Source organism: Cetorhinus maximus, chromosome 10, assembly GCF_964194155.1.
Source record: "Cetorhinus maximus chromosome 10, sCetMax3.hap1.1, whole genome shotgun sequence".
Taxonomy (NCBI): domain Eukaryota; kingdom Metazoa; phylum Chordata; class Chondrichthyes; order Lamniformes; family Cetorhinidae; genus Cetorhinus; species Cetorhinus maximus.
In genome coordinates this window covers 27,087,803-27,376,160 of record NC_135888.1, presented here as the reverse complement: position 1 = coordinate 27,376,160, position 288,358 = coordinate 27,087,803, and the positions used below count along the sequence as shown (strand labels likewise).

The window sequence follows — 288,358 nt, the reverse complement described above, 5'->3', positions numbered from 1 at the left end:
GTTCAGCCTTTCCTCATAAGACAGCCCACCCTTTCCAGGTGCTGGTCTAATAAACCTTCTTTGAACTGCTTCCAACGCATTTACACCCCTCCTTAAATAAGGAGACCAATACCGTACCCAGTACTCCAAATGTGGTCTCACTAATGCCCTGTAAAGCTGAAACATAACCTCCCTACTTTTGTATTCAATTCCCCTCATTACTTGCTGTACCTGCATACTAACCTTTTTGTGATTCATGCACTGGGCCACCCAGATCCCTCTGAATCTCAGAGCTCTGCCATCTCTCACCATTTAGATAATATGCTTCTTTTTTGTTTTTAGAGATTGTAAAGTTAAATTATTCTCGGACGGAGATTTGCTGCCACAAAGGGTTTAAACTAGAATGGCAGGGGGTGGGAACTTGAGCTGGAGTATTGTGTCCAGCTCTGGATGCCACACTATAGGAAGGATGTGAACGCACTGGAAAGAGTGCAGGAGAGGTTTATGAGAATTGTTCCAGGGATGAGACACTTCAGTTATGAGGAAAGATTGGAGAAGTTGGGACTGTTTTCCTTGGAGAGAAGGCTGAGAGGAGACTTGATAGAAGTTTCCAAAATAATGAGGGGTCTGGACAGAGTAGATATGGAGAAACTGTTCCCACTCATAAATGGATCAAGAGCCAGAGGGCACAGTTTTAAAATGTTTTGATAAAGAAGCAAATGTGAGGTGAGAAAAAACCTTTTCACACATCGAGTAGTTAGGGTTTGGAATGCACTGCCTGGAAGTGTGGTGGAGGCAGGTTCAATTGAGGCATTCAAGAGGGCATTGGATGGTTATTTAAATAGGAACAATGTGCAGGGTTACAGGGAAAAGGCAGGAGATTGGCACTAAGCTAAAAGTTCAGAGAGCCGGTGCAGACACAATGGGCCGAATGGCCTCCTTCTGCACCATAGCAATTCTGTGGTTCTGAAAGGGAGCTGAGATTGGAGGGAAGCAAGGTAGCAGCAGGAGTGGAAAAGTAGTGAATGAAATTAGAAGGCAGAACAAAAAGAAAGCAATCATCAACTAGGATCAGAATGTAGAAGAATGCTAAAAAGACAAAGTTAAAATCACTCTATCTGAATGCATGCTGCATTCGCAGCAAGGTAGGTGATTTGAAGGTGCAAACAGAGGTAAATGGGTATGATTTAATTGCCAGTGCAAAAATGTGGTTACAGGGTGACCAGGATTGGGAACTGAATATTCAGAGATATTCGTCATTTAGGAAGAATAGGCAGAGGAGGAAAGGAGGTGGGGTAGCATTGTTAATAAGGGGTGAGATCAGTACTTTTTTTTAATCTTTCATGGGACATGGGCGTCACTGGCTAGACCAGAATTTATATTGCCCATTCCTAATTGCTTTTGACAAGGTGGTGGTGGGCGGCCTGCTTGAACCTCTGTAGTCCCTATGTGGTGTAGGTACACCCACGGTGCTGTTATGGAGGGAGTTCCAGGATATAGACCCAGCAACAGTGAAGGAACAGTAATATAATTTCAAGTCAGGATGGTGAGTGGCTTGGAGGGGAACTTCCAGGTGGTGGTGTTCACATGCATCTACTGCCCTTGTCCTTCTACATGTTAGTGTCATTGGTTTCGAAGGTGGTGTCTAAGGAGCCTTGGTGAATTCATGCAGTGCATCTTGTAGATGGTACACGCTGCTGCTACTGTGCGTCAGTGGTGGAGGGAGTGGATGATAAAGGTGGTGGATGGGGTGCCAATCAAGCAGGCTGCTTTGTCTTGGATAGTGTCAAGCTTCTTAAGTGTTGTTGAAACTCACTCATCCAAGCAAGTGGAGAATATTCCGACACGCTCCTGACTTGTGTCCTGTAGATGGTGGGCAGGCTTTGAGGAGTCAGGAGGTGAGTTACTCTGCACAGAATCCCCAGCCCCTGACCTGGTCTTGTAGCCACAGTATTTGTATGGTTATTCCAGTTCACTCTCTCGTCAATGGTAACCCCCAGCATGTTGATAGTGGGGGATTCAGTGATGGTTCTGCCATTGAATGTCAAGGGGAGATGGTTGAATCCTCCTTTTTGGAGGTGGTCATTCCCTGGCACTTGTGTGGCACAAACGTTACTTGCCACTTGTCAGCCCAAGCCTAGATATTGTCCAAGTTTTGCTGCATATGGACACAGACTGCTTCAGTATCTGAGGAGTTGCGAACGGTGTTGAACATTGTGCAATCATCAGCGAACATCCCCACTTCTGATGACAGAGGGAAGGTCATTGGTGAAGCAGCTGAAGATGGTTGGGCCTCGGATACTACCCTGAGGTACTCCTGCAGTGATGTCCTAGAGCTCAGATGATTGACTTTCAACAACCACAACCATCCTCCTTTGTGCTGGGTATTAGTCTAACCAGTGGAGAGCTTTCCCCTGATTCCAATTGACTCCAGGGCACCTTGATGCCACACTCGGTCAAATGCTACCTTGATGTCAAGCGCACACATTCTCAGCTCACCTCGGGAGTTCAACTCTTTTGTCCATGTTTGAACCAAGGCTGTAATGAGGTCAGGAGCTGAGTGGCCCAGGCGGAACCCAAACTGGGCATCAGTGAACAGGTTATTGCTAAGCAAACGCTGCTTGCTAGCACTATTGATGGCCCCTTCCATTACTTTACTGATGAAGGAGAGTAGGGTAATGGGGCAGTAATTGGCTGGGTTCAATTTGTCCTGCTTTTAGTGTACAGGACACACTTGGGCAATTTTCCACATAGCTGGGTAGATGCCAGTATTGTGGCTGTACTGGAACAGCTTGATTTGGGGCGCGGCAAGTTCTGGGGCACAAGTCTTCAGTACTATTGCTGGAATATTGTCAGGGCCCATAGCCTTTGCAGTATCCAGTGCCTCCAGCCATTTCTTGATATCACGTGACCAAGTGAATCGAATTGGCTGAAGACTGGCATCTGTGATGCTGGGGACATGGGTGGAGGCCGAGATGGATCACCCACTCGGCACTTCTGGCGGAATATTATTGCAAATGCTTCAGCCTTATCTTTTGCACTGATGTGCTGGGCTCCCCCATCATTGAGGAAGGGGATATTTGTGCAGCCTCCTCCTCCAGTGAGTTGTTTAATTGCCCACCACCATTCACAACTGGATGTGGCAGGACTGCAGAGCTTAGATCAGTTGGCTGTGGGATCTCTTAGCTCTGTCAATCACTTTCTGCTTTCACTGTTTGTCACAAGAGTAGTCTTGTTTTGTAGCTTCACCAGGTTGACACCTCATTTTTATGGATGCCTGGTGCTGCTCCTGGCATGCCCTCCTGCGCTCTTTCATTGAACCAGGGTTGATTTCCCAGTTTGATTGCAATGGTAGAATTGAGGGATATGCCGGGCCATGAGCTTACATACTGTGGTTGAGCACAATCCTGCTGCTGATGATGCAAAGCCCCAAGGATGCTTAGTTTTGAGTTGCTAGACATGATCAAAATATATCCCATTTAGCACGGTGGTAGTGCCATACAACATGATGGAGGATATCCCCAATGTGAAGACGGGACTTCGTCTGCAATGACCGTGCAGTGGTCACTCAGAACCACAGAAAGGTGAGGATGAGGTCAAGTATGTTTTTCCGTCTTGTTGGTTCCCTCACCACTTGCTGCAGACTCGGTCTAGCAGCTATGTCCTTTAGGACTTGGCCAGTGGTCAGTCACTCTTGGTAATGGACATTGAAGTCCCCCACCCAGAGTGCATTCTGCGCCCTTGCCACCGTCAGTGCTTCCTCCAGGTGGTGTTCAACATGGAGGAGCACTGAATCATCCACTAAGTAGGGGACAGGTGGTAATAAGTAGGAGGTTTCCTTGCCCATGTATGACCTGATGCCATGGGATTTCATGGGGTCCAGAGTCAATGTTGAGGACTCCCAGGGCAACTCCCACCTGACTGTGTACCACTGTGCCACCACCTCTGGTGGGTCTGTCCTGCCACTGGGACAGGACATACCCAGGGATGGTGATGGTGGAGCCTGGGACAGTATCTGTAAGGTATGATTTCGTGAGGATGACTGTTGGGCTGTTGCTTGACTAGTCTGTGAGACAGCACTCCCAATTTTGGCACTGGCCCCCAGATGTTAGTAAGGAGGACTTTGCAGGGTCGACAGGGCTGAGATTGCCGTTGTCATTTCCAGTGCCTGGGTTGATGTCGGGTGGTCTGTCCGGTTGCATTCCTATTTTGTGACTTTGTGGTGGTTTGTTACAACTGAGCTGCTTGCTCAGCCATTTCAGGCATTTAAGAGTCAACCACATTGCTGTGGGTCTGGACAGCAGATTTTCTTCCCTAAAGGGCACTAATGAACCAAATGGGTTTTTACAACAATCGCCATTACTGAGACTGGCTTTTAAGTCCTGATTTATGAACTGAATCTAAATTCCACCAGCTGCTGTGGTGGGATTCAAACCCATGTCCAGTGACATTAGCATTACACAACCTCCCCTACATTAGTGAGAGAGTATCTTAGGTTGATGGATCATGATGTAGGGTGGAATTTTCCATTTTTGAAACTGAGTGCTGTGGCGGCTGGGTCTCGCAGTGCCTTTCCCGCCAGTCAGGGTGGCAGGAAATGCACCCGATTTCGTGCTCGGAAGCTCGTTAATTATGAATTGGCAACTATTTCTCCGATTCACATGGCAGCTTGGGAACTGATTCGTCCGCGCCACACCATCACTGCATGGGGCTGAAAGTCCGGGTGCCGGATTTAAACACCACCCAAACGCACAGATTCACTTTCTCCTGCCCAGCCGTGCGGTGGGGAGACTCTCGGGTTGGCTGCACAAAAGAAGAAGGTTACACCCAGGTTTAGTAATGACTCCCTCAAGGCTCTCATCCATGGAGTCCGCCAGAACCGGGATGTCCTCTACCCCAGGGATAGCTCCAGGAAGCCCACCAGCCCCATCTCGCCAGCCTGGGAGGCGGTCGCAAGGCAAGTCAGCTCATCAGGTACCCGACCCAGAACCACCATTCAGTGCGGGAAGAGGATGAATGATCTCATCCGCTCTGCCAGGGTAAGGCAGCCTTCAGCTCACTCCAATCTCACACTCTCACAATGGCATCATGCACTCAAAGGATTACACTGCTCAGGGATCTCACACACTATTTGCGGGGGAGACATCAGCACTGACTGTCTCACCGGCACTTTAACATCAGCAGAATCTCACCTATCATGCTGCACAAACTCCATCCTCAGCCCTCACTGTGGAGGTCTCAGCACACACGGCAGGCATGCATGCCTCCCAACCTCTCCTCCATCCCTTTTTGTCACGTCCTATCAATCTGCCTTTATGCAGGCCAAGTTTGCCCACAACAAGAGGGAGGGATCCCAGATAAGAGGAGGGGCAGCCGACATAGTTGAGCTCTCCAGATTCGAGGAGGATGTAGCCGAGTTGGTGGGGAGGACAGAGATTGCTCCTGTGAGGAAGGCGAGGTCGGCCTCTCTCAGCAGCCCAGGACAGATGAGGCCTCCATGAGTTGATCATATCCTGACATTCACAGTGAGCGACATGAAATGTTGTATTCAGCCTTTTCATGAACTAAATCTATTTTCTTTCCCTTACAGACGTCAACAAGTCCAGGCAGAGGAGCAAAGCCAACATAAGCCCCAGCCCCCAACTTTCAGAGGAAGGTACTGAGGAGCCATCTGAAGAAGACCCATCGCTGCACTCGCCCGCACCCTCCACCAGCACAGAGACACACACCTCGGCGGGTCAAAGTTCTAGGCTAGGCTCGGGGTCAGATGATGAGCCTCTGCGAGCCATTCACAATGCTGGAGATGTAACAACAGGCGGCAGGACATCAGCTGGAGTTGCGAGAGGCATGAGTGTAGGATGGAGGAGACTGTCCATGTTCTGTTTGATGCCGTGGCTCTGACATGCAAGCACCTCGAAGCCTCCATGGGATTGGTGGTGACCGCCTTGGAGACCTTGGTCCAGCAGATCCCACCGGATTTGCGCTCGGACCTGCATTCCATCACTATAGACATTGGTGGGATCCATCAATGGCTAGGTGACAGTGGGGGCAGGGCCCCTCGACCTCCCTCCAGTTGTCCTTCCCCTCAAGGAGTCAGGGAGGGCCCCTCAGGCACCCACAGGGAGGATAAGTGTCAGCTGTACACCATGAGGCCTCCACACAGGACACTCTAAGGATGTTCAGTCCCTCCGAATCCCCTCATCAACTCCAGCTGGCCAGTTTGAGGGACATGCACCTGCCCTGAGTAGGTGACCCTTATCAGGTCAGGGTCCTCCAGGCCTTGGGCTTCCAGAGGGCGTCCACCAAAGTCATCTCAGACAAGGCAGCGAAGCAGTAAGCAGGCTGTCTCCACCTCTGCTGCAAATTTCGGGGCTGCACCCAGTGGTAGCGATAGGGTTGGGAAAATTAAGAAACTTTGACATCACTTCTGAGTCACGGGTATTCAATCACTGCATATATCATGCACTTTTGTAAATACATTTGCTATTCATGAGAATGGTCTCGTCATTTTAAAGTGTCATACATATGCATCTATGTGCCCTCTTACTGCGAGGGTAATCGCACTCGGGGGTCACCTCCCTTTGTGAGTCTCACATTCATATGATGTGTAGCTGACTCATGATAGTTACTCAACCCTTGTGTTATGTCAGGGAGAGGTGCCAAACTTTACTGGAAGTGTCTGCAAAGTGCATTAGCAACCGTACTCCTTACAAGACAACATGGAGTTAGGCATGCTCACTAGCCTGGAAGCTGTAATTGTCTCTCAACATGAGAAGTGCTGCCTTCATTGGCAGTGCCAAAGCACAAGTCCTGCAGCCATGATGGTCCCTCCAACCATGCGTGCACCTCAGTGCCTGCTAAAGGCTCTTTAGCGACGACTGCGTCAAGTCCTTTGACGCAGCATTTGCGCTGTTGTGCTAACTTTCACTTCCCAGAGCGCATGGACCTTTCCGCTGACCTTTCCAAAGATTAGGGCCTGGTGAATCATGAGGACTGAAAGTGCAAGTCTGAGTGCTGGACTTGCTCTCGATGTGACTGGATGTAAAGGCCTTTCAGTGCATCGACATGACACTAAGGAACAGGAGGAATGTGGCCATCTCCCGTTGCCTGCACTTTACTCCTCCTAGAAACTTGTGGCTATCAGTGTGGCATGGGCAGGTCTTCCACATCGTGCTTCTTCAGTGGCATCCTCTTTTGGAAGCTGACTCTCATCTCCCTCTTCAGTTTCTTGCCCTTCCTGCTGTTCATCGTCCAAGGAACTCTCAGCCTTCCCCGTGTCTCTCTCTGTCCCCCCTTTGAAGTGCCGGGTTGTGAAGGGTGTAACAGGCCATGATTATGCAGGACACCCTCTGTGGAGAGTACTGCAGAGCCCCACCTGAGCAGTCCAAACATCAGAAGCGCATCATCAGGATGTCAATTGGCTGCTTGATGATGGATCATGTGGAGCTATAAACTGCATTGTATCTCTCCTCCGAGGCATTCTGAGGATGGTGCATGGATGTCATGAGCCATCATTTGAGCGGTTTCATCTTATCCTCAAGCAGCCAACCCTGTAATCACTGAGGCCCTTCGCATATGTAAGGCACCTGGGTGACTCCAGATGTATGAGTCATGGCAACTCCCAGGGTACCTGGCACAAATGTGCATGATATGCTTCTGATGATCACACACCAGGTGAATGTTCAGGGAGTAGAACACTTTCCTGTTAATGAACATCAGGGGCTGCTGCCATGGAGCTCTCAAGGCCACATGTGTACAAACTATTGCATCCTGTTTTTTTTTGAAAAATATACTTTATTCATAAAATATCTGAAAGAACATTCCAAAACATTTCAAAATCACCATCACATAAGTACAATCAGATTCAACTTTTACACATGTATCACAAGGTGCATCAATACAATCAATGAATATTACAATCATTTCAATATGGTCAATGCACAAACTATTGCATCCTGTACTCTAGAAAAGCCTGAGATGGCTGTTAACCCCAGAAATCTAACAGCTTGGCTAGCTTCATTGAGTGTAAGCTTCACATCATGATGAGCCTTACTGCATCACCTCCTTGATACATTTATGTGCTGATGACTGTGAGGTGCTGCATAGGTCCCATGTGGATCCTTGGAACAATTGCAGATAAAAAAACTGAGTGCGGCAGTGACCTTAAGGAGCACTGACAGAGGATGTCCTCGCAGTCCATGGGGCGTTAGATCTCCCCACAGAATGTGGCAGATATGATCCACCAAACCCCTTGACACGCGTAGATGTGTACGGCATTCTTTCACTCATCTCCAGATAGGAAAGTCTTCTTTGGTAGGCCCGTGGTCGTGCGAGTCGCTTCCATGGGATGGGTTTAAATTTCTCATCTTCTGGTTCTTGCTAGGGCTTCCCTGGGCCATGGGCCTTAGGTGGGGCCTCCTCTCAAGGCTGCGCTAGGTGGTGCCAGGCTTTTCTTCTGCTCCTCAATCAGGTCAGTACCATCAAGAAGGTAGTATTGTGCCCAGGCCCCATCATTCAATCCTCCTTCTCCCTGTGGACTGATAGATGGAACAGATTAATGAATAGAGTAAAGCTCCCACACGCAAACGGAAAGCCACTGTCATGACCTAAAGGTGCATCTGCGCTACTGGCTTCTCACCAAGACATCCTTATAGCTGAGGCATAAACTCACAGATCTGGGTGACCAAGATGCCAACCCTGATATTTGGCATCTCGATCCCACAGATATTGGAAGCAGTTTGGACACATTCATGAAATGTGCCACCTTACCAAAGGCACTCTTGCAATCTCTGATCTCGTATGCTGATTAAGGTTAACTTGCACATGAGCTATAACTCAATGATCTTTGGCTCATTATGCATGCCAATTGGAGAAAGCACACTAGAGGCTTTCATTTATGATCTGGCAGATATGCAGCAGCTGTGCCTCCCTAACAGTTGCCTGTATTCTCCAACCTCACATTCTCTCTGTTAAAACTCAAATGGAGCAACTGCATTGTGAAGCCAATGACTCCTGCAGTCCCTCATTAAAGCACACCAAAAAGCATTGGCTCCGATGGCACCTTTTCAAAGGAAGTCTTCCTCTTTTCTCTCAGCTCTGACTCTATTTCATTGTTGTGACTCTAAGCAGCTTGAGGGCACCCCGTGAAACGGCCACTTAGCCCAACTGTGTGCTCCTCCCACGCTGCCTCAGACACCTCCCATGCAGATTCTTTTCCAGTTTCGATTTCAAATTGTGCCATTACTTCATGCTTTCAAGATGGCAGTGTTGCATTTTTATGTTGAGACCAGCTTTGACCCTCCCTCCTGTCAGTGTTCAGGTCCCTCCAATGTTCCTGGAGCCTCACAATGTGCAGGTAGAGCTCCCTCCGGTTATTCGCCAGCCTCCCGCAGTGACCCTGGATTCCATTGTCATTGTGGTGGACATTCCAGCACCATCCCGAGAAGAGCTTCAAGTACCCTCCTTTACTATGTTTTATGAACATACGTATTAGGAGCAGGAGTAGGAGTAGAATAGATGGGGTCAGAGTAAGGGAGCAAGTAATGAAATCTAAATCAGGGTTACACTGCATGTATGTTATTGGTAATAAAATTGGGGAGTTACAGGCACAGATTGCCTTGTTGGATTATGATGTTGTGGCAATAATGGACAGCTGGCTTAAGGAAGGGCAGATCTGGGTGTTAAATATTCCTGGTTACAAAGTGTTCAGAAAAGATAGGAAAGGGAAAACAGGAGGAGGGGTGGTGTTTCTGGTTAAGGAGAGTATTGCAGCACTGGAGAAAGAGGATGTGTCAGAGGATTCGAGTACAGAATCAATTTGGCTAGAGCTAAGGAATAAGAAGGGTTAGATTACATTGCTCGGTGTAATATATAGACCACCAGCTAGTGGGAAGGATATAGAGGAACAAATCTGCAAGGAAGTTACAGAGAGATGTAAGCATCACAGAGTAGTTATAATGGGGGACTTTAATTATCCGTATATAGACTGGAATAGTGGTAGTGTAAGGGGCAGTGAGGGACAAGCGTTCCTAGATTGCGTTCAGGAAAATTTCCTACAGCAGTATGTGTCCAGTCCAACAAGAAAGGAGGCACTGCTAGACCTGGTTCTTGGGAATGAGGTGGGCCAAGTAGATAAATTGACAGTGGGGGAACATTTAGGGGACAGTGATCATTGTATCTTAAGGTTTAGGATGACAGATGAAAATGACATTGGTCAATCCAGAGTAAGAATAATCAACTGGCACAGAGCGGACTTCAATGGGGCAAGAACGGAGCTGGGCCGGATAGACTGGAACCAAAGGTTGACGGGAAAAACAGCAGCTGAACAATGGGCTACCTTCAAAGAGGAGGTGGTTTGAGCATAGTCAAGGCATGATCCCTCAAAAGGCAGAGGTGGGACAAACAAATCCATAACGCCCTGAATGACAAAGGAGATGGAAATTAAGTTAAAGAAGAAAAAGTGTGTTTACCACAGGTGTCAGGTAGCAAATACAATTGAGAACCAAGCTGAATACAGAAGGTTCAGAATGAATGTGAAAAAGCAAATATGAGAAGCAAAGAGGGATTATGAAAAAAGACTGGCAGCTAATATAAAAGGACATCCTAAAGTATTCTATAAGCATATTGATAATAAAAGGGTGGTAAAAGGAGGAGTAGAGTCGATAATGGACCAAAAAGGGGATTTACACATAGAGGCAAGAGTCATGGCTGAGGTATTAAATGAAAACTTTGCACCTGTTTTTACCTATGAGGCAGATGCTGCCCAGGCCATGGTGACAGAGGAGGAAACTCACTAGAAGGGTTTAAAATTGATAAGGAGGAGGGATTGGATAAGCTGCCGGTACTTAAAGTTGATAAAGCACCAGGACAGGATAGGATGCATCCAAGAATATTGAAGGAAGTGAAAGTGGAAATTGCAGAGGCACTGGCAATAATCTTCCAATGTTCCCTGGATTCGGGGGAGGTGCCGGAGGACTGGAGAATTGTAAACATTACGCCCTTGTTCAAGAAAGGTTGTAAAGACCTGCCCTGCAATCACAGACCAGTCAGTTTAACTTCGGTGTTGGGGAAACTTCTAGAAACAATTATTTGGGATAGAATTAATTATGACATGGAAAAAATGTGGATTGATTCGGAAGAGTCAGCATGGATTTGTTAAAGGAAAATTGTGTCTAACTAACTTGCTGGAGTTTTTTGAAGAGATAACAGGTATGGCTGATGAGGGCAAGGCCATTGATATGGTGTATATGGGCTTCCAAAAGGTGTTCGATACAGTGCCTTGTACAGACTTGTGAGGAAAGTTATGGGTCATGGAATAAAAGGGACAGATGCAACATGGATACAATATTGGCTGAGGGATAGAAAACAGAGAGTAATGGTTAATGGGTATTTTTCAGGCTGGAAGAAGGTTTGTAGTGGAGTTCCCCAGGGATCGGTATTGGGACCCTTGTTTTTCTTGATATGTACAAATGGTCTAGATCTTGGTGTGCAGGGGACAATTTCAAAGTTTGCAAATTACACAAAACTTGGGAGATTTGTAAACTGTGAGGAGGACAGTGTAGAACTTCAAAAGAACATCGACACATTGGTGGAGTGGGCAGATAGGTGGCAGATGAAGTTCAATGCATAGAAGTGTGAGGTGATGCAGTTTGATACAAAGAACATGTAAAAACAATATAAAATAAATGGTACGAATCTAAAAGGTGTGCAGGAGCAGAGGGACCTGGGTGTATATGTACATAAGTCATTAAGGGTGGCATTAAAGATAGAGAGAGCAGTTTCTAAATCATACAGTATTCTAGGCTTCATTAATAGGGGCATAGAGTCCCAGAGCAGGGAGGTTATGATGAACTTTTATAAGACACTGTTTAGACCTCAGCTTGAATATTGTGTACAATCCTGGGCTACACTATAGGAAGGAGGTGATCGCATTGGAGAGAGCGTAGAAGAGGTTTACAAGGATTGTTTTAGGGATGAGACACTTCAACTTGAGGAAAGATTGGAGAAGTTGGGACTGTTTTCCTTGGAGAGGAGAAGGCTGAGAGGAGACTTGATAGAAGTTTTCAAAATAAGGAGGTGTCTGGACAGAGTAGATATGGAGAAACTGTTGCTGCTCGTAAATGGATTGAGAACCAGAGGGTACAGTTTTAAAGTATTTTGCATAAGAAACAAATGTGAGGTGAGAATAAACTTTCTCGCACAGCGAATAATTAGGGTTTGGAATGCACTGCCTGGAAGTGTGGTGAAGGCAGGTTCAATTGAGATATTCAAGAGGGAATTGGATGGTTATTTAAATAGAAACAATGTGCAGGGTTACAGGAAAAGACAGGAGATTGCACTAAGTTAAAATGCTCAGTGAGCCAGTGCAGACACGATGGGCTGAATGGCCTCCTTCTACACCGTAACAATTCTGTGATCCTATGATAGGCCACTCGGCTCCTCGAGCCTGCTCTGCCATTCAATAATATCATGGTTGATCTGATTGTAACCTCAACCCCACAGTCATACTTACCCCTGATAACCTTCCCCCCACCCCATGTTAATCAAGAATCTATCTAGCTCTGTTTTTAAAATATTTAAAGACTCCGCTTCCACCACCTTTTGAGGAAGAGAGTTCCAAAGACTCACGGCCCTTTGAGAGAAAAAAATTCTCCTTACCTCCATCTTAAATGAGTGGCCACTTATTTTTAAACAGTGACCCCTAGTTCTAGATTCTCCCACAAGAGGAAACATCCTCTCCACATCCATCCTGTCAAGATGATTCGGGATCTTAAAGGTTTAGATCAAGTCACCTCCCACTCTTCTAAACTCCAGCGGGTTCAAGTCTAAACTGTCCAGCCTTTCCTCATAAGACAACCTGCCCATTCCTGGTATTAGTCTGGTAAACCTTCTCTGAACTGCTTCTAATGCATTTACATCTTTCCTTAAATTAGGAGACCAATGTTGTACACAATACTCCAGATGTGGGTCTCACCGCATAACCTCTCTACTTTTGTATTCAGTTCCTCTTGCAATAAATGATAACATTCTATTAGCTTTCCAAATAACCTGCTGTACCTGCATACTGGCCTTTTGTGATTCATGAACTAAGACACCCAGATCCCTCTGAATCTCGGAGCTCTGCAATCTCTCACCAATTAGATAATATGCCCCTTTTCATTCTTCCTGCCAAAATGGACAATTTCACATTTTCCCACATTATACTCCATTTTCCAGATCATTGCCCACTTACTTAACCTATCTATATAACTTTGTAGCCTCCTTATGTCCTCTTCACAATTTACTTTCCTACCTATCTTCGTGTCGTCAGCAAATTTAGCTACCATTCCTTCGCTCCCTTCATCCAAGTCATTTATATAAAATGTAAAAAGTTGAGGCCCCAGCACTGATCCCTGTGGCACACCACTTATCACATCCTGCCTACCAGAAAAAGGCCCATTTATGCCAACTTTCTGTTTCCTGTTAGCTAGCCAATCTTCTATCCATGCCAATATGTTACCCCCTACACCATGAGCTTTTATTTTTCCACAATATCCTTTGATGTGGCACCTTATCAAATGCTTTCTGAAAATCTAAGCACAGTGCATTCACCAGTTCCCCTTTATCCACTGCACATGTGACTCCTTCAAAGAATTTGAATAAATTGGTTAAACATGATTTCCCTTTCACAAAGCCCTGTTGACTCTGCCTGATTGCCTTGAATTTTCCAAGTGCCCTGCTATAACGTCTTTAAAAATAGCTTCTAACATTTTCTCTATGACAGATGTTAGGCTAACTGGCCTGTAGTTTCCTGCTTTCTGTATCCTCCCTTTTTGAATAAGGCATTATATATTTGCTATTTTCCAATTGAATAGGACCTTCTCCGAATCTAGAGAGTTTTGGAAAATTAAAACCAATGCATCAACTATCCCCACTAGCCACTTCTTTCAAGACCTTAGGGTGAAGTCCATCTGGACCTGGGGATTTGTCAGCCCGCAGCTCCAATAATTTGCTCCATACTAGTTCCCTGGTGATTGTAATTTTCCCAAGTTCCTCCCTCCCTTCCACTTTCTGATTTACAGATATTTCCGGGATGTTACTTGTGTCCCCTATAGTGAAAACTGAAGCAAAATATCTGTTTAATTCATCCACCATCTCCCATACTTTCCATGATCAATTCCCCAGACGCATTCTCTAATGGACCAACACTCACTTTGCTAACTCTTTTCTTAATTAAATATCAATAGAAATTCTTTCTATCAGTCTTTATATTACTAGCTAGCTTTCGCTCATACTCTATTTTTCCCTCCTTGTTAATCTTTTTGTCATTCTTTGCTGTTCTTTATATTCTTTCCAATCTTCTGTCCTGCCACCCATCTTTGCATAATTATATGCTTTTTTTTTAACTTTGATACTGTTTTTAACTTTTTTAGTTAACCATGGATGGTGCGCCCTCCCCTTGGAATTTTTCTTTCTCATTGGAATGTATCTATTCTGTGTATTCTGAAATACCCCTTTAAATGTCTACCACTGAACTCCTATTGATTTATCCCTTAACCTCATTTGCCAATTCATTTTAGCTAGCTCTGCTTTCATGCCCTCATACCTGCCCTTATTTAAATTTAAAATAATTGTCTTGGGCGCACTCGTTTCTCCCTCAAAATGAATGTAAAATTCAATCATATCATGATCGCTGCTACCTAGGGCATGCCTTCACTATGAGGTTATCGATTAATCCTATTTCAATGTATAATACCAGAGGAGCCTGCTCTCTGGTTGGTTCCAGAACTTGCTGTTCTAAGAAACTAGTGCGAAAGCATTCTATGAACTCCTCATCTACCTTTGCCCATCTGATTTTTCCAGTCTATATGTAGATTAAAATCCCCCATGATTATTCCTGTACCTTTCTGGCAAGCTCCCACTATCTCTTCTTTTATACTCTGTCCTACCATCTAGTTAGAATTAGGGGGTCTGTACACCACTCCCACAAGTAATTTGTTGCCTTTATCATTCCTCATCTCAACCCAAACCACTTCTACATCCTGGTTTCCTGAACTTAGGTCATCCCTCTCTAATGTGCTTATACCATCAGTAATTAACAGAGCCACCCCTCCACCTTTTCCTAACTCCCTGTCCTTCCTCAATGTCACATACCCTTCAACAATCAGGCCCCAATTTATGTCATCCTGTAGCCATGTCCCTGTAATGGATATCAGATCATTCTTATTTATTTCTATTTGCACTATCAGTTAATCAATTTTGTTTCAAATGCTCCATGTGTTTAGATATGAAGCCTTTAGTTTTGTCCCTTTATTATTTTTGTAGCATCTAGCCTTATCTGCTGATTTACTCTTAGATTTGTACTCTCTGTCCCTTCCTATCACGGTCTGTTCATCATTTCCCATATTAGCACCTTTCTCTCCTGCCTTGGCTCTACTCTTTCGTTTACCACATCTTCCCAAATTTAATCCCCTGCCCCCACTATTCAGTTTAAAACCCTCTATACTTCTCTAGTTATGTGGCTCACGAGGACACCAGCCCCAGCATGGTTCAGGTATAGACCATGCCAATGGTACAGCCCCCACTTTCTCCAGCCCTGCCACCAGTGCCCACAAACCAGAACCCACTTCCCCAACACCAGTCTTTGAGACACGCATTCATCTCTCTAATCTTATTTTCCCTGTGCCAATTTGCACATGGCTCAGGTAATAATCCATAAATTTTTACCTTTGAAGTTCTGCTTCTTAATTTGGTGCCTAGCTTGTCATACTGACTATGCAGAGCCTCCTTCCTCATCCTGCCCATCATTGGTATCTACATGGACCACGACAACTGGATCCTCCCCCTACCACTGCAGGTTCCTCCCCAGCCCTGAGTAGGTGTCCCGAACCCTGGCACCGGGCAGGCAACAAAGCCGACTGGACTCTCGCTCTTTGCTGCAGAGAACTATCAATTCCCCTCACTGTACTGTCCCCTACTACCACTACATTCCTTTTTGCTCCCCCCACTTGGATGGTTTCCTGTACCATGGTGCCATGGCCAGTCAGCTCATCCCATTCAGCCCCCAACTCTCAACCAAACAAGCTGAGAGAACCTCAAACCTGTTGGACATTTGCAGAGGCTCACACTCCTGCACTCCTGCCCTCTGGGTCCCCTTACCTGCTTCACTTGCAGTCACACCCTCCTGTCCCTGACCACCCTCCAAATCAGAAGACCCTATCCTAAGTGGTGTGACTGCCTCCTGGCACAAGGCGTCCATGTAACTCTCATCCTCCTTGAAGCATCACAGAGTCTGCAGCTCAGCCTCCAGCTCAATGAATCTGAGCCAAAGTTCCTCAAGCCACAAACCCTCGTAGAGCAAGAACCAATTCCTACAGGGTGAAAAAGTTAGAAAAAGCAAAGGGGCACCTCACTCCCCTCCTCACCGAACTCTCTCAGCTCACCAACCTCTCACACTTTGTTGAGGTCAGGCTCCAGTGCTGGTCAGACTTAGAATATCTGAATTTATATTTTCTAAAAAAAAGGATCAGCTGAGCCCAGGTACAGCAAGACCAGTTCAAGCTAGCTTCCTTAACTAACTATTTCAGCTGCTGCCCTAGTGGATAGCTTCTGTCTCCCTGCTTAGCCTCCTGGATGAGACTTAGTATTTAAACAGTACTTGCAGTAAAACAGTACTTGCAATTAAATGTTAAATACAAACAACATTAGATTTGTAGAAAGATATTTAAGTTTCTCTCAGCTCACCAAACTCTCACACTTCGTTGAGGTTGCATTTACAGGCTGCAGATGCCTCCCCTAACCATGGCCATCATTTCTGCAGCTTAGTACCAAGCCAGACAAGCCCATTGTCACTGATTGTGAACACACCCAGCACTGAGCACACAGGCCTTGCCCCTCCCTGGAGTGGGAATGTGATGTGTGTGCCATGCATAGCCCTGTAACATGGCCTGCAATGTCCCAGGACTGCATTTAATCTCTCAATCTAACATGTTGGCCCCAGACCAGGGACTATGACTGTCTTTCAATGAGCACCCCCATTCCCCCATGACTGATCACAACACAGTCTCCCTTCCCCCCCACCACACCCCCTCCATGAGTCTCTGTGCAACGCATCCCTCTTATGCCACACTAACACAGTGCCCTCTGCTTCCTATTCCAGAGTCTTTATACATTCCTTCCCATTCATATATTTTGATACCCATCCATACCCTTGTGTGCCTGCATTGTAGTCTTCCAGCTTCCCCACCCTCAGCCTCCCCTCCGCCAGCATCACCCCCCCTTTCCAACCCCTCCATACCCCATCACCCCTCATGTACCCACCATCCTCCCCCCCACCCCCCTAGTCGCAATGCTGGTCTCTGTTTCAGGGTACAGCCCTGCCTGAGAGCCACTGCAGGCACTGAGTGCTGTCCTCCCAGAGTATGGAGGCACCAGCCCTGAGCAGTGAATAAAGTAAGGGTGGACCGATGCATGTCACGCACTTCCAAACGTGTTTTAGACTGGTCTAAATTCCTGCTGGCGCGATGCAAGATTGGAAGGCAGAACATGATTTCAGCAAGTAACATTTTTAATGAGCGTTCATAACATGGCAATGTAGGCAAATGGCATTCCCAACAATGATCACTGGAGAACCCAATTGGCCATGAAAGCGGCGAGGGGAAAATTCCAAACATTTTTCCCCGCTGGTGGGAATCTGATTTTTGGCCACTCTCCGAATGATAGCTGGAGCAGAAAATTCCATCCATAGAATCAGTTTGGGTGGGACTGAGAAATAGCAAAGGGCAGCAAACGTTGGTGGGAATTGTTTATAGATCACCATACTGTAATGGTAATGTTGGGCACGGTATAAATCAGGAAATTCAAGATGTGTTTAACATGGGTAATGCAGTAATAATAAGCAACATCAATTTACACACAAACTGGATTAACCAAATTAGCACAAATGCTGTGGAGGATGAATTCCTGGAGTGTGTTCGAGATGGATTTCTGGAGCAGTATGCTGAGGAGCCAAATAGGGATCAGCCCATTTTGGATTTAGTGTTGGCTAGTCCAGTTCAGCTTCTGGTCAATGGTAACCCCCAGGATGTTGATAGTGGGGGATTCAGCAATGGTAATGCCATCCAACATCAAGGGGCAATGGTTAGATTCTCTCTTGTTGGAGATGGTCATTGCCTGGCACTTATGAATTTTACTTGCCACTTGTCAGCCCAAGCCTGGATATTGTCCAGGTTTTGCTGCATTTGGACATGGACTGCTTCATTATCTGTAATGTGACGTTATTCACTTTGGTAGGAAAAACAAAAGTACAGAGGCCAGGTGGTGGAGGCAGGTTCGATTGAGGTATTCAAAAGGGAATTGCATTGCTACCTGAAAAGAGAGAATGTGCAAGGTTACAGTGATAAGGCAGGGGTGTGGGACTAGGTGGAATGCTCTTTCAGAGAGCCATTTCAGACTCAGTGGGCCGAATGGCCTCCTTCTGCACTGTAAAGATTCTGTGACTGTGATTTTCCAGCCCTGTCATGGTGGGATCCGATGCAGGAGTTTTGGCGACCCAGCCAAAGGTCCATTGACTTTCAGCGGGACCGTACAATCCCTGTGATGGGCTGGGATGGAAAACCCGCAGAGTGTTTCTTAAATGGTGAGAGCCTGGGAAATGTTGAACTTCAAAGGGGCTTGGGTGTCTTGTTCATGAATCACAGAAAGCTAACGTGCAAGCATTTCAAGCAATTAAGAAGGCAAATGGTATGTTGGCCTCTACTGGGGGAGGTGATGGCATAGCAGTATTGTCACTGGACTAATATTCCAGAGACCCAGGGTAATGCTCTGGGGACTGGGTTCAAATCCCACCATAGCATATGGTGAAATTTGAATCCAATATAAATCTGGAATTAAAAGTCTAATGATGACTGTTACTGACCCTTGTAAAAAGGGAAGAAAATCTGCTGGTCTGACCTACATGTGACTTCAGAACCATTACAATGTGGTTGACTCTTAAGGATTAGCAATAAATGTTGGCCTAGCCTAGTGGTGCCCCCATCCCATGAACAAATAAAAGAAAATTAGAGTAAAGATGTCTCAATGCAATTGTATAGAACCTTGGTGAGAATGCACCTGGAATACTGTGTACAGTTTTGGTCTCCTTACCAAAGGAAAGATGTACTTGCCATAAAGTGAGTGTAATGAAGGTTCACTAAATTAATTCCTGCGTTAGTGGGATTGTCCTATGAGAAAAGATTAAATAGGCCGGGGGCTGCTATTTTCTGGAATTTAGAAGAATGAGAGGTGATCTCATTCAAACATACAAAATTCTTACAGGGCCCGACAGGATAGATGCAGGAAGGATGTTTCCCTTGGCTGGGGGCCCAGAACCATAGTCTCAGAATAAGGGGAAGGACATTTGGAACTGAGATGAGAAGGAATTTCTTCACTCAGAGGATGGTGAATCTTTGGGATTCCCTGTCCCAGAGGCTCAGTTGCTGAGTTTGTTCAAGACTGAGATTGATAGATTTCTACATATTAAATACATCAAGGGATGTGGAGAAAGTGCAGGATAATGGCGTTGAAGTAGAAGATCTCATTGAATGGCAGAGCGGGCTCGAAGGGTTGATTGGTCTACTCCTGCTTCTATTTCTTGTATTCTTACGTGAAAATTCTATAGATTCTGGAAAGGTTCTTGCAAACTCGAAAGTAGCAAATATAACCCCACTATTTAAGAAGGGAGTAGAGAGAAAATGGAGAGCTACAGGCCTGTTAGTTTGGCGTCAGTAGTGGGGAAAATGTTAGAATCTATTTTAAGGATGTGATAACTGGGCATTTAAAAAATAATGATATGATTGGGCAGAGTTAACATGGATTTATGAAAGGGAAATTATGTTTGACAAACCTGTTGGAGTTTTTGAGGACGCTGCTTGTAGCATTGATAAAGGAGAACCAGTGGATGTGGTGTATTTGGATTTTCGGAACACTTTTGATAAGGTCCCATGCAGGAGGTTTACAAAAAGAATCACACAGCGTAGAAGAGGCCCTTCGGCCCATCGAGTCTGCACCGACACATGAGAAACACCTGACCTACCTACCTAATCCCATTTACCAACACTTGGCCCATAGCCTTGAATGTTATGATGTGCCAAGTGTTCATCCAGGTACTTTTTAAAGGATGTGAGGCAACCCGCCTCCACCACCCTCCCAGGCAGCGCATTCCAGACCGTCACCATCCTCTGGGTAAAAAGTTTTTCCTCACATCCCCCTAAACCTCCTGCCCCTCACCTTGAACTCGTGTCCCCTCATGACTGATCCTTCAACTAAGGGCAACAGCTGTTCCCTATCCATCCTGTCCATGCCCCTCATAATCTTGTACACCTCGATCAGGTCGCCTCTCAGTCTTCTCTGCTCCAACAAAAACAACCCAAGCTTATCCAACCTCTCTTCATAACTTAAATGTTTCATCCCAGGCAACATCCTGGTGAATCTCCTCTGCACCCCCTCCAGTGCAATCACATCCTTCCTATAATGTGGCGACCAGAACTTAACACAGTACTCCAGCTGTGGCCTCACCAAGGTTCTATACAACACCAATATGACCTCCCTACTTTTGTAATCTATGCCTCGATTGATAAAGGCAAGTGTCCCATATGCCTTTTTCACCACCCCACTAACATGCCCCTCTGCGTTCAGAGATCTGTGGACACACACGCCAAGGTCCCTTTGTTCCTCAGAACTTCCTAGTGTCATGCCATTCATTGAATACTTCCTTGACAAATTACTCCTTCCAAAGTGTATCACTCACACTTTTCAGGGTTAAATTCCATCTGCCACTTATCTGCCCATTTGACCATCCCGTCTATATCTTCCTCTAGCCCAAAACACTCAACCACACTGTTAACCACCCGGTCAATCTTTGTGTCATCCACAAGTTAGTAAATAAAATTAGTGCACATGGGATTGGGGTAATATACTAGCATAGATTGGGAATTGGTTAACAGACAAAAAACAGAGAGAATGAATAAATGGGTTATTCTCAGGAAGGCAGGCTGTTACTAGTGGGGTGCCGCAAGGATCAGTGCTAGGGCCACAGCTGTTCACAATCAATAGAAGTGATTTGGATGTGGGGATCAAATGTAATATTTTCAAATTTGCTCATGACACAAAACTAGGTGGGTATGAGGGTTGTGAGGAGGTTGCAAGGAGGCTTCAAGGGGACTTAAGCAGGCTAAGTGAATGGGAAAGAACATGGCAGATGGAATATAATGCGAATAAGTGTGAAGTTATTCACTTTGGTAGGAAAAAACAGAAAGGCAGAGTATTTCTTAAATGGTGAGAGGCTGGGAAGTGTTGATATCCAAAGGGACCTGGGTGTCCTTGTTCATGAGTCACTAAAAGCTAGCATGCAGGTGCAGCAAGCAATTAGGAAGGCAAAGGGTATGTTGATCTTCATTGCAAGAGGATTTGAGTACAGGAGTAAAGATGCCTTACTGCAATTGTATCGAGCCTTGGTGAGACCACACCTAGAGTATTGTGTACAGTTTGGTCTCCTTATCTAAGGAAGGATATACCTGCCATAGGGGGAGGGCATAGATGGGGGTTTACCAGACTGATCCCTGGGGCGGCAGGATTATTTTATGAGGAGAGATTGAGGTATTTCGGCCTCAAGTTTCAAAGAATGGGAGGTGATCTCACTGAAACTTTAAAAATTCTTACGAAGTGTGACAGGGTAAATGTGGATACGATGTTTCCCCTGGCTGGTGAGTCTAGAACCAGGGGACACAGTCTCAGTCTTAAATGGCCTGCCCCTTATTCTGAGCTGAGGAGGAATTTCTTCACTCAGAGGGTTGTGAATCTTTGGAATTCTCTACCTCAGAGGGCGCTGGAAGCTCAATCATTGAACATGTTCAAATAAATCAATAAATTGCTAGATACTAATGACATCAAGAGATATGGGGATAGCATCGGAAAAATGACGTAGAGGTAGATGATCAGCCATGATCCGTTTGAATGGCAGGGCAGGCTTGATGGGCTGAATGGCCTACTCCTGCTCCTATGTTCCAACGACACAAGAAACTCAACACAATCCACAACAAAGCATCCGACTTGAGTGGCACCCCATCCACCCCCTTAAACATGCAGTCCCTCCACCACCAAAGCACAGTAGCAGCAGTGTTTACCATATCAAAGATGCACTGCAGCAACTTACCAAATCTCCTTCAACAGCACCTTTCAAACCCACAACCTGTACCACCTAGAAGGACAAGGGCAGCAGATGCATGGGAACATGACCAACTACAAGTTCCCCTCCAGGCCACTCACCATCCTGACTTGGAAATGTATCACCGTTCCTTCACTGTAGCTGGGTCAAAATCCTGGAACTCCCTACCAGCACTGTGGGTGTACCTAAACCACATGGACTGCAGCGGTTCAAGAAGGCAGCTCACCACCACCTTCTCAAGCGATGGGCAATAAATGCTGGCCCAGCCAGCGACGCTTTTATCCTGGAACAAATGGATAAAACAACTTTCCGTTTAACATCGTTCTCAATTTTCAATTGCGTTAACTTAAATTCACTGACTTGCTATCATTCCTTTTACACTCTCACAATAAACCAAACTCTACCCCCACCCCCCTCAAGGGCTGAGCTGGGAGGAGACCACTGTCACTTTCGAACTATATAATGTAACTTACTTATTTGCTTTTTCATCACTAGTAAAATAAAGTTGCTTGATATTTTGAATGTGATGTGAGGTCTGAATGTAATGTTTTCAAAAGCTGGAGTGACATCTGATAAAGGATAAAATATTTTTATCAATTATTTTTTATTGTGATTGGGCCATGGAGACAGAGCGATGACACTTTTGTCGTTCTCTTCATTTTTTCCTTTCTATTTTGCATTAATATTTCACACAATGATTTTCTTTGACCATATGTTTGAAACCAAATGTAGAGGAAGTGCAGTCTATGTATAACACTGCCAGTGTTAATGAAAATTAATGATTGGAATCCTAGCCATATACATTTCACACGACGCATTACAAAGCTAAATGCACGCAGTATGCAGGAAACCTAGATATTTTTCAATAAATTTCTTTTAATTCCGTTTTATGCCTTCAGATTCTGTAAGCAGTTCGTTGCTTTCTCTCAAAAACTGAATCCATTTGACGCATTTCCTTTTCCCATTGGGAAGTTAATTGTTCTTTAAAACATGCACAATCTTCCACTTCCACTCATTTCCTGCCACACTGATGGAAAGTCTTAGAGCCTTGAATTTGTATTGAATTTGTGCTTTCAATCAATTTAGCATTTAAATAAATTGCCTTTATAATTCAAGCCTGTTCCCAATTCCAAATATCAAGATGTAACTGCCTAAAGGAGATGATAAACATAAGGATCGAAGATGGGCAATGTCTCCCTGTGCCCTTCCTTTACTGAATATAACAAAAACATATTTCAAATCTTTCCAGTTTCCACCGTCATGTGATGTCCTAATTGTTGCAAAGTCTTTTCTCTGTCATCCTGTTTCTGTTTGCTTAGCTGCAGTTCAGAGACTAGAGCCCACACCAATCATTGCTGCATCATTTACTGTAAGGAGGCATGATTTAATATGGTCATAGTGTCTCCATGTCACTTCTGGAACCTTCTGAGCTGGGAGGAGATCACCTGCGCTTCTCAACTACATGGATATGAAACCATTAAAAAATGCCCTTACCATTTTTTAGCAGCCGCTAGCAATCCCTGATTTGCTTAATTCCTGTTTCATGTAGGTATCTATTGCCCCATTCAGCTGGGGGGCCTAATGCCTATTTCAGGGAGTGTCTATTTTTTGTTTCCTTTATGAGGGCACCCACAGTGCCCACCTGTAGGGGAGATGAGGAACAGGAGATCAAAACTCAAAAACTGTCACCAGCAGGAACAATGATGATGGATCTTCCTCCACAACTCGTAATTTTTACATCCTTGAATATTTATCCAATTTGCTCACCTAATTTTCCATGCCTCCATCTCTTTGCCTCTCTAGACACCTCCACCTCACGTCTGAAGTATTTAAAGTTAGAATCCATCTTTTGGGTTTATATCCTGAAGTAACGGTAATATTGTTTTCCTTTCAAACCTTTCACCCTCATGCTTCAAAGAAATTTTGAGTTAAAGGTGTCTGTTTGGCAAAAAGTGATGAAATCCCCAATGTAGATCAGCACAATTGGAGACATTTCTGGGAATTGGTGAGATTCCAATCCACAATCTCTCGAAGGGACAATGTATGTTGAAGGGTGTTTCCTGCAGCAGCACAGACAGGATCTTGCAACTTCGAAAGTCAGGTTGAGTTGCAAGTTTATATTTGTATGTTGATCTCATCTAAAGCTGTCAACATCGTGGGATCATGGAAAGAGTTAAAATCAAGATATGCATTCCTCACTTCCCTCTAAAATTAAGCAGTTTAAAAATACTGCCAAGTACATCTGAGAACTGGAAGGGCTGATACTCAGGGGCTGGTTCTATTCTTGAATCCAGTCTTCACTCACTTCTGAAGTCTCAGTTCTTTTCTGTAAAAGCTAGCTGATGTTTTAAATGTTCACCCCAATATCTTTCTGACACTAGTGGGTTTCTTCTTCTTTATTCATTCATGGGATGTGGGCATCACTGGCTGGGCCAGCATTTATTGCCCATCCCCAGTTACCCTTGAGAAGGTGGTGGTGAGCTGCCTTCTTAAACTGCTGCATTCCATGTGGTGTAGGTACACCCACAGTGCTGTTAGGAAGGGAGTTCCAGGATTTTGACCCAATGACAGTGAAGAAATGGCGATATATTTCCAAGTCAGGATGATGAGTGGCTTGGAAGGAACTTCCAGGTGGTGGTGTTCCCACCTATCTGCTGCCCTTGTCCTTCGAGGTGGTAGTGGTCATGGGCTTGGAAAGTGTTGTTGAAGGAGCCTTGGTGAGTTCCTGCAATACATCTTGTAGTTGGTACTGTGCGTTGCTGGTGGAGGGAGTGAATGTTTGTGGTTGTGGTGCCAATCAAGTGGGCTGCTTTGGCCTGGATGGTGTCAAGCTTACTGAGTGTTGTTGGAGCTGCACTCATCCAAGCAATTGGGGAGTATTCCATCACGCTCCTGATTGTGCCTTGTAGATGGTGGACAGGCTTTGGGGAGTCAGGAGGTGAGTTACTCACTGCAGGATTCCTAGCCTGTGACCTGCTCTTGTAGCCACAGAATCTACAAGGCTAGTCCAGTTCAGTTTCTGGTCAATGGTAAACCCTAGGATGTTGATAGTGGGGGACTCAGTGATGGTAATGCCATTGAGCGTCAAGGGACGATAGTTGGATTCTTGCTTGTTGGAGATGGTCATTGCCTGACACTTGTATGGCGCGAATGTTACTTGCTCCTTGTCAGCCCAAGCCTGGATATTGTCCAGGCCTTGCTACATTTGGACATGGACTGCTTCACTATCTGAGGAGTCGCGAATGGTGCTAAACATTGTGCAATCATCAGCGAATATCCCCACTTCTGACCTTATGATGGAAGGAAGGTCATTGATGAAGTAGCTGAAGATGGTTGGGCTGAGGACACTACCCTGAGGAACTCCAGCAGTGATGTCCTGGAGCTGAGATGACTGACCTCCAACAACCACAACCATCTTCCTTTATGATCGGTATGACTCCAACTAGCGGAGACTTTTCCCCCTGATTCCCATGGACTCCTTGATGCCACACTTGGTCAAATGCTGCCTTGATGTCAAGGGTAGTCACTCTCACCTCACCTCTGGAGTTCAGCTCTTTTGTCAATGTTTGAACCAAGACTGTAACAAGGTCAGGAGCTGAGTGGCCGTGGCGGAATCCAAACTGAGCATCAGTGAGCAGGTTATTGTTAAGCAAGTGCCGCTTGATAGCTACTTGATGACCGTGTCCATTACTGATGAGTGAGAGTAGACTGATGCAGCGGTAATTGGCCGGGTTAGATTTGTCCTGCTTTTTGGGCACAGGACATACCTGGGCAATTTTCCACATAGCAGAGTAGATACCAATGTTGGAGCTGTACTGGAACAGCTTAGCTAGGGGCGCGGCAAGTTCTGGAACACAAGTCTTCAGTACTATTGCTGGAATATTGTCAGGGCCCATAGCCTTTGCAGTATCCAGTGCCTTCAGCCGTTTCTTGATATCAAGTGAAGAGGAAAGAATTGGCTGAAGACTGGCACCTGCGATGCTGAGACCTCCGGAGGAGGCCGAAATGGATCATCCACTCAATGCAGAGCTTAGATCTGATTTGCAGGCTGTGGGATCGCTTAGCTCTGTTTATCACTTGCTGCTTATGCTGTTTAGCACACAAGTAGTCCTGTTTTATAGCTTCACCAGGTTGACACCTCATTTTTAGGTATGCCTGGTGCTGCTCCTGGCATGCCCTCCGGCACTCTTCATTGAACCAGGGTTGATCCCCTGGCTTGATGGTAATGGTAGAGTGGGGGATATGCCGGGCCATGAGGTTACAGATTGTGTTTGAGTACAATTCTGCTGCTGCTGATGAATTTCATCTTTTAAAATGTTTTTGGCCAAGACATTGAATGGTGTCACACACGGTTTGTGGGTCCTAAAATGGCTGTTTAAATCACCAGTTTGATGGACAGGAAGTGCAGCACCCACCATGTAGATTAAGGCAAAACAAATGGCCTTGGGCAATCCCTGAAACATGTGCTTGCAAGTATGTCTGTTTATTTGAGATTCCTGCTGAGAACTGATTTTCCATGAATGCAGTCATCAGGAAAAACCAGGTCAAACTGACAGTTCTTAAAGTGACCTCTGCAGGCAACCATCAACAAGTAAAGTTACCAGAATGTAGAGCCAAGTGGGTCAGACGTGTGTCTTCCAACCCCACAGTAAAGTTGGGGGCACTGCCTGCCAACTCTTGCTTCCCCCTAATCACTGCCTTGTCTACCCACTACCCCTCTCAATCCCCCTTGATCACCCACCCCACATCCACCTCAATTGCTCAATTTCTCAGCTCGCTTGACACTTGCACCCTTCATCCCATTCAACACATCCCCAACACCCCCAGAGCCCCCTCTCAAATGTCCCCATTCCCTGTCTTGTTTTCTCCCATTTTCCCAGGTGCATCATCTGAATTTCAAAACCTCTTCACCAGCAACCCCAGGCTGGCCCAGCAGGTAACTGCAGGCTTGCTGCTCCCATTTGTCCAATATTGGGTGCACCTCTGCTCACCTGATCTGACAGAGGGCTCATCAAATTTCTAGGGCACTTTTTTTTAATTTTTAAATCAATGAGGAAACTAAATTTGAGACCAGGCAGCCCTAATTTCAGCCTTTGACACTGAAGCATCAAGGATACAACTCACTGTAATGCTGACTCAAGCTGATGAAATGCTCTTGTGAATTGGCACTGTGTTCTGATGCTCTGTGAACTGGCTCTGTGTAAACTCATGCTGTGTGAGCTGTCACTGTGTGAACTGGCACTCTGCAAGCAGGGACTTGGTGAGCTGGCAATGTGTCAACATAAGAACATGAGAAATGGAGTGGGCCACTTGGCCCCTTGAGCATGCTCCACCATTCAATAAAATCATGGCTGATTTGATCTTGACCTCAACTCCACTCTCCTGCCTACTCCCGATAAACCTTGAACCCCCTATAGTTTGATATGGATAGGAGGGGGCTTAATGTAACTTTCCCTTCTCACCACCCATCCATAAACACAAAGGTGTATTTGATTTTTGATTTCCCCCTTCATAAGGCATATTTTCCCCACTGCTTCAGTTTTGGAGTGATCCAGCCCTCTATTAATATCCCCAAAACAAACTCGAGATAGGGTAAAATCAAAGGGTTACTTTATTTTTACACAGACTCAAAACGCAGGGAGGGGGTGTCGCTATGTGACCTCCGGTACATTCACACAATAAAAGAGGGGTAAGGGAAAGAAAGAGATACAGGGCAAAGACCACAGACAAAAGAAGAATTATTGTTTCACATGAGTCCAGAATCAGAAAGTCCAGTGGTGTATTCCTTCAAGGAGGCTGGCTGGCTGAAAATGTTGCAGGTTGAGCCAGTAGCGCTGACTTCCACAATGGGGGAAGCACATAGAGATGAACCAGTTTTGCAGTAAGCACTGGTATAGAACCGAGATGTTCCAGTGGAAAACAGTGTGGGTGAGGGCCAGGCAACTTAGCCTTGGACAGAGCTCTGGTTCTGCTGCTGCTTTGTTGATGGAAGATGGCAGACTGCCTGGATTCAGCCCCACAAGGCAATAATACAGGTTCACGCAGCTTGAGGGTGTCATGTGACATAACTCCTACAGCTAGTCAGGCTTCAGTCACAGAATCACAGGATTACACAGGGCAGAAGAAGCCCTTCGGGCCATCAAGTCTGCACCGACACATGAGAAACACCTGACCTACCTACCTAATCCCATTTGCCAGCTCTTGGCCCATAGCCTTGAATGTTATGATGTGCCAAGTGCTCATCCAGGTACTTTTTAAAGGATGTGAGGCAACCCGCCTCCACCACCCTCCCAGGCAGTGCATTCCAGACCATCACCACTCTCTGGGTAAAAAAGTTTTTCCTCACATCCCCACTAAACCTCCTGCCCCTCATCTTGAACTTGTGTCCCTTCCTGACTGACCCTTCAACTAAGGGCAACAGCTGCTCCCTATCCACCCTGTCCATGCCCCTCATAACCTTGTACACCTCAATCAGGTCGCCCCTCAGTCTTCTCTGCTCCAATGAAAACAACCCAAGTCTATCCAACTTCTCTTCATAACTTAAATGTTTCATCACAGGCAACATCCTGGTGAATCTCCTCTGCACCCCCTCCAGTGCAATCACATCCTTCCTATAATGTGGCGACCAGAACTGCACACAGTACTCCAGCTGTGGCCTCACCAAGATTCTACACAACTCCAACATGACCTCCCTACTTTTGTAATCTATGCCTCGATTGATAAAGGCACGTGTCCCTGGTCAGTAGGCAAAGGCCTGACTCCAAGCATGTCAATGGAGCTGCAGCTAATCGGTCTCAGATGCGGAAGAATACTCACTTTGACAAGCTTTTCAAAGTGTGTGGCTGCTTCCCTCGCCCTCCCTGCCCCACCCCATCCCCCGACATGTGCTTGAGTATTTCCTTCAGTCTGTCTGTGCTGCCTTGCACCCCCCCACCCCCCACCCCCCCCCCCCCCCCCCCCCACCCCACCCCACCAACACCCATCTGGTGTGCACTGGAGCCCTTGCAGTGAAAGCCAGCAGGGTAAAAGTGATGTGCCTGTGCCCCCCGTGAATATGCAGCACTTCTTCCTTAATGTCCTATGGGTGATGCTCATAAGCACCGCACAAGTTGTACACATTCACCTCCGCGTTCCCCTGAAGTTCAGCTCGCCACGTGCACACCTTTTAAAGGCAGTTGTGAAGCTCGCCATTCTGAAGTCACGCCGACGTGGGTGGTAAATTTGACGGCGGGGCTGATTCCAATGAGCAGAGCTTATAATTAGATGCAAATATATTAAAATTATGTTCCTGATGGGCGGCGGCGGGAAATACGGCCTGCCATTGACAGGTGGAGCGGACGATCGCAAACTGGTTTCATTAAAGGGTAAAACTGATTTTTTGGCCTTCTCCCCATATTGTTCCCCTTCCCTTCCACCGCCCAACATGATGCCCGATGCCAACAGGGCCAGAATTCCAGAATGTCCAGAACAAGTAGAACTTCTCACAAAAAGCAGTTTAGAGTCTCAGAAACAATAGGTAGAAGTGCAATTACAGAATGAACGTTGGCACAGAGGAATTATACTCTGCTGAAGAAAATCTGATTAGTGTGGAGAATCAAATTTCAGAGAATTGTAGAAGTGTAGAGAATCAAATAAATACTGTGGCTACAAAAGCAGGACAGAGGCTAGGAATCCTATGGAGAGTAACTCACCTCCTAACTCCCCAAAGCCTGTCCACCATCTACAAGGCACAAGTCAGGAGTGTGATGGAATACTCTCCACTTGCCTGGATGAGTGCAGCTTCAACAACACTCCAGAAACTCGACACACTACAGGATTAAGCAGCCCACTTGATCGGCACCCCATCCACCACCATCTATTCCCTCCACCACCAATGCACGAAAGATGAGTTTGTAAAGAAAAAATGAGAACTGATGACAGCACTGGAATGTCACTCATAGGAAGCAGAACACTTGAAAGAGGACTTGAAACACTAAATAATAAACTTGTAGAAGCAAATTCAACAAAGACAAATCATCTAAAACTTGATGAACTTCAGTGATCAGAAGTCTCTATTAAATATGAAAACAGGCGAAGGGATTGCTGATGAATCAGAACTGTTGTTTGGAAGCAGAATTAACAACCAAAACTGATGAATTTCTTGACCTTCGGTCCAGTCTAAACAAGGTGAGGTTGAGATAGGCAATATGGAAGAGCAAATCCAGACTTTGAAAGCAAGTAAAAGAAATTCTACAAAACAGATTGAGGATCTAACAAGTGAATTGAAAGAGTTCAAGGAGCAGTCAGTGACCACAGAAAAAGATTTCAAACAGAACTGAAGGCCCAGGTGAAGTTTTTAAACTTGCATAAGAGTTGCACAGATGAATCTGAAAGAAAGACAACTCAACTTCCCAGAGTTGTTGCTGAGCTGAATGAAAAGATTCATTAACTCAAAAAACAACTAGAAAAGAAGAAAGTAATCAAAGATTTGGGTAAAATTGTGAAACAAATGGAAATGAAAGTGCCATTGATGAAATGTGAACTTCCATTTACATCACAACAACCCACACAACAATGGAAGAAGCAAAAGAAATGACAAGAAGTCAAGTACAATGGTCATAAACTCGCAAGAAACATGTTGGAGTAGCAACCACTGATTAGTACAACAGCCGAACCATCCAAGCGTGGTTTAATACAAAAGAATGGAAGAAAAGGATGAAAACATACCAGATGCCAGAACAACCTCCAAACCTACAGGAAGAACCAGCAGCGACAGAGCCTACCATTCTCCAACAGTAGTGCAAACGAGATATGAAAGGGTTATAAGGCCTCTGGACCGCCTAAACCTTTGAATTCAAGGAATTGAAGGAGGGAGATGGGGTAGTAAGAATAGGGGGGAAGTGTTTATGAAGATAGTTTGCAGTGAAGAAAAGAAGCCGGGGTTATTTTTGCAAGTCAGCAGTTTTAGCAGATGATAGCAGAACCTGATAATGTTTTAAGTGTCCAGTCAGATCAAGTAGTGGATGACTAAACCAGTTTTCTGCCATTTCCTTTCAAGTCTGTGTCCTTTGGACTGAAGGGAGTGGAAATAATGGCCGTAGCGAGGAAGACTGGCCTGAGTGAGAGAGGGGAATGGCTTTATTGGGGTCTATGGCATCAAAGGTGGAGGTGAGGGTGTAGTTGAGCAAATCAGTAGCTGCAGAAATGCTCTGGCGAACAAAGGACCAAAGGCTAGAGAGTTGGGAATCAGAAACCATTAGCATGCAAATGCAGCAAGTATTAGGAAGACAAATAGAACATTGACCCTTATTGTGAGGGTGATAGAGTATAAAAGTAGGGAAATCAAAGCTGACACTCCAGTACAATACTGAGGGAATCTTTTCTTCTTAAGCAGTCCTAGGGGATCGGGGGTGACTTGCTTCCACTCTGGTTCAGTGGGTTCTGAGGTGGGTAATAAGCCCAGTGCACCATCTGCAGCCTCAGCCACATGTAGGGCAGGTGGTGCAGTCAGGATGGTGAGTGATTTGGAGGGGAACTTCCAGGTGGTGGTGTTCCCATTCATCTGCTACCCTTGTCCTTCGAGGTCCTGTAGATGTTTCGCACTGCTAGCACTGTGCATTGGTGGTGGAGGGAATAGATGGTGGTGGATGGGGTGCCGATCAAGTGGGCTGCTTAATCCTGTAGTGTGTCGAGTTTCTGGAGTGTTGTTGAAGCTGCACTCATCCAGGCAAGTGGAGAGTATTCCATCACACTCCTGACTTGTGCCTTGTAGATGGTGGACAGGCTTTGGGGAGTTAGGAGGTGAGTTACTCTCCATAGGATTCCTAGCCTCTGTCCTGCTCTTGTAGCCACAGTATTTATATGGCTAGTCCAATTCAGTTTCTGGTCAATGGTAACCCCCAGGATGTTGATAGTAGGGAATGCAGCAATGATAATGCCATTGAATGTCAAGGGGCGAAGGTTAGATTCTCTCTTGTTGGAGATGGTCATTGCCTGACACTTGTGTGGTGTGAATGTTACCTGCTCCTTGTCAGCCCAAGCCTGGATATTGTCCAGGTCTTGATGCATTTGGACATGGACTGCTTCAGTATCTGAGGAGTCACGAATGGTGCTGAACATTGAGCAATAATCAGTGAACATCCCCACTTCTGACCTTATGATGGAAGGAAGGTCATTGATGAAGCAACTGAAGATGGTTGGGCCTAGGGTACTACCCTGAGGAACTCCTGCAGTCTTGCCCTGGAGGTGAGATGTTTTCCCTCCAACAACCACAACCATCCTATTTTGTGATAGGTGTTACACCTGTGTCATATGTCTGTGAACTTATGAGAAGATGGACACTTTATTTTTTTAGAAGTGTGGAATATGGAGAGTTTACCTTGACAAGATGGGATCTAGGGAGGTCTGGTCACCTTCTTTTGTATTTTCTGTACAGACAGGGACCGCTCAAGCCTGATCATGTCTCTGAGCAGTCATTAAAATGTAAATGAACTTTTGGTGACATCCATTGAAGGGAAATCAGATCTAATGGATCACTTGTGGTGTTAACCATTATTACTGTCTAAATATCCAAGAATCTCAGATACAATAGTCACCCGGACTTGGTATCTGCAAATTGAAATTCCACAAAGACGTGTGTGAAGAAAATCACTTTATCACAAGAAAGTACAAAGGACCGACATTTGTTCCCTAGTGTGTGACAATTGCTTAGCCCATCAAACCATTTGTGTGGACAATGGGAACACCTATACTGTGGTCACATGACAGAAACTAGCTAATGGTCAAGAAATACCTTAATAATTCACAAAGACAGACCAAGGCAGTCAGTCTGGGACAGAGCCCACAGAGGGAAGGCATCTCAACCAGGAAATGAAGAACTCTGCCTGGAAAATCCACCACAGACAGAGGAGCAGGGCTATTCTTTACCTGCAGATTATATCTTCACCACAGGGCCTTGACCTCAACTTTGACTGTTATTGCATGGGAGTAAACCAGTGTCAGTTCATCACCAGAAACCTCCAACCTCCATTTTTCTTTAGTGAACTAAAAGAGAATCCTCAGGCCTGCAACGTTTCCAACTACCTCCTTGAAGGAACGGAGTAATAGTGACTTTTTTGACTCTTTTAAAGATTTCAGTGCATGCTACCTCTTTTCTTTTGTAATTACCTTTTCTTGTGTGTGTTTTGTGTGAATGGGGAGTGGGTGGTGTTGCGATTACTTCACTGGGTGTTGGGAAATAAACATTTATTCTTTCTTTCAATTTAAAAACTTATGAGAAAGCCCGTCTTGTGTATATTCTTGAGAACTACAGCACCCAAGGGGTTAAAATATTTCTTCTCTAAAATACATTTTGTTGCATCAGTCGAGAGGTGGAAAAAGGGGGAAACCTATTCCACATCTCTCCCCTGTCTATGACAGATTGGGAGCTCATATCCAGGATTGACAATATTAGATAATAAGTAAATTGTAAACAGAGGTGAAATTGGTCATTGAAACTGTTAAAAAAAAATCAACAGGTTTTCTCATAGTTTTACTGTGTTAAGTATTTAAGATGGCAATGCTCCACACCAAAACCTTTGTAGACCAGGGTGAGGACAGTACTAAAAGCATGAACTATTGAGGAATTAAGAGCTGTGGTCAAGCAGGTAGAAGTAAATGTAAGATCAAAAGAAAGATGCCCGAAATCATCCAAATTTAGCTGTAGATTTGATATAGAATCAGAAACAGAGGAAACAAGCCTAGAACCAGAAGCTGACAGAGTAACATTCGTTAGAATTCAGACAGGCAGAGATAGTGTCAAACAAAAAATGGAATTAGAGCTCCAAAGAAAAAAAGGGCAGAGAGAAGAAAGAGAATGAGAAAGGAAAAGAGAAATGCAAAGGGAAAAAGAGGAGAGAGGATTGCAGAGAAAAATGGAAGAGAGAGATCAAACAGTTTGTGTTGGAAAAGGAAGAACTGAAATTGGATAATGCAGGCACCAATAGTAGCTCAGATATTGAATCAGATTCAGAGCAAAACTTTGATTTTTTGAAACACTTATGGTTAGTGCCAAAATTTAATGCAGAGTATGTCGACTCCTTCTTTATTTCATTTGAGAAAATTGCTAAGAGGTTAAAATGGCTGAAAGAGCCTTGGGCCCTCCTTTTGCAAGGTGAATTAGTTGGGGGATCTCATGAATCTTATACCCTGTTGTCAGAGGAGAGGCTCTGTGAATTATCAACAGACAGAAACTGCCATTATCAATGCATATGAGTTAGTAACTGAGGCACACCATCAGAAAATCAGAAACTTCCAGAAAAGGCCTCTCCAGACCTACATCAAATTTGAGAGAGAGAAACACATGGCTTTTGATCGCTGGATAAGATCTTTAAAGTTGGATCCCTCTTAGGAAAACTTACGGGAGAAAATTCTAGTGGAAGAATTTAAAAATAGTGTCCCAATTGAACAAAGAGTTACAAGGGTGCCAGATATAATGACGGATGAAAATGAGCTTACAAAAAATCCCTTTAATCAAAGTAAACATAAGGACACGTGAAATAGGAGCAGAAGTAGGCCATTCGGCTCCTTGAGCCTACCCCGCCATTCAATAAAATTGTAGCTGATCTGTTTCTGTTTCGAATTCCACATTCCCATCTACCCCCAATAACCTTTCAACCCCTTGTTAATCAAGAATCTATCTACCTCTGCCTTAAAATTATTCAATGACCCCGCCTCCACCACCTTCTGAGACAGAGATACATGAGGCTACGCTTGGCTTGGTGTCCGTGGTGGAGTCATCTACGCGGACGATCGCTGAAGCAATGAGCCACATGTCCGAGCGCCATGTGTCCTCCTTGGAGAGAGTGGAGACTCTCGTGGAGAGGCTCCTCCAGGAGACCAATCAGGGCTTCCTGGGGATGCGCTCAGACCAGCAAGCCCTCACATCGGCATTGACCTCAGCTGGTCAGTGCCAGTATGGGAGATGGTCTGGGCACCAAGTTTCCTAGCCCATCCATCCACAGTGAGCAGGGAGGTCCAAAGTGACCTCACGTCGGCACAGCAGCTGCCTGGCATCTCTGCGGGCACCTCTCAGGGCGCTCCGGATGAGGGCAGCAGCTCCTCTGCCCTTCTCCCAGTGACCGTTGCATCCAGTGAGGCTGTGACGACTGGGGAGGTGCCAGCTGTGGAACTGGAGCTCCCTCCCAGGTGGGGCCAGCACAGGCTCCACGGGCCAGAGGATGCCCACCAAGGTCACTGATGCCAACAGGACAGCAGAGTGAGCAGGCTGTCTCAGATGCCAGTCCCAGCAATCGGGCAGCACCAAGATGTAGCACCTGAAAACGTAAACAAAAGGCACTTTAGGCACACCAAGGATTTATCACTGGTGCTTTTGTGTTGGCTTGCAATGAGGCCTTTATGAGTTGGTGTGATTGTTTTGTTGTGATTGTTGGTGTTTTCTTAAGTTCCTTTTGTTGTAATATTAAATTCAGATATGTCACCATGTCTGAGGGTGCCTCTTTTCTTCTGCAGTTGGATGGTTACCAATAATGTTATGAGTGAGTTATGTCACATTGAGCTTTATTGAAAAGGCCCTTGGTTAATGTTCCTATCCAGGCAGATTTAGCACTCAGGTATCGAGTATGGAGCCTACAGCCCAAGTTGTCCTGGTGGTCCATCTGTGATGGGCTAGCTCAAGGTTCATTGGATTAAAGCCTCCCGGGTGTCCCTGCCTCCCTGGAGTATGCTTGGATCAGCGTCTACCCCCTCAGCATTTCCCTGTGCATGCTCATCCTCGGACTCACTGCTGGACTCATCGTGTGCATCTGGAGTGACTGCGTCCACATCATTCTCGTCCACTGCATTGTTCCTTTCCAGCGCCAGATTGTGGAGAGTGCAGTATGCAACTACTATCAGCAACACACGATCTGGGGGCTATTGGAGTGCGCCCCCTGAGCAGTCCAGGCATCGGAAGCGCATCTTGAGAAGACCAATGGCTCTCTCCACCACAGCCCTCGTGGAGGCATGGTTCCTATTGTATCGCTGCTCGGCCTCTGTTCTTGGATGGTGGAGAGACGTCATGAGCCACCTTCTGAGGGGATAGCCCTTGTCACCCAGCAGCCATCCATCAAGCCGGGCTGGAGCACTGAAGAGCCCCGGCACCTGGGAGTGTCTGAGGATGTAGGCGTCGTGGGAGCTGCCTGGGTGCCTTGCACAAACTTGTAGAATCAGCATCCTGTGATCACACACTATCTGCACGTTCATGGAATGGAAGCCTTTCCTGTTGACGAAGGCACTGGGCTCAGCTGCTGGCACCTTGATGGCCACATGTGTGCAGCCGATTGCACCCTGGACACAGGGGAAGCCAGCAATTGCTGTGAAGCCTCTGGCTCGCTCTGTCTGGCTGGCCTCGTCCCAGCAGAAGTGGATTAAAGTCAATGCACGCCTGAACAGAGCGCCTGTCCCCTGTTTGACACAAGTATGGACAGCTTCTTGGGAGACAACACAAAGATCACCCACCAAACCTTAGAAAGAGCCAGAGAAATAGAAGTTGAGGGCAGCTGTGACCTTTGGAGCCATTGGCATGGGGTGTCCACCCACAGAGTTAGTGGAGATCTCAGGCCCAATCATTTGACAGATATAGTTGACTGTCTCACTTGAGAGTCAGAGTCTCCTTCGGCACTGCACCTCAGTCATATTGAGGTAGCTGCTTCGCCGCCTGTATACCCTGGCAGCAGGATAGTGATGTCTTCTGCGGCCCCTTCCGCCTTGTGCCCTGCGCCCCTTGTGCCTGCGCCTGCCCTCCCAAAGGTGGCTCCCCTGAAGGCTGAACGTGCACTCCTGGCCTCCTGCCCCTTCTAGCCCTCCCTTCCTCCTCAGAGGAGGCACCTCCAGTGGACAGTTCAGCTCTGATTCCCAGGCTAAGGGAAGGCTTCCTGAAACCTGCAGGCCCAAAAAAGATTCCTCACTGCAGAGTGCTGACCTGAAGGTTAAGAATCCAGGCCAAGCAGCTGGTATGCGTTTTGAAATATTGTAGGTCACATAGGCAAGTATCAGTAATTTGAAACATCAATATTTGACAGAGCACACTCGCAACCCCCACTGAGCCCTCTTATCCTGCCTGTGGGTGAGGTTTATACAAATTTGTCCTAGCCGCCTGCCCATTGTGCCCGTGCGCCGACCCAAAGATTGCACGGGCACCAAAAAAATCGCCATTGATTGGCGCCTCAAGGGCATTAAGTGGCGCGTCAATTAATGGTGGGCGCGCATCGGATATCATCACGCGCCCGTCCAACGAAATATCGTAATGGCGCACGGTGTTGTCGGAACGTTCACCTGATGTTGCCACGCGTCATTTTACGCATCGGCGTGCGGGTCCCGCCCCAGCATGCCAATGGGAAAATTCTGCTCCAGATGTCCGGGAAGGACAGAAAGCGGGAGAATGATAAGAGATGGGGAAATAGCGAAAGAGCAGAAGGCAAAGGAGAAATAGGCTCAAAAGAGAAGGAGAATGGGGTGGAAAGGAGAAACTGATCTTCAACTTTAAAAAGGAAAGTCAGGAGAGGAGAAGAGAAAGGGCTCACCCAACCGGCTCCACTGCAGCAACCCTAGACATGTCAAGGCAGTCCGTTGGCATTACAAGGGTAAACCAACAGTGGGTCCTGCAGTGAAAACAATGTCCATAGCCATGAAAGTTGTAAGTTTATGTCCCAATGTAACAGGAACAGACCAGGATAGCTGGAAAGACTTTTTTGTTGAAAGGGATAATGAACCCTAGCTTTCCTAAGAGACCGAGAAAAAAGGTAAATGTTCTCAGAGATACACAGACTTTGTTTCTGACAGGAGATGGAGATTTTCCACCCGAAAGCAGAGCAGATGCAGAATGTCGGCGAAGGGACTTACTGGGGAATGTTTGGAGGTTCCCTTATTCAAGATATACCCACAGGGTAAGTTAGTTACAGGACTAGTAACAATTGGGTGATTCCAAGCTTGCCCATACAAGGTGTAAATGTATTACTGGGCAATGATCTGGCAAGATATAGGATATTATTCCCAAAGGCTCTGGAACAGTCCATAGAGACTGTGGACATTGGGAAGACTAAGCAAAATTCCGCAGAAGCTCAAAAAGTTGAGGAAACTTCTGCAAGGACCTAGCAGGTGGAGACAAAGCTACCAGAATTTATACAGGCCAAGAGAAAGCCACGAAGAGGGAAAAATGCTAAAGTAAAAACAGCCGACATTGAGAGCACTCACCAAAAGCGTGCTTAGTAGAAACCTTCTTTAAAAATGTAATCAGGGATGAGCAAAGTTCCCAAGCTATCAAGCAGAAAGTGAAGAGGATGACTCACATAGTTGAAGTGCCCCAAGTGAGTGGAGTGGAGTCTGAACAGATGCCTGGAGGAAGTAACATCCCACAGGATATGGGACAGACAGATTGGGGACAAAGCATTCCAGAAATACAAGAGAAAAGGAAGTAGCGCGCAAAGATTCAAAAGATAGCTGTGAAAACCACAGGAGGACTGAGAGTGAAGTCAGAGCAGATTTACCCGCTGAAGAGTCAAGCAACCAGGTTTTGCTGGTTCCAGATCCCAGGCCATCTGAACCTAGGAGCCTGAACTTAAAACCCTACAAGAACGTGCTGGATGAAGGAGTGAGGCCAGATTCATTGCATGTGCCAAATGACAGCTTACCACTTAAATAAGAATTACCAATTTATCTGAAACTGAAATGTTAAAGCCATGCGTTGTAAAAACACCCGTCATAGGTTAAAGTCTTTGCAGGCAAGGTTGCAAACAGCAAAGGCATCATCAGGTTGCAGTAATAAAAAATTGCATCGCGATGACACAAAGATAGGCAGGAAAGTAAATTGTGAAGGGGACATAAGGAGGCTACAAAAATATATAGATATGTTAAGTGAGTGGGCAAAGATCTGGCAAATGGAGTGTGAAAGAATGTGAAATTGTCTATGGAGGGAGGAATTAAAAAGAAACATATTATCTAAGTGGTGAGAGATTGCAGAGCTCTGAGATGCAGAAGGATTTGGGTGTCCTAGTGCATGAGTCACAAAAGGCTAGTATGCAGGTACAACTGGTAATTAGGAAAGCTAATAGAATGTTATCATTTATTGGGAGGGGAATTGAATACAAAAGTAGGGAGGTTATGCTTCAGTTGCACAGAGCACTGGTGAGACCACATCTGGAATACTGTGTACAGTATTGGTCACCTTATTTAAGGAAGGATATAACTGGGAGCAGTTCAGAGAAGGTTTACCAGAGTAATACCTAGAATAAGCGGGTTGTCTTATGTAGAAAGGTTGGACAGGTTAGGCTTGTATCTGCTGGAGTTTAGAAGAGTAAGAGGCAACTTGATTGAAACATATAAGATCCTAAAGGGCCTTGACAGGGTGGATGTGGAGAGGATGTTTCCTCTTGTGGGAGAATCTAGAACTAGGGGTCACTGTTTAAAAATAAGGGGTCACTCATTTAAAATAGAGATGAGGCAAAATTATTTCACTCAGAGGGTCGTGAGTCTTTGAAACTCTCTTCCTGAAAAGGTGGTGGAAGCAGAGTCTTTGAATATTTTTAAGGCAGAGATGGATAGATTCTTGCTAAGTAAGGGGGTGATAGGTTATCAGGGGTCAGTGGAATGCAAATTTCAGGTTCCTATCAGATCAGCCATGATCTTATTAAATGGCGGAGCAGGCTCGAGGGGCTGAATAGCCTACTGCTCCTTATTCGTATGTTCGTATAAGAGCAAGAAACAGGGACAGGTCTTTTCACAAGCTGAAAGCTATTGCACAGACCTAGATGTGTCAGGAAGTAGTAAATCAATGTCTATTTTTATGTAAAAGTGTTGGAAGGACCACCAACATATGCTAGCAAAAAAATAAAAACAACTTTTGTCAACACCTAAAGAGGTTTCAAGGTGGAAAAAGCAAGAAGATACCAAGTTTTTCAATTTAATCTAACCTTCCCAACTACAAAGCACTCCAACCAAATAGAGAAATAAATTAAGTTTTCCCCATCTTAAGCGATGATGTGTAACCCAAACTTTAAACACAGGGAAAATGCCACAAATAATCTGTGGAATGTTTAGTGCCAATGACCTCGAGGAATGCATGTGAATGGGTGTGTGTGAATGTTGCTATTGTGTTTTATCTTTTCTCCCTGTGATGTGAGCAATAAAAAAATAGATGTCAGGGAATTTCATTTTCTTCTTTTTTACAGGGAGGTGTATGCCCATGTCATATGCCTGTGAAATTATGAAGAAGATGAACATGTTACTTTTTAAAGCAGTGTGGAATATGGACAATTTAAATGGACAATATGGTCAAATCGACATTTATTCTTTCTTTTATTTTAAAAACTTACATGAAAGCTTGTCTTGCATCTGTTCTTGAGGATTACAGCATCCAAGAGGTTAAAATACTTATTTAAAATATATGTTGTTGCAGTCAATTGAAAAGTGCAGAAAAAAAGGGGAAATCATCTCACATCTCTCCCTTGTCTTTCACGTAGGTATGACTCCAACCAGTGAAGAGTTTTCTCCCGATTCCCATTGACTTCAATTTTGCTAGGGCTCCTTGATCTACATTCGGTCAAAAGTTCCCTGGATGTCAAGGGCAGTAACTCTCACCTCACCTCTTTTTTCCACGTTTGGATCAAGGCTTTAATGACATCAGGAGTTGAGTGACCCTGGCAGAACCCAAACTGAGCGTCAACGCTGCTTGACATTGCTGTCGGCAACACCTTCCATCAATTTGCTGAGTTGCCCGGGTTGGGTTTCTCCTGCTTTATGTGTACAGGACAGACCTGGGCAATTTTCCACATTGCCGGGTAGATGCCAGTGTTGTAGCTGTACTGGAACTTGGAACTTGGCTAAGGATGTGGTAAGTTGTGGAGCAAAATTCTTCTGTACTATTGCCAGGATGTTGCCAAGGCCCATAGCCTTTGCAGTTTCCACAGTCTTCAGTCATTTCTTAATATCATGAGAAGTGATTTTAATTGGCTGAAGACTGGCATCTGTGATGCTGGGGACCTCTGGAGGAGGCCGAGATGGATCAGTCACTCGGCACTTCTGGCTGAAGATGGTTGCAAATTCTTCAGCCTTGTGTTTTGCACTGATATGCTGGGCTCCCCCATCATTAAGGATGGGGATAAAAACAGAAAATGCTGGAAAAATTTAGCAGGTCTGGCAGCATCTGTGGAGAGAGAAACAGAGTTAACGTTTTGAGTCTGTATGACCCCACTTCAGAGCTGAAGAGAAGTAGATATACGATGGATTTTATACTGTTTAAGAGGAGGTGGAGCAGGTGGAACGAGATAGAAGGACAGGGATAGGTGACAGCTAAGGAGAGATCGACAAAGATGTCATGGACACAAGACAAAGGGAGTGTTAATGGTAGTGGTAAAGAATAAAGAAGGTGCTGATAGTGGTATTAAGGTAAGATAGCAGAAGATGCTAATAGCAGAACAAGGGTCAGCGCCCTGCGAAAACAAAATATAAAAACAAGTGACAGATGGCCCTGTGGGGGAGGAGGTGGTTGCTGAGTTTGTGGAAATGGCAGAAGTGGTGGAAATACGCCATTTCCAGCAAACCACAGCATGATGCCTTCACGCCCCCTTGTCAGCATTCCGTAGGGACCGTTCCCTCCGGGACACCCGGGTCCACTCCTCCATCACCCCCAACACCACATCCCCTTCCTACAGCACCTTCCCATGCAATCGCAGAAGGTGCAACATCTGCCCCTTTACCTCCTCCCTCCTCACCGTCCAAGGGCCCAAACACTCCCTTTCAGGTGAAGCAGTGCTTCACTTGCACTTCCCTCAATTTAGTCTACTGGATTCGCTGCTCCCAATGTGGTCTCCTCTACATTGGAGAGACCAAATGCAGACTGGGTGTCCGCTTTGCGGAACACCTTCAGTCTGTCCACAAGCATAACCCAAACCTTCCTGTCGCTTGTCATTTCAACACACCGACCTGCTCTCATGCCCACATGTCCGTCCTTGGCTTGCTGCATTGTTCCAGTGAAGCCCAACGCAAACTGGAGGAACAGCACCTCATCTTCTGACTAGGCACTTTACAGCCTTCCGGACTGAATATTGAGTTCAACAACTTCAGACCATGAGCTCTCTCCTCCATCCTCACCCCTTTTTAAATGCAATTTTAAAAAATGATTATTTATTTATTTACTTTAAAAAATAGACATTTTATTCTTTTATTTATTTGGTTTTTTTTATCCTCTTTCCCCAAACCTCTCTCTCCCTTCTCCCCACAGGGCCATCTGTCACTTGTTTTTATGTTTTGCTTTCACAGAGCGCTGACCCTTTGTGGAGCCTCCTCCTCCAGTGAGTTGTTTAATTGTCCACCACCATTCACGACTGGATGTGGCAGGACTGCAGAGCTTAGATCTGATCCCTTGGTTGTGGGATCGCTCAGCTCTGTCTATCACTTGCTGCTTATGCTGTTTAGCATGCAAGTAGTCCTGTGTTGTAGCTTCACCAGGTTGACACCTCATTTTAGGTATGCCTGGTGCTGCTCCTGGCATATCCTCCTGCACTCTTCATTAAACCAAGGTTGATCCCCTGGCTTGATGGTAATGGTAGAGTGGGGGATATGCTGGGCCATGAAGTTACAGATTGTGGCTGAGTACAATTCTGCTGCTGCTGATGGTCCACAGCACCTCATGGATGCCCAGCCTCGAGTTGCTAGATCTTTTCGAAATCTATCCCATTTCACACGGTGGTAGTGCCACACAGCACGATGGAGGGTATCCTCAATGTGAAGGCAGGACTTCGTCTCCACAAGAGCTGTGCAGTGGTTACTCCTGCCAATAATGTCATGGACAGATACGTCTGCAACAAGTAGATTGGTGGGGGCAAGGTCAATAAGTATTTCCCTCTTGTTGGTTCTCTCACCACTTTTCACAGACCCAGTCTGTAGGATAGGCCTTTCAGGACTCAGCCAGCTCGGTCAGTAGTGGTGCTACCGAGCCACTCTTGGTAATGCACATTGAGGTCCCCCACCCAGTGTACATTCTGTGCCCTTGCCACCCTCAGTGCTTCCTCCAAGTGATGTTCAACATGGAGGAGCACTGATTCATCAGCTGAGGGAGGGCAGTACGTGGTAATCAGCAGGAGGATTCCTTGCCCATGTTTGACTTGATGCCATGAGACTCCAGGGGGTCCGGATGTTGAGGAGTACCATGGCAACTCCCTCCCGACTGTATACCACTCTGCTGCCACCTCTGCTGGGTCTGTCCTGCCAGTGAGACAGGACATACCAAGGGATGGCGATGGTGGTGTCTGGGACATTATCTGTAAGGTATGATTCCGTGAGGATGACTATGTCCGGGTGATGCTTGACTAGCCTGTGGGGGCTGTTTAGCTCAGTTGGCTGGACATCTGGTTTGCAATACAAAAATTATGCTAACAGTGTGGGTTCAATTCCTGTACTGGCTGAGGTCATCCATGCCCTGCCTTATCAACCTTGCCCCTTGCCTGAGGTATGGTGACCTTTAGGTTAAACTTCCTACCAGTCATCTCACTGTCTAATAAGAGAGCAGCCTAAGGTCCCCTGGGACTATGGTGACTTTCACTTCAGACTCTGAGACAGCTCTGCCAATTTTGGCAAAGCCCCAGGTGTTAGTAAGGAGCAGGGTCAAGTGGGCACAATGCACTGCTGTTGTTCCTGGTGTCTAGGTCTGTGCCAGGTGGTCCATTGATACATTATAACAGTGATTACAATTCAAACATACTTCATCGCCTGTAAAGCACTTTGAGACTTCAGGTGGTCATGAAAAGCGTTAGGGAAATTCAAGTATTTCTTTCTTTTTATCTTTTTCTGATCTTGCCCCTTCAGGCATAAACCTTGCTGGTGTGGCTGATTTTCTTGCGCAGCAGCACAGCCTGGATGTTGGGCAGGACCCCACCCTGGGCTATGGTGAACCCTTCCCCCCTGCAGCTTGCTGAGCTCCCCGTCATTGCGGATGGTGAGCTGTGGGTGGGCGGGGGATGATGTGGGTGGTCTTGTTGCCCCGGGCCGTGTTGCTGGCCAGCTTGAGGATCTCGGCTGTCAGGTACTCGAGGACAGCGGCCAGGTAGCCGGGGTGGGGGGCTCCGGCCCCGGCACACTCGGCATGGTGACCCTTGTGCAGCAGCCGGTGGATACGGCCAACAGGGAACTGGAGACCAACTCTGAAGGAGTGGGTCTTGGTTTTGGCACATCCTTTGCCTCCAGTTTTACTGTGACCAGGCATCTTTCTGAGTTAGCTCTCATTGATCATTTCTTTCTTTCTAACTGTACAGGGATGTTGGTGAGATCACAGCTGGTACTGCAAACACATCTGGTCTCCTTATTTAAGGAGGGATAGACTTGCATTGTAAACATTTCAGAGAAGGTTCACTCGGCTGATTCCTGGGATGAGGGGGTTTGTCTTATGAGGAAAGGGTGAGCAGGTTGGTCCTGTACCCATTGGAGTTTAGAAGAATGAGAGGTGATTTTATTGAAACATATAAGATCCTGAGGGGACTTGACAGGGTGGATGCTGAGAGGATGTTTGCCTTCGTTGGGAGAGACCAGAACGAGGGCTGCGCAAGAAATAAAAATAAAGGGTCTCCATTCAAGATGGAGATGGGGAGAAAAATTGAGTTGTTAAATCTTTGGAATTCTCTTCTCCAGAGAGCAGTGGAGCGTGGCTCAATGAACATATTCAAGGCCGAGTTAGACAGATCTTTGATCGACAGGGAGTCAAAGTTTAGAGGGGACAGGCGGGAAAGTGGAGTTGAGACCACAGCCAGATCAACCATGATCTAATCGAAAGGGAAGCAGGCTGGAGGGGCCGAATAGCCTACTTCTGCTCCTAATTCTTGGGTATATGGGTATGTTGTGCCAGTGTGAGTGGACGGAAAGACTTCCTTCAGTGTGGTACATTCTCCATGATTTCTATGTGTGTGTGTCTTTATGTTTTTATATCATTGTGTGATAGTGAGGTGCTGCGGTATGGGTTGTGGGTGTGATTGTGTGTGTGTGAATGTGAATGTGCACATTTTTGAGAATTGAATTAAAAAGGGGTTAAGAAGTCGCCAGTAAATGGGGTAATTAAACGGTCAACTTATTGAAGAAAATTGTATGGATTGAAAATCGACCCGTGAAAAGAAATAGTTGCTGAGCGGAAAAGCTCTGCGGTGAAAGTGCTGAGTTTCGGCAGCTGAGTGTTTGCTGCGAGATACAGATTAGCAGCAGCAGGATGACTGTTTGTTACACGAACTCTTTATCAATCCCACCAGGTAACGGAATTCCGGCTCGGATTGTCGGCCAGTCCTGATTTATAAACCAATTGTCACTGGATCAAAAGCATAAAAATCAGCGGCTTGAAATAATAGTCGGAACAGAGCTGAGCAAGTCCGGAAGCAGCAGAGACTAACTCCTGTAGTAAGGAAACATTTTCAATTTTAAAAAATCTCTTTAATTTGGAACAGCTTCCATTTATTGTGAGAATTTCGACGGACTCCAACTTGTTACTTGAAGAATAGATTTCTTAAAATCGGATTCACAATGTAGAACTTGAATTTATAAACCTAGAGTAAAAATATTTCCTGTTTATTGAGTAGGAACCTGATTGAATGTTTTTTTTTGAGGGACTGTAATGTGGGGCGGCGACTCTCTTTAAAGAGCTCTGAATGTAACTCAAACTCCAATCGTCAACCTTTGCTTTTTGACAGAGTGAGGATGGGAGAAGCGAATCGAGACGCTTGGCGAGCGGAGTTTACAAGTGGACAAGGTGGACTGAGATTGAGCAGCAGGTAATCGGGGGAATTGAATGTGCAACATGAAACACGTTTGATCAGCTTGGGCTCGGGGACAGTCTGGACTTTTTAAACGAAAGTTGATGGAGTCTGAAATTTCTTTAGTTAAAGAATAGTATCGAAGCAGAGTCACTTAAAATTCACAGCAGCAAGTTCACAAATCGCGATGTCATTGCGCCGTGCTTCTCCTTCAAGTTAACAAAAGGGTATCAGACATAAAATATCCGTTTAGAAATGAACAGGCAATCTCAATGGGTAGTCTCAATGGATAGTTTCCTACATTTAGAAATGGCCAGAACTATATTTCCCATAGGACTTCACACATCAGCATTTTCTCAAGACGTTCTGAATCCGGACATTATCGGAGAATCTGAAAACAAATAAGAATTTCACAGACAGAGAGAAAGACAGACAGAGAGGCAGACAGACGGACAGAGAGGGAGACACAGAGAGAGACGCAGAAAGAGGGACACAGACAGTCAGAGACAAAGAGAGAGAAACAGAGACACAGGCAGACAGAGAAAGACAGACTGACAGACACAGACAGAGAGAGAGACACAGGCAGACACAAACAGAGAGAGACAGAGACATATACATGGACAGAGAGGAAGAGAAACAGGCAGAGACAGACAGGCAGGGACAGACAGAGAAAGACACACACATACACACACACAGATTGACAGACAGACACACACACACACACACACACACAGAGGGACACAGACACAGAGAGGCAGAGACAAACACGGACAGACAGAAAGAAATAGAGACAGGCAGGCAGAGACAGACAGACAAAGAGAGACACAGACAGACAGAGACACACAGACAGACAGAGAGACACACAGACAGGCAGACAGAGAGACACAGACAGAGAGAAAGAGAGACACAGACGGAGACAGACAGAGAGAGACACAGACAGAGAGAGGCACAGAGAGAGAGAGACACACACAGGCAGACAGAAAGAAAGAGATGGACAGAGACAGATAGATGGAGACAGAGAGAGAGAGAGCCAGAGAGAGAGAGAGACACAGACAGACACACAGACAGAAACACCCAGAGAGAGATACACAGGCAGATAGACACAGACAGAGAGACAGACAAAGACATACAGGCAGAAATGGCACCGACAGAGAGAGACACAGACAGACAGAGACACAGACAGAAAGAGACACACACACAGACAGAGAGAGAGACACGCACACACATACACACACACACAGAGACCCACATTACAAATCGAAAGCTGGAGCTGTACTATTGTCACAACAGGAAAGAGACAGAGCAACAAAATTCTACAGTTAATGGAGAGAATACGGGAGAATGAGGTTCAGACATTGACGAAATTGCACAGGACTCTTTTCCTGAATATTCCATTTGTGGGGAACGGTCACTCCCATTTTTCATCGATAGAACTATTTCTCCTATTCCAGCCGATTAGTTCTGAAAGTTTGGAGACTGTCAGATTTCAGATCTCACACGGGACATGTGAAATATTTCTTTTGATTGGGTTTTCCAAGTTAAACAAATTGGAATTGCTTCATTTAGAAACATTTTACTTAATTAATCTAACAATTGAAATAAAGCCAATGAACATTAAAAAAATCAAACAAATGATAAATGCTGCAGATTTTTTTCTCAAAATCTGAAATAAAAAAAAGCTGGAAATGCTCAGCCCATCAAGCAGTATCGGTGGGGAGAAAAAGAGTTAACAATCAATCTGAAAGTTAACTCCGTTCTTCTCTCCATCGACGTTGCCTGACCTGCTGAATATAAAAATCAATTGTAAAAGTACTTGTTGATTTTTATGAATGCTCTATCAATAACCTCCCAACTGGTGATTCAAGATAAGTTAGTTTGAAAGCAATGATGGAATAAACAAATTAAATATACTTCAGGAGCGGGGGGCGTGGGTGGAGGGCATCGATGGTTGAAAATCATGAGCAGGGAAGATAGAGGCTGATTTGCTGAGGGTTGTTTGTGAAATCATCATTTATTACCTCCATTTAAAAAAAAATCAAAACTAAATTTAACCAAGCTAAACAGCTGTTTGTTTATTCTGAAAAGTTGCAAGTATGGGAACTGACTTCTCCGATCAAGGTAATATTAGGGTAAAGCTAAACCATATAGGAATATTCCAGGTCTGATTGAAAGCTTTATACCAAGTTGTCCACATTAGGACACTGGTTGGGGACAACAATTAGCTGATGGCCGGAGAGAGAAATGCCTGGGCTCTGCTCCTTATCCCTAGCCGATAGCTTCTGCTGGAAAATATGTGCATGTGGATATTGGCTGAGGACAGGTCCTAACTCTGCTGTATCATTCTCCGATGGTAAAATAGATGCGTCACTGCTCACTGTCTGACCTGCACAAGCAAGGCCATTTGAGGAAGACCCCAGTGGAGAGTCAGGATATTCAAGGGAAGGGAATAACTGGTCATCTTCTAAAAAGGCTTTAAAAATGAACTTTACTCCAGAGTATTTTAGTGAACAAAATATGAAGCTTATTCCAAATAAATTGTCAATCCTTTTACAACAATGCAGCATCATTTTACATCATGATTGAACAAAAGCTACTCGGAAGCACCTTAGCCGCAAAGTTACCTTCATTGTCATTCACACAACTCTTCAATGTCGATAGTTAGGTTACACAGAGCTAACCCGCCAGCTCTACAATGTGTACTAATAAAAGTCACTAATGTGAAGGAATTCACATAAAAATAAGGATACAATTGCTAGTTATAAACCTCATAGATATCATCACCGTCAAATTATATTTCCACTTTGAAATCACTACCGGCATCTATAGTAATGTATTACGGTCTCTCTTTGAACAGAAATCCAGCCTCTGACATTCCCAGGTATCTATTCTGGATATAAACTACCTGGATCTTTAGATTAATTTACAGGGCCATCATTCATTATTTGAACAGCCTGTTGTAGTCATCATTCTTTAATGTTTTAAATGACTGTTGGCATTGACTTACTGGGTTTTCTATTCCAAACTTCAGATTTTGTGCAGCTAATTAGAAATATTAGTTTTCTCCTAAGGCAGTCCCCCGCGATCAAGGGTGAATTGCGTCCTTGACACAGTTTAAGAGTAAGAGGTCTCCCTTTTAAAACAGAGATGAGGAGAATATTTTTCTCTCAGCAGTTCATTAGTCTGTGGAATTCTCTTCCCCAGAGAGCAATGAAGGCTAGGTTATTGAATATATTCAAGGCTGAGTTATATAGATTTTTGATCGACAAGTCAAGGATTATGGGGGACAGACAGGAAAGTGGAGCTGAGACACAACCAGATCAGCCATGACCTTATTGAATGGTGAAGCAGGCTCAAAGGGCTGAATGGCCTAGTCCTACTCCTAAGTCCTATGTTCTATGCCCCACCCAGCGGAGCTGGTTTTGATTGGTTCATACCTTGATACTGGGCAAGTTGGCTTGAAAGAGGGCACTGCCATTGGACCACCTCCCTGGCCACTGGATTTGGAGGATTTTGCTAAGGCACGACCCCAAACCCAGTGGCTAGAGAGAATATTATTACCATGCGTGTAGAAAGCAGTAACTCAATTAAAATAATGTATGTGAAGCAGACGAGGATCTTCTGTCAGTAGGTAAGAGGAAATGTTAAATAATAAGGGACCCAGTGGAGGATAAGTTCAACAGGTGAATTCTAATGAATCAGTAAATGGCAAATGCATTTTAGCTTGCTTTGGCTCATAAATCTGTTAACATTCCCATAGATCATTAAAACATATATTGTGAAGAAATAGAATACAAATTTACTAACAGAAACTCTGGTGCAACAGAAACTTTGTTTCAGTTCATGAGAGATCTGGACAGAGAAGATAGAGAAAACTGTTCCAATTGGTAGAATGATCGAGACCAGTGGACACCGATTGAAGGTGATTGGTAAAAGAGGTCTTGGCAACATGAGGAAAAATCTTTTTCCACAGCGAGTGGTTAGGATCTGGAATTCACTGCCTGAGAGTGATTCAATGATGCCTTCAAAAGAAAATTGGATAATTATCTGGAGAGAAAAAAATTAGTAGAGCTACGGGGAGAAAGTAGGGGAGTGGAACTGGGTGAGTTGCTTTTGTAGAGAACCAGCACGAGCACAATAACCCATACAGCTTTCCTCTGTGCTGTAACCATTCCATGATTCTATTCTGCCATTCTTAAAAGTTTCAATGTGAGGTGACAGCAATTTCCAGGAAATTATTGGCTGTGATTTAGTGAGAAACTACCTCATCTTGTGGACTAGTGAAGTAATTGCATTCTGTTTACTAAGTACAGCTTTTGGAGTTAGTGAAAGACATTCCTGACTAGGGATTGTAATATCGGCTCTTCCAATTCATTTCCTTTTTTAAATGAGGTCTTTTATTACTAGTTAAGGAAGCCCTTTCAATTTTAGCCACCTGAAAGATCTCCATCCAGCACTCACATCTGGTGACATCTTCCCTTCACCCCCCCGGCAGCATTCTGTAGGGATCATTCCCTCCGGGACACCCTGGTCCACTCCTCCATCACCCCCTACTCCTCAACCCCCACCTATGGCACCTCCCCATGCCCACGCAGAAGATGCAACACCTGCCCCTTCACTTCCTCTCTCCTCACCGTCCAAGGGCCCAAACACTCCTTTCAAGTGAAGCAGCATTTCATTTGCATTTCCCCTAACTTAGTCTACTGCATTCGTTGCTCCCAATGCGGTCTCCTCTACATTGGAGAGACCAAACGCAAACTGGGCGACCGCTTTACAGAACACCTGCGGTCTGTCCGTAAGAAAGACCCAAACCTCCCTGTCGCTTGCCATTTTAACACTCCACCCTGTTCTCTTGCCCACATGTCTGTCCTTGGCTTGCTGCATTGTTCCAGTGAAGCCCAACGCAAACTGGAGGAACAGCACCTCATCTTCCGACTAGGCACTTTACAGCCTTCCAGGCTGAATATTGAATTCAACAACTTTAGATCTTAAACTCCCTCCCCCCATCCCCACCCCATTTCTTCCCTCTCCCTTTTGTTTTTTTCAATAATTTATATAGATTTTTCTTTTCCCACCTATTTCCATTATTTTTAAATCTACAACTAATACCTTGTCAATCTTTCCACCCCATCCCCACTAGAGCTGTACCTTGAGTGTCCTGCCATCCATTCTTAATTAGCACAGTCTCTTAGGTAATATCACCACCTTCAACACCTCTTTGATCCTTTTGTCTGTGACATCTTTTGATTCTCTGCTCCTATCACTGCTTGCTTGTCCCTACCACCCTCAACTTCTCTCCCCCACCCCACCCCCCACCTTAAACCAGCTTATATTTCACCCCTCTCCTAACTACACTCAGTTCTGTTGAAGGGTCATTGGACTCGAAACGTCAACTCTTTTCTTCTCCACCGATGCTGCCAGACTTGCTGAGTTTTTCCAGGTAATTCTGTTTTTGTTTTTGTTTTGGATTTCCAGCATCCGCAGTAGTTTTTTGTTTTTATGGCATAAGATATAGGACTTCCTCAAGCCTTCTTCACCATTCAAGAAGATTGTGGCTGAACTTTAACCTCATTCCTGATCTCCACCCGACTTCCATAACCTTTGACTCCTTTAGTATCAAAAAAATCTGGTAATCCCTGACCTGAATAGACTCAACAACTGAGCATCCACAGCTATCAAGGGAAGAGAATTTCAAAGGCTTACAACCTTTTGAATGAAGAAATTTTTCCTCATCTCAATCCTAAATGGGAAACACCTTATTCAGAGACTGTGATCCCTTAGCGCTAGATTCCCAGTCAGAGCAGACTTATCTCTCAGCATCTACCCTGTCAAATCCTTTAAGAATTCTATATGTTTCAATGAGAGCATCTCTCAATCACCTAACCCCTCGAAGGCAAACCATATATTTTCTTAAGAAAGAGAAAAAAATCTGTATGCAGCACCCCAAGTATGTTTGAAACAAACCCCCATATAATTTCAGTAAGTCTTTTTTAATCTTATGCTCCAACCCTCTTCTAATAAGACTAATATGCCATTTGCTTTTCTAATTGTTCGCTGTATCCACATGTTAACTTTCATGTACAAGGACAGCCAGGTCCTTCTGAATAGCAACATTTCCCAGTCTCTCACCATTTAACAAATACAGGCATTCCGTTTTTCTGTTATTCTTACTAAAGTGGAATTTTACACTTTCCCAAACTATACTCCCATCTGCCACCTTCTTGCCCACCCAACCTGTCTAAATCTTTTTGCAGCTTCTTTGCATTCTTTTCGTTATTAACTTTCTCACCTTGCCTTGCATCAATAAACTTGATATGTCCCGTCTGTCCCATCATCGAAGTCATTGATACAGGTTGTAAATAGCTGAGGCTCAAGCCCTGATCCTGCCAACATGAAAATGTCCTACTCTGTTTTCTGCCGGTGACCAAACCTCAGTCCGTGCTAATACATTACTCCAATCCCATCAGCCTAATTTTGTATAATAGCCTCTTTTGTGGAACCTTATCAAATGCTTTTTGGGAAATCAGTACATTCACTGGTTCCCCTTTTTTAATTAATTCTTTCATGGAATATGAGCATTGCTGGTAAGGCCATCATTTGTTGTCCATCCCTAACTTCCTTTGAGAAAGTGGTGCTGAACTGCCTTCTTGAACCGTTGCAGCCCATTCTTCTCCATCCTCCTAGCTGCATCCTCAACACTCTTAAACAGATTTGTCCAACACCATTTTCCTTTCCTAAATCTAAGTAGACTCTGCTCAGCAATATCATGTTTTCCTAAGTGCCTTATTATCACGCCCCTGATAATTGATTCAAGCAATTTTCCTGATGACTGTTGTCAAGCTAACTGGCCTGCAGTTTCCTGTTTTCTTTCCCCCTCCTTTCTTGAACAGCTATGTTATATTTGTTAACTTCCAATCCAAGATGACTGTTCTAGAATCTATGGAATCCCGGAAGATTAAAACCAATGCATCCAACGTCTCTGTATCAACCACTCTTATGCTCCTAGGTTATGGGTTATCAAGTCCAGGGAAATTTTTGGGTTTTTTTAAGTCCCATTATTTCTCTAGTACTGTTTCTTTACTGATACTAATAGCCTTAAATCTTTCGTTTTCATTCCACTACTTCTGGAATGTTTTTTATATCTTTCTACTGTGAAGGCAGATAGAAAGTATTTATTTAATATCTGCCATTTTTTTAATTCCCATTATAATTATATCTGTTTCTGTCATTGAGGGATCCATATTTACTCTTATAAATCTCTTCCTTTTTTTCCATATCTCATGGAATTACTGAATTGTTACAGTGCAGAAGATGGCCATTCGGCCCATTGTGTCTGCTCCACCTCTCCCCTTAACCCTGCACATTCTTCCTTTTCAGATAACAGTCTAATTCCCTTTTGAATGCCTCAATTGAACCTGCCTCCTCCACACTCTCAGACAGTGCAATCCAGACTTTAACCACTCACTGTGTGAAAAAGTCTTTCCTCATGTCACTTTTGCTTCTTTTGCCAATTACTTTAAATTCATTCTCTCATTCTCAATCCTTTCACGAACATAGGAACATGGGAACATAGGAGTAGGCCTTTCGGCCCATTGAGTCTGCTTCATCATTCAATTAGATCATTGCTGTTCTTCGACCTCAATGCCACTTTCTCCAATACCCTTGATGTTATCAGTCGCCAGAAATCTTACACACTCTGTAAGAATCTCTGTCTTGAACATGCTCAATGACTGAGCCTCCACAACCCTCTGGGAAACAGAATTCCAAACATTCACCACCCTCTGAGTGAAGAAATTCCTCCTCATCTTTGTCCTAAATGGCTTGCCCCTTATTCTGAGCCTGTGTCCCCTAGTTCTAGACTCACCAGCCAGGGGAAACACCCTATCCGCATCTACCCTGTCACATCCTGTAAGAATGTTATAAGTTTCAATGAGATCGCACCTCATTCTTTGAAACTCTAGGGAATACAGACCCAGTCCCCCCAATTTCTCTTCATAAAACAATCCTGCCAGCCCAGGGATTAGCCTGTTGCCCTCCCTCTATGGCAAGTATATCCTTCCTTAGATAAGGAGACCAAAACTGTATACCCACTACTCCAGGTGCAGCCTCACCAAGGCCCAATACAATTGCAGAAAGACATCTTTACCCCTGTACTCAAATCCTCTTGCAATGATGGCCAACATACCATTTACCTCCCTAATTGCTTGCTGCACCTGCATGTTAGCTTTTAGTGATAAGGAAACCCTGGTCCCTTTGGACATCAACTCTTCCCAACCTCTCACCATTTAAGAAATACTCTGCCTTTCTGTTTTTTTCCACCAAAGTGGATAACTTCACACTTATTGACATTATATTCACTTAGTGTATCTAAATCTCCTTGAAGCCTCCTTGCATCTCCTCACAACTTACATTCCCACCCAGTTTGGTGTCATCAGCAAATTTGGAAATATTACATTTGGTCCCCACATCCAAATCATTTATATGGATTGTGAATAGCTATGGACCCAGCACTGATCCTTGCGTTACCCCACTAGTAACAGCCTGTCATCCTGAAAATGATCCATTTATCCCTACTCTCTGTCTGTTAACCAATTCTCAATCCAAGTGAGTATATTACCCCAAATCCCATGTGTTGTTCATTAACCTCCTACATAAGACCTTATCAAAAACCTTCTGAAAATCCAAATACACCACATCCACTGGTTCTCCTTTATTGATGCTACAAGTAACATCCTCAAAAAATTTCAAACATGATTTCCCTTTCATAAATCCATGTTAACTCTGCCCAATCATATCATGATTTCCTAAGTGTCTAATTATCACATCCTTTATAATAGATTCTACCATTTTCCCTACTAATGGCGTCCAAATAACTTGTCTGTAGTTCTCCATTTTCTCTCTCCCTGCTTTCTTAAACAGTGGGGTTACATTTACTACCTTCCAATCTGCAGAAACCTTTCCAGAATCTGTAGAATTTTGAAAGATAACCACCAATGCATCTGCTATAGCTACCTCTTTCAACACTCTGGGATGTAGATCATTAGGTCCCAGGGATTTATCAACCTTCAATACAATTGATTTTTTTGAGTACTACCCACTTATTAATACTAATTTCTTTCAGTTTCTCATTTTCACAAGTCCTTTGATTCCCCAGTATTTTTGGGAGATTTTCTGTATCTTCCACCATGAAGAAACCCTATTTAGGCGCAACCCATTCAGCCTGTACAGGTCCCAGCTCCCCCAGAGCCAGTCCTAATGCCCCATAAAGATGAACTCCCCCCTCCTGCACCATCTCTACAGCCAGGCATTTCTCTGCTTTATCCTCCAATTTTTATACTCACTTGTGCGTGGTGCTGGGAGTATTCTGGAGATTCCTAATTTTGAGACCTGCTTGTTAATTTCCTACCTAGTTCCCTAAATTCTGACTGCAGAACCACATCCCTCTTTCTACCTATGTCATTCATATCAATGTGTGCTACAAGTGCTGGTTGTTCAACCTCCCCCCTCAGGGTGTTCTGCAGCAATTCAATGACGTTCTTGACCCTGGCACCAGGGAGGCAATGTCCCCGACTGGATTCACACCTGTGGCCGCAGAAACGCCTGTCTATTCCCCAAATCATCGAATCACCTATCACTATTGCTTCTCCAGTCTTCCTTGCACCTGCGTATAGCTGAGCCACCTGTAGTGCCATAGACTTGGCTCTAGCTGCACTCCCCAGATGAACCATCGCTCTCATCAGCGTTCAGAACTGAATACTGGTGGGAGAGTGGAATGCATTCAGGGGACTCCTGCACTACCTGCTTGTTTCAACTTGACTGTCTGGTGGTCACCTATTCCCCCTCTCCATGCACACTCTTAAGCTGCGGGGTTACCACATCCATAAATGTGCTATCCACAAAGCTCTCAATCTCATGGATGCACCATAGTGAGGCCAGCTGCTGCTCAAGTTCCAAAACCCAAAGCTCAAACTGCTGAAACTGATGACACTTCCTGCACAAATGGTTATCCAGGACATAGTAAGTGTCCCACACTGCACAGGATGTGCACTCCAGAGGTTGGCGCAGCCCTACTATTTTTTTTCTGTTAGTTAATAATTTTACTACCGCTAATAAACCTTGCTACTCCTAATAATCTTTTACCAATACTAATAAACTTTAATAATACTTAATATACCTTACTGGTAGGAGTAAACCTTACTTTAAAAAAAAGATAAAGCTTACCAATTAATTCCCTCGTGCAGATAAGATCAATAGGAAATCCTAACCAGCCAATCACCTACCAGATTCCCTGTGATGTCACACCTCAATTTGTCTCTCTGAACATGGGCTCTGAACCCCCGGCTGCCTCCTGGTGGTGTGGAGAGCTCCGCTCTGCTCTCGCTGTTTTTCTGCCACTCACAGAATGAAGGTTCGCTCCCTCCATGCTGTTTTAAGCTCCACTCTGCTCTCGCTGTTTCCTGCTACTCACCAGGTCTAATTTTGGAGAAAGGAAAAGCAGCAGCAACTCTCACCAGTCTGTTTCACAGTGATGTAACCCACCTCACACCCCTCCCCGTCTCTCCACAGTGATGTTGACCTGCTTCACGGTCCTCCTAGTCTGCTTCACACCCCTCCCGGTCTGTTTCACAGTGATGCTAACCTGCTTCACACCCCTCCTAGTCTCTTCATAGTGATGCTGACCTGCTTCACATCCCTTCCGGTCTCTTCACAGTGACGCTGACTTGCTTCACATTCCTCCCGGTCTGCATCACAGTGATACTGACCTGCTTCACATTGCCTCACTACCTATAAAAGCTTTTACAGAATATAGAAGCTATGTCTCCAGTTAGTTTACTCTCATTCTATGTTCTTTTTTTAATATCAGTTTCCTCGTCATCCTTCGCTGAATTTTAAAATTCTCCCAATCCTCAGGCTTGCTACTTTTTTGAAAACATTAGAAACCCTTTCCTTTAATCTAATACTATCATTACTTTCTCTTGTTAGCCAAGGTTGAATCTCTTTTCCTCTGAGGTTTCTAATTCCTTAAGAGAATGCATAATCATTGCAAATAATAAATTATTTATTTAAATGTTTGCTATTGGCTATCAATTCAATATAAATTCAATGACCCAGACCCCCTGCTTCCTGGGAAAGAGAATTCCATAGACTAATAACCCTCTGAGAGAAGAAACTCAACCTCATCTCCATCTTAAATTGGAGACACGCTAATTTTAAACTGTGCCCCAAGTTCTAGACTCCCTGACAATAGGAAACAACCTCTCGGCATCCACCCTGTTAAGTCACATCAGAATCTTATATGTTTCAATAAGATCACCTCTCATTCTTCTAAGCTCCAATAAGTATAGGCCCAACCTCAATCTTTCCCCTTCAGAAATCAGCCAAGTGATCATTGAACTGCTTCCAACGCATTTCTATTTATTCATTTACAGGACATGGGCATCACTGGCTGGGCCAGCATTTATTGCCCATCCCTAATAGTCCTTGAGAAGGTGGTGGTGAGCTGCCTTCTTGAACCGCTGCAGTCCATGTGGCATGGGTACACCCACAGTGCTGTTAGGTAGGGAGTTCCAGGATTTTGACCCAGCGATAGTAAGGAACGGCAATATATTTCCAAGTCAGGGTGGTGATTGGCTTGGAGGGGAACTTCCAGGTGGTGATGTTCCCATCTATCTGCTGCCCTTGTCCTTCTAAATGGCAGTGGTCATGGGTTTGGAAGGTGCTGTCTAAGGAGCCTTGGTGAATTCCTACAGTGTATCTTGTAGATGGCACATACTGCTGCTATTGTGCCTCAGTGGCAGAGGGAGTGAATGTTTGTGGATGCGGTGCCAATCAAGCGGGCTGCTTTGTCCTAGATGTTGTCAAGCTTCTTGAGCGTTGTGGGAGCTTCACTCATCCAGGCAAGTGGGGGGTATTCCATCACACTCCTGACTTGTGCCTTGGAGGTGGGTTGCATGCTGCTGGATTCCCACCCTCTAACCTGCCCTTGTAGCCACACTATTTATCTGGCTAGTCCAATTCAATTTCTGATCAATGGCAACCCCAGGATGTTGATAGTGCAGCATTCAGTGATGGTAATGCCGTTCACTGTCAAGGGGTAATGGTTAGATTGTCTCTTGTTGGAGATGGTCATTGCCTGGCACTTTATGGCACGAATGTTACTTGCCATTTGTAAACCCAAGCCTGGATATTGTCCAGGTCTTGCTGCCTTTGGACATGGACAGCTTCAATATCTGAGGAGTCACGAATGATGCTGAACATTGTGCAATCATCAGCGAACATCCCCACTTCTGAAGGAAGGTCATTGATGAAGCAGCTGAAGATGTTTGGGCCGAGGACACTACCCTGAGGAACTCCTGCAGTGATGTTCGGGATCTGAGATGATTGACTTCCAACAACCATAACCATCTTCCTTTGTGCTGGGTATGACTCCAACCAGCAGAGTCTGATTCCCATTGACTCCAGTTTTGCTAGGGCTCCTTGACGCCACACTCGGTCAAATGCTGTCTTGATGTCAAGGTCAGTCACTCTCACCTCACCTCAGGAGTTCAGCTCTTTTGTCCGTGTTTGAACCAAGTCTGTAATGAGGTCAGGAGCTGAGTGGCCCTGGCAGAACCCAAACTGGGCTTCAGTGAGCAGGCTTTTGCTAAGCAAGTGCCACTTGATAGCACTGCTGATGACCCCTACCATTACTTTACTCATGATGGAGAGCAGACTGATGGGGCGGTAACTGTCCAGGTTGGATTTGTCCTGCTTTTTGTGTGCAGGACATACCCGGGTAATTTTCCACATTACCAGGTAGATGCCAGTGTTGTAGCTGTATTGGAACAGCTTGGCTGGGGCGCGGCAAGTTCTGAAGCACAAGTCTTCAGTACTATTGCCGGAATATTGTCAGGGCCCGTAGCCTTGCACTATCAATGCCTTCATAGAGTCATAGAGGTCTACAGCACAGAAAAAGGCCCTTCGACCCATCGAGTCTGCACTGGTCAGACAAGTACCTAACTATTCTAATCCCATTTTCCAGCATTAGGCCCATAGCCTTGTATGCCATGGCATCGCAAGTGCACATCCAAATACTTCTTAAATGTTATAAGGGTTTCTGCCTCGACCACCCTTTCTGGCAGTGAGTTCCATCCCCCTCACATCCCCTCTAAACCTCCTGCCCCTTACCTTAAATCTATGCCCTCTGGTTATTGATCCCTCCACCAAGGGGAAAAATTCCTTCCTGTCTACCCTATCTATGCCCCTCGTAATTTTATACACCGAGCCATTCTTGGTGATGGACATTTGGAGTCCCCCATCGCCTCCATCCCAAGTACCTTCTGCGCCCTTGCTACCCTCAGTGATGTTCAACGTGGAGGAGCACTGATTCATCAGCTGAGGGAGGGCGGTACTTGGTAATCAGCAGGAGGTTTTCTTGTCCATGTTTGACCTGATGCCATGAGACTTCCTGGAGTCCGGAATTGATGTTGAGGACTCCCAGGGCAACTCCTTCCCGACTGTATACCACTGTGCCACCACCTCTGCTGGGCCTGTCCTGCCAGTGGGACAGGACATACCCAGGGATGGTGATGGTGTTGTCTGGGACATTATCTGTCAGGTATGATTCCATGAGGATGACTATGTCAGGTGTTGCTTGACTAGTCTTTGAGACAGCTCTCCCAATTTTTGCACTAGCCCCCAGATGTTAGTAAGGAGGACTTTGCAGGGTCGACAGGGCTGAGTTTGCCATAGTTATTTCTGGTGCCTCGGTCAATGCCAGGTGGTCCATTCAGTTTCATTCCTCTTTATTGACTTTGCATTGGTTTGATACAACTGGGTGGCTTGCTAAGCCATTTAAGATTCAACCACAGGATCTGCAGTCACATGTAGGCCAGACCAGGTAAGGACAGCAGATTTTTACCACAATCGGCAATGGTTTCATGGTCATCATTAGACTTTTAATTCCAGATTTTTATTGGATTCAAATTCCACCATCTGCCCTGGCAGGATTCAAACCCGGGTCTCCAGAGCATTACCCTGGGTCTCTGGATTACTAGTCTGGTAACAATACCACTACACCATCACTTCCACATTCCATAAACTAGGTCTAAAATAGTTTATTCCGTAGTTGGTTCATGACCTACTAATGTAGAATGAATGCATTCCATAAACTCATCCTTCAAACTATTACTGCAAATTTGGTTTGCCCAATCAACATGAAGATTAAAGACCCCATTGATGATTGTATTACTATTATTATGTGCAGCTCTAGTTCCCTAATTTATACTCTGCCAAGTACAACTATAAACTAGGCCCGCTATGGTTTTCAGCTCCTTGTTGCTTCTTTTCACCGTACAAACTGATTCAGCTTTTTGATTTCCTGGACTATGAACCTTTCTCTCTACTGTTTATCAGAGCAACTCTTCCTCCTTTTCCATGTTGCCTATCGCTTCCTGTCAGTCCTAGAGCCACACTTCTGCTCTCTCTCCTTCCACTTTTGTTGCCTCTCCGCAGCAGAGCTGATGCAGTCAGTTTCTGACTGTGTTGTGGCTTGCTGGATGAGGCACAGCCACATGGCACGATTAGCAGCAAGTTCCTCCCACTTACTGATGTCAGTTGATCCACTTTTTGATGAGGGCCTTTAGAATGTCCTTAAAATGTTTCTTGGTCTTCATTGAGATTGGATGTCATCCTCAAGTTGTGAAATGAGGATCTGATTCAGTAGCTGATTATTTGGCAGTTGGAGGCAGTGTCCAGACCAGCGGAGCTGATTTCCCCTGATCATAGCTAGAGGAATTGGCTTCGGTGAGGCTGCTGAAGTTTATTTGTCAGGCTTCTCACTTGACTTTGATCAGTTCTGTTAGTAGCTGTGAATGACACCTGTTTTTCTATCCTTACGTTGTGCCACAATAGCATTTCAGCAGCCAGTTTTCCCAGTAAATGCCTCTTTGTATTACCACAAACTGCTTTATGCTAGTGCGTATTCCACCAAGTAACAACAGATCATGCGATGTCAGGCTCCATGTCCTTAATTAATAAATCTAGCCTCAGTAACCGTGACCATGACTGTGGGATTGCCGTTAAGACCCGTCTAGTTCACTAATGTCCTTTGGGGAAGGAAATCTGCTGTCCTTACCCTGCCTGGCCTACATGTGACTCCTGACATAGAGCAATATGATTGTTTCTTAACTGCCCCCTAAAATGGCCTAGCAAGCCATTCAGTTAGACCAAACTTCTACAGAGAAGTCAAAAAGGAATAAAACTGGACGGCCCACCCAGCACGACCTAGACACCGTAAATGTCAAAGACACATCCTTCCCATTTAATCATGCAAAGTCCTCCTTACAACATTTGGGGGCTTGTGCCAAAATTGGGAGAGCCGTCCCACAGACTGTGTTACAATCCCCATAGACACCAATAACTTTTAAAAAAGAAATATTTCCAAGAAACTGATGGAAATAATCAAAGGACAAAATTTCACATTTTAAGACTTTTACTGAAACAAGCAAACTAAAGACAACATAAATCAACCGTTGCTTGACAAGCAACTAATACATCAAATTAAAGAAAAGACCCTTACGCATTAAGTAACTAATGAGATATGTCTTACAACTCTTTTCACTAGTCACCATACTTCTGGCAGATATGTAGCATTGCAGGAACAGTCTCAAAGTATCTCCCAGCTCTCTGACAGGCTCACTTCTCCCTGCCACATCAGGTTAAAACTTCCAGTGTCTTTCAAAAATCTTTCCACCCAACCCAATTTTTCCAGATTCAATTCCCACCAGAAAGGCCCACCTCCCTGTTCCTTAACTCTCCAAGAGCCCCATCTGTTGTGTTCCCATCCTTTCAAAAAAAGGATAGAAAATGAGATAAAAAAGGGGATAAAACCACAGATAAATGAATAAAATTAAAATAAATGGATAAAAAATAAAAACGAATGTAGAAAAGGGGGATTAAAAAGAGGGATGGGGGTAGAGGAAAGGGTTCAAGGTCTGAAGTTGTTGAACTCAATGTTAAGCCTGGAAGGTTGTCAAGTGCTGTACCTCCAGATTGCGTTGAGCTTCACTGGAACACTGCAGCAGGCCGAGGACAGATGTGTGGGCATGAGAGCAGGGTGGGGTGTTGAAATGGCAAGCGACAGGAAGGCCTGGGTCATGCTTGCGGACAGACCGAAGGTGTTCCACAAAACACCCAGTCTGCATTTGGTCTCTCCGATGTAGAGGAGACCACATTGGGAGCAGCAGATGCGGTAGACCAAATCGCGGGAAGTGCAAGTGAAGCGCTGCTTCACCTGAAAGGAATGTTTGGGCCCGTGGACGGTGCGGAGGGAGGAGATTAAGAGACAGATGTTGCACCTTCTATGATTGCATGGGAAGGTGCCGTGGGAAGGGGATGAGGTGTTGGGGGCGATGGAGGAGTGGACCAGGGTGTCCTGTAGGAAATGGTCCCTATGGAATTCTGACGGGGTGGTGTGGGGAAGATGTGTTTGGTGATGGCATCATGCTGGAGTTGACGGAAATGACGGAGGATGATCCTTTGAATGCAGAGGCTGGTGGGGTGAAAAGTGAGGACAAGGGGTTCTGGGAGGGAGTGGAAGGTGTGAGGGCAGAGGCGTCGGAGATGGGTCAGACATGGCTGAGGTCAACCACCGTGGGTGGGAAACCTCGGTTAGGAAAGATGGAAGACAGCAAACAAACCTATGGTTGGAGTCTGGAATGAACTTCCTGAGAGTATGGTGGAGGCAGGTTCGATCGAGGTATCAAAATGGGAATTGGATTGCTATCCGAAAAGAAAGAATGTGCAAAGTTATAGGGATAAGGCAGGGGAGTGGGACTACGTAGAATGCTCTTTCAGACAGCCAGTGCAGACTTGATGGGCCAAATGGCCTCCTTCTGCACTATAAAGATTCCATGATTCTGTGTCCTAGGCCCAACCATCTTCGGCTGCTTCATCAATGACCTTCCTTCCATCATAAGGTCAGAAGTGGGGATGTTCACTGATGATTGTACGATGTTCAGCACCATTCGTGGCTCCTCAGAAGCTGAAGCAGTCCATGTCTTGGGTTGATAAATTGCAAGTAACATTTTCAGCATGCCAGTGCCAAGCAAGGACCATCTCCAATAAGAGAGAATCAAACCATCTCCCCTTGACTTTCATTGGCATTATCATCACTGAATCTTCCACCATCAGAATCTTGAGGGTTACTATTGGCCAGGAACTTAACTGAAGCAGCCATATAAATATAGAGCAGGTCAGAGGCTGGGAATTCTGCAGTGAGTAACTCACCTCCTGACCCCCCCAAAGCATATCCACCATTTACAAAGCACAAGACACAAGTCAGAGCTGGAATACTCTCCACTTGCTTAAATGAATGTGTCTCCAACAACATTGCCCTGGATGGTGTTGAGTTTCTTCAAAGCAACCCACATGATGAGCACTCCATCCACCACCTCAAACACTCACTACCTCCACCATCAATGCATAGCCGCAGCAGTATGTACCATCTACAAGATGCACTGCAGGAACTCACCAAGCCTCCTGAGACAGCACCTTCCAAACTCACGACCACTACCACCTAGAAGGACAAGGGCAGCAGGTAGATGGGAATACCACCACCTGGAAGCTCCCCTCCAAGTCACTCACCATCCTGACTTGGAAATATTTCGCCATTCCTTCACTGTCACTGAGTCAAAATCCTGGAACTCCCTCCCTAACAGCACTCTGGGTGTACCTACACCACATGGACTGCAGCGGTTCAAGAAGGCAGCTCACCACCACCTTCTCAAGGGCAATTAGGGATGGGCAATAAATGCTGGCCTAGCCAGTGACACACATATCCCACGAATGAATAAAAACATTTGGTAACTTAGCTCATTTTCAGCAGAATGAAGTTTTGCAGTACATTTTCTGAAAAGGATTGAAGCACAAAATGCATAAGATTTCATCACAATCAACAATTAGAAACAGTTTTGATCCCAGAGGTTATTCAAATACCTTCCCAGAACAGTGAATTGGTGGAGCTTTGGGTGATACTTGTAAAAATTGGATGGGTGGGGCCTGATGATTAAAGCAATGTCCCCTAAGGTAGATTTACAAATGGGGGGTGGTGGGTGCATGAGGTGTCAATGATGAACTAATCAGACACGGGATCCAAATGGAAAAGGATTGATGGGCTGAATAGATTTTCTCATGTTCAAAATTGTTCACAGGATACAATTATTTCTCAGAATGGAGGATCTCACAAAACTGCTGGATAGAAGAATAATGGAAATGACACATTCAGAAGAGTCCAGCTTCTACAGTAGAAACTGATGCTGATTTTAGATGTTCAACGTGACAGGCCATGTTTATCATCAGAATTTACTGATACGATGTCACATTTGTTACTGAATTGGGTAAACCTTTTATCTTCTTACTTCTATTCTTGATTTTTGCCTCATTGAACTACAATTATCCAAGTCCAGAAAACAATTCCATTAATTATCTTTTTGCAGCAATAATTACACCTAGTTACTGCCTAACCATTACAATTCTAATTGCTTCTTTTTGCACTGTTTAGCAAAACTTTTTGAGCAACTGTCAATGGAGCTTAAATACAATTTGTTACAAAAGAAGAGGTGGATAACTTACAGAAAGACTGAAGTTTGATCAAAAACAATTCTAGGAAAAGGTTCAGGCCTATTTCTGGGCAAATAACCAGTGACTCACAAACAGAATCCAAGGAGGAGGCTTGAGAACAGCCCTAAAGAGGCACTGGGCCTTAGCAATGTTAATTGTCTCACTGGTAATGATCGCAAAGAAGTGGTCAAGATTCTGTGCCACAGAGTGCTTTTAATAACTTACCTTATTTATCTTCTGATGGCAAATAGCTGTTCCCAACCTGTGCAGGGCAGAGTGACTCTCGCAATTAACCATGTGTTAGCACCTTGTTTACATGCATAAGAGCCCTGATGTCTGTTTTAGATACCTGCAAGGAATGGCTGAAAAATGGCCTGACTCTACAATGGGTTGGATGGCTTTCAGGTGTCCTTTTGGGCATGAGATGTTGGTCTCAAGATCTATCCTCTTTGCACTCGCTTACAGGCATAAAACAGACAATGAGATCCAATTTCCAGGTCATAGGGAACATAAGGTAATTAGATCATAAGAAATAGGAACAGGGTTAGCCATTCATTGTCCCCACCCCCCACACCGAGCCAGCAGCCATTAAATAAAATGACGGTCTCAGCTCCACTTTCCTGTCTGCCCCTCATAACCCTCAACTCCCTTGTTGATTCAAAATCTAACTCAGCCTTGAATATATTCAATGACCCAGCATTCACTGCTCTCTGGGGAAGGGAATGCCAAAGTCTAATGATCCTCAGAGAGAAAAAATTCCTCCTCATTGCCATCTTAAATACAAGGCCCCTTATTTTTAAACTGTGCCTCCTAGTTCCAAAGTCATCCCCACCCACTTCATCCTCCCAGCATCCATCCTGTCAAGTCCCCTCAGAATCTTATGTGTTTGAATAAGATCATCTCTCATTCTCTAAACTTTAATGGGTATAGGCCCAACCTTTCCTCATAAGACAAACTCCTCAACCCAGGAATCAGCCTAGTGAACCTTCTCTGAACTGCTTCCAATGCAAGTGTATCCCACCCTAAGTAAGGAGACCTAAACTGTACACAGTACTCCGGATGGGAACTCACCAACGCCCTGTACAGCTGTAGCAACATTTCCCTACTTTAATATTCCATTCCCCTTGCAATAAATGCCAACATTCCATTTGTCTTCATAATCACTTGCTGTATCTATTTGCTAGATTTTTCTGATTCATGCACCAGGCCACCCAGATCCCTCTGTGCCATAGATTTTTACAGCCTCTCCATTTAAATAATATTCTGTTTTGCTATTCTTCTTGCCAAAGTGGATAACCTCATATTTTCCCACATTATACGCCATCTGCCAAATTTTTGCCCACTCACTTAAACCATTTATATCTCTTTGCAGATTCTTGTGCCTTCTTTACAACTTGCTTTCCTACATATCTTTGCATCACCAGCAAATTTAGCTATCATACACTCCCCTTCATCCAAGTCATTGATATAGATTGTGAGTAGTTAAGGCCTCAGCACTGATCCCTATGGCACTCCATTCATTACAGTTTGCCAACCTGAAAATGACTCATTTATTCCAACTCTGTTTCCTGTTAGTTAACCAATCCTCTATAATATATCACGCCCAACACCATGAGCTGTTATCCTGTGTAATAATCTTTTATGTGGCACCTTATTGAATGCCTTTTGGAAATCCAAGTACATCACATCCACAGGGTCCCCCTTATCCATATTGCTTGTTACTTGCTCAAAGAACTCTAATAAATTAGTCAAATATGATTTCCCTTTCACAAAACCACGTTGACTCTCCCTGATTGTATTATGATTTTCTAAATGCCCTTTCTTAATAATGGATTCAAGCATTTTCCCAATGACAGATGTTAGGCCAACTGGCCTACAGTTTCCTGCTTTCTATCTCCCTCCTTTCTTGAATAATGGTGTTACATATGCGGTTCTCCAATATTCTGCGAAATTACCAGGATCCAGAGGATTTTGGAAGATTACAACCAATGCATCTACTATCTCTGCAGCCACTTCTTTTAAGACCTTAGGATGAAAACCATCAGGTCCAAGGAACCTGTCAACCTTTAGTCCCATTGGTTTTCCCAGTACCTTTCTCTAGTATTTGTGATTGTTTTAAGTTCCTTCTTCCCTTTTATCTTTTGATTTTTAAGTACTCTTGGGATGTTTTTGTGCCTTCTACAGTGAAGACAGACGCAACATATCTGTTCAATACTTCCACCATTTCCTATTATTAATTCCCCAGTTTCACCCTCTAAGGGACCAATACTCACTTTAGATATTCTTTTCCTATCTGTATAGTTGTTAAACCCTTACTGCCTGTTTTTATATTTCTAGCTAGCTTTCTCTCTTACTCTAATTCCTTCATCCTTATTTTTAGTCATTCTTTGCTGGTTCCTTAAATTTGCTTATGCTTCTGATCTACAACTAAATTTTGCAGCATTGCACCCATTTTCTTTCCAATTGATGCTAGCCTTAACTTTCTTAGTTAGCCCTGGATGTTGCATCTTTCTCATAGATACTTTCTTGTTCAATTGAATATATCTTTGAGAGATATGAAATATCCCCTTAAATGCCTGCCAATGCTTCTCCAGCATCCTACCTTTCAACCCATTCTCCTAGTCCATTTTAACCAACTCTGCCTTCCTACCTTGTAATTGCCTTTATTTAAGCTTAATACACTAGTCTTAAACCCACATTTCTCACCTCAAACTGAATGTGAAATTCTATCATGTTATGATCACTGTTGCCCAGATGCTCCTTTATTATAAGATCTTGAACTAGCCCTGTCTCATTATACAATACCAAGTCTAAAACAGCCTGCTCCCTGGTTGGCTCCAGAATGTATTGATCTAAGAAATTGTCCCAAATGCACTCTATGAACTCATCTTCCAGGTTACCTTTGCCAATTTGATTCATCCAATCTATATGTAAAGTTGCTTACGTTTAGTGCAGTACCTTTCTTACAAGCCCCCATTATTTCTTCATGTATACTCTGTCCTACAGTGTAGCTACTGTTAGGCAGCCTATAAATTACTCCCACAAGTGACTTTCTTATCTCCACCTAAACTGATTATATCTTGTTCTTCTGAACCAAGGTTGTCTCTCATTACTGTATTAATCTCACCTGTTAATGAACAAAACTACTCCACCACCTTTTCCTTTCTGCCTACCCTTCCAAAATGTCAAATTCCCTTGAATATTCAGGTCCCAGCCTTAATCACCCTGCAACTATTCTCTGTAATGACCATCAGAACCTACTTATTTCTATTTGTGCTATCAATTCGTCAGCTTTGTTACAAATGCTGCATGCATTCAGATACAGAGCCTTTAATTCTGTCTTTTTACACACTTCTTTCATACTTTGACCTTATCTGATGGTGCTCTCTTTTAAGTTTGTGTATGCTGTCCCTCCCTGTCACACTCTGGTTGGCATCACTACCCTATTTATTGCTTTATCCTTTCTCTTTAACTTCTCTCAAGTGATTAACGTCCTCAAGAAGCAGGCAAGAGTAGTTTTGAAAACCAAATCAGATTTGTCCATGTTGAACTGTACAAAATAGCGACTCACCCATCCCTTGATGTTAGACAGGGAGTCAGACAGTATTGGAGGCATGATGGCAGCAGTAGACAGGTAGATTTAGATGTTAGTATTTTATGTGTGTAAGATGCCCCCCATCTACAGATGATATCTATGAGAATTAACACATAGATCATGAATATATGGTAAGCAGAGCTGGAACCCTAGGAACAACAGAGATAACAAAAAGGGCATGGAAGCAGCAACTTTCTGAGATGAGCTGGCTATGCTGAGTCAAGTCGGCATAAGACAGAAGTTCCATGCAGGTTGCTGTAGGGAAGATACAGAAGAGAATGTGAAGGCAGCAGAAAAGTCAAGTGCAAAGAGGAAGGACAATAAAATATAACCCCACTTACAGGGGCTATCATTGATCCATCAAAATGCTGATCAATTGTGGGCAAAAATATTGGCAAGGAGAAGATTGGATTCAACTCTCAAGATATGCCTCCCATTCTTAGGCCCCATGGTACTAGAATAGAAAATGAGGGGAATAACCATGGGAGATGCTGATAACTATGGGCGGAATCATCCCAGATTTGCACTCATCATTTTACCAGCCAGCTGCAATGGCAGCTTTTCACTCTGTATCACCCCAAACTCACCACATTAATTATTCATTCCCGGGAACCATGCCGTTTCCATGGCAGCACCATTTGCCGACCATGCCATCACACCTCGTCGCTTCACCACGCCGGACGCCATATTTAAAGTCCAGCTGCGCATACACATCCCAGTGCTGCAGCCCAGGATTACTGCAGGGAAGATGTCCACGAAAGGCAAAATGACTGCAGACCCTAGGTTTAATGATACGTCACTGGAACGCCTTTTTCGGTGCCGTGGAGGCCCACGACAATGTCATCTTCCCCCACTCTGGCCACAGGATGGGCAGCTGTGTGACCAACCAGGCTTGAGAGGCAGTGGCAGCGGCGGTCAGTGCCAATGTCCTTCAAAAAAGGACAGCTACCGCAAGAGGATGAATGATCTCCTCCGTTCCGCCAGGGTAAACCACTCTTCTCATCACTCTCAACTTACCCACCCACAAACCCATCACACATCCACAGGGCCCTCACTCACTGCCAGTTCAAGGGACATCATCATTCACTCTCTCACACACAACCTTCATTGTCCTCATCCTGTCCATGGCACCACTCACCTCCCACACAGGCCAGGCATACTTATCATCTGGCCTGGCAGGCATCCTGCTTACACTCTCTCCATCTCTATTCTTGCAGGACAATATGGCACAGAACAAGAAAGAGATGTCACAGACTAGTGGAGGAATGCCTGAAATCAAGGTCCTCACATAATTTGAAAACAGAGCCATCCAGCTAGCCGGCGAGGATCTGGACCAATCCTGTGCTGATGGCGAGGTTGGTGATGCTCTACCAAGTGAGGATCCAGCAGCGCAACATCCATCAGACAACCATGTTGTGAGTGATGTGTCCTGTTTCACAGGCCACTGCCATTCAATAATTATCTCCCCTTGCTTTCACAGGCACATCTGGGAAACAGCCGACAGAGTCCATGACCCAGGGCCTCCAATCAAGCCCCAAAGAAACCTCTGAAGAGGAATCTGAAGGCACCCTCCTTGAAGTCCCATCACAGCGCTCACCCACACCCTCCACCAGCGCGGAGACACACACCTCGGTGGGACCTAGCTTTAGAGTAGCCTCGGGATCACAATCTGGTGAGAACATCGCGCTGTCTGATCCACAGCAGGCGGAGGCAGGGACTTCCCAGGTCCCTGTCACTCCGAGGACTGCTGGAGGCCAGAACATTGCTGAGTTCGAGTCAGATGACGAGCCACTGGACTCGGTCATGTCACAGTTGCTGGAGCAGCAATGGCAAGCTCGGGAACATCAGGAAGGCGGACAGACTCCTCCATCGTGCCTTGCAATCTGAGGAGTGCAGCTGCACTCCTCAGATTGCAAGGCACGATGGAGGAGTCTGTCCGCCTTCAGGCTGAGGTGATAGTGCCAGCATGCCAAAACACCGAAATCAACACTGGTAGGATGGCAGCCGCCATGGAGACCTTGGTTCAGGACATCGCTCCTGGACTGCTGTGCGGGCTCAACTCCATCGCTGACACCATAGTTGGCCTCCAACAGTACGTATGCATGAGGGGTGCGGGGCAGCTCGATCTCACTCCAGCTCCCCCAGCAACACCTACAGCGTGAGAGGAGGAAGCAGATAAAACAGCTGGTGGTCCCCCAGAGCGGGACCAGGAGGCGGTGCGAGACGAGTGGCAGCCGTGGTAAGATTTAAAAGGAGCGGGAGCTGAGAGTTAGAGCAGAGATTTAAAAAGAGCAGGAGCTGAACTCGGGGTTGAAAGCAGCGCGATGACAGAGCTAGAGTTTCAGGGAGGCTCAGGGCTAAAAATGGCTCGAGGACAGAGCGAGAGTTCCGGGGAGACTCGGGACTGAGAGCAGAGCGAGGACATCACAATTCAAAAAGTGACGGGACGCAGGGGAGGCAGCTGATTGGTAAGTAGGGTCAGGTGAGCACTTCCACTTCTACTTTATCTACTAATTAAACTGCTGCAGTCCATTAGCTTAAACAAAATAAGGTGAGGACTTTGGACTGTAGTGGGAGTGTTTGGAGCGGAATAAAGCCACTAGCGTAGTTAGTATTCTTTAAAGGGAGTAACTAATGATCTTAATACAAAGGGAAATCATGGCCGCAGAGCTCATACCTATGATATGCTCCTCCTGCACTATGAGGGAAGTCATGGACACTTCCAGTGTCCTTGGTGACCATGTGTGCAGGAAGTGTGTCCAGCTGTAGCTACTGAGTCACCGCATTTCAGAGCTGGAGCTGCGGGTAGATTCACGGTGGAACATCCACGATGTTGAGATCATCATGAACAGCACGTTCAGTGAGGTGGCCACACTGCAGGTAAAGACTAAACAGGCAGAAAGGGAATGGGCGACCACCAGGCAGAGTAGAGGAAGGCAGGTAGTACAGGAGTCCCCTGTGGCCATTCCCGCTCTAACAGATATACCATTTTGGATATTGTTGGAGGAGATGGTTTCTCAGGGGAAAGCGGCCGGAGCCAAGTCCATGACACCATGGGTGGCTGTGCTGCACAAGAGGGGAGGAAGAAGGGTGGCAGGACTATAGTGATCGGGGATTCAATAGTAAGGGGAACAGAAAGGCATTTCTGCGGCCGCAAAAGAGATTCCAGGATACCATGTTGCCTCCTTGGTCAAAGATGGCATCCGTGACCTCATGGATGCATTTGTGTGTGGAGGCTTGTGATATCCCACAGAGGTCACTGTGGAGCCCTGAAAGGAGCCACTGGTGTAGAAATTGAGCACCGCGGTCACTTTCAACTCCACTGGAGTGGTTACCCTCCATGTCCCTGTGGCACCAAATCCCGCAGTAGGTGGTAGATGTGACCGACCAGTTCCTTAGACATGTGCAGCCTTTGGCGATGCTGGTTCTCATCTGCAGGAATGAAAGGCGGTGTTTATAGACCTTGGGCCTAGCTAGACGCTGACCAGTGACGGCTCGCTGTGGCTCTACAGCAGCGTGTGCAGGAGCCCCAGCCACCCCCTCTTCCTGAGGGTGCTGCTCCTCCCTCTGCGCAGCCAGGCACCTCAGTCACTCTCTTCTCTGTCATCTCCGCTCTCTGTCAGCCACGAGGCTCACAGCGAGCTCACCAGGCTCCAAGCTCCTGGTGTACTCCTCCTGCAGGATGAAACAGAGGGACACGTGGCTTAGCTTGTGTCTACTAAGAAAATGCCTTGGTTAAGTCTGAAGGCCCCTTAACGCATCCTGGAGAGAGCTGGCCACCAGTTGGATGGCCAGAGTTTAATGCGCTGCAATGATGCCTGAACCCCCACCTTCCTCCGCCCCACTCCACCCAACCGATTGGCAGCAGCTTTGCCCATTGGACCTCATGCTGTGTTCTCAGCTCAGGCACAGACATTCTCCTAACCTGCGCTGCAAGGCTGCGCAGTTAGTTTGAACCATGGGAGAGACAGGTCCAAACCGGGATGATGACATTGCAAGGGGCTGTGAGCACCTCCACCAGTGACTGCTCCATGGCCAGTTTTAGCAAGGAGGTTGTACAACATTGCTTCAACTGCTGGGCAGCCCTTGTACCCCCCGCCCCCCAACACATCTCAACCTTGAAGTCCTACAGGCGACCCAGGCGAGCGCTGTGCAACATTACTGTGTACTAATCTCCGGTTTCCCCTCAAAGTGCTGCCCGCCAAGTGCACGTCTTTTATAAAAACAAAAAACTACTGCGGATGCTGGAAATCCAAAACAAAAACAGAATTACCTGGAAAAACTCAGCAGGTCTGGCAGCATCAGCGGAGAAGAAAAGAGTTGACGTTTCGAGTCCTCATGACCCTTCAGCAGAACCTTCTGCTGAAGGGTCATGAGGACTCAAAACGTCAACTCTTTTCTTCTCCGCCGATGCTGCCAGACCTGCTGGGTTTTTCCAGGTAATTCTGTTTTTGTTTTGCACGTCTTTTATATACTGTTGTGAAACACGTTGGTGTGCAATCAGGCAGGCGTGGGCAGACGATCCAGTGGGGGTGCAGGGGGGCGAATCTGCAGGGCTGGCCTTACAATGATATGCTGATCGGCGGGCGGAGCGGATGATTGCAAACTTTTTTCACAATGTCGTGAGACCGATTTCTGGCCTTCCCACCACACTGTCCGCTCACGCCACCGAACACACTCGACGCCAGGGGGCACGGAAATTCCAGTCTATGATTCAGGTAAAGATGGTGATCCTGGGAAGTTATTTAACATTGAGCGCTGCATTCTGATAACATAACACAATGTCTGACCGCTCCTTATTTTTGTTACATAGAATTTTCAGTACAGAAACAGGTAATTTGGCCCAACCAGTCTAAGCTGGCATTTATGTTCCATCTATTTTCTCCCTCATGTGTTTATCTAGTTTGCCCTTAAATGCACCTGTGCTTTTTACCTCAATTACGCCTTGTAGTCATGAACTCCATTTTCTGAATAAAGAAGTTTCTCCCAAATTCCCTCGTGGATCGATTAGTGACTATCTTATACTTCCGGTGCTAGTTTTGAATTCTCGAACAAGTGGAAACATCTTCTCAATGTCTGCCCTTTCGAGCACCTATTGACTAATGGAAAGTGCCCCAGCCTGATCAACCTTACCTGATTGCTGTACCCTTTCAGTTCTGGTATCATCCTTGCAAATCTTTTTGACACCCCCTCCAATGATTCTAAATCCTTTTTATAATACAGAGACCAGAATTGTGCATAGTACTCTAAGGGCAGAATATTGTGCTCGTCAGGCAGGCATGCGGCCCACCCAAACGAGCATAAAATGACGTGCACTGGCACTATATTTCAGTCAGCAGGCATGCATGGGAGTCGGCAGCACGCCCGCCGACAATTAAGCAGCCTATTAAGTCTCTTAATTACATAATTGATTCAAATTTTTCACTGCCCATCCAACCGTTCGGTTGGTAGGCGGGCGAAAAGGCCAAGTGGCCTTTGCATTTCTGGTAAAACCTCATCCACAGGCAAGATGAGGTTTCGACCAATGAGTTAAAAAAAAACCTTTTTGCACTCATCTCTAACATGTCCCTGCTCATGTGACAGAGTCGCATGAGGGGACATGTTTTTTAGTATCTTTATTTTTTATTTAGAAAATCTTCAGCTCCCTGAGGCAGCTCCGTGCCTCAGGGAGCTTTTACTGTGTGCATGTGCTCGCACTCCTCCCGCCCCCACCCCGGCAGTGCTGAGCGCTGCAGCACGTGTTTCAAGCTGGCTGGCCATTAATTGGCCAGTCAGCGTGAAATCGCGGTCGAGGTCCGATCGCGGGCGCGGTCAGCTTCCTGACTGCTCCCAGGCCCACCCAAACGATCACCGGTAAATCCTGGCCACAGTGTGCTCTGGCCAAGGTCCTTTAACATAACTGTTTCAATAAAGATTCCACTGGCTTTAAGTTAATTGATCTATAGCTTCTTCTACTCATTCCATCTCCCTTTTTAAATATAGGAATTATATTAATTGTCCACCAGATTGCTGGCACAATTCCCTTTTCTAATGAGTTGCTACATAAATGTAATGATATCTGCTACCTCCTCCTTAAATTCTTTTAATATCTGAAGATGCAATCAGGGCCAGGCTTTATGGAGCATCTTAAAGGAAGAAAGAGAGGTAGAGAGGTTTAGGGGGTGAATTCCAGAGCTTAGGGCCTTGGCAACAGAATGCATGGTTATCAATGGTGAAATGATTAAAATTGAGATTGCTCCAGAGGCCCAAATTGGAGGAGTGCAGAGATCCTGGAGGGTATGGGGCTAGAGAAGGTTACAGAGGTAGCGAGGTATGAGGCTATGGAGGGATTTGAAAACAAGAATGAAAGTTTTAAAATTGACACATTGCTTAACTAGGAACCAGTGTAGGTCAGTGAGCATGGGAATGATGATCAATAGGACTTGATACAACTTAGGATGTGACCAGCAGGAATTTCCAGTCCCTGGCAGGCAAGACCAGAAAATCACACTCAAGATGCCTACTGTTGGGCAGCACTTGCTGAACAATCCTGAGTGTGCTAATAGCTACATTAACCACTAATTTAAGATAATCAGCCAAGCTCGTAACATGGCTCATTTACACTTGCTAGAAGTGACAGATATTCATACACAGGCACCCATTCACTGCAAACAAAAGGAATGTGCACAAGCCTTGCACCTTTTTTGAATTAACAGAAAGCTTGGGGAGCCTATCATTTTCCATTGCTTTCTCCATGGCATCTCCTTGTCCAATCAGAGTCACCTTGCCAACTAATCACCAGCCATTTTCTCCTGTAGTATATATTGTTGTGATCGTTTGAAATTTGGCATTCTTATGTTTGTCCTGATGAGTGCAAGACAAAAAAGTTCGGCAACATGTCTCTCTTTACAACAATACCCAAGTTCTGTACTACCAAGTGACTTTCATAAAATTATGAAGAGATATTGATAGATTAAGTGAATGAACAAAACTGTAACAAATGGATTTCGGTGTAGGTAAATGTGAAGTCATCCACATTGGACATAACATTCGAGAACAGAGTACTCTCTAAATGGTGAAAGTGAAGGGTCAAAGAGACTTGGGAGTCCATGTATATAAATCATTAAATTGTCATCGACGTAGGCAGAAAAAAGGGTAATGGAATCATAGAATAGTTACAGCACAGATCATTGTCTCCATGCTAGCTCTCTGTAAGAGCTAGAATACAAGGGTGTAGAAGTTATGCAACAGCTATACAAAGCCCTATAGACCACATCTGAAGTACAGTGAGCAGTTCTGGGCTCCATGCCTTAGGAAGGATATATTTGTCTTGGAGGGAGTGCAGTATAGATTTACCAGAATGATACCTGGACTCCAAAGGTTACGCTACGGGGAGTTAAACAAACAAGTGTTGTATTCCCTGGTATTTACAAAGTTAATGGATGATTTGACCAAAAATACTGAGGGAAACTGATAGGGTAGATAAAGAGAAACTATATCTACTGTTGGAAAGCCTGGGACCAGGGGATGTAGTCTTAAAAAAAAGAGCCAGGTCTTTCAGGAGTGAAGTTAGGAGACACTTCTACACATAAAGGACGGTAGAAATGTATTTTTTATTAGCTCTTGGGATGTGGGCATCACTGGTAAGGTCAGCATTTATTGCTCTTGAGCAGGGAGTGGTGAATTGCTAGACCATTTCAGAGGGCAGTTAAAGAGTCAGCCTCATGGATATGGGTCTGGAGTCACATTTAGACCAGACTAGATAAAGATGGAAGATTTCATCCCCTCAAGAACATTAGTGAACCAGAAAGGTTTTTATGACAATCTGGTATTTTCATGATCACTAGCTTTTGATTCCAGATATATTAATAATTTGAATTTAAACTCTCTCAGCTGCTGTAGGATTTGAATTTATGTCGCTGGAGCATTGGTCTAGGCCTCTGGATTACTTGTCCTGTAATATAACCACTTTGTACCATCCCATGAATTGTAACTCACTTCTGCAAATGGCAATTAATGTAAGATCAATGTTAAATTCAAATCTGAGATTGATAGATTTGTTAACCAAAGGCAATAATGGATATGGGCATAGGAAGGTTAGTGGAATTGGATCACAGTTCAGCCATAGTCTCATGGATCTCGTGAATGGTGGAGCAGGCCAGAGGGGCAAATTGACCTACTCCTTTTCCTATGTTCCACACCACAGATTATTGCCACCAATTCCCTGTTTGTTTTGGATGCTGTGCACATTGCTCTACAAGTAATTTAATTTATTATTTATTTTTTCTCTGATATTGATGTTCTAATATTTTACCTGTTTCGTGATCTTATTTCTTACCTTTGTCTGACCTTTACACCCATACCCTAAATCTTTTAGCTTCTGATGCTGTTACTTGTACTAGAGGCTCCCCTCCCTGTCTTACTCATTTTAAGGTCCTATCAACAGCCCCATTTATCCTTTCCATTCGGACATTGGTCCCAATTTAGTTCAGAAAGAGCCCAAATTCTAATATTGATCTGTTCCATAACTGGTGCACTATCAACTACCTACAGGCTGCATTGCAGCAATGCACAAAACTGCACCTCCCATCCTTACAACCTCTACCACTGAGCAGGGCAAGAGCAACAAGGCTGTGGGAACATCATCACCTGGAAGTTCCCATCCAAGTCACACACCATCCTGACTTGGAAATATATCACTATCCCTTCATTATCATGAGGTCAAAATCCTGAATCCCCTAATAAACACCATCATAGGAACAGCATCACCACAAGGGCCACAGTGGTTCATGGAGAAGACCCAGCAAACAACTGGGATGCACAATAAATTCAGCCTTAGCCACATCTCAAAAGCAAGGACCTTTTAAAGTGCTGACCCCCTCGATTGCTGGCTTTAGAATGCCAGCCTTTGATTCTGATCTGGGTAGGTGGGCCTGGCAAAGGCTGGTCTTGGGGGACTGGCATATGCCAAGTCCAGAAATGTTCACAAATATCTGCAAATGAGCAAGTATTATCCTGATTTGCACAGTTATAATGAAATGGTAATAATGTGCAATGGGAGATAAATGAGAAGCTAATGCCCTTTCTCAAGGCATATGTGCAGCATCTGTTTAAAAGTCTTTCTGTCAGCGGATTTACCTTTACTTGGGTTGCATTTCTGATGAGGTTTGGTAGTACAGAATTCAGGAACAGTGCTCGAAGAGACCAAAGCAAATGTTCTCCTGCGCGTGTTTGAAAATCTTTGGCCATTTCATTATTTAAGGTCAAAACCTGTCACACCTGAGAAAGGATAAAGAAATGTATGTTGGTGACAGTCCATTATTACTTTTGGTACGCGCTGTGACACTTCAAACTCGTACCGTGAGTAATAATGCACAGTGGCCGACACTTTCACCGCAGATTCTTCATCTCTGTGCAAAACTAAACAGAGGATTGTGGCTGTGACTGAATAGGGGTCATGTTGTGGATTTTACCTTTTCAGCAACCATGAGCTTTTTGTTACTTTTAGGAAACAACCCTGAAATTACACAAGGAAAGAGAAAGATTTCTTTATGATTCTTACTCATTGGAGAAAGATTCTTCACTAAATAAATGACACTGTGACAAAAATGGAGAATCTTATCAATTTATTTTTTCCTCGTTTTGAGTCTTAGTTTGTAATTGGTTCAATTGCAAAAATAAAATATGCAGATTTATTGTAAAGGTCAACAACTTGAGTTTATATAACATCTTTCACAAGATCAAACATTCCAAGGCATTTCACAGGAGCATTATTAAACAAAATCTGGCACTGATCCACTGGTGGGGATGTTATGCTAGGTTAATAAAGGCTTGGTCAAAGAGGTAGGTTTTAGAGAGCACCTTAAAGGAAGAGAGAGAAGCGAAAGTTTTAGGGAGGGAATTCCAGAGCTAAGGGCCTTGGCAGCTGAAAGAACAAAGACAATGTTAGAGCACTAGAAATTGGAGATGCTCAAGAGGCCTGTGTTGGAGGAGCGAATAGATCTCAAAGGATTGTAGGACTGGCGGAGATTACAGAGAGGGGCAAGGCCAATGCCGGATTTGAAAACAAGGATGTGGATTTGAAAATTGAGGCATTGCTTAACAAATAGACAATGTAGGTCAGTGAGCACAGGGTTGATGGATAAACGGTGCTTTGTGAGAGTTAGGGCAGACATCAGATTTCTGCACGATCCCAAGTTTATAGAGGGTAGAATGTGAGACAGCAGCCAGAAGTGAGTTGGAATAGTCAAATCTAGAGGTAACGAAGGCATGGATGAGGGTTTCAGGGGCAGATGAATTGAGACAGCAGCAAAGTTGGGTGATTTTACAGAGATGAAAATAGGCAGTCTTAGTGATGGTGTGAATATAAGGTTGGAAGTTCATCTCTGGATCAGATGTGACACTATGTTTGTGAACAGAGTGGCTTAATCTTAGTCTGTTGTTGGGAGAGGGATAGAGTCAGTAGCTCGGGAACAGACTTCAGAGCAGAGACCAAAAGAAGACAGAGGTCATCTTTGCATTTGAAGATAATCCTGGAAGGGTGAGCAGTTTTGACAGTGGAGAGCAGGAACAGTAGTGCTCTATGTGGTCCAGCTTGATGTGGCAATGAATGACTGCAGACTCCTTAACGTGCTAATTATTAATTGCTGACCTCTTCCCAAAACGCTATGTGGTCTAGTGCTCTAACATTGCCACCTGTTGTCTATTTGTAGACCTTTCCATCTATAAAATCTACCACAATAAAAGCCAACTACTGCAGATGCTGGAAATCTGAAATAAAAAACGATGCTGGGAATATTCAGCAGGTCTGCAGCACCTGTGGAGCAAGAAACAGAGTTAAGAACGGCTTGAATCCAATATGACTCTTCTGCAGAACTGAAAGCTGCATTAGCAGCTCTGAAGAAGAGTCATATTCGACTTGAAATGTTAACTTGTTTCTCTCTCCACAGATTATGCCAGACCTGCTGAGTTTTTCCAGCATTTTCTGTTTATATTACATATGAAATCTACCAAACTGGTCACTGTTATTTTCTTTGTCTGGCTTGCAGTACAATAACACCAATCACTTTGTATCTCCCTACAGGACTGCCTGCTGAGAATTATCTAAGGGAAAAAAATAGACTAAGGACAGAGTGTGGGTTAAATCTGCATTTTTAGTAATTTCAGTTCTGAGCTTGAAGGCAACGAAGTGGCATGAAGGAGTATGTGAACACCAAATACACACACACAGACCAGCGTGATGGGCCAAGCAGCCCCTGTGCTGAATCATTCTATGATTGTATGATAACTTTTCCTCACGGAAGTATGTTCAAAGTTAAAAGAAATTAGTGAAGTTACATTACGTTGAGACAGATTTTACAAGTTAAGTAAAACTGCTGAAATTTTTATTTTTAGTGAACAAGTATCTGCTAATTTTGAAATTCCCTAACGGACCCTTCACCCTTCACCTTTTCATTCCTTCCGTCAGACTTTCCTTAAAATCCACCTGTTCACTTGGCATCAATTTATTTCTCTGTGAAGTGCCTTGAAACAACTTTTATATGTTAAATGCAAGTATTTGTTGGTGTTCATATTTCAGGATAAACATGGTTGATTGTTTTCAGAAACTGAGATTTTAGACTTCTTGTGATCTACCCATTAATCAGAAGAGTCCAGAGTTATTATTTGTAGTGGACTTAACATTAACATTACCCTAATTACATTGCCTCCTACGTTACTTTGTGTATCTTGACTCATACAAGGTGTGCATAGCTGCCTTACACTGACTGGGGAAAGTGGCTGGAAAGCAAATTTTAACAGCAAGATCTGCATTTTATATATTTAAAAAATCAGCAGCATTTTGCAATGGCCGGAGCAATAATGACAGCCCCTCACCAGTGTCTCATTCAGGTTTGGTAATGGGTGTTGCACACGTAGGTGTTAACATGTATACATACAGTTGTTAACGAGTGAGTTGGGCATAATATGGCAGATACTAAAAACAACAAATTTGTCAAATGAATTCTTTACATCTGGTTTGACAAATGAAGCCTATGGACCAATTTCAGATCCATATTAGTTTTAATGTTTTATTGGTCGTTAAAACATTTCTTGAGGAGAAATACAAATTATTTAACAGCCATTTTTTCCATTAAACAATCCAAGCACAGACTGGGAACACACTAAATAATTTCAGGAACCCTCTCCTGATTTTCTCTTTTTATTCATTCATGGGATGTGGGTGTTGCTGAAAAGGCTAGGAAAATATACCTGTGATATCCAAATATGAGCTTGCACTGAGAAGAAGCTCACGTTGGAAATGTGTAATAAAGAATTCTGTTCTAAATATCATACACCCTAAAAACTCTAGAGAACGAGTAACAAATGGGGAGGCTTTGTTTGATTATTTTCGGAGCTCATTAAAACAGGCCCTGTGTCTGATCATAATGGAATAGCAAATATTAATTCAAATTTCAAAATGAGGGAATGAAATGCCCACTACTATAAGAAGGAAAGATCAATTGGCTGCATCTTATAGGACACAACAGAAAGTTCACCCAGAGAACAGGGAAGCCAAAAACAGAGGCCAGTGCAACTGAGTACAACTTTGCCAGAGTACTGAACTCATCAATTTGGTGAGTGAGGGCATTCTAATTGTTTTAAGGGTTTATCTCTTTCTAAAATCTAGTCAAGTGTTGCATTTAGCATTTAACTTTATTTTATCATTAATTTGCAGTTTCTTTAAGTCTGAGTCAGTGGGAAACAAGCTGCCTGCTGGTGGTAAACTCTTTCGAGTTATCAACAGTCAACTCTTTCAAGTTATCAACAGTCACAGATTGCAACTCTTTCGAGTACAATCACAGTTCTTGGTTTCTGGGAGTGGGACATGAACCCACAACCCTCTGATTCAAAGGCAAGGGTGCTATGAACTGAGCCACAGCTGACACCTCCTGATCAACAGTCAAGCTGCACAGTTAGTTAATTAGGTGGCTAGTTCGAACTGGTTTGCTAGTCAGCAGGACCTGACTCGGGTCTAACTGGAATTCCAGTTAGTATAAATAAGGAGGTTTTTGCTAATGCACAGAGTAAGTAGTACAGAGGCCAGTTCAACAGAGTGCAGCTTTGATAAGAGTATTGAACGTGGGAATTTGGTGAGTGAGGAAAGAGGTGCTGTTCTGGTCCCTTACAGAACAAGGTGTGGTCCAAGGGAGAAAGTAGGACACAGCAAGACCTGAGGTCTAGAGGCATTGTTTAGGTAAGCAGGTAGGTGATTGACTGGCGAGGTTTCTCTAGACTGGGGCATTAGTTTAATCTGGGACCAGGGAGATGAAAGCACTGTATTCAATTTATAACTTAACTAGTTAAACTACTTAATAATACTACAAATAATCATTGAGTGATGTGTTGCAGCTGTAGTACATGGGCGCTGGTGCGATCTACAGCGACCACATCAGCAATAAGTGTAGCAACTCAACGAAATTTGGCTCAAAGTTGATGAACTGGAGGCCGAGCTGTAGGCACTGCAATGTATCAGAGAGGGAGAAATTTTGTTTCCAGAGGCAGTCACACCCTTTGGGATAGGTACTTCAGATTTGGTCTGTGACCAGGAACAGGAGGATATGACTACAAGTGGGGTCACTATGGGAATCCAGAAGGGAGCACTGGTGGAGCCACAAACCTTGAACTTGCCCAACAGGTTTGAGGTTCTTGCAGCCTGCGTGAACAAGTGCAGCGACTGCAGGGAGGATGAGCAGCTGACCACAGCACCCCTGTACAGGGGGTCATTCAAATTGTGGATAGTATAGTTAGGAGGATAGATGTCATTCTCTGCAGCTAAGAATATGAGTCCTGAGGGCTGTGTTGTCTGCCCAGTGCCAGGATAAGGACATCTCCTTGGGCCTGGTGAGGAACTTGGAGTGGGAGAGGTAGGATCCAGTTGTCATGGTCCACATGGATACCACCAACATAGGTAGGGCTAAGAAAGATATTCTGCTGAGGAAGTATGAGCAGTTAGGGACTGCATTCAAAAGCAGAACCACAAAGGTAATGATCTCTAGATTATTATCTGAGCCATGAAGAAATTGGCACAAGGTAAATAAGATCAGAGTTGAATGTGTGGCTGCAAGATTGATGTGGGTGAAATAGGCTTCAATTCATGGTGCATGGGGAAATAGAGAGAGCTGTACCATTGGGGTGGGCTTCACTTGAACCGTGCAGGGACCAGTTCCTGGTGAATTGTATAGCTAGGGCTATAGGGAGGACTTTAAACTAAACAATGGAAGGGAGGGCCCATGATAGGGGAGATTTAAAAAGTTAATGAGAAAGGACAAAGGAATTGTGCAGATCAATGATACAGGTAATGAAAAGAAGAGAGTGACAAGAAGGGACAGAGCACACAAACATAAGACTGCACTAACAGTCTAAATAGACTAAATAGGATCAGGGTAAGGAAAAATAGTTAAAAAGGCAGAATTAAAGGCACTTTATCTGAATGCATGCAGCATTCATAACAAGATGGATGAATTGATAGCACAAATAGAAATAAATGGGTATAAATTGATAAATGTTACAGAGGCATGGTTGCAAAGTGGCCAAGGGTGAAAACTGAATATTCAAGAGTATTTAACATTTCAGAAGAATTGGAAGAAATGGAAAGGAGGTGGGGTAAGTCTGTTAATAAAGGATGAGATCAGTACAGAAGTAAGAAATGTTCTTGGCTCAGAGATCAAGATGTAGAATCAGTTTGGGTGGAGATAAGAAACAGCAAGAAATCATTGGTGGGAGTACTTTATAGGACCACTATCAGTAGCTACTCTGTAGGACTGGGTATTAATCAAGAAAGGAGAGAGACAGAAAGCAAGAAACTATAGGCCAGTTAACCTAACACCTATCACCAGAAAAATACTGGAATCCGTTATGAAGGAAGGAGTAGCAGGATGTTGTAAGGTTATTTGGTGTCTCACTAAGAAATCTGGGAGCATGTGTGGTTGAACTTAAACTGTTCATTGCATATCTCCAAGGTAAAGCCCTGCCTGGGTGTTATCGTCATGCTGACCTCTCTCAGACTCCCAGCATGTAGTCTACCCTCGTGCGAATCCACATCATAATGTGGGCAGTACTGTTTTCCCGGTCCAACATTAACCCATACTAACCCAAACGCTTTTATACTACACCTCCATCCAAGTCCTCACCCAAATATATTTACAATATAATATTTTCATGCTACCCCTTCTCCCCCAATTCTCTGACTTTACAAATTTAGATGGTCTGGAGGCTTTACAACTCTTCCAGATCTCTTCCCATTCAGAGAAGTGGTAGTCTCCGTTCCTACGGGCTGACTTTGTGGTTCAGAGTTGAAATTGTAGTACTTGGTTCACTTCTTGCACTCTTTAACATTATGTTTTATTTTGTTGTTGACAATCCGTCTTCTTTGATCAGATACCGTTGGCTTAAGCTGTTCCTTCCGGAGGGAATGTTTGCCCTGTTCACTCATGGAGTGGACTCAGGTTTACTTTTCCGTGGGGTCCGCCTTGTTCTCCCTGGAAGTTGACATTTCAAAAATGGAAGTTTAATTTCCACTTGTTTCACAATTTTAGCCAAATATTTCTTTACTCTCTTATTTTCCAATTCCTTTTCAAGCCAATTAGTCTTTTTATTCAGCTCAGCAACTACCCTGGTGGGATCAGTTGTCTTTGTTTCAGAGTTATCCGTGGAAACCTTATACAAGTTCAACAACTTCACCTGCGCATTCAGTTCGTTTCTCAATCTTCCTTCAGTGGTCACTGACTGCTGCTTAAACAGTTTTGATTTACTTGTCAACCTGTTTCTTAGAATTTTCCTTATCTGCTTAATTTCCTCTTCTGTGCGGGGAGGCGATGATGTAGTGGTATTGTCACTGGACGAGTAATCCAGAGACCTCGGGTGGAATCATCCCAGATTTGCACTAAGTCCGGTAACCAGCCGCAATGGCAGCTTCTCACGTCGTATCGTCCCTATCCCGCTTCATTAATCATGCATTTCCAGGAAACGCCGTTTCAATGGTGGGTGGGCTCCGATTTGCCCGCCATGCCATCACCTCACCGCTTCATCACATTGGGTGCTACATTTAAAGTGCAGCCATGCGCACACCTCTCAGTGCTTCCAGACCAGGGCTGCTGCAAATGACACATGGCTCTGAAAGGCAAGAAGACTGCAGCCCCCAGGTTTAGTAATGCATCCCTCGAGCACCTTTTGGACACCGTAGAGGCCACTGTGATGTTCTCTACCCCCACTCTGGCCACAGGCGAGGCAGCAACATTACCACTCCAGCTTGGTAGACGATGGCAGTGGTGGTCAGTGCCAATGCTGCACAGAAGAGGTTGGCCATCCAATGCAGAAAGAGGCTGAATGATCTCATCCATGCCGCCAGGGTAAGGCAACCATCTCATCACTCTAAACTCACACACTCAAGCCCATCACACATTCACTGGCATCTCACTCACTGCCAGCTCAAGGGACATCACCACTCACTCTCTCATACACACCCTCAGACCTCCATCCCGCCTCATCTCCTCTGGAGACTGCCTTCTCAACCCTCACCATCTTGAGGCCACTTGCACAGATCAACATGTGCCCCCACAAACCCTGGGTTACCCTCCTTTTCCAGTGCAGCCCTCGCCCTGCAGCCTCTTGACTTGCCTGAGGCCACTTCTCCCCCTTCCCCAAGCAAGCCCTGGCCTTGCAGCTGCTGAAAAGCCACCCACATATGGCTGGTCTGGTAGGTAGAGGCCTACCCGCGACACCCCCTAAAAGTGATGTGGCGCTGTCTGTGAAGCCTGGCGCTGATGACAGTGAATGCTGCCTGAAGCAAGGTAGGCAAAGAAACCTCAAAGTCCCAGGTGAAGTGCAGTTTGCCAGTTGTCGCTTAGGTACAGCTGTGAAACATGTCGGCGTGCAATCACGCCAACGTGCTCGGATGATCCATCGTGGGGGATGTTTCTGGCAAGCTGGGCTTATAATGATATGCTGATATATTACAATTAAGTTCCTGACTCTGGGAAACACGGCCCACCATAGATTGCAAACTAGTTTCACGATGTTGTGATACTGATTTTTGGCCATATTGCCATATTGTCTGCTCATGCCGCCGAATTTGCCCGATGCCAAGAGGCACAGAAAATTCTGCCCCCAGGGTAATGCACTGGGGTTCGGGCTTCGAATCCCATGATGGGATAAAAATCAGGAATTAAAAGTTTAATGATGACCATGAAAACATTGTCGATTGTTGTAAAAACCCATCTGGTTCACAAATGTTCTTTAGGGAAGGAAATCTGTTGTCCTTACCTGGTCTGGCCCACATGTGACTCCAGACCCACAGCAATGTGGTTGACTCTTAAGTGCCCTCTGAAATGGCCGAGCAATCCACTCAGTTGCATCAAACCACCACAAAGTCACAAAAAAGGAATGAAACTGAATGGACAACCCAACGTTGACCTAGGCACCGGAAACGACTACGGCAAACTCAGCCCTGTTGACCCTACAAAGCCCTCCTTACTAACATCTGGGTGATGTGCTGAAATTGGGAGAGCTCTCTCACAGACTACTCAAGCAATAGCCTGACATAATCATCCTCACGAAATCATATCTTACAGACGATGCTCCAGACACCACCATCACCATCCCTGGGTAAGTTCTGTCCCACCCAGCAGAGGTGGTGGCACAGTGGTGTACAGTCGGGAGGGAATTGACCTGAAAGTGTTCAACATTGACTCTGGGCCACATGAAGTCTCATGGCATCAGGTTAAACATGGGCAAGGAAACCTCCTGCTGATTACCATGTACTGCCCTCCCTCAGCTGATGAATCAGTGCTCCTCCATGTTGAACATCACTTGTGGGAAGCGCTGAGGATGGCAAGGGCACAGAATGTACTCTCGATGAGGGACTTCAATGTCCATCACCAAGAGTGGCTCAGTAGCACCATTACTGACCGAGCTGGCTGAGTCCTAAGTGACATAGCTGCTAGACCGGGTCTGCGGCAGGTAGTGAGGGAACCAACAAGAGAGAAAAACATACTTGACCTCATCCTCACCAACCTGCCTGCCGCAGATGCATCTATCCATGACAATATTGGTATGAGTGACCACCGCACAGTCCTTGTGGAGACGAAGTCCCACCTTCACATTGAGGATACCGTCCATTGTGTTGTGTGGCACTACCACCATGCTAAATGGGACAGATTTCGAACAGGTCTAGCAATTCAAGACTGGGCATCCATGAGGCGCTGTGGGTCATCAGCAGCAGCAGAATTGTACTCGCCCACAATCTGTAATCTCATGGCGCGGCATATCCCCCACTCTACCATTACCACCAAGCCAGGGGATCAACCCTGGTTCAATGAAGAGTGCAGGAGGGCATGCCAGGAGCAGCACCAGGCATACTTAAAAATCAGGTGTCAACCAGGTGAAGCTATAACACAGGCCTACTTGCATGCCAAACAGCATAAGCAGCAAGTGATTGACAGAGCTAAGTGATTCCACAACCAATGGATCAGATCTCAGCTCTGCAGTCCTGCCACATCCAGTCGTGAACGGTGGTGGACAATTAAACAACCAACTGAAGGACGAGGCTCCACAAATATCCCCATCCTCATTGATGGAGGAGCCCAGCACAGCAGTGCAAAAGATAAGGCTGAAGCATTTGCTACAATCTTCAGCCAGAAATGTTGAGTGGATGTTTCATCTCGGCCTCCTCCAGAGGTCCCGAGCATCACAGATGCCAGTCTTCAGCCAATTCGATATCAAGAAACAGCTGAAGGCACTGGAAGCTGCAAAGGCTATGGGTCCTGACAATATTATGACAACAGTACTGAAGGCTTGTTCTCCAGCACTTGCCGCACTCCTCGCCAAGCTGTTCCAGTACAGCTACAACACTGGCATCTACCCGGCTATGTGGAAAATTGCCCAGGTATGTCCTGTACACAAAAAGCAGGACAAATCCAACCTGGCCAATTACTGCCCCATCAGTCTACTCTCCATCATGAGTAAAGTAATGGAAGGGGTCATCAACAGTGCTATCAAGTGGCACCTGCATAGCAATAACCCGCTCACTGATGCCCAGTTTGGGTTCCGCCAAGGCCAATCAGCTCCTGACCTCATTACAGCCTTGGTTCAAGCATGGACAAAAAAGATCTGAACTCCCGAGGGGAGGTGAGAGTGACATCGAGGCCACATTTGACCAAGTGTGGCATCAAGGATCCCTAGCAAAACTTGAGTAAATGGGAATCATGGGGAAAACTTTCCATTGGTTGGAGTTATACCAGGCACAAAGGAAGATGATTCTGGTTGTTGCAGGTCAGTCATCTCAACTCCAAGACATCACTACAGGAGTTCCTCAGGGTAGTGTACTATCTTCAGCTGCTACATCAATGATCTTCCTTCCATCATAAGGTCAGAAGTGGGGATGTTCACTGATGACTGCACAATGTTCAGCACCATTCGTGACTCCTCAGATACTGAAGCAGTCCATGTCCAATTGCAGCAAGACCTGGATAATATCCAGGCTTGGACTGACAAGTGGCAAGTAACATTCATGCCACACAGCCATCAGGCAATGACCATCTCCAACAAGAGAGAATCCAACCATCACCCCTTGACATTCAATGGCATTACCATCACTGAATTCCCCACTATCAACATCCTGGGAGTTATTATTGACCAGAAACTGAACTGGGCTAGCCATATAAATATGGTGGCCACAAGAGCAGGTCAGAGGCTCAGAATCCTGTGATGAGTAACTCACTTCCTGACTCCCCAAAGTCTGTCCACCATCTACAAGGCACAAGTCAGGAGTGTGGTGGAATACTCCCCACTTGCCTGGATGATTGCAGCTCCAACAACACTCAAGAAGCTTGACACCTTCCAGGACAAAGCAGCCCACTTTATTGGCATCACATCCACAAACATTCACTCACCCACCACTGATGCACAGTGGCAGTAGTGTGTACCATCTACAAGATGCACTGCAGCAACTCACCAAGGCTCCTTCGACAGCACCTTTCAAACCCACAACCACTCCTATCTTGAATGACAAGGGCAGCATAGATGGGAACACCACCCCTGGAAGTTCCCCTCCAAGTCACTCACCACCCTGACTTGGAAATATATCGCCGTTCCTTCACTGTCGCTGGGTCAAAATCCTGGAACTCCCTCCCTAACAGCACTGTGGGTGTACCTACACCACATGGACTGCAGCTGTTCAAGAAGGCTGATCATCACCACCTTCTCAAGGGCAACTAGGGATGGGCAATAAATGCTGGCCCAGCCAGCGAAGCCCACATCCCATGAATTGATTTTTTTTTAAATAAGATTGGTGCACTACAGGCACAGGTTGAAAATTGGAATTATGACATTATTGCCAAGACAGACCTGGCTCAAAGAAGGGCAGGACTTGGTGTTAAATATTCCTGGGTATAAGATGTTTAGGAGAGACAGGAAAGGAAGAAAAGGCAGGGGTGTGGGGGGTGCAGGGAGTGGCTGTATTGATTATAGATGGCATCACAGTACTAGACAGAGAGCATGTTCCAGAGGGGTCAAGGACAAATTTCTCTGGAATGAAAAAGGTGCAATAACATTGATTGGTGTGGTATGTAGACCACCAACTAATGGAAAGGATGTAGAAGCAAATTTGCAAAAAAAAATTACAGAGAGGTGCAAAAATGATAGAGTAATTATAATGGGGGGCTTCAATTATCCAAATGCAGGGTGGATTGGAATAGTGCAAAGGGACAAGAGGGGTGAGAGCTCCTGGAATGTCTTCAAGATAATTTTCTGCAGCAGTATGTTTCCAGTCCAACAAGAGGGCAGGCACTGTTGGACCTGGTTCTGGGGAATGAATTGGCCCAAGTGGATCAAATATCAGTGGGAGAGCATTTTGGGGACAGTGACCCATTGTATCATAAAGTTTAGGTTGGCATGGAAAAGGACAAGGAACAATCCAGAACAGGGAAAGTTAACTGGGAGAAAGCCAATTTTGATGGGCTCAGAATACATCTAAGTCAAGTGAGTTGGAATCAAACGTTGGCTGAAAAAACGGTGGCTGAACAATGGGCCACCTTCAAAGAAAAAGTATTGTAGGCAATGTCAAGGTGTATTCCCTTGAAGAGGAAAGGTAGAACAAATAAATCCAGAGCGTCCTGGATGACAAGAGAAATGGATGTGAAGGTGAAAAGGAAGAAGTGTGTGTACGAAAGATGTCACGTAGAAAACACAATGGAGAATCAGGCTGAATATAGAAGGACCAGAGGGGAAGTGAAAAAACTAATAAGACAAGCAAGGAGAAGGCATGAAAAGAGGCTGGCAGCTAACAAAGGGGAATCCCAAGGTCTTCTACAAAACACTTTAAGACAGTGATCATGAAAGGCACTATATAAATACAAGTATTTATTTTTCATTATTCAATCTCAAGAGGTGGCTGGTTTCAGGAAGGCAGGTCAATCAATCCAAGTCAGACATTGATTGGATTCTACCGGAGGCTCCATACATTCTAGAATAAAATGAAGCTTAATTGCCCCAGATAGACTACTTCCTTTCACCCAAAACCAAATAAAATATTACTAACAAGGTCACAGTAATTATTCACTTAATAGAAGTAAGAACTGTGTCAGAATTTGAAGATACCAAGTTAGGAGCAGTGGCAAATGACAACCATTGATGAGCATAAATTCAAAAGGAGCTTAAACAAATCTGATCAGCTGGTAGAGAAACAGATGAGATTTAATACCTGGTAAATTAAGGCCGAGATTGAGCCAAGGGAAGGTTGGTGCATTTCTTTTCTAGATGGGAGTGAACTTAGGTGTCAGAGTAGGAAATATTAATTGAAACAATAGGGCCACACATTTGGAGTATACTGTGCAGTTTTATTTCACTTTGAAATAGGATATTCAGTTATTTGAAAGAGTAAGAAAAGGATATTCCATTATTGGAGTGGTTACAGAGATGGGTATTCAGCTATTGGGGTGCAGAGAAAGATATTCAGTTAGAGGGCATGCAGTGAAGAACATTTATCAGGGCACAGAAAAAATAGTTATTGGAAGGAGAACAGAGCAGGATATTCAGTGTTTGGGGTACAGAGAAGAGCATTCAGATATTGGAATAAAAGTTCACTTATTGGGTAATAGGGAGTATTCAGCAATTGGAGGGACACGAGAAGATATTTATTTATTGGGTGCAGTGAAGGATATTCAGAAGAGGGTACAGAGGTTTTTCTGTTATTGGAAGGCATATATCCTAGGGTTCTAAAGCTGCTAGCTGTGGTGATAGTGAATGCACTAGTAAGATTTTCCAAAATTCCTTAAATTGTGGAATGGCCCTGGCAGATTGGAAGTTAGCAGATGTAACATTGTTATTCAAAAAAGGAGAGAAAAGAGGGAACTGCAGGCCAGTTAGCCTGGAATAAGTCAGGTGAGTGCTGGAAAATCTATTACAAAGGAAGTCTTAACAATGCACTTCAAAAATCATAGTATGATTAGAACAAGTCAACATAGTTTTATGAAAGGGAAACCCTGCTTGACAAATTAGTATTTTTGAGTATGTAACTGGTAGGGTAGAAAGAGTGGAACCAATAGATGTGGATTTCGAAAAGGCATTCAATAAGGTGCCACACAAAAGATTAATGCACAAAGGCTCATGGACTTGGGGGTAATATATTAGCTTGGTCAGAGGATTGGTTGACAGGAAGCAGATTAGAGATAAATGGAGCATTTTAAGGTTGGAAGTGTTACTAGTGGAATGCCACAAGTATCTATGCTGGGCCCTCAGCTATTTACAATCAACACCATGACTTAGATGGAGCGACAAAAAGTAATTTATCTTCAAAAAAAAAGAGGAAACAGTGGTTGAGATCTTTGGAATTCTCTATGTAAGGGTGCTGTGGTTGCTCAGACATCGAGCATACTTAAGGCCGTGATAGATCAATTTTTGGACTAATAGATATAGGGAATAAAGCCAGAAAAGAGTTGAGATTGATGATCAACTATGATCTTATCAATTGAAGGAGCAGACTCCTGCTAACATTTCTAAGATTATTTGTTTCTTATTGAAAGAGGCCACATTAGACAGAAGTGCAAGAATAATTCAAAAGAAAAAGTAAAAAACCACAACACACACTTTGCCTTTATTCTCACCATTGTTATTGAGCCCAAGAGAAACACCATGTTCAAGAGACCAAATTCAAGCCAAGCATTTCAACAAATTGCTTAGATGTATTGCCGAGGCTTTCCACGCAACTCTTCCAAACAGAAAGAGCTCTTAAACAATTCTCCCTTCCTTCCTGATATTACAACTTATCAGCTGAAATAGCAACCCAAAGAAAAAGTTGCACACCAGAGCAACTTTTTGAAGTTTTTGTGGGATGTCAGTGAACACCTATTGAAGTGCTGCAAATAAGTGATAGGGGTTTTGGTGTCTCCTCTATCTCCCATACGTTTAAGGCAAACACAGGTGAAAATTGGCTACCAACGTGTATAGAAGTTGACCCAGTTCAATTCAAGTGTGTGCAATAAAGGAGGTGCTGTTGCAAAAGAGCAAAGAAAGGGCAATGTCATTTTGAAACACTGCTGGTCTTTTATTTTACATCAATTATGGCAACATTTCGACAATCTTTGATAAAATCCTTTTCACTGTTTTATAATTACTCCCAAATCTTGAAACATCATTGTCCAAATTAATTTATTGTTCATGAAACCCGCAGTCACAGAATTAAGACAAAAACTAAATAGTTAATGTGGAAGAGAGAGAAGATGCAAGAGATATGGTAGCTAAATATTTATTCAAAATTTGATTGAAAATGGCAACTTTAAAAAGGATCAAATATTCTCACATAAAAGCCCAAAGCAATGCAAATTACATTTACATGCAACATTATTTAATATTTTATCCAGACAATTGCGAATGGTACAGAAATAGACATTCAAAAGCAATACGGCAAAAATAAGCTGCAGAACATATATTCATGGCCCTAAACACTGATATTTGGAATCACCATTACAGGCCAAGTAGCCTCCACATTATTTGGCCTGTCACTAGATTGGGGAGAGGGGACAGTGTTCATTTCTAGTGCCATAAATGTTCTAGTGTCTAGTTTGCACACATTTACTGCAGGTTAAATTCTGTACATTTAGATTGTTATAAATACTGAAACTTGTAATTGACATCAGATCCCAACCCTGGTGCTGAAACTCACTGACTTTAGCTCATCAGTAATGCAAACAGCAACTATCTCAATGGTGGGAAATTGCCTCCTGTGGAGCTCAAGACATCTTCACCTCAACAAATACATTATAGCTAATTCAACAATTGAAATACATTTGGATGAAAGCGTTTGATCAATATTGATAAGATCAAGGCAAGTACGGATTGGAACAGTAACTCTGCCTTACTTACAGCAAGGTAGGTAGCAACACTCACTAATTCCCTGGATAAGCAGCAAATGAAATAGGAAATTGAATTGAGGCCTGCTCAGGAAAGGATGTGGAATGTGTAAATGGCCTCTGTCTCCACACAAAAATTATCTAGTTCTAAAACAAAAATCCTGGTGTTTTGAAGTCTGACTGATCAGGCTTATGGTCATTGTGGAGTGTTAATTTATTAATGATGTCATGGTGCACAATTGTGAATGGCAGCAATAGTCCTCAGTCTAGTTCCTCAATCTACGTGTTGACCTGTGATCAACCTCTGGCGTTGGAATTTGTTTATGGACACAAAAGGAAGACAACTGTATTCAGATTATGAACAATAAACAGCCTGAGTGAGGGAGCACCTGGCTAGTAGAACTGACAGCAGTTAAACAGTTCACAGAGCATCTGCCTTCTTCCTATTACTTACAAGCAAGAGATCCCGCCTCAGGCGCTAAATCCATTGGTTGGGATCCCCTGCCCATGCTGTCCAGCAAGAGACTACCACATGCTGCAAGTGACAGCATCTTGCTGATCAGTAAGGAATTCCTAATATTTCATGAAAATCCATTTAGTGTAAACCTCTTATTACACGATCTGAAGCATCTGTATCGACTTCAGCACAAACATGACTGACGCAAACACTCCATGAACAGATCGGTGAACGGTGATTTCACTGGGCTCCACGCACTTTGAGGATAGGAGCAGAGATTTCATTCCACGTGGTCATTAGCAGATTCCGTGCTCTCTCTGTTAGCTCTGGCACATCGTCTGTTGTCAGACCACTTGTTTCCACTGGAGGAAGAACCTGAACTGTACACTTGCCTGGAAATAAAGAAGTCACATCACACAGGGAGAGAAGAGATTTGCTGCCCCACTTACACAGCTGAGAGGTAGCCAAGGCTTAATATATTCATCCATTCAACCCCAACAGAACTGGGAGTGGATGTTACAATGCTTTCCAACCACTGGAGTCTATGTTAGTTAATTCAGTCAGATCCTGTAGGGGGTATCTTGGGGGTATGTGAATGGAATCCTAGAATCTTCCAGCAATGGGCCCCTTCTGCTTGCTCTTTCAAAGTTATCATATTACTCAACTCGCCTGCTCTTTCCTCAAAACCCTGCAAATGTTTCTTTCCCCTTCAAGTATTTATCCAATTTTCTTTTGAAAATTTAATCTACCTGCCACCGATCATTAACCAGATTGTTAAGTTTACACAATTAATTCTATATGCTGAGAAAGATTTTAGTAAAACAGCAACACATTTTCAAACACAAAGACCAAACTCAAGTGTTGGTGCTTAGCTGTAGCTACGTAGTTATAAAAGCAGATAGATTGAAGAGCTGCCAGGATGAGCAGAACAACCCAGCTCTGAAACAAAGCAGCTTTGAAGATGTGTGAAGGGAACTGACTCAGTCATTTGGGAGGTTATGGAAAGGTTGAGGAACCAGGATTCAAACTCATTAAGGCCATGAGTCAATGGATGTAAAAATGATTTGCATGGAAGAGTTATGAAGGGCAGGACTATAGTGTGGTCTTCAGGTAAGGGCAGAGGCTGAGTGAGAACAGGCTGAGTCCACCATGGTAAGGGAGTTCCACACTTGTAGTTGATGAGAAGGGACTAACTTGAGTCTGAGAGAAGGAAAGGTCTGAAATGGGCCATTCTTCAGACAAGTTGACAAAGCTCCAGTTCAGATACATACCAGAGGTGAACCTTTTCTCTGCCCTGTTGTAGAAGTCATTGTAAGAGGAGAACACCACTGGGATAATTGGGACCTGAAACACAACAGATCTGAGTAAACAAGAGTTAAATAATTTCTTATCCCATCTATTTCCATTATTTTTAAATGTATTCCCATCCATTGTTTTATCTCTACCTTTTAGCTTATTTTGATCCCTACCCCCCACCCCACCCCCACTAGGGCTATCTGTACCTTGCTCGTCCTGCTTTCTACCCTTAATGTCACCATTAGCACATTTCTTAGCTAATGTCACCACTGTCAACACCTCTTTGTCCTTTTGGCTATCTCCACCTATCAGTGACCCTCTATCCAGCTCTACTTGTCCCACCCACCCCCCTTAAACCAGCTTATATTTCACCTCATTTCTATTTTTCCTTAGTTCTGGTGAAGAGTCATACGGATTCGAAACGTTAACTGTATTCCTCTCCGCAGATGCTGTCAGACCTGCTGAGTTTTCCAGGTATTTTTGTTTTTGTTTCAATAATCAATGTTGGCTGGACTATTGCTTCCCCTTCCCCTCAAAAAGATTGACTTTTACTGGGGTATTAGATATCCAACTTCCCTGGAGTTTAACACCCATAACCAAGATAAAGTAAATATCAAATCCGAAATTAAAAATAACGATTCAGGAACTGAGAGCAAATTCTTCAATCTCAAAGCGAAAAGATGGTAGCATTGCAGATATTATCTCCCATCAGGATTGGAAAAAGACAGCTGCTGACATCAGAAAGACGGAAGTGGAGTAACACAGATTCTAAGTAGAGAGAAGTTAGTGAAAGGGATAATCAGATCTCGACACTGCTGCAGTGTCCAGGAGCATCCTATCTTCCATTTGAATATCTTTGTTTAAAGATGCAAAAGCGATCTGGCTCTCGCCTTGCGGCATTTACATCCCACTCAGTTTAGGGCAGTTTTTCCTCACTTTGTCTTTTTAGACACAGAAAAAAAAAAGAGTTCGTTTATATATTTAAATTTATTTTATCTTCATTTACCAATGTAAATATGTCAGCTTAGAGGTTTTAATGTTTTAACATTTGTTTTTTTTTAAACTGATGAGGAAGGTCCTACAGAACCCAAATATAGTTTTAACGTTCCTTAGGCGCGCCCTGAGCCCTGCACTCAAATGCAGCCTAAGTGTTTGCTCAGTTTTTTCAGTGGGACTTGAGGTCATGACCTTATGACTCAGGCTGGCATGGCATGATGCCACGCCAGCCTGAGTCACAAGGTCATGACCTCAAGTCCCACTGAAAAAACTGAGCAAACACTTAGGCGCCAGGGCGCGCCGGAGGTGGGGATAATTTGGTTGCCAGAGGAATCAATGTTAAAACTATATTTGGGTTCTGTAGGACCTTCATCAGCAAAAAAAAACAAATATTAAAACCTCTAAGATGACATATTTTACATTGGTAAATTAAGATAAAATAAGTTTAAATATATAAACGAAAACATAACTTTCTACTTACAGTACCTCCAGTCCACTGCAGATCCTCCCCCTCCCTCCAGGTAGTGGCCTCGCCCACCCCAGCACATCCTTTCACCTGACCTCCCACTCTCAGACTTAGCCTCTCGTTGCTTCCCTCTCCGGAACCCTTCCTGTTAGCAAGGCCTTGGAAGAGGAGGAGCGAAGCAGGAACATGTAAAAACATTATTTTAATGCGAGCAAAACACAGGCCGTGCCCCGGTGGGCGGCAAGCGGGGCACCGATTACACGAGAGACAACGCTGAAAATCTCTCAATGCAGAACAAGATTACAGGTCGCATGAACTTACTCATGTTAAAGTGAAACAACATTAAACAGGGCAAACGTTAAATGAGAACTCATTGTACACTGAACAGGTTTGGGCAACAAATGCTTAATTGAAGTTTCTTTCTGAACCCCAGGAGCCCCACATTCCAAACCCCTCTGGAACCTCACCTACCCAGCACTGTTAGGAAGTGGGGACACAAACAGAATCCCCAAATGTACAGAATGGTTGATCTGAGCTGGGTTCCACCAGGTTCCAGCATATAGTTTGGGTGTAGACCAACGGCCTTATATGAAGTGAGTTTCCACCACACCCAGACACTGTACTACTCGCTCAGCACTGCATCATCACCTGCAGACATCACTACAAAGGTAGCTTCTACTTGAATGAATATAATATCCCCGCATTTTCAGATATTACCTGTGCCTGCACGGCCAAGTGGAAAGCTCCTCGTTTAAAAGGCAGCATGTTACCATCATGGTTCCTGGTCCCTTCTGGAAACACCCACAATCTGATCTGGAGGGAAACAAAGGTGACATCAGTCCAGAATATTGTTAAACTAAAAGTCGAAGCATAACTCTCAAAACATACGAACAAGGAGCAGTAGGCTATTCAGCCCCTCGAGCCTGCTCTGCCATTTAATAAGATCATGGTTGATTTGATAGTAACCTGAACTCTGCATCCCATCGACCCCTGATAACCTATCATCCCCTTGCTTAGCAAGAATCTATCCACCTCTACCTTAAAAATATTCTAAGACTCTGCTTCCACCACCTTTTCAGGAAGAGAGTTCCAAAGACTCACCGCCCTGAGTGAAATAATTTCTCATCTCAGTTTTCAATGGGTGACCCCTGGTTCTAGATTCTCTCACAAGAGGAAACATCCTCTCTACATCCACCCAGTCAAGACTCCACAGGATCTTATGTTTCAATCAAGTCGCCTTTCACTCTTCTAAACTCCAGCAGATACAAGTCTAGTCTGTCCAGCCTTTCCTCATAAGACAACCCGCCTATTCCTGGTATTAGTCTGGTAAACCTCTCTGAACTGCTTTCAACACATTTACATCCTTCCTTAAATAAAGGTGGCCAATACTGTACCCAGTATTCCAAATGTGATCTCACTCATGCCCTGTACAACTGAAGCATAACCTCCCTACTTTTGCATTCAATTCCCCTTGCAATAAACAATAACATTCTATTAGCTTTCCAAATAACCTGCTGTACCTGCATACTGGCCTTTTGCGATTCATGAACTAAGACACCCAGATCCCTCTGAATCTCGGAGCTCTGCAATCTCTCACCAATTAGATAATATGCCCCTTTTCATTCTTCCTGCCAAAATGGACAATTTCACATTTTCCCACATTATACTCAATTTGCCAGATCTTTGCCCACTCACTTAACCTACCTTTATTTTTCTAGCCTCATGTCCTCTTTACAGCTTACTTTCCTACCTATCTTTGTCTCATCAACAAATTTGGCAACCATCCCATCCACCCTTTCATCCAAATCATTTTTCTAAATTGTGAACAGTTGAGGTCCCAGCACGGATCCCTGTGGCACACCACTCATTACATCTTGCCAACCTGAAAAAGACCCATTTGTGCCTTGTTTCCTGCTAGCCAACAAATCACCTATCCGTACCAATATGTTACCCACTTTACCGTGAGATTTTATTTTCTGCAACAACCTTTGATATTGTTTTAATTCATTCACGGGATGTGGGCTTCGCTGGCTAGGCCAGCATTTGTTGCCCATCCCTAATTGCCCTCGAGAAGGTGGTGGTGAGCTGCCTTCTTGAACCACTGCAGTCCATGTGGTGTAGGTACACCTACAGTGCTGTTAGGGAGGGAGTTCCAGGCGTTTAACCCTGCGACAGTGAAGGAACGGCGATATATTTCCAGGTTAGGATGGTGAGTGACTTGGAGGGGAACTTCCAGGTGGTGGTATTCCCATGTATCAGCTGCTCTTGTCCTTCTACGTGGTAGCGGTAGTGGGTTTGGAAGGTGCTGTCTCAGGAATTCCTGCAGTGCATCTTGTAGATGGTACACTCTGCTGCGACTGTGTATCGGTGGAGGAGGGAGGGAGAGAATGTTTGTGGATGTGGTGCCAATCAAGCGGGGCTGCTTTGTCCTGGACAGTACCCAGCTTCTTCAGTGTTGTGGGAGCTGCACTCATCCAGGCAAGTGGAGAGTATTCCATCACACTCCTGACTTGTGCCTTGTAGATGGTGGACAGGCTTTGGGGAATCAGGAGATGAGTTACTTGCTGCAGGATTCCCAGCCTCTGACCTGCTCTTGCAGCTACAATATTTACATGGCTAGTGCAGTTCAGTTTCTGGTCAATGGTAATCCCCCCAGGATATTGATAGTGGGGGATTCAGTGACGATAATGCCATTGAACATCAAGGGGCGATGGTTGGATTCTCTCTTGTTGGAGATGGTTATTGCCTGACAGTTGTGTGGCACGAATGTTACTTGCCACTGGTCAGCCCAAACCTGGAAATTGTCCAGGTCTTGCTGCATTTGGACATATGACTGCTTCACTATCTGAGGAATCACAAATGGTGCTGAACATGTTTACATTCCCATTTCTGACCTTATGATGAAAGGAAGGTCATTGATGAAGCAGCTGAAGATGGTTAGGCCTAGGACACTACCCTGAGGACCTCCTGCAGTTATGTCCTGGAACTGAGATGACCAACAACCACAACCATCTTCTTTCGTGCTAGGTATGACTCTAAATTGCAGAGAGTTTTCCCCGGTTCCCATTGACTCCAGTTTTGCTAGGGCTCCTTGATGCCACACTTGGTCAAATGCTGCCTTGATGCCAAGAACAGTCACTCATCTCACCTCGTGAATTCAGCTCTTTTGTCTATGTTTGAACAAAGGCTGTAATGAGGTCAGGAGCTGAGTGGCCCTGGTGGAACACAAACTGGGCAGTCAGCAGGTTATTGCTAAGAAAGTGCCGCTTGATAGCACTGTTGATGACTCCTTCCATTACTTTGCTGATGCAGAGGCAATTGGCTGGATTGGATTTGTCCTGCTTTGTGTACAGGAAATACCTGGGCAATTTTCCACAGAGCCAGATAGATGCCAATGCTGTAGCTATACTGGAACAGCTTGGCTAGGGGAACAGCAAGTATTGGAGCAAAAGTCTTCTGTACTATTGCCAGAGTATAGTCAGGGCCCATGGCCTTTGCAGTATCCAGTGCCTTCAGATGTTTCTTGATATCACGTGGAGTGAACCGAATTGGCTGAAGACTGGCATCTGTGATGCTGGGGACGTCCAAAGGGGGCCGAGATGGATCATCCACTCAGCACTTCTGGCTGAAGATTGTTGTGAATGCTTCAGCCTTAGCTTTTGCACTGCTGTGCTGGGCTTCTCCATCACTGAGGATGGGGATATTTGTGGAGCTTCCTTCACCAGCCAGTTGTTTAACTGTCCACCACCATTCACGACTGGATGTGGCAGGACTGTTGAGCTTGGATCTGATCCGTTGGTTGTGGGATCGCTTAGCTCTATCACTTGCTACTTATGCTGTTTGGCATGCTAGTCCTGTGTTATAGCTTCACCAGGTTGACACCTCATTTTTAGGTATGCCTGGTGTTGCTCCTGGCATGCCCTCCTGCACTCTTCATTGAACCAGGGTTGACCCCCTGGCTTGATGGTAATTGTAGTGGGCGATATGCCGGGCCATGAGATTACAGATTGTGTTCAAGCACAATTCTGCTGCTGATGGCCCACAGCACCTCATGGATGCTCAGTCTTGAGTTGCTCGATCTGTTTGATCCCATCTAGCAGTGGTAGTGCCACACATGATCAAGGGTATCCTCAATGTGAAGGCGGGACTTCGTCTCCACAAAGACTATGCAGTGGTCACTCCGACCGATACTGTCATGGACAGATGCATCTGCACCAGGCAGGTTGGTGAGGATGAAGTCAAGTATATTTTTGCCTTCAGATGTGGTTCCCTCACCACCTGCCGCAGACCCAGCTATGTTCTTTAGGACTCGGCCAGCTCGGTCAGTAGTGGTTCTACTGAGCCACTTGGTGATGGACATTGAAGTCCCCCACACAGTACATCCTGCGCCCTTGCCACCCTCAGTGCTCCCTCCAAGTGATGTTCAACATGGAGGAGCACTGATTCATCAGCTGAAGGAGGGCTGTACTTGGTAATCAGCAGGAGGTTTCCTTGCCCATGTTTGACCTGATGCCATGAGACTTCATGGAGTCCAGAGTCAATGTTGAGGACTCCCATGGCAACTCCCTCCCAACTGTATACCACTGTGCCAGCACCCTGGGCATGCCCAGGGATGGTGATGGTGGTGTCTGGGACATTATCTGTAAGGTATGATTCCATGAGGATGACGTTGCTTGACTTGTCTGTGAGACAGCTCTCCCAATTTTGGCACTAGGCTCCAGATGTTAGTAAGGAGGACTTTGCAGGGTCAACAGGGCTGAGTTTGCCGTTGTTGTTTCCGGTGCCTAGGTCGATGCCGGGTGGTCTGTCCGGTTTCATTCCTTTTTTGTGACTTTGTACTGAGTTGTTTTTACAACAACCGACAATGGTTTCTTAGTCACCATTAGACTTTTAATTCCAAGTTTTTATTGAATTCAAATTCCACCATCTGCCATGGCGGGATTTGAACCCGGGTCCCCAGGGCATTGCTCTGTATCTCTGGATTACTAGTCCAACAACGACACCACCACACCATCGCCTCCCCCACTGTGGCACTTTGTCAAATGCTTCTGTATACCTGAGTACAGTACATCCACCTGTTCCCTTTTATCCACTGCACCTGTTACTTCCTCAAAGATTTCCCTTTCACAAAACCAGGTTGACTCTGCCTGACGACCTTGAGCTTATCCAAGTGTTCTGCTATAACTTCTTTAATAATAGCTTTTTAACATTTTCCTTACTACAGATGTTAAGCTAACTGGCCTGTAGTTTCCCACTTCGTCTCCCTCCCTTTTTGAATAAAGGGGTTACATTTGCAATCTTCCAATCTAATGGGACCTTCCCCAAATCTAGGTAGTTTTCGAAAATTAAAACTAATGAATCAACACTAGACACTTCTTTTTAAGTCCCTAGGATGAAGTCCATCAGGACCCGGGCTCTTGTCAGCCTGCAGCTCCAACAGTTTACTCAGTACCACTTCCCTAGTGACTGTAATTTTCCTGAGTTCCTCCTCCTGTTCCATTTCATAATTTATAGCTGCTTCTGGAGTGTTACTTGTATCCTCTATAGTGAAAACTGGTGCAAAATACCTGTTCAATTCATTTGCCATCTCCTTGTTTTCCATCATCAATTCTCCAGACTCACTTTCTATAGTACCAACACTCACGTTGTTAACTCTTTTCTTACTTAAATATTTATAAAACTCTTACCATCTGTTTTATATTTCTGGCTAGCTTTCTCATACTCTAATTTTTCCCTCCTTATTAAGTCTTTTAACCATTCTTTGCTGTTCCTTACATTCTGTCCAATCTGCCCTGCCACCTGTCTTGCGCAATTATATGCTTTTTCTTTAAGTTTGATACTATCTTTAACCTTTCTAGTTAACCATAGATGGTGTCTCTGTCCCTTGGACCTTTTCTTACTAAATGGAATGTATCAGTTCTGTGCATTGAAATATCCCCTTAAATATTAGCCAGTGCATCTGTTAACCTATCCCTTAGCCTAATTTGCCAATGCACTTTAGCCAGCTCAGCTTTTATGCCCTCATAATTGCCCTTATTTAAGTTTAAAAACCATAGTCTCTGACCCACTCCTCTCTCCCTCAAACTAAATGTAAAACTCAAATCATATTGTAGTCACTGATACCTAGGGACGCCTTCACTTGATCATCATTAATTACTCCCATTTCATTGCACAATACAGGTCTAGTATAGCCTGCTCTCTGGCAGGTTCCAGAACATGCTGTTCTAAGAAACTATCCTGAAAACATTCTATGGATTCCTCATCCAGTCTATCTTTGCCCATTTGACTTTTCCAGTCTATATGTAAATTAAAATCTCCCTTGATTATTGCTGTGCCTTTCTGACAAGCTCCAATTATTACTTCCTTTATGCTCCACCCTACCATGGGTTACTGTTTAGGGGGCCTGTACATAGCTCCCACAAGTGACTTCTTGCCTTTCCCATTTCTCATCTCTACCAAAAAGGTTTTCACATCCTAGTTTCCTGGACTTAGGTCATCTCTCTCTATTATGCTAATATCATTAACTAACAGAGCCACTCCTCTACCTTTTCCTCACTTCCAGTCCTTCCTATCCTGTACCCTTCAATATTCAGATCCCAATCCATGCCCTTCTGCAGCCATGTCTCTGTAATGGCCATCAAATCATAATTATATATTTCTATGTGCGCTCCCAGTTCATCTGTTTTGTTTTGAATGCTGATGATTTGTCTGTAGAGAGAAGAATCTCAAAATTTGCTGCCATCAGGAGAGTTGTGATACTGGAACTGCTTCTACTAAAGAAGCAAAGAAGGCCAAGAGGATATTTAACTGAAAGTTAAATTTAGTTTTAAACTGAATAAGGAAAGGCTGATTCCACTGTTTGGGCTGAATTTTAAGAATTAACAGAGGAATTAGGAGAAATGTCTTGACTGAGGGTCATTAGTTAAATTCTCTCTTGTTTGAGATGGTCATTGCCTGACACTTGTGGCACAAAATGTTACTTGCCACTTATCAGCTCAAGGCATATCCAGATTTTGTTGCATGAGGGGAGGGACTGCTTCAGTATCTGAGGAGCTGTGAATGATACTGTTCCTAAGTTCCTATAACCAACCACTGTATGATCATCAGCAAACATACTCACTTACAAACTTTGATGAAGAGAAGAACATTGAAGCAGTTGAAGATGGCTGGGCCTAGCACACTACCCTGAGGAACTCCTACAGTGATGTCCTGGAGCTGAGATGACTAACCTCCAACAACCGCAATTATCTTCCTTTATGCTAGATATGACTCCAACCATGAGAGAGTTTTCACCCTGATTCCCACTGACTTCGATTTTGCTGGAGCTCCTTGATGCAACACTCAGTCAAATGCTGCCTTGATCTCAAGTGCAATCGCTCACAACTCACCTTTGGAGTTCAGCTCTATTGTCCATGTTTGGACCAAAGCTATGAGGTCAGGAGCCGAATGACCTTGGTCAAATCCAAACTGAGCATTAACGAGGTTATTGCTGAGTAAGCACTGCTTGACAGCACTGTTGACAATCCCTTCCATCACTTTACAATGGAGAGTAGGCTAATGGGGCAGTAATTGGCCGGGATGGATTTGCCCCGCCTTTTGTGGGCAAGGCATACCTGGGCAATTTTCCACATTGCCAGGTAAATGCCAGTGTTGTAGCTGCACTGCAGTTAGTTCTGGAGCACCAGTCTTCAGTACTCCAGCTGGAATGGTGTCAGGGCCCATAGCCTTTGTAGTATCCAGTGCCTTCAGCCATTTCTTGGAGTGAATAGAATTGGCTGAAGACTGGCATCTGTTATGGTGGGGACCCCAGGAGGTGGCAAAGAGGGATCATCCACTCAGCACTTGTCAAAAAATGATACCAAATACTTCAACCTTGTCATTTACACTGACGTGCTGGGCTCCTCTACTGAGGATGGGGATTTTTTTTTTGGAGTCTCCTCCTCTGGTTAATTGTTTAATTGTCCACCACCATTCATGACTGGATGTGGCAGGAATGCACAGCTTACATCTGATCTGTTGGCTTAGCTCTGTCTATTACATGCTGCTTCCGCTATTTTGTATGCATGTAGTCCTGTGTTATACCTTCACCAGGTTGGCAGCTCATTTTTAAGTATGCCTGGTGCTGCTCCTGCAATGCTTTCCTGCACTCCTCATTGAACCAGGGTTGGTCCCCTGGCTTCATGGTAATGATAGTGAGGGATATACCAGGTCATGAGCTTGTAGATTGTGGTTGAATACAATTCTGTTGCTGATGGCCCACAGTGCCTCATGGATATCCAATTCTGAGCTGTTTTAAGGCTATCCCATTCAGCACAATCATGCCATACATTATGATGGATGGCATCCTCAATGTGAAAATAGGATTTCATCTACACAAGGACAGTGTGGTGTCATCATTCCTACCAATAATGTTACGGACAGGTGTGTCTATGACAGGTAGATCTGAGGGGATGAGGTCAAGTAGGTTTTTTCTTTGTTGGGTGTTCTCACCAGCTGCCACAAGGACAGTTTGGTAGATTTGTCCTTCAAAGACTCAGCCACTCTTGGTGGGCAACTTTATTGTCCATCAGCCAGAGCACATTCTGTGCTCTTGCCACCCTGCAGCTGAGGGAGGAGTAGGTGGCAATCAGGAGGGAGGCTTCCTCACCCATGTTTAACCTGATGTCACAAGACATCAAGGGGACCAGAATCACTTCCCTCTGACTATACACCACTGTGCCGGGGTCTCTGCCCCTGCTGGTGGGACAGGACATACCCAGGGATGGTGATGGGACATTGGCTGTAAGGTACCATTCAATGAGTATGACGACGTCAGGCTGTTGCTTGACTAGTCAGTCGCGGCCCATTGAGTCTGCACAGCACTTTCGAAAAGCAATCCAATTAGTCCCACTCCCTGATCTTTCCCCATATCTTCCATTCTTTTCTTCAAGTCTATGGTCAGAACATGTAGAGTCAGAGACAAGTAGCAGAATGGTTGACAAGCTGGCTACAAAACAGTAGGGGGGTAAAGGTAGTTATTTAAGATCGGCAAAAGATGCGATGTGATGTGGTGTTCCACATGGATCGCTGTCAGGGCTACTGTTGTTTACAACTTACATCAACAATTTGGACTTGGGAACTGGTGGCACAAAATCAAAATTTGCAACTGATATCAAATTGGGAAGTGTAGTTAATAGAGGAGCCTGGAACAAAATACAGGATGACAATAATAAACTTGTAGAATCAGTTTCCAATGGAAGTGAACTTCAACATAAATAAATAGGAGGTAGTATATTTTGTTAGGAAGAATAAGGAGGCATGTAATCCTTGGACAACATATCTAAATGAGGCAAGAGAAACAGAGGCATCTGGGAGTAGAGATACATAAACTTATCACAGGTAAACAAACTATTAGGGTGCATTACTAGAAGTATAGAATTGAAAGGCAGAAGAGTGAAACTTTTACATTATTAGGTTTGGCAAACAGTGATGATACCAATTGACTGCAATAGGACAGGTAGGCTAGCAGAATAACAGACTAACAGGCAGATGGAATTTAATACAAAGGAGGGGAACTTCCAGGTGGTGGTGGCCCCATGTGCCTGCTGCACTTGTCCTTCTAGGTGGGAGTGGTCGTGGATTTGGAAGATGCTGCCTAAAGAGACTTGGTGAGTTTCTGCAATAGGATAAGTAGGCCACTCAGACCCTCGAGCCTGCTCCGCCATTCAATAAGATCATGGCTGATCTGTTTGTGTTGAGTTCCACATTCCCATCTACCCTCAATAACCTTTGATTCTCTTGCCTAACAAGAATCTATCTACCACTGCCTTAAAAATGCTCAGTGACCCCACCTCTACTACCTTCCGAGGCAGCGAGTTCCAAAGTCACACAACCTTCAGAAAAGAAAACTCATCTCTGTCCTAAAAGGGCGACCCCTAATTTTAAAACAGTCCCTCCTAGTTCTGGACTCACCCACAAGGGGAAACATCCTTTCAACGTCCACCTTGTCAAGACCATTCAGGATCTTATCTCCTTCTATCAAATCACCCCTCATGCTTCTAAACTCCAGTGGAAACAAGCCCAGTCTGGCCAACCCTTCCACATAAGACAACTCACTCATTCCAGGTATCAATCTAGTAACCTCCTTTCAACCGCCTCCAGCGCATTTACATCCATATGTTTATCAACGATTGGAAACCGTTTCTCCTTATTTACTCCTATTAAACTTCTCCATGATTTTAAACAATTCTATCCAATCCCTTCTTGAACTTCTCTGCTTTAATGATGACCAATCTCCAATGTCTCCATATAACTGTAACCCCTCATCCCTGGTACCATTCTAGTAAATTTCTTCTGTAAACTCACAAACTCTATGTCCTTCCTATAATAAAATAATCCAAGCAAACTCTGTATGATTACAGCAGCCCAATGCTTTTCTACTATATAGCTTAAAGGCCAGCAACCCCACTGTTAAGTTGCTTTTTGAAGTCATAATGGTTTTGAATGACTTATGTTCTTGAATACCTATTTCCTCCCTGCTCATCTCCATTCTCCTCCTTACATTGTATTCCCAAGACACACATACACACACGCCTATAATGTATTACCTTACCATTACAATTTTAGTGGCAACATTCTGTTCATTTGCAAAAGATGTCCTCTGCAATTACCTTGCTCTCTCCTTCACCATTTCATACATCTCAGTTTGATGAAAGCTGCAAACTTGGAAGGTCAATTCCCAAATACAGGAAAGAGTACAAATCTGTTTTTGATCCCTGTTAGCAACATCCAACAAATTGTATTTATAGAGCACCTTGAACATGGTAAATTGCCCCCAAGGTGCTTCACAGAAGTATTAAACAAAAACTGTCCTCAAATGTAATCATCCCTGGATTATTACCTGAACCACGTGCAAATTGGCATAGGGCAAATTGGATTAGAGGGGAAAATGCATGGCTTAAAGACTAGCGTGGGAGAAGTGGGTTCCGGTTTGTGGGGCACTGGCATTAGTACTGGGGGGGGGAGTGGGGGCTGTACCATTGGGACGGTCTACACTGAACTGTGCTGGGACCAGTGTCCTCGCAAATTGCATAACTAGGGAAGCAGAGAGGGCTTTAAACTAAGAGGGGTGAGGGAACAAGTTTGGATAGCGGTAGCAATTGAAGGTGTAGAATCAAGACAGGAGAGCAAACTAGTAATATGAGAAATGAGGGTCACAGAATGGCAGGAAGGGACAAAGAGTAAAAACCTAAGAATACATCAACAGTCAAGACTAGATGTTACAAAGGTAACAAAAAGACCAAACTGAAGGCTATCTAAATGCATGTAGCATTCATAAAGTAAATGAATTGATGGCCCATATTGAAGTAAATAAATATGATCTGATAGCAATTACGGAGACGTGGCTAGAGGACGACAAAGACTGGGTCCTTAATACTGAAGGGTACACGACATTCAAGAAGAATAGGAAGCTAGGTAACGGAAGAGGGGTAGCACTGGTAATCAAAGAGGGCATTGGTGCAATAATTAGAGATGACCTTGGTTCAGGAGATCAGGATGTAGAATCGGTTTGAGTGGAGATGAGGAATAGTAGGGGAAATAACTCATTAGTGGGAATGGTCTACAGGCCCCACAACAGTAGCCACAGTGTAGGACAAAGTATTAAAGTGAAAATATTGTGTGTTTGTGATAAAGGGACAGCAATAATCATGGGTAATTTTAATTTACACAAGCTGGAAAAATCAGACTGGCAGTCATAGCCTGGATGAGGAGTTCTTAGAATGCTTTCGATATAGTTTCTGAGAGCAGCACATTCTGGAACCAACCAGAGAGCAGGTTATATTAGACTTGGTATTGTGTAATGTGACAGGATTAATTAATGACCTGAGAGAAAAGGCACCCCTAGGTAGCATTGACCACAATATGATTGAGTTTTACATCCAGTTTTAAAGGGAGAAGAGTGGGTCTAAGACTAGTATCTTAAATTTAAATAAGGGCAACTATGTAGGGATGAAAGCTGAGCTAGCTGGGAAACTAGGCTAGGGGATAGATCAATAGAGAAGCAGTGGCAGACATTTAAGGGGATATTTCAAAGTATTCAGAATATTCCTACATAGAAAAAGCATACAACTCCACAAAGATGAGTGGCAGGACAGATGATTGGACAGAATATAAAGAATGGCAGAGAATGACTAAAAGGTTAATCAGGAGAAAGAAATTAGAGTATGAGAGAAAGCTAGAAATGTAAAAAGGGATAGCAAGAGTTTCTGCAGGTATTTAAAAAGGAAAAAAGTAGAGTATTGATCCTCTAGAGTGACAGTGGGGTGTTAATAGTAGATAATAAGGAAATGGTGAAAGAAATGAACAAATATTTTGATTGTGTGTTCACTATAGAGGATACAAAACACATTCCAGTAACAGCTGCAAATCAGGTAGTGAACGGGAGAAAGGAACTTGGTAAAACTGAGATCACTAGGGAAACGGTACTGAGCAAATTGATGGAGCTGCAGGCTGGCAAGTCTCCAGGTCCCGATGGGTTACATCCTAGGGTCTTAAAAGAGATGGCTAATGAGATAGTCGATGCGGTGGTGTTAGTTTTCCAAAATTCGCTAGATTCTGGAAAGGTTCCATCAGATTGGAAAGAAGCAAATATAACCCCCCTATTCAAGAAGGGTGGGAGGCAGAAAACAGGAAATTATAGGCCAGTCACATTGACATCTGTCATGGAGAAATTAGAATCGATCGTTGAGGAGGTTATAGCTGGGCACTTAGAAGAACTCAAAGCAACAGGGAAGAGTCAGCATCGTTTTGAGAAAGGAAAATCATGTTTAACCAATTTATTGGAGTTTTTTGAAGGAGTAACATGCACTGTGGATAAAGGGGAGCCTGCAGACGTCCTGTACTTGGATTTCCAGAAGGCATTTGATAAGGTGCCACATCAAAGATTATTCTGGAAAATAAAAGCGCACGGGGTAGTGGGTAACATGCAAGCATGGACAGAAGATCGGCTGGCTGGCAGAAAGCAAAGACTATGCATAAATCGGTCTTTTTCTGATTAGCAGGATGTGACGAATGGAGTCCCACAGGGGTCTGTACTGGTGCCTCAACTTTTTACGATTTACATCAATGACTTAGATGAGGCAAGTGAAGACATGGTAGCTAAATTTGCAGATGACACAAAGATAGGTAGGAAAGTATGTCGTGAAGAGGACATGAGGTTGCAGATGGACATAGATAGGTTGAGTGAGTGGGCAAAGATCTAGCAAATGGAGTTTAATGTGGGAAAATGTGAAGTTGTTCACTTTGGCAGGCAGATCAAAAAAAGCAGAGTATTACTTAAATGGAGAACGGTTGCATAATTCTGAGGTGCAGAGGGATCTAGGTGTTCTAGTACGAGTCACAAAAAGTTAGTATGCAGCTACAGCAAGTAAATAAGGCGGCTAATGGAATCCTACCCTTTATTACAAGAGGGATTGAACGTAAAAGTAAGGATGTTAATGCTTCAGTTCTACAGGGCATTGGTGAGACCGCAGTTCAAAAACTCGTTGCAGGATTCCTAGCCTCTGACCTGCTCTTGTAACCATAATATTTATATAGCTAGTCCAGTCCAGTTTCTGGTCAATGGTAATCCTCAGGATGTTAACACTGGGGGATTCAGCAACGGTAATGCCACTGAACGTCATGGGGCAATGGTTAGATTTTTTTGTTGGAGATAGTCATTGCCTGGCACTTATTTCAGCAATAGTACTAAAGACTTGTGGCCTACTTGCCATCTATCAGCCCAAGCCTGAATATTGTCCAGGTCGTGCTGCATTTGGACATTGACTGCTTCAGTATCTGACGAGTCGCGAATAGTAAACATTGCCATCATCAGCCAACATCCACATTTCTGACCTTATGATGGAAGGAAGGTCATTGATGAAGCAGCTGAAGATGGTTGGGCCTAGGACACTACATTGAGGAGCTCCTGCAGTGATGTCCTAGAACTGAGATGATTGACCTCCAACAACCACAACCATCTTCCTTTGCTCAGAATGACACCAACCAGCATTTTTCCTGATTCCCTTGACTCTAGTTTTGCTAGGGCTCCCCGATGCCATACTCAAACAAATGCTGCCGTGATGTCAAGGGTAGTCACTCTCACCTCACCTCGGGAGTTCAGTTCTTTTGTCCGTGTTTGAACCAAGGCTGTAATGAGGTCAGAAGCAGAGTGACCCTGGCAGAACCCAAACTGGGCATCAGTGAGCAGGTTATTGCTAAGCTTGTGCCACTTGATAGCACTGTTGATGACCCCATCCATCACTTTACTGATGATAAGAGTGTAGATGGGGTGGTAATTGGCCAGGTTGGATGTGTCCTGCTTTTTGTGTAGTGGACATACCTGGGCAATTTTCTACTTAGGAGGGTAGATTCCAGTGTTGTAGCTGTACTGAAACAGCTTGGCTAGGGACGCGGCAAGTTCTGGACCACAAGTCTTTAGTACGATTGCTGAAATATTGTCCGGGTCCATAGCCTTTGTAGTATCCAGTGCCTTTGGCCGTTTCTTGATATCACGTGAGTGAATCGAATTGACTGAAGGCAGGCATCTGTGATGGTGAGTATTTTTGGAGGAGGCCGAGATACATCATCCGCTCGGCACTTCTGGCTGAAGATTGTTGTGAATGCTTGAGTCTTATCTTTTGCACAGCTGTGCTGGGCTCCTCCATCATTGAGGATGGGGATATTTGTGGAGCCTCCTCCTCCAGTGAGTTGTTTAACTGTCCACCACCATTCATGACTGGGTGTGGCACTGAATTCTGTCTATCACTTACTGCTTATGCTATTTGGTATGCAAGTAGTCCTTTGTTGTAGCTTTACCAGGTTGACACCTCATTTTCAGGTATGCCTGGTGCTGTTCCTAGCAAGCCTTCCTGCACTCTACATTGGACCAGGGTTGATCCCCTGGCTTGGTGGTAATTGTAGAATGGGGGATATGCCAGGCCATGAGGTTATAGATTGTGTTGGAGTACAGTTCTGTTGCTGCTGATGGCCAACAGCACCTCATGGTTGCCCAGTCTTGAGTTGCTAGATCTGTTTGAAATCTAACCCATTTCGCACAGTGGTAGTGCCACACAACACGATGGAGGGTATCATCAATGTAAAGATGGGACTTAGTCTCCACAAGGACTGTGCAGTGGTCACTCCTACCAATACTGTCATGGACAGATGCCTCTGCGGCAGGAAAATTGGTGAAGATGAGGTCAAGTACATATTCCCCCTTTAGTTGGTTCCCTGACCATCTGCCGCAGACATTATCTGTAAGGTATGATTCCATGTGTATAACTACGTCAGGCTGTTGCTTGACTAGTCTGTGAGACAGCTCTCCCAATTGTGGCACTGGCCCCAGATGTTAGTAAGGAGGACTCGTTGGGTCCACAGGGCTGGGTTTGCCGTTGTTATTTCTGGTGTATAGATCCGCCTGGTTTCATTTCTTTTTACTGACTTTTTAGCCGTTTCTTTCAAATGAGTAGCTTGCTAGGCCATTTGAGAGTCAACCATATTACTGCGGACCTGGAGTCATATGTAGGCCAAACCAGACGAGGATGGCAGATTTCCTTTCCTCAAGGACATTCATGAACCAGATGGGTTTTTACGACAATCAACAAGGATTTCATGGTCAGCATTAGACTTTTAATTCTAGATTTTTATTGAATTCAAATTTCACCATCGGCTGTGGCGGGAATCGAACCAGGTCCCCAGAGTATTACCAGTCCAATGACAATACCACTACCTCCCCATAACTATGGCTACAAGAGCAGGTCAGAGGCTGGGAATCCTGTGGTGAGTAACTCACCTTCTGACTCCAGAAAGCCTGTCCACCATCTACAGGGCACAAGTCAGGAGTGTGATGGAATACTCCCCACTTGCCTGGATGAGTGCAGCTCCAACAACACTCAAGAAGCTCGACACCATCCAGGACAAAGCAGCCTGCTTGATTGGCACCCCATCCACGACCAATGCAGTGGCAGCAGCATGTACCATCCACAAGATGCACTGCAGCAACATCCAACACTCCTAGTCAGCATCCTCCAAACCCACAACCTTTACCATCTGGAAGGACAAGCACAGCCGACTCATGGGAACAAAACCCCCTGGAAGTTCCCCTCCAAGCTACTCACCATCCTGACTTGGAAATATGTCACCGTTTCTTCCCTGTTGCTGGGTCAAAATCCTGAAACTCCCTAACAGCACTATGGGTGTACCTACAGCATATGAACTGCAGCAGTTCAAGACACAGTTCACCACCACCTTCTCAAGGGCAATTAAGAATGGGCAATAGAAATGCTGGCCTTAACTGTCCTCTGCTCTACATGTGAGTCAGCAATGTGGTTGACTCTTAACTGTCCTCTGAAATGGCCTAGCAAGTCACTCAGCTCAAGGGCAATTAGGGATTAGCAACCAATGCTGGCCTTGCCAATGACAGCCACACCCCATGAAAGAATAAAGGAAAAAATATAAACTTTGCCTTTGACTGGAGTTTGAGTTGAGAGATAGGGGAAGGAGGGAAGAGGAAAAATGTGGCAATGGATATAAAAATAAGGAGATTGCATTGGATGGTTAGTATAATATCATTATTGTCTATTATCATTTAACACATATTGTCTATTATCATCATTAAGTGTATAAAACTCTTACAGGGCTTGACAGGGGAGATGCAGGATGATTCCACTGGTTGGGGGTTGTGGAACCAAGCAACAGTCTCAGAATAAGGGGCAGGCCATTTAGGACTGACAGGAGGAGGAATTTCTTCACTCAGAGGGTGGTGAATCTTTGGAATTCTCCATCCCAGAGGGCTGTGGAGGCTCAATCATTGAGTACGTTTAAAGCAGAGGTCATTAGATTTCTAGATACCAATGACATTAAGGGATACGTGGATAGTGCAGGAAGATGGTGTTGAGGTAGATCAACCATGATCTGGTTAGATGGTGGGGCGGGCTTGGGGATCAGAGTGGCCTACTCATGATCCTACGAATGGTACAGCAATGAAACAAATTGCAGACGCAAGCAAACAGCATTTTATTTTATTCCCATGGTTCCTTTTTATCTTTAAGCTGTTCAATTTTCTTTGGTTGTAATTCAGCTATTTAGAGTTTATTCTGTTCCATTTATTGCGCTGATGACCTGGTTGAGGTCCACAGATTTACTTTACATCTGTAAATTGTTTATTAAATATTGTTAACAGAGAGAGTTTAATTTGAAACATAGGTAGGTTTATTGGCTTGCATTGGTTCTCTATGTACATTTAGAATCAGGAAAACTAACGTAGGTTCAATGCTCTTTAATAACAAGGGTTCTTATTTACTCACATTCTCTTTCAGCATGGTCTGAGCAGCCTCAGTCATCACACTTTTGGCATCAGTTTTTTTCTGCCGGTTGATGAAGATGATGCCAGCAAGCCAGCATACCAGCCCGACTGTGCCAGCGTACATCAGCTCCTTCTTCGCAATCGCAACACAACGATCAGGGAGAATCTCCATCATACCTGGAAAGCAAAACTGTTATCACAAGGATTTCCTTACATTGGGAGACTGGATACCAGGTGATGGGCAGGTAGCATTTTACTGTACAGTAAGAACTGAATAAGCCTTAATCATAGAAATTGCAGCATAGTAGGTCATTCAGCCCATTACCCATGTTACTCATCATTTGGTACACTATTCTAATCCCTTATCCCTGCTCTCTGCATATACAATACCCTTCAGTTAAGTTTTTAAAGTCCTGGCCATAGCAACTTGTAGTGAAGCATTCCACGTTCTTGTCAGCTTGTGAGGGAAAATTCCAACTTTCCCTTTTCTTGTCATAAACCTCAGTTCATATCTCCTTGTTCTTGATTCGCTAGTCATTGGAAACAATCCTTCACCATTGGTGTGCAAACTCTCATTATTTTGGATACCTCTCTCAACCTCCCATGTTCCAACTGGAATTGGATCATTATCTGAAAAGGCAAAATGTGCAGGACTTTGGGGAAGAGGCAGGGGGAGAGGCACGAGGTCAATTGCTCCTTCAGTGAGCTGGCATGGACATAATGGGCCAAATGACCTCCTGTGCTGTAACCATTTTTTGATTCTACAAGGTGTCCAGGAAAGATAGAGAATGAAAGAAAGGAGAAGAAACAGATGATTAAGGAGAATATTACAATGCTGGAGAGAGAGAATGTCCTGGAGAGATCAATACAATCTATTTGGTTAGAGCTAAGAAACACCGAAGATACAATTACGCTACTGGGTGTATGCTATAGGCACCAACTAGTGGGAAAGATAGAGAGGAACAAACCTGCAGAAATTACTGGGAGGTGTAAAAACTATTGAGTTATGATAATGGTGGACTTCAATCACCCCATCATAGACTGGGATAGTAATATTGTAAAGGGCAGTGGTGGGGGTTGAGAAGAGTTTCTCAAGTCTAGAGAGTTTTCTAGATCAGTATGTTTCCAGCCCAGAGGAAAGAGACATTGATGGATCTAGTTCTGGGGTATGAGATGGGTCAAGTAGATCAAACATTAGCTGGGGAACCTTTAAAGAACAGTGATCACCGTATGTCACTAAAAGTTAGTATGCAGGTACAGCAAGTAATTAAGAAGGCTAATGGAATGCTATCCTTTATTACGAGAGGAATTGGACATAAAAGTATGGATTTTATGCTTCAGTTATATAAGGCATTGGTGAGACCACATCTCAAATAGTATGTGCAGTTTTGGTCTCCTTATTTAAGGAAGGATGTAAATGCGTTGGAGGTGGTTTACTAGATTGATACCTGTAATGAGCGGGTTGTCTTGTATGGAAAAGGTTGCACAGACTGCACTTGTTTCCACTGGAGTTTAGAAGAGGGGTGATTTGATTGAAGTATACAAGGTCCTGAATGGTCTTGATAATGTGGATATGGAAAGGGTGTTTCCTCTTGTGGGTGAGTCCAGAACAAGGGGGCACTGTTTTAAAACCAGGGGTCGCCCTTTTAGGGCAGAGATGAGGAGAATTTTTTTCTGAGGGTTATACGACTTTGGAACTCTCTGCCTCAGAAGGTGATGGAGGTGGGGTCATTGAATATCTTTAAGGCAGTGGTAGATAAAGATTTTTTTTTTGTTCATCAACAGGATATGGGCTTCGCTGGCTGGGCCAGCATTTATTGCCCATCCCTAGTTGCCCTTGAGAAGGTGGTGGTGAGCAGCCTTCTTGAACCGCTGGAGTCCATGTGGTGTAGGTACACCCACGGTGCTGTTAGGAAGGGAGTTCCAGGATTTTGACACAGTGGTAGTGAAGGAATAGTGATATATTTCCAAGTCAAGATGGTGAGTGACTTGGAGGTGAACTTCCAGGTGGTGGTGCTTCAATGAGTCTGCTGCCCTTGACCTTCTAGATGGTAATGGTCGCGGGCTTGGAAGATGCTGTCGAAGAAGCCTTGCTGAATTCCTGCAATGTATCTTGTAGATGGTACACACTGCTGCTACTGTGCGTCGGTGGTGGAGGGAGTGAATGTTTGTGGGTGTGATGCCAATCAAGCAGGTTGCTTTGTCCTGGATGGTGTCAAGCTTCTTCAGAGTTATGGGAGCTGCACTCATCCAGGTAAGTGGGGAGTATACATCACACTCCTGACTTGTGCCTTGTAGATGGTGGACAGGAATGTACATATTCCGTCTGCAAAGAACAGGACCCTGTGTATTAATATATGTGGCTTCCAGTACGTGTAAATGTGCCACACTGCAGGCCCACCTGAACCTTAAATTGGTGTCAGCGTAATTTTTAGCACACTGAGGAATATTTAGCAAACGTTGTCCAATCGCTGAATCACATCTAACGTTGGACACTGAGTTTTGAGTCCAATATTAGATGCGATTCCACGGTTGGAATTGTGTGTACTGGAAGCTACATATATTAATACACAGGGCCCTGTTCTTTGCAGGCAAAAAGAACATGTACACGCATTGCACCCGTTTCAGCTAAACAAAATAAGTGACAGCCATTTGCTGACTCTTTCCTCAGGACAATGCCTTGGCCAGAGTCAAGCTGCCTGATTTAAATTTTGAACAATGCTTGGCAGTTAACTGATGGAAGGGGTCATCAACAGTGCTGTCGAACGGCACTTGCTTAGCAATAACCTGCTCATTAGCACTCAGTTTGGGTTCCGCCAGGGCCACTCAGCCCCTGACCTCATTACAACCTTGGTTCAAACATGGGCAACGAGCTGAACACTAGAGGTGAGGCAAGTGACTGCCCTTGACATCAAGGCAACATTTGACCAAGTGTGGCATCAAGGAGCCCTAGCAAACCTTATATTGTACAACATTGGCATATAATAGCATTTGCCAGTCAGGAAAACATCTCTATTGTAACCACTTATGCTTCAAGAACCAGAGCAAAGTCAGTGGGAATCAGGGGGAAAACTCTCCGCTGGTTGGAGTCATACCTAACATAAAGGAAGATGGTTGTGGTTGTTGGAGGTCAATCATCTCAGTTCTAGGGCATCATTGCAGGAGCTCCTCAGGGTAGTGTCCTTGGCCCAACCATCTTCAGCTGCTTCAACAATGACCTTCCTTCCATCATAAGGTCAGAAGTGGGGATGTTCGCTGATGATTGCACAACGTTCAGCACCATCTGCAACTCCTCAGATACTGAAACAGTCCATGTCAAAATGCAGCAAGACTTGAACAATGTTCAGGCTTGGGCTGACAAGTGACAAGTAACATTCGTGCCACACAAGTGTCAGGCAATGACCATTCAAACAAAATAATCTAACCAGGCTGAATATAGAAGATTCAAAGGAGAGGACAACAGGAAATCAAATAGTCAAAGTGAAGACCATGAGAAAAAACAGGCAGCTAACTTAAAAGGAATCTAGAAGTCTTCTATAGGCATGGAAATAGTAAAAGGGTAGTAAGAGGAGGGGTGGGGGCTGATTAGGGAACAATGAGAGAATTCACGCATGGAGGCAGAGGTTATGACTGAGATACTAAATGAGTACCTGGCATCTGTCTTTACCAAGGAAGAACATGCTGCCAAAGTTATAATAAAGAGAAGGTAGTTGAGATACCGAATGGGCTAAAAATTGATAGAGGAAGTATTGGAAAGAATGGCTGTATTTAAAGCTGATAACTCACTGGGGCCAGATGGGATGCATCGGAGAATGCTGAGAGAAGTCAGAGTCTTAGTCATTAGGGTACAGGAGGCTACCATTCGGCCACCATGTCCATGCTGATTCTCTGTACAGCAATCCAGTCAGTCCCATTCCCATGCTCTAATCCCGTAGACTTCCAAGTTTATCAAGTGCCCATCCAATTTCCTTTTGAAATCTTTCACTGTCTCCACATAACCTGGAACATTTTTCTAATGGTGCATCACTTGTTGTATAAAAAGTTCTTCCTCATATCCTCCTTACATCTTTGGCTCAAAACCTTAAATCTGTGACACCCCAAGTCCTTGTATGATCAGCTAATGGGAACATCTTTTCTTTGTCTGCCTTATGGAGGCCTGTCATAATCTTGTACACCTCTGTCAAATCTCTCTTCAATCTCTTATGCTCCAAGGAGAAGCTTCTCCAACCTAACCTTTGTAGCTAAATACCCCATCCTTGGAACCATACTGATAAATCTTGTCTGCACCCTCTCAAGGTACCCTCACGCCCTTCACCCGAGGGTGGTGAATCTTTGCAATTCTCTGCCCCAGAGGGCTGTGGTGATTCAGTTATGTTCGAGACTGAGATCGATAGATTTCTAGAAATGCTGACCAGAACTGGACACAATATTCTGGTTATGGCCCACATCTTTTAACAGTTAAGAAATAGGTGTAGGTCCTTCAGCCCTTCGAGCCTGCTCCACTATTCAGTGACATCTTGGCTAATGATCTACTTCAAAGCTATTTTCCCCATATCCCTTGATGTTTTTAATATGTAGAAATCTATCGATCTCAGTCTCGAACACAACTGAATCACCACAGCCCTCTGGGGCAGAGAATTGCAAAGATTCACCACCCTCAGGTGAAGAAATTCTACCCCATCTTGGCCATAAAAAGCCTGCCCCTTATTCTGAGACTGTCTCCCCTGCACCATTGGAAAAGCGTTCCAGGTTATGTGGAGACGGTGAAAGATTTCAAAAGGAAATTGGACAGGCACTTGATAAGAAGCTTGGAAGGCTATGGGATTAGAGCATGGGAATGGGACTGACTGGATTGCTGTACAGAGAATCTGCATGGACATGGTGGCCGAATGGCAGCCTCCTATACTCTAATGACTATGACTTCTCTCAGCATTCTCCAATTTTCCCTTCGCCAGTGAAGGGAAACATCCCACCTGTATCTACCCTGTTGAGCCCTTAAGAATTTTGTTTGTTTGGATGAGATCACTTCTCATTCTTCTAAACCCCAGAGAATAAAGGCCCAGTCTATTCAATCTTTCCTCATAGGGCATCCCAGGAATTAATTTAGTGAACCTTCATTGCACACTCTCTATGACAAGTATATCTTTCCTTAGGTAAGGAGACAAAAACTGCAAACAATACTCCAGAGATGAGGTCTCATCAAAACTCTATCTAATTCCATTAAGACATCTTTACTCCTATACTCAAGTTCTCTTATAATAAAGGCCAATATATCATTTGCCTTCTTAATTGCTTGCTGTACCTGCATGTTAGCTTTCAGTGACTTGAACAAGAACACCCAAGTCCTTTTGAAGTTCAACACTTCCCAGCCTCTCACCATTTAAGAAATGCTCTATTTCTGTTATTCCTACTAAAGTGAATAAACTCACAATACTCCACATTGTACTCCATCTGCCAAATTTTTGCCCATTCGCTTAGCCTCTCCAAATTCCCTTGAAGCATCTTTGCATCCTCCTCACAACTCACTTCCATCTAGTTGTGTCATCTGCAAACTTGGAAATGTTACATTCAATCCCCCCACCCAAATCATTGATACAGATTGCGAATAGCTGAGGCCCAAGCACCGATCCATGTCTAAGCCACAGTCTGCTAACCCGAAAATTATCCTTCTATTCCTGTTTTCTGTCCAACAACCAGTTCTCAGCTTATGCCTAACCCCATGTGCTCTAATTTTGTTTACTAATATCTTGTATGGGACCTTGTCAAAAGTTCAGCATTACTTCCCTTCTTTTGTACACAAAATACCTCTATTTATGAAGCCCAAGATTCTATATGCTTAGCTAATTATTCGCTCTGTACATCATGCCATCTTCAAAATACGGCTAGATTTACGGATGTATCGGTCATCATCTTCCAATCCTCTTTATAGGTTTGATTAAGGGGACTAAAGAATTGAGAAGTTACATCCTTGTTCAAATAAGGGTGTATGGGTAAGCCAAGCAACTGCAGGCTAGTAAGTTTAACCTCAGTGGTGGGAAGCTTTTAAGAGACAGTAATCCAGAACAAAATTAACAGTCAGTTGGCCAAACATGAAATAATTAGGTAAAGCCAACATGGATCTGTTGAAAGCAATTAAGTTAAACATAAGAGTTTTTTTTTGAGGGGGTAACAATGAGGGTAGAGGTATATTTGGGCTTCTAAGACTTTTGATAAAGTGCCACATAATAGGCTAGCAAGGAAGTTATGAAAAACTTGTATAAAACATTATTCAGCCTCAACTGGAGTATTGCATCTAGTTCTGGCCACTACACTTTAAGGATATGAAGGCATTAGAGAGCAGAAAAGATTCATGAGTTTCAGGGATGAGGAACTTCAGTTACGTGGATAGATTGGAGAAGCTGGGGTTGTTCTCCTTAGAGAAGACTGGGTGGAGATTTGATAGAGGTGTTCAACAGCAGAAAGGGGCCTAGACAGAGTAGGTAGAGAAACTGCTCCCATTGGCAGATGGGTCATGAGCTAGAGTTCACTGATTTAAGGTGGTCGGCAAAGGAATTAATAAAGGCAAGAGGAAAAACTTCTTTTAGACAAGTGGTAAGGATTTGGCATGCACTGCCTCCTAGTGTGGAGGAGTCAGATATAATTGAGACTTTCAAAAGGCAAATGGATAAGCGCCTGGAAATGAAAAAATTGCAGAGCCACGGGAAAAGGCTGGGGGAATGGGACCATCTACTCTTGCAGACCCGGTACAGATATAGCAGGCTTCATGAATGGCCCCTTTCTGTGCTGGAACCATTCTATACAGTAATTTCTCATTTAATGTTTCAGTTGTGTTCCTAAAAAGTGCAACTTCAAATTAAATTATGTTAAGCAAATCAGATTTTCCCATTACAACCAGCATAAAAGCTACAGTTAGGTTCTTTAAGAGATTTCTCAATAGAAAAAAATTAAAATATTACAAGTTGAAATACCGTACATTTCTAATTGAAATAATTTTTAAAATAAATTTTAAAATATAAAAGAAATAAGGTATAAAGGTAAAAAAATTACACTCACCAGCCACTTGGTTTTGGAGTGACTGTGCTCCACCTAGTGAAAGAAGTTGGACAGTTCAGGGAGCAGCTGAAGCCGTCCTGGGACTTCAGTACTTGCTGTGGGTGGGAATGGTAGTGAGATGGCAGGCGGGAGAGAAAAACAGATGAAGTCCCCGGTGGTGGCAGCGGACACAGAGGTCTTGGACAGCAACAGCAGGGTGAAGGGGAAGAGAAAGTGCCATGTGCACATGTGGGATGTGCAAGCCACAGAACAGGACGCCTGTGGCAACCTTGTTATTGTAAACGCCATAACAGTAAACGGCTCTATGGTCCCTATTTTAAGGTCGGTGTTCTAGCGAAACATTGTTAATGTCAATGTTAAGTGGGGTCTTATTGTAGTTCTATGGGTCCTTGCTCCCAAGTTCTATCCAGTGAGGAGAGGATTGGGCTCAACTCTGGTGCCACCTAACAACCTGCGAGTTTAGCTTTACAGCTGATGAATGGCTTATCAGTTAAAAATACCAAAGAGAGTGATGGAGGGAATTTCATGGCAGCCAAAGGTCATCATGATCCACTGGAAGCAGCCTTCCTTAAATACCCGAATCGTTGCAAAGTCAAACTGCCAACTCCAAACACACTGACTTTAAGCAATATTACTCTTCAGTGCAGGTAGGCTACTCACTGGCAAGGCACATCCTTACCCATCAGATCCAGGGAGCTCTGGTGATTGGAGATGATAACATACGGACCCTTGGCATCCAGATTTTCCAACCCCTTCACTTCAAGTTTAACTCCATACAAATTCTTGATGTGCTGCAACACACTACGGACTAATCTAGAACAAAAACAAAGAAATGTTAACAGAAATGGAAGCTGGAGAAATTGGTATATCAGATAATCAGATTGCAGGAACACCCCAAACAAATTATATAGTTACACAGCAAGTAACCCATACCCTGATTAATAACTTATCAGGATAATTCAACAGCTAGCTAATGCTTTGACAGATATTTAAAATTCATAAATCGCCTCCCCTCCTATTTCTTATGATCTTATACTATTGAGACGAGGACTCTTATTTAACTGACTTACACTTTTTTAAAAGCATTACAGTATCCGATAGCTGCAAATGGTATTGGTGACACGTTCAACACTCCAATGCATAAAAATGCAAAAGACTTGCTTAGGTCCCCTTAAAAAAAAGGATGGCAGGTTGCAGCTCCTTTCAATAAGATTAAAGACAAATGTATAAAAGAAGTGTCTAAGTGGGTTAGCGTAAAGACCTTTCATTGCTGTTCCTACATTTGAACCCAGGACATGACACACATTTCCTGGATTTGCCTCACTGCAGCACTTGCCTGTATTCAGGAAAGCGTCTTAAAAACACTTAACAACAGGAAAACAGGATGACAAAGTGGCTGGAAAGGGTGATCTAAAAATCTGGAATTGAAAGCTATCAGTTACCATGAAACTATCGATTGTTGTAAAAACCCAGCTGGATCACTAATGTCCTTTAGGGAAGGAAATCTGTCGTCCTTACCTGGTCTGGCCTACATGTGACTCCAGACCCACAGCAATGTGGTTGACTTTTAACTGTCCTCTGAAATGGCCTAGCAAGCTGCTCGTTCAAGGGCAATTAGGGATGGGCAACAATTGCTGGCCTCGTCAGTGACACCACATCCCATGAAAGAATAAACAAAGCACATTAGAGAAAGATTTGAAGAAATTTTAAAAGTAGAGCAGAAGTACAAACGCAGCAAAGAACGGAGCACAGGACAAGTCATTTAGTGTTTGGGGTGGGGATGAGGACGCGGAGGAGGGGGAAGGGTTGTGATGAGTGCTGCCGGGGTTAAAAACTGAGGGTGACTGAATCAGAGAACAGTACAGCACAGAAGGTTGTCATTTGCTCCATCAATTCTGTGTCAGCTCGCTCAAAGAGCAATGCATTTAGTTCTATTGGCCCCCTCTCTCCCCATATCCTGGCAATTCTTTCTCAAGTATGGTCCAAACATGAGCAAAAGAGCTAAACTCCAGAGGTGAGGTTAGAGTAACTGCCCTTGACATCAAGGTTGCATTTGACCAAGTGTCGTGTCAGGGAGCCCGAGAAAAACTGGAGTCAATGGGAATCAGGGGGAAAACTCTCTGCTGGTTGGAGTCATACCTAGCACAAAGGAAGATGGTTCTGGTTGTTGGAGGTCAATCACCTCAGCTCCAGGACATCACTGCAGGAGTTCCTCAGGTTAGTGTCCTAGGCCCAACCATCTTCAGTTGCTTCATCAATGACCTTCCTTCTAACTTAAGGTCAGAAGTGGGGATGTTCGCTGATGATTGCACAATGTTCAGCACCATTCGCGACGACTCAGATGCTGGAAGCAGTCCATATCCAAATGCAGCAAGACCCAGACAATATCCAGGCTTGGGCTGACAAGTGGCAAGTAACATTTGCACCACACAAGTGCCGGGGCAATGACCATCTCCAACAAGAGACAATCTAACCATCACCCCATGGCATTCAATGGCATTACCATCACTGAATACCCCACTATCAACATTCTGGGTCAGGGGCTAGGAATTGTGCGACGAGTAACTCACTTCCTGACCTCCCAAAGCCTGTCCACCATCTACAAGGCATAAGTCAGGAGTGTGATGGAATACTTCCCACTTGCCTGGATGAGTGCAGCTCCAAAACACTCAAGAAGCTTGAAACGATCCAGGACAAAGCAACCTGCTTGATTGTTTGTGGATGGGGTGCCATTCACTCTCTCTTCCACTGACACACAGTAGGAGCAGTGTATCCCATCGACAAGATGCACTGCAGGAACTCACCAAGACTCCTTAGGCAGCACCTTCCAAACCCACGACCACTACCACCTAGAAGGACAAGGGCAGCAGATAGATGGGAACACCAACACCTGGAAGTTTCCCTCCAAGCCATTCACCATCCTGACTTGGAAATATATCACTGTTCCTTCACTGTCGCTGGGTCAAAATCCTGGAACTCCCTTCCTAACAGCACTGTGGGTGTACCTACACCACATGGACTGCAGTGGTTCAAGAAGGCAGTTCACCACTACCTTCCCAAGGACAATAAATGCTGGCCTAGCCAGTGATGCCCATATCCATGAATGAATAAAAACTAATTTTCTTTTGAAAGCTGGTGTCTGTTTCCATCACCCTTTCAGGCAGCACATTGCAAATCCTAGCCATTCATTGTGTAAAAAGCTATTTTCTTCATGCCTAATGAAGAATCAATCTGTACATATGAAATAGAAGCAGAAGTAGGCCATTTGGCCCCTCGTGCCTGCTACGCCATTCAATAAGATCATGGCTGATCTGTTTGTGTTGAGATCCACATTCCCATCTACCCCCAATAACCTTTGAGTCTCTTGCCTAACAATCTATCTACCACTGCCTTAAAAATGTTCAGTGACCCCACCTCTACCACCTTCTGAGGCAGCGAGTTCCAAAGTCACACAACCCTCAGAAAAAAAAACTCATCTGTCCTAAAAGGGCGACCCCTAATTTTAAAACAGTGCCCCCTAGTTCTGGACTCACCCACAAGAGGAAACATCCTTTCAACGTCCACCTTGTCAAGACCATTCAGGATCTTCTCATATCAAATCACCCCTCACTCTTCTAAACTCCAGTGGAAACAAGCCCAGACTGTCCAACCCTTCCACATAAGACAACTCACTCATTCCAGGTATCAATCTAGTAACCTCCTTTCAACCGCCTCCAGCACATTTACATCCATATGTTTATCAACGATTGGAAACCGTTTCTCCTTATTTACTCCTATTAAACTTCTCCATGATTTTAAACACTTCTATCCAATCTCTTCTTGAACTACTCTGCTTTAATGATGACCAATCTCCAGTGTCTCCATATAACTGTAACCCCTCATCCCTGGTACCATTCTAGTAAATTTCTTCTGTAAACTCTCAAACTCTACATCCTTCCTACAATAAAATAATCCAAGCAAACTCTATAATTACAGCGACCCAATGCTTTTCTACTATACAGCTTGAAGGCCAGCAACCCCACTGTTAAGTTGCTTTTTGTAGTCACAATGGTTTTGAATGACTTATTTCCTCCCTGTTCATCTCCCTTCTCCTCCTTACATTGTATTCCCATGACACACATACACACACACACCTATAATGTATTACCTTACCATTACAATGTTAGTGGCAACATTCTGTTCATTTGCAAAAGATGTCCTCTGCAATTACCTTGCTCTCTACTTCATCATTTCATACATCTCAGTTTGATGAAAGCTGCAAACTTGGAAGGTCAATTCCCAAATACAGGAAAGAGTGCAAATCTGTTTTTGATCCCTGTTAGCAACATCCAACAAATTGTATTTAGAGAGCACCTTGAACATGGAAAATTGCCCCAAGGTGCTTCACAGAAGTATTAACAACCCAGGTAAAAGCTAGCCTATTAGCAGATACTGACCAATATGGTGTAACCAAGAGACAAAACAACATTCAGGTCCAATTTGCACAACAGATCAACTTATCAAACATTAACTAGCATTTTAACTCTTTCTACCTTTTCACATGGGTGGCTTCCTGTCAATAAAGTTGAGGGGTGAGGAGGGGGGGGGGGGGGGGGGTGAGGGGGGGGGGGGAGGAGGAGGAGGGGGGGGAGGAGGAGGAGGAGGAGGAGGGGGGGGAGGAGGAGGAGGGGGAGGAGGAGGAGGAGGAGGGGGGGAGGAGGAGGGGGGAGGAGGAGGAGGAGGGGGGGAGGAGGAGGAGGAGGGGGGGAGGAGGAGGAGGAGGGGGGGAGGAGGAGGAGGAGGGGGGGGGGAGGAGGAGGAGGAGGGGGGGAGGATGAGGAGGAGGGAGGGGAGGAGGAGGAGGAGGGAGGGGAGGAGGAGGAGGAGGAGGGAGGGGAGGAGGAGGAGGGAGGGGAGGAGGAGGAGGAGGGAGGGGAGGAGGAGGAGGAGGGAGGGGAGGAGTAGGAGGGAGGGGGGGAGGAGGGGGAGGGGAGGAGGAGGGAGGGGAGGAGGAGGGGGGAGGAGGAGGGGGGAGGGGAGGAGGGAGGAGGGGGGAGGGGAGGAGGGGGGAGGGGAGGAGGGGGGAGGAGGGGGGAGGGGGGGGAGGAGGGGGGAGGGGGGGAGGAGGGGGGAGGGGGGGGAGGGGGGGAGGGGGGGAGGGGGGGAGGGAGGAGGGGGGGAGGGGGGGAGGGGAGGAGGGGGGAGGGGAGGAGGGGGGAGGGAGGAGGGGGGAGGAGGGGGGAGGGGGGAGGGGGGGGAGGAGGGGGGAGGGGGGGGAGGGGGGGAGGGGGGGAGGGAGGAGGGGGGGAGGGGGGGAGGGGAGGAGGGGGGGAGGGGGAGGGAGGAGGGGGGGAGGGAGGAGGGGAGGAGGGGGGAGGGGGGGAGGGGGGGAGGGGGGGAGGGGAGGAGGGGAGGGGGGAAGGGGGGAGGGGGGGGAAGGGGGGAGGGGAGGAGGGGGGGGAGGGGGGGGGAGGGGAGGGGGGAGGGGGCGAGGGGGGGGAGGGGGCGAGGGGGGGAGGGGGCGAGGGGGGGAGGGGGGGAGGGGGGAGGGGCGGGAGGGGGGCGAGGGGGGAGGGGGGGAGGGGGGGGGGGAGGGGGCGAGGGGGGGGAGGGGGCGGGGGGGGAGGGGGCGAGGGGGGGGGAGGGGGCGAGGGGGGAGGAGGGGGCGAGGGGGCGAGGGGGCGAGGAGGGGGCGAGGGGGGGGAGGGGGCGAGGGGGGGGAGGGGGCGGGGGTGAGGGGAGGGGGCGAGGGTGAGGGGGCGAGGGGGCGAGGGGGGGGAGGGGGCGAGGGGGGGAGGGGGCGAGGGGGGGGAGGGGGCGAGGGGGGGAGGGGGCGAGGGGGGGGAGGGGGCGAGGGGGGGGAGGGGGCGAGGGGGGGGAGGGGGCGAGGGGGGGGAGGGGGCGAGGGGGGGGAGGGGGCGAGGGGGGGGGAGGGGGAGGAGGGGGGAGGGGGCGAGGGTGAGGGGAGGGGGCGAGGGGGGGGAGGGGGCGAGGGTGAGGGGAGGGGGCGAGGGGGGGGAGGGGGCGAGGGTGAGGGGAGGGGGCGGGGGGGCGAGGGTGAGGGGGCGAGGGTGAGAGGGTGAGGGGGCGAGGGTGAGGGGGCGAGGGTGAGGGGGCGAGGGTGAGGGGGCGAGGGTGAGGGGGCGAGGGTGAGGGGGCGAGGGTGAGGGGGCGAGGGTGAGGGGGCGAGGGTGAGGGGGCGAGGGTGAGGGGGCGAGGGTGAGGGGGCGAGGGTGAGGGGGCGAGGGGGAGGGGGCGAGGGGGAGGGGGCGAGGGGGAGGGCGAGGGGGCGAGGGGGAGGGCGAGGGGGGGGGGGGGGCGAGGGGGGGGGGGGCGAGGGGAGAGGGCGAGGAAGGGGACCCGAACCCGAACCCCGCCGTCCCGCTCACTTCATGTTCTCCACATCGCGGCCTCTCCAGAGACAGAGCGGGATGACCGGGACGGCCAGCGCCATGATCCAGGAATAATAAAAGCCAATCTTGCAGTAATAGCGGAATCCGGAGCTCAGCAGCCACAGGAGCGGCAAGAGCAGCGGGATCGGCAGCAGCAACCACAGCGGGGCCATGGCCTGGGGCGGGCCGGCCCGCACGGGGAGTGTCTACCGGAACCTAGAGCCCGCCGCCTGGGCCTCTCCCGGTCCTGGTGCCGCCGCCTGGGCCTCTCCCGGTCCTGGATCCGCCGCCTGGGCCTCTCCCGGTCCTGGATCCGCCGCCGCCGCCTGGGCCTCTCCCGGTCCTGGTGCCGGTGCCGGTGCCGCCGCCTCGGCGTCTCCCGGTCCTGGTGCCGCCGCCTCGGCCTCTCCCGGTCCTGGTGCCGCCGCCTCAGCCTCTCCCGGCCCTGGTGCTGCCGCTTCCGCCTCTCCCGGTCCCGCGCGGTGTTGCTTCCGGGAGCTGCTAACGCGCACGCGCGGATCGGTTGTTAGCTCACGTGACCGTGCTAAAGGCGGGAAGTCACGTGGTCCTGAAGGTTCCAATCCTCCGTTTCCAGAAAAACACTTACATTTCTGTAGCGCCTTTCATCATCTCTGCACATTGTAATGTGCTTTGTAAAATTCATTCATGGGATGTGGGCTTCACTGGCTGGGCCAGCATTTATTGCCCATCCCTAGTTGCCCTTGAGAAGGTGGTGGTGAGCTGCCTTCTTGAACCATTGCAGTCCATGTGGTGTAGGTACATTCAGGGTGCTGTTAGGGAAGGAGTTCCAGGATTTTGACACAGTGACAGTGAAGGAACGGTGATATATTTCCAAGTCAGCATGGTGAGTGGCTTGGTGGTGTTGGTGTTCCCATGTGTCTGCTGCCTTTGTCTTTCTAGATGGTAGTGGTTGTGGGTTTGCAAGGTGCTGTCAAAGGAGCCTTGGTGAGTTCCTGTAGTGCATCTTGTAGAGGGTACACACTGCTGCTACTGTGCGTCGGTGGTGGAAGGAGTGAATGTTTGAGGATGAGTTGCCAATCAAGTAGGTTGTTTTGCCCTGGATGATGTTGAGCTTCTGGAGTGTTGTTGGAGCTGCATTCATCCAAGCAAGTGGAGAATATTCCATCACATTCCTGACTTGTGCCTTGTAGATGGTGGACAGGTTTCCGAGAGTCAGAAGGTGAGTTTCTCGAGGACAATTCCCAGCCTCTGAAACTCTTTCGAGTTATCAACAGTCACAGATTGCAACTCTTTCGAGTACAATCGCAGTTCTTGGTTTCCGGGAGTGGGACATGAACCCACAACCCTCTGATTCAAAGGCGTGGGTGCTATGAACTGAGCCACAGCTGACACCTCTTCCCAGCCTCTGAACTGGTACTTATGTGGTTGGTCCAGTTAAATTTCTGGTCAATAGTAAACTGTGGAATGTTGATGGTGAGAGATTGAGTGTCGGTAATGTTGTTGAAAGTTGTGGGGAGATGGTTTGATGCTGCTTTAAAATGGTAATTGACTGGCACTTATATGGCATAAATGTTATTTGTCACTCAGCAACCCAAGTCTGAATGTTGTCCAGGTTAGCTATTGATAAATCCAATCAGGGATTCAGGAGAAACAACAATAACAACTTGTGTTTATATAGCGCCTTTAACATAATTAATTGCCCAAGCTGCTTCACAGGAGCATTATAGAACAATGAGCCACATAAGGAGATATCAGATCAGATGACCAAATGCTTGGTCAAAGAGATAGGTTTTAAGAAGTATTTTAAAGGAGAATAGTGAGGTAGAGATGTCAGGAGGGAATTCCAGAGGTTGGGCCCTATGCAACTGAAGGCACAGCCACCAGTGGTGAACAATTGGGGATCAATGTCATGAATGCTGAACTTTACAAGACATATGAACATACGAGTTAGGAGCAAGAATAGGCCGCTTGGCCCTTCGAGCCTGCTCCGCCATTCAATAAGATCATAGCTGATCTGTTATTGGTCTTCTTCCACCTACCCCCGATAACCTTTGATTCCCTTGTTTGTCAAGAATCTATCAACCTCGGCCTTAAAAATATTAATTGACCCTGCCTCTACCGCTCTCTGGGGAAGAGAGTTCCAAAAATAACGACCCTCTGGGAGAAAAAATTCTTCTCATCTTCGTCTTAAAAGGGAGACCCCTTATTTTTATTCTGTGTCCCCTAGTTCTAGTCTCCCCCACAAGGGAAACATCCTTTCAGCATCCATCCTGTCAAGTCCACTCAGGATGTTTTAATAAGATCACTTCTTAATCTTCTAATCTGCAATGGATACAGGCCCAGTTTGTGCAACCTTATCTTACGTATAAAGGTATCAATTATAATTTTTGGATAATAGGAAATACTGGGCCATGTGACCTGACAATCCTTGACCTGGAAGTGGTACCAACAGGAAGGAGGTTAAAATACAGACGCTGTGTGGCAGACAGACAAAGGGGAAAGGGGATAGCTGAAGAGAAGAAGAGCAGTTCCTGGAGATCCACGCTATCACAAACGGAGGGAGCTGAAAGCTGAGAAGGTTCTGAAAAGAAATGTGCCATTGTATGGGAGATTGCACTGGGGGGACATCGTTTAGACATAAGCCCCTGCCTGTGGAGAATTGGCTAAGTCTTTGAAGGAAAGGGAATGGGATTCTGCTTAGAAGAACTATATGTCTGAAACTGTGACCATACAAGTGGAGTGGACTGCCTAGGAACATAGGAACAGGAATAGGCCATTCAGCTCATTGAACCTGCTCTGCCATTCAATTAGATCATGGCTGATCATCCACCTCAACACCACTTTCCCACGCTATTTCCATATCCCCTGATATCATTAGTCTCCAGAAATCTATTGATTTCTCTTTTGAAAATGCTCAATGATTGACCTTCCACAGCCCTCTGGGATAGAGGATTCCAAAGATTCACCATCCTTTGAGTGAAGAAATTCCTCCTCAGCTCAGTCTTAAACGGCCTACCCCTTATCCTGAGATTATGTCCCCTGCTTCTAAACTCACCAGCCAGGGGAAACATCTTATCCACATCTACCCTGTCATACCCTGTAAGAATTTTGTAAGTTTCAATGAGGTCACCCCTCATTCTTCTAAATTCTAGATAATACAGACCTAGTCTCCTCAATCTCTCTTCACAATACAATCCTGCCATTCCAGGGATTCATCTGGTGAACCTCTGTTGCCCTCCCTCTATGGCTAGTATATCCTTCCTTAGATAAGGAGACCAAAACTGTATACGATACTCCAGGTGCAGTCTCACCAAGGCCCTCTACAATTGCAGCAAGACATCTTTACTCCTGTACTCAAATCCCCTTGTGACAAAGGCCAACATACCATTTGCCTTCCTAATTGCTTGCTGCACCTGCCTGCTAACTTTTAGTGACTCATGAACAAGGACATCCAGGTCCCTTTGGACACCTGCACTTCCCAACCTCTCACAATTTAAGAAATATGCTGCCTTCCTGTTTTTTCTACCAAAGTGAATAACCACACACTAATTCACATTATATTCCACCTGCCATGTTCTAGCCCATTCACTTAGCCTGTCCAAGTCCTCTTGAAGCCTCCTTTCATTCTCCTCGCAGCTTATGTTGTCATGACCATGGATCCTATCCCCATATTTCTTATGGATGGATTAAACTTTTAAGTAAGACATGTGTTTTTTCAAAAAAGGACATACAAGCAAAAGCTAGCTGAGACTGTAAGGTAACCACTTTCTGGAAAATTCCGAAGTGGACTACTTGACCAACTAGTTCAGAGAGAATGGAATGTCGCACGTAAAAGGTGTGACATGGCCTTTTTCAGACAGAGGCACATCAAAGGAAAAGATACAATGCAAACAACTGTAATCTCCTGTAGTTGCAGAGATAATGGAAAATGATTATCATCTCAGCCGAAACCGCCTCCTGTTGAGTTATATCCCAGACTATGAACATGAACTGAGTTGAAAAGAAAACAAATCTGGGCAAAAGACATGTTTGTTTTTCTTTTCGAGGAATACACAAGGAAAGGGGTTTAAAAAAGCCAACTGTAGCCCTAGTTCTGTGTGCTAGTCTGGTGTTCTGTTTTGTGGTGTATGTGTGCTATGAAGGTCATAGCTGAAGAACACCAACTAGGCATCCCTGCACTTGCAGGAAAAAAAATCGCTTTCTCTCTGATTGCTGGAAGCAAGTAACAAGTCAGCAAAGCCACAGTCGAAAAGAAAACAGGACAACTCCTTTCAGCTAAGCTGCAGAACCAAGAATCTCCAAACCAACTGCTCAACTGCCAAAGTCAGTGCCACTGGAATCACCCAACATAACAGCTGCAACATTTTACCATCTACAACTCACAGACAAGCCAAAGGACTGATTCGTATACCTTTTTAACTTTTACTTTTGGACTCAATTTCTCATTTCTAGTCTTGTGTGTATTTGCATTGTGTTTTTATTATTTTTTCTCACTAATAAACTCACTCTTCCTTTGACTCAAGAAAGCCTGGTTAAATTGGCTCCTTTTAAAACATAAATACATTTGGACTGGGAAAAGGTAGCCACAAGGGAAGGGACCCTTCTTAGATTAACCTTGTTGTGACCAACCGAGGTGGTTGAATAAAGAAGGAGAGCCAGTTCATCCCTCCTCACCCCGGAGCATAACAGTTTGGGGTACCTCATCCCAGGATCATAGCAAATCGGGGGCACCACGCCCGGGGAGCGGTCATTACAATGTTCCCACCCAGTTTTGTGTCATCAGCAAATTTTGAAATATTACAATTGGTTGCCACATCCAAATCATTTACATAGACTGTGAACAGCTGTATACCTAGCATTTTTCCTTGCGGTACCCCACTAGTAAGAGGCTGCCATCCTCAGAATGACCTATTTATGGAACTCACTGCTTTCTGTCTGTTAACCAATTCTCAATCCTAACTAGTATATTTTCCCGAATCCCATGTGCTCTAATTTTATTTACTAACCTGTGTGGGCCCTTATCAAAAGCCTTTTGAAAATCCAAGTACACCACATCTACTGGTTCCCCTTTATCAATACTACAAGTAACATCCTCAAAAAGCTCCAACAAGTTTGTCAAAAATGGTTTCCTTTCCTAAACCTATGTTGACTCTGCCCAGTTTTACCATTCTATTCTAAATGTCCAGTTATCACTTTTTTTTATCACAGATTCTAACATTTTCCCTATTACTGACATCAAACTAACAGGTCTGTAGTTCTCCATTCTCCCTCTTCCTCCCTTCTTAAACAGTGGGGTTACATTTGCTACTTTCCAGTTGGCAGAAACCTTTCCAGAATCTATCAAATTTTGAAAGATAACCACCAAAGCATCCACTGTCTCTGTAACAACCTCCTTCAACACTCTGGGATGGAGCTTATCTGGTCAAGGGGATTTATCAACCCTTCAATCCAGTTAATTTTTCAAGTACTACCTCTTCACTAATACTAATTTCTTTTAGCTCCTCAGCTTCACAAGTCACTTAGTCACTTAATATTTCTGGAAGATTTTCTGTATCTTCTTCCATGAGGACAGATGCAAAGCAACAGTTTAGTTTCTCTGCCATTTCCCTGTTCTCCACTATAAATTCTTCTGTCCCCACCTGTAATAGGCCTACATTTGTTCTAGCTAATCTTTTCCTCTTCACATACCCAAAGAATCTTTGACAGTCTGCCTTTATGTTCCTCGCTAGTTTGCATTCATATTCTCTTTTCCTTTTCTTAATCAGTTTCTTGGTCCTCCTTTGCTAGATTCTAAATTGCTCCCAGTCCTCAGGTTTATCATTTTTTCTGGCATCCTTATAAGCCACTTCCTTCGATCTAATGCAATTTTTAACTTTTCCTTAACCACGGTTGATGTACCTTTCCCTTTGGGTGTTTGTGCCTTAGAGGAATACATATCTGTTGTAGACTGTGTAGTATTTCTTTAAATACCAGTATTGCCTGTCTAGTGTTAAATCTTTTTGTGTATTTTCCAAATCCACCCTGGCCAACTTGCCCCTCATGCATTCATAATTTCCTCCCTCCAGATTTAAGACCCTAGTTTCAGAATGAACTCTATCGCATTCAAACTTAATTCAAAATTCTATCATATTACGGTCACTATTTCCCAAAAGCTCCTTTACAACAAGGTTATTAATTTGCCCTTTTAAATATACAACACTAAATACAAAATAGTCGGTTCCCTAGTTGGTTCCTCAACATACTGCTCCAGAAACCCATCTCGTACACACTCCAGGAATTCCAATTCCAGAGCATTAGTGCTGATTTGGTCAACCCAGTCTATGTGTAAGTTGAATTCGCCCATTATAACTGTATCAGCCATATTACATGCACCTCTAATTTCCTGATTTATACCATGACCAACATTAGCACTACATTTTGGTGGCCTGTAAACAATTCCCATCAATGTTTGCTGCTCTTTGCTGTTTCTTAGCTCCACCCAACTGATTCTACATTTTGATCCTTCAATCTAAGAGCCTCTCTTTCTAATGTATTGATCTCATCCCTTATTAAAAGTGCTACCCCACCTCCTGTTCATTTTTGCCTATCTCCCTTGAATGTCAAATACCTTTGAATATTCAGTCCCCGAGTTTGGTCACCCATTAGCCACATCACCATAATGGCAATTAAATCATACCCATTTACCTCAATTTCTGCATTCAATTCATCAAGCTTTTTATTAATGCTATGTGCAATCAGATAAAGAGCCTTTAATTCTGTTTTTTAACATTATTCTCTATTCTGATCCTTTTTGATGCTTGCCTATACTTTACCTGTCTTCTATTTTTGCTTTCTACTTTTCTACTTTCCTTTACCAGTTTTTCTTCTGTCATGAACATCTTAACGACAGAAAATGGTTCATCTTCAAGGACTAAGAACATTCTGGAAGAACTTGTGTTTTAAAAGCCACTTAAAGGGTTAATGCAAGAACTCTGATTGCTTTTCTTGGAAGAGATTCCCATTTACAAGAAAAGGTAACTAAGCCGCTGTAAAGAAGCTGGAAACCTCTTGACCCTGGTGGACTGTACAGAAAAGGGGTCACATGGTAGTTTATGGCTCTGGAGAGAAAAAAACCGTGCCTGGAACTGTGTTTAAAAGTTGGTTTTGGTTTTGCTTTGAGAAGATGAAGGACCAACTGCTTGTGAAGGCAGCCTTTTTGCAATCCAGAGTCAGTCCACAGCCAGAAGTGAATATACGCTCCTTCTAAGTTGCTCCACATGCTGTGAGTACCTGTGAGCGTTCCTCGAGCCCACCTGAAAAGCAGTGCAAGAGTCATCAATTGTTTCGCGAATCAGTGCTGAGAGACCAACCGCATAACCTGGACACCATTTCAAGGGCTCCATTATCTTCCCTTTTCCCTTAAAGCATTGGGCAGGATTTTCCCCACATCAGACTAAGAGCAGGAGCGGGCGTGAAAACTGGCATTTTTCCCGCTGGCTGCAATGGTGGGTTTTCGCATTGTATTGTCCGCTTCCCACCTCATTAATTACACACACGGGAAACATGCCGGATTGCTGGGGACAGTTAAATGTCAAAGGGAGATGGCGAGGTTACTGTTGGAGATTGTCATTGCCCAGCATTTTTGTGGCATGACTGTTACTTGCCCAAGTAAGCCCAAATCTGAATGTTGTCCAGCTCTTGCTGCATGCTGGCTTCGTTATCTGAAGAGTTACGAATGGAAGTGGAATTGGATGCCAATGAGATCCAAATTTAGATAACATTCCAAAATTTGTCAACAATCTTTTGAAAATAATTAGTTAGCAAAGCCATTTTTAGGACAGAGATGAGGAGAATTTTTTTCTCTCAGAGGTTTGTGTGACTTTGGAACTCTCTGTCTCAGAAGGTGGTCGAGGCGGGGTCATTGAATATTTTTAAGACAGAGGTAGATGGATTATTTTTAGACAAGAGAATCAAAGGTTATCAGGGTTAGATGGCAATGTTCCAAGATTTTGATCCAGCGTTAGTGAAGGAACGGTGATATATTTCCAAGTCAGGATGGTGAGTGACTTGGAGGGGAGCTTCCAGGTGATGGTGTTCCCATCTATCTGTTGCCCTTGCCCTTCTAGGTGGTAGTGGTCATGGGTTTGGAAGGTGCTGTTGAAGGAGCCTTGGTGAGTTCCTGCAGTGCATCTTGTAGATGGTACACACTGCTGTTACTGTGCGTTAGTGGTGGAGGGAGTGAATGTTTGTGGATGTGGTGTCAATCAAGCAGACTGCTTTGTCTTGGATGGTGTCAAGCTTCTTGCGTGCTGTTGGAGCTGCACTCATCTAGGCAAGTGGAGAGTATTCCATCACACTTCTGAGTTGTGCCTTGTAGATGGTGGATAGGCTTTGGGGAGTCAGGAGGTGAGTTACTATTCGCACGATTCCCAGCCTCTGACCTGCTCTTGTAACCACAATATTTATATGGCTAGTCCAGTTCAGGTTCTGGTCAATGGTAACCCCCAGGATGTTGATAGTGGGGGATTAAGTGATAGCAATGCCATTGAACATCAAGGGGCAATGGTTGGATTCTTTCTTGTTGGAGATGGTCATTGCCTGGCACTTGTGTGGCGCAAATGTTACTTTCCACTTGTCAGCCCAAGCCTGAATATTGTCCAGGTCTTGCTGCATTTGGACATGGACTGCTTCAGTATCTGAGGAGTCGTGAATGGTGCTGAACATCATGCAATCATCAGTGCATATCCCCACTTCTGACCTTATGATGGAAGGAAGGTCATTGATGAAGCAGCTAAAGATGATTGGGCCTGAGGAACTCCTGCAGTGATTCCCTGGAGCTGAGATGACTGACCTCCAACAACCACAACCATCTTCCTTTAGGTATGACTCCAACCAGCGGACAGTTTTACCCCTGATTCCCATTGACTCCAGTTTTGCTAGGGCTCCTTGATGCCACACCCTGTCAAATGCAGCCTTGAGGTCAAGGGCAGTCACTCTCACCTCACCTCGGGAGTTCAGCTCTTTTGTCCATGTTTGACCCAAGGCTCTAATAAGGTCAGGAGCTGATGGTGGCCCTGGCGGAACCCAAACTAGGCTTCAGTGAGCAGGTTATTGCTAAGCAAGTGCCGGATGATAACACTGTTGATGATCCCTTCCATTACTTTACTGATGATGGAGAATAGACTGATGGGGCGGTAATTGGCCGGTTTGGATTTGTCCTGCTTTTTGTGTACAGGACATACCTGGGCAATTTTCCACAGAGTTGGGTAGAAGTCAGTGTTGTAGCTGTACCAGAACAGCTTGGCTAGGGGCATGGCAAGTTCTGGAACACAGGTCTTCAGTACTGTTGTCAGGGCCCATAGTCTTTGCAATGTCCAGTGCCTTCAGCCGTTTATTGATATCATGTGGAGTGAATCGAATTGGCTGAAGACTTGCATCTATGATGCTGGGAACCTCTGGAGCAGCCCAAAATGGATCACCCACTCGGCATTTCTGGCTGATGATTGTAGCAAATTCTTCAGCCTTATCTTTTGCACTGATGTGCTGGGCTCCTCCATCATTGAGGATGGGGACATTTGTGGAGCCTCCTCCTCCTCCAGTGAGTAGTTTAATTGTCCACCACCATTCACGGCTGGATGTGGCAGGACTGCAGAGCTTAGATCTGAGCAGTTGGTTGTGGGATCGCTTGGCCCTGTCTATCACTTTCTGTTTATGCTGCTTGGCATGCAAGTAGTCCCTGTGTTATAGCTTCACCCAGTTGACACCTCATTTTTAGGTATGCCTGGTAATGCTCCTGGCATGCCCTCCTGCACTCTTCATCGAACCAGGGTTGATCCCCTGACTTGATAGTAATGGTTGAGTAGGGGATATGCCGGGCCATGAGGTTACTGATTGTGTTCGAGTACAATTCTGCTGCTGCTGATGTTCCACAGCGCCTCATGGATGCCCAGTCTTGAGTTGCTAGATCCGTTCGAAATCTATCCCATTTTGCATGGTGGTATTACCATACAACGGGATGGAGGGTACCCTCAATGTGAAGGCGGGACTTTGTCTCTACAAGGACTGTGCAGTGGTCACTCCTACCGATACTGTCATGGACAGATGCAACTGTGGCAGGCAGGTTGGTGAGGATGAGGTAAAGTATGTTTTTCCCTCTTGTTGGTTCCTTCACCACCTGCCGCAGACCCAACCTAGCAGCTATGTCATTTAAGTCTCGGCCAGCTCGGTCAGTAGTGGTTCTACCAAGCCACTCGGTGATGGACACCCCCACCCAGAGTACATTCCTCGTCCTTGCTACCCTTAGTGCTCCCTCCAAGTGATGTTCAACATGGAGGAGCGCTGATTCATCAGCTGAATGAGGTCGGTACGTGATAACCAGCAGGAGGATTTCTTGCCCATGTTTGACCTGATGCCATGAGACTTCATGGGGTCCAGAGTCGATGTTGAGGACTCCCAGGGCAACTCCCTCCCGACTGTATAGCACTGTGCCACCACCTCTGCTGGGTCTATCCTGCCGGTGAGACAGGACATACCCAGGGATGGTGATGGTGGTGTCTGGGACATTATCTGTAAGGTATGATTCCATGAGGATGACATTGCTGGTCTAGTCTGTGAGACAGCTCTCTTAATTTTGGCACTAGCTCCCAGATGTTAGTAAGGAGGACTTTGCAGGGTCGACAGGGCTGAGATTGCCATTGTCGTTTCTGGTCCCTCGGTCGATGCCGGGTGGTCCGTCCGGTTTCATTACTTTTTTGTGACTTTGTAGTGGTTTGTTACAACTGAGTGGCTTGCTCGGCCATTTCAAAGGGCATTTCAGAGTCAACCACATTGCTGTGGGTCTGGAGTCACGTGTAGGCCAGACCAGGTAAGGACAGCAGATTTCCTTCCCTAAAGGACATTAGATTGGTATACTTGCATTTTCCACATTGTATGTTAATAAGCCTTGCCTTTTTATTCCGTACGACTGGTTTTATAATAAGCTAATAAGTTTGTTGTTGATTGAAAGAAGCCAGGTTAAAGTCTCTTTTATTCTGGGTAACAATAATGAAGGTACACAATTGGCCATTTTGGTGAGTGAATTGTACATTTAATGTAATGGTGTGACCTCTGGAGTAGTGGAGCTACATCAACTGTGCACTCCTCCCATCCCAATCGTAACACTTCCCCCCAACCTGAGTTCCCTCTCAGGTTCCCATCCCCCTGCCAATCTAATTTAAACCCTCCCCAATAGCACTAGCAAATCTCCCTTTGAGGATGTTAGACACGGCCCTGCTAAAATGCAGCCCGTCCAGCTTGTGCAAGTCCCACCTGCCCCAGAACTGGTCCCAATGCCTCAGAAATCTGATGCCCTCCCTCCTACACAAGTTTTCCAGCCACATGTTCAATTGCTCTATTGTCCTATTTCTATGCTCACTAGCATGTGGGACTGGAATCAATCTCCTTCCTAGCTCCCTGAAATCTGCTTTCAGGACCTCATCCTCCTTCCTACTTATGTCATTAGCACCATTGTGGACCACGACCTCTGGCTGTTCAACTTCCCCCAGAAGAATGTTCTGCAGCCGCTCCATGACATCCTTGACCTTGGCACTAGGGAGGCAACATACCACCCTGTAGCTACGTCTATAGCCACAGAAATACCTGTCTGTTCCTCTAACTAACGAGTCCCCTATCACTGCTGCCTTGCCCCTCTTCTTCCCCCCCTCCTGTACAGCTGAGCCGCCTGTGGTGCCACGAACTTGGCTTTGACTGTACTCCTCTGAGGAAACAATGCCCTCACCAATATCCAAAATGAAAAACTGACTGACGAGCGGGACCACAGGGGACTCCTCCATTATCTGCCTGGTCCTCTTGGACAGCCTGGTGGTCACCCATTCCCTTCCTGTACATGTGGTCATGTAGGTCACCGGTAGCGTCCACGATTTCCCACATACTACAGGACATGCATTCCATGTGACCGAACTTCCCTGCCATGTCTTAACTTCACTTACATTAACTTTATTTTGATTTACTTATATTAATCTTACTTGGCCTTAACTTAATAAATCTTATAACTATTGATAAACATTACTAGCACTGATAAATCAAATTAATACTTAACACACTTTACGAGCTGAAATAAATGTTACCTAAAACATCTCTTTCCCCCGTGCATTGAATTCCCATGTGAACCTAATTTGCTACTCAGTCTCCCTCTCACTTGAGCATAGTCTCCTGTCTCCTCGTGCGCCCCTTACTGATTGTGCAGTTTGAAAAGCCTGTCCTCTGAGGAGTCACTAGCTAGTTTAGCTTCCTGCTACAGTAATTGAACTCAACAATTGAACCAACTACTTTCAGCTGGCCAAACTTCATGAGATAGTCATTGTTATATCTATCATTCTATGTGTAATTTATAGTTTGTACCGACCATGATTTGCCTCTTAGTTCATATTTAATTTACATCGATTCTGATTCATGTTAAAGTGAAAGTAACAAAAAGTGAAACTCTTTTGGTAATTTCTTCATTTGAGTGCTGTTCAATAAATTTGCTTATTTTAGTTGATGAATCCCCACAGAGCACATAAAACTGGGGACTTGGGTCTGGGATTATCTGAACCGAGTTAGATTGAAAGGGGTTCACTGGAACCTTCCAGCCTTTAAATCAGCAAATTTTCACATTTGCCTTTTCTATATTTTATTGGGAAATCAACATGGGTACCTATGAGGCTCAAGCCTTTTTTGAGAGAGATTATCTGACATTTGAAGAATTGGCAAGGCATCTAGGGCTCAGGAAAGAAAGGACAGGTTCTGTTAGTGATTAAATACAACTGGCCAGAATTGAAAATGAACTAGAACTAAGAACAAAAACAAAAATGCCTTGATGAAGAGTCATTTGGACTCGAAACGTTAACTGTATCCCTCTCCGCAGATGCTGTCAGACCTGCTGAGTTTTTCCAGGTATTTTTGTTTTTGTTCTAGATTTCCAGCATCCGCAGTATTTTGCTTTTATAAGAACTAAGAAAGATTAACTTAGAAAGAGAGAAATGAGGAAGAGAGGGAAGAGATAGAGAGACAGAGAGAAATGAAAAAACGTGAAATGGAGCATGTGTTCTGATTATGTGAACTTGAATTGATGAGAAGAACTGAGACTGACTCAGAGAGAACTCCTCTTAATTTTGATTTGGCAAAGAATTTTTGCTTAATACGAAAATTTAGCGAAGAGGGAGTGGAGATGTACTTCATATCATCGAGGAAAATTGCCACATATCTGAATTTGGCTGCAAGAACCTATGCTCCGACAAAGTGTTTTGGTAGGGAAGGAAGTGCACTCATCTCTTTCAACAGAGCACTTATGTGATTATGAGGAAATAAAGATTGCTTATGAATTTGTGCCAGGGGCCTATAAGCCACAATTTAGAAATTTGAGAAAGAGAACAGGCCAGACTTATGTAGAATTTGCCAGGAAAATGGAATGGCATTCGATAGGTGGTGTAGGTCAATGAAGGTGGACCAGAACTTTGATAACCTGAGGGGGATGATGTTGGCGGCGAAATTCAAAAATATTGGCCCTTTGGGGTTTGGATCTCACCTGGCAGATAGTTATGAGTTAATTCATAAGATGATTGGTAACAGGCCCCAGTTTTGAAACTCACAGGGCAGCATTTTACAGCAGTAGGATTTTACATTCCTGCTGAAGTCAACTGGGTTTATAATGGCTCGCCACATTTTACGGCCCCGTCCCCACCGAAACGGGGCCATAAAATTCTGCCCACAGAGAAACTGGAGGTGTAAGAGGTGGAGAAATAGGCATGCCTCATAGTAGTAAGAGAGACAGTCCAGAAGATAGGTTGAATTCAAGGGGACTGACATGTTATCTTTGTTTCAAAAAGGAAATGTGAGGCTGAATGTTGGAAATTAAAAAGCAAGAATGAAGGTTGCACTGTGTTCTCCAGAAAGCGCTGTCCCAGTGAGTAAAGCTTATGACAAGCCGGTAAGTTTGCCTGTGTTTAATACTAAAGTGAATCAGAGCGCAGAAAATTATGTACATTTTTTTGTTTGAAGGTAAAATGTCTTCTTTTGTCTGGTGATGTAGGGAAGTTAATTGTTAGTCTTAGAGATACAGAAGCAACATAGTCACTGATGGTGGCGGGTGACGTGAATCTCTCTCCAAAAGGTTCACCAAATAAAGAAGTATTGATTCAGCGTGTTGATGGAAATTGTTCACCCATTCCTTTGGATAGATATAAAATGTGCCTCACCTATTCACCCTGAAATTGTTGGGTTGTACCTAATTTGCCTATTGATGGTGCAGATTTCTCATTAGGAAATGACTTGGCTGGGGATAAGGTATTGCTTTCTCCAGTGGTTTTGGGAATGCCCACTTATGCTGTTGAATTTGAAATTGTACAGGAAAAACTGAGTGGCTCAAAAGAATCCAAGATTTCCCGTAACTCTGCTGCGAAATTAACGTTTCGACTAAAGCTGTGTCCAAAGAGTTAGACACTCAACCTATTAATGTTAAAAGGACATTGGAGCTTCAGGCTGAAAAGGAAAGGAAAGTTAATGGAAGTTGGAGATGATGTAAAGCTGTCTGGATTAATAAGGCAGGAAAAACATAAGCAAGGTGTGGCAAAGTAAATAGCAACAGTACTCAAAACTAATGATGAAACAAAGGAAAGGAACATTTGAAGGAGAATGAAAAAGCTGTGTTAGTTACGACACTATAGAGTTCTGAGGAAGGATACGTTTTCTTGAGTGTAAATTAAGATTTCAAAACAAAGAGGGAATTGGAATTGCTAGAATGGAATTAAATGAAGCTCAAATCCAATGGAGGATGAAAAGCAAAAATACATTTTTAAAAATTATGGATTAAATAAAAAAGAATGTCAAGCTTTCTTAGCTAAGCACTGATATAACCTGAACAGAGTCCTTAAAGCAGCTAAAGAGGATTTTACTCCACAGAATAATAAACTGCTCGCAAAAAATGAAGCAATATTAAATGTGCATGCCCCAGGGGAAAAAAGCAAAGGGTTAGACTATGAAGAAAAACTTGGAGTTAAATGTGATTCTGAATGTAAACAGGAGGAGGTAAATTCTATTATTGTGGAGATAAATTCAGATGTTGGTCATAGAGTTATAGAGGTCTACAGCACAGAAAAAGGCCCTTTGGCCCATCGAGTCTGCACTGGTCAAACAAGTACCTAACTATTCTAATCCCATTTTCCAACATTAGGCCCATAGCGTTGGATGCCATGGCATCGCAAGTGCACATCTAAATACTTCTTAAATGTTATGAGGGTTTCTGCCTCTACCACCCTTTCAGGCAGTGAGTTCCAGATTCCCACCACCCTCTGGATGAAAATATTTTTCCTCACATCCCCTCTAAACCTCCTGCCCCTTACCTTAAATCTATGCCCCCTGATTATTGAGCCCTCCACCAAGGGGTAAAGTTACTTCCTGTCTACCCTATCTATGCCCCTCATAATTTTATACATCTCAATCATGTCCCCTCTCAATCTCCTCCGCTCCAGGGAAAATAACCCCAGTCTATCCAACCTCTCCTCATAACTAAAATTCTCTAGCCCAGGCAACATCCTGGTAAATCTCCTCTGCACTCTTTCCAGTGCAATCACATCCTTCCTATAATGCGGATTCCAGAACTGCACGCAATACTCTAGCTGTGGCCTAACCAGCATTTTATACAGTTCGAGCATAACCTCCATGCTCTTATATTCTATGCCTCGTCTAACAAAGGCAAATATCCCATGTGACTTCTTAATGTGATTCTGGTTGGTTGAAACCTTTTTGCCCCCCCCAAGACTTGGACATTAAAAAACATGCAGACATGAAAGAAAATGGAGATCAGAAGTTAAAAACTGAATTTTACAGCCACGTCATGGTGGGAGTGGGGCCAGAAATTGTGGCGAGCCTTTCAAGAGTCCATTGACTTCAGTGGGACTGGAAAATCCCGCAGGTGGTGGGAGAGGCCATAAAATTCTGCTACCTGTTTCAAACAGTGGAAACCTTGATGACCATTTAGTGTCTGGCTTTAAAGAAGAGCAAAGAAGATTGCGGAACCCAATGGGTAAGAAGTGATATGACAGGGAATTTCTCCTTGGACACCAATTCACAGCCGCTAGTACCCAGAAGCCAGATGGATTGCCAGCAATATTCAATGCTGTCCTTGACAGTGTTAACCAATCCAAACAAATTGTAAAACCTTTGGACCCCTCACAAATCCTAATCTAGGGTCCTGGACTGTACAAATCCAAAACAAATTTTCAGAAGCAACATGAGGAATACAAAGTGTTTGGTACAATCTTTTAACCAAGGACATGGAAAACTGTAAATACTATGCCAATTGGAAATTAGATGTTTTGCGGTGATTTAAAGAAAGCTTTAATTGATCACTAGTGAAAGATACTCTCATTTGCAAGGGAGTTGGGACTCTTCAAAAACTCACACAGACTGGACTTTAAATCTTAATTGACACATTTGGTTTGTTTTGTTGTGGTTAAGTCTTCTAGCGTTGTCAAAGCAGAGTGTTTAATGGTGAAAGGCAGGCTTGAGGGGCCGAATGGCTTACTCCTGTTCCTTGTTCATAGTTCCCATGTTTGAAATGTGAGAAAAGAATGTTACGTTACAATCCCTGTAGTGACCATTAAAGTTTAAAGAGATATTCAAACACCCTGTAATCAAATGAAAGAAATTGTGCCCCAAAATTGCACATTTTAAAATAAAAACAAACTTTACTGTATATAAAAATAAATAAAGCACTAATAATTTAACATTGTCTTAGATAATTACTTATACTTTTTGAAAAGCACAATAACACACAACCACATATACTTTAGACTAAAATCCTCGATTGAGGTCTTCCCTTTTCCACCATGACTCCACCAAGAAAGTTTTTGGCTCCTTGTCAGGTTCTTGAGAGTTATCTGCTTTCTTGGGATCAACTCCAAACTTTTCCACAGCTGCCTTGTAAGGTATCGTACTTTTCAGCTCAAGTCTGAGCTTAACTCGCAATTACTGTGTAGTGTCTTAAACAGAAAATTAGAAACGCTCCTGGTTTCTAATAGCGCTGTTCTCCTGGTCCATGGCTGCTTTACAGCTCCTGGCAGATTCCACTCTCTGCCTGATTCCACACTGATCTGCTTGTTTTCATGATGAGGATTACTATAGATTTCTTCTTCTAGTTCCAAGGTAGGCAAATCGTCCAGCCTCTTTTTCCCTCATGAGTCCTGTCTTCAAACTGAGCTCAAGCTCCTACCGGCATTCTGTGTAGTGAATGATAACGTGAATATTTTCTCTGCTCAGACAAGGGCTGCATGGGAATTTCTCAGGAAGTTTAAACTTCTGTTGGGCATTTACCTTGCACCTGGAACCATACGATACTCTGATTTAACCTGGAGACTTCAAATGGTTCTGACTCTCTTAGCAGAATAATTCCCCAGGAAAAGTTAGAAAGATTAAAACCGCCTCTAACTCCTGGGTAACTATGGTGCTGACTGCCCCCTGACTCCCCCGACTATCCCCCACCCCTCGACTAACCTTCCCATCCTTCATCCTCATCAGTCTCCACGGTAGATGTGTTTTCAATAGAATGACCCCGAACCCCCTACCCGTTGCACATCTCTGACACGTAGTGGACACGTTTGCTATATTTGAATCTGCAGCTGCATGTAAGAACTATCTTACACAACTTAATGCACTCCATCCCGCACTCAAATTCATTTTGAAATGGAGCAGTCTAACGAGTTCCCTTTCCTCAACGTACTAGTTGAGAAATTGGCTAATGTGTTCTCTACTACTGCCTACTGCAAGCCTACCTGCACCAATCAATATACACATTGGGATTCATAAAGCTCCATGCACTACAAGATTGACTTTATTGTCAATCTCATAAATAGGACCTGAGGCATTTGCTCACAGTGCAAACTTGATGTCAAAATAGGGCGCATCAAAGCTTTTTTTTTGTAAAAATATACTTTATTCATAAAATATCTTCAATCACATTCCAAACCATTTCAAAAACAACATTACAAGGGTACAATCCAGGTTAAACTTTTACAAAATGTATCACCAGGTGCATCAGTACAAACAATATTACAATCATTTACAGCCTTTCATTTTGATCTGTACAGCCCGAGGGGCTCTAAACAGTTCCCAGTCTCTCGGTGCGCTGTGGTAGAAAGGTCTTAGACAGCGACCCTTCCCCATTGCGCCTTTGCGGCAGCTGCCCCAAGCTTTAGTGCATCCCTCAGCACGTAGTCCTGGACTTTGGATTGTGCCAGTCCGCAACAATCGGTCGGGGACAACTCTTTGTGCTGGAAGACCAACAAGTTTCGGGCAGACCAAAGCGCCTCTTTCACCGAGTTGATGATCCTCCAGCTGCAGTTGATGTTTGTCTCGGTGTGTGTCCCTGGGAACAGCCCGTAGAGCACAGAGTCCTGTGTCACAGAACTGCTCGGGATGAACCTCGACAGCAACCACTGCATCTCTCTCCAGACTTTCTTTGCAAAGGCACAATCCACAAGGAGGTGAACAACGGTCTCTTCCCCACCGCAGCCACCTCGAGGGCAACGTGCAGAGGGGGTGAGCTTCCTGGCGTGTAGGAAGGATCTGACGGGGAGGGCCTTTCTCACCACCAGCCAAGCTACGTCTTGGTGCTTGTTGGAAAGTTCTGGCGATGAGGCATTCTGCCAAATGACTTTGACAGTCTGCTCGGGGAACCATCCCACAGGGTCCACCCTCTCCTTATCCCTCAGGGCCTCTAGGACGTTACGTGCTGACCACTGCCTGATGGACTTGTGGTCAAAGGTGTTTTTCTGCATCAATTTTTCCACCAGGGACAGGTGGTACGGCACGGTCCAACTACTTGGAGCGTTCCGCGGCAGCGTGGCCAGACCCATCCTTCGCAACACCGGGGACAGGTAGAACCTCAGCACGTAGTGACACTTGGTGTTTGCGTACTGAGGGTCTACGCACCGCTTGATGCAGCCACACACAAAGGTGGCCATCAGTATGAGGGCGATGTTGGGCACGTTTTTTCCCCCTTTATCTAGAGGCTTGTACATCGCGTCCCTGCGGACACAATCCATTTTCGACCTCCAGATAAAGCGGAAGATGGCTCGAGTGATCGCCGTCGCGCAGGAGTCTGGAATGGGCCAGACCTGCGCCACGTACAGCAACAGCGAGAGTACCTCACACCTGATGACCAGGTTCTTACCCGCAATGGAGAGGGAGCGTCGCTCCCACATGCCCAGTTTCCTTTTCACCATAGCCACTCGCTCCTTCCAGTTTCTAACACATGCCCCGGTCCCTCCGAACCATATCCCCAGCACCTTCAGGCCGTCAGCCCTGACAGTGAAGGGGACAAAGGATCGGTCAGCCCAGTTCCCAAAGAACATGGCCTCGTTCTTCCCACGATTTACCTTGGCTCCCGAGGCCAGTTCGAACTGGTCGCAGATGTGCATCAGTCTGCGCACCGACAGCGGATCCGAGCAGAAGACGGCGACGTCGTCCATGTACAGGGAGGCTTTTACCTGAGTGCCTCCACTGCCTGGGATCGTCACTCCTCTTATGCCCGGATCCTTCCTGATGGACTCGGCAAAGGGTTCTATGCAGCACACGAAAAGGACAGGCGAGAGAGGACAGCCCTGCCTGACTCCAGATTTAATCGGAAAGCTATCTGTTTCCCACCCATTGATTGAGACTGCGCTACTGATGTTAGTGTAGAGCAGTTGGATCCAATTTCGAATTCCCTCCCCAAAGCCCATTTTGGAGAGCACATCCCCCATGTAGGTGTGCGATATTCTGTCAAAGGCCTTCTCCTGATCCAAGCTGATGAGGCAGGTATCCACACCCCTGTCCTGTACATAGGCAATCGTATCCCTGAGCAGCGCCAGGCTGTCAGAGATCTTCCTGCCTGGCACAGAGCAGGTCTGGTCAGGGTGAATCACCAATTCCAGAGCGGATTTGACCCGATTGGCGATGACCTTGGACAGAATCTTATAGTCCATATTCAACAGTGAAATGGGTCGCCAATTTCTAATTTCCTCCCTTTCCCCCTTGTGCTTGTAGATGAGGGTGATGATGCCTTTCCTCATGGATTCTGACATCCTACCGGCCAGGAGCATACTCTCGTACACTCCTAGCAGGTCTGGGCCGATCAAGTCCCACAGAGCCGAATACAACTCCGCCGGCAAGCCGTCGCTTCCGGGGGTTTTACTCTTCTCGAAGGACTCAAGGGCCTTAGTCAGTTCATCAGGAGTTAGCGGTTTGTCTAGGCTCTCCCGCGTACTGTGGTCTAAGACCTCCGTGATAGAGGACAGGAAGGACTGGGAGGCCGTGCTGTCCGTGGGCTTCACGTCATACAGTCCGGCATAAAAGGATTTGCTGATCCTCAGAATGTCGGACCGTGATGACTTTACTGAGCCGTCTTCTTCCTTCAGGCTGCTGATCACAGAGCGCTCTCTGTGTACCTTTTGGAAGAAGAAACGTGAGCACGTCTCATCCTGCTCCACGGAGCGGACCCTGGAACAGAAGATGATCTTGGAGGCCTCCGAGGCAAAGTGCGAGGCTTGCTGGCCCTTCACCTCTTGGAGCTCCTCCTTGACATCGACCCCCATCGACTGCAGCCGGAGCAGATTCTGCATCTTTTTCTGGAGTCGGGACATTTCCCTCTGTTCCTTTCTAGCTTTCTGGGTGCCTTTGCAGATGAAAAACCTCTTGATGCTTCCCTTGATCACTTCCCACCAGTGTGTCAGGGACTCAAAGAGGGGTTTCACGGTTCTCCAACCTTTGTAATCCCTCTTGAGCTCCTCAATGTTCTCTGGGGTCAGCAGTTGCACATTTAGCTTCCATGCCCCCCTGCCCACCCTCAGGTCCTTCTCCAAGTGGCAGTCCGCCAGTAGGAGGCAGTGGTCAGAGAAGAACACCGGCTTGACCTCGGTGGATCTGACTGTGAATGCACGGGACACAAACAGGAAGTCTATCCTGGAATGAATGGACCCTTCTGGCCGCGACCAGGTGTATCTACGCTGCGCTCCGTCTGCAAGGTTGCTGAAGACGTCGTGCAGCTTGGCATCCTTAACTGTTTCCATCAGGGATCTGGACGTAGCGTCCAATCTGCTTCCGGCCCTGCCGGATCGTCCAGCCGCATCGATGATGCAGTTGAAGTCCCCGCCCAGAATGACCGGCCTGGAGGTCGCCAGCAGCAGTGGGAGCTGCTGAAAAACCTCCAGCCGCTCAGCCCCTTGTGCCGGGCCATACACGTTAATTAACCGGAGTGGAGCGTTCTTGTACATTACGTCTGCTACGAGGAGTCGCCCGCCCACCACCTCCTTGACCTCGGAGACGGTGAAGTTGCCTCCCCGCAGCAGAATACCCAGGCCGGAGGAACGAGAGTCGTTTCCGCCCGACCAGATCGATGGCCCGTGGGACCACCATCGTGACCATTGCCTGTAGGAGCTGAGGTGCGTTATCGCACACTCCTGCAGAAACAACAGGTCAGCTTTGACCTTGGCTAGGTAGTCCAAGGTCGCAACACATCGCGTAGTAGATTTAATGCTACGCACATTTATGGATACAATCTTTAAACCCATTTTAAAGCATTTATTCTCCTACCAAACCCACTGTCTCTGAGAGTCCCAGACCTTTAGTCTGCTCCTTCATACCCGTAGTGAGCTCAAATTCCTTCACTTTGGATGGGCTGAGGTAGATCTCCTTGGCCGTGTTCTGCTCCAGTGGCATCTGGAGGTTCACGTAGAGAGCGGGTTTTGAGATGACCTTTGCTGGAGAAGCTTCTCCAAAACTCACCCCCTCTGGGGTATTGCTGTTCCCGGCTTCCTGGAGCTGGGGTGCGATGATTGCCTCACTGCTCCCAGATTCCAGGGGCTGTGGTGCACTGGCCTCCTCAGGTTGCAGGCAAAGTTGGGGTGCGCTGGTCTCCTTGTTGTCTCCAATTTTCTGGAGCTCGGGTGTCTCGTCCTCCAACGCCCTGGAGCTTTGCCGCCTCTTCTGTCGGTGCCGCTCTGGCACTTCATCATCCGAAGAGCTGCTGCCCTTGTCATCCGTGTCGGATGGGAGACGCCTCTTGCCGCTTCTCTGGGAAACGCCTTTGCTTCTTCTTCGCTCCCTCTTACTTTTCTTCTTCTTCACCGTCCGCCACTCCCCCTGCTGCTTTTCCACTGCTGCCTCCTCCTCCATTGATTCGCTGTCCTGAGGACTGGGAGGTTCAGGGGGTAGTGCTGTTGATTGGCTCTCTGTTGCCTCAATCTCTTTCTCCACCTTGTCTCTCTCTGTGTCCTCCTTTGTCCCGTTGAGCTCCCTGGGGGCCTTGGTGGTTGGAGTGACACGAAACATTTCTTCTGCTTCCCCCTGGTCGGCTTTGGCTGCCTGTGCGTAAGTACGGCAGCGTTTGGGGCAGGTCCTGTAGAGGTGACTTGCCTCACCACACAGGTTGCAGCACTTGGCCTGTTTGCAGTCTTTTGTCTGGTGCCCTTCCTGTTTGCAGATCTTGCAGAGGGAGGCGCTGCAGTTGGCCGCCACATGACCAGCCTTGCCGCATGAGCGACAATGCTTGGGTTGCCCAGCGTAGACCAGGTAGCCCCGGTTTCCCCCGATAGCGAAACTGGAGGGAGGGTGGAAAATGGCTCCCTTACCATCGGTCTTTAGCGTGACCTTAAACAGGCGTTTGCCTGTCCAGATCCCCAAGTCGTCTCGAATCTCGGTGCCGCTCCCCACCTTATCGAAGTACCTGGTGAGGAAGGTGACCACGTCGGCGACAGGGACGAAGGGGTTGTACACATGCACCATCACCTCACGTTCCCGTTGCAACGGCAGAGAAAAGTGCGGCTCCGCCGTCAGGATCTTCATCTCCGGCAGGTCTCTCTTCTCCTCGAACACCCTCAGGAGCCGGACGCAGTCTGCCACCCGCTTGAACGTCACGTCAAAATAACCACCTTTGCGGGAGTCATGCAGGGTGAAGATCTCCGTAGCTTGGAAGCCGCACGCCTTCAACAGGATCCTCCTGGTGAAGAAGCCCCGATCCATAGGTGATCCTCCTTCGCTGTGGTTCACCGTGACTCGGACGGTGGTAGGTAACCCACGGTATGGATTTGGATTGCGATTGGTTATCGCCCTTCCATCCCGACCTTGCCTTGGCAGGACCATGGTGTCGCCCCTGCAACACTTGATCTTAGCCAAAAGGCCGAGAATATCCTGCTGGATAACAGTTACCCTGATCAGATCATTGCTTGCTGTGTATCACACATACTCACAAATGAGTCTAAGGGTAACACTTTTAGACCTGAAAGGTACCCAGTCTACCTCAAATTACCCTGGAAGGGTGAGGTATTTCAAAACATTTGAACAACAGGTGAAGCTGGTCATTTCACGCTGCTACTGTGCAGCAGCAGCACAAGCAGTGTTTTCCATTAACAGGACGCTGCCATAAAGTCAAAAAGAAATTCTGCCTACTATTCAAATGAGTAATGTGGTATGTAAATTTCACTGCCAGTGTGATGCTAGGTACATAGTGTTACGGGCAGGGGAGAGAGGCAAATTGAACTCCTTTGTTTTTCTCGCCATTTGTCCATAAGCAAAGGTGTTTTAATTTTTGAAATAGACTGTGGCATGTTTCCCCAAACCCTCTGTTTGTGAAGCAAATTTTAAAGTGACTCACAAGAAACTTTCTTTAGGGTTAAATCAGAAGTATTGTTTATTCATATTCAAATCCGGGGGATGGTCATTGCAACTACATACTGCTTTGTCAATAAGCCATGAAAAGAAATCCAAAAACTGTATGTACCAAAACATTATTGTTTTTTGCTATTTTTAAAATGGACTTTTTGTGCAACAAAAAAAGATGGCTGCTACAAGTCACATGACCACAGAATTGGACCTTTGTTTTGGAAGCTACCAACAGGAGTTACAAGAATAAAAGAATCCTCCGCTCACCATCATGGAATCACCCACTCAATTATAAGGACATTATAATCACGAAACCAGGGGACTCGGAAGTTGAAATTTGTTTGCCTGCAGAGCTTTAAAAGACTCATTTCACACCTGGGACTGTCCAGGTCCATTTCAAAAGAGGACCATTGAGGGGACAATGGACGTCATTTGCATCTTGAAAAGCTTAGCTCTCTAGCGGAGTCAGAGGGTCTGCCTAGACAATGACCTCCTGACACAAGAACTTTAAAATGGATGGTAACTCTTTCAAAAGCTAGTGGTTGGGATATTATCAATCCTGAAACCAAAACTAGTTCTGGACACTGGATAAATATCCCCTTTGACATCTTTGTGGAGAAAGAAGGTCACATTGAGTAACCATTTTGAAATCTCTATATCCCTTTGAGAACTGAAAAACCCTAAGTCTGCTGTTTTAACATCCACTGGAAAGAACTCCAGTAGCTCCCGACTAACCAAGCAGCCAGCAACCATCTCTCAACTCCTCAAAACCTGTTTGATTTTAAAAGCCTCTAATCAACACCTGTCAAGTGGTCAAAGCACAGATAGCCCATCGTGCTGCAGCATCCTTTGTTTCAAGGACTTTTTTGTGTTGCCGTCTCCAACCAGAAACTCATCTGGACAGAACACCATCATAATGGAAACACCCTCAGGACTTTGTCTTTTCGGACTCTGGAAATCGCATGAACTAATATTAATTTCTGTGGTTCTTTTACTGTTGTTGCTGTGCACGGTTCCTAGAGAGTGCACATGACTCTTTCATTCTCAGTCGGTTACAGATCCCTGATGTCTTCCACGGTCCACAGAGGCTGTAGGGATGGCTCCTCAGGGATACAGGCGACCTGCAGAAGACATGGTTGATGACACCCATGTGGTGGCCTCAGACTGCAGCAGAGCGAAGATAGTCATCGTGCTGAATTTTCTGGTTGGTGGGGGAGGGGGGGTGCGGAGCGGGCGCGGCGGGCACAGCCCAGTGCAATGAGTATTCCTGAGGATAGTGGGAGTGGGTGGGCGGCGGCGGGAGTGCACTGTCCGCCGGGTCCAATGGCGACCCAGCAGCCTGTTTATATGGAGCGCTCGCAGCCTTTGCAAGGCTGCCCACAATGGCAAGTGGAAGGGCTCACCAGAGGGCTTCTGGTGAGCAGGCCAGTCCGGAGGGTAGGGCAGCTGAGCAGGCCAGGCCGGATTCTGGGGTAGGGCAGCGGGAGGGTAGGGCGGGGGGCCAGTGTGCCCCTCGTTTTTCGGATGACTGCCTTGCTGTCCTCCTCGAGGAGGTGGCAGCACGGTGGGAGGTACTGGTTCCCCAGGACGGGAGGAGGAGGCTCCCCCACATGACAAAATGTGCCTGGGAGGAGGTGGCGGAGGTAGTGAGCTCCCGCGAGATGTGTTTTGTCCCCGCAGCATATGCTACACTAAGTCCCACATGACTGGTTTGGGGGCAACTTGGAGGAGCTGCACCTAAGCGCTGTGTTTGAACTCCAGGACATGTCCAAGTCAGGGCGATGACATGCTGGGAAGGCAGCTTCGAGGTGGTGTGGCACCGATCCATCTGCTGCACTCTGCGCTCCACGTGCTTGCACCTCCTTGCAATGGAAGGATATACCGTGTGGTGCCTAATGTGGTCTAGGCAGCATGTGGCCAAGGGGGGCATGGGGGGGAGTGGGGAGCAGGCCTAGCATGTTTATGTGAGTGCTCAGCAGCAGTGGGGTGAGGAGGCACTGGAGGCCTGATATGTCCCACTCTGGTTGGGGTGGGCTGTGCGCGAAGAGAGTCCATGTGCAATTTGCATTAATCAATGCTCGTCTCTCACGTTCAGGAGAAGGATGCTCATAACGCGGCAGAGTGTGTGAGGACTGGCGGCGGCCAGGCACAGATCACCATTCTCAGCCGCTTTGAGCAGGAGGCCCTGGATTTGGAGAGGCGCCATGCACCCAGATCCACTGGTGTCGGTGAGGCTGGGGTGCCACGGCCAGGCATTTATGCCCAACAGTTGAGGTCAGCATTGTTCCCCCAACAGCCGTAGCAGTGCTGAATGTCAGTTGATTTAATTTTGCAACGTGGCTTAACCATTGATTATAGAAGGATGAGCGCAAAATGATCCGGGAGACAGGGATGCACATTGACATTGTCTCCACGTTAAGTGATCCACTGTCTTTGTTCTTCCTTTCAGCATCATCGGAGCAGGGCCGGGAGGAGGAGCAGCAGAGGCCCCCTCTCACACCTGAGGGGCCTGAAGTCTCACCAGCGTCACACCATCTCTGCGGGGCAGGTACCAGAGCAGATACTAGCATCTCGGTGGGAATTTGAACATCGGCTAGTGTCCGGTTGCACAGTGGTGAGGGCACTTCACAGTCGCTGGAGGAGCTGGCAAAGACAGAGAGTGCCCATGGCGTCAGCAGCCAGAAGACTGCAGAGGACCAGGTACATGCTCAGTTGGTGCCTGATGATGTGCCTCTGGAGTCACCCGCAACGCAGCAGGGGCAGGAAATGCGGCCAGTTGTGTGGGAGCATCTGGGGAAGATACATGAGGCTATGCTTGGCTTGGTCTCCGTGGTGGAGGCATCTACACGGACGATCACTGAAGCAATGAGCCACATGTCCGAGCGCCATGTGTCCTCCATGAAGAGAGTGGTGACTCTCGTTGATGTGCTACTCCAGGAGACCCGTCAGGGCTTCCTGGGGATGTGTTCAGACCAGCAAGCCCTCACATCGGCATTGACTTCAGCTGGTCAGTGCCAATGTGGGAGATGGTTTGGGCATCAACTTTCCCAGCTCGGTGCCCATCCATCCACGATGAGCAGGGAGGTCTGAAGCAACCTCACGTCGATGCAGCAACTGCCTGTTGTCTCTGCGGGCACCTCTCAAGGTGCTCAGGGTGAGGGCGGCAGCTCCTTCACCCCTCTCCCAGTGACCATTGCATCCGATGAGGCTGTAACGACTGGGGAGACACCAGCTCCCAGGCGGGGCCAGCACTGGCTCCACGGGCCAGAGGACGACCGCCAAGATCATCGAGGCCAACAGGACAGCAGAGTTAGCAGGCTGTCACAGATGCCACTCCCAGCGATGGGGCAGCACCAAGACGTAGCACCCGGAAACGTAAACATAAGGCATCTTAGGCACATCACAGGTTTTTCACTGGTGCTTTTGTGTTGGCTGAGATGAGGTCCTTATGATTTGTTTTGACTTGTAACACTATTGTCTTTTTTTTGGAATAAGTTGGTTTGCTTGACATATTAAATTCAGATATGTCACCATGGCTGAGGGTACCTCTTTTCTTCTGCATGTGTATGGTTTCCAAAAATGTTAGGAGTGCTTTGTGGGACATTCAGCTTTATTAACAAGGCCCTTAGTGACTGTTCCTAACCTGGAAGATTTGGCACTTAGGTATCGAGCATGGAGCCTACAGCCCAGGCTTGTCCTGGTGGTCCATCTGTAGTGTGCTAGCTAAAGGTTTGTTGGATTAAAGCCTCCCAGGTGTCCCCACCTCCCTGGAGTATGCCCGGGTCAGCGTCTACCCCCTCAGCATTTCCGTGTGCATGCTCATCCTCCGACTCACTGCTGGACTCATCGTGTGCAGCCACAGCCACTGCGTCAATGTCTTCATCGTCCACTGCGTCCCCCCTTTCCAGCACAAGGTTATGGAGAGCACAGCATGCAACCACTATCACCGAGACACAATCTTGGGGGTACTGGAGTGCGCCCCCTGAGCGTTCCAGGCATCGGAAGCGCATCTTGAGAAGACCGATGGTTCTCTCCACCACAGCCCTTGTGGTGCCGTGGCTCCTATTGTACCGCTACTCAGCTTCTGTTCTTGGATGGCGGAGAGACGTCATGAGCCACCTCCTGAGGGGATAGCCCTTGTCACCCAGCAGCCATCCATCCAGCTGGGCTGGAGCACTGAAGAACCCCGGCACCTGGGAGTGTCTGAGGATGTAGGCGTCGTGGGAGCTGCCTGGGTACCTTGCACAGACTTTCAGAATCTGCATCGTGTGATCACACACTATCTGCACGTTCATGGAGTGGAAGCCCTTCCTGTTGACAAAGGCACCGGGCTCACCTGCTGGTGCCTTGATGGCCACATGTGTGCAGTCTATTGCACCATGGACGCGGGGGAAGCCAGCAATCGCTGCGAAACCTCTGGCTCGCTCTGTCTGGCTTGCCTGGTCCCAATGGTAGTGGATGAAGGTCAAATCAATGCATGCCTTGTATGCCAAGTAACCTGCTTGACATAAGTGTGGACAGCTGATTGGGAGACACTGCAAAGATCACCCACCGACCCCTGGAAGGAGCCAGAGGCATAGAAGTTGAGGGCAGCTCTGAGCCAGTGGCATGGGGTGTCCACCACACAGTTAGGGGAGATCTCAGACCCAATCATCTGACAGATATAGTTGACTGTCTTCCTTGAGAGGCGGAGCCTCCTTCAGCACTGCACCTCAGTCATATTGAGGTAGCTGCTTCGTCGCCTGTATACCCTGGCGGCAGGATAGTGGCGTCTTCTGAGGACCCTTCTGCCTTGGACTACCTCTTGGCCCTGCAGCCCTCATGCCTGCGCCTGTCCTCCCAAAGGTGGCTCCCTTGGAGGCTGAATGTGGACTGCTGGCCTCCTCCCCTTCCCTTCCTCCTCAGAGTAGCTGCCTCCAGTGGACAGTTCAGCTCCCATTCCCAGGCTAAGGGAAGGCTTCCAGAAACCTGCAGGCCCAAAAAAGATTATTCACTGCAGGGTGCTGACCTGAAGGTTAAGAGTCCAGAAAAAGCAGCTGGTATGCATTTTGAAGTACTGCAGATCACACAGGCAAGTATCAAAAACTTTCAAAAATAAATACTTGACTGTGCACACTCGCAACCCCACTGAGCCCTATTATCCTGCCCGTGGATGAGGTTAATACAAATGTGTCCTACCTGCCTGCCCGTTGTGCCCGTGCGCGACCCGAAAATTGCACGGGCGCCAGATAATCGGTGTTGATTGGTGAGTCAAGGGCCTTAAGTGGCCTGTTAATTAATGGCGGGCACGTGTCGGACATCATCGCACACTCGCCCAGCGAAATATCGCGATGGCGCGCAGTGACGTCATCCCAACGTCACCCCGTGTCATTTTACGCGTGGATGTGCGGGGCCCGTTCCCGCACGCCAACAGGAAAATTCTTCCCATAGAGTCATCGAGGTCTACAGCACAGAAAAAGGCCCTTCAGTCCATCAAGTCTGTGCCGGTCAAACAAGTACCTAATTATTCTTATCCTGTTTTCCAGCACTAGGCCCATAGCCTTGTATGCCATGACATCGCAAGTGCACATCTAAATACTTCTTAAATGTTATGAGGGCTTCTGCCTCTACCGCCCTTTCAGGCAGTGAGTTCCAAATTCCCACCACCCTCTGGGTGAAAAAATTCCCCCTCACATCCCCTCTAAACCTCCTGCCCCTTACCTTAAATCTATGCCCCCTGGTTATTGATCCCTCCACCAAGGGGTAAAGTTCCTTCCTGTCTACCCTATCTATGCTCCTCATAATTTTATACACCTCAATCATGTCCCCCCTCAATCTCCTCTGATCCAGGAAATTAACCCCAGTCTATCCAACCTCTCCTCATAATTAAAACTCTCCAGCCCAGGCAACATCCTGGTAAATCTCCTCTGCACTCTCTCTAGTGCAATCACATCCTTCCTATAATGCAGATTCCAGAACTGCACGCAATACTCTGGCTGTGAAGATATATTGAGGTCCATGCTGCAACTCACATCTTGGTGGAGCAGACCATCGGTGAAGAAGGTACTCCCTCCAATCCTGCAACTACCACATAGGCCAGTTGAAGAGGTGAAGTTACAATCCCCGATCACACAGAGACCACAGAGACTCAGGCTTCCCTTAACCGGTTTTATTCAAGCATATGCAAGGGAGCCGCAATCATTCCTAAGAATAAAGACCCAGCTCCCAGACTGATTACATTTCATTACTTTTGTACTTTTTCTTATCATAATACATTTGAGTACATTTGAATACATCCAATCGGTAACCGACACAACGGTTCCATGCTAACTCTATCCTATTGAGTACATAAACATGTGATTTTGCTAACCAATTATTCTAAAGGATGTATACATAATTATATTATCCAATCAAAATCAAAACACATGCACAAAGACCTTGGTTCTCACAGCTCAATACTGTTTGTGTTTCATCTTTGTCTATTGTATGTCTTCCCATATCTAAGCTAAAACCATCTGCCCCTTCCATATGTGAGAGGGGAGTACACCTAATCTAATTTATGTCCTTTCTTGTGTCTCCAGTCTGACTCTCAAGGCTGTGCAATGTTCATCTGGCAATCTCCAACTCTTAATATGTTTAGCAGCAATGTCATCCTGGAGATTTTAAGTGTTCTTCAGTAAATTCTTACAGTGTTCTCTTTTAGCATTTTTAATTTTCCCCGAACAGTCCCCACTTCTGGCCCTTGGCAAAGCCCAAGCTGGCCACACCTTAAGTTGAGAATTCCTCTTCTGGTCCTTCGGGTGGCCAGTCATCCAGACCACCAAAGGAATCCTAAACCACTTGGTTGTATAACATAACCTTCTCTCCCCTTGTCTTCTCCCTTGGAGTATGCATAGGTCGGGGAACTGATGCGCACCTTTGGTTTGTTACTGACTGTGTCTGAAGAGTCCCTTTCCAGGTTTTATGTTGTTAGCAGCAGAGTCCGATAGCCCATAAGAGCATAATTCCTGTGACTATTGTCATACCCATTCTAACCATCTCCTACCAATTCATCAATCTTCTGGCCGTAGCATAGGAATTAGCTGATTGGGCTAACCTCCTGGACGATTGGGTGGCTAAATCCACTTGCATGCGCCCCCTCTCTATTTGCTCTCTAGAAGCTTCTACATACGATTGAGCTATTCCTGTGACTTCCTGCATGGCTAGGCGTGCTATTCTGACAGGAGTTTGATCAGTGAACAATGTGTCATCCCACCAAGGGCTAAACAAGTATCCTGAGGTTGTGCCTGGCAAATGGAATTCTCCTATTGTAATTAGGTCGCTCACCTGTAGACAGAAACTCGAATTGCTAGCACGAAGTAAGTCCCCATAAAGGAACTCAGCCTCTCTGGTCATGAAGCACCGTTGAGTTGAGGATACCTGATTCGCCTTAAATGCTTCCTGAATCAGTAAAGTGGTGAATGTAACTTTGCTTGTGTTTGTAAATACCTCCAGTGTTTGACATGAGCACACAATGTAATTTCTTGATTCAGAACAACAATCTCTCGTACACATCAGTACCGTGTCTTTTACATAGGATATATATCCACGTAGCCCTATGCAGAATACCATCCCCGCTTTATCTACTCCTAGTTACTCACACCTATAGCTGTTCAGGAAAGCCCTGTTTGGATAATGTTCTTGGGGAATGGCCAAGATGAATTTTATGACTCCATCCTCTCCTCCACCTTGAGGTTGTGTAACCACCAATTCCTGCCACTCCTTGCGTAAATTTATGAGGTTTAATTGGTACACTGACTTGAACATGTGTTCGGGAATTGTTCTGAACCTGATATCTTCAATGTCAGATTTTACCCCATCAATTAGATGTTGTGCTAGCATATCGCATGCCCTCCCTGTGGCTTGTGATTCGGTTGTGTCTATTATCCCGTCTGCGGTCTGCCTAAGAATCCGTAGCAGACCTTCTCCTTGTAGCTCCATGGCTGCCAGGGCATGCTCTGTTCCACGCACACTGAAGTGCAACCGTCGGGCAGTCTCAGTGGCCACCCAGGAGGCAAAATCATTTAAGTCTAGATCCGACCTGAATTAAGTCTGGAATTGGCATTCCCAAATAGCCCTCCGATATCGCCTAGAATACTTCTTTTTAACCTAGTCTGTGCTTTTGCTCTAATTCCCGGAACAATTTGAAATTTATAGTAATTAACTATCCTCTTCAGTTGGCTTCTAGCCCATCTTATGGAATTCTGGTGGCTGTGACAAGTCGTATGCAATACTGACAGTAGTCCCGAGATATTAAATGTCACTTCCAGGGAGACCATAGTTACATCATGCAATAATGGTTTTGACTTTCCTATCCTGTCTATCCCATCTGTGGGGGGACTTACTACAGCTAGACAGTGAGTGGGTCTTTGATATCCACATGTCGTTAAAGTGAAACATCGTGTATCATAACAATCATGCCTATCTTTTACGTATTTACATGTTTCTTGACAATATTGTCCCTCAAGACCCGGTTCCCAAACAAAGGGTCGGTCCATCCGGCGGTCACATTAATCCCTTGATACATCCAAATGCTGTTGATGAAAAACTGGTAGGGGGCGCGTACGTTCTACACCTCCCATACCACCAACCCAGTCCACTTCTTGTGTCATAAATCCCAATTATGGTTACCCCACCACTCGTGTCTGTGCTTATGCTTAGTGAGGTGTTACTGGGTGTGTATTTCCTGCTGGGGTGTATCCTCAAAAGTGTATACATCAGTTCATCATTGTCCTTACCCTTGGGTAAGTACCACCATCCCGTGAAGTTCCCGTTGTTACACTCGAGTGGCGTTGGCTGGACTGGCTGCCCTGGTGCTGTTAAATGTAAAGTACTCTTACAACTCTTTGTGTGATCACACGTGGGGGTCCTGTTCCCAATTTTTCGTTTGATGTGTCATGTAGTGACTTGATCCGTAATCCAGGTGTTGGGCTTTCTTATCCATTCCCCACTTCCTCCTTGGGGAAGTAGTATGTACTGCCCAGGGTGAAGGCAGATGTCATTATTGACTTTGACCGTTGGTGCTTCCCAAGCCAGCGCTGACACGCCCATAGCCAGGATCACGGACCTGTGGAAACATTAACATTGGCTCCCATTGTCCGGGTTACCGCTTGGTGATTCATCATATATCTTTAACTGTGTGTAATGCCTCCATTCATTTCCCATTTTCATATCTACAAGTGCGCACGTATCACCTGTCATAATTACCTCGTATGGTCCATGCCACCTGGGGCAAACCCTGTTCACTCAGGGCTCACCCTGACCATCACCTTATTCCCCATTTGGGGAGTCCGTTGTTGCTCTTTGGATTTGCCTGTTTCCATATCCTTAATCATCTGTCAGTCCCTAACTTCCTCTCTCAGCTCATGTAATTGCTTTTTTAATTCCCTTACATAGTCCCCTATTTTTCCTTTCAGTGGCCCTACATCTCCTCCTCCTACTATAATGCCTTCAGGTAATTGCATGGCCCTTCCTGTTATCAATTCAATGGGGTGAACCTGGTAGTCCTATTTGGGGTAGCCCTAAGGTGCATCAGAATGCTGGGCAATACGGTCTCCTGAATTGCTTTGGCTATAGTTGTTTTTAAAGTTCAGTTCATCCTTTCCACAATCCCTGAACTCTGGGGGTGGTAAGGAATGTGGAATTTCTGTTTAATCTCCATAAGTTTACACATTTCTTTAATGACTCTCCCTGTGAAATGAGTTCCCTGATCTGAATCCATCTGGATAGGCACCCCCACTCCTTCCAGTTTACTCTCTCCTGCTGCTGTCTCATGTCAGACCTCAATTCCTTAAGCTGTCTACACAACTCTACAATGCACCTTCTTATCCTGTCTTTCAAAGGCTCACTATCTTCACATCCAGTGGCAGTTCTCTCTGAAAGCCACTTAACTCTGCCTGTCAGCATGGTGTTAATCCTGTGGTCTTACTTTTTGTAGCTCGCAGGCACATTAATATATTGAGTAATACATCTATTTAGCCTTTTCCCAGCTTTCCCTTTACCTGTATCTATCTTGTGGTAAAATTGTTCAGTATTATCTCTCTTTGCCCTTCAATTGCCTCAGCTACAGATACCAAATAGTTTTACCTCTAAAGTTTTTTTTTCCTGACCACGATCATCCCAAGATTCTCTTGAGGTCAGTTTCTCTATTGTCTTGATCGTTTAAAATGTTTCCTTAGTCTTTCGGCCATATAAACTATTCCACGTCAACGGGGATTTCTGTCTCTGGATTTTTGCTTATCTCCCCCTGTGCAGTTCCAATGTGTCAGTTGATGGCCAGATTATCAAATTCATTTCCCTTAAGGCAGTTTGTACATTATGTCCTCGTTCCCTACTTTCCTCATTTTAATCATGCAACGGCTACCATCTTATCTCGATCGGGTTGTCTGGAGAGACTTTAGAGTCCAATAAAGTATTCTCATAACAGTTTTAAAACAGAAAACAGGCATTGACATGTTTTGCTTCCTTATCTTCTTCTCAAACAACATCTTATTGTCTCAAAAGTAACCCACTAAATTATGTCTGACTTTTTTTTTAGCATTATGCCATATTCATTAACTCAACCAAAAATTGGATTTCTGCCAAACTTTGTCAAGGTCTTGAGCTTAACTTCACAGACTTTACAAATACAAAGCTTGCAACATTTGAATTCGTGCCAATTGTTGTCAAACCTTTTAAAATGAAAATTCCCTTTTGAGAACTTTATCAAGAACCAAACCTCAAATGTTTAAACTTGAATGAACTGTAATTTACACTATCAAAACTAAAACTCTTTCTCGTGTGTATTGATTTGTATCCAGATTAGAAGTCCCATATGTTTATTGACACATTCTTTATCTTTGGATAGCATCCTCGTTATTCAAAAGTAACCTGTTAAATTACACTGCACTTTACATCTCAAGATTGTCCCAAATTTAAATTACAGTGCTTTTGGAATGCAGATTTCTTTTAATATTTAATTAATCTCTTCAAAAGAAACCCCTTTTTATCCATTGGAACCACCTAGACTGTGCGTTTGTCTTTTGGTTTTCCTAGAATCCTTCCGAATTATAGGTAATTTTTTTTTCTCAGAATTTTAGAATACCAACTGGTATGTATTAATCCCAATCATCTTGGAAGCTGGTGATGAGGGTTATTCCCTACTAGTCTGCAAGGGGGCAGTGCAAGGGTTGGTTCATCTCAAACAAAGGCAAGCCCTGTTATATCTTTACAATATCTTTAAATTGCGATTTTTGCCAGAAATCTCAACTCAAACCTTATACTCAAAACTTTGGAATGTTTGAGTATACTTTTCCTTTAATCTAATATGGGGCCTTTGACTCTAAAGTGCTGAACTCCACACACAAATGACAATTTAGGGACGAAAACACATTAAAGCTCACATACAAATGCTTCCTTGCACACAAACAAACACATATATAAAGGTGTGTATTTATATTCCTATAATATTGAACTTAACTCTAAACGAAGCTTCAAGCAGCAGTGGGGGGAATAAAGGGATCTTGGAGGCGCCCCCTATAGGACAATCAAACTGACTGAAGCTCACATTTTCTCTGCTGCTGCCTGTCCCTGCCCACTAACCCCCCGTAGGGGTATCCCCTTTCTCTCTCTTCTCAGCACAAACAGCTCTTGAAACTTAGATCAATTCATTTCTTTTAAGTTACAAAAATTCATCTGCCGCTGCGACTGGTGCAACTCGGCCGAGATATTTCTGTATTAGTTTAGTTTGTTGCAGATACAGACTCAAAATGAGTACTGTAGCTTTGTCAGTTTTATCGTTAGTCTGAGCTTCCACCAGTCCTTGGAGCATAACTCGGGTGCCACCCTTGTTGTTTCATTTTGCTGATCGGCTTTCTACACTTCCTGGCGAGGTGAAGGGACATGGTTCCTTCACCTCCCCATTCCGCAACTAACTCGAGTTCATCCTTCTCAGTCATACTCACATCCACACATTAAACAGGGACCCACAGTTCCCCCGAGGCACTCTGTCTCCCGAGGCTCACTCGCCTCAACTTAAACAGGGACACCCAGTTCCCCCGAGACACTCTGTCTCTCAAGGCTCACTTGCCTCAACCGTCCACCTGAGTCTCCCTGGCCGAAACGTTCGGATCCGCCCTATTAGACCTCCGTTCTAGTCTGACGCGAACAACTGGAGAGTATCTTTCAAAATGAAAATGCTCACCAGATCATTGTTCCGCCTTCACAGAGAGTCCTGGCGAATCCTACCAACTGCGCCACTGAAGAAGGTACTCCCTCCAATCCTGCAACTACCACATAGGCCAGTTGAAGAGAAGTTACAATCCCCGATCACACAGCGACCACAGAGACTCAGGCTTCCCTTAACCGGTTTTATTCAAGCATATGCAAGGGAGCTGCAATCGTTCCTAAGAATAAAGACCCAGCTCCCAGATTGATTACATTTCACTACTTTTGTACTTTTTCTTATCACAATACATTTGAGTACGTTTGAATACATCCAATCGGTATCCGACACACCGGTTCCATGCTAACTTTGTCCTATTGAGTACATAAACATGTGTTTTGCTAGCCAATTATTCTAAAGGATGTATACATTATTATATTATCCAATCGAAATCAAAACACGTACACAAAGACCTTGGTTCTCACAGCTCAATAATGTTCGTGTTTCATCAAAGCCCCCTCTTTGTCTATTGTATGTCTTCCCATATCTAAGCTAAAACCATCTGCCCCTTCCCTATGTGAGAGGGGAGTACACCTAATCTAATTTATGTCCTTTCTTGTGTCTCCAGTCTGACTCTCAAGGCTGTGCAATGTTCATCTGGCAATCGTCAACTCTTAAAATGTTTAACAGCCATGCCATCCTGGAGATTTTAAGTGTTCTTCAGTAAATTCTTACAGTGTTCTCTTTTAGCATTTTTAATTTTCTCCTAACAATCGGGATACTGAAAATGAGGTTCCGGTGCCTGGACCCGTCTGGTGGAGCCCTGCAATATAGTCACAAAGGGTGTCACACATTGTTGTCGCCTGCTTCACCCTTTACAACTTGACGCTGCAACGGGGTGAGGAGCTGTCTGAGGAGGAGATGGAGGAGCTGAATGAGGACGATGTGGATGGGGATGAGGGTGAGGAGGTCCTCGAAGGCGATGATGACCGGGATGAGGCCCTCGCACTGACCAGACAAGGCAGGCGTGCTCAAGTGACCCTCATAGCTGCTAGAGTTGTGGAGGATGATGATGACGTGCAGAGAGGAGACACCATAGATCCTCACATTGTATCTGTGAACATTTGACTCCAGTGTATATGGCAGCGCACATACACCCTGAGAATGCTCCTGTCATGGAGACGCAGTGGAGGCCCTAATAGTTGCTCGATTCCAGGAGGATGATGATGACATGCAGTATGCAGTGAGGACGCTCCACAGATCTTCACATAGCCGCTGTGAAAATCTGACTCCTGTCTGGCCGAAGGCAGCTTGATTGTGCTCTGTGATCAGGGTTAAATCATAGAGACGCAGCCATGAAGCTTTAAAAGCATCTGATCCTTTGTCCGCCTTCAGCACCTGACCCCTCCAGGAGCACAGCGTCACTGATCACAGATGCTGAAGAGATGGGGGCCAGCCCCACCTTAAAGGTGCTGAGAGCACACAGAGAGAATGATGGAACTCTGTGACGCCCGCCCACTACATTCTGGCAGCAATGACCAGCACCACCGAGGTGCAGGCATCAGTAATGTGTCCAGGGAGTGTGAGTCCGGACAATCACTTTGATCTGAAGGCTGCACAGAGCACAGGGAAAAGGCCCTGGACTGAGACACTGGCCTTTATCTTGTGCAGGAACCAAGGTTTCACATCTGAGTGACACAAACACAGCTCAACAGAACAAGGAACCATAGGTAGGGAGACATTCTTGGGAGATTATTTACAATAGTGAATATTATGTACAAATGATTAACGCCCATGCCCAGGCTGTGCAACTACATCTTCTTGACCTTCCTAACTCTGATGCTACGTCTTGTTGTTCCCCGGACATCCACAGCAGAGGTGGAAACAGACTGCTGACTGCTACGCCCTGTGATAACCTTGGTGGGTATCCTCTGAAGGACTGAGACCTGGAAGGCCATGGCCTGCTTTCAGGGTCCTGCTGTGTGGCAGTGGCACCCTCCTCGGCCTGTGGAGCTGGAGTTGCTGGGGTCACAGGAAGAGAGGATCCTGATGGGCTGGGCACTCCCGGGTCATCTGAGTGAATGGCCTGGGATGTGCACCTGCTGATCCTCCTCCCTCTGGGTGCCTGAGGGTCCCTGGCTGGCTCCTTGAGGAGAAAGGGAAGCTGGAGTGAGATCGAGCTGCCTGGCACCCCTCTCGCATACACACTTTTGGAGGCCAACTATGACATCAGCGATGGAGTTCAGCTCACACAGCAGTGCAGGAGCGATGCCCTGGACCAAGGTCTCCATGACGGCCACCATCCTACCAGTGTTGACCTCGACGTATTGGCATGCTGGTGCTATCACCTCAGCCTGAAGGTGGACGGACTCCTCCATCGTGCCTTGCAATCTGAGGAGTGCAGTGGACACCCCTTGCTGATGTTATCGAGCTTGCCTTTGCAGCTCCAGCAACTATGACACGACTGAGTCCAGAAGTGCCTAATCTGGCTCAGACTCAGCAAAGTTCTGGTCTCCAGCAGTCCTCTGACTGCTGGAGACCTGGGAAGTCCCTGCTGCTGCCTGCTGTGGATCAGAAAGTGCGATGTGCTCACCAGACTGTGATCCCGAGGCTAATCTAAAGCTAGGTCCCACTGAGGTATGTGTCTCTGCACTGGTGGAGGGTGTAGGTGAGTGCTGTGACGTGTCTTCAATGAAGGTGCCTTCAGATTCCTTTTTAAAGGTTTCTTCAGGCCTTAATTGGAGACCCTGAGTTGTGGACTCTGTCAGCCATCTCTGAGATGTGCCAGCGAAAGCAAGGAGAGATAATTAGTGCATGGCAGTGGCCTGTGAAACAGGACCCATCACTCACAGCATGGTTGTCTGATGGATGTTGCACTGCTGGACCCTCACTTGGTAGAGCAGCGCCGACCTCACCATCAGCACAGGATCGGACCAGAACTTCGCCGGCCAGCTGGATGGCTCTGTTTTCTAATTCTGTGAGGACCTTGATTTTAGGTGTTCCTCCATGACGTCTCCCTCTTGTTACGTGCCAGCTTGTTCTGCATGAATAGAGATGGAGGATACCTGCCAGGCCAGATGATAAGTATACCTGGCATGTGTGGATGGTGAGTGGATGGGATGAGGACAATGAAGGTGTGTACGAGAGAGTGAATGGTGATGTCCCTTGAACTGGCAGTGAGTGAGAGCCCTGTGGATGTGTGATGGGTTTGTGAGTGTGTGAGTTGAGAGTGATGAGAAGAGTGACTTACCCTGGTGGAACAAAGGAGATCATTCATCCTTTTGTGGCGCTGGGTGGCTATCCTCTTTTGTAGGCCATTGGCGCTGACCACTGCTACCCCCGCCTCCCATGCTGGGTTGGTGATGTTGCTGCCTATCCTGTGGGTAGAGGACATTATGGTGAGTCTCCACTGCATCCAAAACATGTTTAAGGGACACGTCATTAAATCAGAGGCTGCAGTCTTCTTGCCTTTCGGGGCCATGTCTTTTTTGCAGCAGTCCTGGGCTGGAGGCACTGAAAGATGTGTGCACGATTGCACTTAAAATATGGTGCCCGAGGTCATGAAACGGCAAGGTGATGGCGTGGCGGGCAAATCAGAGCCTGCACCCATCAAAACGGCATGTTTCCTGGGAATGTATAATTAATGAGACGAGACTGGGCTGATACGGCATGAAAAGCCACCATTGCGCCTGGTGGGTAAAATGTCCTTTTCCCTGCCCACTACCGTACTTAGTGCAAATCTGGGACGATTCTGCCCACAGACTTTTCTGGCTTGAAACTGGATTGCTGCTTCAACTTCACAACTTTTCTCAGCACAGCTGGTCTCAGGACGTCTTTCACCACACAGCCAACACAACTCAACTAAACATCTCCCTTAAATATCTTTTTTCTCTTTTTATCCTAGACTCGATTGTTCTAAGCGCCTCTTTGAACTCAAATTCTCCAAAATATAAAAATCTTTGATGTTTTCCTATTGCGTCCACTTTTGGATCAAATAAAATTTAGTAACTTTCCCTTGTTTACTTATGAAAACATTGTAAGTTTTAGAAGTCTCTTAAACTCTCTTTGAAATTTAGCAGCTGAAAAGTCAAGTCCTTATCTGCCACCTATTGCAAATTTTACAACCCAACCTATTTACTTGTAATTCCAACTTCACCGTAGCCTCTCATTACAAATGCATGCATCTAGAAACTTTATCTTTCATCTCTCAGTTCCCATAGTCAAGCTGTCTTCCCCCTAGTTTAATTGCCAATGGACACACACACACACACACACAGCCTTCTTTACAGAATACCACCATATTCCCAAAAATATTAAAATTATAACATCTATCTTCACACTGGATGTTAACTCCAGACTGCCCTGGGAGTCCAGGAATGTAACATTCAAGCTTTCCAAAGGCCAAAGGGGCTTGGATCATATGGTGTTTCCCATTGATGAGCCAGTTTCAGGTTAACAATCAGTTTCTATGTCTCTGGTCAAAATCCATTGTTCACCTTAGGAAATAGATGGTGGCTATTAGTGCCTCCACATGTATAACAAGTTTTGATGGCTCTCTCTTTGTTATAAGTCCTAGCTGCCCTCAGATATTTCCACCCTCTGACAGAAACCCACCAGTTGACTGTAGCAAGTTAAGGTGGCAAAACCGGTGCTTTTACCTTCTATCAGGGTCATTACCTAGTATCAAGTAATTGACTTAGCTGATCATATTGTGGGGTAGGGGCAGTAGCATTAGAACCTGGTCCCCTGGTTGGAGAGTTTGGGCCTCGGCATGCCTGTCTGCCTGTTTTTTCGCGGTTTGCTGGGAAGCTTTTAAATACTCTTTGGCCACCTCACCTCACAGGCATTGAAGAGCCGACCCCGAAAGGTGGCAACATATTCCAACGTGGAGGTGAACTCCTTGGGCTCCTGCAACTTCTCTTTGAGTAGCTTCAGGGGACCCCGCATCTCATGCCTATAAATTAATTCAAGAGGGTTGAAACCAGTGGACTCGTTTGGGGAGTCTCTGTTAGCAACAGTAGGAAGCCGAAACCCTTGTCCCAGTCATGTGGATAATCCGGAACATTAGGTCCGAATCATGGCTTTTAGGATTTGGTGATTTCGTTCTAGTGCCCCTTGGGACTGAGGGTGATACGCCAAGGACTTCAGCTAGGTTATTGCTAAACTGTATACAACATCCTGAAACACTCAGGACATGAAGTTTGTTCCTTGATGTGATTGGCTGTCTCTTAGCAGACCGTACTGGGACTTTCCTGAGGGAAATGGCCTCGGAGAATCAAGTGGCCAGGTCCATTCTAGTGAGGAAGTATTCCCCACACAACCTATCAATATTCGGTTAAAGGGTTCACCAATGCTGGAATGGGTTTGAGAGGGGCTGGTTTAATCGTGGCCTGGGGTTTCCCTGCAACCTGGCAAGCATGGCCAGTTTTGCAGTGCTCAGCCACATCAGATTAGAGGGAAGGCCAGTAAAAACACTTGCATATGCGGGCCAACGTTTTACAGGTACCCACATGTCCAGCCGTCGGGATAGCATGGGCAATTCTTAGAATATCCTGATGGTATTCGGGGGTCACTACAATCTGGTGGAGCACTGTCAACTCCTTGTCCACAGGCTTCCTGGGAGGGGTCTGCACTTTTCCATTACCACCCCATCTCACAGGTAGTGGCACTAAGGGATCTGGGTGACCTCTGCTTCAGAGCAGGCAGTCTGCGCTAAATGCTTTACTTCAGGGTCTGCCTTCTGTTCATTAGTCAGGGAGGCTCAGCTGAACACCTCCTCCCTGTCAGACAGGTTGTTGAAAGGGTCTCCAAGAACCAGACCTCCGGCTCATCCAGCTGGCTCCCTCTCGACTAAGCTTGCCTGTTTAGCTTGGGATTGGGTCACTACACAATTGGGGAAGATCCCTGGAACTTCCTCCTAAAGCTGTTCAGTCTCTCTTTTCTCCAGAATGATCTAGAATTATAGTGGATGCTACCACCTTACTGCCAGCAATCATTACCAAGCAGGAAATCTATTCCTGCCCCCACAGCTCAGTGACAATTCCTACAGTCACTGGACCCGGGACTAGGCCGCGCTGTAGGCAGACCCAATGGAATGGGACAGACATGTGTCCTTCTCCCACTCCACTGATCAGTGTCTTGGCTTTCAGGGAGGACTTGGGGGGAAGGCTTAGGTTTCTCTGCAACATCAAGGATTGAGTGGCCCCTGTGTCCTGGAGCAGTGCAATGGACTTGCTCACATCCTGGGAAGGGTACGGGGACACTGCTCCTGAGAGGACAAAAATCTGATAGCTCTCAGGGATTTTGTCTGGCACGACCACACATAGGGTGTCGCGGAAATCGGAGTGAACACTCAGACCCAGGAGGTTTGTCTCGGAAGCCTTTATTAATCGTGATATCACGGAGAGCCCAGTAGCATACAAGGTAGCTAGCTGACACTCTGAGGAAGCATCAGAGCACACACGTATTTATAGTAGAAGTTGTACATATCAAAGAGCTTGAAGGTGATAAGGCTGTCTAACTTTCAATGATCAATTACATTGAGAATCATTGTCACACAATTAGTCTATTCTAAGTTTATGACTATACAGGATATTGGGGGAAGCTCACGTAGTAATAAAAGTGAGACAGAGAATAGATGACCATTGCTTGATCCTGGGGGCAGACATCCCGTCTCAAGGACTCCAGGAAGCCTGCCCATGACACTCCCCTTTCTCCCCTCCTGCTCAATTAGCTGGCAGCTGCAGGTGTGCCTGCTAGAACAAAAGAGGGAATTGTGCTGTAGTATTCCACCATGGTGCTAACAAGAGAGGGAACTAGTATTCCACCATGGTGCTAACGAGAGAGGGAACTGTGCTGTAGTATTCCACCATTGTGCTAACGAGAGAGGGAACTAGTATTCCACCATGGTGCTAACTGTTTAGCCCTTAGTTGACCTGTAGATGTATTTTATTCTTCCACATAGGGCAATACCCTCAGAGGGGCTCGCTTCTGCAGTGAGGGACCCTGCTGATCTGCTGCACAACCTACTGATCTGCAGCACAACCTACTGGGGTATCCTTCTTTGGGCTATTCTTGTGGAGCCCTACAAGACCCATGAGCTTCCCTTTTAGCTTCCAGCATTCAGGCCTGGAATGTCCTATTTTGTTATAGTGGATCACCACGGTCTGCTGGTGCTCTCGGGCTGTGGGAGGACTTCTCGCACCTTCATTTGTACCTTCCTTCCTGGGTGTAGCCTCCTCCCTATCTTTCCAATGGGGTTTTGGGGGTGGTCCACCCGAGTTGCCAAGCCTATGGGTGAGGTCATAGCTATGACTGCTGCACCCCGACTGTGAGGACTTTCTGCTCCTTTAAGTGCATCCTGAGGTTGAAGGGTAGACAGTTCTTTAAATTCCTCTCACAATGTCAGTTCTTGTAACTCATCATAGGTGCGCTGTATTTTTAAAGAGCAGACCCATTGATCAAACACAATTTATTTTTGCCTTTCAAGCTCTAGGTAGGTCTGCGTGGGTCTCTAATGATCATTCCGGAATTGCTGGCGATATGCTTCCGGGACTAAATCATAAGCACTAAGGATGGCAACCTTTGTCTGTTCAAACCAACAGACATTTCAGGAGCCTTTCCTATCAACTGCCTTTTATCATAAGGGCCACATTTCTCGTGGCCATTTTAACGTCTTGCTACCTTCTCAAAAGTAGCGAAAAAGAATTCCTCATCACCCTCTTCAAATGTGGGTATGAACCTAACGTATTTAAGGACTTCAAAGCTTGATGCTGGGGTAGGGAGATTTGGACTGTTACTAGGTACAGAGGTTTTCCCTAGTAGCTTCCATCTGTCTGATCTATGGGCTGCTGTTGCCTTAATGGAGATTAGTTTGGGAATTTGTTAAAAGTTATGATAGTAGTAATTTGTAGCCATGTATATGTATTTAACTTGTGTAAAGTAATAAAATGTTTCATTTAGTTTAACGTAAGACCTCTCGAGAACTGGTGGTCTGATTCCTGAATTTAGAGTTGCATCTCAAACATACCACTTAAAACTATAGGTTATGACAGTTATTTAAATTTTCCCTCAGGGATTTTTAAATAACTCAGCTTTACCAAAAGGCTGTCTCATAATAATCAACAATCAGTAACTTTGTTGTTTTTATCTTACTGGGGAGTTTTAATTGTACATACCTCCCTGGGTACAGCTTTCATCTGTTCTGTGCTTAGGGATGCTAGTGTTTCACCAGTTAAGTCTTCTTGTTCTACAAATATCTGTGCATCGAAATTTGCCATTTTGATCTAGTGTTAGGGTAAGGGAATTTGTTGCGGTTGTCTAATTGCTTTAAAGATTGTTTCAGCTACTGGACTTTCCCTCTTGGCTTCCAATTGGTTCCTGTTAGTATCAGATTCAGCTCATTTCTTAAATTTGAACTTTGGTCAAATTTTGGCTCATTTATGATGGACTCTATCTCTGACTTGAGACCCCAATTTCTGTTATGGACAAGGGAGAGAGACAAACTGAACACCTTTATTTTTCTCGCTCTCTGCCCATAAGCAGAGGTGTTTTAATTTTGGAAATAGGCTGTAACATGTTTCCCCACATCCCCTGTTGTGAAGTCAATTTTAAAGTGACTCAAAGCAAACTCTCTTTAGGGTTAAATCTGAAGTATTGTTTATTCATACATTTAAACCCTAGGGATGGTCACCACAACTTCATACAGACACACAAACACACAAGATGGAGATAGGAAAGAAAAGAGTTTTCCAACTAGGAATAACTTTTAAATAAAAGCAAAGATATGAGTATTAATTCATGTGAATGTTAGAGTCCAGAATGTCAGCATCCAGCGAGGGTTCCTTCACATAGGAGTTAAAGTTCAGGCAGGTTCAGCTAACTGAAAACAGGAATTGCTGAATTCCTTCAAAGTTGGTGGGGATGCAGCAAGATGAAGTTGGTACACAGAGACTTGGTCCACACTACAGGTGATGGCAGGAATCTTCCAGAGAATCAAGCTTCGAGGAGGTTTAGACTTGAGGCAGGCTTTGTTGTCAGCTGGTGTTGACAGGCTGGATTTTAATAGCTAACTGCCCAAATTAAACCAGGAATGTAACATTTAAACATTCCAAATGCCAAAGAAGCTTACGTCATGTGGTATTGCCCATTGATGAGTCAGTTTCAGGTTAAAAACTAGTTTCTATGTCTCTGGTCAAAATCCATTGTTCACCTTAGGAGATAGATGGTGGCTATTAGTGCCTCCGCATGCATAACATTTTTTTTTATTCATTCATTCGCTGTGGGCTTCGATGGCTGGGCCAGCATTTATTGCCTATCCCTAGTTGTCCTTGAGAAGGTGGTGGTGAGCTGCCTTCTTGAACCGCTGAAGTCCATGTGGTGTAGGTATACCCACAGTGCTGTTAGGAGGAGTTCTAGGATTTTGACTCAGCGACAGTGAAGGAACAGTAATATATTTCCAAATCAGGGTGGTGAGTGACTTGGAGGGGAACTTCCAGGTGCTGGTGTTCCCAGCTATCTGCTGCCCTTGCCCTTCTAGATGGTAGTGGTTGTGCGTTTGGAAGGTGCTGTCGAAGGAGCCTGTAGTGCATCTTGTAGATGGTACACACTGCTGCCATTGTGCATCAGTGGTGGAGGGAGTCAATGTTTGTGGATGTGGTGCCAATCAAGCAGGCTGCTTTGTCCTGGATGGTGTCAAGCTTCTTGAGTGTTGTGGGAGCTGCACTCATCCCAGCAAATGGGGAGTATTCTATCACACTCCTGACTTGTGCCTTGCAGATGGTGGATAGGCTTTGGGGAGTCAGGAGGTGAGTTACTATTCGCACAATTCCTAGCCCCTGACCAGCTCTTGTAGCCACAATATTTATATGGCTAGTCCAGTTCAGTTTCTGGTCAATGGTAACCCCCAGGATGTTGATAGTGGGGGATTCAGTGATGGTAATGCTATTGAACATCAAGGGGCAATGGTTAGATTCTCTCTTGTTGGAGATGGTCATTGCCTGACACTTGTGTGGTGCGAATATTATTTGCCACTTGTCAGCCCAAGCCTGGATATTGTCCAGGTCTTGCTGCATTTGAATATAGACTGCTTCACTATCTGAGGAGTCGCAAATGTTGCTGAACATTGTGCAATCATCAGCGAACATCCCCACTTCTGACCTTATGATGGAAGGAAGGTCATTGATGGCTCTCTCTTTGTTCTAAGTCCAGGCTGGGGAGAAAGACTGTCTGTTTCATTGATTGTAATGGGTCCACACAATGATAAGCGTGAGATTCCACAAGGATGAGGATTGAGCTTTGTCCTGTAATTACTGTTGGAAGTTTCCAGCCAACTTGCAAATCATGTGGTCCATAGCAGCCATGTTTTTTGGCCCAGTAAAGTCCATTTTTAAATAAGCAGAAAGTAAGGTTTGATTTACATAGTTTATGATCTTTTTCATGTATTATGGACCTGACAGTAGGCCATATGTCCCAGTAAATGGTGGACCATATCGAACACCATGACCCTTCGGCCATTCAAAATTGGCAGAGTACTGACTGTACTCAAAAGCCCGTGCTTGCAAAACTCCGAATATAATGTCTAATGTTAGATGTGATTCCTCGATTGGGCAGCAATTGCTGAACAATCCGAAGTGTGCTAACAATTACACTAACTACCATTTAAGATTATCAGTTGGGCTCGCAGTTTGACTCACTTACGTTCATTGGAAGCGACATATATTCATACACAGGGACCTGACCTATGCAGACAAATGAATATGTCCAAGCATTGCACCATTTTTAAAATTAAACAAAAACAAGAGGCACAATAGCTCCCAGGTGCATTCTCCATGGCAACACCTCAACCACAGTCACCTTGCCAACCAATCAGCACATTTTTCTCATGCAGCTTAAATTTTTGCTCCATTTGAAATTTGACATTCTTGCGTCTGTTTCTGTACCATCAAGTGACTAAATGTAAATTAATCTTTTACCTTCAAAACAACTTATTTTGATTCCGGGGAACTACAAGGTTAATTTAAATCCCTAATTGAAATAACTGTAGACCTCCTGTCCCTATCAAAAGCTCAAAGATGGGCCATTCATTTTTAATTTTTCTCCCTTCTAATTCTGATTTTACTTTGAACTGTAATTAGCCCATGTCTGTTTGAATTGCACTTACTTGTTTATCAGTTTCTCAATCAGATGTTTCCATTTATCTTACATTGAACACATTAATTCATAAAACTAAAAGTTATACCTCTAAAACATATGAATTATAGAATCAGATATTTACAACAGTTACCTGTACTACGTGCAATAAGTTAATCATTAAAATGTTTACTTTGTTGAAATTTATTGTTATTTTGATAGTTATGGAGAAAAATCAATACTAAGACAATGTTTTTTCCATTTTAAGGAGGCGGAGTCATGAACTTTACAGAACAGTTATATTTTGAAATGTACCTTTAAATCAGAGTAAGACAGATGATATGGACAGGAGGGGGTTTAAGTTAACCAGCTCTGATTTCTCCTCTCACCAACCCTCCATAAACAGAAAGCTGTTTTTTTGATTTTTGATTTTCCCCCTTTATAAGGTGTATTTTCTCCAACCCCTTAGTTTTGGAGTTACCCAATCCTTTATGAATAACCTCACAGCAAACTCGAGATAGGGTAAAATCAGAGGGTTAGTTTATTTTTACTCATCTTCAAAATGAGGGGAAGGGGGTGAGTGTCACTACATAACCCCAGTGCATTTACACAATAAAAGAAGGATAAGGGAAAGAAAGAGATACACGGCTAAGACCAAGACAAAATAAGAATTATTATTTCAAGTGAGTCCAGAGCCCAGAAACAAAAGTCTAATGGTGCATTCCTTCAGAGAGGTTAGCCGGCTGAAGCTGATGCTGGGTGATCCACTTTTCCAGTAGTGTTGATGTCCACCATGGGAGGAGCACATAGAGATGAATTAATCTTGTAGTAGTTACTGGTACAGAACTTCAGACATTTCAGTAGAAACAGTGTAGATGAGGGCCAGGCAATTTAAACCTGGACAGAGCTCTGGTTCTGCTGCTGCTTTGGTTGGTGGAAGTTGGCATTCTGCCATTGTTCAGCTCCACAAGGCAATATTACAGGTTCTGGCATGGGGCGGGGAGGGGGGGTCTTGTGACATAACTCCCACTTCTTCCCCTTGGTTTGGATAAAGGATGTATATTCCTGGTCTTGAGATGATTAGTGTTTCATCCATTGATACATTTAACAGAGATTACAGGGTCCCTCTGTCCTCATAGACATATCATCTCCATTGGCCAGAGTTCTTGCTTAGAAATGTAAATGGCCTTTGTACATTTCTTTGGCATTTGATTTCTAAAGGCACAGAGGACATTAGCATCTCTTTAGAGATAACGAGGTCCCTGCTATTCTCTGAAAGCTAGAAATTCTTTTAGTGTGAGTCGTAGCTAGTCAGGCTTTAGTCAGTGTAAAGACTTTGTCCATTTTTAAAAAAAATTAATGATTTTATAAAGTAGCCAGGATGATATAGATATTTACATTTTCCTTCAAGCTTGTATCCACTGGAGTTTAGAAGAGTAAGAGATGAATTGTTCGAAACCTTTAAGATCCTGAGGAGTTTTGACAGGGTGGATGTGGAGAGGATGTTTCCTTTTGTGGGCGAATCTAGAACTAGGGGTCATAGTTTAAAAATAAGGGGTTGCTCATTTAAGGCAGAGATGAGGAGATTTTTTTTCTCTTAGAGGATCATGAGTCTTTGGGGCACACTTCCTCAAAAGGCAGTGGAAGCAGGGTCTTTGAATATATTTAAGGCAGAGCTGGATAGATTCTTGATTATCAAGAGGGTGAAAGGTTATCGTGGGTATGCAGGAATGTAGGATTGAGGTTACATTCAGATCAACCATTATCTTATCGAATGGTGGAGCAAGCTTAAGGGGCCGAGTGGCCTACTCCTGCTCCCAATTCGTATGTTTGTATGGAAAGAAGGCTGTTATTTTGTGGAAGATTGCATGGGCAGAATCCTGTTTACCTGGAAGCTCCTACCTATGTGAATTGGCTAAGTCCTTGAAGGAAAGGGACTGGAATTCTGCTTGGAAGAATTGTGTGCTGAAACTGTGACCAAACAGGCAGAGTGGAATGCCTACTACCTTTGTAAGATAGAATAATAGATACAAAAAAGACTGTAGGCAGAATTTTGCCCTTGTCAGGCGAGCTCGGCGAGGGCAGGCGGGGGTGGTCGGGAAGCTGACCACCGTCCCCCCCAGATCGAGGCCAGAAGGCGATTTCATGCAAGCGGGATAATTAAGGCCTGCCCAGCGTGAAATGCAAGTGGCAGCGCTCAGCGCTTCTTGTGCGGGTGGGAGGAGGAGGGCGAGCAGGGCGAGTGCGAACTTAGCACATGCGCACGAGTGCACGCTAGATAATCTCCCTGAGGCACAGAGCTGCCTCAGGGAGATGAAGAGCTTTTAAAAAAAGCAAAGAAATTAAAAATGTTATAAAAACATGTCCCCTCATGTGACTCTGTCACATGAGCAGGGACATGTTATTAATTCAATTTTAAAATTTTTATTTTATTTTTATTTGCTTTAGGAAACCTCATCCCGCCCGTGGATGAGGTTTCCTAAAAAGTGCAAAGGCTGCTTGGCCTTTTCGCTTGCCCACCAACCGTAAGGTTGGATGGGCGGCGAAAATTATCTTTTAAATACCTCGTTAATGGCCTTAATAGGCCTTTTAATTGTCAGCGGGCACGCTGTTGACTCCGGCATGTGCCTGCCGACCGAAATATCGCGCGACTGCGCGTTGACGTCAGGACACTCGCCCGATGTCAACGCGTGTCATTTTATGTGGGCGCCCGCCTGCTGAAGTAAAAATTTTGCCCCATGTATAATTTATATTTTGTATCAACTGTTAATTAATCTTTAATGTACATTGACTTGGATTTGTGTTAAAGTAAAAGTTACAAAAAGTCAAGCCTTTTAGTTTGGCATCACTCAGTAAATTTGATTATTTTGGTTTACAGATCTCTATGGGGATTGGAACATGCACAAGGACCAGAATTAGATGAGCACAGATATCTGAGGGTTATAGTGTTAGAGGAGATTAAAGAGATAGGCAGGAGCAAGGTCATGGGGGGATTTGAAGACAAGGATGAGAGTTTTAAAATTAAGCCATTACTTGAGCGGGAGACAAAGTAAGTCAGCACTGGGGTGATAGGGAATGGGATTTTCTGTGGGTTAAGACACGGGCAGCAGAGTTTTTGATGACCTCAACTTTATGGAGGATACAATGTGGGAGACCAGCATTGAAATAGTCAAGTCTGGAAATAACAAAGGCATGAATGACGGTTTCAGTAGCAGATGAGCTGAGACGGGGTGAAGTCAAAAGATATTACAGAGGTTGAAATAGGCAGTTTTAGTGATGGTTTGAATATGATGTCAGAAGCTCATCTCAGAATCAAATGTCACACAAAATGTTGCGATTAGACTGGCTTTATCAGACTGTTGCCAGGGAGAGGGTTGGAGTCGGTAGCTAGAGAACAGTGTTTGGAGAAGGAACCAAAAATAATGGCTTCAGTCTTCCCAATATTTAATTGGATGAAATTTCTGTTTATTTGGCTCTGGATGTCAGATAAGCAGTATAATTTAGCAACAATGGTGAAGTGTAGAGATGTAGTGGTTAGATAGAGCTGCTGTCCACAATCTACATGTGAAAACTAACACTGTGCCTTCAGATTATGTTGCCAAAGGGCGGCATTTAGATGAGAAATAGGAGGGACCAAGGATAGATCTTTGGGGAACACCAGAGGTAATGGTGTGGGAGCAGGAAGAGAAGTCATTGCAAGTGAATCTCTGGCTACGATTAGTGTTATGATGTGGCAGATGATGTGTGTCAGGTGGATCAAATCCACGAGGGAAACTTGATCATGCTATCACATCAGTTTTGCAATTTGTATTTATTTTGAGATGCGTGCCCTGAATTCAGAAGTAATAAGTTCACCAAGACTTCAGAGATGTTTTAAAAAACTAAATTAAACATTTATTAACAAAAGAAAAAATTTCAAGCACATGCATAGATCTACAAATTACTACTATAATAACTCCTAAAACCCCTAGGGAAGAATTTTCCCGTCAGTGAGCAGGGGCGGGGCCCACTCGCCGACGGGTAAAATGACGCGCGGTAATGTCGGGCGGGCGTCCTGACGTCACAGCGCATTATTTAGATTTTCAGATCGGCGGGTGCGCAGCCAAGTCGGCTGCACGCACACCGAACTGTCAAAGGCCTATTAAGGCCTGTTAAAAACTAATTAAAACAATTAAATGAGCTGCCCATCCAACCTTAAGGTTGGCGGCCAGGCGAAGAGCCCAGGCGGCCTTCGCATTTTTCATGAAACCTCATCCACGGGCGGGATGAGGTTTCATGAAGTGTTTAAAATTCAATAAAAATTATTTTAAAAATTCATTGACATGTCCCAGCTCATGTGACACTGTTACATGAGGGGACATGTTTTAAAAGTTGTTTTTTCCTTTATTTAAATTTTAAAATCTTAAACTGAGCTCCATGAGGCACCTTTGTTCATCAGGGAGATCTCTGCACTCTTTCGTGCGCATGCGCAAAAGAGCACAGGGAACGACTAAGGGAATCCCACCCCACCCCCCAGCCCGCACAGGGAGCGCTCAGCACTTGCGGGCGAGCGTCACGCTGGGCAGGCCTTAATTGGCCCACCCACGTAAAATGGCGGCGCGTCCCTGATCGGGGGCGCCGATCGGATTTGCGCCCGCCCCCGCCCACCCCCACACAAACCACCCCCCTACCCCGACGGAGGGAAAATTCAGCCCTTAATTAATCTGGCTTCCAGTTACACCCCCGTTCAGGCAACAGTAAAAAAATAGATTTTTAGATTTTAAACAGATCCAGGCAAGTCAACACGATACCTTGGATAGTAGAATTCAAAGTGGCTTTTCCCAGCTTACGTTTCTGTAGACAGCAGGCTTAATGCACAAATACTGGAAGCTTTTCACACTTCTGGTAGATCTTACAATGTCTTCCCTGACACATAGCCTCATTCTCCTTTATATATGTTTCCCTCTTTTAACGTTCATTGTTCCCATATATCTTTGGAACTTTATCTTTCTCATAATATAAATCTGTTCATGGTGCTAATATTATCAGTAACCTTTGAGAAAAATAAACACACTGCTTGGCCTAGCTTCTCTGGCTAGGTAGAAACACATTACCATAAATCACAATAATATTATGAGAATTAATATACTTTCATGACATTAGACAGATAAGAATGGAACCATGTGAGTGCAGTCCCACCCAGCTGGAAGACAGTGAAGGGTTGTTGGAGGAGGATGGTGTGGTCAATCATGTCAAAGGCTGCAGATAGGTTGAGAAAGACAAGAGGGAAAGTTTACTTTTGTCACAATCATATAGGATGTCATTTGTAGCTCTGATAAGAGCTGTTTCGGTACTATGGCAAGGGCGGAAATGTGTTTTGAGGGATTCAAACATGGAGTTCTGGGAAGGATGGGAATAAATTTGGGAGGCGATAACACATTCAAGGACTTGGGAGAGGAAATGGAGGTTGGAGATGTTTTCAAGGAGGGAGGGGTCAAGGGTTTTTTGAGAATGGTTGTGACGATTGCAGATTTCAAGGAGAGAGGAACAGCATAAAGACAGAGAACTCTTTACTCAGAGAGTGGTGAGAATGTGAAATTAGCTACCACGGGGCAGGGAGGAGAGTGGGGAGGGCAGGAGGAGGGAGTGGGAAGTGTGGAGTTATTCACTTTGGTCTTAGGAATAGAAAAGCAGAATATTCTTTGAAAGGTGTGAAAATTATAAATGTTAATGTCCGGAGAGACTGGGGCATGCTCGTACAAGGAACATGGAAAATTAGCATGCAGATGCAGCAAGCAATTAGGGAGGTAAATGGCATGTTGACCATTATTGCTAGGAGATTGGAGTAGAAGAATAAAGAAGTCCTGCTACAACTGTATAGGGCTTTGGTGAGACCACATCTGGAATACTGTGTACAGTTTATGTTTCCATATTTAAGGAAGGATATACTTGCATTGGAGGCAGTACAGTGAAGGTTCACTAGATTGGTCCTTGGGATGAGGGGTTTGTCCTATGATGAGGGGCTGAGTAAATTGGGCTTATATTCTCCGGAGTTTAGAAAAATGAGAAGTGATCTCGTTGAAACATACAAGATTCTGAAGGGGGTTTGTTAAGGTAGAGGCTAAGAGATTGTTTCCACTGGTCAGGAAATCTGAAACACGGCAGCTCAGTCTCAGGATAAGGGGCCAATTATTTAGGACTGAGATGAGGAGATATTTCTTCACTCAATGGGTTGTGAACCTTTGGAATTCACTCCCTTTAAGGGTTGTGGATGTGCCACTACTGAATACATTTAAGGCTGGGACAGACAAATTTTTGGTCCTTAAGGGAAGTAAGCGTTAAGGGGAGCGGGCAGGAAAGTGGAGTTGAAGTCCAAGATCAACCATGATCGTATTGAATGGCAGTGCAGGCTCAATGGGCCGAATGGTCTACACCTATTCCTATTTATTGAATTCTTATGGAAGGATGTTGGAGGAAGGGGTTGAAGGGTGGAGGGGGAGGATAGGGATGGGGAAGGAGGAGGGGAAGTAGAGAGGTGGAGGAGGACAGTGTGAGGAGGAGAGGCTGGGGAGGAGAGTAGGAGAAGCAGAGGATAGGGAGGAGAAGGTGCAAGGGAAGAGAAGAGGGAGAAGGATGAGATGGAGGGAGAGAAGGAAGGGAAGGGTACGAGGGGAGACAGGAGAAGGGAGGGATGAGGGGAGGATTTTGATGGAGAGAGGGAAGGAGGAGGGGAGGGGAAGGGGAGTAAAAGGGGAGAAAGGGGGAGGAGAGAAGGAAGGTGCAAAGTGTATGAGAGTAGGATGGGGAGGGCAGAGAGAAGATGGAAGGGATATATGGGTGAAAGGAGGGGGGAAGAGAGGAGGATGGGGAAAGGGAAGGAGTGCAATTGGAAGAGGAAGGGAAAGGGGGAAGGGAGGGATGAGGGGAAAGGGAGGCATGGGGAAAGGGGTAGTGGGATGGATGATGGGCAGGGAAAGGAGGGTAAAGGGGAGAGGGAAGGAGGAATTGGGAAGAAAAGGACAGAGGAAATGAAACAGAATGAGGAAGAAGGGATGATGTGGCAAAGGAGGGAGAGAGAAGGGAAGGTGTGAGGAGGGGAAGGAAGGTTGCGAGGGAGAGTCTATGTGTGAGCAGGATGAGGGAGGAAAGAATGGAGGGGGAAGAGAGCAGGATAGTGAAGGGAGAAAAGAGTGAGGGATGGGAGATTGAGGGAGTAAGGAAGGGGGAGAAAGAAGGAAGAAAACGGGAGAAGAGGGGTAGTAGGGAAAGGAAGAAGGAAGGTTGGTGTGAATGTGTTGGAGAAATATCTGTTACCATCGCTGAATCCCCCTCTATCAACAACCTGGGGGCTGCTATTGATGAGAAACTGAACTGGGCCAGTCATGTAAATACTGTGGCTACAAGAGCAGATCAGAGGCTGGGAATTCTGTGGCGAGTAACTAACCTCCTGACCCCCCCAAAGCCTGTCCACCACCTACAAGGCAAAAGTCAGGAGTGTGATAGAATACTGTCCATTTGCCTGGATGAGTGCAGCTCCCACAACACTCCAGAAGCTTGACACCATCCAGGACAAAGCAGCCCACTTGATCAGCTCGGTGAGATTGTTCCTCATGTTACTCTTGTTGGTATGGTTGCTGTTAGTGAGTTTCCATTGGATGGTGTTGTAGGGTGTTGGTTGCAGTTCAGTAGGTCTGAAGAAGCCTTTGTAGTCATACGTCGGTTAACTGTAAATCTTTATTGACTCTTAGAACTATTTACAAATATACAGTAAAAGGTACAAGCTCAGAGCTGTCTCCATGCTTGCTGGTACACACAGCTCAGTCCCACAACAGACTGTCCCTGGGTGTGGGTCATGTGCTCTCTTACATCACTGTGTGGGCGGTACTGTACTCAACCCCACATTAACCCTAAATGTGCTGTACCCTTAGACTACACCTCCCCCCCCCCCCCCCCCCACCCCCCCAAGTCTTTATCTAATACATTTTAGGTGTTTATAGTTTACCGTATGTTTATATTGTTATTACTATCATACATTTACATTGTCATTGCTACATTATCACTACCCCATCTCCCCCCTTAAAGTCCTTGAATTCAAAGGTTCAGGCAGTCTGGAGACCTTATAACCCTTTCATATCTCATTCGCAGTACTGTTGGAGAATGGTAGGCTCTGTCACTGCTGGTTCTTCCTGTATGTTTGGAGGTTGTTCTGGCATCTGGTATGTTTTCATCCTTTTCTTCCATTCTTTCATGTTGAAGCTCACTTGGTCAGTTCGGCTATTGTGCTGGTCAGTGGTTGCTACCCTAACTCATTACTTGCGGGCTGAATGAACATTGTATTCATCTCCTTGTCATTTCTTTTGCTTCTTCTGTTGTCATGTGGATCGTCGCAATGTCGTCTGTGATAGAGGATGAGCATTCCTGTGACTAGAATGAGGTTTAGTGGTACATTCACCCCTGCATTTCACTGTTGGCAATGGATGGCTGCTACCAGGTTCAGCATCCTTTGTGGCTTTGGCATGCTGGCTGGGAGTTGCAACATATGTTTGGTGGTTTCCGTGTTGACCTGCTGTACCGTTGTTGGAGCTGGAGGTTGAGGCTCATCGGAATGCTTATCACTCTCTTTTACATCATCCACTGGAGATGTCGTGGTTACCTCCAGGGTGATTGTTGGTCTGACCATTGTAGGTTTTTCAGCACCTTTATTGAGAATGGACAAAGCTGCTCCGCAAAGCGAGAAGACAGTTCAGATTTGAAATCCCAGTCAGGATACTCATTTTTGTTTGAGTACTCGGGAACTTGCAGTTCTGTACGATTAACGACAGTGGTTGTCTTGACATCTTCTGCCATTTTAAGGAGATCCATGGCTACACAGGCATCTCTGCTCAAGAGAGAGAAAGGCCAGTTACGGATGACGTACATCAGCTCGAAGATTTGTTTACCGCCATGCCTTGGTGATTCCAGAATTATGCTTATGACTAGAAGCCAGATTCCTCCGGGTCCATAGAGTGGTGTGTTTGTTGTTTGAAGCCAGAGGTCTTTTAGCCATGGTTCTTTGTCTGACAGGACTGTTAATGTTGGCTCCAGTGTCTAATTTAAAATTTGTTAAATGCCCATTGACTGAAGTGTTCACATTCCAAAATGAGAAACCAAGACCTTTGACCTTACCCAAGAAGCATGGCTGTGTGTCTTCTGGGAGCAGTTTAGAATTCAGCAAAGGAGGACATAGAGATTGATCAAGAGGAGAAAGATAGAGAATGAGAGTAAACTTACAAGGACATAAAAGCAGACTATAAAAGCTTCTGTAAGTATGTAAAAAGAGAAAGATTAGTGAAGACAAATGTAGGTCCCTCACAGTCAACAACGGGAGAATTTGTAATAGAGAACAAGGAAATGCCAGAGCAATTAAACAACTACTTTAGTTCTGTCTTCACGGAAGAAGACACAAATCATTTCCCAGAAATACTCGTGAACCAAAGGTCTAGTGAGAAAGAGGAATTGAAGGAAATTAGTATTACTAAAACAATAGTGCTGGAGAAATTAATGGGACTGAAAGCTGATAAATCCCTAGGGCCCGATAATATACATCCCAGGGTACTAAAGGAGGTGACTATGGAAATAGTGGATGCGTTCGTTGTCATCTTCCAAAATTCTATAGATTCTGGAATAGTCTGTGCAGATTGGAGGGTGGCAAACGTAACTCCACTATTTAAAAAAGGAAGGGAGGGAGAAATCACCGAATTGCAGACCGGTCAGCCAAACATCAGTAGTAGGGAAAATGCTAGAGTCTATTATAAAGGATGTGATAACAGGACACTTAGAAAATATCAACAGGATTAGACAAAGTCAACATGGATTTATGAAAAGGAAATCATGTTTGACAAACCTACTGGAGTCTTTTGAGGACGTAACTAGCAGAATAGATAAGGGAGAACCATTGGATGTGGTGTATTTGGATTTTCAGAAAGCTTTTGATAAAGTCCCACATAAGAGGTTAGTGTGCAAAATTAAAGCACATGGGATTAGGGGTAATATATTGGCATGGATTGAGAATTGGTTAGCAGACGGGAAACAGAGAGTAGGAATAAATGGGTCTTTTTCAGAGTGGCAGGCGGTAACTACTGGGGTGCCACAGGAATCAGTGCTTCGGCCCCAGCTATTCCCAATATATATCAATGATTTGGATGAGGGAACCTCATGTATGTAATATTTCCAAATTTGCTGACAATACAAAACCAGGTGGGAATGTGAATGGTGAGAAGGATGTCATGAGGCTTCAAGGTGATTTAGACAATCACAGAATCTTCATTTATATAGCGCCTTTCACAACTTCAGGATGTCACAAAGTGCTGTACGAGTGTAGTCATTGTTATAATGGGAGGAAATTTAGGACATTACCTTAACACTTCCATACATCCCCACAGCCAATGAGTTACTTTAGTCAAGCAGTGATTGTTGTGCAGGCAGAGAATGTGGGTAATGGTGCAATCAACCTCCTTACTCAGTAAGATGGGGAGTGGACTTCCTGACTTTCTGGTATCAGACTGATTTCTTTGCTCTCCTCTCTAGACATGACTTTATTCCATAGGCCTGTAGTATTGCAGCTAGGTAGACCATAAGACATAGGAGCAGAAATTAGGCCATTCGGCCCATTGAGTCTGCTCTGCCATTCAATCATGGCTGATAAGTTTCTCAACCCCATTCTCCCGCCTTCGCCCCGTAACCTTTGATCCCCTTACCAATCAAGAACTGAATTCCAAAAAAAAAAATCCAAAAACAAAAAAAAGGTAAGCATTCATTTAGTTCAATGAACGGGCAAATACATGGCAGATGCAGTATAACGTGGATAAGTGTAAAGTTATCCACTTCAGTAGGAGAAACAATGGCAAAGAGTATTATTTAAATGTGATAGATTGGGAGATGTTGATGTACAAAGGGTCCTGGGTATCCTTGTACACCAATCACTGAAAGCAAGCATGCAGATGCAGCAAGCAATTAAAAAGGCAAATGGTATGTTGGTCTTCATTGCAAGAGGACTTGAGTACAGGAGCACAGATGTCTTACTGCAGCTATACAGGGCCTTAGTGAGACCACACCTGGAGTAGTGTGTGCAGTTTTAGTCTCCTTATCTAAGAAAGGATATACTTGTCATAGAGGGAGTGCAGCAAAATTTCACCAGACTGATTCCTGGCACGGCAGAATTGTCGTATGATGAGAGACTGGGCCGACTAGGCCTGTATTCACTGGAGTTTAGATGAATAAGAGGGGATCTCATTGAAACATATAAAATTCTGACAGGGTTGGACGGACTGGATGCAGGGATGATGTTTCCTCTGGCTGGGGAGTCTAGACAAGTGGTCACAGTCTCAGGATACGGGCTAGGCTATTTAGGAGAAGATGTGGAGGCCAAGTCACTGAATATATTTAAGAAGGAAATAGGTTTCTAGACTCTATAGGAGTCAAGACGTATGGGGAGAGAGCAGCACTATGATATTGAGATAGAGGATCAGCCATGATCGCATTGATTGATGGAGCAGGCTTGAAGGGCCAAATGGCCTACTCCTTTTCCTATTTTCTGTGTTTCCTGCAGTCTCAAGCTCATGGGTGATCTTTGGCCTTCTGTGCATTTCAGAGTTTTTGCCCTGCACAGTTTGCCATAGTATCCAATCCTGCTTCACCGTAAGCATTGGGCTGAAATTGCAGGATATTGATCTGGCCTGTGGGGGTGCTTTGCTCCACAGCGCTGGCATGGTCACTCTGCTGGTCAGTTTGGATATTGCTTTCCCTGGCCTGGAGTGTCCCTGTTGTCTTTGTTTCTTAACCAGCTGAAGTGTGTGTTGGCCTCTGCACCATGGTTTATTTTTTTCCCCTTAAAATGGTCCTGTGCTGTTGACAAGAGTTCTGACCTCCTAACTCTGGAGATTGCCTTTCCCAGGGTTAGATTTTCCTTTGCTTGCATGAGGTCAGAGAGTGTGTCATCTGCTACTCCTACCACTACTCTGTCTCTGATGAGTTCGGATTTTAAGTCTCTGTACTCGCAACCTTCTGCCAACCTGTACAGATCATTGATGAATGAATCGCTGATTCTTCTGGCTGCTGGACTCGCTTGTTAAATTTAGTTCTTTCAATCATTTTATTGTTTCTTGGATTAGAATAAACATTGAATGATTTTAGCACTTTTTCGAATTTAGCAAATGATTCATTGATTCCCTGTCTTACAATGGTGGCATCTGCAATTGGGCCTACTAAGTAAAGCAGTGTGTTAACCTGTTCTGCTTCTGACTTTTTGTCTAAACCTGAAGTGAAGCTGTATCTTAGGAATCTTTTCCTCCAAAATCCCTAATTATGTGATTGATCTAGGCCTTGGATTAATCCAAATTGATTTGGAAGTGTGGAATTCTGATGCATGGTTAAATTTTTTAAAGTGTATGTCCTGCTTTATGAGCGATCTGAATTTCAAGATAGCATCACCATTCAACTGGAGACAAAGGAATTTCCTGCAATTACCGGTTTTGGTGGGCTCAGCTGCAATGGCAATTGGGGGAAAAGAATCAAAAATGGAGGCCTGAAACAGCTGCCTGCAGAGTTCTCTTGCTCAGCATTTATGTTTAAAGTTGCAAATTCATCAAATCCTGGCTTTTGCTTACCTGGGTTTAAAAAGTCGCAATTCTCCCAGAGAATTCAAGTAATTATTTATAAAAATTTTTGGAGCAAGCTCAGATCCCACACGTTCAGGGGCCAAAACAAGGATTATGTTTTTAGTGACTGCTTTTTTCAAACTGCACTTCTGACTGTGAAAATTTTAAAGATTCACAGGACTTGCTGTAGCTTGGAATTTTAAAAGATTTAACTCATCCTTGCTAAATCTGCTGATTCTGTGCTCTGGGATTTGAAGCTAGACTTCCAAAGTTGATATAATGGTGTCTTCTGCTGCAGCAAGGAATTGAAAGTCCCTGACTTCAGCTTCTAAGTCTTTGTTTGGAGCTTTTTCCTGGCAAATTTTACTCTGCGCCTCTGCTTCTGGAGCTTCTTTTCAGATCAGAATGCTTTAGTAAATTTTTTCTCAGTCTTCTAGCATTTTAGTTTTTCTCTGCATTTTTCTGCAAGATTTTGGGCTTTTCCACAAGTTGCCATCAAGTTGTAGGGTGTTGGTTACAGTTCGGTCGGCCTGAAGAAGTCTTCATAGTCATATGTATATTAAGTCTTTGTTTACTCTTAGTACTATTTACAAATGTACACCAAAGGGTACAAGCTAGGAACTGTCTCCATGCTTGCTGGTACATACGGCTCTGTCCCGCAATAGACTGACCCTGGGTGCGGGTCATGTGCTCTCTTGCATCACTGTGTGGGTGGTACTGTAGTCAGCCTCACATTAACTCTATAAGTGCCAGACCCTTATACTACAGGTGAGGTTCATGTGTTGTCAGTTGGTGAGAATTGTTGCTGGTGGGATTGGTGCTGCCAGGATTGGTGTTGCTGCTAGGGTTGATGCTGCTGGGATTGGTTCTGCTGGTGGAATTGGTGCTGGGATTGGTTCTGCTGGTGGAATTGGTGCTGGGATTGGTTCTGCAGGTGGAATTGGTTCTGGGATTGGTTCTGCTGGTGGAATTGGTGCTGGGATTGGTTCTGCTGGTGGAATTGGTTCTGGGATTGGTTCTGCTGGTGGAATTGGTTCTGCCGGTGGAATTGGTGCTGGGATTGGTTCTGCTGGTGGAATTGGTGCTGGGGTGGGTTCTGCTGGTGGAATTGGTTCTGGGAGTGGTTCTGCTGGTGGAATTGGTTCTGGGAGTGGTTCTGCTGGTGGAATTGGTGCTGGGATTGGTTCTGCTGGTGGAATTGGTTCTGGGATTGGTTCTGCTGGTGGAATTGGTTCTGCCGGTGGAATTGGTGCTGGGATTGGTTCTGCTGGTGGAATTGGTGCTGGGGTGGGTTCTGCTGGTGGAATTGGTTCTGGGAGTGGTTCTGCTGGTGGAATTGGTTCTGGGAGTGGTTCTGCTGGTGGAATTGGTGCTGGGATTGGTTCTGCTGGTGGAATTGATTCTGCTGGTGGAATTGGTGCTGGGATTGGTTCTGCTGGTGAAATTGATTCTGCTGGTGGAATTGGTGCTGGGATTGGTTCTGCTGGTGGATTTGGTGCTGCTGGGATTAGTATTCCTGCTGGGATTCCTCTGCCTCCTTGCAGACTTCCCCATTGGCCCCGCTGGTTGCCAGTAGCTGGGATATTCTCTCTCTCTCTCTCCCTGTACCCGGCGCCTGCAGTGACTTTCCCGAGGCGGCGGCCGATGGCCCGGGCCAGTTACCGAGAGGAAGGGGCTGGGACCCGGGAGCTGGCATTGCAGCTGCTGATGCCCCAATAGAGGGAGAAGCTGCAGCCAGTCGGTGAAAGGGATCGGGAGTGGCGGCGCTGCCTGGCTCGCCGCGGTTCAGGGGGATGCTGTCGGATTGTGGGGCTGCAGCGGCCGCTCCGAGGATGAGAGGAGCCGGGAAGCTGCTCCATCTGCTCCTTATCTGCCCCTTCTCCAGGGGTTTGCAGGTACCGGTACCGGGGGGAGTGGGTGGAGGGGATGGGGCTGAGCCCGGCACCGGGATGGGATGCGGAATTTAATCAGATGTTGTTTTGCAGATTAAATCAGTTGATCTGAATGTTCTTCAGGGTCCAAGGAGAGGATTTGCCCCCAGCCTGGAGGCCCCTCCTGGACACCAGCCTCAGCCTGGGGGTCTCCCTCCTCCCGTCTCACCCCCACATTCGGCACCACAGAGAGTCCGAGCAGCAGAAGCTGATTCATTGCCGGGCCCCCTGATGGTTTCAGTGTATTTACAATCACTGGCAGCCGAACCCTGGAGGCCCCGACAGTGGGGTCGGATTGTGCAGAATATTAGCCCTTATGCAAATGCAGATGGTCATGTAAAACATTTTAGCAGAAGATTATTCAGCCGTGGCTCAGTAGGTGGCACTTGGGTCTCTGAAGTGGGGCCTGGATTTACAATATTCTGAATCAAAAGATTTCAGCCGATAATCTAGGTTGACACATCAGTGCAGTACAAAGAGCATAGTACTGTGATAGTTACAGTAACCAACAGGGCACTGTGATAGTTACAGTAACCAACAGGGCACTGTGATAGGAACAGTAACCAACAGGGCACTGTGATAGTTACAGTAACCAACAGGGCACTGTGATAGTTACACTGTACAGATCAAAATGAAAGGCTGTAAATGATTGTAATATTGTCTGTACTGATGCACCTGGTGATACATTTTGTAAAAGTTTAACCTGGATTGTACCCTTGTAATGTTGTTTTTGAAATGGTTTTGAATGTGATTGAAGATTTTTTATGAATAAAGTATATTTTTACAAAAAAAAAACCAACAGGGCACTGTGATAGTTACTTCTCGGCCTTTTGGCTAAGATCAAGTGTTGCAGGGGCGACACCATGGTCCTGCCAAGGCAAGGTCGGGATGGAAGGGCGATAACCAATCGCAATCCAAATCCATACCGTGGGCTACCTATCACCGTCTGAGTCACGGTGAACCACAGCGAAGGAGGATCACCTATGGATCGGGGCTTCTTCACCAGGAGGATCCTGTTGAAGGCGTGCGGCTTCCAAGCTACGGAGATCTTCACCCTGCACGACTCCCGCAAAGGCGGTTATTTTGACGTGACGTTCAAGCGGGTGGCAGACTGCGTCCGGCTCCTGAGGGTGTTCGAGGAGAAGAGAGACCTGCCGGAGATGAAGATCCTGACGGCGGAGCCGCACTTTTCTCTGCCGTTGCAACGGGAACGTGAGGTGATGGTGCATGTGTACAACCCCTTCGTCCCTGTCGCCGACGTGGTCACCTTCCTCACCAGGTACTTCGATAAGGTGGGGAGCGGCACCGAGATTCGAGACGACTTGGGGATCTGGACAGGCAAACGCCTGTTTAAGGTCACGCTAAAGACCGATGGTAAGGGAGCCATTTTCCACCCTCCTTCCAGTTTCGCAATCGGGGGAAACCGTGGCTACCTGGTCTACGCTGGGCAACCCAAGCATTGTCGCTCATGCGGCAAGGCTGGTCATGTGGCGGCCAACTGCAGCGCCTCCCTCTGCAAGATCTGCAAACAGGAAGGGCACCAGACAAAAGACTGCAAACAGGCCAAGTGCTGCAACCTGTGTGGCGAGGCAAGTCACCTCTACAGGACCTGCCCCAAACGCTGCCGTACTTACGCACAGGCAGCCAAAGCCGACCAGGGGGAAGCAGAAGAAATGTTCCGTGTCACTCCAACCACCAAGGCCCCCAGGGAGCTCAACGGGACAAAGGAGGACACAGAGAGAGACAAGGTGGAGAAAGAGATTGAGGCAACAGAGAGCCAAGCAACAGCACTACCCCCTGAACCTCCCAGTCCTCAGGACAGCGAATCAATGGAGGAGGAGGCAGCAGTGGAAAAGCAGCAGGGGGAGTGGCGGACGGTGATGAACAAGAAAAGTAAGAGGGAGCGAAGAAGAAGCAAGGGCGTTTCCCAGAGAAGCGGCAAGAGGCGTCTCCCATCCGACACGGATGACAAGGGCAGCAGCTCTTCGGATGATGAAGTGCCAGAGCGGCACCGACAGAAGAGGCGGCAAAGCTCCAGGGCGTTGGAGGACGAGACACCCGAGCTCCAGAAAATTGGAGACAACAAGGAGACCAGCGCACCCCAACTTTGCCTGCAACCTGAGGAGGCCAGTGCACCACAGCCCCTGGAATCTGGGAGCAGTGAGGCAATCATCGCACCCCAGCTCCAGGAAGCCGGGAACAGCAACACCCCAGAGGGGGTGAGTTTTGGAGAAGCTTCTCCAGCAAAGGTCATCTCAAAACCCGCTCTCTACGTGAACCTCCAGATGCCACCGGAGCAGAACACGGCCAAGGAGATCTACCTCAGCCCATCCAAAGTGAAGGAATTTGAGCTCACTACGGGTATGAAGGAGCAGACTAAAGGTCTGGGACTCTCAGAGACAGTGGGTTTGGTAGGAGAATAAATGCTTTAAAATGGGTTTAAAGATTGTATCCATAAATGTGCGTAGCATTAAATCTACTACGCGATGTGTTGCGACCTTGGACTACCTAGCCAAGGTCAAAGCTGACCTGTTGTTTCTGCAGGAGTGTGCGATACCGCACCTCAGCTCCTACAGGCAATGGTCACGATGGTGGTCCCACGGGCCATCGATCTGGTCGGGCGGAAACGACTCTCGTTCCTCCGGCCTGGGTATTCTGCTGCGGGGAGGCAACTTCACCGTCTCCGAGGTCAAGGAGGTGGTGGGCGGGCGCCTCCTCGTAGCAGACGTAATGTACAAGAACGCTCCACTCCGGTTAATTAACGTGTATGGCCCGGCACAAGGGGCTGAGCGGCTGGAGGTTTTTCAGCAGCTCCCACTGCTGCTGGCGACCTCCAGGCCGGTCATTCTGGGCGGGGACTTCAACTGCATCATCGATGCGGCTGGACGATCCGGCAGGGCCGGAAGCAGATTGGACGCTACGTCCAGATCCCTGATGGAAACAGTTAAGGATGCCAAGCTGCACGACGTCTTCAGCAACCTTGCAGACGGAGCGCAGCGTAGATACACCTGGTCGCGGCCAGACGGGTCCATTCGTTCCAGGATAGACTTCCTGTTTGTGTCCCGTGCATTCACAGTCAGATCCACCGAGGTCAAGCCGGTGTTCTTCTCTGACACTGCCTCCTACTGGCGGACTGCCACTTGGAGAAGGACCTGAGGGTGGGCAGGGGGGCATGGAAGCTAAATGTGCAACTGCTGACCCCAGAGAACATTGAGGAGCTCAAGAGGGATTACAAAGGTTGGAGAACCGTGAAACCCCTCTTTGAGTCCCTGACACACTGGTGGGAAGTGATCAAGGGAAGCATCAAGAGGTTTTTCATCCGCAAAGGCACCCAGAAAGCTAGAAAGGAACAGAGGGAAATGTCCCGACTCCAGAAAAAGATGCAGAATCTGCTCCGGCTGCAGTCGATGGGGGTCGATGTCAAGGAGGAGCTCCAAGAGGTGAAGGGCCAGCAAGCCTCGCACTTTGCCTCGGAGGCCTCCAAGATCATCTTCCGTTCCAGGGTCCGCTCCGTGGAGCAGGATGAGACGTGCTCACGTTTCTTCTTCCAAAAGGTACACAGAGAGCGCTCTGTGATCAGCAGCCTGAAGGAAGAAGACGGCTCAGTAAAGTCATCACGGTCCGACATTCTGAGGATCAGCAAATCCTTTTATGCCGGACTGTATGACGTGAAGCCCACGGACAGCACGGCCTCCCAGTCCTTCCTGTCCTCTATCACGGAGGTCTTAGACCACAGTACGCGGGAGAGCCTGGACAAACCGCTAACTCCTGACGAACTGACTAAGGCCCTCGAGTCCTTCGAGAAGAGTAAAACCCCCGGAAGTGACGGCTTGCCGGCGGAGTTGTATTCGGCTCTGTGGGACTTGATCGGCCCAGACCTGCTAGAAGTGTACGAGAGTATGCTCCTGGCCGGCAGCATGTCAGAATCCATGAGGAAAGGCATCATCACCCTCATCTACAAGCACAAGGGGGAAAGGGAGGAAATTAGAAATTGGCGACCCATTTCACTGTTGAATGTGGACTATAAGATTCTGTCCAAGGTCATCGCCAACCGGGTCAAATCCGCTCTGGAATTGGTGATTCACCCTGACCAGACCTGCTCTGTGCCAGGCAGGAAGATCTCTGACAGCCTGGCGCTGCTCAGGGATACGATTGCCTATGTACAGGACAGGGGTGTGGATACCTGCCTCATCAGCTTGGATCAGGAGAAGGCCTTTGACAGAATATCGCACACCTACATGGGGGATGTGCTCTCCAAAATGGGGTTTGGGGAGGGAATTCGAAATTGGATCCAACTGCTCTACACTAACATCAGTAGCGCAGTCTCAATCAATGGGTGGGAAACAGATAGCTTTCCGATTAAATCTGGAGTCAGGCAGGGCTGCCCTCTCTCGCCTGTCCTTTTCGTGTGTTGCATAGAACCCTTTGCCGAGTCCATCAGGAAGGATCCGGGCATAAGAGGAGTGACGATCCCAGGCAGTGGAGGCACTCAGGTAAAAGCCTCCCTGTACATGGACGACGTCGCCGTCTTCTGCTCAGATCCGCTGTCGGTGCGCAGACTGATGCACATCTGCGACCAGTTCGAACTGGCCTCGGGAGCCAAGGTAAATCGTGGGAAGAGCGAGGCCATGTTCTTTGGGAACTGGGCTGACCGATCCTTTGTCCCCTTCACTGTCAGGGCTGACGGCCTGAAGGTGCTGGGGATATGGTTCGGAGGGACCGGGGCATGCGTTAGAAACTGGAAGGAGCGAGTGGCTATGGTGAAAAGGAAACTGGGCATGTGGGAGCGACGCTCCCTCTCCATTGCGGGTAAGAACCTGGTCATCAGGAGTGAGGTACTCTCGCTGTTGCTGTACGTGGCGCAGGTCTGGCCCATTCCAGACTCCTGCGCGACGGCGATCACTCGAGCCATCTTCCGCTTTATCTGGAGGTCGAAAATGGATCGTGTCCGCAGGGACGCGATGTACAAGCCTCTAGATAAAGGGGGAAAAAACGTGCCCAACATCGCCCTCATACTGATGGCCACCTTTGTGTGTGGCTGCATCAAGCGGTGCGTAGACCCTCAGTACGCAAACACCAAGTGTCACTACGTGCTGAGGTTCTACCTGTCCCCGGTGTTGCGAAGGATGGGTCTGGCCACGCTGCCGCGGAACGCTCCAAGTAGTTGGACCGTGCCGTACCACCTGTCCCTGGTGGAAAAATTTATGCAGAAAAACACCTTTGACCACAAGTCCATCAGGCAGTGGTCAGCACGTAACGTCCTAGAGGCCCTGAGGGAAAAGGAGAGGGTGGACCCTGTGGGATGGTTCCCCGAGCAGACTGTCAAAGTCATTTGGCAGAATGCCTCATCGCCAGAACTTTCCAACAAGCACCAAGACGTAGCTTGGCTGGTGGTGAGAAAGGCCCTCCCCGTCAGATCCTTCCTACACGCCAGGAGTCTCACCCCCTCTGCACGTTGCCCTCGAGGTGGCTGCGGTGGGGAAGAGACCGTTGTTCACCTCCTTGTGGATTGTGCCTTTGCAAAGAAAGTCTGGAGAGAGATGCAGTGGTTGCTGTCGAGGTTCATCCCGAGCAGTTCTGTGACACAGGACTCTGTGCTCTACGGGCTGTTCCCAGGGACACACACCGAGACAAACATCAACTGCAGCTGGAGGATCATCAACTCGGTGAAAGAGGCGCTTTGGTCTGCCCGAAACTTGTTGGTCTTCCAGCACAAAGAGTTGTCCCCGACCGATTGTTGCGGACTGGCACAATCCAAAGTCCAGGACTACGTGCTGAGGGACGCACTAAAGCTTGGGGCAGCTGCCGCAAAGGCGCAATGGGGAAGGGTCGCTGTCTAAGACCTTTCTACCACAGCGCACCGAGAGACTGGGAACTATTTAGAGCCCCTCGGGCTGTACAGATCAAAATGAAAGGCTGTAAATGATTGTAATATTGTTTGTACTGATGCACCTGGTGATACATTTTGTAAAAGTTTAACCCTGGATTGTACCCTTGTAATGTTGTTTTTGAAATGGTTTTGAATGTGATTGAAGATATTTTATGAATAAAGTATATTTTTACAAAAAAAAAAAAACAGGGCACTGTGATAGTTACAGTAACCAACAGGGCACTGTGATAGTTACAGTAACCAACAGGGCACTGTGATAGTTACAGTAACTAACAGGGCACTGTGATAGGGACAGTAACCAACAGGGCACTGTGATAGTTACAGTAACCAACAGGGCACTGTGATAGTTACAGTAACCAACAGGGCACTGTGATAGTTACAGTAACCAACAGGGCACTGTGATAGTTACAGTAACCAACAGGGCACTGTGATAGTTACAGTAACCAACAGGGCACTGTGATAGTTACAGTAACCAACAGGGCACTGTGATAGTTACAGTAACCAACAGGGCACTGTGATAGTTACAGTAACCAACAGGGCACTGTGATAGTTACAGTAACCAACAGGGCACTGTGATAGTTACAGTAACCAACAGGGCACTGTGATAGGGACAGTAACCAACAGGGCACTGTGATAGTTACAGTAACCAACAGGGCACTGTGATAGTTACAGTAACCAACAGGGCACTGTGATAGTTACAGTAACCAACAGGGCACTGTGATAGGAACAGTAACCAACAGGGCACTGTGATAGTTACAGTAACCAACAGGGCACTGTGATAGGAACAGTAACCAACAGGGCACTGTGATAGGGACAGTAACCTACAGGGCACTGTGATAGGAACAGTAACCAACAGGGTACTGTGATAGTTACAGTAACCAACAGGGCACTGTGATAGGAACAGTAACCAACAGGGCACTGTGATAGGAACAGTAACCAACAGGGCACTGTGATAGGAACAGTAACCTACAGGGCACTGTGATAGGAACAGTAACCAACAGGGCACTGTGATAGGAACAGTAACCAACAGGGCAATGTGATAGGAACAGTAACCAACAGGGCACTGTGATAGGAACAGTAACCTACAGGGCACTGTGATAGGAACAGTAACCAACAGGGCACTGTGATAGGAACAGTAACCTACAGGGCACTGTGATAGGAACAGTAACCAACAGGGCACTGTGATAGGAACAGTAACCAACAGGGCACTGTGATAGGAACAGTAACCAACAGGGCACTGTGATAGGAACAGTAACCAACAGGGCACTGTGATAGGAACAGTAACCAACAGGGCACTTTGATAGGAACAGTAACCAACAGGGCACTGTGATAGGAACAGTAACCAACAGAGCACTGTGATAGGAACAGTAACCAACAGGGCACTGTGATAGGAACAGTAACCTACAGGGCACTGTGATAGGAACAGTAACCAAAAGGGCACTGTGATAGGAACAGTAACCAACAGGGCACTGTGATAGGAACAGTAACCAGCAGAGCACTGTGATAGGGACAGTAACCAACAGGGCACTGTGATAGGAACAGTAAACGACAGGGCACTGTGATAGGAACAGTAACCAACAGGGCACTGTGATAGGAACAGTAACCAACAGGGCAGTGTGATAGGAACAGTAAACAACAGGGTACTGTGATAGGAACAGTAACCAACAGGGCACTGTGATAGGAACAGTAACCTACAGGGCACTGTGATAGGAACAGTAACCAACCGGGCAGTGTGATAGGAACAGTAACCAACAGGGCAAGTGATAGGAACAGTAACCAACAGGGCACTGTGATAGGGACAGTAACCAACAGGGCAATGTGATAGGAACAGTAACCAACAGGGCAATGTGATAGGAACAGTAACCAACAGGGTAATGTGATAGGAACAGTAACCAACAGGGCACTGTGATAGGAACAGTAACCAACAGGGCACTGTGATAGGAACAGTAACCAACAGGGCACTGTGATAGGAACAGTAACCAACAGGGCAATGTGATAGGAACAGTAACCAACAGGGCACTGTGATAGGAACAGTAACCTACAGGGCACTGTGATAGGAACAGTAACCAACAGGGCACTGTGATAGGAACAGTAACCTACAGGGCACTGTGATAGGAACAGTAACCAACAGGGCACTGTGATAGGAACAGTAACCAACAGGGCAGTGTGATAGGAACAGTAACCAACAGGGCACTGTGATAGGAACAGTAACCAACAGGGCACTGTGATAGGAACAGTAACCAACAGGGCACTTTGATAGGAACAGTAACCAACAGGGCACTGTGATAGGAACAGTAACCAACAGAGCACTGTGATAGGAACAGTAACCAACAGGGCACTGTGATAGGAACAGTAACCTACAGGGCACTGTGATAGGAACAGTAACCAAAAGGGCACTGTGATAGGAACAGTAACCAACAGGGCACTGTGATAGGAACAGTAACCAACAGAGCACTGTGATAGGGACAGTAACCAACAGGGCACTGTGATAGGAACAGTAAACAACAGGGCACTGTGATAGGAACAGTAACCAACAGGGCACTGTGATAGGAACAGTAACCAACAGGGCACTGTGATAGGAACAGTAAACAACAGGGTACTGTGATAGGAACAGTAACCAACAGGGCACTGTGATAGGAACAGTAACCTACAGGGCACTGTGATAGGAACAGTAACCAACCGGGCAGTGTGATAGGAACAGTAACCAACAGGGCAATGTGATAGGAACAGTAACCAACAGGGCACTGTGATAGGGACAGTAACCAACAGGGCAATGTGATAGGAACAGTAACCAACAGGGCAATGTGATAGGGACAGTAACCAACAGGGTAATGTGATAGGAACAGTAACCAACAGGGCACTGTGATAGGAACAGTAACCAACAGGGCACTGTGATAGGAACAGTAACCAACTGGGCACTGTGATAGGAACAGTAACCAACAGGGCACTGTGATAGGAACAGTAACCAACAGGGCAATGTGATAGGAACAGTAACCAAAGGGCACTGTGATAGGGGCAGTAACCAACAGGGTACTGTGATAGTTACAGTAACCAACAGGGCACTGTGATAGGAACAGTAACCAACAGGGCACTGTGATGGCAAAAGTAACCAACAGGGCACTGTGATAGGAACAGTAACCAACAGGGCACTGTGATAGGAACAGTAACCTACAGGGCACTGTGATAGGAACAGTAACCAACAGGGCACTGTGATAGGAACAGTAACCAACAGGGCAATGTGATAGGAACAGTAACCAACAGAGCACTGTGATAGGGACAGTAACCAACAGGGCAATGTGATAGGAACCGTAACCAACAGGGCACTGTGATAGGGACAGTAACCAACAGGGCAATGTGATAGGAACAGTAACCAACAGGGCACTGTGATAGGAACAGTAACCAACAGGGCACTGTGATAGGAACAGTAACCAACTGGGCACTGTGATAGGAACAATAACCAACAGGGCACTGTGATAGGAACAGTAACCAACAGGGCAATGTGATAGGAGCAGTAACCAACAGGGCACTGTGATAGGGACAGTAACCAACAGGGCAATGTGATAGGAACAGTAACCAACAGGGCACTGTGATAGGAACAGTAACCAACAGGGCACTGTGATAGGAACAGTAACCAACAGGGCACTGTGATAGGAACAGTAACCAACAGGGCAGTGTGATAGGAACAGTAACCAAAGGGCAGTGTGATAGGGACAGTAACCAAAGGGCAGTGTGATAGGGACAGTAACCAACAGGGCACTGTGATAGGAACAGTAAGCAAAGGGCAGTGTGATAGGAACAGTAACCAAAGGGCACTGTGATAGGGGCAGTAACCAACAGGGTACTGTGATAGGAACAGTAACCAACAGGGCACTGTGATAGTTACAGTAACCAACAGGGCACTGTGATAGGAACAGTAACCAACAGGGCACTGTGATAGCAACAGTAACCAACAGGGCACTGTGATAGGAACAGTAATCAACAGGGCACTGTGATAGGAACAGTAACCAACAGGGCAATGTGATAGGAACAGTAACCAACAGGGCAATGTGATAGGAGCAGTAACCATCAAGGCACTGTGATAGGAACAGTAACCAACAGGGCAATGTGATGGGGACAGTAACCAACAGGGCACTGTGATAGGAACAGTAACCAACAGAGCACTGTGATAGGAAGAGTAACCAACAGGGCAGTGTGATAGGAACAGTAACCAACAGGGCACTGTGATAGGAACAGTAACCTAAAGGGCACTGTGATGGGGACAGTAACCAACAGGGCACTGTGATAGGAACAGTAACCAACAGGGCACTGTGATGGGGACAGTAACCAACAGGGCATTGTGATAGGAACAGTAACCAACAGGGCACTGTGATAGTTACAGTAACCAACAGGGCACTGTGATAGGAACAGTAACCAACAAGGCACTGTGATAGGGACAGTAACCTACAGGGCACTGTGATAGGAACAGTAACCAACAGGGTACTGTGATAGTTACAGTAACCAACAGGGCACTGTGATAGGAACAGTAACCAACAGGGCACTGTGATAGGAACAGTAACCAACAGGGCACTGTGATAGGAACAGTAACCTACAGGGCACTGTGATAGGAACAGTAACCAACAGGGCACTGTGATAGGAACAGTAACCAACAGGGCAATGTGATAGGAACAGTAACCAACAGGGCACTGTGATAGGAACAGTAACCTACAGGGCACTGTGATAGGAACAGTAAACAACAGGGCACTGTGATAGGAACAGTAACCTACAGGGCACTGTGATAGGAACAGTAACCAACAGGGCACTGTGATAGGAACAGTAACCAACAGGGCACTGTGATAGGAACAGTAACCAACAGGGCACTGTGATAGGAACAGTAACCAACAGGGCACTGTGATAGGAACAGTAACCAACAGGGCACTGTGATAGGAACAGTAACCAACAGGGCACTGTGATAGGAACAGTAACCAACAGAGCACTGAGATAGGAACAGTAACCAACAGGGCACTGTGATAGGAACAGTAACCTACAGGGCACTGTGATAGGAACAGTAACCAAAAGGGCACTGTGATAGGAACAGTAACCAACAGGGCACTGTGATAGGAACAGTAACCAACAGAGCACTGTGATAGGGACAGTAACCAACAGGGCACTGTGATAGGAACAGTAACCAACAGAGCACTGTGATAGGGACAGTAACCAACAGGGCAATGTGATAGGAACAGTAACCAACAGGGCACTGTGATAGTTACAGTAACCAACAGGGCACTGTGATAGTTACAGTAACCAACAGGGCACTGTGATAGTTACAGTAACCAACAGGGCACTGTGATAGTTACAGTAACCAACAGGGCACTGTGATAGTTACAGTAACCAACAGGGCACTGTGATAGTTACAGTAACCAACAGGGCACTGTGATAGGGACAGTAACCAACAGGGCACTGTGATAGTTACAGTAACCAACAGGGCACTGTGATAGTTACAGTAACCAACAGGGCACTGTGATAGTTACAGTAACCAACAGGGCACTGTGATAGGAACAGTAACCAACAGGGCACTGTGATAGTTACAGTAACCAACAGGGCACTGTGATAGGAACAGTAACCAACAGGGCACTGTGATAGGGACAGTAACCTACAGGGCACTGTGATAGGAACAGTAACCAACAGGGTACTGTGATAGTTACAGTAACCAACAGGGCACTGTGATAGGAACAGTAACCAACAGGGCACTGTGATAGGAACAGTAACCAACAGGGCACTGTGATAGGAACAGTAACCTACAGGGCACTGTGATAGGAACAGTAACCAACAGGGCACTGTGATAGGAACAGTAACCAACAGGGCAATGTGATAGGAACAGTAACCAACAGGGCACTGTGATAGGAACAGTAACCTACAGGGCACTGTGATAGGAACAGTAACCAACAGGGCACTGTGATAGGAACAGTAACCTACAGGGCACTGTGATAGGAACAGTAACCAACAGGGCACTGTGATAGGAACAGTAACCAACAGGGCACTGTGATAGGAACAGTAACCAACAGGGCACTGTGATAGGAACAGTAACCAACAGGGCACTGTGATAGGAACAGTAACCAACAGGGCACTTTGATAGGAACAGTAACCAACAGGGCACTGTGATAGGAACAGTAACCAACAGAGCACTGTGATAGGAACAGTAACCAACAGGGCACTGTGATAGGAACAGTAACCTACAGGGCACTGTGATAGGAACAGTAACCAAAAGGGCACTGTGATAGGAACAGTAACCAACAGGGCACTGTGATAGGAACAGTAACCAGCAGAGCACTGTGATAGGGACAGTAACCAACAGGGCACTGTGATAGGAACAGTAAACGACAGGGCACTGTGATAGGAACAGTAACCAACAGGGCACTGTGATAGGAACAGTAACCAACAGGGCAGTGTGATAGGAACAGTAAACAACAGGGTACTGTGATAGGAACAGTAACCAACAGGGCACTGTGATAGGAACAGTAACCTACAGGGCACTGTGATAGGAACAGTAACCAACCGGGCAGTGTGATAGGAACAGTAACCAACAGGGCAAGTGATAGGAACAGTAACCAACAGGGCACTGTGATAGGGACAGTAACCAACAGGGCAATGTGATAGGAACAGTAACCAACAGGGCAATGTGATAGGAACAGTAACCAACAGGGTAATGTGATAGGAACAGTAACCAACAGGGCACTGTGATAGGAACAGTAACCAACAGGGCACTGTGATAGGAACAGTAACCAACAGGGCACTGTGATAGGAACAGTAACCAACAGGGCAATGTGATAGGAACAGTAACCAACAGGGCACTGTGATAGGAACAGTAACCTACAGGGCACTGTGATAGGAACAGTAACCAACAGGGCACTGTGATAGGAACAGTAACCTACAGGGCACTGTGATAGGAACAGTAACCAACAGGGCACTGTGATAGGAACAGTAACCAACAGGGCAGTGTGATAGGAACAGTAACCAACAGGGCACTGTGATAGGAACAGTAACCAACAGGGCACTGTGATAGGAACAGTAACCAACAGGGCACTTTGATAGGAACAGTAACCAACAGGGCACTGTGATAGGAACAGTAACCAACAGAGCACTGTGATAGGAACAGTAACCAACAGGGCACTGTGATAGGAACAGTAACCTACAGGGCACTGTGATAGGAACAGTAACCAAAAGGGCACTGTGATAGGAACAGTAACCAACAGGGCACTGTGATAGGAACAGTAACCAACAGAGCACTGTGATAGGGACAGTAACCAACAGGGCACTGTGATAGGAACAGTAAACAACAGGGCACTGTGATAGGAACAGTAACCAACAGGGCACTGTGATAGGAACAGTAACCAACAGGGCACTGTGATAGGAACAGTAAACAACAGGGTACTGTGATAGGAACAGTAACCAACAGGGCACTGTGATAGGAACAGTAACCTACAGGGCACTGTGATAGGAACAGTAACCAACCGGGCAGTGTGATAGGAACAGTAACCAACAGGGCAATGTGATAGGAACAGTAACCAACAGGGCACTGTGATAGGGACAGTAACCAACAGGGCAATGTGATAGGAACAGTAACCAACAGGGCAATGTGATAGGGACAGTAACCAACAGGGTAATGTGATAGGAACAGTAACCAACAGGGCACTGTGATAGGAACAGTAACCAACAGGGCACTGTGATAGGAACAGTAACCAACTGGGCACTGTGATAGGAACAGTAACCAACAGGGCACTGTGATAGGAACAGTAACCAACAGGGCAATGTGATAGGAACAGTAACCAAAGGGCACTGTGATAGGGGCAGTAACCAACAGGGTACTGTGATAGTTACAGTAACCAACAGGGCACTGTGATAGGAACAGTAACCAACAGGGCACTGTGATGGCAAAAGTAACCAACAGGGCACTGTGATAGGAACAGTAACCAACAGGGCACTGTGATAGGAACAGTAACCTACAGGGCACTGTGATAGGAACAGTAACCAACAGGGCACTGTGATAGGAACAGTAACCAACAGGGCAATGTGATAGGAACAGTAACCAACAGAGCACTGTGATAGGGACAGTAACCAACAGGGCAATGTGATAGGAACCGTAACCAACAGGGCACTGTGATAGGGACAGTAACCAACAGGGCAATGTGATAGGAACAGTAACCAACAGGGCACTGTGATAGGAACAGTAACCAACAGGGCACTGTGATAGGAACAGTAACCAACTGGGCACTGTGATAGGAACAATAACCAACAGGGCACTGTGATAGGAACAGTAACCAACAGGGCAATGTGATAGGAGCAGTAACCAACAGGGCACTGTGATAGGGACAGTAACCAACAGGGCAATGTGATAGGAACAGTAACCAACAGGGCACTGTGATAGGAACAGTAACCAACAGGGCACTGTGATAGGAACAGTAACCAACAGGGCACTGTGATAGGAACAGTAACCAACAGGGCAGTGTGATAGGAACAGTAACCAAAGGGCAGTGTGATAGGGACAGTAACCAAAGGGCAGTGTGATAGGGACAGTAACCAACAGGGCACTGTGATAGGAACAGTAAGCAAAGGGCAGTGTGATAGGAACAGTAACCAAAGGGCACTGTGATAGGGGCAGTAACCAACAGGGTACTGTGATAGGAACAGTAACCAACAGGGCACTGTGATAGTTACAGTAACCAACAGGGCACTGTGATAGGAACAGTAACCAACAGGGCACTGTGATAGCAACAGTAACCAACAGGGCACTGTGATAGGAACAGTAATCAACAGGGCACTGTGATAGGAACAGTAACCAACAGGGCAATGTGATAGGAACAGTTACCAACAGGGCAATGTGATAGGAGCAGTAACCATCAAGGCACTGTGATAGGAACAGTAACCAACAGGGCAATGTGATGGGGACAGTAACCAACAGGGCACTGTGATAGGAACAGTAACCAACAGAGCACTGTGATAGGAAGAGTAACCAACAGGGCAGTGTGATAGGAACAGTAACCAACAGGGCACTGTGATAGGAACAGTAACCTAAAGGGCACTGTGATGGGGACAGTAACCAACAGGGCACTGTGATAGGAACAGTAACCAACAGGGCACTGTGATGGGGACAGTAACCAACAGGGCATTGTGATAGGAACAGTAACCAACAGGGCACTGTGATAGTTACAGTAACCAACAGGGCACTGTGATAGGAACAGTAACCAACAAGGCACTGTGATAGGGACAGTAACCTACAGGGCACTGTGATAGGAACAGTAACCAACAGGGTACTGTGATAGTTACAGTAACCAACAGGGCACTGTGATAGGAACAGTAACCAACAGGGCACTGTGATAGGAACAGTAACCAACAGGGCACTGTGATAGGAACAGTAACCTACAGGGCACTGTGATAGGAACAGTAACCAACAGGGCACTGTGATAGGAACAGTAACCAACAGGGCAATGTGATAGGAACAGTAACCAACAGGGCACTGTGATAGGAACAGTAACCTACAGGGCACTGTGATAGGAACAGTAAACAACAGGGCACTGTGATAGGAACAGTAACCTACAGGGCACTGTGATAGGAACAGTAACCAACAGGGCACTGTGATAGGAACAGTAACCAACAGGGCACTGTGATAGGAACAGTAACCAACAGGGCACTGTGATAGGAACAGTAACCAACAGGGCACTGTGATAGGAACAGTAACCAACAGGGCACTGTGATAGGAACAGTAACCAACAGGGCACTGTGATAGGAACAGTAACCAACAGAGCACTGAGATAGGAACAGTAACCAACAGGGCACTGTGATAGGAACAGTAACCTACAGGGCACTGTGATAGGAACAGTAACCAAAAGGGCACTGTGATAGGAACAGTAACCAACAGGGCACTGTGATAGGAACAGTAACCAACAGAGCACTGTGATAGGGACAGTAACCAACAGGGCACTGTGATAGGAACAGTAACCAACAGAGCACTGTGATAGGGACAGTAACCAACAGGGCAATGTGATAGGAACAGTAACCAACAGGGCACTGTGATAGGGACAGTAACCAACAGGGCAATGTGATAGGAACAGTAACCAACAGGGCACTGTGATAGGAACAGTAACCAACAGGGCACTGTGATAGGAACAGTAAACAACAGGGTACTGTGATAGGAACAGTAACCAACAGGGCACTGTGATAGGAACAGTAACCTACAGGGCACTGTGATAGGAACAGTAACCAACCGGGCAGTGTGATAGGAACAGTAACCAACAGGGCAATGTGATAGGAACAGTAACCAACCGGGCACTGTGATAGGGACAGTAACCAACAGGGCAATGTGATAGGAACAGTAACCAACAGGGCAATGTGATAGGGACAGTAACCAACAGGGTAATGTGATAGGAACAGTAACCAACAGGGCACTGTGATAGGAACAGTAACCAACAGGGCACTGTGATAGGAACAGTAACCAACTGGGCACTGTGATAGGAACAGTAACCAACAGGGCACTGTGATAGGAACAGTAACCAACAGGGCAATGTGATAGGAACAGTAACCAAAGGGCACTGTGATAGGGGCAGTAACCAACAGGGTACTGTGATAGTTACAGTAACCAACAGGGCACTGTGATAGGAACAGTAACCAACAGGGCACTGTGATGGCAAAAGTAACCAACAGGGCACTGTGATAGGAACAGTAACCAACAGGGCACTGTGATAGGAACAGTAACCTACAGGGCACTGTGATAGGAACAGTAACCAACAGGGCACTGTGATAGGAACAGTAACCAACAGGGCAATGTGATAGGAACAGTAACCAACAGAGCACTGTGATAGGGACAGTAACCAACAGGGCAATGTGATAGGAACCGTAACCAACAGGGCACTGTGAAAGGGACAGTAACCAACAGGGCAATGTGATAGGAACAGTAACCAACAGGGCACTGTGATAGGAACAGTAACCATCAAGGCACTGTGATAGGAACAGTAACCAACAGGGCAATGTGATGGGGACAGTAACCAACAGGGCACTGTGATAGGAACAGTAACCAACAGAGCACTGTGATAGGAAGAGTAACCAACAGGGCAGTGTGATAGGAACAGTAACCAACAGGGCACTGTGATAGGAACAGTAACCTAAAGGGCACTGTGATGGGGACAGTAACCAACAGGGCACTGTGATAGGAACAGTAACCAACAGGGCACTGTGATGGGGACAGTAACCAACAGGGCATTGTGATAGGAACAGTAACCAACAGGGCACTGTGATAGTTACAGTAACCAACAGGGCACTGTGATAGGAACAGTAACCAACAAGGCACTGTGATAGGGACAGTAACCTACAGGGCACTGTGATAGGAACAGTAACCAACAGGGTACTGTGATAGTTACAGTAACCAACAGGGCACTGTGATAGGAACAGTAACCAACAGGGCACTGTGATAGGAACAGTAACCAACAGGGCACTGTGATAGGAACAGTAACCTACAGGGCACTGTGATAGGAACAGTAACCAACAGGGCACTGTGATTGGAACAGTAACCAACAGGGCAATGTGATAGGAACAGTAACCAACAGGGCACTGTGATAGGAACAGTAACCTACAGGGCACTGTGATAGGAACAGTAACCAACAGGGCACTGTGATAGGAACAGTAACCTACAGGGCACTGTGATAGGAACAGTAACCAACAGGGCACTGTGATAGGAACAGTAACCAACAGGGCACTGTGATAGGAACAGTAACCAACAGGGCACTGTGATAGGAACAGTAACCAACAGGGCACTGTGAAAGGAACAGTAACCAACAGGGCACTGTGATAGGAACAGTAACCAACAGGGCACTGTGATAGGAACAGTAACCAACAGAGCACTGAGATAGGAACAGTAACCAACAGGGCACTGTGATAGGAACAGTAACCTACAGGGCACTGTGATAGGAACAGTAACCAAAAGGGCACTGTGATAGGAACAGTAACCAAAAGGGCAATGTGATAGGAACAGTAACCAACAGGGCACTGTGATAGGGACAGTAACCAACAGGGCAATGTGATAGGAACAGTAACCAACAGGGCACTGTGATAGGAACAGTAACCAAGAGGGCACTGTGATAGGAACAGTAACCAACAGGGCACTGTGATAGGAACAGTAACCAACCGGGCAGTGTGATAGGTACAGTAACCAAAGGGCAGTGTGATAAGGACAGTAACCAACAGGGCACTGTGATAGGAACAGTAACCAACTGGGCACTGTGATAGGAACAGTAACCAACAGGGCACTGTGATAGGAACAGTAACCAACAGGGCAATGTGATAGGAACAGTAACCAACAGGGCACTGTGATAGGGACAGTAACCAACAGGGCAATGTGATAGGAACAGTAACCAACAGGGCACTGTGATAGGAACAGTAACCTAGAGGGCACTGTGATAGGAACAGTAACCAACAGGGCACTGTGATAGGAACAGTAACCAACAGGGCAGTGTGATAGGTACAGTAACCAAAGGGCAGTGTGATAAGGACAGTAACCAACAGGGCCCTGTGATAGGAACAGTAAGCAAAGGGCAGTGTGATAGGAACAGTAACCAAAGGGCACTGTGATAGGGGCAGTAACCAACAGGGTACTGTGATAGGAACAGTAACCAACAGGGCACTGTGATAGTTACAGTAACCAACAGGGCATGTGATAGGAACAGTAACCAACAGGGCACTGTGATAGCAACAGTAACCAACAGGGCATTGTGATAGGAACAGTAACCAACAGGGCACTGTGATAGGAACAGTAACCAACAGGGCAATGTGATAGGAACAGTAACCAACAGGGCACTGTGATAGTTACAGTAACCAACAGGGTACTGTGATAGGAACAGTAACCAACAGGGCACTGTGATAGGAACAGTAGCCAACAGGGCAATGTGATAGGAACAGAAACCATCAGGGCACTGTGATAGGAACAGTCACCAACAGGGCAATGTGATGGGGACAGTAACCAACAGGGCTCTGTGATAGGAACAGTAACCAACAGGGCACTGTGATAGGAACAGTAACCAACAGGGCAGTGTGATAGGAACAGTAACCAACAGGGCACTGTGATAGGAACAGTAACCAACAGGGCAATGTGATGGGGACAGTACCAACAGGGCACTGTGATAGGAACAGTAACCTACAGGGCACTGTGATAGGAACAGTAACCAGCAGGGCAATGTGATAGGAACAGTAACCAACAGGGCAACGTGATAGGAACAGTAACCAACAGGGCAATGTGATAGGAACAGTAACCAACAGGGCACTGTGATAGTTACAGTAACCAACAGGGCACTGTGATAGTTACAGTAACCAACAGGGCAATGTGATAGTTACAGTAACCAACAGGGCAATGTGATAGGAACAGTAACCAACAGGGCACTGTGATAGGAACAGTAACCAAAGGGCAGTGTGATAGGAACAGTAACCAACAGGGCAGTGTGATAGGGACAGTAACCAACAGGGTACTGTGATAGTTACAGTAACCAACAGGGCACTGTGATAGGAACAGTAACCAACAGGGCACTGTGATAGCAACAGTAACCAACAGGGCACTGTGGTAGGAACAGTAACCAACAGGGTACTGTGATAGGAACAGTAACCAATAGGGCACTGTGATAGGAACAGTAACCAACAGGGCACTGTGATAGGAACAGTAACCAGCAGGGCACTGTCATAGGGACAGTAACCAACAGGGCAATGTGATAGGAACAGTAACCAACAGGGCATTGTGATAGGGACAGTAACCAACAGGGCACTGTGATAGGAACAGTAACCAACAGGGCAATGTGATAGGAACAGTAACCAACAGGGCAATGTGATAGGAACAGTAACCATCAGGGCACTGTGATAGGAACAGTAACCAACAGGGCACTGTGATAGGAACAGTAACCAACAGGGCAATGTGATGGGGACAGTAACCAACAGGGCAATGTGATGAGGACATTAACCAACAGTGCACTGTGATAGGAACAGTAACCAACAGGGCACTGTGTTAGGAACAGTAACCAACAGGGCACGATGGTAAGGACAGTAACCAACAGGGCAGTGTGATAGGAACAGTAACCAACAGGGCACTGTGATAGGAACAGTAACCTACAGGGCACTGTGATGTGGACAGTAACCAACAGGGCACTGTGATAGGAACAGTAACCAACAGGGCACTGTGATGGGGACAGTAACCAACAGGGCACTGTGATAGTTACAGTAACCAACAGGGCACTGTGATAGTTACAGTAACCAACAGGGCAATGTGATAGGAACAGTAACCAACAGGGCAATGTGATACGAACAGTAGCCAACAGGGCACTGTGATAGTTACAGTAACCAACAGGGTACTGTGATAGGAACAGTAACCAACAGGACACTGTGATAGGAACAGTAACCAACAGCGCACTGTGCTAGTTACAGTAACCAAAGGGCACTGTGATAGGAACAGTAACCAACAGCGCAGTGTGATAGGGACAGTAACCAACAGGGCAATGTGATAGGTACAGTAACCAACAGGGCACTGTGACAGGGACAGTAACCAACAGGGCAATGTGATAGGAACAGTAACCAACAGGGCACTGTGATAGGAACAGTAACCAAAGGGCAGTGTGATAGGAACAGTAATCAAAGGGCACTGTGATAGGGACAGTAACCAACAGGGCAGTGTAATAGGAACAGTAACCAAAGGGCACTGTGATAGGAACAGTATCAACAGGGCACTGTGATAGGAACAGTAACCAACAGGGCAATGTGATAGGAACAGTAACCAACAGGGCAATGTGGTAGGAACAGTAACCATCGGGGCACTGTGATAGGAACAGTCACCAACAGGGCAATGTGATGGGGACAGTAACCAACAGGGTACTGTGATAGTTACAGTAACCAACAGGGCACTGTGATAGGGACAGTAACCAACAGGGTACTGTGATAGTTACAGTAACCAACAGAGCACTGTGATAGTTACAGTAACCAACAGGGCACTGTGATAGGAACAGTAACCAAAAGGGCACTGTGATAGCAACAGTAACCAACAGGGCACTGTGATAGGAACAGTAACCAACAGGGTACTGTGATAGGAACAGTAACCAACAGGGCACTGTGATAGGAACAGTAACCAACAGGGCACTGTGATAGGGACAGTAACCAACAGGGCAATGTGATAGGAACAGTAACCAACAGGGCACTGTGATAGGAACAGTAACCAACAGGGCAGTGTGATAGGTACAGTAACCAAAGGGCAGTGTGATAAGGACAGTAACCAACAGTGCACTGTGATAGGAACAGTAAGCAAAGGGCAGTGTGATAGGAACAGTAACCAAAGGGCACTGTGATAGGGGCAGTAACCAACAGGGTACTGTGATAGGAACAGTAACCAACAGGGCACTGTGATAGTTACAGTAACCAACAGGGCACTGTGATAGGACCAGTAACCAACAGGGCACTGTGATAGCAACAGTAACCAACAGGGCACTGTGATAGGAACAGTAACCAACAGGGCACTGTGATAGGAACAGTAACCAACAGGGCAATGTGATAGGAACAGTAACCAACAGGGCACTGTGATATTTACAGTAACCAACAGGGTACTGTGATAGGAACAGTAACCAACAGGGCACTGTGATAGGAACAGTAGCCAACAGGGCAATGTGATAGGAACAGAAACCATCAGGGCACTGTGATAGGAACAGTCACCAACAGGGCAATGTGATGGGGACAGTAACCAACAGGGCTCTGTGATAGTAACAGTAACCAACAGGGCACTGTGATAGCAACAGTAACCAACAGGGCACTGTGATAGGGACAGTAACCAACAGGGCACTGTGATAGGAACAGTAACCAACAGGGCAGTGTGATAGGTACCGTAACCAAAGGGCAGTGTGATAAGGACAGTAACCAACAGGGCACTGTGATAGGAACAGTAAGCAATGGGCAGTGTGATAGGAACAGTAACCAAAGGGCACTGTGATAGGGGCAGTAACCAACAGGGTACTGTGATAGGAACAGTAACCAACAGGGCACTGTGATAGTTACAGTAACCAACAGGGCACTGTGATAGGAACAGTAACCAACAGGGCACTGTGATAGCAACAGTAACCAACAGGGCACTGTGATAGGAACAGTAACCAACAGGGCACTGTGATAGGAACAGTAACCAACAGGGCAATGTGATAGGAACAGTAACCAACAGGGCACTGTGATAGTTACAGTAACCAACAGGGTAATGTGATAGGATCAGTAACCAACAGGGCACTGTGATAGGAACAGTAGCCAACAGGGCAATGTGATAGGAACAGAAACCATCAGGGCACTGTGATAGGAACAGTCACCAACAGGGCAATGTGATGGGGACAGTAACCAACAGGGCTCTGTGATAGGAACAGTAACCAACAGGGCACTGTGATAGGAACAGTAACCAACAGGGCAGTGTGATAGGAACAGTAACCAACAGGGCACTGTGATAGGAACAGTAACCAACAGGGCAATGTGATGGGGACAGTACCAACAGGGCACTGTGATAGGAACAGTAACCAACAGGGCACTGTGATAGGAACAGTAACCAGCAGGGCAATGTGATAGGAACAGTAACCAACAGGGCAACGTGATAGGAACAGTAACCAACAGGGCAATGTGATAGGAACAGTAACCAACAGGGCACTGTGATAGTTACAGTAACCAACAGGGCACTGTGATAGTTACAGTAACCAACAGGGCAATGTGATAGTTACAGTAACCAACAGGGCAATGTGATAGGAACAGTAACCAACAGGGCAATGTGATAGGAACAGTAACCAACAGGGCACTGTGATAGGAACAGTAACCAAAGGGCAGTGTGATAGGAACAGTAACCAACAGGGCAGTGTGATAGGGACAGTAACCAACAGGGTACTGTGATAGTTACAGTAACCAACAGGGCACTGTGATAGGAACAGTAACCAACAGGGCACTGTGATAGCAACAGTAACCAACAGGGCACTGTGGTAGGAACAGTAACCAACAGGGTACTGTGATAGGAACAGTAACCAATAGGGCACTGTGGTAGGAACAGTAACCAACAGGGCACTGTGATAGGAACAGTAACCAACAGGGCACTGTGATAGGGACAGTAACCAACAGGGCAATGTGATAGGAACAGTAACCAACAGGGCATTGTGATAGGGACAGTAACCAACAGGGCACTGTGATAGGAACAGTAACCAACAGGGCAATGTGATAGGAACAGTAACCAACAGGGCAATGTGATAGGAACAGTAACCATCAGGGCACTGTGATAGGAACAGTAACCAACAGGGCACTGTGATAGGAACAGTAACCAACAGGGCAATGTGATGGGGACAGTAACCAACAGGGTAATGTGATGAGGACATTAACCAACAGTGCACTGTGATAGGAACAGTAACCAACAGGGCACTGTGTTAGGAACAGTAACCAACAGGGCACGATGGTAAGGACAGTAACCAACAGGGCAGTGTGATAGGAACAGTAACCAACAGGGCACTGTGATAGGAACAGTAACCTACAGGGCACTGTGATGGGGACAGTAACCAACAGGGCACTGTGATAGGAACAGTAACCAACAGGGCACTGTGATGGGGACAGTAACCAACAGGGCACTGTGATAGTTACAGTAACCAACAGGGCACTGTGATAGTTACTGTAACCAACAGGGCAATGTGATAGGAACAGTAACCAACAGGGCAATGTGATAGGAACAGTAGCCAACAGGGCACTGTGATAGTTACAGTAACCAACAGGGTACTGTGATAGGAACAGTAACCAACAGGGCACTGTGATAGGAACAGTAACCAACAGCGCACTGTGCTAGTTACAGTAACCAAAGGGCACTGTGATAGGAACAGTAACCAACAGCGCAGTGTGATAGGGACAGTAACCAACAGGGCAATGTGATAGGTACAGTAACCAACAGGGCACTGTGACAGGGACAGTAACCAACAGGGCAATGTGATAGGAACAGTAACCAACAGGGCACTGTGATAGGAACAGTAACCAAAGGGCAGTGTGATAGGAACAGTAATCAAAGGGCACTGTGATAGGGACAGTAACCAACAGGGCAGTGTAATAGGAACAGTAACCAAAGGGCACTGTGATAGGAACAGTATCAACAGGGCACTGTGATAGGAACAGTAACCAACAGGGCAATGTGATAGGAACAGTAACCAACAGGGCAATGTGATAGGAACAGTAACCATCGGGGCACTGTGATAGGAACAGTCACCAACAGTGCAATGTGATGGGGACAGTAACCAACAGGGTGCTGTGATAGTTACAGTAACCAACAGGGCACTGTGATAGGGACAGTAACCAACAGGGTACTGTGATAGTTACAGTAACCAACAGAGCACTGTGATAGTTACAATAACCAACAGGGCACTGTGATAGGAACAATAACCAAATGGGCACTGTGATAGCAACAGTAACCAACAGGGCACTGTGATAAGAACAGTAACCAACAGGGTACTGTGATAGGAACATTAACCAACAGGGCACTGTGATAGGAACAGTGACCAACAGGGCACTGTGATAGGAACAGTAACCAACAGGGCACTGTGATAGGGACAGTAACCAACAGGGCAATGTGATAGGAACAGTAACCAACAGGGCACTGTGATAGGAACAGTAACCAACAGGGCACTGTGATAGGAACAGTAACCAACTGGGCACTGTGATAGGAACAGTAACCAACAGGGCACTGTGATAGGTACAGTAACCAACAGGGCAATGTGATAGGGACAGTAACCAACAGGGCAATGTGATAGGAACAGTAACCAACAGGGCACTGTGATAGGAACAGTAACCAAGAGGGCACTGTGATAGGAACAGTAACCAACAGGGCACTGTGATAGGAACAGTAACCAACCGGGCAGTGTGATAGGTACAGTAACCAAAGGGCAGTGTGATAAGGACAGTAACCAACAGGCCACTGTGATAGGAACAGTAACCAACTGGGCACTGTGATAGGAACAGTAACCAACAGGGCACTGTGATAGGAACAGTAACCAACAGGGCAATGTGATAGGAACAGTAACCAACAGGGCACTGTGATAGGAACAGTAACCAACAGGGCACTGTGATAGGAACAGTAACCAACAGGGCAATGTGATAGGAACAGTAACCAACAGGGCACTGTGATGGGGACAGTAACCAACAGGGCACTGTGATAGTTACAGTAACCAACAGGGCACTGTGATAGTTACAGTAACCAACAGGGCAATGTGATAGGAACAGTAACCAACAGGGCAATGTGATAGGAACAGTAGCCAACAGGGCACTGTGATAGTTACAGTAACCAACAGGGTACTGTGATAGGAACAGTAACCAACAGGGCACTGTGATAGGAACAGTAACCAACAGCGCACTGTGCTAGTTACAGTAACCAAAGGGCACTGTGATAGGAACAGTAACCAACAGCGCAGTGTGATAGGGACAGTAACCAACAGGGCAATGTGATAGGTACAGTAACCAACAGGGCACTGTGACAGGGACAGTAACCAACAGGGCAATGTGATAGGAACAGTAACCAACAGGGCACTGTGATAGGAACAGTAACCAAAGGGCAGTGTGATAGGAACAGTAATCAAAGGGCACTGTGATAGGGACAGTAACCAACAGGGCAGTGTAATAGGAACAGTAACCAAAGGGCACTGTGATAGGAACAGTATCAACAGGGCACTGTGATAGGAACAGTAACCAACAGGGCAATGTGATAGGAACAGTAACCAACAGGGCAATGTGATAGGAACAGTAACCATCGGGGCACTGTGATAGGAACAGTCACCAACAGTGCAATGTGATGGGGACAGTAACCAACAGGGTGCTGTGATAGTTACAGTAACCAACAGGGCACTGTGATAGGGACAGTAACCAACAGGGTACTGTGATAGTTACAGTAACCAACAGAGCACTGTGATAGTTACAATAACCAACAGGGCACTGTGATAGGAACAATAACCAAATGGGCACTGTGATAGCAACAGTAACCAACAGGGCACTGTGATAAGAACAGTAACCAACAGGGTACTGTGATAGGAACATTAACCAACAGGGCACTGTGATAGGAACAGTGACCAACAGGGCACTGTGATAGGAACAGTAACCAACAGGGCACTGTGATAGGGACAGTAACCAACAGGGCAATGTGATAGGAACAGTAACCAACAGGGCACTGTGATAGGAACAGTAACCAACAGGGCACTGTGATAGGAACAGTAACCAACTGGGCACTGTGATAGGAACAGTAACCAACAGGGCACTGTGATAGGTACAGTAACCAACAGGGCAATGTGATAGGAACAGTAACCAACAGGGCACTGTGATAGGGACAGTAACCAACAGGGCAATGTGATAGGAACAGTAACCAACAGGGCACTGTGATAGGAACAGTAACCAAGAGGGCACTGTGATAGGAACAGTAACCAACAGGGCACTGTGATAGGAACAGTAACCAACCGGGCAGTGTGATAGGTACAGTAACCAAAGGGCAGTGTGATAAGGACAGTAACCAACAGGCCACTGTGATAGGAACAGTAACCAACTGGGCACTGTGATAGGAACAGTAACCAACAGGGCACTGTGATAGGAACAGTAACCAACAGGGCAATGTGATAGGAACAGTAACCAACAGGGCACTGTGATAGGAACAGTAACCAACAGGGCACTGTGATAGGAACAGTAACCAAGAGGGCAATGTGATAGGAACAGTAACCAACAGGGCACTGTGATAGGAACAGTAACCAACAGGGCAGTGTGATAGGTACAGTAACCAAAGGGCAGTGTGATAAGGACAGTAACCAACAGGGCACTGTGATAGGAACAGTAAGCAAAGGGCAGTGTGATAGGAACAGTAACCAAAGGGCACTGTGATAGGGGCAGTAACCAACAGGGTACTGTGATAGGAACAGTAACCAACAGGGCACTGTGATAGTTACAGTAACCAACAGGGCATGTGATAGGAACAGTAACCAACAGGGCACTGTGATAGCAACAGTAACCAACAGGGCATTGTGATAGGAACAGTAACCAACAGGGCACTGTGATAGGAACAGTAACCAACAGGGCAATGTGATAGGAACAGTAACCAACAGGGCACTGTGATAGTTACAGTAACCAACAGGGTACTGTGATAGGAACAGTAACCAACAGGGCACTGTGATAGGAACAGTAGCCAACAGGGCAATGTGATAGGAACAGAAACCATCAGGGCACTGTGATAGGAACAGTCACCAACAGGGCAATGTGATGGGGACAGTAACCAACAGGGCTCTGTGATAGGAACAGTAACCAACAGGGCACTGTGATAGGAACAGTAACCAACAGGGCAGTGTGATAGGAACAGTAACCAACAGGGCACTGTGATAGGAACAGTAACCAACAGGGCAATGTGATGGGGACAGTACCAACAGGGCACTGTGATAGGAACAGTAACCAACAGGGCACTGTGATAGGAACAGTAACCAGCAGGGCAATGTGATAGGAACAGTAACCAACAGGGCAACGTGATAGGAACAGTAACCAACAGGGCAATGTGATAGGAACAGTAACCAACAGGGCACTGTGATAGTTACAGTAACCAACAGGGCACTGTGATAGTTACAGTAACCAACAGGGCAATGTGATAGTTACAGTAACCAACAGGGCAATGTGATAGGAACAGTAACCAACAGGGCAATGTGATAGGAACAGTAACCAACAGGGCACTGTGATAGGAACAGTAACCAAAGGGCAGTGTGATAGGAACAGTAACCAACAGGGCAGTGTGATAGGGACAGTAACCAACAGGGTACTGTGATAGTTACAGTAACCAACAGGGCACTGTGATAGGAACAGTAACCAACAGGGCACTGTGATAGCAACAGTAACCAACAGGGCGCTTCTCGGCCTTTTGGCTAAGATCAAGTGTAGTGTTGCAGGGGCGACACCATGGTCCTGCCATGGCAAGGTCGGGATGGAAGGGCGAAAACCAATCGCAATCCGAATTCATACCGTGGGTTACCTATCACCGTCCGAGTCACGGTGAACCACAGCGACGAAGGAGGATCACCTATGGATCGGGGCTTCTTCACCAGGAGGATCCTGTTGAAGGCGTGCGGCTTCCAAGCTACGGAGATCTTCACCCTGCACGACTCCCGCAAAGGTTGTTATTTTGACGTGACGTTCAAGCAAGTGGCAGACTGCGTCCGGCTCCTGAGGGTGTTCGAGGAGAAGAGAGACCTGCCGGAGATGAAGATCCTGACGGCGGAGCCGCACTTTTCTCTGCCGTTGCAACGGGAACGTGAGGTGATGGTGCATGTGTACAACCCCTTCGTCCCTGTCGCCGACGTGGTCACCTTCCTCACCAGGTACTTCGATAAGGTGGGGAGCGGCACCGAGATTCGAGACGACTTGGGGATCTGGACAGGCAAACGCCTGTTTAAGGTCACGCTAAAGACCGATGGTAAGGGAGCCATTTTCCACCCTCCTTCCAGTTTCGCTATCGGGGGAAACCGTGGCTACCTGGTCTACGCTGGGCAACCCAAGCATTGTCGCTCATGCGGCAAGGCTGGCCATGTGGCGGCCAACTGCAGCGCCTCCCTCTGCAAGATCTGCAAACAGGAAGGGCACCAGACAAAAGACTGCAAACAGGCCAAGTGCTGCAACCTGTGTGGCGAGGCAAGTCACCTCTACAGGACCTGCCCCAAACGCTGCCGTACTTACGCACAGGCAGCCAAAGCCGACCACGGGGAAGCAGAAGAAATGTTCCGTGTCACTCCAACCACCAAGGCCCCCAGGGAGCTCAACGGGACAAAGGAGGACACAGAGAGAGACAAGGTGGAGAAAGAGATTGAGGCAACAGAGAGCCAATCAACAGCACTACCCCCTGAACCTTCCAGTCCTCAGGACAGCGAATCAATGGAGGAGGAGGCAGCAGTGGAAAAGCAGCAGGGGGAGTGGCGGACGGTGAAGAACAAGAAAAGTAAGAGGGAGCGAAGAAGAAGCAAAGGCGTTTCCCAGAGAAGCGGCAAGAGGCGTCTCCCATCCGACACGGATGACAAGGGCAGCAGCTCTTCGGATGAGGAAGTGCCAGAGCGGCACCGACAGAAGAGGCGGCAAAGCTCCAGGGCGTTGGAGGACGAGACACCCGAGCTCCAGAAAATTGGAGACAACAAGGAGACCAGCGCACCCCAACTTGGCCTGCAACCTGAGGAGGCCAGTGCACCACAGCCCCTGGAATCTGGGAGCAGTGAGGCAATCATCGCACCCCAGCTCCAGGAAGCCGGGAACAGCAACCCCCCAGAGGGGGTGAGTTTTGGAGAAGCTTCTCCAGCAAAGGTCATCTCAAAATCCGCTCACTACGTGAACCTCCAGATGCCACTGGAGCAGAACACGGCCAAGGAGATCTACCTCAGCCCATCCAAAGTGAAGGAATTTGAGCTCACTACGGGTATGAAGGAGCAGACTAAAGGTCTGGGACTCTCAGAGACAGTGGGTTTGGTAGGAGAATAAATGCTTTAATATGGGTTTAAAGATTGTATCCATAAATGTGCGTAGCATTAAATCTACTACGCGATGTGTTGCGACCTTGGACTACCTAGCCAAGGTCAAAGCTGACCTGTTGTTTCTGCAGGAGTGTGCGATACCGCACCTCAGCTCCTACAGGCAATGGTCACGATGGTGGTCCCACGGGCCATCGATCTGGTCGGGCGGAAACGACTCTCGTTCCTCCGGCCTGGGTATTCTGCTGCGGGGAGGCAACTTCACCGTCTCCGAGGTCAAGGAGGTGGTGGGCGGGCGACTCCTGGTAGCAGACGTAATGTACAAGAACGCTCCACTCCGGTTAATTAACGTGTACGGCCCAGCACAAGGGGCTGAGCGGCTGGAGGTTTTTCAGCAGCTCCCACTGCTGCTGGCGACCTCCAGGCCGGTCATTCTGGGCGGGGACTTCAACTGCATCATCGATGCGGCTGGACGATCCGGCAGGGCCGGAAGCAGATTGGACGCTACGTCCAGATCCCTGATGGAAACAGTTAAGGATGCCAAGCTGCACGACGTCTTCAGCAACCCTGCAGACGGAGCGCAGCGTAGATACACCTGGTCGCGGCCAGACGGGTCCATTCGTTCCAGGATAGACTTCCTGTTTGTGTCCCGTGCATTCACAGTCAGATCCACCGACGTCAAGCCGGTGTTCTTCTCTGACCACTGCCTCCTACTGGCGGACTGCCACTTGGAGGAAGACCTGAGGGTGGGCAGGGGGGCATGGAAGCTAAATGTGCAACTGCTGACCCCAGAGAACATTGAGGAGCTCAAGAGGGATTACAAAGGTTGGAGAACCGTGAAACCCCTCTTTGAGTCCCTGACACACTGGTGGGAAGTGATCAAGGGAAGCATCAAGAGGTTTTTCATCCTCAAAGGCACCCAGAAAGCTAGAAAGGAACAGAGGGAAATGTCCCGACTCCAGGAAAAGATGCAGAATCTGCTCCGGCTGCGGTCGATGGGGGTCGATGTCAAGGAGGAGCTCCAAGAGGTGAAGGGCCAGCAAGCCTCGCACTTTGCCTCGGAGGCCTCCAAGATCATCTTCCGTTCCAGAGTCCGCTCCGTGGAGCAGGATGAGACGTGCTCACGTTTCTTCTTCCAAAAGGTACACAGAGAGCGCTCTGTGATCAGCAGCCTGAAGGAAGAAGACGGCTCAGTAAAGTCATCACGGTCCGACATTCTGAGGATCAGCAAATCCTTTTATGCCGGACTGTATGACGTGAAGCCCACGGACAGCACGGCCTCCCAGTCCTTCCTGTCCTCTATCACGGAGGTCCTAGACCACAGTACGCGGGAGAGCCTAGACAAACCGCTAACTCCTGACGAACTGACTAAGGCCCTCGAGTCCTTCGAGAAGAGTAAAACCCCCGGAAGCGACGGCCTGCCGGCGGAGTTGTATTCGGCTCTGTGGGACTTGATCGGCCCAGACCTGCTAGAAGTGTACGAGAGTATGCTCCTGGCCGGCAGCATGTCAGAATCCATGAGGAAAGGCATCATCACCCTCATCTACAAGCACAAGGGGGAAAGGGAGGAAATTAGAAATTGGCGACCCATTTCACTGTTGAATATGGACTATAAGATTCTGTCCAAGGTCATCGCCAACCGGGTCAAATCCGCTCTGGAATTGGTGATTCACCCTGACCAGACCTGCTCTGTGCCAGGCAGGAAGATCTCTGACAGCCTGGCGCTGCTCAGGGATACGATTGCCTATGTACAGGACAGGGGTGTGGATACCTGCCTCATCAGCTTGGATCAGGAGAAGGCCTTTGACAGAATATCGCACACCTACATGGGGGATGTGCTCTCCAAAATGGGCTTTGGGGAGGGAATTCGAAATTGGATCCAACTGCTCTACACTAACATCAGTAGCGCAGTCTCAATCAATGGGTGGGAAACAGATAGCTTTCCGATTAAATCTGGAGTCAGGCAGGGCTGCCCTCTCTCGCCTGTCCTTTTTGTGTGCTGCATAGAACCCTTTGCCGAGTCCATCAGGAAGGATCCGGGCATAAGAGGAGTGACGATCCCAGGCAGTGGAGGCACTCAGGTAAAAGCCTCCCTGTACATGGACGACGTCGCCGTCTTCTGCTCGGATCCGCTGTCGGTGCGCAGACTGATGCACGTCTGCGACCAGTTCGAACTGGCCTCGGGAGCCAAGGTAAATCGTGGGAAGAGCGAGGCCATGTTCTTTGGGAACTGGGCTGACCGATCCTTTGTCCCCTTCACTGTCAGGGCTGACGGCCTGAAGGTGCTGGGGATATGGTTCGGAGGGACCGGGGCATGCGTTAGAAACTGGAAGGAGCGAGTGGCTATGGTGAAAAGGAAACTGGGCATGTGGGAGCGACGCTCCCTCTCCATTGCGGGTAAGAACCTGGTCATCAGGTGTGAGGTACTCTCGCTGTTGCTGTACGTGGCGCAGGTCTGGCCCATTCCACACTCCTGCGCGATGGCGATCACTCGAGCCATCTTCCGCTTTATCTGGAGGTCGAAAATGGATCGTGTCTGCAGGGACGCGATGTACAAGCCTCTAGATAAAGGGGGAAAAAACGTGCCCAACATCGCCCTCATACTGATGGCCACCTTTGTGTGCGGCTGCATCAAGCGGTGCGTAGACCCTCAGTACGCAAACACCAAGTGTCACTACGTGCTGAGGTTCTACCTGTCCCCGGTGTTGCGAAGGATGGGTCTGGCCACGCTGCCGCGGAACGCTCCAAGTAGTTGGACCGTGCCGTACCACCTGTCCCTGGTGGAAAAATTTATGCAGAAAAACACCTTTGACCACAAGTCCATCAGGCAGTGGTCAGCACGTAACGTCCTAGAGGCCCTGAGGGATAAGGAGAGGGTGGACCCTGTGGGATGGTTCCCCGAGCAGACTGTTAAAGTCATTTGGCAGAATGCCTCATCGCCAGAACTTTCCAACAAGCACCAAGACGTAGCTTGGCTGGTGGTGAGAAAGGCCCTCCCCGTCAGATCCTTCCTACACGCCAGGAGTCTCACCCCCTCTGCACGATGCCCTCGAGGTGGCTGTGGTGGGGAAGAGACCGTTGTTCACCTCCTTGTGGATTGTGCCTTTGCAAAGAAAGTCTGGAGAGAGATGCAGTGGTTGCTGTCGAGGTTCATCCCGAGCAGTTCTGTGACACAGGACTCTGTGCTCTACGGGCTGTTCCCAGGGACACACACCGAGACAAACATCAACTGCAGCTGGAGGATCATCAACTCGGTGAAAGAGGCGCTTTGGTCTGCCCGAAACTTGTTGGTCTTCCAGCACAAAGAGTTGTCCCCGACCGATTGTTGCGGACTGGCACAATCCAAAGTCCAGGACTACGTGCTGAGGGACGCACTAAAGCTTGGGGCAGCTGCCGCAAAGGCGCAATGGGGAAGGGTCGCTGTCTAAGACCTTTCTACCACAGCGCACCGAGAGACTGGGAACTGTTTAGAGCCCCTCGGGCTGTACAGATCAAAATGAAAGGCCGTAAATGACTGTAATATTGTTTGTACTGATGCACCTGGTGATACATTTTGTAAAAGTTTAACCTGGATTGTACCCTTGTAATGTTGTTTTTGAAATGGTTTTGAATGTGATTGAAGATTTTTATGAATAAAGTATATTTTTACAAAAAAAAAAAAACAGGGCACTGTGATAGCAACAGTAACCAACAGGGCACTGTGATAGCAACAGTAACCAACAGGGCAGTGTGATAGGAACAGTAACCAACAGGGCAGTGTGATAGGGACAGTAACCAACAGGGTACTGTGATAGTTACAGTAACCAACAGGGCACTGTGATAGGAACAGTAACCAAAGGGCACTGTGATAGCAACAGTAACCAACAGGGCACTGTGGTAGGAACAGTAACCAACAGGGTACTGTGATAGGAACAGTAACCAATAGGGCACTGTGATAGGAACAGTAACCAACAGGGCACTGTGATAGGAACAGTAACCAACAGGGCACTGTGATAGGGACAGCAACCAACAGGGCAATGTGATAGGAACAGTAACCAACAGGGCATTGTGATAGGGACAGTAACCAACAGGGCACTGTGATAGGAACAGTAACCAACAGGGCAATGTGATAGGAACAGTAACCAACAGGGCAATGTGATAGGAACAGTAACCATCAGGGCACTGTGATAGGAACAGTAACCAACAGGGCACTGTGATAGGAACAGTAACCAACAGGGCAATGTGATGGGGACAGTAACCAACAGGGCAATGTGATGAGGACATTAACCAACAGTGCACTGTGATAGGAACAGTAACCAACAGGGCACTGTGTTAGGAACAGTAACCAACAGGGCACGATGGTAAGGACAGTAACCAACAGGGCAGTGTGATAGGAACAGTAACCCACAGGGCACTGTGATAGGAACAGTAACCTACAGGGCACTGTGATGGGGACAGTAACCAACAGGGCACTGTGATAGGAACAGTAACCAACAGGGCACTGTGATGGGGACAGTAACCAACAGGGCACTGTGATAGTTACAGTAACCAACAGGGCACTGTGATAGTTACAGTAACCAACAGGGCAATGTGATAGGAACAGTAACCAACAGGGCAATGTGATACGAACAGTAGCCAACAGGGCACTGTGATAGTTACAGTAACCAACAGGGTACTGTGATAGGAACAGTAACCAACAGGGCACTGTGATAGGAACAGTAACCAACAGCGCACTGTGCTAGTTACAGTAACCAAAGGGCACTGTGATAGGAACAGTAACCAACAGCGCAGTGTGATAGGGACAGTAACCAACAGGGCAATGTGATAGGTACAGTAACCAACAGGGCACTGTGACAGGGACAGTAACCAACAGGGCAATGTGATAGGAACAGTAACCAACAGGGCACTGTGATAGGAACAGTAACCAAAGGGCAGTGTGATAGGAACAGTAATCAAAGGGCACTGTGATAGGGACAGTAACCAACAGGGCAGTGTAATAGGAACAGTAACCAAAGGGCACTGTGATAGGAACAGTATCAACAGGGCACTGTGATAGGAACAGTAACCAACAGGGCAATGTGATAGGAACAGTAACCAACAGGGCAATGTGATAGGAACAGTAACCATCGGGGCACTGTGATAGGAACAGTCACCAACAGGGCAATGTGATGGGGACAGTAACCAACAGGGTACTGTGATAGTTACAGTAACCAACAGGGCACTGTGATAGGGACAGTAACCAACAGGGTACTGTGATAGTTACAGTAACCAACAGAGCACTGTGATAGTTACAATAACCAACAGGGCACTGTGATAGGAACAATAACCAAATGGGCACTGTGATAGCAACAGTAACCAACAGGGCACTGTGATAAGAACAGTAACCAACAGGGTACTGTGATAGGAACATTAACCAACAGGGCACTGTGATAGGAACAGTGACCAACAGGGCACTGTGATAGGAACAGTAACCAACAGGGCACTGTGATAGGGACAGTAACCAACAGCGCACTGTGATAGGGACAGTAACCAACAGGGTACTGTGATAGTTACAGTAACCAACAGAGCACTGTGATAGTTACAGTAACCAACAGGGCACTGTGATAGGAACAGTAACCAAAAGGGCACTGTGATAGCAACAGTAACCAACAGGGCACTGTGATAGGAACAGTAACCAACAGGGTACTGTGATAGGAACAGTAACCAACAGGGCACTGTGATAGGAACAGTGACCAACAGGGCACTGTGATAGGAACAGTAACCAACAGGGCACTGTGATAGGGACAGTAACCAACAGGGCAATGTGATAGGAACAGTAACCAACAGGGCACTGTGATAGGAACAGTAACCAACAGGGCACTGTGATAGGAACAGTAACCAACTGGGCACTGTGATAGGAACAGTAACCAACAGGGCACTGTGATAGGAACAGTAACCAACAGGGCAATGTGATAGGAACAGTAACCAACAGGGCACTGTGATAGGGACAGTAACCAACAGGGCAATGTGATAGGAACAGTAACCAACAGGGCACTGTTATAGGAACAGTAACCAAGAGGGCACTGTGATAGGAACAGTAACCAACAGGGCACTGTGATAGGAACAGTAACCAACAGGGCAGTGTGATAGGTACAGTAACCAAAGGGCAGTGTGATAAGGACAGTAACCAACAGGGCACTGTGATAGGAACAGTAAGCAAAGGGCAGTGTGATAGGAACAGTAACCAAAGGGCACTGTGATAGGGGCAGTAACCAACAGGGTACTGTGATAGGAACAGTAACCAACAGGGCACTGTGATAGTTACAGTAACCAACAGGGCACTGTGATAGGACCAGTAACCAACAGGGCACTGTGATAGCAACAGTAACCAACAGGGCACTGTGATAGGAACAGTAACCAACAGGGCACTGTGATAGGAACAGTAACCAACAGGGCAATGTGATAGGAACAGTAACCAACAGGGCACTGTGATAGTTACAGTAACCAACAGGGTACTGTGATAGGAACAGTAACCAACAGGGCACTGTGATAGGAACAGTAGCCAACAGGGCAATGTGATAGGAACAGAAACCATCAGGGCACTGTGATAGGAACAGTCACCAACAGGGCAATGTGATAGGAACAGTAACCAACAGGGCACTGTGATAGTTACAGTAACCAACAGGGCACTGTGATAGTTACAGTAACCAACAGGGCAATGTGATAGTTACAGTAACCAACAGGGCAATGTGATAGGAACAGTAACCAACAGGGCAATGTGATAGGAACAGTAACCAACAGGGCACTGTGATAGGAACAGTAACCAAAGGGCAGTGTGATAGGAACAGTAACCAACAGGGCAGTGTGATAGGAACAGTAACCAACAGGGTACTGTGATAGTTACAGTAACCAACAGGGCACTGTGATAGGAACAGTAACCAACAGGGCACTGTGATAGCAACAGTAACCAACAGGGCACTGTGGTAGGAACAGTAAACAACAGGGTACTGTGATAGGAACAGTAACCAATAGGGCACTGTGATAGGAACAGTAACCAACAGGGCACTGTGATAGGAACAGTAACCAACAGGGTACTGTGATAGGGACAGTAACCAACAGGGCACTGTGGTAGGAACAGTAACCAACAGGGTACTGTGATAGGAACAGTAACCAATAGGGCACTGTGATAGGAACAGTAACCAACAGGGCACTGTGATAGGAACAGTAACCAACAGGGCACTGTGATAGGGACAGCAACCAACAGGGCAATGTGATAGGAACAGTAACCAACAGGGCATTGTGATAGGGACAGTAACCAACAGGGCACTGTGATAGGAACAGTAACCAACAGGGCAATGTGATAGGAACAGTAACCAACAGGGCAATGTGATAGGAACAGTAACCATCAGGGCACTGTGATAGGAACAGTAACCAACAGGGCACTGTGATAGGAACAGTAACCAACAGGGCAATGTGATGGGGACAGTAACCAACAGGGCAATGTGATGAGGACATTAACCAACAGTGCACTGTGATAGGAACAGTAACCAACAGGGCACTGTGTTAGGAACAGTAACCAACAGGGCACGATGGTAAGGACAGTAACCAACAGGGCAGTGTGATAGGAACAGTAACCCACAGGGCACTGTGATAGGAACAGTAACCTACAGGGCACTGTGATGGGGACAGTAACCAACAGGGCACTGTGATAGGAACAGTAACCAACAGGGCACTGTGATGGGGACAGTAACCAACAGGGCACTGTGATAGTTACAGTAACCAACAGGGCACTGTGATAGTTACAGTAACCAACAGGGCAATGTGATAGGAACAGTAACCAACAGAGCAATGTGATACGAACAGTAGCCAACAGGGCACTGTGATAGTTACAGTAACCAACAGGGTACTGTGATAGGAACAGTAACCAACAGGGCACTGTGATAGGAACAGTAACCAACAGCGCACTGTGCTAGTTACAGTAACCAAAGGGCACTGTGATTGGAACAGTAACCAACAGCGCAGTGTGATAGGGACAGTAACCAACAGGGCAATGTGATAGGTACAGTAACCAACAGGGCACTGTGACAGGGACAGTAACCAACAGGGCAATGTGATAGGAACAGTAACCAACAGGGCACTGTGATAGGAACAGTAACCAAAGGGCAGTGTGATAGGAACAGTAATCAAAGGGCACTGTGATAGGGACAGTAACCAACAGGGCAGTGTAATAGGAACAGTAACCAAAGGGCACTGTGATAGGAACAGTATCAACAGGGCACTGTGATAGGAACAGTAACCAACAGGGCAATGTGATAGGAACAGTAACCAACAGGGCAATGTGATAGGAACAGTAACCATCGGGGCACTGTGATAGGAACAGTCACCAACAGGGCAATGTGATGGGGACAGTAACCAACAGGGTACTGTGATAGTTACAGTAACCAGCAGCGCACTGTGATAGGGACAGTAACCAACAGGGTACTGTGATAGTTACAGTAACCAACAGAGCACTGTGATAGTTACAGTAACCAACAGGGCACTGTGATAGGAACAGTAACCAAAAGGGCACTGTGATAGGAACAGTAACCAACAGGGCACTGTGATAGGAACAGTAACCAACAGGGTACTGTGATAGGAACAGTAACCAACAGGGCACTGTGATAGGAACAGTGACCAACAGGGCACTGTGATAGGAACAGTAACCAACAGGGCACTGTGATAGGGACAGTAACCAACAGGGCAATGTGATAGGAACAGTAACCAACAGGGCACTGTGATAGGAACAGTAACCAACAGGGCACTGTGATAGGAACAGTAACCAACTGGGCACTGTGATAGGAACAGTAACCAACAGGGCAATGTGATAGGAACAGTAACCAACAGGGCACTGTGATAGGAACAGTAACCAACAGGGCACTGTGATAGGAACAGTAACCAACTGGGCACTGTGATAGGAACAGTAACCAACAGGGCACTGTGATAGGAACAGTAACCAACAGGGCAATGTGATAGGAACAGTAACCAACAGGGCACTGTGATAGGGACAGTAACCAACAGGGCAATGTGATAGGAACAGTAACCAACAGGGCACTGTTATAGGAACAGTAACCAAGAGGGCACTGTGATAGGAACAGTAACCAACAGGGCACTGTGATAGGAACAGTAACCAACAGGGCAGTGTGATAGGTACAGTAACCAAAGGGCAGTGTGATAAGGACAGTAACCAACAGGGCACTGTGATAGGAACAGTAAGCAAAGGGCAGTGTGATAGGAACAGTAACCAAAGGGCACTGTGATAGGGGCAGTAACCAACAGGGTACTGTGATAGGAACAGTAACCAACAGGGCACTGTGATAGTTACAGTAACCAACAGGGCACTGTGATAGGACCAGTAACCAACAGGGCACTGTGATAGCAACAGTAACCAACAGGGCACTGTGATAGGAACAGTAACCAACAGGGCACTGTGATAGGAACAGTAACCAACAGGGCAATGTGATAGGAACAGTAACCAACAGGGCACTGTGATAGTTACAGTAACCAACAGGGTACTGTGATAGGAACAGTAACCAACAGGGCACTGTGATAGGAACAGTAGCCAACAGGGCAATGTGATAGGAACAGAAACCATCAGGGCACTGTGATAGGAACAGTCACCAACAGGGCAATGTGATAGGAACAGTAACCAACAGGGCACTGTGATAGTTACAGTAACCAACAGGGCACTGTGATAGTTACAGTAACCAACAGGGCAATGTGATAGTTACAGTAACCAACAGGGCAATGTGATAGGAACAGTAACCAACAGGGCAATGTGATAGGAACAGTAACCAACAGGGCACTGTGATAGGAACAGTAACCAAAGGGCAGTGTGATAGGAACAGTAACCAACAGGGCAGTGTGATAGGAACAGTAACCAACAGGGTACTGTGATAGTTACAGTAACCAACAGGGCACTGTGATAGGAACAGTAACCAACAGGGCACTGTGATAGCAACAGTAACCAACAGGGCACTGTGGTAGGAACAGTAAACAACAGGGTACTGTGATAGGAACAGTAACCAATAGGGCACTGTGATAGGAACAGTAACCAACAGGGCACTGTGATAGGAACAGTAACCAACAGGGTACTGTGATAGGGACAGTAACCAACAGGGCACTGTGGTAGGAACAGTAACCAACAGGGTACTGTGATAGGAACAGTAACCAATAGGGCACTGTGATAGGAACAGTAACCAACAGGGCACTGTGATAGGAACAGTAACCAACAGGGCACTGTGATAGGGACAGCAACCAACAGGGCAATGTGATAGGAACAGTAACCAACAGGGCATTGTGATAGGGACAGTAACCAACAGGGCACTGTGATAGGAACAGTAACCAACAGGGCAATGTGATAGGAACAGTAACCAACAGGGCAATGTGATAGGAACAGTAACCATCAGGGCACTGTGATAGGAACAGTAACCAACAGGGCACTGTGATAGGAACAGTAACCAACAGGGCAATGTGATGGGGACAGTAACCAACAGGGCAATGTGATGAGGACATTAACCAACAGTGCACTGTGATAGGAACAGTAACCAACAGGGCACTGTGTTAGGAACAGTAACCAACAGGGCACGATGGTAAGGACAGTAACCAACAGGGCAGTGTGATAGGAACAGTAACCCACAGGGCACTGTGATAGGAACAGTAACCTACAGGGCACTGTGATGGGGACAGTAACCAACAGGGCACTGTGATAGGAACAGTAACCAACAGGGCACTGTGATGGGGACAGTAACCAACAGGGCACTGTGATAGTTACAGTAACCAACAGGGCACTGTGATAGTTACAGTAACCAACAGGGCAATGTGATAGGAACAGTAACCAACAGAGCAATGTGATACGAACAGTAGCCAACAGGGCACTGTGATAGTTACAGTAACCAACAGGGTACTGTGATAGGAACAGTAACCAACAGGGCACTGTGATAGGAACAGTAACCAACAGCGCACTGTGCTAGTTACAGTAACCAAAGGGCACTGTGATTGGAACAGTAACCAACAGCGCAGTGTGATAGGGACAGTAACCAACAGGGCAATGTGATAGGTACAGTAACCAACAGGGCACTGTGACAGGGACAGTAACCAACAGGGCAATGTGATAGGAACAGTAACCAACAGGGCACTGTGATAGGAACAGTAACCAAAGGGCAGTGTGATAGGAACAGTAATCAAAGGGCACTGTGATAGGGACAGTAACCAACAGGGCAGTGTAATAGGAACAGTAACCAAAGGGCACTGTGATAGGAACAGTATCAACAGGGCACTGTGATAGGAACAGTAACCAACAGGGCAATGTGATAGGAACAGTAACCAACAGGGCAATGTGATAGGAACAGTAACCATCGGGGCACTGTGATAGGAACAGTCACCAACAGGGCAATGTGATGGGGACAGTAACCAACAGGGTACTGTGATAGTTACAGTAACCAGCAGCGCACTGTGATAGGGACAGTAACCAACAGGGTACTGTGATAGTTACAGTAACCAACAGAGCACTGTGATAGTTACAGTAACCAACAGGGCACTGTGATAGGAACAGTAACCAAAAGGGCACTGTGATAGGAACAGTAACCAACAGGGCACTGTGATAGGAACAGTAACCAACAGGGTACTGTGATAGGAACAGTAACCAACAGGGCACTGTGATAGGAACAGTGACCAACAGGGCACTGTGATAGGAACAGTAACCAACAGGGCACTGTGATAGGGACAGTAACCAACAGGGCAATGTGATAGGAACAGTAACCAACAGGGCACTGTGATAGGAACAGTAACCAACAGGGCACTGTGATAGGAACAGTAACCAACTGGGCACTGTGATAGGAACAGTAACCAACAGGGCACTGTGATAGGAACAGTAACCAACAGGGCAATGTGATAGGAACAGTAACCAACAGGGCACTGTGATAGGGACAGTAACCAACAGGGCAATGTGATAGGAACAGTAACCAACAGGGCACTGTTATAGGAACAGTAACCAAGAGGGCACTGTGATAGGAACAGTAACCAACAGGGCACTGTGATAGGAACAGTAACCAACAGGGCAGTGTGATAGGTACAGTAACCAAAGGGCAGTGTGATAAGGACAGTAACCAACAGGGCACTGTGATAGGAACAGTAAGCAAAGGGCAGTGTGATAGGAACAGTAACCAAAGGGCACTGTGATAGGGGCAGTAACCAACAGGGTACTGTGATAGTAACAGTAACCAACAGGGCACTGTGATAGTTACAGTAACCAACAGGGCACTGTGATAGGACCAGTAACCAACAGGGCACTGTGATAGCAACAGTAACCAACAGGGCACTGTGATAGGAACAGTAACCAACAGGGCACTGTGATAGGAACAGTAACCAACAGGGCAATGTGATAGGAACAGTAACCAACAGGGCACTGTGATAGTTACAGTAACCAACAGGGTACTGTGATAGGAACAGTAACCAACAGGGCACTGTGATAGGAACAGTAGCCAACAGGGCAATGTGATAGGAACAGAAACCATCAGGGCACTGTGATAGGAACAGTCACCAACAGGGCAATGTGATGGGGACAGTAACCAACAGGGCTCTGTGATAGGAACAGTAACCAACAGGGCAGTGTGATAGGAACAGTAACCAACAGGGCACTGTGATAGGAACAGTAACCAACAGGGCAATGTGATGGGGACAGTACCAACAGGGCACTGTGATAGGAACAGTAACCAACAGGGCACTGTGATAGGAACAGTAACCAACAGGGCAATGTGATAGGAACAGTAACCAACAGGGCACTGTGATAGTTACAGTAACCAACAGGGTACTGTGATAGGAACAGTAACCAACAGGGCACTGTGATAGGAACAGTAGCCAACAGGGCAATGTGATAGGAACAGAAACCATCAGGGCACTGTGATAGGAACAGTCACCAACAGGGCAATGTGATGGGGACAGTAACCAACAGGGCTCTGTGATAGGAACAGTAACCAACAGGGCAGTGTGATAGGAACAGTAACCAACAGGGCACTGTGATAGGAACAGTAACCAACAGGGCAATGTGATGGGGACAGTACCAACAGGGCACTGTGATAGGAACAGTAACCAACAGGGCACTGTGATAGGAACAGTAACCAACAGGGCAATGTGATAGGAACAGTAACCAACAGGGCAACGTGATGGGAACAGTAACCAACAGGGCAATGTGATAGGAACAGTAACCAACAGGGCACTGTGATAGTTACAGTAACCAACAGGGCACTGTGATAGTTACAGTAACCAACAGGGCAATGTGATAGTTACAGTAACCAACAGGGCAATGTGATAGGAACAGTAACCAACAGGGCAATGTGATAGGAACAGTAACCAACAGGGCACTGTGATAGGAACAGTAACCAAAGGGCAGTGTGATAGGAACAGTAACCAACAGGGCAGTGTGATAGGGACAGTAACCAACAGGGTACTGTGATAGTTACAGTAACCAACAGGGCACTGCGATAGGAACAGTAACCAACAGGGCACTGTGATAGCAACAGTAACCAACAGGGCACTGTGGTAGGAACAGTAAACAACAGGGTACTGTGATAGGAGCAGTAACCAATAGGGCACTGTGATAGGAACAGTAACCAACAGGGCACTGTGATAGGAACAGTAACCAACAGGGCACTGTGATAGGGACAGTAACCAACAGGGCAATGTGATAGGAACAGTAACCAACAGGGCATTGTGATAGAGACAGTAACCAACAGGGCACTGTGATAGGAACAGTAACCAACAGGGCAATGTGATAGGAACAGTAAGCAACAGGGCAATGTGATAGGAACAGTAACCATCAGGGTACTGTGATAGGAACAGTAACCAACAGGGCACTGTGATAGGAACAGTAACCAACAGGGCAATGTGATGGGGACAGTAACCAACAGGGCAATGTGATGAGGACATTAACCAACAGTGCACTGTGATAGGAACAGTAACCAACAGGGCACTGTGTTAGGAACAGTAACCAACAGGGCACGATGGTAAGGACAGTAACCAGCAGGGCAGTGTGATAGGAACAGTAACCAACAGGGCACTGTGATAGGAACAGTAACCTACAGGGCACTGTGATGGGGACAGTAACCAACAGGGCACTGTGATAGGAACAGTAACCAACAGGGCACTGTGATGGGGACAGTACCCAACAGGGCACTGTGATAGTTACAGTAACCAACAGGGCACTGTAATAGTTACAGTAACCAACAGGGCAATGTGATAGGAACAGTAACCAACAGGGCAATGTGATACGAACTGTAGCCAACAGGGCACTGTGATAGTTACAGTAACCAACAGGGTACTGTGATAGGAACAGTAACCAACAGGGCACTGTGATAGGAACAGTAACCAACAGCGCACTGTGCTAGTTACAGTAACCAAAGGGCACTGTGATAGGAACAGTAACCAACAGCGCAGTGTGATAGGGACAGTAACCAACAGGGCAATGTGATTGGAACAGTAACCAACAGGGCACTGTGACAGGGACAGTAACCAACAGGGCAATGTGATAGGAACAGTAACCAACAGGGCACTGTGATAGGGACAGTAACCAACAGGGCACTGTGATAGGAACAGTAACCAACCGGGTACTGTGATAGGAACAGTAACCAACAGGGCACTGTGATAGGAACAGTAACCAACAGGGCAGTGTGATAGGAACAGTAACCAACAGGGCACTGTGATAGGAACAGTAACCAAAGGGCAGTGTGATAGGAACAGTAACCAACAGGGCAGTGTGATAGGGACAGTAACCAACAGGGTACTGTGATAGTTACAGTAACCAACAGGGCACTGTGATAGGAACAGTAACCAACAGGGCACTGTGATAGGAACAGTAACCAACAGGGCACTGTGGTAGGAACAGTAACCAACAGGGTACTGTGATAGGAACAGTAACCAATAGGGCACTGTGATAGGAACAGTAACCAACAGGGCACTGTGATAGGAACAGTAACCAACAGGGCACTGTGATAGGGACAGTAACCAACAGGGCACTGTGAAAGGAACAGTAACCAACAGGGCATTGTGATAGGGACAGTAACCAACAGGGCACTGTGATAGGAACAGTAACCAACAGGGCAATGTGATAGGAACAGTAACCAACAGGGCAATGTGATAGGAACAGTAACCATCAGGGCACTGTGATAGGAACAGTAACCAACAGGGCACTGTGATAGGAACAGTAACCAACAGGGCAATGTGATGGGGACAGTAACCAACAGGGCAATGTGATGAGGACATTAACCAACAGTGCATTGTGATAGGAACAGTAACGAACAGGGCACTGTGTTAGGAACAGTAACCAACAGGGCACGATGGTAAGGACAGTAACCAACAGGGCAGTGTGATAGGAACAGTAACCAACAGGGCACTGTGATAGGAACAGTAACCTACAGGGCACTGTGATGGTGACAGTAACCAACAGGGCACTGTGATAGGAACAGTAACCAACAGGGCACTGTGATAGGGACAGTAACCAACAGGGCACTGTGATAGTTACAGTAACCAACAGGGCACTGTGATAGTTACAGTAACCAACAGGGCAATGTGATAGGAACAGTAACCAACAGGGCAATGTGATTGGAACAGTAGCCAACAGGGCACTGTGATAGTTACAGTAACCAACAGGGTACTGTGATAGGAACAGTAACCAACAGGGCACTGTGATAGGAACAGTAACCAACAGCGCACTGTGCTAGTTACAGTAACCAAAGGGCACGATGTTAAGGACAGTAACCAACAGGGCAGTGTGATAGGAACAGTAACCAACAGGGCACTGTGATAGGAACAGTAACCTACAGGGCACTGTGATGGGGACAGTAACCAACAGGGCACTGTGATTGGAACAGTAACCAACAGGGCACTGTGATGGGGACAGTAACCAACAGGGCACTGTGTTAGTTACAGTAACCAACAGGGCACTGTGATAGTTACAGTAACCAACAGGGCAATGTGATAGGAACAGTAACCAACAGGGCAATGTGATAGGAACAGTAACCAACAGGGCACTGTGATAGTTACAGCAACCAACAGGGTACTGTGATAGGAACAGTAAACAACAGGGCACTGTGATAGGAACAGTAACCAACAGGGCACTGTCCTAGTTACAGTAACCAAAGGGCACTGTGATAGGAACAGTAACCAACAGCGCAGTGTGATAGGGACAGTAACCAACAGGGCACTGTGATAGGAACAGTAACCAACAGGGCACGATGGTAAGGACAGTAACCAACAGGGCAGTGTGATAGGAACAGTAACCAACAGGGCACTGTGATAGGAACAGTAACCAACAGGGCACTGTGCTAGTTACAATAACCAAAGGGCACTGTGATAGGAAAAGTTACCAACAGCGCAGTGTGATGGGGACAGTAACCAACAGGGCAATGTGATAGGAACAGTAACCAACAGGGCACTGTGACAGGGACAGTAACCAACAGGGCAATGTGATAGGAACAGTAACCAACAGGGCACTGTGATAGGGACAGTAACCAACAGGGCACTGTGATAGGAACAGTAACCAACCGGGTACTGTGATAGGAACAGTAACCAACAGGGCACTGTGATAGGGACAGTAACCAACAGGGCACTGTGATAGGAACAGTAACCAACAGGGCACTGTGATAGGAACAGTAACCAACAGGGCACTATGATAGGAACAGTAACCAACAGGGCACTGTGATAGGAACAGTAACCAACAGGGCAATGTGATAGGAACAGTAACCAACAGGGCAATGTGATGGGAACAGTAACCATCAGGGCACTGTGATAGGAACAGTCACCAACAGGGCAATGTGATGGGGACAGTAACCAACAGGGCACTGTGATAGGTACAGTAACCAACAGGGCATTGTGATAGGAACAGTAACCAACAGGGCAGTGTGATAGGAACAGTAACCAACAGGGCACTGTGATAGGAACAGTAACCAACAGGGCAATGTGATGGGGACAGTAACCAACAGGGCACTGTGAGAGGAACAGTAACCAACCGGGTATGTGATAGGAACAGTAACCAACAGGGCACTGTGAAAGGAACAGTAACCAACAGGGCATTGTGATAGGGACAGTAACCAACAGGGCACTGTGATAGGAACAGTAACCAACAGGGCAATGTGATAGGAACAGTAACCAACAGGGCAATGTGATAGGAACAGTAACCATCAGGGCACTGTGATAGGAACAGTAACCAACAGGGCACTGTGATAGGAACAGTAACCAACAGGGCAATGTGATGGGGACAGTAACCAACAGGGCAATGTGATGAGGACATTAACCAACAGTGCATTGTGATAGGAACAGTAACGAACAGGGCACTGTGTTAGGAACAGTAACCAACAGGGCACGATGGTAAGGACAGTAACCAACAGGGCAGTGTGATAGGAACAGTAACCAACAGGGCACTGTGATAGGAACAGTAACCTACAGGGCACTGTGATGGTGACAGTAACCAACAGGGCACTGTGATAGGAACAGTAACCAACAGGGCACTGTGATAGGGACAGTAACCAACAGGGCACTGTGATAGTTACAGTAACCAACAGGGCACTGTGATAGTTACAGTAACCAACAGGGCAATGTGATAGGAACAGTAACCAACAGGGCAATGTGATTGGAACAGTAGCCAACAGGGCACTGTGATAGTTACAGTAACCAACAGGGTACTGTGATAGGAACAGTAACCAACAGGGCACTGTGATAGGAACAGTAACCAACAGCGCACTGTGCTAGTTACAGTAACCAAAGGGCACGATGTTAAGGACAGTAACCAACAGGGCAGTGTGATAGGAACAGTAACCAACAGGGCACTGTGATAGGAACAGTAACCTACAGGGCACTGTGATGGGGACAGTAACCAACAGGGCACTGTGATTGGAACAGTAACCAACAGGGCACTGTGATGGGGACAGTAACCAACAGGGCACTGTGTTAGTTACAGTAACCAACAGGGCACTGTGATAGTTACAGTAACCAACAGGGCAATGTGATAGGAACAGTAACCAACAGGGCAATGTGATAGGAACAGTAACCAACAGGGCACTGTGATAGTTACAGCAACCAACAGGGTACTGTGATAGGAACAGTAAACAACAGGGCACTGTGATAGGAACAGTAACCAACAGGGCACTGTCCTAGTTACAGTAACCAAAGGGCACTGTGATAGGAACAGTAACCAACAGCGCAGTGTGATAGGGACAGTAACCAACAGGGCTCTGTGATAGGAACAGTAACCAACAGGGCACGATGGTAAGGACAGTAACCAACAGGGCAGTGTGATAGGAACAGTAACCAACAGGGCACTGTGATAGGAACAGTAACCAACAGGGCACTGTGCTAGTTACAATAACCAAAGGGCACTGTGATAGGAAAAGTTACCAACAGCGCAGTGTGATGGGGACAGTAACCAACAGGGCAATGTGATAGGAACAGTAACCAACAGGGCACTGTGACAGGGACAGTAACCAACAGGGCAATGTGATAGGAACAGTAACCAACAGGGCACTGTGATAGGGACAGTAACCAACAGGGCACTGTGATAGGAACAGTAACCAACCGGGTACTGTGACAGGAACAGTAACCAACAGGGCACTGTGATAGGGACAGTAACCAACAGGGCACTGTGATAGGAAAAGTAACCAACAGGGCACTGTGATAGGAACAGTAACCAACAGGGCACTATGATAGGAACAGTAACCAACAGGGCACTGTGATAGGAACAGTAACCAACAGGGCAATGTGATAGGAACAGTAACCAACAGGGCAATGTGATGGGAACAGTAACCATCAGGGCACTGTGATAGGAACAGTCACCAACAGGGCAATGTGATGGGGACAGTAACCAACAGGGCACTGTGATAGGTACAGTAACCAACAGGGCATTGTGATAGGAACAGTAACCAACAGGGCAGTGTGATAGGAACAGTAACCAACAGGGCACTGTGATAGGAACAGTAACCAACAGGGCAATGTGATGGGGACAGTAACCAACAGGGCACTGTGAGAGGAACAGTAACCAACCGGGTATGTGATAGGAACAGTAACCAACAGGGCACTGTGATAGGAACAGTAACCAACAGGGCACTGTGATAGGAACAGTAACCAACAGGGCACTGTGATAGGAACATTAACCAACAGGGTACTGTGATAGGAACAGTAACCAAAGGGCAGTATGATAGGAACAGTAATCAAAGGGCACTGTGATAGGGACAGTAACCAACAGGGCAGTGTAATAGGAACATAACCAAAGGGCATTGTGATAGGAACAGTAACCAACAGGGCACTGTGATAGGAACAGTAAGCAACAGGGCAATGTGATAGGAACAGTAACCAACAGGGCAATGTGATAGGAACAGTAACCATCGGGGCACTGTGATAGGAACAGTCACCAACAGGGCAATGTGATGGGGACAGTAACCAACAGGGTACTGTGATAGTTACAGTAACCAACAGGGCACTGTGATAGGGACAGTAACCAACAGGGTACTGTGATAGTTACAGTAACCAACAGGGCACTGTGATAGTTACAGTAACCATCAGGGCACTGTGATAGGAACAGTAACCAAAAGGGCACTGTGATAGCAACAGTAACCAACCGGGCACTGTGATAGGAACAGTAACCAACAGGGTACTGTGATAGGAACAGTAACCAACAGGGCACTGTGATAGGAACAGTGACCAACAGGTCACTGTGATAGGAATAGTAACCAACAGGGCACTGTGATAGGGACAGTAACCAACAGGGCAATGTCATTGGAACAGTAACCAACAGGGCATTGTGATAGGGACAGTAACCAACAGGGCACTGTGATAGGAACAGTAGCCAACAGGGCAATGTGATAGGAACAGTAACCAACAGGGCAATGTGATAGAAACAGTAACCATCAGGGCACTGTGATAGGAACAGTACCCAACAGGGCAATGTGATAGGAACAGTAACCAACAGGGCACTGTGATAGGAACAGTAACCTACAGGGCACTGTGATGGGGACAGTAACCAACAGGGCACTGTGATAGGAACAGTAACCAACAGGGCACTGTGATGGGGACAGTAACCAACAGGGCAGTGTGATAGTTACAGTAACCAACAGGGCATTGTGATAGGAACAGTAACCAACAGGGCAGTGTGATAGGAACAGTAACCAACAGGGCACTGTGATAGGAACAGTAACCAACAGGGCAATGTGATGGGGACAGTAACCAACAGGGCACTGTGAGAGGAACAGTAACCAACCGGGTATGTGATAGGAACAGTAACCAACAGGGCACTGTGATAGGAACAGTAACCAACAGGGCACTGTGATAGGAACAGTAACCAACAGGGCACTGTGATAGGAACATTAACCAACAGGGCACTGTGATAGGAACAGTAACCAAAGGGCAGTATGATAGGAACAGTAATCAAAGGGCACTGTGATAGGGACAGTAACCAACAGGGCAGTGTAATAGGAACATAACCAAAGGGCATTGTGATAGGAACAGTAACCAACAGGGCACTGTGATAGGAACAGTAAGCAACAGGGCAATGTGATAGGAACAGTAACCAACAGGGCAATGTGATAGGAACAGTAACCATCGGGGCACTGTGATAGGAACAGTCACCAACAGGGCAATGTGATGGGGACAGTAACCAACAGGGTACTGTGATAGGAACAGTAACCAACAGGGCACTGTGCTAGTTACAATAACCAAAGGGCACTGTGATAGGAAAAGTTACCAACAGCGCAGTGTGATGGGGACAGTAACCAACAGGGCAATGTGATAGGAACAGTAACCAACAGGGCACTGTGACAGGGACAGTAACCAACAGGGCAATGTGATAGGAACTGTAACCAACAGGGCACTGTGATATGGACAGTAACCACCAGGGCAATGTGAAAGCAACAGTAACCAACAGGGCACTGTGATAGGAACAGTAACCAATCGGGTACTGTGATAGTAACAGTAACCAACAGGGCACTGTGATAGGAACAGTAACCAACAGGGCACTGTGATAGGAACAGTAACCAAAGGGCAGTGTGATAGGAACAGTAACCAACAGGGCACTGTGATAGGAACAGTAACCAAAGGGCAGTGTGATTGGAACAGTAACCAAAGGGCACTGTGATAGGGACAGTAACCAACAGGGTACTGTGATAGTTACAGTAACCAACAGGGCACTGTGATAGTTACAGTAACCAACAGGGCACTGTGATAGGAACAGTAACCAACAGGGCACTGTGATAGCAACAGTAACCAACAGGGCACTGTGATAGGAGCAGTAACCAACAGGGCAATGTGATAGGAACAGTAACCAACAGGGCAATGTGATAGGAACAGTAACCAACAGGGCACTGTGACAGGGACAGTAACCAACAGGGCAATGTGATAGGAACAGTAACCAACAGGGCACTGTGATAGGGACAGTAACCAACAGGGCACTGTGATAGGAACAGTAACCAACCGGGTACTGTGATAGGAACAGTAACCAACAGGGCACTGTGATAGGGACAGTAACCAACAGGGCACTGTGATAGGAACAGTAACCAACAGGGCACTGTGATAGGAACAGTAACCAACAGGGCACTATGATAGGAACAGTAACCAACAGGGCACTGTGATAGGAACAGTAACCAACAGGGCAATGTGATAGGAACAGTAACCAACAGGGCAATGTGATGGGAACAGTAACCATCAGGGCACTGTGATAGGAACAGTCACCAACAGGGCAATGTGATGGGGACAGTAACCAACAGGGCACTGTGATAGGTACAGTAACCAACAGGGCATTGTGATAGGAACAGTAACCAACAGGGCAGTGTGATAGGAACAGTAACCAACAGGGCACTGTGATAGGAACAGTAACCAACAGGGCAATGTGATGGGGACAGTAACCAACAGGGCACTGTGAGAGGAACAGTAACCAACCGGGTATGTGATAGGAACAGTAACCAACAGGGCACTGTGATAGGAACAGTAACCAACAGGGCACTGTGATAGGAACAGTAACCAACAGGGCACTGTGATAGGAACATTAACCAACAGGGCACTGTGATAGGAACAGTAACCAAAGGGCAGTATGATAGGAACAGTAATCAAAGGGCACTGTGATAGGGACAGTAACCAACAGGGCAGTGTAATAGGAACATAACCAAAGGGCATTGTGATAGGAACAGTAACCAACAGGGCACTGTGATAGGAACAGTAAGCAACAGGGCAATGTGATAGGAACAGTAACCAACAGGGCAATGTGATAGGAACAGTAACCATCGGGGCACTGTGATAGGAACAGTCACCAACAGGGCAATGTGATGGGGACAGTAACCAACAGGGTACTGTGATAGTTACAGTAACCAACAGGGCACTGTGATAGGGACAGTAACCAACAGGGTACTGTGATAGTTACAGTAACCAACAGGGCACTGTGATAGTTACAGTAACCAACAGGGCACTGTGATAGGAACAGTAACCAAAAGGGCACTGTGATAGCAACAGTAACCAACCGGGCACTGTGATAGGAACAGTAACCAACAGGGTACTGTGATAGGAACAGTAACCAACAGGGCACTGTGATAGGAACAGTGACCAACAGGTCACTGTGATAGGAATAGTAACCAACAGGGCACTGTGATAGGGACAGTAACCAACAGGGCAATGTGATTGGAACAGTAACCAACAGGGCATTGTGATAGGGACAGTAACCAACAGGGCACTGTGATAGGAACAGTAACCAACAGGGCAATGTGATAGGAACAGTAACCAACAGGGCAATGTGATAGAAACAGTAACCATCAGGGCACTGTGATAGGAACAGTACCCAACAGGGCAATGTGATAGGAACAGTAACCAACAGGGCACTGTGATAGGAACAGTAACCTACAGGGCACTGTGATGGGGACAGTAACCAACAGGGCACTGTGATAGGAACAGTAACCAACAGGGCACAGTGATGGGGACAGTAACCAACAGGGCAGTGTGATAGTTACAGTAACCAACAGGGCACTGTGATAGTTACAGTAACCATCAGGGCAATGTGATAGGAACAGTAACCAACAGGGCACTGTGATAGTTACAGTAACCAACAGGGCACTGTGATAGTTACAGTAACCTACAGGGCACTGTGATAGGAACAGTAACCAACAGGGCACTGTGATAGGGACAGTAACCAACAGGGCACTGTGATTGGAACAGTAACCAACAGGGCACTGTGATAGTTACAGTAACCAACAGGGCACTGTGATAGGAACAGTAACCAACAGGGTACTGTGACAGGAACAGTAACCAACCGGGCACTGTGATAGGAACAGTAATCAACAGGGCACTGTGATAGGAACAGTAACCAACAGGGCACTGTGATAGGAACAGTAACGAACAGAGCACTGTGATAGGGACAGTAACCAACCGGGCACTGTGATAGGGACAGTAACCATCGGGGCAATGTGATAGGAACAGTAACCAACGGGGCACTGTGATAGGAACAGTAACCAACGGGGCACTGTGATAGGAACAGTAACCAACTGGGCACTGTGATAGGAACAGTAACCAACAGGGTACTGTGATAGGAACAGTAACCAACAGGGCACTGTGATAGGAACAGTAACCAACAGGGCACTGTGATAGGAACAGTAACCAACAGGGCACTGTGATAGGAACAGTAACCAACAGAGCACTGTGTTAGGGACAGTAACCAACCAGATACTGTGATAGGAACAGTAACCAACAGGGCAGTGTGATAGGAACAGTAACCAATGGGCAGTATGATAGGGACAGTAACCAACAGGGCACTGTGACAGGAACATTAACCAAAGGGCAGTGTGATAGGAACAGTATCCAAAGGGCACTGTGATAGGGACAGTAACCAACAGGGTACTGTGATAGTTACAGTAACCAACAGGGCACTGTGATAGTTACAGTAACCAACAGGGCACTGTGATAGGAACAGTAACCAACTGGGCACTGTGATAGCAACAGTAACCAACAGGGCACTGTGATAGGAACAGTAACCAACAGGGCATTGTGATAGGGACAGTAACCAACAGGGCACTGTGATAGGAACTGTAACCAACAGTGCACTGTGATAGGAACAGTAACCAACAGGGCACTGTGATAGGAACAGTAACCAACAGGGCACTGTGATAGTTACAGTAACCAACAGGGCAATGTGATAGGAACAGTAACCAACAGGGCAATGTGATTGGAACAGTAGCCAACAGGGCACTGTGATAGTTACAGTAACCAACAGGGTACTGTGATAGGAACAGTAACCAACAGGGCACTGTGATAGGAACAGTAACCAACAGCGCACTGTGCTAGTTACAGTAACCAAAGGGCACGATGTTAAGGACAGTAACCAACAGGGCAGTGTGATAGGAACAGTAACCAACAGGGCACTGTGATAGGAACAGTAACCTACAGGGCACTGTGATGGGGACAGTAACCAACAGGGCACTGTGATTGGAACAGTAACCAACAGGGCACTGTGATGGGGACAGTAACCAACAGGGCACTGTGTTAGTTACAGTAACCAACAGGGCACTGTGATAGTTACAGTAACCAACAGGGCAATGTGATAGGAACAGTAACCAACAGGGCAATGTGATAGGAACAGTAACCAACAGGGCACTGTGATAGTTACAGCAACCAACAGGGTACTGTGATAGGAACAGTAAACAACAGGGCACTGTGATAGGAACAGTAACCAACAGGGCACTGTCCTAGTTACAGTAACCAAAGGGCACTGTGATAGGAACAGTAACCAACAGCGCAGTGTGATAGGGACAGTAACCAACAGGGCTCTGTGATAGGAACAGTAACCAACAGGGCACGATGGTAAGGACAGTAACCAACAGGGCAGTGTGATAGGAACAGTAACCAACAGGGCACTGTGATAGGAACAGTAACCAACAGGGCACTGTGCTAGTTACAATAACCAAAGGGCACTGTGATAGGAAAAGTTACCAACAGCGCAGTGTGATGGGGACAGTAACCAACAGGGCAATGTGATAGGAACAGTAACCAACAGGGCACTGTGACAGGGACAGTAACCAACAGGGCAATGTGATAGGAACAGTAACCAACAGGGCACTGTGATAGGGACAGTAACCAACAGGGCACTGTGATAGGAACAGTAACCAACCGGGTACTGTGATAGGAACAGTAACCAACAGGGCACTGTGATAGGGACAGTAACCAACAGGGCACTGTGATAGGAACAGTAACCAACAGGGCACTGTGATAGGAACAGTAACCAACAGGGCACTATGATAGGAACAGTAACCAACAGGGCACTGTGATAGGAACAGTAACCAACAGGGCAATGTGATAGGAACAGTAACCAACAGGGCAATGTGATGGGAACAGTAACCATCATGGCACTGTGATAGGAACAGTCACCAACAGGGCAATGTGATGGGGACAGTAACCAACAGGGCACTGTGATAGGTACAGTAACCAACAGGGCATTGTGATAGGAACAGTAACCAACAGGGCAGTGTGATAGGAACAGTAACCAACAGGGCACTGTGATAGGAACAGTAACCAACAGGGCAATGTGATGGGGACAGTAACCAACAGGGCACTGTGAGAGGAACAGTAACCAACCGGGTATGTGATAGGAACAGTAACCAACAGGGCACTGTGATAGGAACAGTAACCAACAGGGCACTGTGATAGGAACAGTAACCAACAGGGCACTGTGATAGGAACATTAACCAACAGGGTACTGTGATAGGAACAGTAACCAAAGGGCAGTATGATAGGAACAGTAATCAAAGGGCACTGTGATAGGGACAGTAACCAACAGGGCAGTGTAATAGGAACATAACCAAAGGGCATTGTGATAGGAACAGTAACCAACAGGGCACTGTGATAGGAACAGTAACCAACCGGGTACTGTGATAGGAACAGTAACCAACAGGGCACTGTGATAGGGACAGTAACCAACAGGGCACTGTGATAGGAACAGTAACCAACAGGGCACTGTGATAGGAACAGTAACCAACAGGGCACTATGATAGGAACAGTAACCAACAGGGCACTGTGATAGGAACAGTAACCAACAGGGCAATGTGATAGGAACAGTAACCAACAGGGCAATGTGATGGGAACAGTAACCATCAGGGCACTGTGATAGGAACAGTCACCAACAGGGCAATGTGATGGGGACAGTAACCAACAGGGCACTGTGATAGGTACAGTAACCAACAGGGCATTGTGATAGGAACAGTAACCAACAGGGCAGTGTGATAGGAACAGTAACCAACAGGGCACTGTGATAGGAACAGTAACCAACAGGGCAATGTGATGGGGACAGTAACCAACAGGGCACTGTGAGAGGAACAGTAACCAACCGGGTATGTGATAGGAACAGTAACCAACAGGGCACTGTGATAGGAACAGTAACCAACAGGGCACTGTGATAGGAACAGTAACCAACAGGGCACTGTGATAGGAACATTAACCAACAGGGCACTGTGATAGGAACAGTAACCAAAGGGCAGTATGATAGGAACAGTAATCAAAGGGCACTGTGATAGGGACAGTAACCAACAGGGCAGTGTAATAGGAACATAACCAAAGGGCATTGTGATAGGAACAGTAACCAACAGGGCACTGTGATAGGAACAGTAAGCAACAGGGCAATGTGATAGGAACAGTAACCAACAGGGCAATGTGATAGGAACAGTAACCATCGGGGCACTGTGATAGGAACAGTCACCAACAGGGCAATGTGATGGGGACAGTAACCAACAGGGTACTGTGATAGTTACAGTAACCAACAGGGCACTGTGATAGGGACAGTAACCAACAGGGTACTGTGATAGGAACAGTAATCAAAGGGCACTGTGATAGGGACAGTAACCAACAGGGCAGTGTAATAGGAACATAACCAAAGGGCATTGTGATAGGAACAGTAACCAACAGGGCACTGTGATAGGAACAGTAACCAACCGGGTACTGTGATAGGAACAGTAACCAACAGGGCACTGTGATAGGGACAGTAACCAACAGGGCACTGTGATAGGAACAGTAACCAACAGGGCACTGTGATAGGAACAGTAACCAACAGGGCACTATGATAGGAACAGTAACCAACAGGGCACTGTGATAGGAACAGTAACCAACAGGGCAATGTGATAGGAACAGTAACCAACAGGGCAATGTGATGGGAACAGTAACCATCAGGGCACTGTGATAGGAACAGTCACCAACAGGGCAATGTGATGGGGACAGTAACCAACAGGGCACTGTGATAGGTACAGTAACCAACAGGGCATTGTGATAGGAACAGTAACCAACAGGGCAGTGTGATAGGAACAGTAACCAACAGGGCACTGTGATAGGAACAGTAACCAACAGGGCAATGTGATGGGGACAGTAACCAACAGGGCACTGTGAGAGGAACAGTAACCAACCGGGTATGTGATAGGAACAGTAACCAACAGGGCACTGTGATAGGAACAGTAACCAACAGGGCACTGTGATAGGAACAGTAACCAACAGGGCACTGTGATAGGAACATTAACCAACAGGGCACTGTGATAGGAACAGTAACCAAAGGGCAGTATGATAGGAACAGTAATCAAAGGGCACTGTGATAGGGACAGTAACCAACAGGGCAGTGTAATAGGAACATAACCAAAGGGCATTGTGATAGGAACAGTAACCAACAGGGCACTGTGATAGGAACAGTAAGCAACAGGGCAATGTGATAGGAACAGTAACCAACAGGGCAATGTGATAGGAACAGTAACCATCGGGGCACTGTGATAGGAACAGTCACCAACAGGGCAATGTGATGGGGACAGTAACCAACAGGGTACTGTGATAGTTACAGTAACCAACAGGGCACTGTGATAGGGACAGTAACCAACAGGGTACTGTGATAGTTACAGTAACCAACAGGGCACTGTGATAGTTACAGTAACCAACAGGGCACTGTGATAGGAACAGTAACCAAAAGGGCACTGTGATAGCAACAGTAACCAACCGGGCACTGTGATAGGAACAGTAACCAACAGGGTACTGTGATAGGAACAGTAACCAACAGGGCACTGTGATAGGAACAGTGACCAACAGGTCACTGTGATAGGAATAGTAACCAACAGGGCACTGTGATAGGGACAGTAACCAACAGGGCAATGTGATTGGAACAGTAACCAACAGGGCATTGTGATAGGGACAGTAACCAACAGGGCACTGTGATAGGAACAGTAACCAACAGGGCAATGTGATAGGAACAGTAACCAACAGGGCAATGTGATAGAAACAGTAACCATCAGGGCACTGTGATAGGAACAGTACCCAACAGGGCAATGTGATAGGAACAGTAACCAACAGGGCACTGTGATAGGAACAGTAACCTACAGGGCACTGTGATGGGGACAGTAACCAACAGGGCACTGTGATAGGAACAGTAACCAACAGGGCACAGTGATGGGGACAGTAACCAACAGGGCAGTGTGATAGTTACAGTAACCAACAGGGCACTGTGATAGTTACAGTAACCATCAGGGCAATGTGATAGGAACAGTAACCAACAGGGCACTGTGATAGTTACAGTAACCAACAGGGCACTGTGATAGTTACAGTAACCTACAGGGCACTGTGATAGGAACAGTAACCAACAGGGCACTGTGATAGGGACAGTAACCAACAGGGCACTGTGATTGGAACAGTAACCAACAGGGCACTGTGATAGTTACAGTAACCAACAGGGCACTGTGATAGGAACAGTAACCAACAGGGTACTGTGACAGGAACAGTAACCAACCGGGCACTGTGATAGGAACAGTAATCAACAGGGCACTGTGATAGGAACAGTAACCAACAGGGCACTGTGATAGGAACAGTAACGAACAGAGCACTGTGATAGGGACAGTAACCAACCGGGCACTGTGATAGGGACAGTAACCATCGGGGCAATGTGATAGGAACAGTAACCAACGGGGCACTGTGATAGGAACAGTAACCAACGGGGCACTGTGATAGGAACAGTAACCAACTGGGCACTGTGATAGGAACAGTAACCAACAGGGTACTGTGATAGGAACAGTAACCAACAGGGCACTGTGATAGGAACAGTAACCAACAGGGCACTGTGATAGGAACAGTAACCAACAGGGCACTGTGATAGGAACAGTAACCAACAGAGCACTGTGTTAGGGACAGTAACCAACCAGATACTGTGATAGGAACAGTAACCAACAGGGCAGTGTGATAGGAACAGTAACCAATGGGCAGTATGATAGGGACAGTAACCAACAGGGCACTGTGACAGGAACATTAACCAAAGGGCAGTGTGATAGGAACAGTATCCAAAGGGCACTGTGATAGGGACAGTAACCAACAGGGTACTGTGATAGTTACAGTAACCAACAGGGCACTGTGATAGTTACAGTAACCAACAGGGCACTGTGATAGGAACAGTAACCAACAGGGCACTGTGATAGGAACAGTAACCAACAGGGCACTGTGATAGGAACAGTAACCAACAGGGCATTGTGATAGGGACAGTAACCAACAGGGCACTGTGATAGGAACTGTAACCAACAGTGCACTGTGATAGGAACAGTAACCAACAGGGCACTGTGATAGGAACAGTAACCAACAGGGCACTGTGATAGGAACAGTAACCAACAGGGCACTGTGATAGGAACAGTAACCAACAGGGCTGTGTGATAGGAACAGTAACCAACAGGGCACTGTGATAGGATCAGTAACCAACAGGGCACTGTGATACGAACAGTAACCAACAGAGCACTGTGTTATGGACTGTAACCAACAGGGCAATGTGATAGGAACTGTAACCAACAGGGCACTGTGATATGGACAGTAACCACCAGGGCAATGTGAAAGCAACAGTAACCAACAGGGCACTGTGATAGGAACAGTAACCAATCGGGTACTGTGATAGTAACAGTAACCAACAGGGCACTGTGATAGGAACAGTAACCAACAGGGCACTGTGATAGGAACAGTAACCAAAGGGCAGTGTGATAGGAACAGTAACCAACAGGGCACTGTGATAGGAACAGTAACCAAAGGGCAGTGTGATTGGAACAGTAACCAAAGGGCACTGTGATAGGGACAGTAACCAACAGGGTACTGTGATAGTTACAGTAACCAACAGGGCACTGTGATAGTTACAGTAACCAACAGGGCACTGTGATAGGAACAGTAACCAACAGGGCACTGTGATAGCAACAGTAACCAACAGGGCACTGTGATAGGAGCAGTAACCAACAGGGCAATGTGATAGGAACAGTAACCAACAGGGCAATGTGATAGGAACAGTAACCAACAGGGCACTGTGACAGGGACAGTAACCAACAGGGCAATGTGATAGGAACAGTAACCAACAGGGCACTGTGATAGGGACAGTAACCAACAGGGCACTGTGATAGGAACAGTAACCAACCGGGTACTGTGATAGGAACAGTAACCAACAGGGCACTGTGATAGGGACAGTAACCAACAGGGCAATGTGATAGGAACAGTAACCAACAGGGCAATGTGATGGGAACAGTAACCATCAGGGCACTGTGATAGGAACAGTCACCAACAGGGCAATGTGATGGGGACAGTAACCAACAGGGCACTGTGATAGGTACAGTAACCAACAGGGCATTGTGATAGGAACAGTAACCAACAGGGCAGTGTGATAGGAACAGTAACCAACAGGGCACTGTGATAGGAACAGTAACCAACAGGGCAATGTGATGGGGACAGTAACCAACAGGGCACTGTGAGAGGAACAGTAACCAACCGGGTATGTGATAGGAACAGTAACCAACAGGGCACTGTGATAGGAACAGTAACCAACAGGGCACTGTGATAGGAACAGTAACCAACAGGGCACTGTGATAGGAACATTAACCAACAGGGCACTGTGATAGGAACAGTAACCAAAGGGCAGTATGATAGGAACAGTAATCAAAGGGCACTGTGATAGGGACAGTAACCAACAGGGCAGTGTAATAGGAACATAACCAAAGGGCATTGTGATAGGAACAGTAACCAACAGGGCACTGTGATAGGAACAGTAAGCAACAGGGCAATGTGATAGGAACAGTAACCAACAGGGCAATGTGATAGGAACAGTAACCATCGGGGCACTGTGATAGGAACAGTCACCAACAGGGCAATGTGATGGGGACAGTAACCAACAGGGTACTGTGATAGTTACAGTAACCAACAGGGCACTGTGATAGGGACAGTAACCAACAGGGTACTGTGATAGTTACAGTAACCAACAGGGCACTGTGATAGTTACAGTAACCAACAGGGCACTGTGATAGGAACAGTAACCAAAAGGGCACTGTGATAGCAACAGTAACCAACCGGGCACTGTGATAGGAACAGTAACCAACAGGGTACTGTGATAGGAACAGTAACCAACAGGGCACTGTGATAGGAACAGTGACCAACAGGTCACTGTGATAGGAATAGTAACCAACAGGGCACTGTGATAGGGACAGTAACCAACAGGGCAATGTGATTGGAACAGTAACCAACAGGGCATTGTGATAGGGACAGTAACCAACAGGGCACTGTGATAGGAACAGTAACCAACAGGGCAATGTGATAGGAACAGTAACCAACAGGGCAATGTGATAGAAACAGTAACCATCAGGGCACTGTGATAGGAACAGTACCCAACAGGGCAATGTGATAGGAACAGTAACCAACAGGGCACTGTGATAGGAACAGTAACCTACAGGGCACTGTGATGGGGACAGTAACCAACAGGGCACTGTGATAGGAACAGTAACCAACAGGGCACAGTGATGGGGACAGTAACCAACAGGGCAGTGTGATAGTTACAGTAACCAACAGGGCACTGTGATAGTTACAGTAACCATCAGGGCAATGTGATAGGAACAGTAACCAACAGGGCACTGTGATAGTTACAGTAACCAACAGGGCACTGTGATAGTTACAGTAACCTACAGGGCACTGTGATAGGAACAGTAACCAACAGGGCACTGTGATAGGGACAGTAACCAACAGGGCACTGTGATTGGAACAGTAACCAACAGGGCACTGTGATAGTTACAGTAACCAACAGGGCACTGTGATAGGAACAGTAACCAACAGGGTACTGTGACAGGAACAGTAACCAACCGGGCACTGTGATAGGAACAGTAATCAACAGGGCACTGTGATAGGAACAGTAACCAACAGGGCACTGTGATAGGAACAGTAACGAACAGAGCACTGTGATAGGGACAGTAACCAACCGGGCACTGTGATAGGGACAGTAACCATCGGGGCAATGTGATAGGAACAGTAACCAACGGGGCACTGTGATAGGAACAGTAACCAACGGGGCACTGTGATAGGAACAGTAACCAACTGGGCACTGTGATAGGAACAGTAACCAACAGGGTACTGTGATAGGAACAGTAACCAACAGGGCACTGTGATAGGAACAGTAACCAACAGGGCACTGTGATAGGAACAGTAACCAACAGGGCACTGTGATAGGAACAGTAACCAACAGAGCACTGTGTTAGGGACAGTAACCAACCAGATACTGTGATAGGAACAGTAACCAACAGGGCAGTGTGATAGGAACAGTAACCAATGGGCAGTATGATAGGGACAGTAACCAACAGGGCACTGTGACAGGAACATTAACCAAAGGGCAGTGTGATAGGAACAGTATCCAAAGGGCACTGTGATAGGGACAGTAACCAACAGGGTACTGTGATAGTTACAGTAACCAACAGGGCACTGTGATAGTTACAGTAACCAACAGGGCACTGTGATAGGAACAGTAACCAACTGGGCACTGTGATAGCAACAGTAACCAACAGGGCACTGTGATAGGAACAGTAACCAACAGGGCATTGTGATAGGGACAGTAACCAACAGGGCACTGTGATAGGAACTGTAACCAACAGTGCACTGTGATAGGAACAGTAACCAACAGGGCACTGTGATAGGAACAGTAACCAACAGGGCACTGTGATAGGAACAGTAACCAACAGGGCACTGTGATAGGAACAGTAACCAACAGGGCTGTGTGATAGGAACAGTAACCAACAGGGCACTGTGATAGGATCAGTAACCAACAGGGCACTGTGATACGAACAGTAACCAACAGAGCACTGTGTTATGGACTGTAACCAACAGGGCAATGTGATAGGAACTGTAACCAACAGGGCACTGTGATATGGACAGTAACCAACAGGGCAATGTGAAAGCAACAGTAACCAACAGGGCACTGTGATAGGAACAGTAACCAATCGGGTACTGTGATAGTAACAGTAACCAACAGGGCACTGTGATAGGAACAGTAACCAACAGGGCACTGTGATAGGAACAGTAACCAAAGGGCAGTGTGATAGGGACAGTAACCAACAGGGCACTGTGATAGGAACAGTAATCAAAGGGCAGTGTGATTGGAACAGTAACCAAAGGGCACTGTGATAGCGACAGTAACCAACAGGGTACTGTGATAGTTACAGTAACCAACAGGGCACTGTGATAGTTACAGTAACCAACAGGGCACTGTGATAGGAACAGTAACCAACAGGGCACTGTGATAGCAACAGTAACCAACAGGGCACTGTGATAGGAGCAGTAACCAACAGGGCAATGTGATAGGAACAGTAACCAACAGGGCAATGTGATCGGAACAGTAACCATCAGGGCACTGTGATAGGAACAGTAACCAAAAGGCAATGTGATGGGGACAGTAACCAACAGGGCACTGTGATAGGAACAGTAACCAACAGGGCACTGTGATAGGAACAGTAACCAACAGGGCAGTGTGATAGGAACAGTAACCAACAGGGCACTGTGATTGGAACAGTAACCTACAGGGCACTGTGATAGGAACAGTAACCAATAGGGCACTGTGATAGGAACAGTAACCAACAGGGCACTGTGATGGGGACAGTAACCAACAGGGCACTGTGCTAGTTACAGTAACCAAAGGGCACTGTGATAGGAACAATAACCAACAGCGCAGTGTGATAGGGACAGTAACCAACAGGGCAATGTGATAGGAACAGTAACCAACATTGTACTGTGACAGGGACAGTAACCAACAGGGCACTGTGATAGGAACAGTAACCAACAAGGCACTGTGGTAGGGACAGTAACCAACAGGGCACTGTGATAGGATCAGTAACCAACCGGGTACTGTGATAGGAACAGTAACCAACAGGGCACTGTGATCGGAACAGTAACCAACAGGGCAGTGTGATAGGAACAGTAACCAACAGGGTAATGTGATAGGAACAGTAACCAACAGGGCACTGTGATAGGAACAGTAACCAAAGGGCAGTGTGATAGGAACAGTAACCAAAGGGCACTGTGATAGGCACAGTAACCAACAGGGCACTGTGATAGGAACAGTAACCAACAGGGCACTGTGATAGGAACAGTAACCAACAGGGCACTGTGATAGGAACAGTAACCGACAGGGCAGTGTGATAGGAACAGTAACCAACAGGGCACTGTGATAGGATCAGTAACCAACAGGTCACTGTGATAGGAACAGTAACCAACAGAGCACTGTGTTATGGACTGTAACCAACAGGGCAATGTGATAGGAACAGTAACCAACAGGGCACTGTGATATGGACAGTAATCAACAGGGCAATGTGAAAGCAACAGTAACCAACAGGGCACTGTGATAGGAACAGTAACCAATCGGGTACTGTGATAGTATCAGTAACCAACAGGGCACTGTGATAGGAACAGTAACCAACAGGGCACTGTGATAGGAACAGTAACCAAAGGGCAGTGTGATAGGGACAGTAACCAACAGGGCACTGTGATAGGAACAGTAACCAAAGGGCAGTGTGATTGGAACAGTAACCAAAGGGCACTGTGATAGGGACAGTAACCAACAGGGTACTGTGATAGTTACAGTAACCAACAGGGCACTGTGATAGTTACAGTAACCAACAGGGCACTGTGATAGGAACAGTAACCAACAGGGCACTGTGATAGCAACAGTAACCAACAGGGCACTGTGATAGGAACAGTAACCAACAGGGCAATGTGATAGGAACAGTAACCAACAGGGCAATGTGATAGGAACAGTAACCATCAGGGCACTGTGATAGGAACAGTAACCAAAAGGCAATGTGATGGGGACAGTAACCATCAGGGCACTGTGATAGGAACAGTAACCAACAGGGCACTGTGATAGGAACAGTAACCAACAGGGCAGTGTGATAGGAACAGTAACCAACAGGGCACTGTGATTGGAACAGTAACCTACAGGGCACTGTGATAGGAACAGTAACCAATAGGGCACTGTGATAGGAACAGTAATCAACAGGGCACTGTGATGGGGACAGTAACCAACAGGGCACTGTGCTAGTTACATTAACCAAAGGGCACTGTGATAGGAACAGTAACCAACAGCGCAGTGTGATAGGAACAGTAACCAACAGGGTACTGTGACAGGGACAGTAACCAACAGGGCACTGTGATAGGAACAGTAACCAACAAGGCACTGTGATAGGGACAGTAACCAACAGGGCACTGTGATAGGAACAGTAACCAACCGGGTACTGTGATAGGAACAGTAACCATCAGGGCACTGTGATAGGAACTGTAACCAACAGGGCAGTGTGATAGGAACAGTAACCAACAGGGTAATGTGATAGGAACAGTAACCAACAGGGCACTGTGATAGGAACAGTAACCAAAGGGCAGTGTGATAGGAACAGTAACCAAAGGGCACTGTGTTAGGGACAGTAACCAACAGGGCAGTGTAATAGGAACAGTAACCAAAGGGCACTGTGATAGGAACAGTAACCAACAGGGCACTATGATAGGAACAGTAACCATCAGGGCAATGTGATAGGAACAGTAACCAACAGGGCACTGTGATAGGAACAGTAACCAACAGGGCAATGTGATAGGAACAGTAACCAACAGGGCAATGTGACAGGAACAGTAACCAACAGGGCACTGTGATAGTTTCAGTAACCAACAGGGCAATGTGATAGTTACAGTAACCAACAGGGCAATGTGATTGGAACAGTAACCAACAGGGCAACGTGATAGGAACAGTAACCAACAGGGCACTGTGATAGGAACAGTAACCAACAGGGCACTGTGATAGGGACAGTAACCAACAGGGCACTGTGATAGGAACACTAACCAACAGGGCACTGTGATAGGAACAGTAACCAACAGGGCAGTTTGATAGGAACAGTAACCAACAGGGCACTGTGATAGGAACAGTAACCTACAGGGCACTGTGATGGGGACAGTAACCAACAGGGCACTGTGATAGGAGCAGTAACCAGCAGGGCACTGTGATAGGAACAGTAACCAACAGGGCACTGCGATAGGAACAGTAACCAACAGAGCACTGTGTTAGGGACAGTAACCAACAGGGCAATGTGATAGGAACAGTAACCAACAGGGCACTGTGATAGGGACAGTAACCAAAAGGGCAACGTGATAGGAACAGTAACCAACAGGGCACTGTGATAGGAACAGTAACCAACCGGGTACTGTGATAGGAACATTAACCAACAGGGCACTGAGATAGGAACAGTAACCAACAGGGTACTGTGATAGGAACAGTAAGCAAAGGGCAGTGTGATAGGGACAGTAACCAACAGGGCACTGTGATAGGAACAGTAACCAAAGGGCAGTGTGATAGGAACAGTATCCAAAGGGCACTGTGATAGGGACAGTAACCAACAGGGTACTGTGATAGATACAGTAACCAAAGGGCACTGTGATAGTTACAGTAACCAACAGGGCACTGTGATATGAACAGTAACCAACTGGGCACTGTGATAGCAACAGTAACCAACAGGGCACTGTGATAGGAACAGTAACCAACAGGGCTTTGTGATAGGGACAGTAACCAACAGAGCACTGTGATTGGAACAGTAACCTACAAGGCACTGTGATAGAAACAGTAACCAACAGTGCACTGTGATAGGAACAGTAACCAACAGGGCACTGTGATGGGGACAGTAACCAACAGGGCACTGTGCTAGTTACAGTAACCAAAGGGCACTATGATAGGAACAGTAACCAACAGCGCAGTGTGATAGGGACAGTAACCAACTGGGAAATGTGATAGGAACAGTAACCAACAGGAAACTGTGACAGGGACAGTAACCAACAGGGCACTGTGATAGGAACAGTAACCAACAGGGCACTGTGATAGGGACAGTAACCAACAGGGCACTGTGATAGGAACAGTAACCAACCGGGTACTGTGATAGGAACAGTAACCAACAGGGCACTGTGATAGGAACAGTAAGCAACAGGGCAGTGTGATAGGAACAGTAACCAACAGGGCACTGTGATAGGAACAGTAACCAACAGAGCACTGTGTTCGGGACAGTAACCAACAGGGCAATGTGATAGGAACAGTAACCAACAGGGCACTGTGATAGGGACAGTAACCAACAGGGCAATGTGATAGGAACAGTAACCAACAGGGTACTGTGATAGGAACAGTAACCAAAGGGCAGTGTGATAGGGACAGTAACCAACAGGGCACTGTGATAGGAACAGTAACCAAAGGGCAGTGTGATAGGAACAGTAACCAAAGGGCACTGTGATAGGGACAGTAACCAACAGGGTACTGTAATAGTTACAGTAACCAACAGGGCACTGTGATAGTTACAGTAACCAACAGGGCACTGTGATAGTTACAGTAACCAACAGGGCACTGTGATAGCAACAGTAACCAACAGGGCACTGTGTTAGGAACAGTAACCAACAGAGTACTGTGATAGGAACAGTAACCAACAGGGCACTGTGATAGAGACAGTAACCAACAGGACAATGTGATAGGAACAGTAACCAACAGGGCATTGTGATAGGGACAGTAACCAACAGGGCACTGTGATAGGAACAGTAACCAACAGGGCAATGTGAAAGGAACAGTAACCAACAGGGCAATGTGATAGGAACAGTAACCATCAGGGCACTGTGATAGGAACAGTAACCAAAAGGCAATGTGATGGGGACCGTAACCAACAGGGCACTGTGATAGGAACAGTAACCAACAGGGCACTGTGATAGTACAGTAACCAACAGGGCAGTGTGATAGGAACAGTAACCAACAGGGCACTGTGATCGGAACAGTAACCTACAGGGCACTGTGATTGGAACAGTAACGAATAGGGCACTGTGATAGGAACAGTAACCAACAGGGCACTGCGACGGGGACAGTAACCAACAGGGCACTGTGCTAGTTACAGTAACCAAAGGGCACTGTGATAGGAACAGTAACCAACAGCGCAGTGTGATAGGGACAGTAACCAACAGGGCAATGTGATAGCATCAGTAACCAACAGGGCACTGTGACAGAGACAGTAACCAACCGGGCACTGTGATAGTTACAGTAACCAACAGGGTAATGTGATAGGAACAGTAACCAACAGGGACATGTGATAGGAACAGTAACCAACAGGGCACCGTGATAGGAACAGTAACCAAAGGGCAGTGTGATAGGAACAGTAACCAAAGGGCACTGTGATAGGGACAGTAACCAACAGGGCACTGTGATAGGAACAGTAACCAACAGGGCACTGTGATGGGGACAGTAACCAACAGGGCAGTGTGATAGTTACAGTAACCAACAGGGCAGTGTGATAGTTACAGTAACCAGCAGGGCAATGTGATAGGAACAGTAACCAACAGGGCAATGTGATAGGAACAGTAACCAACAGGGCACTGTGATAGTTACAGTAACCAACAGGGCACTGTGATAGTTACTCTAACCAACAGGGCAATGTCATAGTTACAGTAACCAACAGGGCAATGTGATAGGAACAGTAAACAACAGGGCAATGTGATAGGAACAGTAACCAACAGGGCACTGTGATAGGAACAGTAACCAACAGGGCACTGTGATAGGGACAGTAACCAACAGGGCACTGTGATAGGAACAGTAACCAAAGGGCAGTGTGATTGGAACAGTAACCAAAGGGCACTGTGATAGTTACAGTAACCAACAGGGCACTGTGATAGGAACAGTGACCAACAGGGCAATGTGATAGGAACAGTAACCAACAGGGCAATGTGATAGGAACACTAACCATAAGGCAATGTAATGGGGACAGTAACCAACAGGGCACTGTGATGGGAACAGTAACCAACAGGGCACTGTGATAGGAACAGTAACCAACAGGGCAGTGTGATAGGAACAGTAACCAACAGGGCACTGTGATTGGAACAGTAACCTACAAGGCACTGTGACAGGAACAGTAACCAACAGGGCACTGTGATAGGAACAGTAACTAACAGGGCACTGTGATGGGGACAGTAACCAACAGGGCACTGTGCTAGTTACAGTAACCAAAGGGCACTGTGATAGGAACAGTAACCAACAGCGCAGTGTGATAGGGACAGTAACCAACAGGGAAATGTGATAGGAACAGTAACCAACAGGGTACTGTGACAGGGACAGTAACCAACAGGGCACTGTGATAGGAACAGTAACCAACAGGGCACTGTGATAGGGACAGTAACCAACAGGGCACTGTGATAGGAACAGTAACCCACCGGGTACTGTGATAGGAACAGTAACCAACAGGGCACTGTGATAGGAACAGTAACCAACAGAGCACTGTGTTAGGGACAGTAACCAACAGGGCAATGTGATAGGAACAGTAACCAACAGGGCACTGTGATAGGGACAGTAACCAACAGGGCAATGTGATAGGAACAGTAACCAACAGGGTACTGTGATAGGAACAGTATCCAAAGGGCAGTGTGATAGGGACAGTAACCAACAGGGCACTGTGATAGGAACAGTAACCAAAGGGCAGTGTGATAGGAACAGTAACCAAAGGGCACTGTGATAGGGTCAGTAACCAACAGGGTACTGTAATATTTACAGTAACCAACAGGGCACTGTGATAGTTACAGTAACCAACAGGGCACTGTGATAGTTACAGTAACCAACAGGGCACTGTGATAGCAACAGTAACCAACAGGGCACTGTGATAGGAACAGTAACCAACAGAGTACTGTGATAGGAACAGTAACCAACAGGGCACTGTGATAGGAACAGTAACCAACAGGGCACTGTGATAGGAACAGTAACCAACAGGGCACTGTGATAGAGACAGTAACCAACAGGACAATGTGATAGGAACAGTAACCAACAGGGCATTGTGATAGGGACAGTAACCAACAGGGCACTGTGATAGGAACAGTAACCAACAGGGCAATGTGAAAGGAACAGTAACCAACAGGGCAATGTGATAGGAACAGTAACCATCAGGGCACTGTGAGAGGGACAGTAACCAAATGGCAATGTGATGAGGACAGTAACCAACAGGGCACTGTGATAGGATCAGTAACCAACAGGGCACTGTGATAGTACAGTAACCAACAGGGCAGTGTGATAGGAACAGTAACCAACAGGGCACTGTGATCGGAACAGTAACCTACAGGGCACTGTGATAGGAACAGTAACGAATAGGGCACTGTGATAGAATCAGTAACCAACAGGGCACTGCGACGGGGACAGTAACCAACAGGGCACTGTGCTAGTTACAGTAACCAAAGGGCACTGTGATAGGAACAGTTACCAACAGCGCAGTGTGATAGGGACAGTAACCAACAGGGCAATGTGATAGCAACAGTAACCAACAGGGCACTGTGACAGAGACAGTAACCAACCGGGCACTGTGATAGTTACAGTTACCAACAGGGCACTGTGATAGGGACAGTAACCAACAGGGTACTGTGATAGGAACAGTAACCAACCGGGTATTGTGATAGGAACAGTAACCAACAAGGCACTGTGATAGGAACAGTAACCAACAGGGCAGTGTGATAGGAACAGTAACCAACAGGGTAATGTGATAGGAACAGTAACCAACAGGGACATGTGATAGGAACAGTAACCAACAGGGCACCGTGATAGGAACAGTAACCAAAGGGCAGTGTGATAGGAACAGTAACCAAAGGGCACTGTGATAGGGACAGTAACCAACAGGGCACTGTGATAGGAACAGTAACCAACAGGGCACTGTGATGGGGACAGTAACCAACAGGGCAGTGTGATAGTTACAGTAACCAACAGGGCAGTGTGATAGTTACAGTAACCAGCAGGGCAATGTGATAGGAACAGTAACCAACAGGGCAATGTGATAGGAACAGTAACCAACAGGGCACTGTGATAGTTACAGTAACCAACAGGGCACTGTGATAGTTACTCTAACCAACAGGGCAATGTCATAGTTACAGTAACCAACAGGGCAATGTGATAGGAACAGTAAACAACAGGGCAATGTGATTGGAACAGTAACCAACAGGGCACTGTGATAGGAACAGTAACCAACAGGGCACTGTGATAGGGACAGTAACCAACAGGGCACTGTGATAGGAACAGTAACCAACAGGGCACTGTGATAGGAACAGTAACCAACAGGGCAGTGTGATACGAACAGTAACCAACAGGGCAGTGTGATAGGAACAGTAACCAACAGGGCGCTGTGATAGGAACAGTAACCAACAGAGCACTGTGATAGGAACAGTAACCAACAGGGCACTGTGATAGGAACAGTAACCAACAGAGCACTGTGATAGGGACAGTAACCAACAGGGCAATGTGATAGGAACAGTAACCAACAGCGCACTGTGATAGGGACAGTAACCAACAGGGCAATGTGATAGGAACAGTAACCAGCAGGGCACTGTGATAGGAACAGTAACCAACAGGGCACTGTAAAAGGAACAGTAACCAACTGGGCACTGTGATAGGAACAGTAACCAACAGGGTACTGTGATAGAAACAGTAACCAACAGGGCACTGTGATAGGAACAGTAACCAACAGGGCACTGTGATAGGAACAGTAACCAACAGGGCAATGTGATAGGAACAGTAACCATCAGGGCACTGTGATAGGAACAGTAACCAACAGGGCAATGTGATGGGGACAGTAACCAACCGGGCACTGTGATAGGAACAGTAACCAACAGGGCACTGTGATAGGAACAGTAACCAATAGGGCACTGTTAAAGGAACAGTAACCAACAGGGCAGTGTGATAGGAACAGTAACCAACAGGGCACTGTGATAGGAACAGTAACCTACTGGGCACTGTGATGAGGACAGTAACCAACAGGGCACTGTGATAGGAACAGTAACCAACAGGGCACTGTGATAGTTACAGTAACCAACAGGACACTGTTAAAGGAACAGTAACCAACAGGGCAGTGTGATAGGAACAGTAACCAACAGGGCACTGTGTTGGGGACAGTAACCAACAGGGCACTGTGATAGGGACATTAACCAACTGGGCACTGTGATGGGGACAGTAACCAACAGGGCACTGTGATGGGGACAGTAACCAACAGGGCACTGTGATGGGGACAGTAAGCAACATGGCACTTTGTTAACGACAGTAACCAACAGGGCACTGTGGTGGGGACAGTAACCAACAGTGTACTGTGGTAAGGACAGTAACCAATAGGGCACTGTGATGGGGACAGTAACCAACAGGGCACTGTGTTGTGGACAGTAACCAACAGGGCACTGTGGTAAGGACAATAACCAACAGGGCACTGTGATGTGGACAGTAACCAGCAGGGCACTGTGATGGGAATAATAACCAACAGGGCACTGTGATGGGGACAGTAACCAACAGGGCACTGTGGTAAGGACAATAACCAACAGGGCACTGTGATGTGGACAATAACCAACAGGGCACTGTGATGTGGACAGTAACCAACAGGGCACTGTGATGTGGACAGTAACCAACAGGGCACTGTGATAGGTACAGTAACCAACAGGGCACTGTGATGGGGACAGTAACCAACAGGGCACTGTGATGGGGACAGTAACCAAAGAGGAAATTAACTTTTGGATTTTGCACCCAATAACATGACATCGCCACATGCTAACACGGAGTGGATGGACCCAGGTCCCAGTTCAACATTGGGCAAAAGGTCATCAGGCTGTGATCCCAGCCCATCTGGCTGCTCTCACTTTACCTCCTCTTGTCTCCACAGACTCACTCCTGCCTTATAAGATTTTCAAAATTCATTCATCCATGGGATGTGGGTGTCGCTGCCTTGGTCAACATTTATTGCCCATCCCTAATTGCCCTTGAGAAGATGATAGTGAACTTCCCTCTTGAATTGCTGCAGTCCATATGCTGTAGGTACACCCACAGTACTGTTAGGATTTTACAGCTCTTTCAGCTTGATCTTCTGGGCTCTGACTGGGTTTTGCCTTTTCCTGATCTGTTCTTTTTTAAATGACCTGTAAGATCTTCGAATTCTGATCAAGGTTTCAGTCAAAAGCTACCCCCTCCCCCAACCCCACTAGATAGATGTAAATCTCATGCATTGGGATAAGACTTCTCCCCCAGTTCTCCTCTGAACCCTCCACCATCCTCTCTCCCTTGTTTAACCATTGCCATCTTGAAGTTGGCATCATTGACATTGTCCAGTGTCTCCTAGTTGGTGACTCGACATATTCAGTTAATTTCTCTAGGATAAATCCAGGCTTCAGTAGTGGAAACACCATCTGTGTTAAAGAACAAAGAAAAGTACAGCACAGGAACAGGCCCTTTGGCCCTCCAAGCCTGCGCCGATCACATTGCCTGTCAAACTAAAACGTTTTGCACTTCCGGGGTCCGTACCCCTCTATTCCCATCCTATTCATGTATTTGTCAAGCTGCCTCTTAAACACCACTATCGTACCTGCTTCCACCACCTCCTCTGGCAGCGAATTCCAGACACTCACTACCCTCTGCGTAAAAAACTTGCCCCGCAGATCTCCCCTAAAGTTTTCTCCTCTCACCTTAAATCTATGTCCCCTAGTAATTGACTCTTCCACCCTGGGAAAAAGCTTCTGACTATCTGCTCTGTCCATGCCACTCATAATTTTGTAAACTTTGGTGTGTTATGAGCTTTTATACATCATATTTGCAACTAAAACGGTTTGTGTGTTTTTGGTAGAAGCGTCTCCCTGGTGTTAAAGTGAAGTACCTGTTCTTGATGTGGTTAGGAATCCTGGTGGGCAGCTGGGTGCTTTACATGCACTACTCGTCCTACTCAGAATTGTGCCGAGGTCACATCTGTCAGATGATAATTGTAAGTACTAAGGGCTGAATTTTTCCCTCGTCGGGCGGGCCTGACGGGGGCGGTCAGGAAGCCGATTCAGGCCCCCCCAGCGTGAAACCCGTGCTGCTACTGTCTGTGTTGGGGGTGGGGGAGGGCGGGGGAAAGGAGGGCGAGTGCGAACTTCACGCATGCATGCGGGTGCACGCTGGAAAAGCTGCGCCTCGGGGAGATGAACAGATTTGAAAATAAAAAATAAAGGCTTTTAAAATGTTAACAAACATGTCCCCTCCTGTGACTCCGCCACATGAGCAGGGACATGTTCGAAAATAGGATGAATTTTTTTTTTAATTTCTTAATGACGGCTCGAAACCCCATCCCTTTGGATGAGGTTTCGCAAAAAAACGCAAAGGCCCCCTGGCCTTATTGCCTACCCGTCAACCATTAGGTTGGATGGGCAGCGAAAAATTTAAATCAACTGGATTGTTAATGGCCTTAATGGGCCTTTTAATTGTCGGTGGGCGTGCTGCCAACTCTCGCATATGCCCGCCAATCGAAATATCGCGCGGGTGCCCGATGACGTCGAGACGCTTGCCTGTCATTTTACGCTCGAGCAGGTCCGGTGCGCGCCCGCCTGCTCAGCGAAAAACTCTGGCCTAAGAGGTTTGACATTTAGCCTTTTCCAATTAGGACAACTTCTGACACCAATGAGACCCAGGAATTAGCTCAGTGGCCATTGTTGTATCATTAAACTGATCATTTAATTTTTAAAAATTCATTAAGCATAATAAGCAAAAGTGTTTTAAAAAATATTGACAGAATTCCTCATTTTGCTTGATTTCCAGTATTGATCCTTTTTTGTAGAATATGATGTATCTGTGTCACAATCTGCTTCAGGACTGCAGAATAACTAATTTTACATCACATATAAAAGTGAGTCATGAGAAAAGGCATCCCTGAATCCTTTTATTTCACCTAACACACTGCAGACCTGAATTTCCATCTCAGCCCTCTAATTTCAGAAATAGGACTGATTCTACTGGTGAATTTTCTCAGATAAACTACAGGAGAACATGGCAGGAGGAATTATATCAACTTTCAAGAGGAAACAGAAAGGGTTTTAATCCCCAAGCTCTTGTATTGTTAAGTTTAAATTGTGGAAGGAAAGACTCATCCCCTATGTATAATATGTCAAGAATCTTGAATATACCTTTTGTTGACCTAGGCAACAATTATTTAACATATTATAACCTACAGAGTTTAATTTTTTTTCAGTGTGATCGCTATAAGAAAGGAATTATTTCTGGCTCTGCCTGCAAGGACCTGTGTGAGGAAAACACACTGCTGTTCCAACAATGTCTGTCATCAAACCCAGTCCATCAGGTACTCAATTTGTTGGTGAAACCAAGATGAATGCTAGTTCCTGCATTGTAGTTTACAGTTGTTGGGGTCCAGGAACAATGAGGCAGATGTTTAAGTCCAGACAAAATAATTTGGGCAGCACACAGGTTAGAAGCAACATTTGACAAACTAACTCCCAATCCAGCTTAAACTTGTGGAGCATAAAAGATGAATTTAAGCAATTCTTCATCCCAGCTCGGAACTTGTGCTTTGTATGATTCAGATTAGAGCTGTAAGGCTGACCTCCTGACAAAACGTCATGGAGTGAAAATGGGTACCTGAATTTCTGGGCCATAGCATCAAGTGTAGATGTGAAAAGGTGAACAGACAGTCAAATGACTTCCATGTCATCTAAGAGTATGGTGCGCACATGAACCAGAGAGATTGGGAAAGCCTAGGAAATTATAAATTTCAAGAGAATATTGGTGCAATATTAGGCCGATAGCTATTTTGGAAGAAGTTTTTTTTATTTGTTCATGGAATTTGTGTGTCAAGGGCAGGGCAAGCATTTATTGCCCATCCCTAATTGCCCTTGAGAAGGTGGTGGTGAGCTGCCTTCTTGAACCACTGCAGTCCATGTGGTGTAGGTACACCCACAGTGCTGTTAGGGAGGGAGTTCCAGGATTTTGACCCAGCGACAGTGAAGGAACAGCGATATATTTCCAAGTCAGAATGGTTTGTGGCTTGGAGGGGAACTTCCAGGTGGTGGTGTTCCCAATCACAGGTTTCGAAAGTGTGGACGAAGGAGCCTTGGTGAGGTGCTGCAGTACATCTTATAGATGGTACACACTGCTGCTACTGTGCATCAGTGGTGGAGGGAGTGAATGTTTAAGATGGTGGATAAGGGGCCGATCAAGCGGGCTGCTTTGTCCTGGATGGTGTCGAGCTTCATGAGTGTTGTTGGAGCTGCACTCATCCAGACAAGTGGGGAGTATTCCATTACACTCCTGACTTGTGCCCTGTAGATGGTGGACAGGCTTTGGGGAGTCAGGAGGTGAGTTACTCTCCACAGGATTCCCAACCTCTGACCTGCTCTTGTAGCCACAGTATTTATATGGCTGACCCAGTTCAGTTTCTGGTCAATGCTAATGTTGATAGCGGGGGATTCAGTGATGGTAATGCCATTGAATGTGAAGGGGAGATTGGATTCTCTGTTGTTGGAGACGGTCATTGCCTTTTTTTTTTAATCCTTTTAAATATGTGGACATCACTGGCTGGGCCAGCATTTATTGCCCATCCCTAATTGCCCTTGAGAAGGTGGTGGTGAGCTGCCTTCTTGAACCGCTGCAGTCCATGTGGTGTAGGTACACCCACAGTGCTGTTAGGGAGGGAGTTCCAGGATTTTGACCCAGCAACAGTGAGGGAACAGCAATATAGTGTTATGATCCCAGCTGATGTTACTACTGGACAAGTCCGATCCCAGGGTGGAAGCCGGCTTGATAGATCCTAACTTTTATTTTTGTTTAGAAACGTGGAGCGCGGCTACTGAACGGAGTCACAGGAGTCGGCTGATGAACTTTTAACAAAAGAATAAAACATTTATTAAACAAGAAAAGATGAACTATATTACAATACTCCTTCGCCCACAACTATACCTTTACAGATATATACAGATCCGTAAGGATAACACAAGTTACAAATGCTGTCTTATACCCTAATGTTCACAGTAAGTGCATAGTTCATGTAAACCAATAGGCAACCTGTGGTCAGACATACCACACTCTGGAACTAAGTGTCAGATACCACCCCTAATAGATGCTGTGGATCTCATATCAACCACCAGACGCTTGTCACACTGTGAGCCAATCAGTCTCACTGAACTCCATCTTTCACACGGGGGTTTCCAATCTCCACTCTCAAAGAACCTGCTTTGGAATCTTCTCCCAAATGAGTTTCTCTTGGACACCTTCAGCAAGGGTCCACCTCCAGGCTTTCGATCTCTCCTTCTGATGTTCCTCTCCCCTGGATCGCCACCTGCATTCAAGCTTTGCCTTCCACGCACTCTCTCTCAGACACTCAGCCGTGTCAACAGAATACCACTGCTTCACATGCCCACAGTAAGGAGTCAGCAACCTTTGGCTGTCTTTTCAGATCTTCTGGCTTCTCGCAAGCTCACTTTGCTTTGATTCTGTTCCCCACAGCTTCTCACTTTAATTCGGAGCCTTTTCCTCTGCTCCTTACTTTAACATCACTGAACAGGATGTGTTCCAGATTCCCTGTCCCTGTTCCTTGATTTAATTATCGTCTAGGGACCTTTTCCTGTTCAGACTGCCTGGTTTTGGGACTTTTCTGTTCTTCTGGGAAATCTGCTCTCTGCACTTCCTGTCCTGTCTCCTCTGTGCCTCTCTGGAGAATGGTGCTTCTCTTCTGGGTCACCTGATCTTCTTTCTTACTCTCACTTATGCTTTTGTTTCTTCTTCTGCGCAAGTGCAGGGCTCCCTTTAAATAAAAAAAAAATGATAAACAACAAACTGTGCAAGTGCGCAGGTCTGTTTACCAGCTTTACAAAGAGCATCCCAACCAACTGCACATGTGCAGCCATTCTCCAGCCGCTGCATGCGCTGAACCCAAAGATCGTAAAAATAGAATGAACTGTGCATGTGCAGCCATTTGAGGGCTGGCACTTGCGCAGAAACCGCTGAGGCCCATCCTTCGCTTTTTAAAAAGTAGGTTTGTCTCTTCCTCTTTTCTTGGGCTCACAGCAATATTTCCAAGTCAGGATGGTGCGTGGCTTGGAGGGGAACTTCCAGGTGCTGCTGTTCCCATCTATCTGCTGCCCTTGTCCTTCTAGATGGTAGTGGGTTTGGAAGGTGCTATCTAAGGAGCCTTGGTGAATTCCTCCAGTGCATCTTGTAGATGGTATACACTGCTACTGCTGTGTGTCGGTGATGGAGGGAGTGAATGTTTGTGGATGTGGTGCCAATCAAGCGTGCTGCTTTGTCCTGGACAGTGTCAAGCTTCTTGAATGCTGTGGGAGCTGCACTCATCCAGATAACTGGAATCACAGAATCACAGTGCAGAAGAGGCCCTTCGGCCCATCGAGTCTGCACCAACACATGAGAAACACCTGACCTACCTACCTAATCCCATTTACCAGCACTTGGCCCATAGCCTTGCATGTTATGACGTGCCAAGTGCTCATCCAGGTATCTTTCAAAGGATGTGAGGCAACCCGCCTCCACCACCCTCCCAAGCAGCGCATTCCAGACCGTCACCAACCTCTGGGTAAAAACGTTTTTCCTTATATTCCATCACACTCCTGACTTGTGTCTTGTAGATGGTGGACAGGCTTTGGGAAGTCCAAAGGCGAGTTACTCACTGCAGCATTCCCAGGCAGGATTTTACGTCCTGCAGGCGAACGGGCGCGCGCCCGCCCCAATCGGGTGTAAAATAGTGCGCAGACATTGGGCAGAATTTTTATTCTGTTCATTTTATTGTGAGTTAGTCCCATGTCGGGAGATTTTTTTCCGATTTTAAAAATCTTTATTTTTGATTTTAAAATTGTTCAGCTCCCTGAGGGGGAGCTTTCAGTGTGCGCTCCCCCGCACATGCTCAGACTTTTGCGCTTGTACTCCGCCCACGCCCAACCCAGCAGCGCTGAGCGTTTCACGCTGTCTGGCCATTAATTAGCCATCCAGCATCAAATCGCTGTCAGGGGCCGATTGCAGTCGGCAGACCATTTCCCGACCACTCCCGGGCCCGCCCACCAATCCAAAAATCCTGCCCCCAGTTTCCAAGCCAGTATTTTTATGGCTGGTCCAGTTCAGTTTCTGGTCAATGGTAACCCTAGGATGTTGATAGTGCGGGATTCAGTGATGGTAATGCCTTTGAACATCAAGGGGCGATGGTTAGATTGTCTCTTATTGGAGATGGTCATTGCCTGACATTTGTGCGTTTAAATGTAACTTGTCACTTGTCAGGCCAAGCCTGGATATTGTCCAGGTCTTGCTGCATTTGGACATGGACTGCTTCAGTATCAGAGGAGTCGCGAATGGTGATGAACATTGTGCAATCATCAGCAAACATCCCCACTTCTGACCTTATAATGGAGGGAAGGTCATTCATGAAGCAGCTGAAGATGTCTGGTCCCAGGACACTAACCTGAGGAACTCCTGCAATGATGTCCTGGGACTGGGATGATTAACCTCCAACAACCACAACCATCTTCCTTTGTGCTAGGTATGACTCCAAACAGCAGAGCATTTTTTCCCCTCTTTCCCATTGGATCCAGTTTTGCTAGGGCTCCTTGATGCCACACTCAGACAAATGCTTCCTTGATGTCAAGGGCAGTCGCTCTCACCGCACCTTGGGAGTTCAGCTCTTTTGTCCATGTTTGAATCAAGGTTGTCATGAGGTCAGGAGCTGAGCGGCCCTGGCGGAACCCAAACTGGGCTTCAGTGAGCAGGTTATTGCTAAGCAAGTGCCGATTGAGAGCACTGTTGATGACCCCTTCCATTATTTTACTGATAATGGAGAGTAGACTGATGGCGCGGTAATTGGCTGGGTTGGAATTGTCCTGCCTTTTGTGTACAGGACATACCTGGGCAATTTTCCACATTGCCAGGTAGATGCCAGTGTTGTAGCTGTACTGGAACAGCTTGGCTAAGGGCGCAGCTAGTTCTGGAGCATAAGTCTTCAGTACTATTGCCCGAATATTGTCAGGGCTCATAACCTTTTACACTATCCAGTGCCTTCAGCCGTTTCTTGATATCATGAGAAGTGAATTGAATTGGCTGAAGACTGGCATCTGTGATTTGGGGACCACAAGAGGAGGCCAAAATGGATCATCCACTCAGCAGTTCTGGCTGAAGATTGTTGCAAATGCTTCAGCCTTGTCTTTTGCACTGCTGTGCTGAGCTCCCCCATCAATGAGGATGGGGATATTTGTGGAGCTGCCTCAAGCAAGTTGTTTAATTATCCACCACCATTCACAACAGGATGTGGCAGGACTGCAGAGCTTAGGTCTGATCCATTGGTTGTGGGATCGCTTACCTCTGTCTATCACTTGCTGCTTTCACTGTTTGGCACGCAAATAGTCCTGTGCAGTAGCTTCACCAGGTTGACACCTGATTTTTAGGTATGCCTGGTGCTGCTCCTGGCATGTCCTCCTGCACTCTTCATTGAACCAGGGTTGATCCCCTGGCCTGATGGTAATGGTAGAGTGGGGGATATGTCGGGCCATGAGGTTACAGATTGTGGTCAAGTACAATTCTGCTGCTGCTGATGGCCTACAATGTCTCATGGATGCCCAGTTTTGAGTTGCTAGATCTGTTCAAAATTTATCTTGTTTAGCACAGTGGTAGTGCCATACAACACTATGGAGGACCGGACTTAGTCTCCACAAGGACTGTGCGGTGGTCACCCCTGCCAATACTGTCATAAACAAATGCATCTGTGACAAGTAGATTGGCGAGGACGAGGTCAAGTAGGTTTTCCCCTGTTGTTAGTTCCCTCACCGCCTGCCTCACACCCAGTCTAGCATGTCAGTGCTTCAGGACTCGGCCAGCTTAGTTAATCGTGGTGCCACCTCTTGGTGATGGGCATTGAAATCCTCCACCCAAAGTACATTCTGTGCCCTAGCCATCTTCAGTACTTCTTCCAAGTGGTGTTCAACATGGAGGATTACGGATTCATCGGGGATAGTATGTGATAATCAGCCCATGTTTGACCTGAAGCCATGAGACTTCATGGGGTCCAGAGTCAATGTTGAGGACTCCCAGGGCAGCTCCCTCCCGACTGTATACCACTGTGCCACCACCTCTGCTGGGTCTGTCCTGCTAGTGGGACAGGACATACCCAGGGATGGTGATGGTGGAGTCTGGGACTTTATCTGTAAGGTATGATTCCGTGAGGATGACTACGTCAGGCTGTTACTTGACTAGCCTGTGAGACAGCTCTCCCAATTTTGGCACTAGCCCCCAGATGTTCATAAGGGGGACATTGCAGGGTCAACAGGGCTGCGATTGCTATTGTCATTTCCGGTGCCTAGGTCGAGGCCGGGTGATCCATCTGGTTTAATTCCTTATAGACTTCGTAGTGGTTTGATACAACTGAGTGGCTTGCTAGGCAATTTCAGAGTGCATTTAAGAGTCAACTGCATTTCTGTGGGTCTGGAAGTAAGGCGGCAGATTTCCCTCACTAAAGGACATTAGTGAACCAGATGGGGTTTTATGACAATTCATGGGTGGGATCATCCCAAATTTGCGCTAAATGCAGTAACGGGCATAAAAAAAGTTGTCTTACCCCCTGGCCACAATGGTGGGTTTTCACGCCATATCGTCCCATTCCTGACACATCCCACCTCATTAATAATGCATTCACCGGAAACACTCCGGATCGCTGGTGTGCAGGCTCGGATTTGCCCGACATGCCGTCACCTCAGTGCTTCCTCGCTCTGGGTGCCATATTTAAAGCCCACCAGAGCGCAGCCTACTTCGTGTCTTCAGACCAGGACTGCTCCAGGCAACAGGTGGCCCCAAAAGCAAGGAAGACGGCAGCCCCCACATTTAGCGATGTCTCTCTGGGGAGCCTGCTGGACACAGTGGAAGGCCGCCGTGACGTCCTCTACCCCCTCTCTGGACGCAGGAAGTCCAGAGTCACCAATCCGGCCTGGGAGGTGGTGGCAGCGGTGGTTAGTGCCATTGCAGCAGAGAGGACGTCAGCCATCCAGTGCAGGAAGAGGATGAATGCTCACACCTGTTCCGCCAGAGTCAGTCAGCCACCTCATCATTCTCAACACACACGTTCACAAACCCATGGAACATCCACAGGGATCTCGCGCTTCAAGGGACAACACCACTAGCTCTCTCACTCACCCTCACATCTCCATCAGGCATATATCCTCTCGAGCTCATGTCCTGATCCCATCCATGGCTCCGCTCACCACACAAACATTCCACACAGTGCCATGTGTCCTGCTGACAGTCTCTCCATCTGTTTTCATGCAGGAGATGCAGAATCACAGAATTTTAACGGCACAGAAGGAGGCCATTCAGCCCATCATGTCTGCACCGGCTCTCCAATGAGCATTATGACCTAGTGCTATTGTCCTGCCTTTTCCCTGTACCCCTGCACATTGTTTCTATTCAAATAATCATCCAATACCCTCTTGAATGCCTTGATTGAACCTGCCTCCACCACACTTCCAGGCAGGACATTCCAAGCCCGAACCACTCGTGTGAAAAAGTTTTTTCTCATGTCACATTTGCTTCTTTTGCAAATCACTTTAAATCTGTGTCCTCTCGTCCTTGATCCTTTTATGAGTGGAAATGGCTTCTCCCTATCTACTCTGTCCAGCCCCCTCATGATTTTGAAAACTTCTTTCAAGTCTCCTCTCAGCCTTCTCCTCTCCAAGGAAAACAGTCCCAACTTCTCCAATCTTTCCTCATAGCTTAAGTTTCTCATTCCTGTAACCATTTTTGTGAACCTCTTCTGTACTCTCTCCAGTGTGTTCACATCCTGTTCACATCAGCAGGGAGATGTCCTAGACCGGGGGTGGCGTGGCCAACATTAGGCCCCTCACTCACTTTGAGGAGGGTGGCATTGCACTGACTGGTGAGGACGTGGACCGTGCCTGTGGCAACGGTGAGGTCAGCGGTGAACACCCAAGTGAGGATCCTGCACCACATCATCCCTCTCTCAACAAAACTGTGAGCGCTCTCTCTCCTGCTTTTGACTCTGCTGCCTTGCACTAATTATCTCTACCTTGGTTCACAGGGAGCTCTGCCAATCGACCAACGCCCTCAGCTCAGCCAGTCTCTAAGCTCCATCCAGGTCCTCACCTCCAACCAAGGAGAAGAGCTGGAAATACGCAGCCTGGAAGACCCGTCGCAGCGCTTACCCACACCCTGCACCAGTGCAGAGACACACACCTCGGTGGGACCTAGTGGGACTCGGGTTCACAATCTGGTGGTCACCACACAGACACGTGTTTGCAGCAGGAGGAGGCAGGTTCTGCCAAGCTCCCCAGCATTTGGGAGGATTGCTGGGGAAGAGGCATCTGTGAGGTCTGATCAACTCATCGTGGAGAGTCAACAGAAAGCAGGGGAACATCACGCAGAACTGTTGGAAGGCCTCAGAGTGGCACGCGCGTCAAGGAGTGCGTCTGCCTGCTTTCTGATGAAGTGGTGCCCACATGTACGTGCATGGAGGTCTCCATGGGAAGGATGGCGGATGCCATGGAGACCCTGGTCACGCAGAATGCGGAGATGCACACAGACCTGTACTCCATTGCGGGAGCCATGGGTGAGTTCCTGCAGTAGCAATGCAAGAGGGAAACGGGGCATCTCGATATCCTACCTTCCTGAGAATCGCACCCCCATCCACATTGACCTCCCCGACCTCGTCATTCCCACCCCCAGATTCCGTATCTGCCTCAGAGTCCCCACCAACAACCCTCCCCATCCCTTCTACCAGTCTCACACTCGCACTCTTCCGGCTCCCTCTGTCCCGTCTCATACTCATCATTCCCTCCTACCACACCCACCCTCAGTTCACTCCCCTGGAGGCAGTCATTGACTCCACAGACCCCTCCCGTGCACATTCACCTGGACATCCCACACCCCTTACTTCATCCTCCCCCTTATTCTTCCTCCCCCCTTACTCCCTCCTCCCCCCCCAGACACCCTCTTCCCTCCATTATACCTTCCTTCCCCTTTACATCTACCTTCGCACTTGCCGCATTCTCCCCTGTCACACCCTCCTCCTCCTCCCTTCCCAACCTCCTCCTCTGGCACTTCCTCCTCCCCCCTCCCAACCTACTCCCCCCCATACTCCCTGTTCTTCCTTTCCAACCCCTTTCCCCCCCCCCCCCCCCCCACAAACACCTTCATTCCCCCCCCACTCCCCACCAAACCTCACCACCTCCCGGTACACCTTCCTCTCCCAGTCACACCAAGACATTCCTCTCTCCACCCCCTTGCCGATCATCCGTAGCAGCCCATGGCCAAGACCGTGATGTTCTGAAGCAGACCCGAGGCATCAAAGGAGACCTCCCACCTTCCGTGAGCTGCTTCGCGGTGGAGCCGTGGCCATAAGGATCTACCCAGCTTGCAATGCACGTGTTCCTCCAGGGTCCAGTAGCTGTCGGGCTCCAGCATCTTCTGCTCTTTGGACGTCCACGATGTGAGCAAGGCCCTAACGATAAGTTCCAACTTACGCACGTCTCACTTATCCAAACATGTTCTGGGCCAACGTGTTTTCCCACCGGCGTAACGGTAAATCTGCCGTGGGAGACAATTCCGGTCGGGCCTTACTTAGCATCTCACATAGATAGGGTAGACAGGGAGGAACTTTTCCCCTTGGTGGCGGGATCAATAACCAGGGGGCATAGATTTAAGGTAAGGGGCAGAAGGTTTAGAGGGGATGTGAGGACAAATTTTTTCACCCAGAGGGTGGTGGGAATCTGGAACTCACTGCCTGAAAGGGTGGTAGAGACAGATACCCTCATAACATTTAAGAAATATTTGGATGTGCACTTGCGATGCCATGGCATACAAGGCTATTTTCCATCTAGTGCTGGAAAATGGGATTAAAATAGTCTGTCTACTAGAATAGTGTGACCAGTGCAGACTCAATGGGCTGAAAGGCCTTTTTCTGTAGACCTCGATGACTCTATGATGTAGATCAAGTTCATGCCGGTCTCCAGTGGGATTCGCATTCCACCATGGCAGACACCATCAGATAATCCTGCTGTGCTTTCACACCAACATGAAACCAATTTCTGGCCTTCTTGCCGTATTGTCCCCCCTCTGCCCGCCATGACACCCAACGCCAAGATGGCTGGAAAATCCCAGCCAATGATGGTTTCATGGTCACCATGACTGAGATTAGCTTTTATTTCCAGATTTTATTAATTGAATTTAAATACCACCAGTTGCTGTGGTGGGATTTGAACCTGGGACCCCAGAGCAATAGTTCAGTGACATTACCACTATGCCACTGCCTCCCTCTACCTGGCCCTTGTGTGACTCAAATGTTACTTTCATTAAGATGCTCACAGAGCTATGGTTATTCATGGTCATTCATGATGCATCTCTAGCTGCGCTTGTCCAATTCCCTCTCCTAATACGTCCTGATGTCTTGAGAAATACAGGATCATATTAGATCATACCTGCCATGTTGCTATCATTAATGTTCAAAAATTATTTATTGTTTCATTAATTTGACTCATTATAGATTACTTGCATACATATTTCAGAAAATAACATTTTGGGATACAGCATGTGAGTAATTTGAGACATGCTTGTGAGGACAGGTGACTTTGGACCTATGGCTACCAAAGGTCTCCCTCTCGGAGGGTTTTCCTCACTTCCTGTCTGGCTTAGTTGTAGACTCATAGATAGAGATTGATTGCTGTGGTTGGTCAATAACTCATTATCATTGTATCATGTGAATACCAGGATGATAGGTGAACGGGATGAACTTTGGTCTTTTCAGCGTCCAGTAATTCCTCTGATCACATTAGCCGGCATTGAGAAATCAAAACTAATCCGATTGTAACAGAGGGTTGATAAGGGTAACGCTGTTGATGTATATATGGATTTTAAAAAAGCATTTGATACCGTGCCACACAACAGGCTTGTGAGCAGAATTGTAGCTCATGGAATAAAAGGGAGAGTGGGAACTTGGATAAGAAGCTGAGTGATATGAAACAAAGAATAGTGATTAATGGATGTTTTTTAGATTGGAGTAAGGTTTGTAGTGGAGTCCCCCACGAGTCATTGTTGGGACCCGTACTCTTCCTGATATACATTAATGACCTAGACTGTGGTGTTCAGAGCACGATTTCAAAATTTGCAGATAACATGAAGACCGGAAACATTGTCAACTGTGATGTGGATAGTCTTGAACTTCAAAAGGACGTAGACATGTGGTGGATTGGACAGACAAGTGGTATAGAAATATACAAAATAGGAGCAGAGGTAGGTCATTCCGAGCCTGCTCCGCCATTCAATATGATCATGGCTGATTCTCTATCTCAATGCCGTACTCCCGTACTCTTTCCATATCCCTTGGCGCCTTTAGAGTTCAGAAATCTCTGTATTTCCTTCTTAAATATGTTCAGTGACTTGGCCTCCACAGCTGTCTGTGGTAGAGAATTCCACAGGTTCACCACCCTCTGAGTGAAGAAGTTTCTCCTCATCTCAGTCTTAAATGGCCTGCCCCGTATCCTGAGACTGTGAACCCTTGTTCTAGACACCCCCCAGCCAGAGAACACATCCAGTCTGTTCACCCAGAATCTTAACGGCACAGAAGGAGGCCATTCGGCCCATCATGTCTGCACAGGCTCTCCAAATGAGTATTATGGCCTAATGTCATTGCCCTGCCTTTTCCCTGTGTCCTTGCACATTGTTTCTATTCAAATAATCATCTAATGCCCTCCTGAATGCCTCCAACACACTTCCAGGCAGTGCATTCCAGACCTGAACCACTCATTGTATGAAAAAGTTTTTTCTCATGTCACATTTGCTTCTTTTGCAAATCACTTTAAATCTGTGCCCACTCGTTCTTGATCCTTTTGAGTGGGAACAGCTTCTCCTTATCTACTCTGTCCAGCTCCCTCATGATTTTGAACATCAGGATCAAATCTCCTTTCATCCTTCTTCTCTCCAAGGAGAACAGCCCCAACCTCTGCAATCTATCCTCATAGCTGAAGTTTTTCATTTCTGGAACCATTCTTGTAAACCTCTTCTGCACTCTCTCCAATGTGTTCACATCCTTCCTATAATATGGTGCCCAGAACTGTACACAATACACCAGCTGAGATCTAACGAGTGTCTTATATAAATTCAGCATAACCTCCTTGTTCTTGTACTCAATGCCCACATTAATAAAGCCCAGGATACTATATGCTTTGTTAATTGCTCTCTCCACCTGTCCTGCCACCTTCAATGATCTATGCACATATACACTCAAGTCTTTCTGCTCCTGCACCCACTTTAGAATTTCACCCCTTATTTTATATTGTCTGTCCGTGTTCTTCCTGCCAAAATGCATCATCTCACACTTTCTGCATTGAACTTCATCTGCCACCTATCTGCCCACTTCACCAACTTGTCTATGTCCTTCTGATGTTCTACACTGTCCTCGCAGTTCACAATACTTCCAAGCTTCGTATCATCCGCAAACTTTGAAATTGTCCCCTGCACACCAAGATCTATATCATTAATATATCTCAGGAACAGCAAGGGTCCCAATATCGACCCCTGGGGAACTCCACTACAAACCTACCTCCAGCCTGAAAATTATCCCTTGACCATTACTCTCTGCTTCCTATTTTTCAGCCAATTTTGTACCCACATTGCTACTGTCCCTTTTATTCCATGAACAATAACTTTTCTCACTAGTCGATTGTGTGGTATTGTGTCAAATGCCTTTTCAAAGTCCATGTGCACCAGATCAACAGCATTACCCTCATCGATCTTTTCTGTTACCTCTTCAAAAAACTCCAGAAAGTTAGTTAAACATGATTTCCCCTTTAGATATCCATGCTGGCTCTTCCTTATCAACCCATATTTTTCCATGTAACGACTAATTCTATCCCAAATAATTGTTTCTAGAATCTTGCTCACCACGGAAGTTAAACTGACTGGCCTGTAATTGCTGGGCTTATCCTTACAACCTTCTTTGAACAAGGGCATAATGTTTGCAATTCTCCAGTCCTCTGGCACCACCCCTTAGTCTAGGGAAGACTGAAAGATTATAGTCAGTGCCCCTGCAATTTCGACTCTCACTTCCTTCAATATCCTTGGATGCATCTCATCCGGTCCTCGTGCCTTGTCAACTTTTAAGTATTGACAGTCTATTCAACACTTCCTCCTTATCAATTTTGAACCCTTCTAGTGACAGACTTTACTCGTCTGTCACCATGGCCTGGGTAGCATCTACCTCCTTGGTAAGGAGGGATGCAAAATATTCATTTAATACCTCAGCCATGGCCCCTTCGTCCACATGTAAATTCCCTTTTACGTCTCTAATCGGCCCTACTCATTTTACCATCTTTTTACTATTTATATAGTTATAGAAGACTTTGGGATTCCACTTTTTGTTGGCTGCCAGTCTTTTCTCATAATCCCTCTTCGCTTCTCTAATATGCTTTTACACCTCCCCTCTGAACCTTCTGTATTCCTCTTGGTTCTCAACTGTATTTTCTACCTGACACCTGTCATAAGCACACTTTTTCTTATTTGTCTTAATTTCAATCTCCTTTTTCATCCAGGGAGCTCTGAATTTGTTTGCCCTACCTTTCCCCTTCGAAGTAATATACCTTGACTGTGCCCGAACCAATTCTTTTTTGAAGGTAGCCCATTGTTCAGCTAAGTTTTTCCTGCCAATCTGTCATTCCAGTCTATCTGGCCCAGCTCTGTTCTTGCCCCACCGAAGTCGGCTCTCGTCCAGTTAATTATTCTTACTCTGGATTGCCTATTGTCCTTTTTTATTATCATCCTAAAACGTACAATACAATGATCACTGTCTCCTAAATGCTTCCCCACTGATGCTTGGCCTACCTCATTTCCAAGAACCAGGTCCAACAGTGTGTCTTTTCTTGTTGGATTGGACACATCCTGCTGTAGAAAATTCTCCTGAACACAATCTAGGAACTTTTGCCCCTCTCCGCCCTTTACATTACCACTGTCCCAGTCTACATTTGGGTAATTGAAGTCCCCCATCATAACTACTCTATAATGCTTGCATCTCTCTCTAATTTCCCTGCAGATTTGTACTTCTATGGCCTTCTCACTATTTGGCGGTCTGTAGACTACACCAAGCAATGTAATTGCAGCCTTTTAGTTCCTTAGCTCCAGCCAAATTGATTTTGTCCTTGAACCCTCTGGGACATCCTCTTTCTCCAGCACTGCAATGCTCTCCTTAACCAATGCTGCCACCCTTCCTCCTCTCCTGCCTCTTCTGAACACCTTGTACCCGGGAATATTTAACACCCAGTTCTGCCCTTCTTTGAGCCAGGTCTCTTTTATTGCCACAACATCATATTTCCACATGGCAATCTGTGCCTGTAACTCCCTAATCTTATTTACTCCGTACCAGGCTCACAATCACTTCATGGACCCTATGGTAAATGCAAAAGTGGGAGCTCAAGAGAAAAGAAAGAGGGTTAAGCAAATTGGCCAATATAGGTCATTGTGTCACGTTATGTTTCACCTCCTGTCAGAATTTTATACATTTCAATGACATCTCCTCTCATTCTTCTAAACTCCAGTGTATACAGGCCTAGTTGACCCAATCTCTCCTCATTTGACAATCCTGCCATCCCAGGAATCAGTCTGGTGAACCTTTGCTGCCCTTCCTCTATGGCAAGTATATCCTTTCTTAGGTAAGGAGACCAAAACTGCACACAATACTCCAGGTGTGGTCTCACTGCAGCTGTACAGTGCCTTGGTAAGACATCCTTGCCCCTCAAGTCCTCTTGCAATGAAGGCCAACATACCATTTACCTCCTTAACTGCTTGCTACACCTGCATGCTTGCTTTCAGTGATTGGTGTACAAGGACACCCAGGTCCCTTTGTATATCAACACTTCCCAATGTGTCACGATTTAAATAATACTCTGCCATTCTGTTTTTCCTACTGAAGTGGATAGCTTCACGCTTATCCACATTATACTTCATCTGCTATGTATTTGCCCACTCAACCTGTCTAAATCATCTTGAACCCTTTTAACACCCTCCTCACCGCTCGCATTCCCACCAAGTTTCATGTTGTCAGCAAACTTGGAAATGTTACATTTGGTTTCCTCATCTAAATCATTGATATATATTGTGTATAGCTGGGGCCCAAGCACTAATCCCTGCAGTATGAAGTTCAATGCAGAGAAGTGTGAGGTCATTCATTTTGGCAGGAAGAATATGGAGAGACAGTATGAACTAAAGGGAGAAACTCTAAAGGAGGTGCAGGAATGGAGGGACCTCTGTGTATATGTACATAAATCATTGAAGATGGCAGGACATGTTGAGAGAGCAGTTGATAAAGCATATAGTATTTTAGGCTTTATTAATGAGTACAAGAGTAAGGAGGTCATGTTGAACTTGTATAAGACACCAGTTAGGCCTCATCTGGAGTACTGCATCCAGTTCTGGGTGCCATACTTGAGGAACGATGTGAAGGTTGACAAGAATGATTCCCAGGATAAAGAACTGTACCTATGAGGATAGATTGGAGAGGCTGGGCCTGTTTTTCTCGGAGAAAAGAAGGCTGAGAGGAGATTTGATAGAGGTATTCAAGATCCTGAGGGATATGGACAGGGTAAATAGTGACAAACTGTACGCACTCAAGAGAGCATCAAGAACTAGAGGGCACAGATTCAAAATAATTGGCAAAAGGAGTAAATGTTATGCAAGGAAAGATTTTTTCACCCAGAGGGTGCTTGGAGTCTGGAATGAACTTCCTGAGAGGGTGGTGGAGGCAGGTTTGATCGAGGTATCCAAATGGGAATTGGATTGCTACCTGAAAAGAGAGAATGTGCAAGGTTAGAGGGGTAAGGCAGGGGAGTGGGACTAGGTAGAATGCTCTTTCAGAGAGCCAGTGCAGACTCAATGTGCTGAATGGCCTCCTGCACTGTTAAGTTTCTGTTTCTGTGATTCAATACAGATTGTACCAGACTCACATACACTTCAAGACTCTATGGTAATGAGCAAATGCAAAAGTGGGAGCTCAAGAGAAAAGAAGGAGGGTTAAGCCAATACAGGTCATTGTGTCACATTGTCATGTTTCACCCCCACAGGTTTATGGGGGAGTCTGGAGGGATAAGGAAGTCATTATCAAGTGTGGTATAGAAGGAGCCTTCAGAGCAGATCTAAATCCTGAGACGTTACCTCAGAAGGATCTGATGCTTTTTGACAAACCAACTAGAGGGACCTCAATGGACGAGTTCAAGGAGATGTTGCTAACATTCCTGAAGGTTGGTCCAAGAGAATTTCCTCACATATCTATCAGACATATTGTTTGCATTTTAAAATTACCCAAGCCAATCAATGCATTGCATCAATCCTCTGGAAACAGGATGAACAATTAGAAAATGATTAAATAAAAAAGACCATTCACAGGTGAACCAATCCATAATACACTATGTCCTCCTGAAGTCTGTGACTTTTCATCTTTTTGTTCGCTAATTTCCAAGTTTTGTGCCATCTGCACACTTTGAAATTCTGCCCTGTATACCCAAGTTGGGGTCATTACTATATATCAAAAAGAGCAATGGTCCTAATGCCGGACCTTGGGGAACACCACTGTATTCCCACTCCAGTCTAAAAAACAACAGTTCACCACTACTCTCTGCTTTCTGTCCCTTAGTCAAATTTCATAGTCATGCGGCCACTGTCCCTTTCATCCCATGGGCTTTAATTTTGCTAACAAATTTAATATGTGGTACTTTGTCAAATGATTTTTGAAAGTTCATATGCACCACATGAACCCTCTCTGCTACTTCATAAAAGAATTAAATTTATTGAGGTGCAATTTGTTCACCTTGACCCAGAACTGTTCCAATGCCCCAGTAACCTGTAGCTCTCCCTCCTGCACTATTTCACCAGCCACTCGTTAAGATGTTTTGTTCTAATATTTCAATATTCACTAGTGCATGGCACTGGGAGTAATCCGGAGATTACTATCTTTCTAACTTCCTCCCTAGATCCAGAAATGCTGACTATAGGACCTCAGCCTTTTCCTTCCTATGTCATTGGTTGCCACGTGGGCCATGATTTTTGGCTGCTCCCCTCCCCCGTCCCTATTTCGAAATCATCTGCACCCTCTCTGTGATGTCTTTACCCTGGCAGCAGGCAGATAACACAAACACCAAGTGAGATTCACTATACTCCTGTCTATAGTTCTCACTACCTAATCCCCTATGATCACTACATTTCTACACTTTACCATCTTGTGCAGTCATGCCCCACGTGCCCTAAACTGCGCTTCTCCGAGGTATCACCACCCAGGGCTTTCCTGCCCTCCCTGTCCATTGGCCACCACTTACTCTCCACCTAAATTCTCTGCAGATGCGTGGTGACCACTTCCTGGAAAGTGGTCTCCAGGAAATTCTCAGCCTCCCTTAAGGCCTGCACTGACTCATTCACTCATCAAGATCCTTAAGCTTGAGCAACTGGAGACTTCTCCTGCACTCGTGTTATTCAGAACTAATGAAACATCCTGGAGTTCACACACACTACAAAAATTGCAGGCAATAGGTCTTAGCTGTCCCATCATTTGTTTAAAGTATTTTTACTTTTGTTATATACATGTTATCAGTCTAGTATCCACTTACTCATATTTATTATTTATTTATACCAGAATTTTGCTTAATGTAATTTGATCCTTTTAATTTTAGTATCCTTTACTTCATTAATGTTAATGTTATCCTTTTATATCTGATTAATTACTCTGATTTCTTATATATTTACTGATGTGGATATTTAAATAAATTTTCACCTCCTTTCCCCTCTGCACCAAATTCCCAAACTCACTGAACTCCCATTACTACTCACTTAGCAGATTCACCCAGCTCTGTGCATTAGCAGATAGCCTTCTAACCTTTAGAAAGGCACAAATGCTAGCCACAATAACTAACACCTCGTCAGACACCCATTTACAGCTGGTTAACTGTTAACTGGCTTGCAGTTTTAACGTAAAGTCTTAAAAATAAGAAAGCAAGGTTAAATTTCAGTTTGATAACAATGCACAATCTGTACTTCTCACCTATTCTCTACCAATACATTCCCACACTCACCAAATTTCCGTCATTACTTTGTTTAGCAGATTCCCCCAACTCTGTCCTCACAGCTCTGCCATTGTGACCCTGGGAGTATATTCAGGATTCCAGCATTGCCGTCACTCACAATGCTCTCACTTTTTTCAGTCTAGTCTTGGAGATCAGCAATCCCTTGGGAACCTTGTCAACAGAATAATCAGCATGGCAGATATCAACCAGGACAACAAGGTCTCCTTAGCCGAAGCAAAGTCTATCTGGGCCTTGCTTCAGCTCAATGAGTTCTTACTGATTGTTTCTCTGCATGAAAAGGAACACACAGCGCAATTGCTGGGCTACTGTGGAGACCTGTACATCACTGAGAAGATTCCATACCACTCACTTTACAGCATCAAGGTGCCACGTTTCCTTCAAGCAGTTTTGCCTTCAATAGTGCACAAGAGCCTGAACCAATGGTTTTCTCCTGCATGGCCTCGGCGAGCAGAAATCACCATTGGCCTCTTGGAATTCGTGGAGGAGATTTTTCATGGCACTTATGGCAGCTTTTACATCTGCGACACAGACCCAGGTAACATTGGTTACAATGAGAAATATGATTTTAAAATGGTTAACTTAAGGAAGGTGGTGACAGAAATGACTCTTAAAGGATTCTATAAAGGACGTCATTGTGAACACAACACAGACTGCACACATGGGAAAGATTGCACAGCAACCTGTGACAAATTGGTGAAGCAATGCAATACTGAACTGATACAACCAAATCTGGCCAAGATTTGTGGCTTATTACGGGAGTATCTGCTGTATGGGGCACCCAGCGATTTCAGAGATGAATTACAGAAACACCTACAGACCTGCATGACATTGAATGGATTGGCAAGCCAGATGGAGGTACATCATTCATTGCTATTAAACAACATCAAAACCCTACTTTGGAAAAAGATTTCAAACTCCAAATATTCATAAAGGGTCAGAGATTCTCTAAACATAATTGTGTTGTATCTGGAGATTTTTCTCTATTGTAATTTATGAATTAGTAACTACTGTGTCAACAACTTCAAGTAAAGTTCTAGGCAAGCAATTGTAGGACTAGACAATTTAAAATAATCTGTAGATGCCATGTCAAACCATAAGCCTAATATAATTCAAAGGATGAAGACATTATTAAAGGTGAAATATGGCAATCATATATACAAGGAACATTCTTCTCCATTTGCTTGTCACATTTTGTTGGGCTGGGAGAACAGTCCCTCTCATGTCTTACTCTGTTGCAGTCGCAGCCATTGAGCAGAACCTCATCCACCAAGAAACTCAGCACCTCCCTGACTCTCCAGTAAAGCAAGGAGGTTATGATGAACCTTTATAAAACACTAGTTCAGCCTCAACTGGAATTTTGGGCTGAATTTGACTTAATCATCAGTAAGTTTGAAGGCACAGAGGCACGTAAAATCCAGTGGGCACCTTGACTACTGCCTACCGACCTGGTCTGCCCCCTCCACAATTATACATGCGGCGGGAGAGTTGCTGTGTGGCCTGCCAACTTGGGGCCAATTGAGCCTTTTAAGTGGACAAGGGCCTTATTTTGCCACCGTGTGTATTTTACCCATGATGGTAGAGGCTCACGCCATGTGTGAAGGATTGAAGCTTTAACTGTGTGGGCTGGTGACCTACTTTAAGGGCCCCCTCCCCACCCAAGGTCATCCTCCCACTTTACCCTCCTGCCCTGGCCTGTCAATCCCGACCACCCCTCCTCACCCTCCACCCACTCGCTCCCCTTGCCGGGGCCTGCCAGCCTGGACCTGGAGTTACTCTGCCTCTCACATCCAGTTCTTGGCTCCTTAATGTCCGGGACTAGATGCAGTCCCAGCAGGGGTCACCGCTCCCAGTGGCAATGCTGGGATCAGAGAGCTGCCTTGGCAGCTCCCGGAGGTGGGACTTCCTCCCCAGATGGGGAAGGCTCACCTCAGGCCGATTAGTGCTTCTCACAACATTAACTGGCTGCAAGGCAGCTGTCCAGAGTGGGGCTGGGCACCCCATTGAATCTAGCCCATTGTATCCAGTTCTGGACATCACATTCATGAAGATGTGAAGGTGTTAGAGAGCGGGCAGAAAAGATTTATAAGAATGGTTCCAGGGATGAGAGACTTCAGTTACGTGGATAGATTTGAGAAGCTGGGACTGTTCTCCTAAGAGAAGGTTGAGAGGAAATTTGATAGAGGTGTTCAAAATCATGAGAGGTCTAGACAGAGCAGATAGGGAGAGACTGTTCCCATTAGTGGAAGGGTCGAGAACCAAAGGGCACAGATATAAGGTGATTGAGAAAAGAACCAAAGGCGACATGAGGAAAAGCTTTTATGCAGTTAGGATCTGCAGTTGAGTGGTTAGGATCTGGAATGTGCTGCCTGAGAGTGTGGTGGAGGCAGATTTAATCATGGCTTTCAAAAGAGGATTGGATAATTATCTGAAGAGAAAATAAATTCAGGACTACAGGAAAAAGGAGGGGGAGTGGTATAAGGAGAGTTGCCCTTGCAGAGAGCTGGCACAGTCATGATTGGCCTCCTCCTGTGCTGTAACCATTCAGTGATTCTTTCTTCCTCTTCCTCCAGTGTCTCCTTCACACTTCTGCTTAATCACAAAATTCAAGCTATTGTTACGGACAGGAGGAGGGAGGGGTTAATTTAAACAGCCCTGATTTCTCCTCTTGCCATCCGTCCGTAAACGGAAAAGTGTTTTTTGATACGCTTCCCTCTTTATAAGCGGCAGCATATTTCTCAACTCCTCAATTTTGGTGTGATCCAATTTTTAGTAACAACCCCACAGCAAACTTGAGATAGGATGAACCCAAAAGGTTAGTTTATTTGCACACACAAACACGGGAGGAGGATAGCAACTTTGCCTCCTTTGCACTCATAGAGTAAAGAGGGATAGAGAAAATAGCTGAAATTGATAATTGTTTAAAATTTGGATATCAAGTTGCAGTCCCTCAGTTTATTACTGAGTGATTTAACATTTGTAGGATGTACTAACTGCAACTTTGACCGATATTCTGTCAGCATTCTCTTCAGTAAACACTGATAGAAATTTTTTTAAATTCATTCACAGGATGTGGGCATCGCTGGCTGGGCCAGCATTTATTGCCCATCCCTAGTTGCCCTTGAGAAGGTGGTGGTGAGTTGCCTTCTTGAACCGCTGCAGTCCATGTGGTGTAGGTACACCCACAGTGCTGTTAGGGAGGGAGTTCCAGGATTTTGACCCAGCGACAGTCAAGGAATGGCGATGAAGTTCCAAGACAGGATGGTGAGTGGCTTGGAGGGGAATTTCCAGGTGATGGTGTTCCCATCTATCTGCTGCCCTTGTCCTTCTAGATGGTAGTGGTCATGGGTTTGGAAGGTGCTATCGAAGGAGCCTTGGTGAATTGTCTGAACTGGTCGTCTGCTGTACTGCTCCTCTAAGCATATATCACCCTCTCTGTACCTAACAGGTCCCACCCCAACTCTTACAACTTATATTATTTACTTGCTGATTGAAGATTTTTGGGATCCTTTTGTGTTAACTGCAATTGTATTCTCATAATCTCTTTGGTAGTCTTATTTTTTCCTTCATGTCCCCCCTCAACCTATTGTATTTGGCCTGGTTCTCGCTTGAAGAATTCACCTGATATGCATCATCCAGCCCTTTTATAATCATCATATCTCTATCTTCCTCATCATCCACAGAGCCCAGTTTTTTGCTCCACTATCTTTCACCCTTATTGGAACATACCTGGGATGTTTTAGTTATAGGTACCTAGTCTGTACCTTAAACATCTCTTTCTTAAAGATTACTCATTGATCTGCTACAGTTTTGCCCATCAAATTTTGCTTTTGTTTTGCCCTGGCTGGATCCCCTCTCATCCCATTGAAGTTAGCTCTCCTCCAATTCAAAAGATCTACTTTAGATTGTTCTTTGTTCTCCATTACTAATCTAAACCTTAAGTTTTTTTTATTTGTTCATGTGGGCGTCGCTGGCCAGGCCAGCATTTATTGCCCGTCCCTAATTGCCCTTGTTCAGAGGGCATTTAAAAGTCAACCACATTGCTGTGGTTCTGAGTCACATGTAGGCCAGACCAGGTAAGGACGGCAGATTTCCTTCCCTAAAAGGGCATTAGTGAACCAGATTGTTTTTAAAGACAATCAGCAATGGTTTCATGGTCTTTTCAGACTTTTAACTCCAGATTTTTTATTGAATTCAAATTTCACCATCTGCCATGGTGGAATTCGAGCCAAGGTCCCCAGGGCATTACCCTGGGTCTCTGGAATACTAGTCTACTGACAATACCACTTTGCCACCACCTGCACATTCAGTTTTACAGGACGAGAATCTGTACTTACAATCAGGATGGATCGCCTAAGACAGCATGGGAAATACCATGCTAGGAACATAGGAAATAGAAGCAGGTGTAGGCCATTCAGCCCCTCGAGCCTGCTCAGCCATTCAACGAGATGTTGGCTGATCTTCTACCTCAACATCATTTTCCCGCACTATCCCCATATCCCTTGATGTCTTTAATGTGCAGAAATCTATCGATCTCTGTCTTGAACATAATGAATGAAAAAATTCCTCATCTCCGTCCTCAATGGCCTACCCCTTATTCTGAGATGGTGTTCCCTGGTTCTAGAATCACCAGCCAGGGGAAACATCCTTCCTTCATCCACCCTGTCACATCCTGTAAGAATTTTTTAAGTTTCAATGAGGTCACCCCTCATTCTTCTAAATTCTAGAGAATACAGACCCAGTCTCCTCAATCTCTCCTCATAGGACAATCCCACCATCCCAGGAATCAGTCTGGTGAACCTTGATTGCCCTCCCTCTCTGGCAAGTATATCCTTGCTTAGATAAGGAGACTAAAGCTATGCACAATATTCCAGGTGCGGTCTCACCAAGGCCCTATATAATTGCAGCAAGACATCTTTACTCCTGTACTCAAATCCCCTGGCGATGAAGGCCAACACACCATTTGCCTTCCTAATTGCTTGCTGCACCTGCATGCTAGCTTTTAGTGACTCATGAACAAGGACACCCAGGTCCCTTTGAACATCAACATTTCCCAATCTTTCACCATTTTAGAAATACTCTGCATTTCTATTTTTGCTACCAAAGGGGATAACTTCACATTTTTCACATTATATTCCATCTGCCATGTTCTTGCCCACCTGCTTAGCCTGTCCAAATCCCAATGAAGTCTCTTTGCATCCTCCTCACAACTCACATTCCCACCTAGTTTTGTGTCATCAGAAAACCTCCCCAAATCCAAATCGTTGATATAAATTATGAATAGCTAGGGCCATACGAACATAAGAATTAGGGGCAGGAATAGACCCTTCAGCCCCTCAAGCGTGCTCTGCCATTCAATAAGATCATGGCTGATCTGATTGAGGCCTCAACTCCACTTTCCTTCCTACTCCCCAATACCCTTTGACTCCCTTGTCAATCAAGAATCTATTTAACTCAGTCTAAAAACTATTCAATGACCCTGCCTGCTCCACTCTCTGGGGAAGAGTTCCACAGACACACGGCTCAGAGAAAAAGATTCTCCTCATCTCCATCTTAAATGAGAGACCACTTACTTTTAAACAGTATCCCACAAGGGGAAACATACTTTCAGCATCCGCCCTGTAAAGTCCCCTCAAGATCTTATATGTTTCAATAAGATCGTCTCTCAATCTTCTAAACTCCAATATCCATTGGCCCAGCCTGTTCAACGTTTCCTCATAGGATAACCCCCTCATGCCAGAAATCAGTTGAGTGAACCTTCTCTGAACTGCTTCTAATGCAATTATGTTGTTTCTTAAATAAGACGACCAAAACTGTACACAATACTCCACATGTGGTCTCACCAACATCCTATACAACTGTAGCAAGACATTCCTACTTTGATATTTCATTCCCCTTGCAATAAACAACATCATTCCATTTGCCTTCCTAATCACTTGCTGTAACTTGTTATCACTGAGATGGGAGGAATGCACTGTCTGCCTCTAGTTCCACCACTCCACAGGTCACAACATATATTTAAATGATTTCTCCGGCTAGCTATATGGCCAATTATGTGCTTTACCCATGAATCTCAGAATGACCACTCAATGCCCAGGGTTCTTCAATAAACAACAAAATTATTAGTTTATTATAAAACCAGACTTGTCAAGTAGAAGGCAAAACTTATTAACAGACAGTATGAAATATGAAAGTATAATAATTACTTTAAATAGCCTAATCACACACCAAAAATAAAATAAAATAGAGGAATTCTGCCAAAAATTTAAAAGTCAACAGTTCAAGGGAAAAGGATAAATGCGGAGTCCTTGAAATGGCTTCTGGGTTTAACATTTATTTTCTCAGCACTGGTCTGTGAAACAATTGATGAGTCTTGCGCTACTTTTCAGGCGGACTAGAGGACAACTTGTAGACACTCAATTTCCGCTTCTTCCTCGAACAGAGGCCCGAACAATCCCCATCCACCACTACGCTCCTCCGTCTGGCTGAACTTGTTCTCACACTGAACAAATTTCTCCGTAAACTCCTCTCACTTCCTCCAAATAAAAGGTGTGGCCATGGGTACCCACATGGGCCCCAGCTATGCCTGTCTCTTTATGGGGTTTGTGGAACATTCCTTGTTCCAGTCCTACTCCGGCCCCCTCCCACAACTCTTTCTCCGGTACATTGATGATTACTTCGGTGCTGCTTCATGCTCTCGTCTGGACCTGGAAAAATTTATTAATATTGCTTACAATTTCTACCCCTCCATCATTTTCACATGGTCCATCTCTAACACTTCCCTTCCCTTCCTTGACCTCTCTGTTTCAATTTCTGGTGATAGACTGTCCACCAATATCCATTACAAGCCTACCGACTCCCAAAGCTACCTCGACTACAGCTCTTCACACCCCGCTTCCTGTAAGGACTCCATCCCATTCTCTCAGTTCCTTTGCCTCCGTCGCATCTGTTCTGATGATGCCACTTTCAAAAACAGTTCCTCTGACATGTCTTCTTTCTTCCTTAACCGAGGTTTTCCACCCACGATGGTTGACAGGGCCCTCAACCGTGTCCAGCCCATCTCCCGCGCATCTACCCTCACACCTTCCTCTCCCTCCCAGAAACATGATAGGGTCCCCCTTGTCCTCACTTATCACCTCACCAGCCTCTGCATTCAAAGGATCATCCTCCGCCATTTCCGCCAACTCCAGCATGATGCCACCACCAAACACATCCTCCCTTCCCCCCCCCGGTGGCATTCCGCAGGGACCCTTCCCTCTGGGACACCCTGGTCCACTCCTCCATCACCCCTAACCTCAACACCCTCCCACGGCACCTTCCCATGCAACCGCAGAAGGTGCAACACCTGCCCCTTTACTTCCCCTCTCCTCACTGTGCAAGGGCCCAAACACTCCTTTCAAGTGAAGCAGCATTTCACTTGCACTTCCCTCAATTTAATCTACTGCATTCGTTGCTTCCAATGCAGTTTCCTCTACACTGGAGAGACCAAACGCAGACTGGGTGACCGCTTTGCAGAACACCTTCAGTCTGCCCACAAGCATTACCCAAACCTCCCTGTCGCTTGCCATTTCAACACTCCACCCTGCTCTCATGCCCACATGTCCGTCCTTGGCTTGCTGCCTTGTTCCAGTGAAGCTCAACGCAAACTGGAGGAACAGCATCTCATCTTCCGACTAGGCACTTTACAGCCTTCCGGGCTGAATATTGAGTTCAACAATTTTAGATCATGAACTCTCTCTCCTCCATCCCCACCCCCTTTCCGATCCCCCCCTTTTTTTTCCTCCAATAATTTATATAGATTTTTCTTTTCCCACCTATTTCCATTATTTTTAAATGTATTTCCATCCATTGTTTTATCTCTACCTTTTAGCCTTTTTTGATTCCTTCACCCCACCCCCACTAGGGCTATCTGTACCTTGCTTGTCCTGC

At 46.2% G+C, this 288,358-nt stretch overlaps 2 protein-coding genes, 1 long non-coding RNA gene and 1 pseudogene across 4 annotated transcripts; 2 read left to right on the top strand and 2 right to left on the bottom strand.

The window, feature by feature from the left end:
• Positions 1-43,971: 43,971 nt before the first annotated feature.
• Positions 43,972-44,372, bottom strand: LOC144686138 (histone H2A-like; annotated as a pseudogene).
• Positions 44,373-45,468: 1,096 nt separating this feature from the next.
• On the top strand, positions 45,469-79,776 carry LOC144685589 (uncharacterized). The gene is made up of 5 exons (XR_013577746.1): positions 45,469-45,547; positions 45,838-45,918; positions 64,089-64,274; positions 69,310-69,507; positions 79,155-79,776. It is a non-coding gene; the product is annotated as an uncharacterized LOC144685589 (long non-coding RNA).
• Positions 79,777-91,625: 11,849 nt separating this feature from the next.
• Positions 91,626-126,908, bottom strand: agpat2 (1-acylglycerol-3-phosphate O-acyltransferase 2 (lysophosphatidic acid acyltransferase, beta)). Its single transcript, XM_078550268.1, has 7 exons — positions 126,812-126,908; positions 126,414-126,676; positions 120,725-120,858; positions 112,994-113,169; positions 96,387-96,482; positions 94,183-94,255; positions 91,626-93,303 (listed from the first exon to the last, which is right to left on the bottom strand). Exons 2-7 carry the CDS (start codon positions 126,587-126,589, stop codon positions 93,152-93,154), a joined length of 807 nt encoding a protein of 268 aa, XP_078406394.1. The 5' UTR covers positions 126,590-126,676; positions 126,812-126,908; the 3' UTR covers positions 91,626-93,151.
• Positions 126,909-127,367: 459 nt separating this feature from the next.
• dipk1b (divergent protein kinase domain 1B) lies at positions 127,368-281,594 on the top strand. 2 transcript variants are annotated; one of them, XM_078550266.1, is made up of 6 exons: positions 127,368-127,617; positions 140,243-140,343; positions 261,181-261,315; positions 262,558-262,665; positions 278,423-278,599; positions 280,550-281,594. In XM_078550266.1, exons 2-6 carry the CDS (start codon positions 140,281-140,283, stop codon positions 281,360-281,362), a joined length of 1,296 nt encoding a protein of 431 aa, XP_078406392.1. In that variant the 5' UTR covers positions 127,368-127,617; positions 140,243-140,280; the 3' UTR covers positions 281,363-281,594. The 2 variants fall into 2 exon arrangements, with proteins under 2 accessions (XP_078406392.1, XP_078406391.1); XM_078550265.1 differs by lacking the exons at positions 127,368-127,617; positions 140,243-140,343 and adding an exon at positions 187,506-187,849.
• Positions 281,595-288,358: the final 6,764 nt, after the last annotated feature.

Excerpts from the sequence above, each read along its gene's own strand:
- agpat2 (XM_078550268.1), bottom strand. The coding sequence starts at position 126,589 with ATGGCCCCGCTGTGGTTGCTGCTGCCGATCCCGCTGCTCTTGCCGCTC. Across the intron at positions 120,859-126,413 it reads CGCGATGTGGAGAACATGAA|ATTAGTCCGTAGTGTGTTGC; the intron begins GTGAGCGGGACG and ends TTTTTGTTCTAG. Across the intron at positions 94,256-96,386 it reads ACTTGGCCGTGCAGGCACAG|GTCCCAATTATCCCAGTGGT; the intron begins GTAATATCTGAA and ends GTTGTGTTTCAG.
- dipk1b (XM_078550265.1), top strand. The coding sequence starts at position 187,748 with ATGCTGTCGGATTGTGGGGCTGCAGCGGCCGCTCCGAGGATGAGAGGA. Across the intron at positions 187,850-261,180 it reads CCTTCTCCAGGGGTTTGCAG|AAGCGTCTCCCTGGTGTTAA; the intron begins GTACCGGTACCG and ends TGTTTTTGGTAG. Across the intron at positions 261,316-262,557 it reads ACATCTGTCAGATGATAATT|TGTGATCGCTATAAGAAAGG; the intron begins GTAAGTACTAAG and ends ATTTTTTTTCAG.